Below are 288,358 nucleotides of genomic sequence, written 5' to 3' on the forward strand. Positions count from 1 at the left end.
ACCTTCGGGTGGGGGGACGGGTCCTAACTGTTGTTTGTGCATATGCACCGAACAGCAGTTCGGAGTACCCACCCTTTTTGGAGTCCCTGCAGGGGGTGCTAGAGGGTATACCTTCTGGGGACTTCCTCGCACTGTTGGGAGACTTCAATGCTCACGTGGGCAATGACAGTGAGACCTGGAAGGGCGTGATTGGGAGGAATGGCCCCCCCGATCTGAACCCGAGTGGTGTTTTGTTATTGGACTTCTGTGCTCGTCACGGATTGTCCATAACAAACACCATGTTCAAGCATAGGGGTGTTCATATGTGCACTTGGCACCAGGACACCCTAGGCCTGAGTTCGATGATCGACTTTGTGGTCGTGTCGTCGGACTTGCGGCCACATGTCTTGGACACTGGGGTGAAGAGAAGGGCGGAGCTGTCAACTGATGACCACCTGGTGGTGAGTTGGCTTCGATGGTGGGGGAGGATGCCGGTCAGGCCTGGTAGGCCCAAACGTGTTGTGAGGGTCTGCTGGGAACGTCTGGCAGAGTCCCCTGTCAGAGGTAGCTTCAACTCCCACCTCCGGCAGAACTTCGACCACGTCCCGAGGGAGGTGGGGGACATTGAGTCTGAATGGGCCATGTTCCGTGCCTCTATTGTTGAGGCGGCTGACTGGAGCTGTGGCCGTAAGGTGGTCGGTGCCTGTCGTGGCGGCAATCCCCGAACCCGTTGGTGGACACCGGCGGTGAGGGATGCTGTCAAGCTGAAGAAGGAGTCCTACCGGTCCCTTTTGTCCTGTGGGACTCTGGAGGCAGCTAATAGGTACCAGCAGGCCAAGCGGAATGCAGCTTCGGTGGTTGCTGAGGCAAAAACTCGGGCATGGGAGGAGTTTGGGGAGGCCATGGAGAACGACTTTCGGACGGCTTCGAGGAGATTCTGGTCCACCGTCCGGCGTCTCAGGAGGGGGAAGCAGTGCAGTGTCAACACTGTATATGGTGGGGATGGTGCGCTGCTGACCTCAACTCGGGACGTTGTGGGTCGGTGGGGGGAGTACTTCGAAGACCTCCTCAATCCCAATAACATGCCTTCCAATGAGGAAGCAGAGCCTGGGGACTCGGAGGTGGGCTCCCCCATCTCTGGGACTGAGGTCACCGAGGTGGTCAAAAAACTCCTTGGTGGCAGGGCCCCTGGGGTGGATGAGATACGCCCGGAGTTACTCAAGGCTCTGGATGTTGTAGGGCTGTCTTGGTTGACACGTCTCTACAACATCGCATGGACATCAGGGACAGTGCCTCTGGATTGGCAGACCGGGGTGATGGTCCCCCTCTTTAAGAAAGGGGACCGGAGGATGTGTTCCAACTACAGAGGGATCACACTCCTCAGCCTCCCTGGAAAAGTCTATTCGGGGGTTCTGGAGAGGAGGGTCCGTCGGATAGTTGAACCTCGGATTCAGGAGGAACAGTGTGGTTTTCGTCCTGGTAGCGGAACAGTGGACCAGCTCTACACCATTAGCAGAGTCCTGGAGGGTGCATGGGAGTTCGCCCAACCAGTCTACATGTGTTTTGTGGACTTGGAAAAGGCGTTCGACCGTGTTCCTCGGGGAATCCTGTGGGGGGTGCTCCGGGAGTATGGAGTATCGGACCCCCTGACAAGGGCTGTTCGGTCCCTGTACAACCGGTGTCAGAGCTTGGTCTGCATTGCCGGCAGTAAGTCGAACCCGTTTCCAGTGAGAGTTGGACTCCGCCAGGGCTGCCCTTTGTCACCGATTCTGTTCATAACTTTTATGGACAGAATTTCTAGGCGCAGCCAGGGTGTTGAGGGGGTCCAGTTTGGTGGACTCAGGATTGGGTCACTGCTATTTGCAGATGATGTTGTCCTGTTTGCTTCATCAGGCCGTGATCTTCAGCTCTCTCTGGATCGGTTCGCAGCTGAGTGTGAAGGGGATGGGAATCAGCACCTCCAAATCCGAGACCATGGTCCTCAGGCGGAGAAGGGTGGAGTGCCCTCTCAGGGTTGGTAGCGAGATCCTGCCTCAAGTGGAGGAGTTCAAGTATCTCGGGGTCTTGTTCACGAGTGAGGGAAGAATGGAGCGTGAGATCGACAGGCGGATCGGTGTGGCGTCTGCAGTGATGCGGGCTCTGCATCGGTCTGTCGTGGTGAAAAAGGAGCTGAGCCATAAGGCAAAGCTCTCATTTTACCGGTCGATCTATGTTCCTACCCTCACCTATGGTCATGAGCTATGGGTAGTGACCAAAAGAACGAGATCGCGAATACAAGCGGCTGAAATGAGTTTCCTCCGCAGGGTGTCTGGGCTCTCCCTTAAAGATAGGGTGAGAAACTCAGTCATCCGGGAGGGGCTCAGAGTAGAGCCGCTGCTCTTCTGCATCGAGAGGAGTCAGATGAGGTGGCTCGAGCATCTGATCAGGATGCCTCCTGGACGCCTCCCTGGTGAGGTGTTCCGGGCACGTCCAACCGGGAGGAGGCCCAGGGGAAGACCCAGGACACGCTGGAGGGACTATGTCTCCCGGCTGGCCTGGGAACGCCTCAGGATTCTCCCGGAAGAGCTAGAAGAAGTGGCCGGGGAGAGGGAAGTCTGGGCTTCTCTGCTCAAGCTGCTGCCTCCGCGACCCGACCTCAGATAAGCGGAAGAGAATGGATGGATGGATGGATGAACAAGAGCAATGACTTTTATGAAAGAAATGGAAAAAAGCAACTTATTGTGATATCACAGGACACCTAGTTTCTTACTTTTATCTGCAGTATTTCTCCTTTGCCAGAAAAATGCATTGCTCTTTGAATGCAACTGCCATCACACCTTTGGCTCCACTTGTCTGATTCAAAAGTAAAATTATTAGCCTTGTTAATACATCTGAAGAATCTTACTTGCAGGAGGAAAACCATGCATTTCAGTCTGCCTAACGTGTCATATGCTTCTTAACCAGGCATGACAAATACTTTGGCTCATTCTCTTTCAGTCACTCACATTGCAGAAACTTGTGTCATGTAGTTTCAAAGAGGGGAGGGACTTATACTCCAAACAATTTAAGATGGAAATTTTCTGCAATTTAAAACACAATATTGTTTCATCATTCCTTAGTCAATTTTTGCATAGTCCAAAGAAATTACAGTATGACTAGAAACCACATACATACATTTTCATTAATAAGGGTGTTGGTTCATCTCTGTTCCTGGCTTCATCTGCTAACTTCATTTTACATTTCTTGTTATTTAATTGTGTGTCTTTTTCACATAACTACATATACTTAATTTGATTAAATGTAAAAATAGTCCTCATATTGTCTACTATATAAAATTGTGGATCCAATTTTCCATGTACCAAGAGTGGTACATTTTTGGGTGTGCTACCTTTTGTTGTAAATAATAATAATTTTAATAAACACAAGATATTTTACAAAGCAGCAGAGTGTTCTAGTTGTTTACCTTGCTGTTTCACAACTCCAGAGTCCTAGGATCAAATTCTGATTACTGTCTGGAAACATCAGAACATTAAAACATCAGAAAAAATTTCATGAGAACAGACCATTCAGCCCAAAAATGCTTGCCAATCCTATCCATCTGATTTCTCCAAATAACATCAAGTTGAGTTTTGAATGCCTCCATAATCCAACTCATTACCACACTACTTGGTATTTTATTCCTTGTGTCTACAGTCATCTGTGTGATGGAGAACTTTCTAGTGTTTGTGTGAAATTTACCCTTAACAGGTATTCAACTGTGTCCCCGTGTTCTTGTTGAACTCATTTTAAAGTAACAACCTGGACCTATTGTACTAATTCATTCTGAAATTCAAAACATTGAATTTAATCATCCCTTCTTTGTTTGCTAAAATGAAAAGATTCACCTCATTTACTCCTTCCCCATAATTCACACTATGAAATCTTGGAATCAGCCTAATTTTTCTTCTCTGAACTTTTTCTGCTGTCATTGTTTTTTGTAGTCCAGAGACCAAAACTGTATGCAGTACTCCAGAACAGGCCTCTCCTTAAGCTTTAGCATAACCTCCTTTGATTTGTACTCTGCATATCCTGCTAAGGGCCGCACGGTGGCGCAGTGGGTAGCGCTGCTGCCTCGCAGTTGGGAGATCTGGGGACCTGGGTTCGCTTCCCGGGTCCTCCCTGCGTGGAGTTTGCCTGTTCTCCCCGTGTCTGTGTGGGTTTCCTCCGGGCGCTCCGGTTTCCTCCCACAGTCCAAAGACATGCAGGTTAGATGGATTGGCGATTCTAAATTGGCCCTAGTGTGTGCTTGGTGTGTGGGTGTGTTTGTGTGTGTCCTGCGGTGGGTTGGCACCCTGCCCGGGATTGGTTCCTGCCTTGTGCCCTGTGTTGGCTGGGATTGGCTCCAGCAGACCCCTGTGACCCTGTGTTCGGATTCAGCGGGTTGGAAAATGGATGGATGGATATCCTGCTAAATAACGTACTGTAACATTCTGTTAGCCTTCTTAATAGCTTCTGCAAACTGTCTGAATGTTGATAGTGATGAATCCACTATGACTCTGAGGTCCTTCTCATAAGGTGTACTTTCAAGTTTCAGACCTCCCAATATGGTAGGGTGTTGTACTGTGTTAGCCATTATGGATGCAATGAGAAGTCAAGCAAAATGACACCTTTTATTGGCTAACTGAACAAATTGTAGTATGTAAGCTTTCGAGGCAACTCGGGCCCCTTCTTCAGGCAGTTTGTAATATAGAAACTGGAGTTCCCTGTGTTTATATAGACACTAGGACAGAGACAGCATTGGGTCACCTTCAAGGTATAAATTAACAGATCTATCTAGCCTAAGATTAATTTAGCTGTTGAATTTTAGAAGGAGAGAACAATGTATAGTCATGATCTTTTGATGATAACTGTCCAACAAAGTATTTTGAAGATTTTGATGAGCTTTCCATACAATGTGGATCTGTAGTCAAGCTGTCTGAGTCAGTCAGAGTGATGTAAACAATCCTCATATCTGGTCATGACACTCTTGTCTCTATTTAAACCATTTTGTAATGTGTTAAATTTTAGCATCAGTTTACCTCATCATTCTTTTCTCTCATGATGTGTCTTAAAGTTGTCCATAAGCACTGTGACTTTAAAATCCTTCTCACAGTGTTTATTGCTGCTGAAATGAGCTCCTACAAGAACATCCCTGTTGCCATGTGGAGTGTTTGTCCAGTTTCTTCCACATAGAGTGCAGTGTTGGGACACTTCATCCACAGAATTTGGTGGAACACATTGGGTGATCTGCAGGAAAATGAACCATTATTTGTTGGTTCACTCAGGGAACTTCGGACAATTAGTTGCTGCAGGTTTGGTTGTTGAGAGGAGGGGAGGTTCTGGGAATACATTTCTCAGTGTTTCATCATTATTTAATATTGGCTGAAGTTCTTTTATAATCTTTCAAAGGGCTTTAAGATGTGGGTTATAGGTGACAACAAGGGGGATGTGGTCCTTGTTGTCTTTGTTTTTATATTCCAGAAGGTTGTCTCTGGGTATGGGAGTAGCTCTTCTTATTTGAGTGTCTGTTGTTTTGGGAGTACAGTATATCCTTGTCTAACAAAGTCTTTTCTATTGCATATTGTAATCTGTTCAGTTATCCAGTTATCCAATAAAAGATGTCATTTTGCTTGACGTCTCATTGCATCCATAATGGTTAACACGGTACAAAACCCTATCACTACAGACATACAAGACACTGAAATGTACTGCTACTACATGAAATTGAAGACCATGTGGAAGAAACTGGCACGCCTGGACAGTGACACCTTCTTAACAAAACTGGAAAAGGAAAATCTTACCCTGAAAGGGATCTTAATAAGGAATCCAACCATCACACTTATAATGCACAGTTTGCAGAGTAACTTTGCACTTGGACATCTGCAAGGATAAGAAACCACATAATCAAAATTTTCAATAACATTAAAAAGAACAAACAGGAAGAGAGCCAAGGCCTCATCCTGCTCCTTGGAAATGGCATGCAGGATATGGTAAAGGAGCTACATCTCTATTAAAAAAGACTCCAGAAACTCCTTACTGTCAACACAAAGAAAAAGCTGGACACTAAATAGCAAAAAAAACAAAGAACAACAGCCCTATATTGTTAATCTCTCCTCATACACACCAAATGAAGCAGACATTTCAGTACTTACAAAGGAACTCTCATTCTGGCCTTCAAAGCCCATTGTCAAAATCAGACTCTGCAGTGATATGGAATTATCCATATTACTAACCGAGAATGGTAAACCGGAAGGCACGGACCCAGGTACACGGCGATGGATGCAGGAGACATAGTGCGCAGGCGCCTACAGCGTGCGTCTTATAAACCGCAAGCGAAGTCTGATCCACCGCGAACGAAGGAGTCACGGCTCAAAAACGAAAGAGCTCAACTAACGAAGGAGTCACGGCTCAAAAACAAAATAGCTCAACTAACGCCACACAGAAAAGAGGATTCTGCACTGCACCCCAGAGTCAAACGGAAGACACTACGGAGTCCGCAAAGGTCCACAAAGATACTACGGAAGGCGCGAGAAAGTACAAAAGGCGCAGGCGCCTACAACGCACTTCTGAACTAAACGTCCACACTACACAGCATGGTCCGGGTAATAAGAATAAACAAACTCTCCGTATTAAACGTACGGCATCCTCACACGTCCAAACCATACAGCATATGTGAATCACATTACAGTGATGCATTATTAACAGTACAACCACAGAAAACGCTCCGTATTAACAGTAAGTGCAATTATCCATATTACTAACGGTAGACAACGGATAACTAATGGAGTCACGGTCATGGCTCCAAAACGATCCTGCTCAACTTACGGAGCTACAAAAGCGAGCCCGCATGGATAAAAATGATAAACGTAGGCGCATACAACGCGTGTCTGAAACCACGGAAGCAAAACTGTCTCGGCTCCAAAACCAAACAGCTTGACTAACGGAGCTACAAAAACGAGCCCGCATGGACAAATACAATGAACATAGACGCCTACAATGCGCGTCTGAAACTGCGGAAGCAAAGCAGGCACGGGTTCAAAACGAAAGACCACAACTGACGGAGATACAAAAACGAGCCTGCCTGGATAAAATCAATGAACGCAGGCGCCTACAGCACGCGTCTGAAATGCCGCAAGCAAAGCAGGCACGGCTCCAAAAAGAAAGAGCTCGACTGACGGGGCTACAAATACGAGCCCGCCTGGATAAAAAAAATGAACGCAGGCGCCTACAACGCACTTTTCAAACAACGCAACCAAAGGAGTCACGGCTCCAAAACGAAACATCTTAACTAACGGACATACAGAAGCGAGCCCGCCTGAATACAATTAATGAACGCAGGCGCCTACAATGCGCCTCTCAAACAGCAGAGTCAATAGATAAATGGCAAAGAAAGGAACGACAAACGGCCGCTAAACAATTCCGCCATTTGGAGGAAAAGTACTGTTATTAGGAGTAGATTTTCGACAATGCTTAGCCATTGTTCCACATGCCATGCGTTCAGCTATTGTTCAGTCCAGTTTGAAATTGGCAGACAATTGGCATTACTTTGAGACAATACATTTGGTACAAAACATGCGATGTCCAGATCCAGAATATACCAATTGGTTATTGCAACTAGGAGATGGAAACCTTACCAATACATATGGACTTCACCCAGATATTATTCAGATCCCTCAAGCCTTTATCTGCGACGACTTAGTGACGGAGGTGTTTGGAACAGCAATCTCATTAGACCAGATACCACTATTAACACAACGGGCTATATTATGTCCAAAGAATATTGACGTTGATCGCATAAATAACCAGGTCATTGCGTTACTTCCTGGAGAAAGCTGCCTCTTTCTAAGTACTGACAATGTTGATTCTGAGCATGAGAACGAGCATCTTAATTTCCCCTTAGAATATTTAAACACTATTAACCCAGCCGGGTTACCACAACACAATCTTAACCTTAAAATCGGGACAATGGTCATGCTATTAAGAAACCTTAATACTAAGCAAGGTTTATGCAACGGTACACGTTTAGTCATCAACACCATGACAGACAATGTTATTGAAGCAAAAGTACTTACAGGATCACATTCTAACAATACTGTTTTGATTCCTAGAGTTGACCTTACAGGTTCTGACCTGGAATTACCTTTTACACTTCAACGACCCCAATTTCCCATTAAACCTGCATTTGCCATGACAATCAACAAATCCCAAGGACAAACCATGGACAGAGTTGGCATATACTTCTCTGAGCCTGTATTTGGACATGGACAACTTTATGTTGCCTTCTCAAGAGTTCGGCGTTCATCTGACATTAAAGTTAAAGTTATAGATACTCCATACCAAGGAAAACTCATTCAAGGACAACACACCATCTTTACTACAAATGTTGTGTATAAAGAAATATTCCAATAAATCTTTCTAATGTGCCATGCTATGGGTTCTTTACTTCCTTTGTTCGTCATCTACACCTTTACACTCCAATATATCTCATACATACATCAATGTGTTTCGGGTTACCCAACACCAGGGGTTGGCGAGTGAAGCGAGCAGGGGGCGGAGCCCCCTAGTTTTTCAGAAAACTCAAACTTAAAGAATTTTTCCACAAGAAGTAAAATGGTGACACAGATGGACCAACAACAAGCAGTTACAACAATCCAACTAATAAATCTACATGGACACCAGAACTCGGCAGAAACTCCACTCTGGACAATTCTATTCGATTTCTTCCAACAGAGAGTCAAAATGGGGATCCTAAACAGACAGCAAAGTCAGATAAAAACATTACTATTCACAAGTGGAGAGCCATACACTAAATAAGGGAAAATACAGAGATCATTATTAAACCAGCAGACAAAGGAGGGTGTCTTAGTTATCATGAACACATCTGAATATATACAGGAGGCACAAAGGCAATTGTCCAATACTACGCATTACTACAAACTACAGGAAGACTCCACAGATCTCTATAACAAAGACAGTAAGTAGCTTTCCTCTTAACATCAGGGATCATGTAAGCAGTTTAATTCCTAAGGACCCCAAAACTGGTTACTTCTACATGCTTCCTAAGATCCACAAAAAAGTGAACCCAGGAAGGCCTATAATCTCAGGAACTGGTTCACTTACAGAAAATGTTTCAATATGGGTGGATCACTTCCTTAAACCCCTTGCCTGCAATACAACCATCTACATCCAAGACACCATGGATTTCCTTAAAAACCTGTCTGATATAGACCCCTTACCCAAGGGAAGCTTACTCACCACAATGGATGTTGAGGCACTTTGTACAAACATCCTCCATGATGATGGTATATTGGCATGTGAAAACTAACACAACATGATTTACCCATGAAGTCAGTTATACAAATGATAAAATTCACATACTGGGATAAACAGCTGCAGGAGCTTAGACAAGATTTCAATAGACAAGGATCTGCTCCCAAAACAACACACGATCAAATAAGAAGAGCTATTGCCATACTGAGAGACAGCCTTCTGGAATATAAAAGCAAGGACAACAAGAACAGTATTCCCTTATTGTCAACTATAACCCACATCTTGAAGAACTTTGAAAAATTATAAAACAACTTCAGCCAACACTAAATAATGATGGAATTCTGAGAGATATATTCCCAGAACCTCGACTCCTGGCATCCATACAACCACCAAACCTGGAGCAGCTAATTGTCCAAAGGAGAGTACACATTCAAAATAACATGTAAAAGCACAATTATCTGTTCAAAGCAAAATAAAAAACTTAAAATAAGGAATACTATGTCAAACAAGCAGTTTAATTAAAAAGGCCTTAAAACATTTCAAAAAGAGATTAGAAACACTTTATCATGACAGTGGACCTTATATATACAGTAATCACATTCCAGATATGGAGATCTACACATGAAAGTGCCTGTCACCTGTAGAGTACAGAGAACAAAGGAGATTGGAGGACCTTTGGAATTAGATCTTAAATGCTTATTATGTACATGGAAGGGTATACTTTGATAGTAGCATAATTATGTAATTTGATTCATATGAGAAATCTTATAATCTGTGAGATATATGAAGAGAATCAAATGCTAATTGTAAAGTATAGCTGTAATTTAAATATAGTATGAACTCTAACTGTGACATTCTGGGCCAATTCTAACTGTGAGAGAAAACGAGTTTAAAGTCCTGACAGAATTACATAATGTAATAAATCAATGTTACATAGTCTCTGCATCTGTAATGCCCTAAATATGCTACAAAATACTCTTGTCAGATTTTGTCCCTCACCTTTATACAATATGTATTTATTTACTGGTTCCACTGGGTGCATTTATATAAGTTGGATAAAATATAACCTAGACTATTTCTATTTCAACCTTTGCTTAATGCATTCACCCTCAGAAGACTGTAAATCATTACTGTACATCTATAGTACTAGGGTGTTGTACTAACAGTTAGGCTAACACTGTACATCTATAAAACTGTAACTGGATGGAGCCTTGCATGGATGGTGACACAGTTTTCAAATGTCTATTTTTATTTCTAAGATGTAATTCCTTCTCCTTTATCTTTCTCCCTCTCTGCTACAGTTCAGGGACCTATTTAAATAGAGTATAATATTGCATATGTACATACATTTGTCCAAGTTGTATTTTATGCTAACAAAAACATGACTGAGTTTGTTCTTGATTCTCTGTATCAACGATTAGGGTAATCATCTTTATGCATTACTACCGAGACTGCAGATCTCCTTGCATTTAACTCTCTACAATGAGCCAATTCCTTTTTATATTTTTTTTCTTATCAATGTGACCTTCATTTATTTCTCCTATGGCCTTATAACCCATTCTATTGTCTCTGTTATACACAACCCTGGTGTATCCTCCCCTGTTCTCACTTTTATGACCAACATCACTGTCCTCCATTCCAGACAATCCTGTCTTCATATGAACAGATATTTTCATCTTTTTTGCATTTGTACTTGGGGCTTCCTTTTAGCTCCATGGAGTGCCACTTTGCCTGTCATTTTTATTTTAATCCTTGGGCATCACTCTCTTCCTTCGAATCATTCAATCAGGTTTGATTTGCAAGGCAGGTATGCATCTATGTTTAAAAAACACAAATATGCTAATAAACAAAACAATTAAATAAATAAAAATAGGCTAGAGCATCAACATTAATTAGGCAGTTTCCAGACAGAAGGTTTACCTTCTGACTCAGTGGTGCCAGGACAATAATCTCTATTACTATCAGCAAAACTAAGGATCTGGTCATAGACTTAGGAAAGTAAACAGCAGACTACACTTCCATTTAAATGTAGGGGATTATCAAAGGGTGAACAGCTTTAAATTTCCTGGAAAGACTATCACCAATGAATTGAAGTGGGCACAGCTCACTTCAGCTCTTGTCTAAATGGTGCCCTAGCACCTCTACTTACTCAGATGTCTGAGGACAGCTCACATCTCTCCATCTTTCCTGGGAACTTTCACAGATGCAGAGGAGCCCTTTCTCACTGGCTACATCGCATACTAGTACAGTATCTTCTAGTTTCACAAGAAACCTGTGGAATGTGGTGAAGGCAGCTCAGAAAATGACAGAAATCACACTGCATCATATATAGGATATATGCTACACTTGCTGCCTAACATAGGCAAATAAGATTATTAAAGACCACTGCCATCCTGTACAACTGTTTTACTAATGCATTCCTTCTAGCAAACATTACAGGACCATTGGCACTCAAAGCAGTAGATACAGAGACAGCTTCTACCCACAACTCGTAAAGTAGGTAGGTAGATAGACATTTATTATCCCAGAGGGAAATTTGTTTGCAGCAGGTAAGTACAAAACATAAAACACTGTTACAGAGATACAAGGAAATTACCCAAGACACAAAAATTGATAATCTGTGTTAACATATATACACACAATCAAGATTTGTATGAAGAATAATTACCTTTAACAGTACACACAACAATAATTCAGAATTGATCAGCATTCCTGCAAGTACGAGGATATAAAATGCTTACAGCTATGGCAATAAAAGTTCTTAAATCTGTTGCTCTTTACAGTTGAAAACCTAAATCTACAGCTTATTGTATAAAGAATTGAGTTGGTGAACAGTAAGTCATTGGAGCAAATATCATACTACAACTGTATATATATATATATATATATATATATATATATATATATATATACACTGCATAGATTAGATAGATATGTGTGTGTGTGTCTTGCATGCTATTTATACCTTTTATTTTCTTATTGTATTTTTGTCGAGTGTTCTGAGGAGAAGAATTTAATTGTGCAATGGACACTATGTGCTTTGTACATATAAATAGGGAGTAAAGCACAGTACTGTATCTGTTTGGGCGAAGACAAAGTGTCTTTCCTTCTTGGCTTCCCAGTTTGACACTTTATATAGAAGAGCTTTTCTGCGGGGTCTTTGCTTTTGTTCCCTATGCTGCCTGTATCATCTTTTTACTCTCTTGGTTCAAATTTCTACGTTGCTTACTTTCTGCTTTAAGCACAGAGGCTGTCGTTACTTATTGTGTTCACTGTCGTTTGGTGAAGAGCACCATAGATTTGCTTACCTCTGGACTTTACCAGCTTTGCCAGTGCCCCTTGTGTGCCAACTCAGCGTCGCTCCACCTTAATAACACTGCCGCCGTGTGTATGTGTGTGTGTGCATGTGTGTGACTCAGAGATTTCCTGACACACAGAGCCAATCGCAGGCAGGCAGCTCTGCAGTGGGGCGCGCGGCTATGAGACAGCACTTAGGATTGGCTCGGGCAAAGAGAAATTAACTGTAAGATTCACGCGAGTCTGGGGCGCCAGACAGAGCTTTCGCCTGAGTCGAGTTTCGCCTCGCCCCACACTTGCCACCCACGGAATTGTCATTCGTCTCGTCTCTAATCTTTTCGGATTATTTTTTGGGTCCAGCGCCCAGTGGGACGCGCTTACAGTGCAGAAGGGCACGATGTTGGGAAGCGGAGGTGTTTACGCCAGCAAGAAGCGGAAGAAACCCTTGCCGAAAACGTAAGAGAGACGATTTGGAGCGCTGTGTGCGTGGTTGTATATGTGCCTGTATTTTGCTCGTGTATTGTAGCGCAATGCGTTTTAATATTAAAATCAGCGAAGTTCTTATACGGACTGTACTTCGTCGCAGGGCGTCACTGTGTTTACGCAGGGGCGGGTGTCTACTTGGGTTCTAACCGGTTTCTCATTCTGCGTTGTTTGTTCGTTGTGCCCACGTGCCCTCCCGTTCCCACTGGCACCCTTTCGAGGTTCACCTGCGGTCAACTCTAACTTTGCCAACTCGTCCCCGTTATGCAAGGTCACGCGTGACGCACGCCCTCCGGCGCTGTCTTGATCTAAAGTATACAGGCAGAATAGTACAAGGAAGTCTGTTTTGCGAAAATACCCCAGATAATGCTAATGCTAGTGATCGGATAGCTTACTTGCACATAAAGTCAGGACTGTGTACTTTATACGAGAATTAAACTGTCCGGCTATTGAAAGTGGCAAAGCCAAAGACTTCCCACCAATTTAGTAAACCGGATTAATCAATTTAAGGTTCATACAGGCAGACACCCTACGTCAATTTGGCGCTTTTAAGGGTGAATGAGATTATGCCATCCGATCGTCTTGGGCACTTCTAAAGATTCTTGCTGTTTATTAGTGATCACTCGAGATTGCGTGTGAGCGTCCCAAAAGATCTCATTCAAAAACGTGTGAGTCGAGCTGTGGCCAGTAGGGGGCTTGCAATTAAAGGAGCCTCTAAAACGAGCGGTCCAGGGAGACTATTGTGTGCGAGTTTCATTCCAAACAGTTCCTTATTCACATGCCCATTACATGTCGTAATTGAGCTAATATTTATTTCCATTGAGGTGCCCGCGAGCCAGAATTTTCTTTGCATTTTCATTATCTTTATTTAAGCAGCTGCTTATTTGAGAGCACATAGGTGAAAATGAGTAGAAATTAGGTGATTTTTACCTATTGTCATTTGTGCGAATGCCAACTCTCAATCACCACTATTCGAATGCACTTAAGAGAGCAAACACTTTTGGGTTAGGTTGAGGTTTATTACAAAAAAAAAACGGCAAACAATGGTCTGTTTAACTGGAACTGTGATGAAATACAGATCTTTCAGAAATCACACGCTTTAATACAGAATAAAAACAGGAGTTTTGGAATATGGTATTTGATAGTGTGCCTCAGACTTGACTTTGGGGGCAAGTGATTTAGGAAATACTAGAGTCAATCTTCATATTGTACAGCATCTTTCATGGTGAACCATAAACAGGAAAACCTTCAGAGTAGAATTCCAAAATCATATATCAAAATATACCTTTAGTATACCACATATGTAAATGGATACTGCTTCTGGTTTTCAGTACTAAATGCACCGCCCCTTCATTTTTTACTGATGTCCCTGAGTATAGGATGCAGAGTTGACAAAATTTTGCTGGATCTACTTTATCAATTCCTTTGAGAATTTTGAAGACTGGAATTAGATTCCCACACAGTCTCCCCTCTTTGAGACTAAATAGGTTTAACTGTTTAGAGTCTGTTGGAGCAGGATATGTCTTTAAGTCATGGGGTGCATTCCTCTGCACAGTTTCAAGTGCTGGTATGTCTTTCTTGTAGTGTGGTGACCAGTACTGCACACAATACTCCAGATGTGGTCCCTGTATTACATTATATAGTCTGAGCATAACTTCCTGAGTTCAACTTCCTTTACGAGTTTTTACGAGTTTGGCCAGGACACTGAAGCTTGTTTGTGCAGTGCTGTTTCCCTATGCACAGTTCGCTACAAAGACCACAACACATCCTTAATGTCTCCTTAGTTATCAAGCCATACAGCCAACAGACAGACATCTATAACTAATGCTGGTATTACCTACACTGATATTAGGCATGAAATTGCTTTGTAATTTAGTAAGTTTGTCAGCAGTATTATTGGAACAGCTTATACTTTACTGTTTTAAATATTTCCTCTCTGTCTGTACGTCTGTACTGTGTGTCTGTAAACTAAGTTACTCAGTTTTGTATGAATGAATGGAAAAAAAACTAAAGAGAAGTTTAGCTTTACAAAGCAAGACTGCTGAGTGGTGCCAGTTATGCCACAATGTAATGCATGAGCTGTCAAGACTCCATGCCATAATGCAGGTCTTAGAGCACCACTGTTAGTGTAATAAATGAAAACTGCTGTTACGCACCACTGTTAGTGTAATAAATGAAAACTGCTGTTACGCACCACTGTTAGTGTAATAAATGAAAACTGCTATTACACATATGCGAAGAACTGCTTCCATGGATGGCGACAGTGTCAAGCAATTCTGCAGCAATATGGCACTTGTGGAACTGGACAGGCTGCTCAACATGTTCTTGCACGCGCCTTCAGGGTGTAATATTACTGAGTAGATGGACAGACAGTGCATGTTTTATGGTTGTTATTTTGTAGAATATTATTAGCACGTTTTTAACATAAAATGTATTATAATGAATGTAAAATCATTTATGAATATTAGGCAACGTAGTTTAATGGCTAAGGCATTGGACCAAAAATTGCAAGGTTACTAATTAATTTCCTGCTTTTGATTCTACAGGTGACCTTTGCAAGTTACATATCTGCCAGTTATGCCTATTGTAAAAACCGTTGTAATTAGTACTGATCTTGTAAGTTGCCCAAATGTACCATAATAATAATTTGAAAAAGGTTAAATGTTCTGCCATGATTTGATTGTGATGATGTGTGAAAAGTTGTATGGTCTAGAAATGAGTTCCGCTTATTTTTGAAAATAACATAATCAGAATCTCCTTGCAAGTGATTAGTTATTATCATTGTACATTTGGTTTGTTATTTAAGGTGACTTACAATATCAGAATACTTTAAACCTGTTTACAGATATTTTTTACACCTGGAGCAAAGGCAGACTAAGATACTTGCTCAAGGCTACATAGTAAGGTACATATGGAAACTGACCTGTGAGCCTTGTATTGTAAGGTCCAATGGCTTAGCTACTATACTGCAAAGACTACCTAAGAGAAAGAAGTAAGGAGCAACATTAGAGCAGCAAGCACCTTGTGTGTGGTGTTGTCCAAAGTAAGTGTTTGAGAACTTCTAATGGAAGTTTCTAGGTTTTCTAGCTTCGAGGTTTCACTGAAAATATATTATATGTCAGATATGGGGTTCTTAATAGAACTTAATAGAATTTGAATATTGTGAGGTGAGTATCTGTAAGCAAGACCTGGATTAAATTATGAAGTGTTTATAATATTCTGTGTCATGTGCTTAATTTTATAACCATTCACATAATTCCACTATTCTCTGGCCAGTGAAACATTTAAAGCATTCAAAATTCAAGAGTACATTTATTTAAAAACTTGTTCTTAGGTCCAGTAACTGTCAGTTCAAGATGTCTGCACCAGAAGGGGATGTGAATGGATTGTGAAATGGATTTGGAATTGGTTTTGGGGTCTAATATAGTACTAAACAGTAAAGATGTGTCATGCTAATACACAAGGGCAGAATTAAGAATGTAAAGTGATTGCTCAAAAGACCCCTGACATTTAGGGAAATGTGGTATTTTTATCCTTTTTACAATGTGTTTGATGTTAAGCAGCACATGCAAGTGACAATAATGACTCTAAAAACCTATGACATTACCCCTTTATTTACCAGTATTCTGTGTTTCTATTTGGATAATTGGTGGTGCACACTAATGCAAGAATGGCTTTATTCATGAGGCATTTATTACAATTGTTCTAATAGAGCAAGCCACCTGGATGAATTGAAACACAGTTCTGTTTTTCAACATATTATGACAGAGTGACTATTTACATTTTTGATGATAATGATTCTGATCTAGTGGTTATGATGCTGTCATAGTTCCGATTTACCTCATGTTCAATTCAGTTTTGCAGTATTTACTCTTGTTTGCTGAAACCCTTTGTTTCTAAGACACATCTTCCTTTTCTCAGCTTCTCTTACACCAGGAGCCTGTAGCACTTACCTCTTTGTGCTTGTAAGGTAAAGAAAGATCAGATGACTTAATTATAAGAAAACAAGTGCTATTGCATTAGCACAGGGTTGCAGGTGGTGAAGTTTTTATTCATGCAGAACAAATAACAATTTTTTTGTAAATTTACAAATGCTAGTTTGGCTTTGCTTGAGAAATTGATTTTAATGCAAAAAAGGCATTGCTATGCTGAAGGCCTAAAGCAGATGTGACTTACTGAGTTTATTAACAGGTATGCAGGATGTTTCTGTGTGGGGGTGGGGCAGGGTTTTTGTAGTATAAGGGAGTGGTGGGGAGTTTTGTTCAGTACTTAAAGTACACAAGAGAGATTATGGAATGTACTTCACATGTTGTTGAGATGGCTTGAAGTGTAAAATGCCTCCTCTTTTTAAAAGACAAACTGAGTGAAGCTGGGCATACAGTAAATGATTTTGCTCTAACTTTGCCTTGATTTTTCAATGCTTAAAAACATTATTGCAATGACTGAAATTCTTTCATTGTAAACAGAATTTGTACTGTCACATTTTGCAAAGTGGAATCAGTATTGGCTGAATAACAAGCTCTCCTTTCCAACACCATTACAAATTTTATGATACAACCTTTTCTGTGGCTTGCATAGGGTAAAAAGTGTACAAAGGGGGCTTTTAAAGAAAAATTATAAATTGATACTATCAGTGCATCAAGAGTGACACAATTCAGACAGATTGTCAAGTTTGAGGACATTCAACTATTAATGCTTTTGTTTCTAAAAACATTTTATAATATAAGCACATGCATTGCGATATCTAAGATGGAAGATCTCAAAAATTTCATTGCACAATGTGAGGGATTTTCTAATAATAGGATTAAAAAATTGCATATTTTATATCTGACCTCAGTTATTGTTATTGTTGTTGCCAGAAATCTTTGTTACTATACATTTGGGTACAATTTTCTTTAAGGGGTTATTAAACTAATATGGAGTTAATTTTCAATATACATCTTTTTTATAAGAAACAACAAATGAAAACAACTCAATCTTCCCAATGAGAATTAACACTGGGGCAAGTTCGTTATGTTCCTAATCTCTGTTTTTATTTAATGAAGCAATGTAGCAGAGTACAGCTGGACAACATTTGAGATATTCTAAAGTCATCTGAAGCAAATAAATGTTTTTTTTCATTCGAGTTTAACTGCAAAAGCAGCTTACTTTCTTCTCTCTTTTGTGTGCAGCAGCATTTTTTCAAGTAAGAAAACACCCTTGCAGAAAATGTTTCATCCTTAGGGTTAATTAATCAACACAGATCCCAGCATCATGTTGGGATTAGAATGGACTTTCTGAATTGAAGATCTACCTCCCCCTCTCATTCACTGGTCAAGAATACTGTCCTCTATTCAAAAGCTGACTCACATTAGGTTTTAGTTTCCTGTTTATGATGTGCGCTGATTATTCCAGAAGTATAGATTTAATAATATTTTAGCAAAAAAGCATGCGTTTTACACGTTTATTGCTTTTTCTGTTTTCACAGCATTGGTCACTATTGGGTTCTATTACAGTAATCCCTCCTCCATCGCGGGGGTTGCGTTACAGAGCCACCCGCGAAATAAGAAAATCCGCGAAGTAGAAACCATATGTTTATATGGTTATTTTTATATTGTCATGCTTGGGTCACAGATTTGCGCAGAAACACAGGAGGTTGTAGAGAGACAGGAACGTTATTCAAACACTGCAAACAAACATTTGTCTCTTTTTCAAAAGTTTAAACTGTGCTCCATGACAAGACAGAGATGACAGTTCAGTCTCACAATTAAAAGAATGCAAACATATCTTCCTCTTCAAAGGAGCAAACAAATCAATAGGGCTGTTTGGCTTTTAAGTATGCGAAGCACCGCGGCACAAAGCTGTTGAAGGCGGCAGCTCACACCCCCTCCGTCAGGAGCAGAGAGAGAGAGAGAGAGAGATAGAGAGAGACAGATAAAAAAATTAATACGTGCCCTTTGAGCTTTTAAGTATGCGAAGCACCGTGCAGCATACTTAAAAGCTGCACACAGAAGGTAGCAACGTGAAGATAATCTTTCAGCATTTTTAGACGAGCGTCCGTATCGTCTAGGTGTGCGAACAGCCCCCCTGCTCACACCCCCTACGTCAGGATCACAGATAGTCAGCGCAAGAGAGAGAGAAAGAAAAGTAAGTTGGGTAGCTTCTCAGCCATCTGCCAATAGCGTCCCTTGTATGAAATCAACTGGGCAAACCAACTGAGGAAGCATGTACCAGAAATTAAAAGACCCATTGTCCTCAGAAACCCGCGAAGCAGCGAAAAATCTGCGATATATATTTAAATATGCTTACATATAAAATCCGCGTTGGAGTGAAGCCGCGAAAGGTGAAGCGCGATATAGCGAGGGATTACTGTATATCATAAACATTTTTTCTCCACATTCATGAAAAAATAAGATTAAAAGTTTTTCTCAGCCACCACTATAAAGAATATGGAGTAGTCCTTTAAACTCAGTTGTGTACGTCTGTGACACATTTTTCAAGTCTGCCCTTTACAGTGGATACATACTTTTAACAATCATACTTCAGTGTTTAGTATTACAGGTCTTTTAGTTGAACCAGATCAATTGGTTTGAGACTCCAAAAGCAAGGGTTCCCATTCAAATCCTCATCAAGTGGTAATAGGGTTACTGTGAATTATACAGACAGAAAATGATCAGTATTTCCAGTTGTTATGGTCCTTAAGATGGCCCCAATTTTCACTTCATATAGAGTATGCATGCGTTCTGTGTGTGATTCTCCCAGTTGTATGAATATTTAGTTCACAGTGTACATTGTCCCAGATGGAACAAGTTCCTGTATATGTTTGCTGTGCCTTCAATTAGCTCAAGTAAAAGGATTGTAAAAGGCATTTAAATAAACAAGCTTTCCAGAAATGTGGAAGTAGTGAAATATTAATGAGGAAAGTAATTTTAACAGCTGTTTTTGAAAACAGCTTGCTTTATAGATTCACCAAAGGGAGTTGTTTGAAAGAGCCATAACTGAAGAATAGTGTTGACCAGCAAAATCTGACCTTGTTCCCCAGATTAGACAAACATTTTTTTCCCAGCTTTATCATGATGCTTTACAAAGCTTGCTGATACATCGCAGAGCTGCAGCAGCCATTCACAGAACTTACTGTACATATGTACTATAGGGTCATTGCACATTACTGAAAAAAAAAACCTTCCAGAGTTTTAATTTGAGGGGTACATTAGCTGACCATAATGAGAATAGTACAAGTAATGCCACCAGATATATGACACTGATCTTTGTGAGCTAGCTCAACAGCACTATGTGACTAATTTGCATGCATAATTAGCCACATGCAGCTACCAACAAAACAAGCCTTAAAGGAGTCTTCCCACTCCTCATGTCAGAATGAGATCCCATAAAATAACAACAAAAATTGATTACTATTCACTGGGCATTTTTGTATTCTTCATGGATGAAAAAACTGCAAAGTATGTGCACAGATAGAGCGAAAACAAAAAAATAGGTTTCTGCTATACCCTGAATCCTGGAATGTGTAGCTCCCTCAAAGCTGCTTTGTGGAATGACCAGTGTGTGCCCAAAGATTGAAACTCTATTACTGCAACAATATTTATATTCATATGTATTGCTAGTTTGTGGCCATAATTCGTTCCAGAAACGTGCTCGCAGTCCAAAGCACTCGTATATCAAAGTGAATTTCCCCATAACAAATAATGGAAACTCAGATGATTCATTCCACAACCCAAAACTATTCATATAAAAATGATTAATACAAAATATAAAGTAAAAATACATAAAACAAATTAACCTGCAATTTACCTTTGAAAAGAATCATGGCTGGTGTGAGTGAGTTTCTAAACTCTTGTGGGATTTCACCCAACAGGACGACACGCAGAAGAGCGTCCCAAAGCAATCGCAGTCTCCCAGCACTGTAGCAGTTTGCCGTAAAAGCGAATCCGAAAAAGATTGTGGACATGCTTTAAGTGCCTGCCGTCAATGGGTGATACAAGGAACAAGGGACATTATAAATGCGCAGGGCACAGTACTACTTGGCCACGACCCTGCCTGACTGCTGTGTCTGTGTATAGGAGAGTGGCAGATCCTGCTACAATAAATAACCGTGCTGTTCTTGTTTCAAGCTGAATAAAGCTGGTGTTGCTAAAGTACTGAGACTCAGCTTCGTGTTTTGTGGTGCAAGACGGGGACTCGCACGTCACAGCACACACACACAGAGTCACAATGCTGTAGTAAACAGTATACGCTTGTACGGATGTTGACTATATGAGTGAAGCACGCCGACTCAGATGGAGAATAGGAGACGATTGCCCACAATCCCGCAGCAAGAGAGAGAGAGAGAAGAACCATCAGCTCAGTTGTGATCACATGACGCTCAGCAGACAAAGCGTATACATACTACTCGTATTGCAACACCTTGCTCATTTATCAAGTAAAATTTATTAAAAATTTTAGCTCGTCTTGCAAAACACTCGTAAACCAAGTTACTCGCAAACCGAGGTTCCACTGTATTTTTATTTGTGGTTATCATTCCGTCTGCATCTTTTGTTGTTTGAGGCATAGTGGTACAGTGGTTAGCACTGCTGCCTCATAGCACAAATAGCATTTTTGGCCACAATAATTGCTCCAGCATAGTTGGCAGATGCTTCCATAGCCCTTTGGGACACCTACAGTAAAACACCATTGCACCATAATGATCCATTCAAAACTGGTTTAGGTACCTCCTTCTCCATTGACTGCAGTGCATTTCGCAGAGTTATGCAAAGTTCCTGAACATTTCAGAGATTTTGCCAAGCTCACGGTGAAGCGAACTCTGCAGGGTTCGTTCATCACTACTGAATAATCGTGCCATCAATAATAGCCCTGTATTTAGTAGTTAATGTATGCAAATGCTACATATTATTGGCGCAGGCCTTGAAACAGTCAAGTTTAGTTTTAACAGAGGCTAAGATCAAAGAGATATAGAAAAATACATATTCATTACCCCCTGACCTAAATGTATAAGTTTATCATTTCTCTTTACTAGTCATGAAACAAAAGTCTGTTGTTTCAAATTTCACAATACAAAATACTGCCAATACCAAATGATGCCTTCTTTCATGTATTGTATGATATTATTACAACACTGAAATGAAACACAAAAGTAAATGAAAAACTATTTTGTCGAAAGCAGGGAATTTAAAAATCTGATTGAAAAAATAGAACTAAGGTACAACATGACAAACTGACTTCACTTTGGTAAAACTATTATTTACTGCCAGTAAAATGATCTGAAGGTTAAAAGTGTGGGCGTGCAACAGACACCACTGAAAGTGGGCTGAGACTGTAGTTTAAGTGTTTTGCACACAATTTAGTGAGTTTCATATTTGAATGAGTACTGCAAATCGCAACATTATCAAATCAAACTCTACTATAAAAACAAAACACAAACATCGCATTTTCACAGTTGTCATGATATATTCAAATGCTATTGGAGCAGCAAGCTACAGTTGCTGCAGCTCACGTAAGACAGAGATGTGAGAATAAGTGCTTGAGGCATTGATAAACCTTTCAATTATACTGATTCAGAAACACAGGTAGATTATACCGGGGTGAAAATTACAAGCTCAATAGCAGTTCTCTAGCATGGCGGAGATAGAATACAGCCAAATTCCAAAAGCCTGCTTTTCTTATCAAATCCTAGTCTGTCCCTGCTATGTCGGTACCCAGTAAGTGTGTGGTGAGAGTGGAAGTTTTTCTTAAAAGGACATATAACATTGTAAGTTCTTCATAGATCCAGTCAGGACATACTGCTATAGGGTCAGTACGGCAAAAGCACAGTCATTATTGGAGCAAAGTTTGATGTTAACTCAAATTTGGATAGTTTTGCACTGCACTAACTGAATGTTATAGGTTTATAAGCTCATTATTGTCATGTATACAGATTAAATACAGTGAAATTCTTCCTTGCGTGTGCTAACATTTAGCACATCTTATGCTGCTACAGTGCAAATATTTTATGTTAATAATTAGTATTCTTTTATTACAATATAGGAAAGGTTTAAAAACCATACATTAAAATCTGTGTATTTGCAGTTAACTTGCAGTGTTTTGATTAGTGAATGTCTAATAATAAGTAACACTAGACATACAGTACCTTTTTAATGAAAATCTCATGTTGTTAAAATACTGTATCATGAAGGCAAAATCGCCATATAAATTGTATCGTGAACAAAGTGTGTTGTCTCATGCCTACTCATTACCCTTTAATGTCATTTTAATTTCAGGCAAACATTTCAGTCTACATTTTTTTTTTTGAAAAAAAAGTGCCATTATGTTGTTAAATAAACTTTTTCCAATTGGAAATATCTTCAACATTATCCTCTGCATCTCTTTGCAGGTGTTTCTTCTCACAATTTGTCCCAACGTTGATAGTAATGCCAGTCTACTCATTCAGAAAGTGAAGAATTTAGAGCTGCCCATCTGCGTAGTCAATGAAAATTTGTGCAATTGAAAATACAATTCATTAACAGCACCATAGAAATTGACTTCTTCTTCTTCTTCTTCTTCTTCTCTGTCTTCTCATGTGCCTTTTTTAATACAAAGGTTGGAAACCACGGCTTTCCACTTCTTCTTATCTTCTGCCTTTCTTTTTGCTTCCCCCATTTGTTCAATGCTGACTATTCTTTAATATCATCACCCCACATTCACCTTTGTCTTTGGTTCCTTCTATTCTTCCATCTTTTACCCTTTTATCACTTGGCCCCCTCAACATATTTTCCAAAAATCTCATCTTTCTTCTCATCATCTCCTAAACCATCCTCTTTCCTGTACGCTTCATCTTCATTACTGCTTCATTTGTCACCTTCTCTGTCCAGATTTTCATTATCCTTCTCTAGCACGACATTTCAAAGCTTTTCAGCCTCTTTAATAGTTGCTTTCCCATATGTCCATGTTTGCTACCATAACCTAACACTGGGAAGATGTATGTAGAAACTGACTGTAAAGCCAAAATTGTTAATGCTTGTAGTGGATGATGGCAATCATAAAAATATGGGAAATTTTTGGAATCTATTTTAGGCAGTGGCAAAAAAAACCCTGTTTCTCTCTTTGAAGTAAAACAGAAGCTATCAGCTTATTGTACCATTATACCATTTGGGCAATTGGGGCTCTAATCTCATGGAAGCAGAATGGCAAAGAGAGAGAGAAAGAGTGATGGAATAGTGAGCAAAGGAAGGTGTAAGATAGAAGGCAGACCACAGGCAGAATCCAAAAATATGAAGCGTCTTTAACTCTTACGTTATCACAAATCACAAACCACCTTAAAAAAACAAAAAGAGCCCAACATCATTAATAAATCCTATCATGTATAATCACGTGGACTATTGTGAAAGCTTGTAAAAAGGTACCTTAAAAAAACAAAAAGAGCCCAACATCATTAATAAATCCTATCATGTATAATCACGTGGACTATTGTGAAAGCTTGTAAAAAGGTAAACAATTATAAGAGTTAAAAAGTAATAAGCATTATGACATCTGTCGTCAAAGCATCTGAGCAGACGGGCAATATTCACCGAGGAGTTTTTTTTAACCTTTGGACTTTTTCTCTTTTCATGTTGTGTGAGTGAAACCATTGGCAATTTTTATGGTTTGGATGGACTTGTGGTTCTTGTTGAACCAGGAGGAGGTGCTTTCTTTTACTGAAGTAGTCCCAGAGGTGTTTTCCCTGAAGCTTATAAGTTTTTTTTTGTCCCTTCTTTGTTTTTGTGGCTGCTTGACACTTAGTAGATTACTACATAAACTAGGCAATACTTGATGAAGTTGTATTTTCTGAAATAACTCCTATTTACATTTTTATATACCAGGTAGTTACTGTCCAGAGCCACAAATTACACCAAATTAAAACTTTGTAGGTCCAGAAAGATCTCCTGAAGCATAAAAACAGCCTATAGGAATAAAATCTTGTTCAATTTTATTGCAACTCATCCCAGGGATGGAAGATCCTATATTTTGCAATAAAAATGGATAGATGATGATGAGAAGATGAGATAGTACATCAGTATTTTTCCTGTCTTGTAGGAGTTTCAAAGAAAACATATTATCCTGCTATTAGTAAAGCTCTGTGGCTACACACTGTGAAAATAGTTTAGGGAGAGACTGTTGAGATCCATTTTGTCTCTAAAGAGAGGTTTCATATTTGTATTAGCAGATCTTTTGGCTGTCTTGAGTCTGAAAGATTTCATAGGTCATCTGTTAAGTGCACCAATTACTTAATTTAAATACTAAGTGAATTAATCAAAATAGCAATCTACTGTAATTGTCTATGCCTTTAAGTTAGTTTTAATTGTGCCCATCATGAAATAACAACTGGGTCATTCCATGTCAAATCAACCAATTGCCCACGCACTGTGGACTGAAAAAATTCTGGAAAAATTACCAGGTGTACACATGTTAGTCAGGAGACATGCTGTAATTTTTTTTGATGTAAGATCAATACTTTCCAAGGTACAAATTTTATGTCATAAGTTTATAGCTTAAGAATTAAGGCACTGAGCAGGCTCAGACTTTGCATGCTGGTACATTAATTGGTATAGTATGTGGCAAAATTAAAAAATTTGTTCCAGATAAATGTGCATGGTCAAAGCAGTCCCTTGAAATTGACCAAAGTTTAATTTGTGTTTTTAGCTTAGCCATGTTTAGGCCTCAGAAACATGTATTTGTAATCAACACAGACTTTTGATTTTTTTTCCTTATTCAGATAACTATATAGGTTTTCTGAAAAAGCAATATGCAGAAAAGTAACTGTATCAGGGTTTGAACTACAGACTTCTCAAATCTAAAAAATCATTTTGGTTTTAATTTTCAGAGCAATGTAACAACATGTGGGAATGTGCAGATATTTTTTGAAATATTCTACATTGTCCCTTCTTTCTCAAAACACAAACCTTTCTTTTCTTATGCAAATTTTCCATGTTTATTTTCCATCCTAAACATAGGCTGAATGTATCATGTGTCAATAATGGCAATCATTGAGTTTTCAATCAGTATGTTATCAAAAATATCAAACTTTTTTTCATATCAAATGAAAATGTCTTATCTCATGTTGCTGAACAAAGAATGTAATTGTCCATTTCCAAAAGAGTACCTGGTACTCAAGAATATCACTGTTACATTCCTATCGAAGATGACAAATTCTAAATCAGCCTGGGTGTCTGGTGAAGACAGTCAATTGACTGTCTGTATATTCACCACTGAAGCAGCAGCTGGGATATCCTGCCCTCTCATGATCACACTCCTGATGGGTCAGAGGCATTATCTCATTAGACTAGTGTCCTATTGGAGGTTATGTTGGGTGAATGTATAATGAAAAATGTTGGACTGGTGTGATTCGTGACAAGAGGGAAGAGGAATCAAACATTCTGATATGTTTCATGCTCCCATACTATCCTGCACAGTCTTTCTATTGACCACCAAGAGATAATATTTGTTGGGTGCCATTATAGTGTGTCATTGCATTGCTTAGTGCACCTACAGCAGTCAATGAGAGGAAGTACCATCTTCATCTGTTACACACTGCACTTCGATTGAAACAGAAACAAAATGGGTCACATTCCTGCTACTGCAATACCAAGATGTTAACTTTTCATTATAACTACTGTTGTATTTAATGATAAATCAAGCAGCTGTTGTTCATGTGTTGTGCTTAATATGCCTTTGGTGATTTATCTTTTTACATTAATCCTTTTCTCAAGTTGGGCGGCACGGTGGCGCAGTGGTAGCGCTGCTGCCTCGCAGTAAGGAAACCTGGGTTCACTTCCCGGGACCTCTCTGCGTAGAGTTTGCATGTTCTCCCCGTGTCTGCGTGGGTTTCCTCCGGGTGCTCCGGTTTCCTCCCACAGTCCAAAGACATTCAGGTTAGGTGCATTGGCGATCCTAAATTGTCACTAGTTTGTGCTTGGTGTGTGGTAGTGTGTGCCCTGCAGTGTGCTGGCGCCCTGTCCGGGGATTTGTTCCTGCCTTGTGCCCTGTGCTGGCTGGGATTGGCTCCAGTAGACCCCAGTGACCCTGTAGTTAGGATGTAGCAGGTTGGAAAATGACTGACTGACTGACAATTCCCAAGAACTTGATGATTATTATTATTGATAAATGGTGAATTTAACCCATGTTTAGAATGGAAAATAAAAATGAAAGTTTCACATAAGAAAAATAAGACTTGTTTTTTGAGAAAGAAGTGAAAATGTAGGATACAGGAACAATAATTAAAAAAATGTCCGGACATTCTCACAGTGCATCAAGCTGGTCTGAACGTTAGACCCAAAATTATTTTTTTATATTTGAGAGGTCTGCTGGTCAAACCCTGAATCATTTTCTTGTTTGTCTATAACCTTTTGAAAAGCTCTGTGTTGGTATCTAAACATGGAAAAAATTCCAGCAGGCTGTATCAGTTAGAAGTATGCTTTCTGAAAGCATAAATACATCAAAGCCAAAGATGGAAAGTATTTTTTTTCCATTTTTGAAGGTCTGCTCTTATCAAGTGGTGTCATCTGGACCAGACATTTTGATTTTGTTATGTGTTATACATATAAAGGTACCAATATGCAAAATTTGAGCCGCTAGGTGGTTCAGTCATTGAGATATGTTTTTGTGAAATTGATGAAAAAATAAAGCTGTCAAATTTGACACCCCTCTCCCCTCACAAAATTGTCTGTATCTTGGAACGCACTGATCTTACATCAAAACAATTTTACAGGATTGTCTCCTGGATAACATGGGTACATCTGGTATTTTTTGAGACCAAAGTGTGTAGGATTTCTGGAAAATCAGTTGATTGGACATGGAATGACCCAGCTGAGAAGACAAACTCTTTGGTTTATGAGAAAACATAGGACAGAATAATCTTTGGAGGATAAAAGCAAAGGATTTACATCATTCGAGTGAAAGAATTGTTGGATATCGTATGTGTATTGATGCAATTATCCTTCCTACCGTTCATTACTGAGAAAGCTTAATCCAGTGAAGCATCATGAAGTGCTGGAGGTTGTCCTGGTGGTATTAGGTACAAGAAAGGAATCAACCACACCAGCCTGTTGCTTGGCATGCTGATACACACACACACACACTCACTCATGCTAGGCCAATTTAGAGTCTTCAGTTAACATAGCATGCACATATTGAGAATATAAAAGGAAAAACAGAGTACTCGGGGGGGGAAATAACCCTTCTGTCACACAAAAAGAGTATGTTTAATCGCTTACAGGTATACTTCATGCTCTTCTTTTTATATAACTGTGCTGCATTGCTTGTAGTTTATGTGTTGATTATATAGTACTGCTTTGTTAGTTTAATTGGGCTGGCATTATAATCTTGATTACTATACAAATTGCCTAATTATTGTGCCTGTTATTAATGTCACTTTATGAAATAAGGATTAATTATTAAGTGTAAAAAAGTATTCTAATAAATTACATTATTCTCAAACAAGAGATCTAGCAGCCATAGGGAAGCGCCAACACTCTGGCCGAAAAGTATAGTGGTTGATTTAAAATAACCACGTACCTGTCTGCCTATTTTGCCTAAGAATGAAAGGCTGTAGTTTTTATATTTAACAGTAGTATTTATTCAGTTATTACATGCACCTTTATATAATGAAATTCAGTTCAATGCAAATGGGGACATCCCTTACCATGACAACTGAGAAGAGTAGGGACAAGAAAGAACAACAGAAAAGGTAAAATGAACAAATGCAAATTTAAGTAGAGGGTATGGGATAGTGTCTGGAGATTGCAGTAACAAAGATGGTGGTGGGTAGACAGGAAAGAAAAAAACATTAGAAACAGAGTTCAAACATGAAATAAGGACATTTACTGTATTTAGCAGGATCAGTTTTGTAAAAAAAATATTTGTAAATATTCTGTTTTTTATGCTGACAAAGTTGTTGTGGAACTAACTGATGGTGCAAGAGCATGTGAGGTATATGGAAAACACTGATACTCAAGAGGACCAAGGTATTGCTTTGCTAGTCATGTGAAGAGGCTGCTGGGAGTCTCTGTACATGGGAAGTAAACAATACAGTGCTTATTGTACAGGACAGGAGCAGTACTGCTGCTTCAAGAAAAAAAAAACTTCCTATAAGCTGGCAGTCGTGGATTAAGAGCCATCTGAGCCTCATTTCTGCAGGATAATGTGTTGTAACATGCCATTATCTCTGTCAGATTTTAATGATCCTTTGCATTATTTAACATGAGTTCTCAAGTCCAGTACTGCTGTATGTGATATGTATTCACTGACTAGATGAATTTCAGATATACTTTAATTAATCAGGAAATTATATTGCTTAAAGATTTAAGCTATGTTAGTGTGACCTCAGTGACTGTTCTTTCACAGAGTTATTTACAGTGTTGATTACAGAGTTGGATGTTCTTGCTAAACAAAGCTGCAGATATTTAGGTCCACAATGTGAAAATACTGTCAGGCTGTTTTCCATTAAGGGTTATCCTGAATATACTCAGAATAAACATATTTCTCCCCAGATTTTTTCAGGTCTGTACAGTTAGTTTACTTTACATTTTGAGTGACATGATGATTCCTCATGTTTAGTCTTTAGGATTCAAATGATTTTGCAAGTTCTTTCAATGTTTATGTGGATTTTCACAAAGTACTGTGGTCTTGTCTTACATCTTAAAGACATGCATGCTGTGTTATTTGTCAACTGTAAACTGGCTTAGTTTTAGTGAAAGTGAGTGTACGTTTGAGCGTGAATTGCCATAAACTTGCAGCCAATCTAGAGTTGTTAGCTGTGTAATGGATGGTGCTTCAAGGAGAGGTCCCAGAATTATATAACCCTGAAATGAAATAAGTGAGTTTTGTAATTGAGTAATTGTGTTTGCATTTAATTTAAATGCTTAGAAATATGTAATGATTTTCAAAATAGGGGTGTTACTATATTTAGTTAGATTCCCCAAGAAAGCAAGGCAAAACAAATATTGAACATGAAGTGGAATGTGTCTTTGAAGTAGAGATGTCAGAAGAAGTCGATACCAAAGTCCTGAAAACGTAATGGTACCAGTTTTCTCACAGGGTCGGTAGTACTACACTCATGCATAACTGCAAATAGATTAACTATTTCATAAGGCATATTAATAGGTGAGAAAATCGTGAGTAAAAACTACATGTAATTGACAGCGGTGATGATACAGAAATGGCGGTGATGATACAGAAATGCATCAAAATGTGTCGAAAAGAAAAGAAGCAAAAGCCATGTCTGAAAATGCTTTGAGTTCAAAGCAGGAGAATGTCAGCGCACAACTTCAGGAATTGTACTTGTTACTTAAATAAAAAAGGCAAAACACGCACACACACATAGGCTCTTGTTATTTCCACTTTTATCCCATTATGCAATTAGTTCAGAAACAGGTTTAAGTGTGCTTTGAGAGTGAAAAACATTACTGATCAGATAAGTGTAATCATTAAACTTGTATTGTCAGGCAGTATGGTTTTTAAGTAGTATGTTTTTCAATAATTGGAGAGAAAATGTCAGGGATTGATTTATGTGCACATTCTAAGATGAATCAGGTAGTTCATGATGATATCATTCTTTATACTGTACACCCTATGCTGAAATCCTTCAAAGATTATGTACCCCACCATTTGTTACCTATACTTAAATGATAGTTGAGTAAATACTGTACTTGATGGATACACCAGTATTTTAAAGCTGTTGTCATGGTTAGTATTTATATACAGTATTTTATTGTATTACATAAAAAGACACAGTATTGTTCATTTCAATAATGGAGATATTTTAACAAAAAAAACATTGAATTGGATTTCTGTTTTTGCCATGGTGTCGAAAGATTTTGAGTATTGAAAAATTTCATTGGTATTTGTATTGATTACAACAATTCTGGTATTGTGATGTCATTTCTTTGCAAATTATTAATTATCCATTTTAGGCAGTAAAAGTGTAATGGGGAGAATGCAGAAACAAGGAGAACATGAAAACTACAGATTGGTATTGACATCGCTATAGGTGTGCGTCATCTATTACACATTGTGCTGCCTTTGTTATTAATCATATAGTTTAGAAAAGCTAAATATTGAACACATGTAGCCATGTCTTAAATGGAAACTGCAGAAAGTGCATCTGGATGATACAGACTAATTTCTGGGCTTCCATATACTGTAACTGGAATACATTATGTCATATCTGACTTCCCAGAGCTGTTCATGATGGAAATCATAATTATGATGAAAATGTATTGTACTGGTGGCAGTACTGTACTGGCAAATGTATTGTATTGGTAGCAGTTAGGAGACCTGGGTTTGCTTCCCGGGTCCTCCCTGCGTGGAGTTTGCATGTTCTCCCCGTGTTTGCGTGGGTTTCCTCCGGGTGCTCCGGTTTCCTCCCACAGTCCAAAGACATGCAGGTTAGGTGTATTGGTGATTCTAAGTTGTCCCTAGTGTGTGCCTGGTGTGCGGGTGTGTGTGTGTGTGTGTGCCCTGTGGTGGGCTGGCGCCCTGCCCGGGGTTTGTTTCCTGCCTTGCGCCCTGTGTTGGCTGGGATTGGCTCCAGCAGACCCCCGTGACCCTGTAGTTAGGATATAGCGGGTTGGATACTGGATGGATGGATGTATTGTACTGAAGTTCAAGTAGTCTGCCATAGTGGATCTATGCAACAGATAAAAACAAATGCACACTCTGAAGTGCACTGCTTTTTGTGGGGCACTAGAGGTATAGACAGTAAATTATACAAACAGTTGTGATAAACATGGGTTTGAATGGTCTCAGGTTGAACTGTTTATGGATGGACAATAAATTGAATATTAAAAACACTTTGTTAATCTATTATTTGCTTCTTGAAGACATGGGCTGAGGGACCCTGTTGAACCTATTTTTCAGCACTTTTAGCCATGAAAAGGACCTAACATATGACACACGAATGGTAGTGTGTGAAAATATGTACTTGTACCCTGAAATATAGTTTTACTTTATGCTCATTGTTTTCCAGGTTTTTCAGTCAATAAATGCACTGTTTTCTTGAATAATTTATCTCGCTGATGAGAAAGGTAAACTTGGCAATTATAAATACACTGTATATTACTAAGGTTGATGGTGCATCACAAACATTTATAGAAATAAAATGCACCACATTTTTCATTCCAACAGATGGCACATTACAAATATTAGCACTGCTGCTACGAATAATATACCAAATGTCATATAACTCTTCTTTGAGTGAATTATATCATATTAAAAGATTCCATAGGTTGGTTAAATAAGGGAAAGTTCTTTCACCTAAAAGAAGTAGATAATAGTGAATTCATTTTTGCATAGGTACTCATAGTATGTATTTGTTGTTGATTTATTCAGCATATTTTAATCCAATGTGTTTTTCATCTTATATTGGACAAAAAATTATGTAGGCTTGATCTGTTGAGTGTTCCTCTACGTCAAATAGTCTATTTTGTAAGCCATGTTAGTATATACAGTATTTCAGGTAGCGCAATTATTTTTAATATATCTCTAACTTTTGAAAAAGAGTTCTTTCTACTTGGCAACTTAGAAGGATCAGTAACCTCAGGGCTTAAGATTTATGTCTGAATTACTGGAATTTAAATTTTGACTTGTAACTGCAAGTGGGGTGGGATAATGCAAATTCTGTTATTGTCTGTTCACAGGCAAATCTAATACTACTGATCACGCCTTTACTTTATTGAAATCACAAAACAAAATATTTGTAGCTTGTGCTTTCTATTTAAAAAGTAGGCATAATACCAACATTAAGAGCTCTCTTTGGAAAGATGAATTTGTCTGATTCAGGCAAAGCAAATTCAATATCTGTACACACAGAAACACATTTAGTTAGCATTCTGGGCTTAGGTCAGGATTCATAGTAGCCCAGATGTTCTGGTAGGTATTTTAGAACATCACTGTTTTCTAGCGATTCTCCATAAGTGAACATACCCACTGAGTCACCTTGTATTTGCTGATTCATTGCAATCAGGACAGAGACAAGCCAAAACCAGACAAAATCCACAGGTGGGACCAAGGATGCCTTCAGGCCAGTTTTGTGCAAATAACTAATCGAAGTGAGGTAGGGGGTGATTGGTCATGTCCAAACCACAGTTTTTGCTATTTTTTGAGTTTTACACATTTCTTTTACAGAGGCTTTGTATTTGATTGCCATAATCAACACTATGAACTGAAATAAAACAATGTACATGTTGTCTTGAAATATCATGAGAGATTCATAGTTTAATTTGGCGCCAAGTTCTTTTTTAAATAACAGTTAAGAATGATGCTATTAAAGTTACTGGCTGTGCCTTTAGATATGAGCAGAAACATTGCTGACATTTTTCACTCAATTCTTTTCCTTTGTTAGGAGTGCCTGGAAATGAACAATAGTCATTTGTTATAATCTGACATGTGCTGGTAATGACTGCTTCTATTTACATCATGCCCTGACCTTTTCTAAATTATGGAATATTTGATCCATGTTGAAATGCTTATGCATTTTGAGACCCTATGAATATGCTGTAGGGGGTAATTGATCATCCACCCAGTACTCAGAAACTTCTGTTTGAATGAATAGGAGGTTAGATAGATAGATAGATAGATAGATAGATAGATAGATAGATAGATAGATAGATAGATAGATAGATAGATAGATAGATAGATAGATAGATAGATAGATAGATACTGTACTTTATTAATCCCCAAGGGGTTAACATCCTACTTTTAAGAAAGCTTATCTAAAAAATCCAGTGCAAGTTTTCTACAGTTTTCCATAAAATTTTCCTGTCATTAGTAAGAAGTAATAATTATCGCCACCTTCACATGGGAGACTAGACTTTCATTCCCAAAGGAAATGAGGATGTTTTATTCTTACAAAGTGTGTCCTAGCGACTTAACTAATTGGTTTATAAAACACAGAATTGCAGGGTTCTTTTTATGCCATTGTGTGACCCTGACCAAACAACTTCTTCTGTCTGGGCTCCATTTGTCAAAATATGCAAATGGATGGTGTCAGCTGTAAAACAGAAATACATAAGCCTAGCTTGGTTTCTCTTTCTGTTTGCCAGTAAACTGTACAAGTGCTATATCTCTGGGGGAAGGCTTCAAAGTGTTTCCAGCAGCTCAACATATGGTGTATTGGCAGTGCAGGTGATGGCAATTACTACTCATGACATAGCCTATGGTGTGTGGCTCACCCTGGATGGACAGTAGTACGCATCCAAGACTGGGCAGAATGAGAACATATCATGGTTGGTGTCAGCTTTGCAAGGAGTTAAGGACAAAGTATGTGTGAATAACCATATCCTTTCCTCTGCATAGCAATACTTTTATCAGTCCATTCACATTACACAGTATTTTATTTTTCTGTATCAATGCAGCTACCAATCTCAACACTGGAACTGACTTTGGGGAGCTGGGCAGGTGGATTGGCAATAGCTTACAATCCTGAGGTGTTGTATTTCTTCTGTACTATGGCACAACTGGCTCTAAACTTTGACCAACCAATTCTCATTCATTTGTGTAAACTCTTATTCTTCCTCCCTTCACCAGAAATAGAAGACTGCAGTAGCCTATAGAGCACTGGATCTTAATGAGTGAATTAGAAGCAGAGGGTAGGCATGATGAACTCCCTGTATTCTGAAGTGAGATTTGGATGAGTAACCAACATTATGCCACCAAGGGAAAGGAATAGGTAGTTTGAGAGCTGTTATTTAGCCATTGGGAATCTGTGTTCTGCCTTTTTGTTTTCCCATATTGGAATAAACTGATTGGGAAAATGTCTGATTGGATGCATAAACCTTTCCTAATCAAATATTTTACTGATCTTTTAGGATTGTTTGTGTGTTCTGCTTGATTGCTTTGAATTGCAAAAGTCTTCATTTATTTCACACATCACCAGTGGCATATGATCTTTATTTTATAATAACAGTTGTATGGTTTTACTTGTATTTCTTCTGTTAATCATTTCATTTTACTTAAAAGAAGAATCCCACCAGTTATTCCCAAGAACACTTACTGGAACATAAGAAAACTTTCTAGCATATAGATCTCAAAAAATCTCTAAATAGTAACTAATTAAGGATGAAGCTGTATGTGTCTAATAAAGTATTAAGAGTGCTTTCTTTTGTTAATGTTCTGTTTACATGACAGCCAAAGAGCAAATATAAAATTTAGGCAGTGCTGTGTAAAAACGACTTTTCTTTTCAGATGTTCATTTCAGTTATATTGTAACGCTTCTTTACAAGCCAGTTACACTGCACTCCTGTAATAGGATTATGTACTGATATTGTTGTAAAAATACAGGGAACAGAAGATCTCTCTGTTTTTTGGAAAGCTGTGTATAATAATAGAACATTTAGAAGTGCGATTTACAGACTAAATAATAATTGAAGGAAAAAAAAGTGGTTTGAAATTTTATATTTCAGTAGAAATGAAAAATCTTTCCATGATAGTTTCATGATCAAAAATGAAGAAAGATATATCTGGTGTATTTTGTTACAGGGCCCTGCTTTTGATTAAACAAAATAGAAAAAACAGTGGTGGAAACACAACTATTAACAGTTATGACACACCTTGATAAAAGTATGCAAAGAAAAAACTAAAAATGGCATATGCTCACACAAGAGGAAAAATAATTCAGAGGATTACTACCATGAATAAATAATTCCAGTTATTGGGCCTCTTTTGTCCTGTCACCTCTCCATCAAAATACTGTCACCCTCACTGTTATTCTTTCCACAGTTACTTATGTCATTGTCCTGATCTTTTAATCATAGCCCTGATCACATCAATGACATAATAGACTGGTCTAGTAACACAGAGGAAGTATATGAGACTCTTTCTTAGGAGACTGCATTCCTTTAATATGGATAATAACATAATTTACATATTTTATAACTTGTGATGATGAGTGTGATTTCCTAAGCTGTAATGTGCTGGGTCAGTACTTCAAGAGAGGCCTGCAGAATCAATGAGTTAATTAAAAATGCAGGCCAAGTTAAAGAATGCACTGTAATAGAGGAGAGATGAAAGATAAAGCTGATGGCCATTATGGATAATGCTATAATACACTATCATTAAATGCTTTTAGCCAACAAATCATTCAGCAGAAGTGTGTCAAGAAAAGCTACTAGGGCTTCTTCATATCTACAGCAATGCATTACTATGACTGCCCTGTTATCATTAGTCAAGTCAGAGGTTTTTTGTTCTTTATTGTAATCCTTGTGTGTATGTTTGAGGGGAAGTTTTTTTACAATATTTTTATCTATCCATCTATCCATCTATCTATCTATCTATCTATCTATCTATCTATCTATCTATCTATCTATCTATCTATCTATCAGAATCATCTCACCTTGGATCGAAACCTATTTTATTTGATCATTGTTTATCTTCATGGTAGACATCTGGATATCATTAGATATTCAATCATTTCCATGCGTACTGTATGTTTCATAAATCTTCCTGTAGAACAACTCAGAATGGCCACCTGTTCTGTGTGTTATGTGGAGACAGTCTCTAACTGTATACATTTAGACTCAGCCTGACAAAACTGCATGGAGCTATCATGTGGATTCCAAACCTGGAAGATGAAAGGCAGACCCAGTTGGATGACAGGGATGAGTGGGATGGATGCAATCGGGTTTTTATACATACTGCTAGTAACTGAGGTGCCAGATCAGTGCAGTTACTATGAAACCAAGTCTATGTACAGAATATTTCGAAAGACAGCAAAAAATAAAATTACCTACTCTGTTACAGTTTATTAAAATGTTTTTCTGATTTTTTTGTCTATGTATAATGGATACAGGAAGAAACATCTGATTGAATAGAATGAGAGGAGAAATAAGACACATAATCACAGACAGCATTATCTGTATATAGCAAGCATTCAAATTAAGTAACTGAACTCAACAAAAACCTGCAACTACTGCTACATTAAGTTTAGAATGCTTTGCTTGCTTGTTCACCCTTTTATGTAAATAGAATTTAACAAAAGTGTAAAAGTTTTGCAGTGGCCACATACTTCTGGCATTATCTACCTTCTAACAAGAAACTGAAAATATGTTTTTAGTAAATAAGCTAGCTAGTAAATGTATCTGTATTAAAATGTACCTCAAAAACAGTAAATTTAAATGATGCCTTAAGAATTTACTGATTTTATTGAATAGATGTATTTAGTGTAGCAGTTGGGGGCGCTAGAACTCCCTTGAACCCTCAGATACCACTCCAAACACCAGGTAAAACTCCAATTATTATTTATTATATAATACTGTGCACAAAGCACCCTCCACTCCACACAACACATGCAATACTGTCTAATCAATACAATAATCAATTCACCAATCCTCCTCTCCCATACGCGTTGCCACCCTTCCACCCAGCTCAGCTCCATGTCTGGGATTTCCCATAGTCCTTTTATAGTCCTTGACCGGGAAGTGTTTCGCCCTGTCTGTCCACGTGACTAGGAACACTTCCAGGTCATATAACAACTCCATTTCTTCACCCCGGAAGCACGCCGTTCCTTACGGTCATGTGTTCCTGACGGACTTCTGGGTTATAGGGTACATAGCAGTCTGAGAGCCTCCCCACAGCGGCTCTCGGTGGCCCCCATGGTATCCAGCAGGGCTGCACATACAAACTACAAGGTCCATAAGGCCCTGCTGGGATTCGTGGAACCTCCATGCTGTTGGGAGAGCTCCACCTGGCGGCCTGGAGGTGTTGGCCGGAATATATGGCCGGCAATCCCTCACATTAGTAAGGTTACACCCAATACTGCATAATACTTTAATTGATTGTCCCTGCTTATTATAATTCCTATAGTCAAATAAAGAAGGTGGCACAAAGGTGGTATTTTAAAAATAACATTCTTAATTGGTAACTGAATTGGGCCCTACAATAACTGAAGATTATACTTTTAATAACTTGTTAAAAAGATTTAAAACATGATGTTAAACGAATGGGTTAGTGTTTTTTTAATATAACGGTATAACATAACATTTTCAGAACTCCTTGATCCAATATAGGATTGCAGGGGACCAGAGCCAATGTGTGTACTGCCATGGCAAGTATATTATTAATTAATAATGAAATTTTCCAGATTTCATTTTCAATAAAACTAGGGGGCTTTGCTTGCCAACCCCCCTGCCTACACTACGCACCAGCCACTTCGCATCTCAGCTGCTCACGCATGTGGATTTCACTTTCACCAAACAACAAATCTTTTAATTCTTGCAGATATGCCTCTTCACTGGGAAGAAACACTACTTTTCCCTGATGGCAACACGAATTAGATGATCTACAAGTCTCCGACTTAAAGTTTAAATCCGAACAATATATTCGATCTCTTTTCGCTGTTCCGTTATTTCATCGAGCAATAATTTCTGTTTGTTTGTGCTAATGCGATCTTTACTATCATTTTTTGAGACTTTCGAATTTTAGTACTTTCATTATCTCTAACCTGCTCTGCATGTGTATCGCGACAACATTTGTAAACCTCTTTATGATGTTCTACTTTATCAGCTACTCTTTGTCTTTTATTTCTGGCGTGGTTAAATCTCTTGGCACAAAGTCTCATCTCGGGGGACTTGAAAGTATCTCTCTGAAAAAGTCACGTCTCATCCCAGGCTAAAAAGTCTTGTATCGTCCCAGGATTTTTTTATATAATAGAGATAAAAGACATATGCAGAATTTCATATTAATTTGCTACATTGATGTGTAAAATGTGACATTGTTTATATCTACAATATGTCTGTTGGTCAGCAAGTCAATTAGTGAATCATTATATAGCACCATAAACAGCATCTGAAGGCTAACAAAATTACAACACAATATCAAAAGTAACAATTAAAAAGTATATTACAAATTATTGTACACATACAAAAAAATGCATTTTTGGTAAAAATTAGCAGAAGCCTGGTAGTTTATCTAGCAGATTTTACAGCAGATGGCGAATAAACATGTACAAATCCAGGATAGCCATGGGGTGTAAAATGTGAGTTTCTTTCAGATTTAACACATAAGAGAAGGTTGAAAAAAGGGAGAGAACATCATCAAAACTTAACAACTAAAACACCTTGTGGCCTCTCTGGGAATGCCTAATTGAATTCAGCTCTACTGCTGTCTGAAGTGAGGATTACTTGCCAAAAACTACCCTCTCTTATATTCCTTCTGCCAGTTGAGCACTTGCCCCAGCCTCTGACTAGACTCAACAGATTCTTTATTATGAGATGGCTTTGAGTCACTTCCCAGGGTCAATTCTGGCTAAGCCTGGAATTATAAATGGAGTCAGTAGTAGGTTATTTGAATTATGTGTATGACCAACTAATCTCCTGTTTTAGTTAGTCTTTACTCCTATCTCTTGCAGAGTTATTTCTGTAGAGCTTCTTCCTGAATTATTGCTTTGACTGAAATCAAAGTGCCCCAACTCCCATTGTTTCTGAAAACATCATGTAGCATGACATCTGTATTATTTTGCTGTCTCCCAAATATAGTAGATGACCCCGGGTCACCTTGGTCTATGCAGGTTAGCAAAATGTAAAATCTACAGAACTTGAACTTGAAGCTCAGTTCCATATTAAACATCCATAGGAAGCCATAGGAACCCTAAAAGCTATCTACCCTCAAAAGAGTGTATTTATTTCACTAATGCACCTTTTTTCAGAAACTGCATTAAGGTCTGTGTGAAAATAACATATAATGCAAATTAGCTAATTTTTGATTTATTTTATGTTCACTGCATAACAGTTGAATAGGATGCCATGGCCACTAACTTTACTAAATAACTGAAGGAACTTGGTTTTTGTCTCTATTTAAAGGAAACTGATATTTTCTATGTCTCAGTTAAACCAGCAGCCTCACACGAGGGAGATTTCCTAGCGTGTGAGCACTAGTGGTTACTATAGCAACTGGAAAAACGCTAAAGCAGTGACTCAGCAGCATTGAAGTGTGATTTTAATTTACTTTGTTCCAGCAACAAGATAATGATCTCTGCAATAAAACTACAGTCTCCAAGTTCTATAGGTGAACTGTGTTATTCAGGAGAACTATGTTAAATGCACAGAATCTGGACATATTGACCTAATTCATCAATGTAAATGTTGGCTTTGATACCCCTATGGTACAAAACTGGGTAGTGAAAGGATGTCTTCCACAGGCTGTAGCAGTTCAAGTTTTTATAATGGGGTGCCTGTAAGCTACATTAATGAGATAGCTTTAGCTAACATTCATCCAGATTCTTACTAACTTCTGTCCTGTCCTATCCTCCCTCACAACCATTTGTTTAGTCTATGTACCTAATAAAGCTCTTGACATATATGGTGTATTATTTCAGTCCCTTTTCTGATACCAAAACAGCTCTGGGATGTGTTATTATGAATTCTTATTTTTATCAGTGTCTGTCTGTGTCTCAAGGATAAAGTGTTGCGGTCATATAACTCTTTGTAGTGTTCACTGTCTAGGGTTTTACAGTACATTATGGGAGCTGAATAAAAAGGTGAGGGCTAATTAATGAAGAAATGAATAAATAAGTTACCATAAGTATTTCTAGTTGCATATTATTGAGGAAGATCTAAATTAATTGTTTCAAAATGTCTTTGACTGATCTAATTGCAGTGTATACTGAAAAATGAAGCTTTGTTATATTAAAGTCAATACTTTTTATTTCTTACATGGCAGATGTACTGCACCTCGTCCAGAAGGTGCCAAATCCAACCCATCCAAACGCCACAGAGACCGTTTGAACTGTGAACTAGACAAGCTGACCAGTCTGCTTCCCTACCCTGAAGATGTGCGGGCACGTCTTGACAAGCTGTCTGTGCTGCGCCTCAGTGTTGGATACTTAAAAGTCAAAAGCTTCTTCAATGGTAAATAATTTGTCCCTGTTTTTATTACATTCCTTTGGGAAAAGTTCTAATATATTTTGCTGATATGATGGCTAGACTGTAACATAGGGATTTGACGCATCTATAAAATTTTTTTTTTTTTTAAATTTTATTTATTAATTTTATTGTAATCATTCCATACAAATAGATCAATTTATAGCAAAAAAAATTGAAGACAAATCAAACTACTCCCCTGAGAAGGAGAGCTTAGCCAAAGAAGAATTGCTTAGGGCTTTTTAATAAGGCAACAATAAACAAAAGAAAGGGAAGAAATATATATAGGTAAATAAAAAAAAATGGAGAAGGGAATTAAATGCGGTAATAGTTATTTCTCTTATTCTAAAATAATATTGATTAGATCCTGCCAGGTTTTTAAAAAATTCTGTACAGATCCTCTAACTGAGAATTTGATTTTTTCCAGATTTCAAATAATATAAAACATCGGTTTCCCACTGACTTATCAGAGGAGAGTTAGGATTCTTCCAATTTAACAAAATAAGTCTGCGTGCCAAAAGTGTAGTGAATGCAATCACCGTTTGCTTGTCCTTCTCCATTTCAAGTCCATCTGGAAGAACACCGAACACAGCTGTTAATGGGTTAGGAGGGATTGTGACACCAAGGCTGTCTGAAAGGCACTTAAAAATTTTGGTCCAAAATGATGTTAGTTTGGTGCAGGCCCAAAACATGTGACCCAGTGAGGCAGGAGCTTGGTTGCAGCATTCGCAGGTTGGATCTTGCCCTGGAAACATTTTGGACAGTTTTAAGCGAGACAGATGAGCTCGATATATAATTTTTAGTTGAATAATTCTATGCTTTGCGCATATGGAGCTCGAGTGAATTCTCTGCTTTGCTACCTTCCACTCCTTTTCTGATATATTGATTAAGAGATCTTCTTCCCAATGTTCTCTTGGGTCTTGAAAGGTAGGGACTCTAATAAGATTTTATATAATGCGGAAATGGTGTTTAATTCATCGAAATTGAGCAGTATTTTTTCCAGCATGGTGGAGGGTACGAGGTAAGGAAAATCAGGCAGTTTCTGTTTAACAAAATTTCTAATTTGAAGATGGTGAAAGAAATGTGTAGCTGGGAGGTTGAATTTGAAACGTAATTGTTCAAAAGATGCAAAAATGTTGTCTATATAAAGATCTCTGAGCATTTTAATCCCAAAACTTTTCCAGGTATTAAAAACTGCATATGTTTTCGAGGGTTGAAAGAGGTGGTTCTCTTGCAGAGTTGCCACGGATAAAAGATTTTCCATCTTAAAATGCTTTCTAAGTTGGTTCCATATTCTGAGTGAGTAAAGCACAATTCGGTTATTAGTATATTTGTGATAACTTACATTTATTGGAGCGCAGAGCAGGGAGTATAAAGAAGTACTACAGAATTTTACTTCTATTGCGAACCAAGCCTGTGTATGTTCATTTTTTTGTGTTCAGGTTTTTATGGCTTGTATGTTTGCTGCCCAGTAAAAAGCCATGCCACCTTCTGCCTGAGGTCTTTGTAGGGTCGCTCTTCGGATACGTGGGTGTTTTGAGTTCCAAATGAATGAGGTTATTGTTGAATCTAATTGCTTAAAAAATTATTTATTGATATATATTGGAATGTTTTGAAATAAAAAAAGAAGTTTAGAAAGGATATTCATCTTAACAACGTTAATTCTTACGGCCAGAGTGAGATGAAGGGTTGACCATCTATGCAAGTCTTGCTTAATTTTTTCCATACAGACGGCAAAATTTTGTTGATAAAGAGCTTTATGTTTACTTGTGATATTTACCCCTAGGTATTTAAACTGATCTGCTATGGTAAAAGGTAGGGTGTCCAACCTAATATTATATGCTTGTGAATTCACTGGAAAGAGTATACTTTTATTCAGATTAATTCTAAGACCAGATATCTTTTGAAATTCTGTGAGTGCTGTTAAAACTCCAGGCACAGTGTTTTCTGGGTCTGATATACAGTAATCCCTCCTCCATCGCGGGGGTTGCGTTCCAGAGCCACCCGCGAAATAAGAAAATCCGCGAAGTAGAAACCATATGTTTATATGGTTATTTTTATATTGTCATGCTTGGGTCACAGATTTGCGTAGAAACACAGGAGGTTGTAGAGAGACAGGAACGTTATTCAAACACTGCAAACAAACATTTGTCTCTTTTTCAAAAGTTTAAACTGTGCTCCATGACAAGACAGAGATGACAGTTCTGTCTCACAATTAAAAGAATGCAAACATATCTTCCTCTTCAAAGGAGTGTGCGTCAGGAGCAGAGACTGTCATAAAGACAGAGAAAGCAAACAAATCAATAGGGCTGTTAAGCTTTTAAGTATGCGAAGCACCGCGGCACAAAGCTGTTGAAGGCGGCAGCTCACACCCCCTCCGTCAGGAGCAGGGAGAGAGAGAGAGAGATAGAGAGAGACAGAGAAAAACAAACATGCAAAAATCAATACGTGCCCTTCGAGCTTTTAAGTATGCGAAGCACCGTGCAGCATGTCGCTTCACTAAGCAGCTGCACAGAAGGTAGCAACGTGAAGATAATCTTTCAGCATTTTTAGACGAGCGTCCATATCGTCTAGGTGTGCGAACAGCCCCCCTGCTCACACCCCCTACGTCAGGATCAGAGAAAGTGCAAGAGAGAGAAAGAGAAAAGTAAGTTGGGTAGCTTCTCAGCCATCTGCCAATAACGTCCCTTGTATGAAATCAACTGGGCAAACCAACTGAGGAAGCATGTACCAGAAATTAAAAGACCCATTGTCCTCAGAAATCCGCGAACCAGCAAAAAATCCGCGATATATATTTAAATATGCTTACATATAAAATCCGCGATAGAGTGAAGCCGCGAAAGGCGAAGCGCGATATAGCGAGGGATCACTGTATATAAAGCCATATCATCTGCATATAGAGAAATTTTCTGTTCCGGTCCTTCTCTGATAATCCCCTTTATCTGATAAGAATTTCGACAGTGAACCGCCAGTGGTTCAATGGCGATTGCAAACAGCAGTGGTGACAAGGGACATCCTTGTCTGGTACCACGTTCTAGCTTAAAGTAGTCTGAACAAATGTTGTTAATACAAACTGAAGCTTCTGGATTGGTATACAGTAGTTTGATCCATTCACAAATATTCGGGCCAAACCCAAATTTCTCCAATGCAGTGAAAAGGTATATCCATTCAATCATATCAAATGCTTTTTCTGCGTCTAATGATAGTAATATCTCTGGGGTGTTTGATTTTGCTGGTGAATATATAACATTAAACAAGCGTTGGAGATTGGAAGATAGGTGTCGGCCTTTAATAAATCCAGTTTGATCCTGTGATATTACCGAGGGCAGCACTTTCTCCATCCTTCAAGCTAGAATTTTTGAGTGTATTTTAACATCACTATTCAGGAGTGAAATTGGTCTGTATGATGCACATTGTAACAAGTCCTTATTTTGTTTAGGAAAGACGGTGATTAATGCTTGACAAAATGTTTGAGGTAGTATTTGGTTGTCTCTAGCTTCTGTAAATGTAGCCAATAGGAGGGGAGCTAGCTGAGTGGAGAATTTCTTATAAAATTCTACGGGGTAACCATCAGGGCCTGCTGATTTCCCGCTTTGAAGTGACTTTATAGCATCTAGTAATTCTGTTAGCGTCAGAGGTTTATCCAGTTCCTCAGCACTTAAAGCATCTATCTGTGGTGTCTGTAATGTATCCAGAAATGCATTAGATTGTGTGTTGTCCTCTTTGAACTCAGTAGAATATAAGGATTTATAATAATCTCTAAATGCGTGCATTATATTTTTATGGTCAATGACTTCTTCTCCATTCGTGTTGGTGATTACTGGTATTGCATTGCGAACTTCTTGTTTGTGAATTTGTTGAGCTAAAAGCTTATTAGCTTTCTCTCCGTGTTCATAGTAATGATGTCTTGACTTATAAATAAGTTGTTCAGTTTCTTTAGTTGTTAAGATGTTGAGTTCTGTATGCAGGGCCTGCCTTTTCCTGTGAAGAGCTTCACTTGGACGCCTGGCTTGTTCTTCATCTATTCTAGTAATTTCGCTTCTTAGCTCTGACAGTTTCTTAGTTTCTAATTTATTTCTGTGGGAAAGATATGAACTAATCTGTCCTCTTAAGAAGGCCTTTAGAGTTTCCCAGAGTGTTCATAAAAAAAAAAAGAATTGTTTTTTATGTTTTTTATAAACATAAAACAAAAAATTGTTTTTTATGGTTTTTTTTTTACAAATAGCAGACTAAAACACTACAAAATTTGTGTTTTAGATTATTGAAAAAGTAAACGGATGGTCAAACAGTTTTGCACAAGCAGTCTACTAGTATATTTTGACTAGCTATTTGTGAAAATTATTGGTAAAAATATACAGTACTAGGGCTAATACTACAGTACCTGCTCGCTTCACTCACCAATTCCCCCCCCCCAGCCTGCGCAATGTGCTAGTCACTTTGCGTCTCTGCTGCTCGTGTATGTGGATTTCACTTTCACCAAACACAAAATTGTTTAATTCTTGCAGAAAGGTTGTATAATATTGGCATGGTGCACAATTACAAATATCCTAAGACATCAGCTGTAAACGGGATGGTGTTGATCTGTTGGATGAGACTGTGATATCCCAATATTATTGTGGTGTACACCTAGGAGACCATTTGGAGAAAATTGGTTAAATATACAGAATAAATTAGATCTAGTGTTTAATGAAAAAGAATAGATTTAGAGACTGCAATTCTGTTTAAATATTTAATTTATTTATGATTTCATTGGCAATAATTGAAAATTAGGCCCTTGAGTACAGATTTATAATTAGTAATGTCTCCATTTATACTTTCGGGTATGAATGTTAGTAAAGGAAATGCGTATTAAATGATTGACAATGAGTATTAATTTGATTGACAATGATTTTTTCCTTTTTTCCTCACACTTACACAGATCCAGTAATTCTAATATATTTAGTTGTATTTCAGTTAAGAATCTGCTTAATCTTGTATAGTAGTGACCAGTAAGTACCGTAGTTAAAAGGATCGTCATTTACAGTACATCTAGTGCCTGTCTTCTGGTTCTGCTAGAGTGACAGTAAAACTAATAAGAATAGATAATACAGGTAGAAGTTCTATCTACAGCTTGTCTTTTGATTTGTGCCTAACATACACTAATATAACAACTAATGAAAATACTTGGAATGAAAAGAGCCTAGCAGACCACCCAGATGGTGTTCTGCTTCATTTATTCTTAAATTTTCTTTGGGGGATAAATGGGATGGTCTGCTCTCTAATTTGTAATTCTAAGCTGCATTAGTCTTTGCGTAACATGGTTTAACATAACTTAATTTGGTCTGTAAAGCATGTGCACTGGTCGACAGGAAAAGGCATACACATTTTTTTCTTTATTGCCTTAATTCATGCAAGGTGTCATATACAAATAGGTGCATGGTATTCACTCTTCATGTATTAACTGGATAATGTTGTTCAGGTCTCACAACTACTTAGTGATTGACAGGGCTTAGCTGCATGTGGTTAGCAACAAGAGATGACTAAGATGTTGGGAAGAATTATTCTGAAACAGTACAGAAAACTGAAATGAACTGAAAAATGTTTGAGTTTTTATGGGAATAATCAAGAAAGTGATCACAAGGTCTAATGCAACTCATAGTTAATAACAGGGTTAAAAAACACTGGAAGCACAAAAAAAGCAAATAATATTAGGAGCCTGAGATCCAATATTTCCAGACTGAACAAGGGTGAGGAAACACAGCCACAGTCATGTGAAAAAGAAAGCAAACCCTCTTACAGTTCTATGGTTTTACGTATTAGGACATAATAAAAGAAAAAAAAACATCTGGGGCCTCATGTATAGCGCGGTGCAAAGAATTCACACTATAACATGGCGTACGGACAAATGCGGAAACGTGCTTACGCACAAAAAAATCCAGATGCATAAATCTGTGCGAATGCCAACTTCCACGTTCTTCCACTACATAAATCCTGGTCAGCTTGAAAAGTAACGCACGTGCACATGCCTGCTGTCCCACCCCAACTCCTCCCAGAATTACGCCTCTTTGAATATGCAAATCAATAGAAATAGCCCTTAAGTTCAGCGTTCTGTGAAAAGGCAATGGCAAAAGCACGGGGGGAAATAGAAGAATTTCAGTGAATACCAAGTGGAGGCAAGGAAAAACGTACTATTTGTTGGTTTAAACAGTGGTATAAACAACAAAAGGAAGTTGATCAAGTGACATAGAGTGTCGGAGAAACTCAAAAGCTCAAGTTCACAAAGTCGCACAGTGCCGAAATAAAAAAGAAGTTGTCAGATATCAAAGTCACTGTGAAAAGGTGAGTCATAGCCCACCATCTGAGTGTCATATGAAAGCTTATTAGGGTACAGAGAAAAAAAATAGGCACACAGTGGGGGAAAAAAGCATGAAATGTCAACTTTAATCTCTAAATTTACACTTTAATCACGTAGTTTATTTTGACATTAAAGCAGAACATCATAAACTTCATCTTAAAATCGTTTAATTTACTAGTTTCTCAAATCCCATCGTAACTAAAGTAGCATGTTAAATGCTTTGTTTTGTATTTGATCTTCTATGTGCTCTATGTGTGTGAATCACTACATACTTCCGGGCTTTCTGTTCCTCTGACAGGACACAGAACCCATTACATTCGTAATATTACAGATCTCTGAATAACTGAAATACTGAGATGTATACTTTATATAAATTTTCATGATGATAGGAGTTAAAGCATGTTATTAAACATGGGAACACAGTGGCGCAGCGATTGTTCATGCCTCGTGCAGGATGCTTGCTGCGCCATGCGCAACCTTCGATGAAATAATTTATTGCAGCAGTACTGTCTCTTTCAAACGTACTAACCCCCAAATCCTGTCCTTACTTTTCTTTCTCCAAATACTAGCGCTGCGACACCGTGTCCTCACATGTTTATTTATTAACAATATAGATTATTTAAATGAACTTAAAGTTTTATCTGTATAATATAATAAACATATTTTGCTGCATTTCATCTTAAAAATTATATCGCCATCATATGTAAATACGCGCCTTATAAAGTGGCTCAGGTTGTGCAATATTATAACTGTAGTGCAAGTTTACAGTGAGGTGATTGTACTAATAAGTACAAACAGTTCTACAAGGAACACTTGATGGACTGGTTGAGTGTGTTTATAGTTCTTGGGATGAAACTGTTTCTGACCCGCGAGGAAAGGGTCTGAAGCATTTGAGCAGTTCAACTAGGAAGCATGGCTGAGGCAGCGTGTGCTTGATGCTGTATACCGATAATTCTCTTTCCGATCAGCTGCTGTACAGCTGTGATTCTCCACTCAGATACAGTGATATAAATATAGTGGTGCAGTGAGAGTAATATGGAAAAAGATGATTCGCTGTGGCAACCCCTAATGGGAGCAGCTGAAAGAAGAAAAAGAAGGTGCAGTGACAGTAACAACGCTAAAGCAGCAATGGTATTTAGAATAGTTTGACCATTCTGTGGACCATTATATTGTTACAGATTAATTACAATCAGATGCATTAAATTAATAAACAATATGTGGTTAATTTCAGTGTATTTATAAAGCCACGTCAGGGATGTGGATCTAAAAAAGGAAAAGGAAACCACACAGGAACAGTAGCACTGCTTTGACGCTGGATGCCACCAGTCTGCAAAACAGAGTGGAGAACTTGTGTATGCCAGGGTTTGAGCTACCGTGGAAATGACGAATGAAATTTGCTGGGACATCCACTCCTGGGAAGACTGGCAACTGTCTTGAATGTTTTTCACTTGTATCTGTAAATAATCTTTCTCACGGTAGAATGATGGACTTCAAATTGTTGGGAAATGACCTTATAACCCTTCCCAGACTGATAGGTAGCAACAATTGCTTCTTTGAGATCATTGCTGATGTCTTTCCTCCTTGACATTGTGTTAACACACATCTGAATGCTACAGACCAGCAGAAGTGGTCACACTTGCTCAGGATCAATTAATCAAGAGCATTTAATAACAGCACCTGGCTGCTACTTACCCTCATAATTCCTATGGAAGCAATAAGGGTGTACTTAATTTTTCACACATTGCTTCTGTATTTTGTCTTAGTTTTTGTTAAATAAATAATGAAACAATGTAATATGTCATGTGTTGTTGTTCATCTGAGGTTGTATTTACCTGAGTTTAGGACCTGCTAAGGACCAGATGATTTTTTTTTATTATGTTCGGATATGTAAAACCTTACAGTTGAAAGAGGGTGTACTTTCTTTTTCATATGATTCTACCTAAATAGTATTGTTAATGAATAATAACAAACAGGGGCAGTGCACTCTTTGCTAAGAGACTGAAAACCATCAATGAATGGTCTTCACTTGTACAGTCCTATTTTGAAAAAAAGGACTGGTTATGCAAACAGTTGTATTGGCTTGTTGGGTCTGTGAGGAATTCAATGAAACTGTGCAGCAATTTATATCTGAAAATCATATGTATTTGTGACCTGGCCTCATTATTAACTGAAAATCTACGGTATATGCATTATTCCATCCTTTCTATTGGGTTAAAGCCAGTAGTATACAAGTGATCGCATATTCCCTGCTTGATTAAGGAATCTTTTTTCTTAAAAATGTTGTTGCAGACAAGCCCCCTAAACTTTTTTTTACCCACTGTGTATGACAGATAAGTACTAGGAAGTGCGTGCAAATATGTTGCGACTCCTAATAGTTGTAAAACTCTCTGTTACAAGTTGATACCCCTGAGAAAAGTGGGTCAGTTTCACACAGCGACACATACCAGTGGGAAGGGCACACATTTCTTTGTGTTTTTTTTTGTTCCATTGTGGTGTTCATATTCAATCATGCTTTTTATCACTAGCTACAGGTAGTACAGAATCTGTTCACCAAGGAGGTCATTATTAGTAGTCATCTCCCATGTGATTTGACGTGGCACATTTGTTTCAGACTACAACACCTGGTCTGACAAGAGTTGACAGCAAGCCTGTCATGTTGGTTGCTTGAGTCTCTGCCACCTGATATCCTTTATGATGGCTTGTTTATCAGCTTTGCTGAAGGATCATATTGCACATACTGATGAGGAATTGACTGCGGTGCTTTTGTACTGAAATATTTTACTTACACTTGAGTTTGCATTTCTTTCTTATTCTGTAACATGAATGTGCATTTTTTGTTACTGCTGAATATTTCTGAGCACCGTATTTTATGACGTGTGGTCCTCTAAACTAGACATTTAGATATAAGAATGTAGCTTGCAGGAAGCAGGTGAATATTTAATTGAGTCTGTTTTGACCTATCTTGGTTTTATGTAATGTATATTGCAACTGATGACACATAAACTGGATTAAAAAATGCTACTGAATGTGCTCTCATTATAGATACTTTACAATAACCCTTATACTGATTTTGACTACATATACTTTCCTAAACCACCTATCTGTCTCATTGGAAGTCTTACTTTAGTTTTTTGCAAGTTCTGTAAAAAATATGTTTCTCTGTCTTCTCGATTATTCTTGCCTCTCTTGTGTTGCAAATATTTTACCTTCCCAGATATAGAGTACTAACTGTAAGATCTGAAAATTTATGACCATGGAGGGCTATTAAAAGTGGACTCTGTAAGAGCTTGGCAGCCAACTGATAAATAATTGACACTTTATGAATAAATTAAAATTGTAAATTGCAAACATGGTGGGCACAAAAGATAAAAAAGCCAAATCTTTTACTGCGTGTAAGGATTAGATCCATCCAGTATCTAATAGTAGGGCTGGATATTGAGGCCCTTTTTCCTTAGATTTGATTTTGATTGAGCTGATGATAATGTCAGGCGCCTGAGTCAAAACATCAGCATAGACATAGCATACAGGAACAAGCTTGTAGATCTGATAAAGGACCTTTGAACTGAAAAATAAGGCTTCCATGAGCATTCTTCAGGTGTGCAGGCATTAGTCCTTTGAGTCATTGACGCTAAAGCTGCACATGCTCCTTTATATGCAATGTTACCAGATCAATCCCTTGCTTGTGCTGGATAATAACCCCCCCCCCACCACACCCCCAAAGGAATTTAATGCAAGCTCAATATATATTATTTTGCTGTTTGAACATTTCTAGTAATTTGTTTGTCCTTACTGACTGTTATGGTTCAGTTCTTTATGAGGAAGAAGAGCTATGAGACCCATGTTCTTGGAAATGAAAGCTTTAATAGTTTTACTTTCATCTTTTAATGGGGTCATAGTTCTGAAGAATATATGCTACCATGAAATTTTTGTGAAGGGACATCAGCTCTTTTAATTTTTTATGGGTTTTTGTTTGTAAACACATGTAAAATTACTTTTATTTTGTTGTTAGTCTTGTCTTACTGTATTCTTTAGAGATCCTCTATTTTACCTCCACACTCTTTGAAGTGTTATTTTTCTTCCCATGTTATTGTTGAAACAAATATATACTGGTCTGTGTATCCAATTTAATCTTTTCATGAAACACTTTAAAGTGGTTTATCTTGTGGTGCTGTTCCAGTTGTGTGTTTCTCTTTTTGTGGAGGGTTATTATTGGAGAAATTTGTAGATGTTGTGCGTTCTATAAAGTATGACTCATTTGTTAGCATATGGTCATATTTTGATGAAACTTCTAGTACTACTAGGACACACGTGGACCTCCGGTTCTCAAATAAAAGGGAACTGAACGGAGTGTAGTTTACCAATAGAATGATAAATCTGATTATAAATTCTGAACATGTACACACTATGTTCGGGGGGGGGGATTATAAATAGTATAAAAGATAAGGAGCCATTGATAATGCTTAGGTCTTCTAAAAATGTTTTTTTGCTATCACTGAAGGGCTTCCTGTGTTTGGCATGAGGCCTAATAGCGGCTTCATGTCTTGATACTCTTTGTGGCATGCCATTTTGTTTCACTTTCCTTCTCAATGAAGTGTGTATCTCATAATTGACAGTTAGCAGATAGTGCTGCTGTTCTTATTGTTTTTACGATCAGCCTGTGCAACGTGCTTCACAGTGAACGTCTAGAAACCTAGCAAACCTGGTTACTCTGCTTCGGGTGCTGTGATCTTTTTTGAGACCTGACAGTGTCCAGGACTTTGTTTAGTTTTGGATTGTCTGACTTACATGTGCAGTGAACACAATCAAGTGGCGCCGTTAGCAGCTGTGACTACAATTCTTTTCCAGTCAGCTCTGTTGCAGAAATGCAGAGTGTGCAGTACTGGGTTTTATACAGTCCTCAAAGAAGAGTCCCCCATGAAACAGAACAGCCTAGGTCAGTCTGCCAAGGTTGCTGCATTACAGTGGAACCTCTGTTCACGACCATAATTCGTTCCAAAACTCTGGTTGTAACCCGATTTGGTCGTGAACCAAAGTAATTTCCCCCATAGGATTATATGTAAATACAATTAATCCGTTCCAGACCATACGAGCTGTATGTAAATATATATTTTTTTAAGTTTTTAAGCACAAATATAGTTAATTAAACCATAGAATGCACAGTGTAATAGTAAACTAAATGTAAAAACATTGAATAACACTGAGAAAACCTTGAACAACACAGAAAACTAACACTGCAATAGTTTGCGCTATAGCACTACCAACCGCTGGCTAAAAACACTTTTTTTAATGAGTTTTAAGCACAGGGAAAAAAAATGAACATTTGAAAAAATCTGTAATTTAATAAACCACCAAGAAAAGTAACATTGCAACAATGCACACTACGAACAGATCGCTGTAAACAGAAGTGAAAACAAAAACAAGCCCAGTGCATTCTTTAACTGCCTTCTCTACCTTATGTGTCCAGCCCTCTCTCTCTCTCTCTCTCGGGCTGCCTGTGTGTGTGTGTGTCTCTCTCTCTCGCGCCTGTGTGTGTGTGTCTCTCTCTCGCCCCTGTGTGTGTGTGTGTGTGTGTCTCTCTCTCGTGTGTGTGTGTGTCTCTCTCTCGCGCGCGCCTGTGTGTGTATGAGTCTCTCTCTTGCGCGCCTGTGTGTGTGTGTGTGTCTCTCTCTCTCTCTCTCTCATGCGCACCTGTGTGTGTGTGTGTCTCTCTCTCTCGCGCCTGTGTGTGTGTGTCTCTCTCGCGCGCCTGTGTGTGTGTGTCTCTCTCGCGCGCCTGTGTGTGTGTCTCTCTCTCTCTCGCGCGTGCCTGTGTGTGTGTGTGTCCCTCTGTCTCTCGCGCACTCTCTCGCTCTCTCTCTTGCTCGCTGCACAGGAAATGCACAGGGAGAGACTGAACACGTACAAACCGGAAGGGAAACTGGCTTGTTCGTATACCGAGTGTGTGGTCGTGAACAGATGCAAAAGTTTGGCAAACTTTTTGGTCGTAAACTGATTTGTATGTGTTCCGAGACGTTTGTGAACTGAGGTTCCACTGTATATGTTTTGGTTCAGCACTCACTGTGGTATGAGCACTGTGTTTTGCGATCAGAGTGTATGACTTTCAGTTATCAGTCAGCCGGTGCAACACACTTTACTGTCAGCACTGTGTGCACACGCAGTGGTTGTTGTGCTGCAAACAAACAGTTGGCCTTTGCAATGTGCCTCACTTTCACAGACACGTCTCTGCTTGCCGTGAGAAGGAGTGATATCCTAATTATGTGGCCACCATATTCTACACACAGAATTCAAAAGTCATGTTGTACATATAACTGCATAAGTTATCAATTTAGACCAATATCAAGCTTCAAGGCCAAGGGATTCTTAAGTTTTTGCATGAAAGACAGATAACCCTCAGCATTTTATATATATAGGGAAATGCAGAAGGTATTGCAGTAGGGAAGTGCAAGGTATTTTGAACAGAATTTAATTTCTCCGGTTAAGTGGTTCAGAATGAGCAGGACTAAAAGACATCATATGAAAGTGTTGCATACCAGTTTAACAACTAATTACAGCCTTGGTGGTATTCTTATGGAGTGCCTTCGTGCTTTAAATAAATGTGAAAGGCAATTAATTATTTTTTCCCAGTTTGGTGATGAAGGGCACCGGTTTCTGAGCTTTACCTTTAACAATATGAACAGGAAAACCTGTAAAACCAGTTGGTACAAAGCATTATATATACAAGAAGCATCCTTTCCTCAGAATAAATGTTACAGGAAGTCAGCTGTGATACCTGTGGCCCTGAAGCTTACTCCCTCCTTAAATAATTCCTTTTTGGCAGACAGAAGCACAAGAACGATGCAAAGGATCTGTGATAAACAGTGCTTACAAAATTCAGACTAACCAAGGTTGGACCATATATGCTGGACAGTTCATTATACACAGAGTGACAATAGCCACATAACTCATGCCTGGTTGCAGGAGTATTAAAGTCTAAAAGGTTAAATTTGTCAACAGTTGTCTTTCTGTTATTTGGGGTGCCTGATTTATATTATTATTTTTTCTATTAATTCAAACTTAAAATGTACATGACTTTTAACACTGAGGACTGAAGTTGGCTCAAATTGATACCAGTTCATGTAAATACTTTAATTAACTTTCCCAACTTGATTTGATTGTAGCCTACATTTATTAAAAGGTTATACTTTGTATATATACTCACAACAATTAGAAAATGCAAAGTGATTTCTGGCAAATTCTTGCTATACATTTTCAAAGTATTGATAGTAGTCGGTAGCTGGAGGCTGTGGTGTTTTGTTTGAAGTAGCAGGCTCTGCTGGTGTTGGCCTTAAGATTTTTTTTAGCTGATGATTGAAAGAACACCTGAGGCAGGTGTGTTTCTCTTTGGCAATTAAAAGAAGACTAATTAACCCCTTCTTAGTCTGGCATGAAATTAGCAAGAGGGAATTGAGGAATCACCATAATAAGGGAGAGACTGAAGAGTATTTAATGCTAAAAACCAGAGATCTTTACTAAAGTAAATGGCAGTGGAGGGCAACATTGAGAAGAAATTAATATGGAAAGGTGTTGGGGTTTGGCTGATGCAGTTAACTTACAGGGGACAGTGATATTAGATAGGGATTTAATTCCCATTCTTCTATCCTGGCTAAGTATTTCCTGTAAATCAAGCCAAAATAAATAGAAATACCTACTTTACCAAATAGGCTTGTTGGTTCTTTTATTAAGGTAGAATGAAAATATTTTAAACTAAATTACTTTGTAGTAATCAGTAAAAATAACCAATTGATATTAATCAATAAGTCATTATGATTTCTGCTCCAAACTGTTTTGCAGATATACGGCATATGACCTGTTTTTGCTAAATTTACACACTTCCATATACATTTTGCTGACATATATATATAAATATGCAAAGCTACTAATATAAATTAACACCTTATATAATGGCAGACTGTAAATGCCACAGAAGTTGGATGGGCATCCCGACCAGAGGAGGGGATGGTTCCTTACCTGGATGGGAGGTTTCAAACCGGCAGATGGGCATCCCAGCCAGGAGAGAAGAAGGAGCCAGACCTGGAAGTGATGGCTGGAAAAGATGGACGGACAGCCCACCAAAAGAAGATGACATTGGGGACTCTTTATTCCCCCAGGACACTAGATGGCAGTGGCCCTGGATATTAATGCCTAGTATGGAACCAGTAGGGCATGCTGGGAATTGTAGTCCAGCAATACAGCCCGGCTGGGGTCCCTGAGTGCCACAAGGGGTTGCTGCAGGGAAATGCGCTCTCTACAATAGGACTTCCGTATGACCCTGATGTAGTTCCATTGGGCAGTTGCCCTGAAAACAGAAGTACTCCCGGGTCCTCAATAAAACAGACTGCACTCCCTTGTCCAGGAGAGTCAGAGCTAGGAGGAAGAAAGGCAGCACTGAAATGGAGAGAAGAATTGTGGGTTGTAGAGAGAGAGAGAGAGAGGTCATTTGTGTTTGTGCTACTTTGAGGTATTGCAAGAAGGAATTTGGGTGAATAAACCATCCTTATTTGAACTCGGGACTCCGCGTGTGTTCGAGTTGGGGTTTTGGGTCCGCTGACACCCCTGGTTTCCATTACAAGACACTATATGAAAATTATTTTAAGCAATTCAATGAATAAACTTAAGGCTGTTTTCAAGTTTAAACATCCAAACAGAGACAGTCTTCAAGAAAACAACCAATATCAAAGGTCATCTAGGAGGTTTTATTACAGTTTGTTTGTCAGAATGCACCAGAACTTTCCAGTCAAAGGAAAGTTAGCAACTGGCGTACATTTTAAGTGCATTGTCTGTTTTATACTACTTGTAAATTTTGTAATTAAAACTGAGAAAAATGTGATAAAAAGAGCATCTGACACATGCAGCTATCTTCCTCTGTAGTTTAACATCTTGACTAACAGTCAGAATTGCCACCTATCTCTTGCATCATTGAATGATTACACCAAGCCAAATCACTTGGTTATAAAGGAAGAGCCAAGAACCCACTAACAAGTATGAAACTACCTATTTTTGTGTTTTCACTGTTGGATCCAAGATTCTTGTTGTGAAGACAATGATGATGTACAGTATCCATGCAATTTGTCTTTAACCTGCATTTATATACAAAGATAAACCAGAATTTAAAGTAAATCTAAATGGTAATTTTCACTAATATTATAGAATTTTGTCTTTTGCCTCTTTTGAGTATGGTCAAATAACTGGTAGTGCAAAATACATTTCGTAATGCGTGTGTTCCGTGCAGAAATACATATTCATAGAAAACACACGTGTACACTGGCAGAAAATGCAAACTTTAAATATACTGACTGGTGAGTTGTAAACCCAGGTTCTTGGAGCAGTGAATGACCACAGAAAACCATTGTGCCACAGTGCCAACCTGAATACTGAATACTGAGGGAACATTTTTCTAAGCCAAGAGTTGTGACAATAGTTTACTACTGTATATATAGTAAGACAAAAACATAGGCTAGAATATTACATGATGTGACAAAAGGTTTTTCAGTAATTAAGCACCTTGCAAGAGCATGCCTTGCTGTACTGTTATGTCTGCATCTCTGTGAAAACAGTAAAAGTGAACGTAGTCAAATCCCTTGTCACATGTGACCATACCTTAAGCACACTTATATCCTGTTGGAAGTGCGACCTCATAGATTTTCTCCTTTGCTTATACAATGACCTGCAATAAAAAAAAAAAAACTTGTTCATATTACCAGTAAAAAAAACAAAACTCAAATATAGAAACATGATTTTTTGTCTTTAAAATCTTATTACATCAAATAAGATTGCACATTTAATTGCAGAGATTGAAACCACACAGATCTGCCTCTTTTACCAGCTGAATGCAACATATATGGTAATACAAAATCAGAAAGAGCAGGTTGGAGGGCAGTCATTAAAATGTAAAGTTGTTGAGGCATGCTCTGCTTTGTATAAGGATAAATGCACAGGTTTAAAATATATACTGTAGAACCAACAAGGGAAAATGAACCCCCACCAATGGTGACTTTCCTTTAACTCAAAAATTGTTACAATGTACAGTCAAGCAGTCAGGTGTGCCCAAGGCGCTGTCGCTTCCTGTCAGGTGGCCATCATGCTGCCTTCCCCCGACAGGGTTAATGGCGCCTGTATTAGGCTGCAGTTACACAAGCCTCCTATTGTTTTGGTTTCTCAGCCTGAGGCACAGAAGACCTGTGGAAGCAGTTTCCCGGCATGTCTCATCAGAGCCTATAGCCAGCAGAGCCTGTTATTGCTGTGTAGATACTCTTTCCAGCTCTCTCAGGCTTCGCTTTCAAGTTTGAACTCAAAAATGTAAACAGGATGTGGAGCTTGGGGAAAACATTGATTAGAAAGGCAGCACGCACTAGGAACCTGCAGTTGTATGCTGGAATATCTTAAGCTTTGCTCTAAAACATTTAGTGCTTGCAGAAAATATCCACTGACTCCAAGAGAGAGTAAATACAGTCTTGAGCTGAGAGGAGTACTGTACCAGGTAATCTGATCTTTGAAAAGTTAGACACACAGCTCTTTACAGGTGGTGGCTGCATAAGACTCCCCATAGACAGCAATCTATGCTGAGCTCAATGAACTTCACAGAGGATAGTAGTTAATAAAATGAGTGTAGTAATCTGACATACAACATTGGTACCCTTCACACCCCTCTGGTGCAGAGAACTGATATTTTAAAAAAATAATTGATTTTAAATAGTAGCATGTTTCAGTACCATAAAATTCAATGACAGTTGTACCATGATTTTGACCACTTCTGCATAGAGCCTGCAGTGGTGGGCCAGTTACAGTATCCTATAGTGTGGAACCTCCCCTTGCCCTCGTTCTACCTTTGGCCATTAAGAGACTGATGTCTTTGCTGGTTGCCCCCAAAACTGTCAACCCCAGTTTATTCTTCCAAATTCTGTTTCATGACAGCTTCCTACAGTCTCTTTCTAGCATTCCTCAGATTTATTTGGATTTCTGTTTGCTTTGACATTAGTTGGCTTTAAGAGAGATTCTGGCAATTTGCACTGAGATGCACTATGACACTTGGGCCACTGTTTCCATCACACACATTTTATTATGTTGTTCATTTACTGGCTTTATTTGCCACTCAGGTTTAAAGTTTTGCTGTCACACAGCTTTCACATTCTTTGTAGTCTGCTTAGTGAACCTTTAATTACATACAGATGGTTCCTCTTCATTTCTCTTGCTATGCGTTATGTGAAAATGTGCAAACTCATCTCATGTGCCTTTATGGTCTGAGACATGATTGTCAAACACTTACTGACACATATCTGTCATTTTTATTTGAATGCATATTGCATATACTGTATTAAATGCATATATTGTGATTTTAAAAAATCTAGGAATTTTCACCAGATGATCTGAATAACTTCATTTTCAAAGAATAAATCATTCTAGAATGTTTGTAGTGACCTTGGAACGTGAGTTCATCTACTGTATAGAAAATAAAAAACAATTTAAAAAATGACTAAGTTTTCAATGTATGACCTTCCTGTCTTTATCTCTAAAGCTTTATAACCTGTACTGTATATTTAGTGGAGTCAGAAAATACAGCAAATGCTTCATGAAGTTTCATTTGCCCATCATGACCCATCTGTCAGTGGGCCAGGGTGTTTTCTAGATGGGATAAAGAAGATTATAGGAGGCTATATATCTGTACTCCTGGTTAAAACAGAGCATTAAATGAGGCAGGGGTTCTCACACATGGGCCTGGGGACCCACTATGATGGTGGGCTTTTGTTCCAGCCAGCTTCTTTTTTTAATTGGACTCCTGGGCTAATTAAGTGAACTGTTACTGCCTAGATTCTGTATTTTGGGAACAATATAGAAATTAGAAAACTAAGTTTGCTTAAAACATAATAATAAAATGTACTAAGCAGTTATACAGTATAGGAAAAATGTTTTTTTTTTTCTTTTTAACAATATTTTCATCTTGATTTTCATTCTACTTTTCCAGGTGTTCTAATTTTTTAAATAATCAATTATTTACTAATTAGTGGGTCTGACACCAAAGTAGTTGCAGCCTTTGATTATTCAGTGTTGTTTGCCTGGGTATCTGCTCTGCTCCTTTTTAATTGTCTTTATTAAGATACAATGAAGGGAGCAAACTGCAAAGATAAAGGGAAAATTATAATGAAATCAACAAAAGAGAGTTAAGCATTTAAATCTACAGCAAAAATAGAAATATTTCTAAATGTCTTATAAATGTAAAAATCATTCTGCTGAATGTAGAATAAGAGAAGAGAAAAAATAGCAGCTAATTAAATGAGATCATTGTTATCAGTAGTTGTCACTGATTATGAATCTGGTTGAAACAAAACCCCCAGGACCGACTTTGCGAACCCCTGAACATAGGAGTAAGGAAGCTTCATTTTCACATAATGAATTAACGTAAGTAATAAAATATGCCATTTAACATTTTATTTCAAAATCAAACATGTTTTTGGTAAACAGCAAAATAGTAAACATATTTTAAACAAAATTATAAAACTACAATAGTATCACCAGTCCCATCAGTGGTTTTCAAAAAAAATCTATAAAACAAATTATTTTTAAAAGGTTAAACTGAACTTGCCTTTGATCTTGCTGTCTGCACTGACGAAGTCCATTTTGAACCAGAGTCCAAACAAGATGCCATATCTAGCAGCTCCTGAGTAATTTCATCTTTATATTTCTCATTAAGGTAGCCCAACAACTTCTTGGTCAAGTCTAAAGAGGTTAAACGAGGTTAAAAAGGTGAAGAACTGGTTTCACATAGGTGGCACTAACATAGTCTTCTCCTGAAAGTGCCTGTGTGATGCCCAGCAGTGGGCCTAGTGACATGTTGACAGCCTCCAAGACATCTATATCTTGCCAGGTTAGAATTAGATGTTGCACATTCTTGTCTGCAGACAGGACCTGAGTTAAAGCTTTCTGCTGCTGTAGTATCCTGCTGATCACCATCTGTCTGAAACTCCATCTTGTCTGGCATTCTAATATTGAGATAATCTAATGGTAGATTGAGCTCATTCTGGGCTTTTTCCAAAGAACTTCTGGCCTTCCCGCTGTGTGAGAAGTGACCCACTAGCTTCCTGCAGACCCCTGTTACACAGTTGGGATGTTCATCCTTTTTTCAATGAATTTTCTAAGGGAAAAAAGTACACTTTAAATAGTATAAACATTTATATTTAAATTTAAACAATGAAATGCTTAAACATACAATAGCTATGTTTCTGCAACTGAATAGAGTACAGGTTATTTAAAGATGAAATATACAGTTTCTGCCTGCTTTCTTTACATGTTTAAAAAGTCTATGAAAACCCTATTACTCCCAAAGAATATTACTGCCCTCCCATTTCAATTTAATGCGTCCTTAAAATATCAGTTGTTTATGGAACTAACATTTTAAAATTCAATTCAATATTCAAAGTTTTTACATACGGACTTACAGATAGAACATGCAGTGAAATACAAGTCTGACTAGCTTCAGATTGTGCCAATTAAAAGAGAGGACTAACAACAAAAAAGGGAGTTATATTAAAATAATCTAGCTATTAAACAATAAGCTAGAAGACAGTGTTATTGTGAAAAAGTATTTTTGTACAATATGGCTAAGGCAATATGTGCAATTAGCAGTAGTAGAAGTATAATACTGCACATATATAAACGTTATAACAATAGAGGTATGAATCTGATACAACTATTTTATTATGTTTAATTTTAGGACAAGTTGTTAAGTAAAACAGAGTAGTAAATATGGCAAACTTACCAACTGCAAGATGCAGTCTGTGGCCAAAGCACTGCAGCCTGGTCCATTTGTTAAGGGATGCAACTTTCACCATGTTCACCACGTCTGTTGTTTTACAGATTAGACATCTTTCTACTATTCCCCAAGCAACCAATGCTTTTGTCAAACCTGCTGCAATGTTCTCACTTATATTATTCTGTGGGGAAAATGCTGTTTGCAAACAGCAACTTTTTAGTTGGAAGTCCCCATTAATAAACTGGACAGTCAGACTTATTTATGGCTCCGTTGTCTAGCTGGACCATAAATCCATTCTTGCTGCAAAATATCCCACATTTGACGGCTGTGATTGAACATGCATTTCTCATACAGCTCTGGGATGGGGACATGAGAAATACAGTTGCGTAATGGTATTACGTACTGCTTGTGAAGGGACTGGATCGTCGTTTTAAAATCCTCTTTGTTAACTGTGCTAACTGGTACCATGTCTTTCGTGAGGTAAAATGTTATTGCATCAATGGTTTCTCTCTGCCATCTGGAACCCTTTTTCGTATGGTGTATCATTGGCAAACGTGTCCAAAATAGTTTTTTGCTTTAGACAGAAATTCAGATCTAGCTTTGTGCTGTTGATTTAAATAATCAAACAAATTAGTTGTGTTGCCTCGTGCATGGTAACAATTGCAAGGCACTGTTAGTGCTGGGCGGTATGACCAAAATTCTATATCACGGTATTTTTCAAGATTGTACCGGTTTCACGGTATTTTTTCCCATGCATGAGTTAATCACATTTTCCACTGCAATTACTGCAGTAGACTGGCTAAGAATAACCTATTCCACTGTCACGAGAATTGTACATTGTACAAAAAAACATTTTAATGTGCACACAAGTATTAATACAGGTTTGCATGGCTCCATAAAGTGATAGTTTTCAAAGGGGGTGGGGGGCGGCACTAATGAAGAGAAGGAATCACACTGCATGACAGTTGCTGTCAAAATATAGAACCTTTTTATTGAACAAATTTTGCAAACCACTTAAACTAAAACTTTGACAACAAATTGTCAACCATCCAAAGAGGCATTTAGTTGTATTGCACTGAACATGTCTTAGAAAAGGAATAAATGGCAAATATTTTTTGTAAACCAACTACACTTTGTTAATGTTAACAATCTCTGTCCACTGACATGTTAAAGTGACTTTTTAAACAACTTTACCATCATTAAACTGCATAATATATAAACTAATAAATAATAACAATAAAATAAATAATAGTGCAACTTCCAGTAATAATACTATTACATAAAAACTTCAAGCCCAGGTACATTACACAGTATTCACCAAACTAAAATAAAACAAGTGCAACTTGGAAATGACATCTTTACCAACTGAACCATCATTAAGGCAAATTGCATTAATATAGACTAGGGGTACTCAAACGGCGGACCACCAAGACGTTTTTGGCGGACCGCGACTGTCTTCTGTGTAAGTCAAAAGTCCGAATATAAAAGCACCAAAATTATTGTTGTTTTATTATTTACTCTGTAGCAGGGTTGCCAACTGGCATTTTTTATGCCAAATAACTGAAATCTGGCATTTTTGAAAACTGTTTGGCATATAAAATTTGCGTTTGGTCTACTGGCATTTTTTGGTCTTTTTTACAATGCGAATTATCCACCAAAGTCAGAGCTCCGTTCGCATAAGATCGATGCCCTTAAGTCGTCGTTGGTAGCGAGTTCATCGCTGATGACGAAAGCGACCACCACACAATCAAATGTTACAGAAGCTTCGCTACGCATTGTTTGGGTTCTTGGCAGACATAAGAAAGCACTTACTGATGCAGAGGTTGTTAAAGAATGCATGATGTCTGCTTCTTCGTTCTGTTTAGCGACAAAAAGTGTGTTGAACTGATTCAGCAGATACCATTATCAGACAGTACTGCTAGTTGTCGTGCAGATGACCTTTCTGACAATAGATAGATAGATAGATAGATAGATAGATAGATAGATAGATAGATAGATAGATAGATAGATAGATAGATAGATAGATAGATAGATACTTTATTAATCCCAATGGGAAATTCACATGTGGTCAGTTAATATCAGATCTTAAACAGGCTGAATTGTTTGCTCTCGCGTGCGATGAATCCACTGATAAAACTGACATGTCTCAACTCTGTATGTTCACAAGATTTTTTGATGGCCATAATTTTGTTGAAGAGTTTCTGACATTACTACCGCTAGCAAAACAGACCCGCGGTGAGGACGTGTTTTCAGCATTATCGCAGTTTATGCACGCAGCTGGATTGGATGTAACAAAAATGGTTTCCCTTACAACAGACGGGGCACCAGCAATGACTGGTAAAGATACAGGACTTGTCACTCGTATGAAGGCACTTCAGCCCAACCTTGTTGCTTATCACTGCATCATTCATCAGTCTGCCCTCTGCTCAAAACTTTGTGACGAACTGGCGGAAGTGATGTCTACTCTTGTGAAATTAGTGAATTTTTTTACGATGTAATTCGTCTCTGCAGCATCGTCTGTTTCGTTCTTTTCGTGAAGAGATGTCTGCAGAATTTGGAGACTTGCTGCTTCACAATGACGTCAGAAGGGCCATGTGTTGGAAAGGTTCTGGAATCTCCGTGAAGATGTAGCTGACTTTCTGCAGTCCTTGAATACAAAGAAGCTGCAGAAGTTTTAACATTTATTCAAGACAGTGACAAGGTCGCACTGCTGGCATTTCTTGTTGATATTATGGGACATTTAAATACACTGAATTTGTCACTTCAGGGTGCAGACAAAACCGTTGTCGAATTGCAAGAAAAATGTTGTGCCTTTGAAACAAAACTGAGCATTTTCATCAATGACTTGGAAGGTGGCAAGATGCTGCATTTCCCAAACCTGAGGAGCTGCATGACAGCTGATCAACAGGCATGTTTTCAGTTGATTTCCACATTTCTACATCATTTGAAGGTCAAGTTTGATGAACGTTTTAAGGATTTCAGAAAACTGAAGCCTGTTTTTTTGTTTGTTGCTGATCCTTTCATTGTCCAGCCTGACGGTGAATGGACTCAAACCCGTCACTGTTGCAAATGGAAGCAGCTGATTTGCAAGCTTCTCACGTTTTGAAACCAAAATTGAACGAAGTCGGCATAACAATTTTTTGGTCAAAGTTTGTTCCAGATTCTCAGTATCCTGCTGCAAAGAAACTGGCGATTTCCATACTCACTATGTTTGGTTCAACATATTCTTGTGAGTGTGCGTTCTCCACTATGAACACTATCAAGATGAAACATCGAAGTGTATTTACCGACCAGAACCTCAGGAATGCAATAAGAATTGCACTGACTGGTTACTCACCGAACTATGCTGCCATTATGAAATCAAAACAACAGTTTCACACTGTGTGACAATCACTTACGTACTAACTGTTGTAATTGGTGTGTTAATTACAACTAGTCATGTGACTATTTTGAATTGTTTTCCATGTTTTGTGCATGTCTTGGTCTTCTGTAAAAATTTTATCATTTGCGTTGAATCTATTACTAGCCTCCTACAGACCTACACCTACAGTCCTACACGGTAAACCTGGCTATAGCGGACCCCGATGGTTGGTTGCGAACTGAATGTGGACCGGCATTTAAAAACTTTGAGTACCCCTGATATAGACCTTGCTTCAAGCTAAGCTATATATATATATATATATATATATATATATATAAAATATATAATAAATAATAAAACTGCAACTTGCATTGATAATACTATTTGTTGTTTAGTGGGTCAAAAAAAACAAAAAAAAAAAAGGTCCATTTTTAAATCCAGTTCGCCGTGTCTGTCTTCGTGGGCGCGATTGCTTGACCGCAGGGAGTTGATGAGGTGATTGGGGCGAGTCGCATCTGATCATTCTCAATTGCTTCGTCGGCTTAGTGTGGCGTGTGAATAAGGCACTGAGCCCACGGACGGAGACGTATATTTATGGGCTGGGGGATGGGGGAAGGATAAAAGAAAAGATAGAACACAAGGAGGTTAAAGAAGGGAAAAGGCAGTCATGGGAGACGATCCAGACACCAGGAAGGAGACGGCAGCACGAGCTGGGGCTCCGTGAGGGAGTGCAGGCTTAGGCAATCTAGGGGCTGGTTCACCCCACTGAGTAAGCGTGTGGAGTGGGGCGAGCGAAATGTAAGACCTCCAAATGGATCTGAGGAGTGACTGAGTGAGCATGAAGGAAGACAGGAGGTGTGCCGACCTCGGACGGTCTGGCTGCGCAGTGTGGCGGCAGCCAAAACAGGGGTTGTCAGAAAACAGTTCGTGCTACAAAGACTCCGTCAGCAACGCCAGTGAAGGGTGAGCCGTGGAGACAGAAGGTGGTGTGCTGCGATCGGGCGAGGAGAGAGACTGCATTTTAACGGATATATTTATTACGGATTTTATCCCCACATTTCACTGGCTTTATGGATTTGCTATTTATTTGGGTACTGTATTTTTCTGAACACTGTCCAACGGACACTTTTGGTTTTACTTTTACTGTTTTTAACAAAAGCACTTGAGCACTTTCCAACATCCCCTGGCTTCAATGAGATTTCTCAGCTCATCTCGGTCATAACTATCGACGGTGTTGGTTCAACAGACTCCCATGTGGGAAGAGGGAGTCTGTAGGGGACCGGCACCGTCACAGTATTACACAGTAACCAGATACATTACACAGTATTGAAAAATAAAATAAAACAAGTACAACTTGGCTTGCAGTATTATCCAGTAGTATAGAAACAGTATTCATACATTTGAACATAATGCTCCACATCCAACCTTTTAAAACCAAAGTATCTACAGATAACAGACACAGCACCTTTTTTCGTCAAAAGTTCTTCTGTGTTATCATGTTCAACTTTATCATCTGCTACAGCTTCAGTTTCAGAATGTTCCCTGTCCATTTTCACCGCTCAATACCTCCACTAACACATGTACTCTGTTGGATGAGTATTTTGCGGTGCACCAGTGAAAAAGGTCCCCCTTAAACAGTTTCCCACTGCGCCACGTTCCGAATGTTGTTTAGGCTATTTAAACCGGTGTTCCGGTATAAGAAAAATCCATATCATAACAAAAATAAAAAACGGTTTTTGGTATGAACCGGTATACCGCCCAGCACTAGGCACTGTCAACAAAGTACCTGTTTTTGGTCTACATTATCCTTTCTGTAAGCCAGAATAATTCCATATGACTGACACATTTCTATCTGCAATAAAATCTTCCTTTCTGGTATTTTTCTTCTATTCATCACTCAGTTTTACATCCATTGTGATTGACGGCCAATGGAGCCTGCTTTTTTTGTTTGAGAATGATTGTGAGTGGTGGTTCTCTGTTCATGCAGAGCCTGCATGACACTCGTTACCTAACTCCTTGTATCAAAAATCCCATAATCGTAGTAAATTATGGTGTATCACACAAACTTGTCTTGTAGATAAGTTATGAAATGAGAACTGTTGTATCAAGCAGAAAAAAAGATTGTAGCATGATGTCTTTTTTTTTTTTAATTTAATTTGCTTTACTTGACAACACACGTCCTGATATAAGTATCTGTATGTGGCTTGGTTTTTATTCTTTCAATCCTGTTCATATATCTGCTCCACTAAGCGTTTTGTATTTATGTGTCACTTGTTTGTACAAGCTATTCTTGTGAACTGACATGGCAAAAAATAATTAATGAATGAATTAATAAACAAACAAACAAATAAATAACATATCATGCCCTGCAATGTGACTACTGCACATGCACACATCACAATGATGATTCTGAAACGATATATTGTGCAGCGTTACTGCTGAGATGATCTACTCCTCACAAATTAAACCCTGGAGGCTGTGACCTTTGAAGGCATTCCCTCAGCAACAATGGCCCTTGTCTTGACAACTGGACTCACAAATAGGCGATGCCCATAAAGGAAAACAAAATGGCATCCAAAACATAATTATTTTCAATAATCTCCATATATATAAAACACCAAGTTGACTGACTGACTCATTCACTCATCAATAAAAATGCTATTTCTCATTTAGATAAAAAGCGGAAATTTGAAATGATGATACATCTAGGGCTGTAGGTATCCACTAAAAAAGAACATTTCAGTATATAAATATTTAGAGGTAAAACCCCCTTACAATAGAAAAACGAAATTCCCCAAAATATCCAAAATGCTTTGACTGATTTAATTGAATTATTTGGTCACATAATAGAAAAAAGAAAATTAACCGACCTATGTTTTTTTATTTTTGGTAATAAAGTCGTAGTGAGTTGGCTATTATTTAATACTCTTTCTTTCTTATCCTTTTTCTGTCTCAGCGCAAAGGAATGGGGCTTGCAGTTTATGCAAAAGAGTGCCACCAGTGTGACATCAATCGTGTAATTGTGCAGAAAAATGGGCCAGCCATTTTATGCAAATGAATGCCACTACCAAAAGCAAAGTGGAAGGAAGCAACTTCGGCAAATCTCAAAGAAGGCAAGGCCAGCAAGCTGAGTACATGCAGTACGCCCTATTCTGTCAGTTCTTCTTACTCCTTGCGATACAGTATAAAATTCACACAAAATTCTTGGATTGCTTATATACATATAGTTTGAACAACATGGTAGGGGATGACAGGCACTTGGTGGTGAAATACATGCAATATTGCAGAGAACTAGGGTGTCCTTTTGAAGGTCACATAACAATTTGCCACTATGTTCTACTTCGCAAAGAAGAAGCAGAGAAGTGCTGGTACAGTGTTATTGGCCCACTTCATGCCCTGGCTGTAACACAAGCCATGAACAATGGCATGCCGTTGTCAGTTTAAATATATTCATAGCTCAGTTATAGTAGTTGCCCATGGACAGAAAACAGGATTTGGAAATTGTAGATAACTTACCATATTATATTTTTTTCACCTGTTCTTTTCTGTACAATGCTTAAAACGCTGAGTTCATTCCATGAGCCACGTAAATGTGCAGCCTGTAATTGTCCATGGTATATGTAATTAGCTGAGGTAAACCAAAATTCAATGTATATTGTTCTTGGTGTAATCCCTCCTAAACTTTGCAGTGGTACAAGATTTCAAGATCAAAGTGTGACATTGAAATCGGATTGAAGTTACCAATTTTACAGGATATGCTACAAGCTAAAATTATATTCACAAATAAAATTCACATTACTATTTTCTGTTTCCATTCAAAATAGTATGTTTTCCTGTAAAATTGTGTTTTCCAATGACCATCAACAAAAGCCTAAATCAATCAGTAGGAAAATCAGGAATTGATCTACAGCAGAAATGTTTTATTCCTGGGCAATTGTATGCAGCATATTCAAGAGTAGGGAGCTCCAGTGAACTAATAATATTAGCCCATGATAAAAGAACAACAAAACAAACACTATCTACAGAAAAGTACTAAGATAGTTTCATAGTACTTCTGATACATCCGATTAATGAATGCCACAATATACAAGGTCCATTCTCTTAGGACATGAAGCCAGGTAACACAGCTAGTATAAAATAAAGTTTTAAAGTGAACCAAACAGACAGAATGTTCACATTCTCATTTGGTCACAAACGTAAATTACATAAACCAGAGGCAAAGAAATATTAAAAACAGTTTATAACAAATATGTTTTGCTTCACAATTTATCATTTGATGAAAAATTTTAACATTTTTTCTGGGGAGCCTTGTTATTTAACTTGGAATAGAAGTCTGGGAGGACAGGCAAACTATGAAATGTCTGGTTCAAAGGACAAAAAACATAGTTTCTTAATATTTTAAAACAATTATTTTAAAAAAAGGAATAAAAAAGGTAAGGCCACAGAATGGAGTAAAGGTAAAACCAAATTCAAACAAATCCAGTACAGAATCAAATAAATAGTACTTTAGAGCAAATACAGGGGTCATAAACTAGTAAATACAAACAGCAAATATACAGTACATTATAAAAAACATTCCAGAACCAAAATGCAATGGCGAAACTGTTCAGTCTATCAGTAGCTTCATTTTTCCCCCTCTGCTCTTGGCCATCTCTCTTTGTCTTTCTCTCAGGTGGGAGTTAAATTCGTGTTATATTAGGTTTTATTTTTTCTTTTTAATTCTGTGGTGTTTTTTGTAGATTCATTTTGATTTTATTTCAAGTTTAAGTACTGCACATTTTATCTGTTTGATTGTATATGTTACTTTCTTGAAATATAATTTAAAAAAAAACTAGCATAGCGCTTATTAAAATAGTGTTTATTAAAGTGAACTTATTAGTACAATGGTAAGTCTGTCTGTTTTGATTGCGCTGGGGATTTAAGAACCTCTGTTCACCAGATATGCCTTATATTCCTCTTTCTTTGTACGCCTTACTGCCTTTCTTCATCGGACATTCTAGCTCTTACATCCCATTTTTCTTTGTGCTTCGTGTTGCTTTCCTTCCAGCCCTGTTATGGATACCAGATGAAATGACAGGGTGACACACGCCACATGGTTTACTATCTTATGCAGCCAGTTGCCTTTGTTCATCATACATTCCAGCACTCTTGTGGACGCTGGATGACATTACACCTGGGCACGTACACAAAACAGATGGGCGTTTTATCCATTTATTAATTATGCTTTTATAATACTTTTCTAGCTACTCAAAGTGCTTTACATAGACAGCGGGGAGCCACATCAACTACAACAACAGATATTCAGCATCCACCTGCATGATATGAGGGCAGACATTTTGCACCAGTATACTCAACACATATTAGGTAAGAGGTGGTGAAGGGGTGGTACAGATGGTTAGCCATTTAGAGACAAGGGATGATTAGGGGGCCAGAATGGCCAAAGCAACAGTGAGCAAATTTATCCAGGACATTGGGGAACTCTATTTGAAAAATGTCCAGCAATGTTTTATGACCACAGAGAGTTAGGACATCGGTTTTACATGTTATCTGAAAGACGGCAGCAATTTTTTACAGGACAGTGTTTCTATTGCTCACTGGAGCATTGGGATCCATACACAGACCACAGGTTAAGCACCCTCTACTGGTCTCACCAAAACCTATTCTAGCAGCAACTCAGTCTTCCCTGGTTAGACTCCCATCCCAGTACTGGTCAGGCCAATACATTCATAGCAGGTTCAGGTGGATGACCTTTTTTGAAGTGCAGGTGGATATGGCTGCTGCCTCAGCATCAGCTACACATAAAGGAGACAGGGCAGATTAATAAAAAAACAGTGAATATTCTTAACATAACTGAAAATAGCAAAATAATAATACAGTATTACATAAGTATAACATGGGCACAACAAAACATAATTAATAACACAAAAATATGTAAAATTGTAGTTAAAAACAAACAAAATGATTAAATAGACAAAAAAACAAATTTGAGCCAGGGCAACAATTCGAGCTAAACAGTTATTTTTTGTTTAAACTGAAAACATAACATTGTCAAACCCACTTATTAAATTAATCCAATTCAGGGTTGTAGGTGGTATGAAACTATTTCAGCACAATACAGGAACCAGCCCCGAACAAAGCAACAGTCCTATACAAGTTTTGGTGAAAAGAAACATGTAAATGAATGTCAAGTAAGTCATGGTGTAAAACTGATAAAGTAAACTTTAATAGTGGTTTATTGGGAAGTGGACATTCAGTATTGGATTTGGCACATTGAGGTGGCTGTTTACCATTGGAACCAATATGTAAAGATATGAGTTTTTATAAGAAATAGATCTTGAGTAGGAATGCCAATCTGTGGAAACAAACCTTCATTATGTTAATGCAAACTCTTAATATCTGAGCCCAACATATGAAAACAAAGATATTTGCCTGTGATTTCTACACTGAAACCACCAGGAAGCAGCTAATATCTGACATCTAGATGGAAAAGGTAAAGGCATACTTTCCAGACCAACATGTGAAGGATGATGTTGTTCTTGAACTCTTGTGTGTTTATTTAGACATGTATTGTGCAGTTTAGGGTAAGAAAGATCAACTTCCTTATGATAGGTTTATGTATATATATGATATATGGTATATATGATATATGGATATATGTATCAAAATTAACCTTAAGAGTTAGATGCAGCCTGTAGAGGTGGACTTTTACAATTTGATGTGCTACATTTTTAAAAATGATTATTCACTGCCTAGCTTTAAGCTCACCAGTCATTAGCCTATGTGCCCAAATTCTAGTTAAAAACACAGGATGCTAAATAAATTGTAACTTTATACAAAACCTGCATGGAGAACAGTGCAGATGGACAGTAGTTTGTGGTACAACAAGTGAGATTTCATTTCAAAAGTGTTTGTTTTGCCCCAAGTCTTAATAGTACATTGATTTAAAAGAGTAAATTTACTATGACAAATGTTTGCAAGAAGAAAGCAGGGTGTGGGCACCAATTAAAGACAAAGTGTTGGTCCCTTTCTGCTTCATTACATATCACTCTAATTATTGTTTTTAAAACAGCATTTACTAGATTTGATAGTGTCTGGATTGATTGTGCTTCACATGAGAATACGATTAGTGCAATAATGTTCATTGCTTTTGCAATGCACTTTTTATTCTCCACAAATGAACTATAAAGGGGTGGCTTTCCAGCTAAATGTGTTGACAATAGTGTGGGCTTTACTTGGATGGTGCAGGGCAAGAGAAATCCACATGGAGAGCTCAGAGAAAGCAGTGAGAACCAAAATGACAGTTGGTGAGGAAATGCATATATCAATGTTAGAGCACAGGTGCTTGAGGGATGGGGGCTTGTAATGTGTGTGCTGCCTAGACTAGGAGAACTTTAGACAGGGGCACCAGCACACCAGACCAGAAGCATGCAGTGCTTTCCCAAGACTCTTAACAGGTAAATGAGTCAGTCATGGGTGGAGTTGCCTGACCCTGGTCTACAGTCAATGACCAGGTCAGAGAGGGAATGCCAAGGAGGCCATATTTCCTGGCTGCTAAAACGTGACGACACAAAGCACTTCTTCATGTAAAGAGTTGTGGAAAGCAGGAAAAAAACTACTGAATCATGCAGTTGAAGCTGAAATCTTGACAACCTTTGAAAATTATCTGGATGAGATATTGGAACAACTTACAGCAGTTATTAACTAAACAAATTAAGTTTGATAGACTGAAAGGTTTAACAAACAAGAGGAGACCAATGTTTTTACGATCACAGAAAGGAACTTATGAGACCTACTGTTAATTTAACAAAGCAGGCAGCTAAAGTGTTGACCTAGCTCTTTAAGGGCAAGTAAAGGCTCAGAAGTACTTGGACACCCAGAATCACTAAGGAGTGTTCTAGCCTGAATTCTAGTGCAGTAAGGCACAATAAGGTTTCATTCCCCCCGGTTTATTTATGTGTTATGTCAGTCAGTCAATCATCATCCAACCTGCTATATCCTAACACAGGGTCACGGAGGTCTGCTGGAGCTAATCCCAGCCAACACAGGGTGCAAGGCAGAAACAAATCCCCGGGCAGGACGCCAGCCCACTGCAGTGTATGTGTTATGTTCATCATTTAATCATTCCTCCTTTGTGCTTATTGTGTTTAATAAAAAATTCAATTTCTGTTAATTTTGCCTCCTAAGTATTAAAATTTATGTGGTTTCATAGCACAAATAGTGGTAAAAAATCTTTTAATCATTTTTCGTGGGAGAGAAAGTAGGCTCCTTTGTATATTAGGTGCATTTTACAATTGAGAATCTTTTCACAATTAAGTGAAATACTAAGTGTAAAACTGGTGAGGACTTCTGTGGCCTTTGCAGGTACTGAAGGATATAATAGTCTTATAATTTACATAAGATAATGGGATTTTAATCATGTTTTGTGGAGTAACTTTCCAGTTAATTGTCCTAAGACTTCATTCTAGGAAGTTCAGTTGTGTTGTCCTAAACGTGGCAAAATAATTTTAAAATGGCCCCCTTTAAGCACTCAAATTCATAAGTGGAATATAACGAATATGTCCATCAAATATTTTGTATTAAACGAATTGGAGTTGTTCTGCATTTTACACCTACCTCATACAAAATACTTATTTTTAGTAGTGTGCTGTATTCTCAAAGCACTTTACACATATGGGGTAATTTTTTAAAACTTATAAATATATTTAATTTCTATTATACACTTGCTGTAGTCCCTCTGTGACACAATTAAATGGAATGTTCAGAAAATTGATGGATGGATATATTTGTAGACAGAAACCATCCAGATCACATGATTGTTGAAAATCTCCCCATGGATAATTGCTAGGGTCTGAACCTACAAATCTGCACTTTATAATTAATCTTTCTAGCTATTATACCACCCTGTCCTAAGATGTCACATCTCTTGGTCTTCTCATCATGTAACATTTGGCAATTTGTTGTGCTTATATGCAGGGCAAGACAGGTTAAATATGCCTAACTAAATCAACACAATTGGAAGAAATTGATAAACCAACAGTACAAGGCAGTTTGTTTCTTTTAAAAGTAACCCCTTGATACTGGGCATGTACCCCCTAGAAACAGGTATAGAACAAAGAGATGTGAAGACTGTGGCAAAAAAATGTAAAAAGCTTAGAAAGTATTTTGTGTATTCTGTGCGTTTTTTTTTTTTTGTGGTTTTGATATTTTTTTTGTTGTTGGCTGTGTGTGAGTATTTGCCTTTAACTGGCAACATTTTTTATCCCCTTTTTGAAAAATAGTAAGTGCTCTGGGTAAGAGCGCTGGTCATAAAGAAATCAGGCAGATTTTTCTTCTCGCTTATACTGTAGTAGAGGAGGAGAAGAATTTAGATTATTGCCTTCCCTCCTCAGACTGATTGCTTATTGGTTACTTTCAAGCCCTTTACTTTCCCCAACCCATGCGTGCAAGCAAGAATCTGTGGGCTGAATCTGCTGGAACTAAATGTTTTCAGATTAAGATAATATCCTTCTGCATTGCTGGCATGCTTCACTTCTGCCTCTCACTCCCCCTCATCTGAAATAAACATGCCTATTTGATACTATCTGTTCTCTGAGGTGGAAGAAGATGAGAGTACCTCATGAAACCCCTCACTCAGATGAGCGTTCCTTATCACCGTTTCTTATCAAGAGAATGCTTTTCCTTTTTAGAATGCCCTGTTTAGGCTCCTCTTGTTCCTCCTTTGCTAAAGGTTAATAATGCTACATAAATGCCCCTGTAACTTTGGCGGCAAAGTTTCTGATCTAAGCTGGAGGCCACCATCATGTTTGTTAATGTCACTTTATCAAGTTTTGTAATGCTGGTTACTTGTATTAAGAGGTAAAATTATCTCCTGGAGGATACCAGTCATGTTTGTTCTTAAACACTTGACTATGTGTTTCTCAATGAATGTCATGCAAAAATATTTTACATAATTCACACTAAGTCTTTAGACTTATCATTAAGTGCTGATATGTGTTATCAAAAATTGTACGGATTTCCCAGCTTGACAGAATCCTATTGTTTGTTTTTTTTTTTTTTACACTAAGGTAAAGGAAACCACTGCTTTTACTTTTAGCTACTATCCTAGAGGGAGCATGAGTACACTTTTGGAATAGCTAAGCCACAGACTCATGGATTAATTGAAGGTGTGCCATGCTCTTTGTGTAGAACTATACAAAGGTCACCAGCTTTAGGACAGTTTGTTTATCCCCTTGTTCCATTCTTGCATTTAATTTCTTTCTGAAGGGACAGTAACAATAATATGCCACCAAAAGAAAGTGTCTGATTTTGGACTTCAGAGGACATACAAAGGTTTATGTGCCTTTTGATTTAAATGGGTTGAAGTGAAAAAATTGAGTCGCTTTAAAATATTACGTATCTTCTTCACTAAAGATCAATCAATACCACATGTTTTGTTAAGAAGCCTTCACTTTTTAGGAAGGCTAAAAAATAAAGATATCTATCTCCCTAGATCTTCACTAGTATCTACAGGTTCATATTGATTGAGGACATATTGATAAGTTGCATACTGAAATCCCAACAGTGGGCTGAACAGTTAATCTATGGGGCTTATGCGCCCATCCATGCAGCACATTTATGACAAGTGAGGAATGAAAAAAGTATGTTACATCATGTTAAATCTCACATACCCTAGTAAGAAAATCTTTGCACCCCTGCTTGTCCAGCAAGCAATAACTTGCAATACAGTTTGTGCTACACTACTAGATTTGCGAACAGTTTGTGCTATGAAACAGTAAACCCCCATACAGTGATCCCCTTGACCTGTGACCAAGACTAAGCTATGTAAGCATCCGTAATACCAATACTGATTCAGATTTATTGACACTCCATAGCTCAGTCACGTGCATTTTCTGATTGTTATTACTCCTTGTTTATGATACATTTCCCTGATTATATCCATATATATGGACCACATAGGGGCGCTCAGCCAAACAAAGTACAGACTTACAAAAAAGGGGGGGGGGATGAAGAAAGATTTACAGAATTTCAGTTTTCCTTACTAAGGCATTAACAGGTACTATACTGTAAATCTTCTCTGTGCTTTTCAAACAGCAGCCTGTCTTTATAAGGGTTTTCCTCAGACCTTATGCAATTCATTTTTATAGTTTATGCCCTACATTGCAGGGTTAGGGCCCATTTTCTAATACCATCCAATGTTATGTGGAATATCTACTTATAGCATTGCAAGCAGTGAACTGAAAGCTGTAATTTTAGCCTCTCCTTTTATCCAAGTGTACAGAATAATCTCACAAGAAAGGGTTGGGCTTAATTAATGCAACTAATATTGTAAAGTTATGAATAAAGAGTTTTAAAATCTTTTTTATTTGCTTATAAACTTTTATTGCATTGTGATTTGTCTTTTTTGATTATAAAACTGTATAAATGGATTTTTTTTTTAATTTAAGGCATAGACTGCTGGCATTTATTTTGGTGTCCCCCGCTTATCCTATATTTTCCACAAAAATCTAAAAAAACAAGTTAATTTCAGTTTTAATTTAAGATTATTAAACATACTCCCACTTAAAAGACAACATATTGTATAGTAATTATAAATATTAAATCTCTAACCTTGCTTTAAATGCATAGTGTAATGTGGCTTCTGTAATACTGGTAGGTAGATCAAATAGAAGTTTCAGCATCATATGGCTCAGGCTCATACACTAGTTTTCTTTATTATTTGAATTTTAAGTAGACCTGCATCTTCATAGTGTAATGTTCTGTTGTGGTGTATAGCCATTGATAAAATGTAAAGTATCTGAGATGGTGTTTGTTAAGAACAAATGCCATATGTAATAAAGATATTGCTTGTATGCCGATATATATCCAATCTCCACAACAATTTCCAATGCAAAGAAATGTTGTGTAACCTTCTTCCTTTGCTCTGCAAATTGTAATCCCTATGTTTTAGCAGCAGGGTTTTGAATATTGAAATTGAACATTAAATGGTCTTCAAGACTTTCTTTTGTAGAAAATAAAGTAAAAGGGGCACCATCTCAGCAAAACAGCGGTTCATGTTGATCCAGAGAGAATGTAAGGAGCAAAAATGTTTACTCTTTTCTGATGAGGAAGCTGGTGTCCATACTGGAAAGTGTATGGATTAATTTTGCTGCCATGGCAAGTAGAACAGGTTCTTCTTGTTAGCTGGCCTGTTATACGAACAGGTGCTATGTTGAGGCTAGTTGGTTATACAACTTGCTTGTATTTGATTCTTCTCTGTGGTTTGTTCTAGAAGGACTGTGCATTAGTGTATTCAGACAGACTGCTCATTTACTAGTTTTACTCAAAATGTCAACAGGGAGTGGCTGGCGGATAGATGGTATTACTAGACTTTGACAACCTGTGGGGGGAGTTCCCCCTCTTCAGTAGCACAAATGGTGCCCCTTTGTGTATATACTGTGAACCTTCAGGAACTCACACCCCTCAGTGTCCAGAGTGTGCTCCTTCCCTTAAGTTTCATAAATGCCGCCCCTCAGTCTGGCTGCCTATGTCAGCTAAAAGATTCACTGGCTTTGAATGCTACAACTATGACATAAACATGGAAGAGCAAGATTTCAGCATGAACCAAGATATTGTGTTACAGTAGATGTCTGGTCCTCAACTCTTAATCCAGTGTTACTTTATTAAGGTAGAGTTTAAAAAATATATATTATAGTCTCCTCAGCATTAGTGTCAGAAAACTTTCTGTTTCTCAATACCACTGTAGGTGAATGCAGTGCTAAGCATAAGATGGTTTCAAAACAGAGCAATTCTTAAAAGTGCCATGAGTATGGTTTGGGTACTGGACATGTACGCATAGTGAGCAAGTGCACAGCACCTTTAGTTTTGTGGAAACTTTTCCCTGCTATGCATTCGATATGTAAGATTCCAAGCAAATTAAATGGTGACAGTTTCATTCTTTTCTTGCTTGCCTGTAAATTGTTTGGTAGCCAGTGAGTGTGTCCTGTGGTGGTCTGGTGTCTCATACAGAGCAGTGTTTTCAGGAAAACAGATTATAACAATCTTTTTTGCCATTAAGTTTGTTTGCTTATTTGCAGTTATGATTCAGTGCAAATCACATGGAAAACATTAAGACTGCTTTCCTCAATAAAGAATAAAATTATTTTAATGCTGGCATTCCATGAGTTATCAACTACATTCAAGTAACTTCAGAAACTGAATGGATCTGAAAAAGTTATACCTAATTGCCTCACTAAATTACCTTATTACTAAAATATTTTGCATTTAATTCTTAAAATGTAACCTACCCCTCAATTTTAGAGAAGGATCATAACTTCCTTTCTAATTTCTCATACATAACAGCCAATTAGACACTGTTTTATATATGGCACCATTCTGCAGTGGACTGGCACCCAGTTGAGTGCTGTTCCTGCCTTGCAGCCCATGTTGCAGGGATAGGCAGTACCCTCCTGCCACTCTGTGCTAGATTAAGTAGGTTTGATAATGACATGAGAACCTTCTATTAAGCACTTTCTCAAGGCTCTTTATATATACAGTATAGCATTTTTATTGAGCTACACATTTACACAATTTGTAAAGTGATTTGCCCACAGTAATGCAGTGAGTTAGGAGGGAGAATTATCCTGTATTCTTGTTTTCATCTTAATCATGTGACATTGAGGACACCGTGTAGGTCTTAAAAATAATTGTATTAATAAGTTCATTACATACATTTTGCACCACTTGGCACATCTACAGTAACTTGTTCTATTGCATGTAGCCTGTACATGGGAAGAAGTCTTCTGATTTCATCCTCACTGTAATGACAGCCAAGTTAGTATTAAACTTCTGCACTTTCTTCAGTAAGTCACTTCTTTTATACTGGTTTTGAATAAGACTGTTCTATAGCATTGAAGTCCTTAGTCTAAACCCTATGATTCAACTGTAGTAACCCAAAAAAGCTTTTGAGGCAGTGTGCTCGGTTATTGCCTGGCACAGCAGAACTAAAGCACACAACCGCAAGCCCAGCTGGTTTGTTTGTCTCACAGGAATCTTTCCAAACTGGGAGGTTTTTGGATCATTGTTTGCAGTCTAATTTTAGACCCCACTTTCTTGCCTATTCAAAAGGAAATGTTGGCTCAGCTTTGTGGCGGTCTGCTCTGTTCTGGGAAAGCAGAACTTGTGATTGACAGTAATTGGCAGATGTAGTAAGGAAGTGGCGGCCTTGCCAGTGACTTTGCGTGTAAAGAGTTTATTTAGCAAGAAAAGGAGAGAGAGAGAGAGAGATGGCTGAGCAAGGGGCTGTTTGGAATATCTAATACCGTGAAACTTATGAGACAAGCCAGAAAAAGCACTGATCTCCATCAAAAATTCTTACAGGTGCAGGTCCCATAGAGAATGGTGATGCCACCAATGTGAAAATCCTTTTACAGTCTTTATTTTTTTAGTTTGAAACCAATGTTCAAAAAAGCCAAAGAAAGTAAATCCCTGATCTGATTCTGCAATCTGCTCTCTCCTCATTCCCAGGAGTCAGTCATTTGCTTTGTCAAAGTCTCCTGTTCAAAAATCCCCAGTGGTGACCTACTGACTCTAAACAGTTTATGTTTTGCTGCTCCAGCATGACCTTCTTGTAGATCTCTGCCCTCAGTTTATCCACAATTCATTTGCAGCGATTTGTTCTCATTTCTTTTTCTCCTGTATGCCTTCTGCTCTCATGATGATGAGTTGATTGCAACATTTTCATGGAGTCTTGCTCATTCCTTACAAAAATGAATCTGATGCAGTGAGAAAATATACACATGTAAAAGCTAGCAGTAAAACTGAGGCCTTAGTATACTCTGACAGAGTAAGTAGGCATTATGTAATGTTTAACAAGGCCGTGGGGGGATGTGCAAAAAGGAGACTGCAATTTACCTTGTGATGTTGCAACACCCTTGTAACAAAATCTACTCTCTAGGGAGCACCTGGTTAGTCTGTCCTGTCTACAAGAGTCTGTGTGTGTGAGTGTGTGCGTGTGTATGCAGGCAAGAGACAGAGAGAGAGAAATTAGGAGGACAGAAGAAAGTTTGGCTTCTTCAGTAGCATTTTCCAGCAGTAAATTGCAGGGGATTCTGAAGACTAATATTTATATCATTTTATGTTTTGTGATGTTTTGCAGAATGAAATGTAATTTTCTTTTGCTTTGATGACTTTGTTTTTTATATAGCATCTCTCATAGAAATCAATCCTTGGGTAAAATCCTTGCTAATAGAAGTATGCAACTGCTCTTTTTATATTGACTGTTCATGTGCATTAAGCCTATTTAAATGTGCCTAAACTTTAAACTACTTTGTTCTCTATCATCAGTAATTTTCTGCATAGTGCTTAGGTACATGTCTACCTTGCCTGAGCTTTCTCAGCTTTCATATGTACCCCCATCCATTCTGGCATTCAGCAGTGCAGCATGTGTTGACTTCTGCTCGTGTTCCCTCAGGAGTGAGTCCTTCTGTAGCAGAAGCACTACTTCTGTAGCCAAGCTCCTCTGTCTCCTAGCAGTCACTGTCTTTTCATGCTGGTGTACAAACAATGCAGCTATGGTTCTGTCTCTCTCTTGGGAAGGTTCCTGTTAGCATTGTCCCTTGCTCTTAGCCTCCACTGTGCACCCACATACAGTAGGTATGAAGCTGTTTTCCATGTAGCTGACAAAACTCATTATGAAAACCACTTCAGTTATGGACACTTGACAGATTAGTAGTATATTTCAGACACTGGTGTGATGTCACCAGATACATAGCCTAGGATTTATTACGAGTTCCCTCATCAGAGATAGTTATGTTTTCTGCATGGTCTGTGCGTGTGCTGTTGTAAATTCTATAATTGCATCTTTTGCAGAAATGGTTAATTTAGGAGATGAATTAGAGGAGTCATTTTCAATATTTTATGACAAGATACTGTGTGTGTAGATGTATTCAAATGCAATGGTTTGTGATGTGTCACTTACCCACAATCTGCTGCACAATTTATACCTGATGAATGGATTATCTTGTTTATACATTGTCTTCTTCTTCACTGTAACATTAAAGAAATAAAAAGCTCCTTTGCCATTATTGTATTTTCATACTATACATTATGAATTCTTTGAACAAGTTTGCTCAAGTAATGTGATAAAAAAACAAAACATTTAATTAGGTGTAAACACACAACTTCTACATGTCACTGTCCACAAATTCTATTGAACAGATATGGTGAATGGCCAAGATTGTAAGATCGTAACCATGAGTTCTTTTTTTTTCTTTTTTTTTTTTTAAGAACAAAACAAAGGAGTTTTAAGATTGTAGAATTGTGCTACCAGGTTAAACCAAAGACCTAGTAGAAACAACGCTCAAGTCAAAGCAAGAAGAGTTTCCCTAAATTACTTGATTGGTAGTTTTATGCTTGCACACTAATCTCTTATACGGTATTCACATTATTTGCTCATAGCCATCTTATACTGTATATCATGGCCACCATGATATCATGGGTCACATGGCACGTGGCTGACGTGCCAGCAACCTTACAGCCTCACACCATCTAAATACATAAAAAATGGACACACCTGCAAAAGTCCAGAAACCAAATATGGTGGGTAATCAAATACACAAAATTGTGCAGTGATGATGTCACCAGGAAAAATGATAAATATCTAAAAGAATGGCAACTAAAAAGTAATTTGTCAAAACAAAAGGTTACCAAACAAATTATTATTATTCCTGAAAGCAGTATTTCATAGGGCCAGAAGTATACTAAGTAATGTGTAAAGAATGTTTAGCTCCTCAAATTGACTTGTGATTGATAAATGCATAAGCAGATCAGAGGTACCTCAAAGATGGGCAATGCACGCATTGCAGAAGAAGCCTGTTGTCCCTGAATTCCCACTTCAAGAAGATGATCCAAGTATGATTGTCACTTGCTTTTCTGGAAATACCATTCCTAGGATAAGGAATATGTTTTAGGGATTATAACCACTATGTCCTTAGTCTGGACAGAGTACTCTTATCTTCTGTGTAAGGCTGACTGAGGAGAGGAATTTTGGGGCTGACTCGCCCTTTCTTTGCGTGTGGAGACACCAAATAGAAGATTTTGGCAGGGAATGAAGCTGGGGGAGGTGAGGTTATAGAGAGGTGTTGGGTTACATGAGGATATGGAGTCTGTTAATGAACATCAGAAATTCACTGAGAGAGAGGAAGAGAGAGAGCTTTAGAATTTCAGGGCAGCTCGCCAGACTTCCTATCCTGGTCAGCAAGAGAGGCAGACACTAACTGACTTGTTGTTAGCAGAAATATTGCCAGTCTTTGACTGTCTGACCTTGTGTCAAGTTGACACCAATAAACTGCCCTGAATCTAGATGGCTGCGTCACCATGAACCTTCCTAACACGTTCCTTGATGAGGGGATTTTAAATCGGAGTAAAATCCTATTATACATGCAGAAACTAGACAAACTCACAGTAGTCAGGTTTTCATAGTGCAGTTTCGTGCAATAGATGATGGAATAGGAAGCAGATATTTAACATGCTAAACCAGTTAGTATGGTGGTGTGTCAATCAATAAAACATAAAATGTGCCTAGGCATGTGGACTCTTTAGTCTCCCTTTGCTTGAAGTACTGTGTGCTTTTGATACTGATTCTAATTCAAGGAGACCTCAGTGGCAGTACTCTTTTATTGAATACCAGTGATGGCGTACTGCACTATAACGTGCAGTAAATACACTTGACGTGAGCATTCCTAGTTTTCATCCTCTTTCTCTGTACGTTTACCATTCACTTGCTCAGAGGTTGATGTGCTTGCTGCTTCCTAAGCAGCTCTTCTTTTCTCCACCCTAGCGGCCCACTTCTCTTCTTTCGTCGTCATCTTTTGCGTTAAAACTGATTAAGTTAGTTTTTGTGTTGCAATTACTTCGTACGTTTTTCTTAATTTTTCACTTAAGCTAGCACTTAAGTGTTCAATCTGCCTCAGGAATGATTTAAGATATGAAGAGGTAAGGGAAGTGACCGCGAAGGTGGTAGGGAATGAGAATGATGCACGTACGCATGCGCCACACAGCCGCCTTGCTGCGTGCTGCTGAGAGTTGATTCTACAATAAAATAAAATAAAAGTAAAAAGAGTAATAAAAATCATCACCCTGAAAGTGGGTAGTAGGCATCACATAGTATATGTGTACCAAATTTCAGGTCAATAGGTGAAACATTTTGTGAGCTATAGGTGATTTAAAATCCTGGACAGACAAACGAACAGCCACAGTAGCGTATATATAAAGATTAGATGATTGCTAAATTTAAGAACTCTTTACTTCTTAATTTTTTATTGTTCTGTACCTGCACTTATTCTGTAGGTTTAAAAACATTCCTCAGGGAATGTTATTACAAAACAATCAAGGATCTGTGTGTAAAGTAGTTCACAAGAAGACAAGGTGCATTTCAATCCATTTTTGTATCCTGTAGGGATCTGGAGCTTTTCCCTACAACATAGTATACAAGGCAGGGACCAACCCTGGATGGGACAGCAGACTATCTTAAGGATCTTTCATGTACATACAAAAACTCATTTTTTCCAGACAAATTTATTGTCAACCAGTGTAAAATTATGCCCTTGGACTTTCAGAGGAAACTGGGATGCATGAAAAAAATGAATGGAAATGCATTCAAATACCATAAAGAAAGGGAACGCTTTCTAGTGTAGCCAAGGTCCATGATAATTTAGAGTCTTTACAGATCTCTCATGGCAGGCCAGATGCTATGATTTTTTTCAAGAACACCTCACAACTGTTCCAGTCCAAGAATTTGTTCTGTGGACTCACTACTGAGCACTGCCCTCCAGTCATGACCCAGGGAGATTTATAATATCCCATCTTGATGGAGCATAAATGGAGAATTCCCCCTACTCTGCAAATGCCACAGCTTTTAAGTTGCAATAGCATACATCCGTGAGTGTGTTGTGAGGATGGTTCCATCACCGTCCTCTGCTCCCGTGTATACCTGGACTACTACAACAACCTTCAAAATGTTTTTTTGTCTGTTATGTTAACATACTAAATACTAAAACATCAATCCATTTTCAAACCCACTCAGTCCAGTACATAGTCGACATGATGCCAGACTCTTTCAGGACGCTGACTCTGACTTTCCCATGCTCACATTTAGAGGTGTTCTCACACTGCTGTGATTAAAGTGAATTTTTGTTTTAATGATTCAGTCCTTTTCAATTAAATTCTTACAAAGCCTGCTCAGCACACTATGCACTGTTAAAAATTGAGCGGAGTAAAATGAAACACAAAATTGCCATCCTTGTTTTAATAAATCCACTCCGTGTAGTTCAAGGCTTTGGAGGGCTGGAGCTTATCTTCTTAGGCACACTCACACGAACCCGTACTATCTAATGCATAACTAATTTGAAGTCAGCAGTTACCCTAAGATGCATATCTTTGGGATGGAGACAATTTCACACAGATACAGGGAGAACATTCAAATTCCAAACATTATAAAGCTGCCATTTTAGTCTAGTCTCCTGAAGCTTGGAGGTAGGATTAATTAACCATTTTGTCTTATTTCAACCTTATAATGATATCAGACATAGCAGAATACACATTACTTTTATGATAAAAAGTAAAAGAGAGAAAATATGTTGTTCTGTAATCAGATATACTCTGGTCTCTCAATCCATGTGTCATAAACAAAAAATGTTTTTGTTGGTTCCCTACTGCTGTTAAAGGGCAGTTTCCATCTGCATTGAATTTACCCATTCTGCAATGCCAGCATTTCATACAACTGGCACTAAACAGAAGTTTAGCTAATGAAGAAAAAAAACAGGATAAAATAAAAAAAATATAAAAGAATAGTGCCCCATATATTTCAGTGAGGCAACTTTAGTAGAATCTGAAAATGAAGGAGAACTGCCATCTGCCAGGGTTTTACATTGATGTACATGCTAGTCACCCAGAAAGCAATTCTGTTACATTCTGTTCAAATGTCTGGGTCATAGTGACAGTCACCTTGAAAGTGTCTTTGGAAGTCTCAGTGGGTGTCTTAGATTGTTTACTATGGTGGCTCTTGTCAGACATTGTGGGAGCTACGTATACAGGATATATAACTCTGTGAAGTGATGCATGAACGAATCAGTGCTACAAAGACCATGTACATGTATTAAGTGATGTAAAGCACAAAACAGAAGAGACCTCTTTTAGTAGAATGTAGATTTTATTTGCTATCAACATTGTTTTTGGCATTTATTGCTAACTTTTCATTTTAGAGCTATAGTGGACATTGTAACAAATAGCAGCCAGTTTCCAGGGTAGTGTCCTGAAGTGGATGTACACTGATTAAGATAAGCAGTTTACTGACAGCTAAATATTAGTGGTAAGGGAAAAAATATTTTCTTAAAGTACTCCAAAGATTTGCTGATTATGATTATAAGAAGATTGTTATTGAAGCAGTCAAAATTGCAGCTGACATTGCAGTTAGACAGCTACATGTTTATTTCTCTTATTCAGAGAAATAAGATGTATCAGCTTAATTTTTGCATTGTCTTGAAATTGTGCTATCTGCATACTGCTTTACCTGCAAATGCCATTGCCTACATTTTTCCAAATTATACATAACGGATGATGACATCTATGCAGTTAAAGGCCAATATGTTTTTGTGGTACAAGTTAATTAATTTGTCTGCACAAATCATTGAAGGATAGGAAGACTGGTTTAATTTGACGCTGAAAAACTAAGTCTGCTTCCCTTTAATGCTGTTATAGGAATGTCTCAGCCAGATTTCAAAACTTTATAGTTTACTTATTATAGAAAATACCAATTGGCAAGAAGTATCCACATTTGGATTAGATTTGGTTAGATTGTTTAGCTTTTGTTTTACTGTACAAAGTTAAAATGGATCACAATTTCATTAGCACAGTGCAGGTCAAATAGCAAACTGTAGTGCAGTATGTTCAAAGTACATTTTTTACTAGTGTTAATGCATTGTCACAGACGGCTGGAGACCCTACCCAGCCGGGACACCTGGACGGTCCTCGAGAGAGATGATACCTCCCTTGGGCCACGAGAGGGCAGCCGCCAGGGTCTGCTTGTGGGCCACTGAAACGAAGCAGGGACTCTCATCCCTACCGGAGGACGTGACCACCGCCAGGGGGCGCCCAGACGGTTATGAAACCCTGGATGGCAGCACTTCTGCCACACCAGGAAGTGCTGCCGGAAGAAATCACAGGGGCACCCGGAGTGCTTCCAGGTGCTCTCCTGACATATCCGCCACACCAGGAAATGTTGTCAGGTGGAGCACCTGGAGCCCATCCGGGTCATTATAAAAGGGGCCGCCTCCCCCCAGTAGATGAGCCAGAGTTGGGAGGAGGGAGACGAAGCTTGTGAGGAGGGAAGTGGAGGTCAGAAGACGAGAAAGAAGAAGAGAAAGAAAAGAGAAAGGAAGTAAGAGAGTTGTTGGAGAAAGGCATTGTGGTGCTCTGGAGAAATAAAGGAGGGTGTTTTAGACATTCTGGTGTCTGTCTGTCTGTGTTCGGGGGTATGCTTTCCACAGCATATTAAGGTATATGTGCAAATATTGATTGATATAGTGATTATTTATTTCTACATTTTAATAGTCAAACTTTATTTGAAATATTCCTGAAAGTCCTTCAGTGATTGGCAGCCCATCCAAGGCTGGTTTCTACTTTATAGTAGACAGTGCTGGAATCAGCTCCTGCCTCAGCAACTCTCATCAAGATTAAGAGGATTCAAAAACGGATGATTGAAATTTGGTCAGATTGTTTCTCTATAAAGTGAGGTCCAAGAATTTTTATTGCATTGTCTGTTGGTTGTTTTATTGTCTCTCTTACTGACTAAGTTAAGAATCAGAAAATAATTCTTAATGCTGCTACTTTCTATCTATCAGCGATGACATACAGTATATATACTGTATGTACAGTATGCTGTGGCCACTAGGGGTCGTACCAGCACCTGAAAACCCAGACACAAATACAACAGGCACAATCCTGGCTTTAAACAGTTTTTTAAACCACCAAAGTGTACCTTGTATGGGTTTCTTCCTCACACAGCCCTTTAGTACTATTCTCAACCGATCTACTCCACTCCACTCCACCGAGTGTTGTCCGTCTCCTCTCCTGACTCAATGTCTACCTGCTCAACCAGTTCCCCCTACAAGTTCTTTTTGTTACATTCCAACCTTCTGCCTCATCCACATGTCTTTTCAGTGCTTTCAAACGTAGGTTGAGCAGCTTTTTCTGATCGGTTAGGGAGGTACACTCATTGCCCACCTCTAACTTTCGAATGGCTAGCTGTAGAATTGCTTGATACCTTTCATTTCTTTCTAAATGTTCCTTCAGTTCCCAAACTCTGGATTCCAAATGCAATACAATTCTTTGCTTACTGGATCTCCAGAATCCTTTCCTCTCCCCAGGGAATCCTGTCACATGCTTTTTTAATCCTTTATTCACCATATACAATTTCTTGTATTAGGAATTTGTCATTTTTTGCAAACCCCAACATGCTGTCTAGTGACACACAGAGTTTTGGGGTCAGAGCATAGGGACGGCTATTTGTACAGTTCCTCTGGAGCAATTGCAGGTTAAGGGCCTTGCTCAAAGGCCCAACGGAGTAGCAACCTTTGAGTTACCAGCCCAGATCCTTTAGCCAGACAGCCACCACCCTGCCCTAATTGCAAAAGTTCACTCCTCATCTGCTCTAATTTTTCTCTTTTAAATCTGGACCTGGGAGTACTTTCTGTACTTAATCTATTGCCTCCAGAAAGCACTTCTATGTCAGGCATGACAACAATAGTCCTTGTATCGTCACTATCTGAAAGCTTCCCAGGTGGCCCCAACAGAACCTGGTAGGTATCCATAATGGGGCTTGCCAGATGGGATTCTGCTACTCAGTGTACAGTGTACTCCCTGGGATGCTGGTTTGTCCCTCACTATACTGTATATAAATATATATCAGTGGTCCTGTGAAGAAAGGAATGACAGCTCCACAGAATAAATGTTGGGGCGCCAGCCCGCCCATCCCTGTTCTTTAAGGCAAAACAAAAAGGGCGCACGATGGCACAGGTAGCCTCTTCTTCGCGTACAACAATAAGACTTTTCTATCTTTTTCTCTGTCTAGCTACTGAACACTGTCTTGCAGGTTGCTCGAACATTAGATATATATATACAATCAATCAGCCACAACAATAAAACTACCTGTCCAATATTGTGTAGGACCACATCACGACCAACTCTGACCCGTCGAGGCATGGACTCCTACAATACTTCTGATGGTGCCCTGTGAAATCTGGGATCAAGACATTAGCAGCAAAACATTTTTGGATTGAGATCTGTGGAATTTGAAGACAGTCAACACCATAAACTCTTTACTCATGTTCCTCAGACCATTCCTGAACCATTTTTGCAGTGTGGCATGGCACATTATCCAGCAGAAAGAGGCCACTGCCATCAGAGAATACCATTGCCATGAAGGGGTGTATGTGGTCTGCAGTATTCTTTAGGTAGGTGGTACATGGCAAAGTAACATCCACATAAATCACAGGACCAAATGTTGTCATGCATAGCATTGCTCTGTGTACCACACTGCCTCTGCCGGTTTGTCTTCTTCCCATAATGTATCCAGCTGCCATTTATTCTCTAGGTGAATGACACACACACCTGGCCACTCACTTGATCTAACACAATTCAACAGTCCAGACCACCTTCTTCACAGTTTGGTCCTTGTTAAAGTCACTCTGATCCTTATACTTTTTTCTGCTTCCAACACATCACCTTCAAAAACTGACTGTTCACTTGCTGCCTAATATATTCCACCCCTTGACAGGTGCCATTGTAATAGGATTATCAATGTTATTCACTTTACCGGTCAGTGATTGTAATGTTGTGGCTTATCAGTGAAAGGTATGTATCAAAAATGCTTGGAAAGTGCAAAAAGATAGTAAACTACTTCTTTCAAAGTGGAGAACTGTCTAAAACAGTCAAACCTTTTAAATGTCATCTTAGATTGCTAGCATTATTGTGACTAATCCCCGTATTATCAAAGTATAATGTGTAAACTCACAAGAATTCATCAGTATGAGAAAATAGTCTTTGACAGGAGGCTTATTCCACATCAATGAAAAACACTGCCATAGATAATGCTATGAGCCAAAAATTGTATTTATATATTATGTAATGTTACAGTTATGTTCATTTTGATTGTTTATGTAAAAAAAAAAATTACCATTTTGTGCCCTAATGTATCACTTGGATTTGTTTGGTTTTCTATTTAACTCTTGGTCAGCTCTAGCAAGTCAAGCTTTGGTTTGCCATCATAATCAATGTGACATAGTAAACTGAATTTAGAAAATCCTGTACTGATTGTATGAGGCCAGTGTCATTTATACTTCAGAATTATGCTGTTGGTTAAGTTTAGACAAAAAAACAGTGCTGTATATTATTAAAAGAAAAAATCTCTGGGCCAACATCCAGTCCCTACACTAATCAAGCTCAGGTGCCGAAAATGAAGCAGTCCTTCTTTGCACGCAATGGTCATTAAATGCTTTGCCAAAAAAGAGGAAATGCATTTCCCTTTTCCACAAGGAGAGGCAAACTCCTTTTGTGGAAAATGGCCATGACTCAGCTCAGGATGTCTTCACTTCCAGCACTGTTTCAACCATGTGACTCCACCATTTTGTAGAGTTTCATCAGTGACAGGAATGCTGTCGCTGCTTCAGAGCTTGTTGTCACATGGGAGATGCTTTGTGTTGTTCTCTCACCAGCTTACTCCGTCCTTAAGAATGCCACTGAAAGATAACAGTTTCAAGAAAATATTTGTGAACGCTTGGGAACCACTTGAACATCTGTAGTAATTAATTAGTCATACAAATGTGTTCTTCTCTTCAAGCAACAGTAATAGACAATAACAATCTGCTTAACTAATAAAACAAATGACAATTATACTGAATGCATCAAGTAAACTTTCTATGCTTGTAAAAAATATGCAAAGCCTTGTATTCTTTAAGACAGCACTGCCACTATTACACTCTATTACACTCTATGCTCACTTCCACTAACCAGAAACATTTGATGGTGGTTATTGCAGCTAAAGTAGGAGCTGCTGCTGACCAAATATAAGTAAGCAATTGTAAGTACAGAGACAGCAATTAAGAAGTCAAAGAGAAAAGGCTTAAATCTGAACATCAGGACCAATGGGGCTTCCTAAATAGATTTAGAAAGTTTCAGAAAGCAAAAGCTACAAAGCTGAATAAGACTAGCATCAAAAGATAAACAGGTCAGTAACAGAGTTATCAAGAAATTTCAGTTTCAGACAGGATAGTCTTTGGTTTAGGTCTAACCCCTGGCAGCAATATTCTGAACTCATTATAACCTTTTATTACATTATAAAGTGCTATTTCTGCTGGTAAACAGAGAGAAAAGTTGTGCCACTTGAAGAAAAAGGTATGTGTGATTCAAGTCTATATTCCGTAACCTAGGTCCTCCATTTTTTTCCCCAAAAACCAAAAATCGCAAACAGTCAGAAAACAAAGCAATAAGTCTATTAAACCAGAAAAGCAAACACAAAGCACATACTATGAACTTGTTTTTCTAACCTCGGATATCAGGAAGTGCACAGCCATGACCGGTATATACATCATACACCACACACACTTCTTGTTGCTTCCATAGTGACGCTGTAGCAACCACTCCACAAAATGGTGCCACCCAGGGAGAACAACATAGTGTTGGGAAAAGACCTGAAATAAACATATGGAAATATTGCTTAAGCTTGAAACTAAAATGCAGAAATGGATTCTGTGATACTCAAAACACCAATGGAAAAAAAAATCAAAACAGAGTAAAAATAAAGGCATGGTCATGACGCAAGAGAAGACTGTTAGAATGGAAGTTGTAGTAGTCGAACTGATAAATGTTATAAAAAAAGGAGCAGTATTAAAGTTAACTTGTATTTCAACCATGAGTTTCCATCTATATTTGTCTAGTTATGCATTGAAAACAGCTGTCAATATACTGTGACTCATCCACATGTCTGTAGAAAGAAACAATTCCCAGTGACTTTCTAAACTAAGGACAAAAATTATATCTAATAACAAACAAAAATCTTCCCAGTTAGGTCTGAAAGTTTTGATTCAGTGGAAACAATCACATTAACCAGCTTACTGGTAAAATATGTAGCAGTTGTTCTTTCCAGTTACAGCAGCATATTTGCATCATCATTTAATCCTTAATGCAGTCTAACAAGTCAGGCATTGGCCTGCCACCATAGTTAAGATGTATTAGTGAGCAAAAATATGAAAATGACTTCCTAATCATACTGGCCAGCTTAGTTATAAGGGACGCAAAAGAAATCCCATCAAACTAGAAAGATTACATCATATATAAAGAAGGAAGAGATAAACCTCAAATAGCTGTACAGGCCTAGATACAGTATAGATAGTAATCAACAGAAAATGTATGTACCAGTTAGTCGGGCCTTAAATCTACAAAAAATGCTTCATAGTCACTATCCAGCTCAAATAAAGTCAAGGACTGTGGTTGAGCAGAAAAGGCTTAGATGCCTGGTGTATAGAAGGAAATCTAAATAGTCTAGTTAAACCCGTCAACTTGCATAGTAAAAAGTAGGAGAGGAAGTATCTTGCAGTCAAACCAGCTAGAGCACATACATGAAAATACAAAGTGTCTGATAGCTAAGTAATACTGTAAAGGAAGAAGGGCGTAAGGAGACTGTCAGGTATATTACAAGTAGCTACCTGAAAGGCATAAAGTACCTGTGCTAAACCACTGCATAGTCAGGCATTGTATATATATATATATTTTAAAACTTTTGGCCCTGTGTTCTTCTCTTAATTTCTCTTTGCCCCTTTAAGCCTCTTTTTTGCCTCATTTTCTTTTTTCAGTAGTTCACATCCCTTGTTATGTTTTTCCTTCACCTTTATTTCCCCCTTCATTGCTTTTTTTTTTTTTTTAAATATGCGATTATTCAGTCATTTGTGGCATGCAGCTCTATCTTGCTTGCTAGTTGAAGTCATGCTGCAATTAAGAGCCTCTCTCAACAATTGTAAGAATAGATACATTTTTGCCAAGTATCTTTTTTACAGGGCGGCACGGTGGCGCAGTGGGTAGCGCTGCTGCCTCGCAGTTAGGAGACCCGGGTTCGCTTCCTGGGTCCTCCCTGCGTGGAGTTTGCATGTTCTCCCCGTGTCTGTGTGGGTACTCCGGTTTCCTCCCCTCTGGTGTGTGCGCCCTGCGGTGGGCTGGCGCCCTGCCCGTGGTTTGTTTCTTGCCTTGCGCCCTGTGTTGGCTGGGATTGGCTCCAGCAGACCCCCGTGACCCTGTAGTTAGGATATAGCAGGTTGGATAATGGATGGATCTTTTTTATACTCTCCGATTATCTGGGCCTATTTTTTACAGTCCATGATTATGCCTTAATGTCATTTGATTGTGGGTGAGACTAATGTCCTTTCCCACCCATTCACACTGCCGGTAGGTCCAACATTGATGGAAGCAAATGAACAAATATGTCAGTCAGTCAGTCATTGTCCAACCCGCTATATCCTAACACAGGTATTTTTGTCAAATTGACTAGGTCAGGTGTTGTAGAAAGTCTACAAGAGGAAGAACCTTCTGATAAAAATGAGTTAACTATTTAATGTTGAAAGTAGGAAAGTAACAGTTTTATAGCAGAGATATAGTGACATTAAGTTACTTCCAGATAAAACATAGATACCATTCATATTGTTCTACTCAGATTCCTGTATTAGAAAAGTAGAAGAAAAGCATATTAGATGTGAAAGTGCAGATGCCGCTGGGCAATCAGAAAAAATAGCTTGCAGATGCACATGAAGCCTTCTTAGTTTTAAAAGGGGGATTAGGCAATTAATGCCCAGTTTTATCTGCCTCAATCAGTATCTCGTGGGAGCACAACATTAAGGTTTCTTTTAAAATGTAAGCCAAGAAAGAGGGCAGCTTTTTTGATAAGCACCCGGATATCCAGATATAGAATGCCTATTTAGTGCAAGGAAATAACAAAGCACCCCACCCTATATAAAATATTTCTGGTTTGCCTACAGTATGATAAGCTAAGACACATTTAGAGATATTTGGAACATACACACATGGAGAACTTCAGGCAATTTACCTTATCAGACCATTTAGGTTCCTAGGTGTGTTAATTTGTTGCATCTATGGTTTACACCTATTAATATAAAATAACGGTTTCCCTATCTAAACATGTTTCAAATTAACTTATAAATTCAGCTCTAAAATCCTATATTTTTACTTTAAACTTTTTTAAGGCGTATTTAAGACAGAGCCTTCCTTACATGACGTATTGGGAGATTTAACTTAGAGGCCTTGGTCCTAAGAATAAGCTTTTTTCATCTGTAGTTAGAAAAGATAACAGGAATTTCACTACTTCATTTGTTCATAAACACTGCATACAGCACTGTCAACAGCTTTCTAGATGAATTGTCAAAGTTACCTTTTAAATGCAAGACCCAACTTTCAAATAACTAATTTTTACGTATTTGTGGCTAATGGGATCTTAAACTGCATAGCAGTTGATGTAACATAGTTGTCATCTCTAGTATTTCTTGCTTATAGGACATAACAAGAAATAGAGTAATACTAATTAGAATAAAAAATATTGAAATAAGCTCCCAATATAAATAGTGGATGAATCATTTAGCACTATTTTGACAATCTGTAGTTAAAAGGAAATCATTTGACATGTCACATATCCCATGAATTGTTGAATCATACCAACACTATATTTGAAGCCTTTTAACTCCAAATTCTTGACTCTGAGCTTGCCTTTCAAATGCATGCTTTTCAGGGTTGGTCACCCAGGATTTCATTATTCAGTATCTTGGTAATATGGAGCACTGACGATTTATGCATTTTTAACACAGTTGGTCTTTTTGATGAATGTCACACTTTGGAAAACCAAATAAGGATGAAATAGGTCAAAATCTGAGCATATACAATATTGAAGTCTTAATGTGTAAGTTCAGTAGTAACACTGCACAAGCACATTCTTCCTCTAACTATGTTGTGCCCTGTTGTGTCCCTCTTCTTGAGGAGGCAGCACTGTATCACGAAATACCAGAGAAGAGGCAATGTCATGAATTAATGTAGCATCATCTAATTTTTATTTATTTAAGTTGCTATCCTGTGGTAAAACAAGAATTGCCTACATATATTTTCATGAACTATAGACAGAATATCTTCATGGCTGCCAAGTGAAACTGAGCACCAGATTCTGGAATGTCTGCCTACACAGTGTCAGGCTTAGAGGTTTCCCTGCAAAGGCCTAGCAGAATTTTGTGTGTCTGTAATTTTCTGCTTTTATGTTTAATTAGTGCTATATATGAATTAAGGTTTGTGTTTGTTTGGTGCTCCCTGAGCCAGAATTCTTTGAGTAGATGTACACTGTATGCAAAAATAAACTGTACCCATGTCTTTAAAAAAGAGGCAGACTTTTTCATAAATGTGGATAGCGCTTTGAGTACTGAGAAAAGCGCTATATAAATGTAATGAATTATTATTATTATTATTATAAACATGAAAGCAAATTCAGTGCTGTAAATACTAACCCTTTCTAAAGTTTTCCATAATACAGTGTTATTTTGAAATTTGCATGTAGAAGTAAAGTTGTTTCTTTTCCTGTTTGCAGCATCCTGGAAGAAAAATGGTGTGGGGTGGTTACCAGAGCAACACAGACCCTTTGGAGGCATTGGTCAAAACTCTGTCCAGATCAGTGGAGTCAACTTTTCAGAAGGGGAATTGCTGCTTCAGGTGAATGAAGGAGCAAAGGCTTCCATAATATACCCAAAGAGTTCTTCCTTGATCTCATTTTATTTTCAATATAATCATGTCTTGAATGGATGACAAAGTATAATTTCTTTGAAGAAATTCCATAAAGTGATTTATGAAGAATTTGCAGTTTTTGAAAGAATGTATTTTACTAGATGTGTTAACCCGTCTTTGCCTGGGAAATTTTATAAGTAAATCGGCCTCAGTTATAGTGTCATTGGTTAAACAGACGTATGAGAAGTAATATGTAACTAAGTACTTTTCTTTATACAATATTTGCTATTTTTAACCAGGGGCTAATATTATTAGTTCACTTAAGCTGTTTATTGTTGAACATGCTGTGTGCAGTACTTAGTGATGTTGCTGTGAAGGAGATTGCAGCAGAACTCTGTATTAAAACTGTATTTGGTAAGGTTATAAAGGGAATTTAAAGTTAATTCATTCAAAGCTATAAACAGCTAAAAATTTCAACTCTCAATTAATATCAAGGCCTAAAATTAGTAGTTCCTCAGTAAACAATGGGTTTGAATAAATATCTGCCAACAACAAAAAAAAAAATTCATTTTGTTTTACTCGGTCAAAAGCACCATCTTGTTCTCTTCTCATCATAATCTGAAAAACTGCATCTCTGCCAGCTGTAGAAAAAATTGTGTTTTCATTGTGTTCAATTGTGGCTTGGCTATATCAGTTAATTTGCAGTTTTTTTTTCTCTTTGTTTTTTAACTTCAAAAAGTGCTTAATGCTGATTGCTAATCGGTGTTGTGAATTTAATGGTAATATGCAGCTGGAAACAGTGTTGGCTTTTTCAAAAACCCAAGGCTGTGCGATGATTAAATGTGGTGTAATCAGTTACATTTATTGTTACATGTGACTCGCCCCGGTCCCCTGAAGCGATCGATAGCGCTGGGTGATATTTTTTTCCCCATTTCTAATTATGTTCGTTTCACCAAACAAGTGCTCTTTAAATGGCACTGAATTCACAAAGGGGGAACCCGCCTCCTCTTCAAATGTTGTCTGTGGGTTTTCAGAAAATTTGAAAAAGTAAAACTGGGTCCCAAGACCATAAAGGTTGTTGATGAGTGAGTGAATAAGTGAGTCAGTCAGAATTGAATTGCACACAGACACATATACAGTATATGTATACAAATACACTGTACATGTGTGTGTATATATATATATATATATATATATATATATATATATATATATATATATATATATATATTATGGGAAACGTGCACCAAACAAGATCATGTCCAATTTTTTGTCTTTAGAGGAATGACTAGTGGATACATGTCAACAGTGCTTCATATATTACATGAAGTGCATTTCATTTTAACTACACAGCTGACAGAATAACTAAGAATGAAACACTGTATAAAGGGCAGCAAAAAACTTAGTTTTGAATTGCTCGAACAGTCCTAACAATGCATATCTAAAATGTGTTTATATTTTGCATTTTTTTACATAAGGTTACCTAATTCAAATGCCTGCCAAACACAAGTCTTGCATTTTTCCTTCATGAGCCAAGCACCATTTTAATCAGTTATACAGTATTTCCAATTAGAGCAATAACTCCTTGTCCATTTTGTGAGATTTATTCATAATTGCCTAAACGTTTTAGGTGTTTTATTTTTGTACACATTTTCATTCAGCATCCACATACATACCAAATATATTAATCAGATGAGTGTGGCAAAACATATGCATGGCTTAGCCTTGTTGTTTCCTGGTATATTTTAATGAGCTTGTTCTTTTCTTCTTGGAAAATTTTCTTGTTCTGTCTTTCCAGAATAAATATTAGTTTTATTTCAACTATCACATTTTTCACACCTAACCTACTTAACAACTCCTCCTCTTAGGTAACATTTTAGAATCACACTCCGTACTCTCCTTAGCACTGTGATTTAGATTTACTTTATCCATATACAATATATGATTAACTTAGTGTGCCTTAGGCAGCATGGCTATGGGGGAAATGAGAGGCATCCTGCAGGTGGTGCCATGGACTGCAGGGGCGCAAGCCTGGCAGTGGGAATCTGAGGTTTAATGTAGTGCCCTACCAGGATCCAGAGAGGGCTACAACGAGCCCGGGCCTAGGATCAGCATTTAAGTGTGGCTGAACTGCAGGTTAGGCACCTCCTTAGCTCCAACAACCCATTAGGGTTAAGCCAAGGAGACGGCAGCTTTTTAAAGAGTGCACCCGGACTCATGGCTTTTAAGAACAGTTTCCTGATGTGTTTTAACCTCGTTTTATAGGATTATTTATTTATTGGGATTTTAACCTACACTAGAACCTTTGTTTTTTATGGTTTATTTAGTGTTTCAGGCATGCTGGAGACCAAAGGCTGGTGCATCTAAGAGGACAACATAATCCACACAAAGCAAAGGCACAATCCTTGTCCAAATCTTGCCTGAGCCTTGATACACTGACCATGAAAATTGAGAGCAAGAGAGGAGACACACATCTGGTGGAGTCCAAAACTCACACTAAACAAAGTTTAATACGAACTATGAAAAGATAACTGTCGCTCCACAACTAAAGAGATCGAAGGCACACAGCAGCAACTGACAAACCACTGATATGGACCTTTATCCAACTAATACTTTTGGCATTGCTTCTTCTGTGGAGTGCATATTCACTGGATTTAAGAATTCCTAAAAGTGATTCTTCCATCTTTTGATATTAACTTAGTTTTAGATATTGTTTGTCTACCACTGATTAGAACAGATAGGACAACATCCTGACCACCCTTTCGGATTTAATGAATGGTTTGCCAGAACCTCTTTAAAACCACCCAAAAGTAACTCTGCAGGACCTCATCAAACTCTCAGACATAAAAGCTTTTCCTTTGGCCACAGCAGTAGCTGCAGGCATGTTGACATGCTAATTCCACCAAATTTCCTATGTATGCTTCTAAGACAGGTACTAACAGCCTTATAACCACAGCTTCTTGCAGTTACTCCTGCTGCAGAAGTCTTGAACATAGTCTGTTCTTTGTCTTTGTCCCTGAGCTTTTCTGAGATGTAAGACAAGCATTTCCATGAGAACTGAACTCATCCCAAACAGAAACATCTGCTAGTTGTTTTCAGCAAAGCTTTACAACCTTTTTGAGCTCTTCAGGTTTGTCCATCTGATTTTTCATCCTTCTGAGTCAGCTCATCACCAAGTGGCGATCAATTAACAACTCAGCATGTCTCATTAACCAAATGTCCAGAACATGCCACCTGAATCAAATTAAGTAACTATAAAATTGATCATTGACCTTTGGCCCAAAGTACTCTGGTGCAATGTACACCTATGAGCATCCTTGGGTTGGAAAAATGTTTTCATTATGGACAATATTTGACTACCACAAAAATCCAGGAACACCTTGGGTTTAGATCAGGATGTAATTCCTCACAGTCACACCACCTCCAGATATCTCTGTTAACTCCTTCATGTGAGAACAAAAGTCTTCCAGTAGAACTAGGACTACAGAGTCAGTAGATGGTACTGTTGCTAGTACCAAATCCAGTGTTTATAAATAGACTGAATACTCTGAATATGTAATTAACTATTGATGTAAAGACATTCTGTGATACTGTTTCCCCTTGTTTTAATTTATTGTTGTTGTTACTCACTCCAAAACAATAGCAGATTCAGATATCTTGATGTACTAACACTCATGATAAGCCCAAATTCTCTTAATGAAAAATTGTATACTGCTTGAAAAAAATTGTAAGTGATTACTGAATCACAACACTGACATAGTTGAAATTACAATTCAAAGTCTCAGGTTTCAGTCAGTGATCCATAATCAGCCATCTGCCTTTAAGATGATATTACAACAGGGAGACTGAGGAAATTAATTCAGCAGAAGTGACGTGTGTTGCCGACCACATACAATTTAGGGACTCCTGTTACCTGGGGCTAGCTCCCCAATGGAACATCAAAGGGGATTTACAATAGAGTCTCACTTAGTAATGGAGTTTGGTTGGAAGGGTGTGAGCGCAAGTTTGATGGAGTGTCAAAAGAGATAAAGAGATACAGTATACAAGAATGGAGTGGGTAGAATTGGAGTGAAAGCAAAAATGTAATCTGTAAGAAAGTCAGAGTGCTTCATGGTGGTTGTCTTAGAGCAGTTCCATACGGTTCTGTCAGTAATCAAATTCATGTAAAAAAGATGACTAGGTCAGCCCACACACCACCTGACACATACTCACAAACAAGGCCCACTGGTCTAGCATATTGATTCTTAAATAGGCTTTCATTATTTTTATTGTCTGTTTACCTTACTGCATGTAACCACCAAATTGCAAATGACTGTGGTAATTGCCTGTAAACTGGATTTACAGTATGTCTGCCTACTAGGCTTAGAACTGATTGGTTCGTGAAACGCATCTCATCTGGCTTAGCTCTTCCATTCTTGTTTCTCTACTCCTTAAAGCAGACTTGTAGTTTTGATTGATACCACTGCTCTTGGCATCACAAGAGGAAAATGATATTATTAATCTTGTGGGTAGCCCCACATGAAACACTGCGTCTCTGATTTGTCATTGATTTGCTAGCGTGCAAGTTGGATTATACAGCTGTTGTTAACAAAGAGCTACGGTGCTTGTTTTTTTGGGGGGGTGGTGGGAGGTGGAGCAGGGGTCTGCTTTCTAACAGTTAAAACTGGGATCTTTAGGTCATTCAGCAAGGTTGGATTATTTTTGGCACCTTTTAAGGGCCCCTCCCTCTTGCTAATGGCATAGAGTGCTGGGAGCACATTGTTTATAGGGAATGAGATCCTTTGCGTGACTAGAGGCTGTATCCTTACTTACTTGCTGACATGTTCAACACCTGAACAAAGAAGCCACTAATTGCATGGGATGTTTACCCAAAGCCAGCTCACTTTCTCTTTTAATCTTTGTACTAAGTTCCCCATTTATTTTCACTACTGGGTTTAAGTACTGGAAATAAACTCTTCCATAATCTCTTTCTTAAATATTGGCTTGATTACTATGTCCCTCTTTCCCTGCATTTTTTCGTAAATCAATATTGCATATTTTAGAATCTGCAATTGGTTGTTTTATTTAAACACTCCCTTACACCATCTCACAATACTTTATTTTAAGTCAATCTGGCTTTCAAAAAGACTTCTAAATACTAACGTTTAATGACTACTTAGTCCCAAAATTCTCCAAATTCAGTGCAAACGTAGAAAGTTTGAAAACAGATAAAGGCCTAAAATGCCTGTAAATAAGTCAAAAGTTGAGAACCTCTGCATGTGGCTCCAAAACAAACTTGTGTTTGATTTTTTTTTTCAGAACTCTGGCAATACTGTGCTTAGAGCTCACACTATGATGTCACATGGGGTTGTTTATCAATGCCTGGCCTTATAGCTATTTGTATATATACAAAATGTAGAGGGGTATTATGGATGTAGTAGCATTTTGGCAGATTTGTGGCTTTAACTTTAAATGTTGGCCTGGCTATTAAAAATATGGTTGCCTCAAGAATACTAAGAAGCAGCACTGTATGGATACCCATGATTTTAAGATTTAAATTAATATCCTAAATAATTCATAACGTGTTCAGTGAAATTGAAACTCCACCTTCCTTTGCAAATATTTGGGAGCAAGCTAGACCCCCAGACTAAAATATATATGGCAGTACATGCTGTACATTACTATATTCTTTCAAAACTTTTTATCACTTTTCTGAACACTGCTTCATTTGTGGTCACAGTGTTGTGTGGATATTTGTTTCTTCTTTCCACTATTGCTCTCTATCTTAATTTCTTAGAAAATAGCGTGTTTTTCACTGTTTGTCAAACATAGCTTAGTTATATTCAAGCATCTAGTTGTATAGAGAGAGTGAGAGAGAGGTTAGGAGCACACACTGATACAGCGCATTGCCGCACCCACCACATGACCACCTCATAAACCAACTCAGGATTCCAGATTAGGACCCGAGTGCAGCCATGCAACCAGTTACACCTTAGCACCACACCAGTTCAGATGGAGTGGAACAGTATGAGGTTTTTTATGGTGGCTGGAGTGTTTTATAGACTATATTACAAATGGCAGTTGTTCTGTGTAATCTTGGAAGCCTGAAAAAAATTACAGGAGAATGACAGATGAAAATGGAACAGACAGAATAATAGCCAGGGGAGAAGCCTAAATTGAATAATGCAAAATAAAATCTTTGAACTGGTCCCAAAAGTCAAAACACAGAATAAAAAACAAAGTCAAATAAACTTTGCAAAAGTCCTTATCATAACTAAATGGTCACAAAATTGCAACAAATATCCAAAAACAGAACACAAGATGACTTCAAGGCAATGTTGCTGCAATAATGTTAAACAAGAAATATTTGATTTATATTGTGTGTAATACATAAAACAAAAAAAACATTGTGTTGTGCTTTAAGTATTTACCACATATACTGTGTATAAAACAAGGAGTACTGGTATGCGTTTTAGAAAAATCCTTGGCTTGTAATTAGCAGTAGTCAACAGTTGAGACACGACTAGTATGAGTTGTCTAATAACAACATTATATCTTTTTTTGCTTTGCACTCATATTAGAATAATAATTCCATATTGTGTGACATCTACTTTAAATTACTTTACCAGCAGATGATTATTACAAAATAGGCCACATATTAAGTACTGACTTAAAATATACTTTTCTTAGATAGTATGAAAATATCATAATATAAAGGGTGCATGATACACTGTACTTTTTTTATTTGACTTCCATAGTAAAATTTCAACTTCCACAAAATTATTTTTAAAATCAAGGTACAAGTGTATATTAAAACTAAAGTATACTGTATTAAATAAGCAGTGGAGACAAGTACAGTGCATCTCATGGATATTCTTACAGAGTATAAGCAAACTTTATGACCAGTGAAAAATAATGGTATACTAGAAACTTTATTGCATTTAGTAGGGTTTAATGCAGTTATCATGTGTTTGTTGAATAAAAACAATTCTTGTTTTAATATGTTAATGCACTTCTGAACTTAAGTCTTTACTACTTGTCTTTATTGCACTAAAGAGATACTAGATTTGAGAAAAATCTAATAAAAGTTTCCATATTGATTCCTGAGTATGTGTTAACAGGAGCTACTGAAATAGCATATTTATCAGTTTTCCATGTACAAGCACATAAAGCCGTTTAGAGGTCAGAGAAGGTCAGAACAGTTCTGCATCCTCTTTGGAGATTTCGGAGTATAAGTAGATATGATTGCATTCCAATTGCTAATTAGACTTTTTCCTGTTGTAGTGTCCACTGCATGAAACTGAAATGCAGAACAGAATAGTTTTACATTATTATGCTTTTTTATTTATACTGACTTGTAAGACGATATTTCATCATTTGAGGTATAGGTGTTCCTGTTGACATTGTCTGATAAAACTGAGTGTGACTGTATCACAGTTATGAATGAAATACGGCATTTAATGATAGTGACATGTACCATTAACTTGATTGACAGGAAACAATTCTATAACAATATTTTCTTTTTCTCGCTGTGTGCTGGATGGGTTCTTTACCAGTGTGCCCAAGAAACTGAATGGGACCATACCCTACTGTGTACATTTTGCCAGCAGTCTTTTGTTTGGCCAGGCCAAACTACATGCACTTCAGAGCAGCTCATCCACCTAAAACTAAACATGTTTGGGCCCAGCCACTACTTGGATGGGAGACCATCTAGGAAAAACTTGGGTTGCTGCTGAAAGAGGTGTTGGTGAGGCCAGCAGGGGGCACTTACCCTGTGGTCTTAAAAACTTGATCACCTTTTTTAGACACAATTTTCTGCAAGCTGAGGACTCTTAAATGAAATTGTAATTGTTTGCATGAAGAGCTGACATAGCTTACATGGCCTGTTTTTTTCAAAGAGTTTTTTCAGACTGTTGGCCTCTTGTGGCATACACCAAATACTTGCTTACACACATATAGTATACTGTCCTCCTAAATTACAGTGGAAATTATTTTGGAAGCATGCAACAATAATTTGGTAATGTTAATTATATTTCTCCACACATGACCAACAAAAACTGAAGAAATATTTTCAGTGATAACCATTTAAAAACAATCACATTTGCATAATATTTAATTATTATGAAACTTATTAAAGCAGTGTAAAAGGCCCTTTTTTGTAGGGTTCACGCAAACAGTCATTGTGCCTTATTAGATACAAATGTCTTACGCTGTTTTATTTGCAGGCGCTGAATGGCTTTGTTTTAGTGGTCACAGCAGAAGGATATGTGTTCTATGCATCACCAACAATACAGGATTATCTTGGCTTTCACCAGGTAAATACCCAAGACATTCGCGACCTGTACTTTTTTTATATTTTATTCTGTTTACTGTGCACAACTAAATGTAGTGACAAACAAGTTACCTTTCAGATAACCATTATGTTCTGTGCTTGTGTTCAACTGATCGTTAAACCATTTGCATGTGGCAATCCAGTGTCCAGTGACAGTTATAGTATGTCATACATGGCAACTGTAAATACAGTGGATTCAGAAAGTATTCAGATTTCTTCATTTATTTCACATTTTGTTATTCAGACTACTTTACTTCTTTAAATTTTCCTATGTTACAGTCTTGTGCCAATATCATATAAATTTATTTATCAACAACACTCCGTACCCCAGAATGACAAAGTAAAAAGAGGATTTTAGAAATTTTTGCAAATATATTAAAAATATAAAACTGAAATATCACAATGACACAAGTATATTCAGACTATTTGCTATGACACTTGAAATTTCGCTCAGGTCATCCAATTTTATTCATCATCATTGAGATGTTTCTGCACCTTGTTTGGAGGCCACCTGTGGTCATTTCAATTGATTGGACATGATTACGAAAAGCACACATCTATAGAAGGTCCCACAGCTGACATTGTGTATCAGAGCAAAAATCAAGCCATGAAGTTGAAGGAACTGCCTGCAGACCTTAGACACAAGATTGTGTCAAAGCACATACCTGGGGAACGCTACAAAAAATTCCTGCAGCATTATAGATTCCTAAGAGCACTGCAGCCTCTATAATTCTTAAACAGAAGAAGTTTGGAAAAAATACTTTTCCTAGTATTGGCCACCCTACCAGACTGATCAAACATGGGAGATGGGCCTTAGTAAGAGAGGTGACCAAGAACTCAATGGAGCCCAAGAGAACCTGCATGGAGATGGGAGAATCTTCCAGAAGGACAACCACTACTTCAACAATCCACCAATCTCTCCTTTATGGCAGAGATGTCAGAACAACCCTCAGACAGTGAGAAACAAGATTCTCTGATCTGATGAAATCAAGATCAAATGGACTGGCCTCAATTCTAAGCATCATGTCTGGAGGAAACTGTGCATTACTCATTACCTGCACAATACCATTCCAATGGTAAAGCATGGAGGTGGCAGCATTATACTGTGGGGTTGGTTTTCAGTGGCAGAAACTAGTCAGTGTTAAGGAACAACTAGCCTTGTGGGGTCACATGTGATTATCAGATGAGAACACGTGTCTGGGGACATCCAGTTAAAAAGTGTGTAGTAAACAAAGGTGAAATCCTGCGCTGTAAAGGCTCTACCCACAGGGCATCTTCCTAAAACACCCGTCCCCAGTTGCTCCAGTCTGTGTGTTTTAAACTGCCGCGAGGTTTTTAGGGAGAGAACAAAAGAAACTGAATAAAAGACTTGACAATGAGATAAAATAAAAAGATAAAATTGGTAACTGAAACTTAATGCATAATTTGCATGTTGTAATGAGTGCTGTGACAGTGGAGACAGACACATTTGTAGACCACTGCAGCAACTGGGCTCCAAAGTTGAACCAAATCAAACATCTCTGGAGAGACCTAATAATAGCTGTCCACAGACAAGCTCTATCGAACCTAAGAGAACTTGAGAGGATCTGCAGAGAAGAAGGGCACAAAATCCCCAAATCCAGGTGTGCAAACTTGTCACGTCATACTCAAGAAAGTCTCCAGGCTGTAATCGCTTCCAAGTACTAAGTACCGTGTTCAAGGTATAAATACTTGTGTCAATGTGATATTTCAATTTTTTAAATACATGTACAAACATTTCTAAAAATTTTGCTGTTTGATCATTACATTAGTAAATTCTTGTTTTTCTTGATACTGGAGAGTGCCAACATGTTACATGTTGATCAAACATTCAAGTAAACATTTCTCTGAGCTCTGTACCTGGGACAAACTACTACTACTACTACTACTACTACTAGTGACAACTACTACAGTACTCCTTTTGTTAATCTGTATTGCTCTCAGATAATGGTGGAAAAGCACATTTAGCCCACACAAGCACTCTTCACTATCCCTTGGTTAATATCTACTTCCATTTTTTATTAGTGTTGAATACAGTAAAATGACTGTTAAGGTCTACAGTCTAATTAACACTAGCTGGTATCTAAAGAGAGCCTTCCCAATGATTTTTATGATTTGGGAAATGCTCCAAGATAAGTAATATTTTTGCATACAGACAGGAAGAGTGTACAGAGCATGTCTTCATGATGCAGATGAAAGTAATATTGTATTAGAACTGTCAGTTCACAGCATTCATCCTCAGTATGAATACAAGCTGATTACCTTCTATTCATCTGTGTGTATGTATTTCTCCTTAGGACGTTGGTTTCCTTTCTTAATCCAAAGGTATATAAATACATGGAGTGGCAGCACTAAATTAACCTTATGCATGTGTGTTAATGTGCCTAGCACTGGACTATCATTCCTTTTACAGGTGGACATTATGCTTCTTCCTGAGACTCTGTGCTGGAAAAATAATGAATGCATTAGACTTATCAAGACAGAAATTTATCTGAAGGGTGGACAGAGGTACTGGGAGGAGGGACATCTTGTATCATTTTTTTTAAAGGATGCAGCACCTGTTTTCATGTTGGAAGTTCTTCTTCACCCCCACAGAGAAATGACATACCTTATCTGCAATTATTTTAAAGGACTGTGATGCCAAATGGGCACTCACATCCTGAACCTTGGGTATATAATGATGTCCCCTCGTGGCATCTAATTGCCAGATAACAGGAACCACTGTTTCCCTGGTTTTGTCAGTATTTTTGGAGTGAAAAAAGGTTCAGGAAATAGATGAATACAAGGATGGTTAGTGAGCAGAAGGTGGAATTTGCAAGTACTGGAGTTCAGAGCTTTAGAAATTTCTGTTGCTAAGAGTTCTTTGATGCAGCATTGAAATGACTGTACATTTAAAAATAATTTTGAAGACACAACCTAAACATAATCCGAGTGCAAACTCAAGCAAATGTAAATTATCTCATCAATAGGTATTCACACATTTTCCTTCTTCTTCTACACAGTCGGATGTGCTTCACCAGAGTGTCTTTGAACTGATCCACACAGATGACCGAGCTATGTTTAGACGCCAGCTACATTTTGCTCTAAATCCTGATCCCTTCAAAGGAGAACTAGGGGCTGAAGGTGAGAGATGTATTTAGTTTTTTAACTAATGCAAGTGGACATAGGCTATATTGAGTTACAATACCATTTAACGGCTTTCATTTTTCATAAAGGGTTACAAGATGAAAATGGCCCTGGGATTTCCAGTAATATTGTCAACTATGATCCTCATCAGATACCACCAGAGAACTCCTCTTTTCTGGAGCGCAGTTTCTACTGCCGATTTCGCTGTCTTTTAGACAATTCTTCAGGGTTCCTGGTATGTTACTGCCATTTTACTTACTTTGTATGTTCTTTTATATGTGTATGTTTAGTTGCCCAGTCCTCTGTATCCTCTCACTTTATTACAGATTATTTTAATATTGTTATGGCTTTTGTGATCAAATTAAGAGGTTTTCAGCTTGCTGCTGAGACATAGTTAAGATACTTGTGTAGATACGCTTATCCAGCAAGCATCTAAAGGAGGACTGGAGTGTAACAGACAACTCAAAAAAACTACACACAATACATGCAAGACAAAACAGTAAGATTAACATAAAGGAATAAATGCATAAATAAATATACATACATACATACTGTGCGCTAGTGTGGTTTCTGCAGTGCTTGGACGATTTCATAAAAATCTGTTATATTTTTGCAGTCTCACAGTTTATTTTAAAGGATAAGTTCCATATTTCTCAAGTGAAAGTTATTTTCTTCACAAACCATACAAAATTGTGTTCTAAAGTTAAGTGCTTTCTATAAATTTAAACAAATATCTTGCCCGCTCTTGTGCTTTAAAATGGAGAATATGGAGAACAGAGGGAAAAGCTTAAAAACTTACCAAATATATCCATTTTCAAGCCAAGACACTTGTCAAGTATTGAGCCACACCTTCCGTGTTTCCAATGCATGTTTGTGACAACAAAATGATCTGGAAATACTCACCTTATCGCGTATTTCTGGTACTGTTTTTTTAAGATAAGGATGAGTTTTCTATCTTCTTGTGCAAATTCTTATGGAAATACAGAAGTAAATCAAAACAAAATCAACCACATGGCATATAAAGTTTACTGTGATTTGATCTGTCGGAGAAAAGCAGAGTGCTGCGCAGGGACACTAAGTGCTGAGCTATCGCACACAGCTGGTCTTCTTTTAAAATCTCATAATATTGGTGTATTTTGTTCAAACATGGAATGTATAAACCATTTTACAATGTGTGTGTGTGTATAATCGCTAGATGCAGAAAAAACATTCTAGGCACAAGTTATGTTGTAACATCTAATGATCTCAAATTAGTCTTGTGCAGAAGGTGCACCACAGGTTGACCAACAAGACAGGCAGAAGCTTAGCCAACATCCCTCTCTCTGCTATTATAATTATTGTAATGAAAATTATTATTTTAATAAATTGATTAATTCAGTGCATATTTATTGTCTGCACAGGCACTTAATTTTCAAGGACGGCTGAAATTTCTTCATGGACAAAATAAGATGTCTGACGATGGCACCAGGATACCTTCCCAGCTGGCTTTGTTTGCAGTTGCTACTCCACTGCAACCACCATCCATCCTTGAGATCAGAACCAAGACATTTATATTTCAAACAAAGCATAAGCTGGACTTTACTCCAATGGGATGCTGTGCCAGGTACCAGCAGATAGGCATGTCTTCTCTGGTGTTGGCTGAAGTTGTTATTATGTAGTTTTCAAATGAAAGAGTTTCAAACTATGATACTGCAGAAAATATATGAGTGGCATGCTTAATGATAAAGTATAATACAGACTATGCTGAAACTTACCTATAATATATACAGTATATTGTACCAATTGGACAGGTCACAATTTAAGTTATTGGGAATATAAATAAGTTAAACTTAAAGCATTTTGCTTTGTTAGCTTAATTATCGCAACAGGGAAAGTTGGTACGCATTCTCAGGATTAGTGGATTTTCCAGATACATTTGCTTATTCTTCAAACTGGATAGGTTGGGTTCATTTTTATTTCACTAAGAACTAGAACAGATTTGCATTGTTTTTGTGTGTTAATATTATTACTAAAAGGTAAAAACATAGATGCAGTGTTCCTTCTCATTTTAGTCTGATTAAAAAGGTGGTGCAGAGAACAGAATACAAATACAGTATGTGAAGTAGAGTGGAGCTCTTTTTTGATATATATTGTTCTAAAGTCATGGCTGGCTCACTTTTGCCTTCATTTAGGGGAAGAGTCGTGCTGGGATTTTCAGAAGCAGAGCTGTGCATGCGAGGCACTGGATACCAGTTTATTCATGCAGCTGACATGATGTATTGTGCAGAAAACCATATGAGAAGTAAGTCAGTACCTGAAGAATACAGTTGATCTTTGCTGACTCATGTCTGTAGCACTCATAATATTCACAAAGCACATGACCAGCACCAGCTTACATAGTGCTCACAGTGACAAAACTCTACTGCCTTTTAGTTCTTCTTGAACACCATTTGGTAAAATGTCTTTGTGTAGTGGTAATGATTGATACCAACAAAATATTTCTTCTTCAGTCTCTGACCTATTGTTTTGTCACTGTTGAGCTGTTCTTCTCCTTCATCCCCCTCCTAGTTGCAATAGAAAATGACACTGCTTTTCACTACTTCCACATAAATAACATTACAGCCTCCATTTTACAGTGCTCTGAAAACATAATCCTTTCAGGTTTGCACCAAAATAGTTTCCATATAATCTGAAGACAGACTATGACTGATGCTTCATATTCAGGCATAGGCTTTGTCTCCAAACATCTATATCCACTGCACAAAATGAATATTGATATAAGAAGCTATAACTCCACAAGAGCCACTAGCCCATGGAGTTGTAAATCATGAAATATTTAAGTGAGTCTGTGTTTTATGAAGGACAGGCTATGTTGGGCAGTAGATCCTAATTATAATTATGTCAGCGATACTTGCCTGCTTTCTGTGGCCTCTTGTTTTTGAACCAGCTGGCCCTTTTCCTTTCCTGCTTTCTTTGACATTTCTTTGGACGTACAATAGTATCTGTATTACTCCCTTTAAAGTTCAAAATAGAAACAATGACATTTAAAAAATAAACTAACATTCACCCTCACCATGCCAGTATTTCCTTTTTTGGTCAGGCAAAATGTCTGTTGTCAACTCTATATGCATATTGGTAACTGTAAATATTAATTACAGTGATAAAATCTGGTGAGAGTGGCTTGACGGTGTTCAGACTGCTGACAAAACACAGAGGATGGGTTTGGGTTCAGGCTAATGCCAGGCTGGTCTACAAAGGAGGAAGGCCAGATTTTATTATCGCTAGACAAAGAGCCTTAACGTGAGTAGATGCAAAGTATTTTTCATTGGACACTGTTTCCACAGTGAGCGAGCCCAAGAGATGCTTTCATTACATTAACTAGCATAATTATTTATGCTTCTCTTTTTCAGAAATGATGAGGGAGAGGAACATTTGCGTCAGCGTTCCTTGCGGTTGCCCTTCAGTTTTACTACAGGGGAAGCAGTCCTATATGAAAATGGCCTCAATGGAGAATTATTTTCTGTTCTAGACAAAGGAGTGAGGAATAAAAAGAGTGCTGCATCAGAACAGAAACCATTAGATCCAAATTCATTATTGGGTGCCATGATGAAGCAGGATCAAGCCATCTATGTGTCCCACCCAAGTGTAACTCCTCAATACTCTCTTGAGAAAGCTTTTAAGCCTGATGGTTCTACCATGAATTTAACTACATCTGGGTGGCAGCCACAAGGCCAGTGCCCACCAATCAAAGAGGAGAATGAAGCATTTAACATGACCAGCGCACTGGAGAAGTTGATCAACGATAGTGATATCTGCAATACACTGAAAAATTTGGAGGACAACACAGAGCTGCAGCAGTGGGAAGATGCCTTACTAAAGATGGACATCAACAATGATTTAATCATTGAATTAAATGATATCCTCAACAATGACATATTTTCTTATTTAGAAGATATTTTGTTCAAGGACACTAATGGAATGAGTGATAGTTTTACACAGAAAAATGATAAGTCAGTTCAACTGGATACCTTGAGGTCAGTTCAGCATGATTCATTTACACAGGTCATTCCAGTTTGCCTAAATCAAAATGGCTTTGCTACGACAGCCAAGAATCCTTCTATATATTCTCAAGGATCAAATGACATGTCAACTGCAAAACAAGGTTCACTGAACAGTGTGTTACCATCAGCCCAGTGCCAGCAACAATCACAGCTGTTGCATCCAACAAGCCAGGTCAGCAATGGTCTCCAGACTAATCCAGTGATGGGTGGAAGTATGCCAGACCATTTCCTGCACACTTCACTACCACATTTGTCCAATGGAGTACATCACAAGTCTGTTTCTGATAACACTCAGTATCATTTCAACCCCCTGTCTGCTTATACAACAACAGCCCAAAATGACACTGGCATTTCTACTCACAAGCCAATGCCACAGGGTCGGTCTCTGTCTTTATCAAATGAAGGGCAACAAATTATGACAAGTTCTTGCACCCAAAATCAGTCCTGTCAAATGTCTCTAGGTGCATTTTCTGGGTACCCCAAAAACCGAACAGGCTCTACTTATCCTATGGATATGGAGCTAAACACATGTGGTGGTCAGGCTCAGATGACATCAGATCAGCTAATGCTGACTGGCCAACAGGACCAATTAACATTTGGGCATTTGGAAAACAGTTACCCCGAATGTCTCCAGCAAGGGCACTCTCTACAGAATTCGTTTGAGAGAAATCGGTCAGTAGGCCAAAGAACGGGACAACTACCCTTTCAGATGCCTGTGAATTCAGAACATTTTAAGAAAATGCAAAACTGGCTGCATCAACACCAGCATCAGGCTGTGTACAATGGTAAACCATACTGCATGGAATCATCACCTAGCAGTCACACACAATCCATCCTTCCATCTAACTGCAGTCAGTCCCAGGCACTTTCAGCACTACAAATCAATCCATTACAAAATGGCAGTTTTCAGTCAACCACAATTGGAGCAGGAATTGAGCAAGCAAAACATATGTTTCAGGCATCAACGCACATGGACAGCATGGCTGTGCCTGCATCCACTAGTTGTTTATATGGCAACAGCTCCTTGCTACCATATAACACCATCAGTGGATCCACTACTCTGAACTGTGGCACAAGAAACTTGCCTACTGACAAGAGCCCCCTTCAGGCATCCTGCTACTACCAGAATAATTCCAGTGAACATCTTATCGAGCCTTCAGTTATTCCACAGGATGATATTAGCATCACCTCTCTGTCCTGCCATGCTCGGATTTCTCCTGAGATCCAGCTAAAAGAGCAGCACTTTTACAACTGCAGCATCCCAGTTAAGGTATGTTAAATAGTGGTAGGAGTTGCAAGTTGGGGTCCTTTGTTGCCTTAGCTGTATTGCTGTTAAATAAAATACTGTGTTTGCTGATGAGTAGATTTGGAGAACAGGTACTGAGAACTGGTTCTGGAGCTAACAGCTTTAGGACAGGCAGCACATATACTGCATTATCTTCTCTGTATAATATATTTCACTTGTATGTTTTACACAGTAGTACATCACAAGACAGATGGTTTGCTTTTTCATTACTTTTAATTTCCTTGTTGTAAGCATGTTTTTTAGTGGTGATGAGGCCTGGCTCTGCTCTACTGTATATGCTTACAGTTGGTGATCTTTATTCCTAGCAGATCTCAAGCCTGTTAAAGCTCATCAAAGGTAGATAGTAACTGATTATAAATTTAATAATCTTTCATACTAGTAGTTATCCTTCAGTACATTTCCACAGCTTCTGGAGGGGTTTTATGGCAAAGTGTTTATCTCGCAACCAGTTATCACAGACAGGTCAGTGAATTTTTATTCCAAACATATAGCTTTGGTGCAAGTCAGGTGGGAAATGCTAGCCTTAAAAATATATTTCTTTTGTGGAAGCATGATACAGGTATTATTTTAAACAAGTCAAAGCCTTGGACCATTGGATATGAAATTTTAACAGGGTTTTTAAATAGTCAAACAGCACAATGGTCTTACAGATTCAGTGTATTTAGTTTGGATCTATGAGTGGATTATTCTCTTGTCTTCCTCCTAAACCCTAGAGATGTGTGCGTTAGGCTAAGTGGTGATTCAGTGAGCCAAGGTAGTTGTGTACATAACTGGATTCTAGAACTGACTGGTAACCTGTCCCGGGTTGTTTCCAACTTTGTGCTCCACACTGCTAGGATAAGCCGTTAGCCTCCGACATCCCTGAATATAATTAATCAAATTTGGGAATTTTATGTTACAGCTGTGTCTGAATGGCATTGGTGATACAGGTGATTTTGGCTGTAACTTTTTGCAAAATGTGAATGTGGATCGAGAATTAACTTACACAATGCCTAATAAGTTGGAAAAGAAGTACATCCAAACATGTATAATATAAATTTACTCATTCAGTTAATGACAAATATGTCCTGAGATTTTTCAGGTAGAAAAATAGAGGTCTCATGGTAAAGGGTTATGATAGCTAATCATTGTGCTGAAGATTAGAACATGCAAATAAGTTTACTGTACATGTGACAATAATGATACTATAAGCCAATGTTCATTAGTGTGTATCAATGTGCCTTCATTTTTGTGTTTTTGGTGGTTTTTGCCAAAGTAGAGTACCTGGAGATTTGCTTATTCTGAAAAGTGTGCTAGAAACTACAATGTGTAGTTACCACTGACATACTGACAGCATATGTATATGTATATATATATATATATATATATTTTTTAACTTTGTTCATATGGTGTTCTTGAATGAACTCAACTTTTCTCCATTGGCATGGTCTGAATATAATAACTGGTGTACAATTGTGTACTTTCTGCGGTATTGTAGCATTCCCATCCATGTAGCCATGTTAGCCTCAAACAACTTCAAAAGAGTAAGCAATGTTATTTTCCTGTAATTTACTTAAAAAAACATTTCTTACTGTCAATATATATTAATAAGCTAATACATACTTCACATTAATGTTATGACTGGAAATCTACCATTGTGTTTTGGAGACAATGGAAATTTTGTTGTAATGAATATGGGGAAAATATGTGTACTGTTACGACCATGGTCACCAGCGATTCTCCATCTCTAACAGCAGCGGCACAATGACAGCTCCATAGCTGCTCTGCTGCATCTGGTAAGCGGTAAACCAAGGGAAAAGTAATTTGTTGTCCTCTGCTGAATCAGGCTTACCACGTAACGTGCTTATCGCATGATGTTTAGAAAATTTAACACTGGGCTTTGATCTGTACTTCCGCACACTCTCCTGGTCGGTCTGCCAAGCCAAGCGGTGATTCCGAGTAGCTGTTATTCTTCTAATCTGAAGATGGGAGCTAAAGCAGGACAATTTCCAGTCTTGTGGTCCCTATCTCGTGTGCTTGAGTGCTGAAGTAACAGCTCCTATTTTGAATGAAGTCTTGAGACTGTATTTGCCTCCTCTATACAGTAGTAAAGTACCTGTATTTTCCTTGGAAACCTGGACTGACCTTTCTGTCTCTAGTGTAACTAACTCTGTGACCCAAGCTTGACAATATCTGTATAAACAAACAGCACTTCTTAAACTACAAAAAATATTTTATTTTAAAATGAGATGTTAGATGTACTTTTTTGTATAGAAATACAGCATGATTACAGAATGAAAATATGACATTAGATTTAACTTTTCTTTTCTATAAAAATACAATCATGCTTCTAATTTTTTTCATTCAGGTTCCAATGCCTGATCTTTAACTTTGTCTTCTTTTTTATTTTTTGATCATTCAAAATTGTTGGCAGCATTGAAGGTGCGATCCCAAATGATTTCACCAAGTAATTTTACTTCATTCCGAAATAATTTTTTCCAGGATTGCTTTTTTTTTTTTTTTTTTTTTTTAATATAAGCAAACCGTTCCTTATTTTTTTTTTTTGTTCATTGCAAAGAAACGTTTGAGAAGCGCTATGAAAGTTGAGCACCCTATCTGAATACGACACAACTACCCACACGGACACTCGGTGGAGCACTGACTCGGAATCCGGCTATGTGTATGATATCGCAACTAAACTCTCCAATCATCACCGAGACTGCCCAAGACTGGAAATTTCGCAACAGAGCGTCACTTTCTTATGGTCATACAAGAAAGAGACAGCCTGTTGCAGAGTTCCTGAGACTCTGCAAAAGTATAGGCGTGGCATTAAGTATTTTTTGCATTGCATTATCATCTTCGGTGACCATTTTTGATCGAAAAAATGCTCATTATACAGATAATTACATTTCATTAAAACAAAATCTTTTAAACCTAGATGTCATATGAACATTTTTCTGGGCCAACAAAAAGTATTAGTTATTCTGAAAATTGTGTTACTTCAGTATTCACCATAATGGAATTTAACCTGTACTTCACTGTAATGGCGAATGCTCTGAAGTTTCATTTCTCTGAAGTTTTCATATGTGAGGAAATGAATGAACAGGGCCTTCCAAGGTTGTACTCAGGTCACGTCAGGTCAGGTTGGGGAGCATGAATTGGTACAGTGCATTGCCGCACCCACCACACAACAAAACAGCTTGGAATCCAGGTTGGTATCCCCCCAGGCAGACACGCGTTCCAGTCCCTTCCTCCAAAAATGTGCCTTTATCTGCCGCAGCCAGGGTTTGTGGGTGTCCCCTTGGCCTGGTCCAGCCACTGGGGTCCTCAACTATGAGGATCCTGTGGGCCGGACCACTCTTGGGGAATCGCGCCGCATGGCCGTAGTGGCATAACTAATGCTCCCTTCTCAATGCAGGTAATGTGCCTCATTTGGGACCGCATGAGCAACAACTCATTCGACACAAAGTCAAACCAGCTGTACCCAAGGATTGTCCGAAGAGACACAGTACCAAAGGAGTCCAGTCTTCGTCTCAGGTTACTGGATATCGTCCATATCTCGCAACCTTATAGCAAGGCAGGAAGAATCAGGACTCTAAAGACTCTAAAGGTCGACAGTCTCTCCACAGAGAGACACACTGCTGATGGCTGTGCCTAAGAGGTCATTAAAAGCCTAGATCTTGGTTTTTATCCAAGACACTCGCAAGCCCAGTCACTCAGACTCCTTGCTCAGTCTCTTGAAAGCTCCGATCAGAGCCTCCATTGACTCCACGAAAAATGGTCAAAGGAGAACTGCTGCTTGGATTAGAAAGGTTGATATCAAACAAATTGCCTGGACTGGATAAGATTTATCCTTGAATGATTATGGAAGTTGGTGAGTGCAAATATAACCCTTTAGTCACTGCACACTGGAGAAAGCCCTACTGCTTGGAAGATAGCAAATGTCATGTTTTACAAAAAAGGTGACTAAGCAGATCCATATAACTTTCAGCCAGTATGCTTAACGCGAATCACAGGTAAATTAATAGAAGGAATTATTTAAAGAAATAATGAGCATCACATGGTAAGAACAGGAGGTAACACTGGTAACATGGATTCAGATGGGGGAGTTCATGTTTTACTAATATGCTAGAATTCTATGAGGAAACAACAAAAGGATAGGATCAGAGAGGTGAACATGATATTATGTATTTTGGTTTTTAGAAAAACTTTTGAAAAGATCTTACATGAGGGGTTGGGCATCAAACTAAAAGAAGTGGCAGTTCAGTTTGTAGTGCGTTGATAAGTGCAGAATTGGATAAAACACAGTAAGCAGAGTGTTATGAATTAGGTGATTTTGAAAGTGGTGTCCCTTACAGGTCAGTGCTAGGGCTGCTGCTATTTTTAATAATATATCATCTGAATAGGAATATATATATAACTAACTGGTTAAGTTTGCAGATTATACCACACTAGACGGAATGGTAGATAATATAGAATAAGTTAAATCATTGGATAGCATGCAGGTTTGGGCATTTTTCTGGCAAATGAAATTTATTGTAAGTAAATAATAATAATAATAATTCATTACATTTATATAGCACTTTTCTCAGTACTCAAAGCGCTATCCACACAGGGAGGAACCAGGAAGCGAACCCACAATCTTCCACAGTATTACACATAGAAAGTAAAAATGTTACATTTGAATACACAATGTGAGGACTAAAACTTGAAAGGTCTGCTTATGAGCAGGACCTAGGAGTCATAGTAGACTTGTCACTTTCAATTTGTATGTAATGCAATAGTGAGGCAGCAGCTGGAATACTGTTTGTAGTTTTAGTCCCTGGGCTACAAAAAAAGAAAAAAAAAAAACATAGCACTACATAATGTCCACAGAAAAGTGACTGGGCTAATTCCAGAACTGCAGGGGATAAGTTATGGGGAAATTCAAAGGAGTGGAGACATTTAAATTTAAGCAAATGGAGGTTAAGGAGAGAAATGACAGTCAGTCAGTCATTATCCAACCCGCTATATCCTAACACAGGGTCACGGGGGTCTGCTGGAGCCAATCCCAGCCAACACAGGGTGCAGTGCAGGAACAAATCCCTGGGCAGGGCGCTAGTCCACCACAGGGCACTCACACACAAAGCACACACTAGGGACAATTTAGGATCGCCAATGCACCTAACCTGCATGTCTTTGGACTGTGGGAGGAAACTGGAGCACCCGGAGGAAACCCACACAGACACGGGGAGAACATGCAGACTCCACGCAGATAGGACCTGGGAAGCGAACCCGGGTCTCCTAACTGCGAGGCAGCAGCGCAACCACTGTGCCACCGTCCAGCAAGAACACGGAAACAGCTGGAAAGTTGTTAAGGGTAAATTTCTCACAATCATTACAAAATCTTTCTTCACACAGAGAACCATAGACTAACACATGGAAGAAATTACAGAGTGGGACTTCAGCAACCTTCAAAACATGATTTGATGTTATTTTGCAGAAATTAGGTAAACAGAATTGGCAAGCTCTTTTGGCCTGAAGGGCTTTTTCTTGTGGGAATTTTTCTAATGTTCTAATATCACACTACTGAACATTTCTTTTTTGGGGCATGTCCTTGTTCTCCTGAACTTAATGTTAGTCATTACTCCACAGAGGGTTAAATATTTTAAGCGTCATCCCATTTGCAGTTTGTGTCATTCCTTGAATCTATCCTTTTGAGTCTTACACTGATCCTCTCATCAATAGTATGATTTATTAAATTCCTCTTTTGATCTGTTTAAACCCACCAAAGCACCCTTTCTTGTATCTGATTTGCTTTCTCCCCCTGCTGTGTGTAATATTTACATTTAGACTCTATGATATATTTTAAACAACCTAATTATGTCTTAATATCAAATATGACTGGCTTGCTTAGTTATCTCTTTTTATATAAATTCATATAAATAAAAAACACTGCTCAGTATACTGATTACTAAAGGCTAAAGAACTTGAATCTTCACTTTAAATCAGAAACCTGCACTCGTACCATAATGCTTTGTTTTGTGTGTTACTGTCATTTGCACACTTCTCCCCCAATCCTTAACTCTCGTAGGCTCTTCATGGACTTCCTCATTAAAAGTGTTTTTGAAAATCACAGTATAATTAAATGCTATTATTATAGTACATATTAGACAGATACTATTTTTCCCTTCTCTATATTCTAAACTTGTCTTGGCTGTCTGCTGATACACCAGTTGGTTATCTGTCTCTCACTGCTATTGATCAATCACAGATTGGATTTTTTAAATTTTTTTTGAGTTTGTAGATCACATTACGGTTAAGTACAGCCCAGTCCAATATCTGAAATGGTCAAAATCTTAATCTCTACACTATTCCTCAAAAGAAAAATCTGATTTTTTTTTTTCTAGTTTTAGAAAATGGTTTTACATTCTTCTATTTCAGTAAAATTAGTCATCGTATGAGCAATGTGGTACAGGAGATAACAATCAAATTTTCATTGCATAGTCATATACCTCTGATAAATAAACAGATATTTTCCCTAAGAATGCGTAATCCCTACATATGTGTTGTACCAAGGCCATGGATTCAATCACCAATTTTGTTTGTGAAAAATACGTATGACTGCGCTCTGCATGCAGTCTCTATCTACTCTAAGCAATACTGAGTAAATACAGGCAATTAAACTGCTTTTTATATCAGATTTTTCATTAATATTACCATTAACTACTTGTTTTTTGGAAAAAAACTGTAAACAATTGGAGGTTGACTTGTCTGTTAAAGTGTAGCTCGAAAGAGCTAGTTTGGCTGTACTAAGGAAATAAGTGATGAACTGGTCTCACTTGTGGCCAAGGTGGTTCTCTACTATGGTGTCTGATAGCCACAGTAGCTGCAGCTTTTTACACCAGCAGATCTCTTAATCACAAGTGTTTTGTTCGACTTCTGGAAATCTGCTTTTTCTCAAGAATATAAGGGACAAATTCTATATTTAAAATGGTTCTTACTAATTAAATTTCTAGGAGCTCTTTTTCAATCTAAATAGTTTCATAAAATGCATTTGGGACTGCAGAACAGACCACGGAGTAAATCACAATATGCTAATTGATTTATTGTCAATCATACTTATGCTTACTAAATGTAAACCAGCTTATTAAAAAAAAAGTGTTTTATTACAATTATCAGAATAATATTAAAGCAATAGTCCAGAAATTAAACATCATCTTCCTAAAAGATATAGCACTAATTAGCATTTTGTTAATTTTCATATTTTGACAAATCCACAAAATTGGTAGACATTCTTAAAAACAAAGAGACTCCCTAAAGAAGAAGTTTAGTGCTTTTTGGCTCCTTTTTCTAGGGATTAACATAACACTATGGAGGGTCCGTAACAATAACTACATAAAAACTTTTTACTCTATCAGAGTGCATTTGCTTAGGTGGCCATGGCTCATTGTCCATTATTTACAGGGGCAGAAAGTCATGTTGTCTTCATGTGAAAGACACACAGCTATATTATAACAGTACAGATGCAGTACATGCATATATACTGTATATACATGCTTTTTTACAGTACATTGGCTTTTTATTTGTGTGAGTAAAAATAAAAGATTCATTCTTCATCTGTCACTGCAAAAATCTGCAGCTACTGTGGCCATCAAGCAACAGGTATAAGGACACCGGGCTACAAGTCAGGCCAGTTTATGATTTTATTTACACAGTATAGCCAAACTGGCTTTTCCTCGGTAGAAAGGCCTATGAAAGCAAGTGGCAAATGTTTAATCAATAAACTTAAGGTAATCAAAAGAAATTCTGTTTTAAATTTAATAGCAATAAAGTCACTGAGTGTTTTGTATCATTTCCAGAAGCACAACACAGTGTGCTTAAAACTAGTCTAAGCTGTTTTTTTTTTTTGTTTTTTTTTAATTTTATTGTAATCATTCCGTACAAATAGATCAATTTTTACAAAAAATAGGATTGAAAAACAAATCAAACCCCACCCCTGAGAAGGAGAGCATGGCCAAAGGAGTAATACTTAAGGCTTGTAAACATGCCTAAATTATTGAGTTTAATAGGGCAAAAAAGATAAATGGAGAAGGAAAAGAAATGCGGAACTAATTATTTCTTCTTATTCTAAAATATTATAGATTAGATCTTGCCAGGTTTTGAAAAATTTCTGTACAGATCCTCTAACTGAGAATTTGATTTTTTCCAACTTCAAATAATATAAAACATCGGTTTCCCACTGACTTATTAGAGGAGAGTTAGGATTCTTCCAATTTAACAAAATCAGTCTGCATGCCAAAAGTGTAGTGAATGCAATCAGTTTGCTTGTCCTTCTCCACTTCAAATCCATCTGGAAGAACACCAAACACAGCTATTAATGGGTTAGGAGGGATTGTGACACCAAGGCTGACTGAAAGGCACTTAAAAATTTTGGTCCAAAATTAAGTTAATTTGGTGCATGCCCAAAACATGTGGAAACATTTTGGACAGTTTTAAGTGAGACAGATGAGCTCGATATATAATTTTGAGTTGAATAAGACAGTTCAGTTTTTGTTCAGATATCTCAAACAGATCACATTGTACAAAGTTTTAAAATTTCCCATTGAATTTTCCCCCCTTTTTTTTAGTGCCCTTTTTTAGGGTTAATCAGAAGAATAGTCAGGCTATTGCACAGGTCTGTAAACGAACCTTCTTATAAAATACGCTACCATGGCTGTACATTTGTCTGTCCAGGATTTTAAGTCACCTGTGGCTTTCAAACCGTTTGAACTATTGACCTGAAATTTGGTACACATATACTACATGATGTCTACTATCCGCTAGGAGGGATTGTGACACCAAGGCTGTCTGAAAGGCACTTAAAAAGTTTGGTCCAAAATGTTAGTTTGGTGCATGCCCAAAACATGTGACCCAGTGTGGCAGGAGCTTGGTTGCAGTGTCCGCAGGTTGGATCTTGCCCTGGAAACATTTTGGACAGTTTTAAGCGAGACATATGCTCGATATATAATTTTGAGTTGAATAATTCTATGCTTTGCGCATATGGAGCTTGAGTGAATTCTCTGCATTGCTACCTTCCACTCCTTTTCTGATATATTAATTAAGAGATCTTTTTCCCATTGTCCTCTTGGATCTTTGAAAGGAAGGGACTCTAATAAAATTTTATATATTGCAGAAATGGTGCCTAAGTTCTTGAAATTGAGCAGTATTTTTTCCAGCCTGGTGGAGAGTATGAGATGAGGAAAATCGTGCAGGTTCTGTTTAACAAAGTTTCTAATTTGAAGATAGTGAAAGAAATGTGTAGCTGGAAAGTTAAATTTGGAATGTAATTGTTCAAAGGATGCAAATATATTGTCTATATAAAGATCTCTGAGCAATTTAATCCCAAATTTTTTCCAGATATTAAAAACTTGATATGTTTGCGAGGGTTGAAAGAGGTGGTTCTCCTGCAGAGGTGCCACAGGTAAAAGATTTTCCATCTTAAATTGCTTTCTAAATTGGTTCCATGTTCTGAGTGAGTAAAGCACAATTGGCTTTTTAGTATATTTGCGATAACTTGCATTTATTGGAGCGCAAAGCAGGGAATATAGAGAAGTACTACAGGATTTTACTTCTATTGCGGACCAAGCCTGTGTATGTTCATCTATTTGTGTCCAGGTTTTTGCGGCTTATATGTTTGCTGCCCAGTAATAAAACTGAAAATTAGGTAGAGCCATGCCACCTTCTGCCAGAGGTTTTTGTAGGGTCGCTCTTCGGATACATGAATGTTTTGAGTTCCAAATAAATGAGGTTGTGGTTGAATCTAATTGCTTAAAAAAAGATTTATTGATTATATATTGGAATGTTTTGAAATAAAAAATAAACTTAGGAAGGATATTCATCTTATCAACGTTAATTCTTCCGGCTAGAGTGAGATGAAGGGTTGGTTGACCATCTATGCAAGTCTTGCTTAATTTTTTCCATACAGACAGCGAAATTTTGTTGATAAAGAGCTTTATGTTTACTAGTGATATTTACCCCTAGGTATCTATCTATCTATCTATCTATCTATCTATCTATCTATCTATCTATCTATCTATCTATCTATCTATCTATCTATCTAAACTGATCTGCTTTGGTAAAAGGTAGGGTGTCCAATCTAATAATATATGCTTGTGAATTTACTAGAAAGAGTATACTTTTATTCAGATTAATTCTGAGACCAGAGATCTTTTGAAATTCGGTAAGTGCTGTTAAAACTGCAGGCACAGTGTTTTCTGGGTCTGATATATATAAAACCATATCATCTGCATATAGAGAAATTTTCTGTTCCAGTCCTTCTTTGATAATTCCCTTTATCTGATTAGAATTTTGACAGTGGACCGCCAGGGGTTCAATGGCGATTGCAAACAGCAGTGGTGACAAGGGGCATCCTTGTCTGGTACCACATTCTAGTTTAAAGTAGTCTGAACAACTGTTGTTAATACAAACTGAAGCTTGTGGACTGGTGTACAGTAGTTTGATCCATGCACAAATATTCGGGCCAAACCCAGATTTCTCCAATGCGGTGAAAAGTTAGTTCCATTCAATCATATCAAAAGTTTTTTCTGCATCCAATGATAATATCATCTCTGGGGTGTTTGACTTTGCTGGTGAATATATTACATTAAACAGGCGTCGAAGATTGGACGATAAGTGTCGGCCTTTAATAAATCCAGAGCTGTTTTGCTCTTTGGTTTGGATTTCCATCCATCTATCCATTATCCAACCCGCTATATCCTAACTACAGGGTCACGTGGGGTCTGCTGGAGCCAATCCCAGCCAACGCAGGACGCAAGGCAGGAAACAAACCCCGGGCAGGGCATGGTTTGGATTTAAAATTCATATTCATTAAAACAAACTTTGCCTCTGCTTTACCCTTCCAAAATGCTAATAATGACAGCAAACATTTTACACATCTAGTTTACTCTTCTTTAAATGCTGGGGCTTGTTCACTAAGTGGGCACTTTATGAGGTGAACCAACTTAAGCAAGCTGCACCCTGTGGCATACTCCTGTTATTGCACAGTAACTGGCGGTGGATCTCATCTCAGAATCACTCGCTCCATCCCAAACAGTCTTGACCTAACTGAAATCTGGGGACTCAGGAGTCTCCTAAATTAGGCTGGATTTGCTGTAATATTCCTAGAACTCTTTCAGGATTTTTCATGCCTTGTGGCACTGAACAATATCCTGTGGCATTTAAAAGTTTTTTCTAGTTCTGCCAAGGGACCCAGTGTTTGCCTTAAAATCACACTACATACCATACTACCAGGGGTCTCAAAGTACTTGTCAACAGGTCAATGCTGGTCCATAAGATATTATAATGACCTGTATGGCATTTTCAACTGCACATCATTCAAAGTTTAACATCTAGCTTCATTTTCCCCCAAGTATGGCCTTTTCAAAACCAAAAAGAAAGGTTGATGTTTAGCAGAGAAAAATGAACCATTCAATATTTTTTCTGGAGCTTAATGGCAATTTCACGAATTTGATTTGCAAAAAAAGTAGAAGTTATCAAAGTTACATGAAAGCAGTTATTATATTAGGTATCCAACAGAGCATTGTAACATATATGCAAAATACCAAGGTGAGTAAAGACATGATGAGGTTTAACAGCTAAAAGAGTACTTCCTACCTAACAAAATATTCAAGAGTGCTAAAAAAAGAATCTAAAGCAGTGATTTTGGCGGGTTACATTGTCAGTGAAAAGGTAGCCAAGTTGTTAAAGCATGGAGAGTTCATCAAAGACTGCATGTATCAAGCGGACAAGTTTTTTCAATAATGTTAGTTTGCCCATGAGTTATCATTCAGTGTGTACTCATTTGTGCTTGACAAGAGCAGAGATATTACAGTAATATTTGTAAGAGGAATAAATGACTATTTTGAGGTTGCTGAAGAATTGCTAAATGTGAATTCATTGTAGGGGAAAAGGTTTTGAGATCACCGTCAGAAGCAATCAGGAGGTGTTGGCTCCCATGAGATAAATTAACAGGCATCATAATAGACTATCAATGACTGATAGGAACTGGCACTTATTCAAAAGAAGCAAGAGGAAGAAAACACCCCTAGAGTAACTGGACTGCAATGCATTACTCACCAGCAAGTGCTATGTAGCTGGTGTTGGGAATTTGAAAATATGTTTGTTTTGTGTGATCAAGGGGCTTGCAGCATCACCAGTTTCATGTGTTTCTGAAAGATATTGATACTAAATACAGAGATGCCTTTAACTTCACTTCACAGACATACTATTTTATTGGCAGAACAGATGTTTTGAAAAGGTTTATTGAGTTGAGATCACCAATCAAAGCATTTATGGAATTGTGTGAAATGGAAACTCCACATATTGCAGATAACCAATTCTTGCATCTCCCCATCCTTGCGTGCAGTGAATGCACTTGATTTCAATCTGTAAGGCAATGACTAGCTGATTACATTAATGAATGGAAGTGTAAAACCATTCTCCATTCACTAAGTATGCTGGAAGTAAGAACATTTATCACTTCCCTGCATGTAGGTTCTTGGTAAATAAATTAAAAAATTCCATTTAGTGGAGCAGGGTATAATATAGTCATAGATCAGCTGATGGAGAAGTTTAAGCATCGGTTTGCAGATTTCAGAATACACAGTATCACTTCCAAGCTGTTTAAAAACCCTTTTACTGTAAAAATGGCAGTGCTCCAAATGACCCATAAACAGAGCTTATTGACCATCAATGTAACAGGCAGCTAAGTCTTAGAAAAAGTATAAGGAGGCCAAGCCAGGGTCAGACATTATCTCAGGGCACTGCCTCCTTCTGTTTAGATTTTTCCAAAATCTTCAAGAGGACCATGATACTATTTAGCACCACATATGCATGTAAGAAACAGTTTTTCATTATGAACATTAAAAAAAATCAAGGCATAGGTCTAGACTAAGTTATGCTTACCTTTCAGCAGTCCTAAGAATGACTTCTTCAATCTTTCAATCAAATATTATCAGCCTGACTGAGCTGAAGTGTAGCCAAGTATCTGGAAAACATATGAAATAACTATCAAAGGATGTTATATATCTATGGATGTACTATGTATGGCTAAGAATGCAAAAATAACACTGAATATGTGAGAGCTGGGTATAAAAGTCTCGTTTAATAAAAAGACCATTTCCCTGTTACTTTACCAGTGATTAGGCAATATTGCTGAGCATGGTGTTGTGGTTTGCTTTCAGAAATTTGGACTTTGAGACCCCTGCACTACACTATCATTTACATACTGCAGGGGATATACTGTGCTTGTCAGGTTTTGCTTTTTGAGTTCTTCTGAAATTGTAAATCAGCAGTCAGTAGGGTTCACTGGAGCAATATCTTTACACTACTCCAAGTAAATGTGTGTGCTCTGATGTGCTCCTTGACACCACTGTCAAACTAAACAGTTAGCTAGAAGCCTGTCTATTTCTTTTCAGTAGTGCTACCTTCTTGCTGGCCTCTTTTATTAGCGATCTTTTCCAAACCTTATCTTTTGTTAGTTTGACAATTTTTGGAGCTGTCACAGCTTATACTGGAGTAGACAATTCTTAACTGTGGAGGTACATCAGGAATATGGAGTTTAATGGTGCATGTCAATCACAGCATCTCTGCTTTCAGTGATTTTTGTTAAATTAGCAGATAAAAATAATTTTACAGTTTAATAATTTAATGGGAGATCCACCAGAGGGATCCTGCCATCTAACACAATGGGGATGTATATGGCCCTAGGAGGCCACTTCCCTCCATCCGTCCATTATAAAGGCTTCCCAGGTGGAAATGGAACCATATATTCTGGCTAGGATGGCAGCCAATCTGTGTCCACTGTGACACTTGTTACAAAATAATTGCTGACAAAGTCAAATTCAGGCAATTCATTAATTGTATCTTACTGTATATAAAATGCATTTAACATTTAACAAACCAAGTAACTGCCTTACATGAAGAATAATTTGAAATTATATGGCTATCTTTAAATAGTGAATGTATTGATTTTTAGTTAACTTTCTATTTTATTGGCAGACATCAATCAGCTGAAATTGTTTCTAAATGTATAATGTGTACATCCTTAAAAAGCAGCAAACAATAATTGACACTGGCATATTTTGTGTTCTTATAAGGCCCTGCAAATGGGGATTGCAAGGCAGCACTTGTTCTAAGAGTGCATCTTTATTATCCATATCCATTAAAGCATAAATGCATTTCACACTGAATTTTTACTGAAAGAACGATGCCAAGTGTCCTGTGTAAATGTACAGGTAGCCATCCCAGGTAGTCACCCAGCTTCCTTAGGTGAAGCACAAAAAAACATTTGTTCATTTTTACACTTGCCATGCTTCAATGCTCTGCTTCTTTAATTACAGCAATCTTGACCCAGCATAACAAAATTTGTTCTTGTCTTTCAGCAGCCAGTCCGGACTCTTGAAGATGATGGAGGCGGACTCTCTATGCCATGTAAATCTCTTCATAATGTGACTGCATATTTCATGGACAGTGAAGGCAAGACCAGCTGTTGTGACTTCTAATTGGACAGAATAATGGGCAACACTGAACGAGGAAGAGTGACAAGCAGAGTCCATGTAATGGCCTCTTTTCCTGCATAATGTCACTAATATGAGCTAACACTTTGCTCGTTTATTTTTTGGCAGCATGCAGAAGACATCTCTGGCGTCCGACAATCTTTAGTCAGCCAGTAGGAAAGCACCTTGGATGTAACAACCATACAAAAGCATAAAAATGTGATTGATATCTGCCTTGTGTTTTACATTTCTGAAACGTTTGAGGAATAAAACACAGTGGATGTTTAAAATAAAAGGTAATTAATGCCCTTCAGACACACTGGATATGCTTCCAGAGAGAATGACTCTGAGGGTGCTTTGAACTGCAATCGTGGCGGACTCTTGAGTGGTACATTCAGTTCATTCATAATCTCTACCATGGGTAGAGATTATCAAAAATCTGGGCACTTTTTAACAGGACAGCAGCCCAATCACTGAACTTTATATTTTTACATCTGCCTTGATTTTTAAACTATTCCTAATTGGATTTACTCTGCCACTCGTTTTTTTATTTTGTTTTCTTTTTTTTTTCTTTTGGCTGAGATACAACTCACATTGCTACCTGTCTGTGTGTATGATGAATTTATCATGTGTAACACACCACTTTGTGATTTCATTTATTGTCAAGGCTAGAGTCGGTGCTGACCTTCACACTTACATTGTCATGAATAGTAGATGGTATGAATGCTGACATCATTATTAGTTCACAACAAGGGGAAACTGAGCCGGAGTGTTGCTTTTATTACCTTGTTAATATTGTGAGCACCAGTAGAATCTAGAAAGTTCAAAGAGTAGACACGTACAACATACAAAGCAGAGTACAAGGTCAGCTTCAGCAAAACAACAGGAGATGCAAGTCATGTAATTCAATATACATAAATTATAAAATGCAGCCATAGGAGATGAAGAGGAACAAAGTTTGAGTTATTTTAGGTGTAAAATGACTACACATCAACTGAAAGTAGCTTATGAGGTCACACTTTCAGTTGCATAGATTTCAGGACTCTTCATATAAATCCTTTACTTCCAATATGGCAAGTCTGACATCACCAATTATTTACACAAATTACTTCAGGTGACTTGTAGTTCACCATGAATGACTGGGGTATGTTTACATGGATGCCCAGTTTGTGTCTGGTGTCACCTACAATTCAGAGAACATTGTAGCCATTCAGCCTGTATGTGTCCAAGTTTCAAAGGAATGCAAATTTATATGCAGCGTCATGCATGCCATATTTTTATGAAAGAATGGCTCTTTGAGCTTAGCACTGGGAGTGGCCCATATATGCCACTCCTTGTGCAGGGTAGCAAGTATGCTGTTGTTTGGTTTCTTTTGAATGTATGGCACTGTGCCCTTAGCCATTTTTTTCAGGTTACTATAGGTATCATGTGCACAGTAAAGCAGAGTGCATGCATCACTTTACACAGGGCTATTGCTGTTTGCCGACTAGCACATGATGGCTTCTTGTGCATGTGTCATTTTGGGGCAATACTGTGTTTTTCTTTTTTGCTCCTTCATTCTTTAGCTGGTTGACTATAACATAATTCACGCAATATTATACTGACTGGCCTGTCTGGGCAAATGACCCTGTCTAGGTTAGCTCCTTTTATGATATTTTCGGTATTTGCAAGCCACAACATGTGGCAGCTTGTGCACAGCACTATGTCTTCTTTCCATTGTGTTTTTCTGATTTATCATAGCACTTTGCTCTTTCACTGATCTGTGTAGAACCATATTAGAAACCAACAATGTTTTACAAAATGAAGAGATCTCATATTTTAATCTAATTCAGTGACTTCTCACTCTTTAGAAGTATTTTTTGCTTCATATTTACAGCCTGGAATTTCTTCTTGAAATTAATTGAAGTATCTGCTTTTATGAATGAATGAAAAGATTTTCCCAAGCTCCAGTTTATTCATGCACTCTAGATTATCAAAGAATGTTTGCAAGCTAAATTGTTATGGAACCTCTTCTGTCCAAATGGTTGGTGTTACAGCAAAATACAAAGCAGTTCTGAAAAAAGGAAGGATTGCATTTTCGGTGTGATAGTAGGGACACTTGCTTCTTGTTGATATTCCTTCTTTACACTGAAGTCAAAGAAGCCAACAAATCATCGGCCAGTTCATATATTATTGTGATGTCTACTCCATCTCTGTTTGGACTGATAATTTTGTGTAGCTACACTTTGAAAAGGCTACAGCATAGGTTTCCAAATGCCGTCCAGGGGACCCCATGGGGCTGCAGATTGTTGTTCCAACCAACTTTTGTTTTTAGTTGGACTTCTACACTATTTAAGCCAGATGTTACTGCACAGTATTAGATGTTTTGGGGTCACTGTAGAAATTACAAAGCTAAGTCTATAGAGAAAAGCCAAGCAAAATGACACCTTTTATTGGCTAACTAAAAAGATTACAATATGCAAGCTTTCGAGGCAACTCAGGCCTCTTCTTCTTGCCTGAAGGGGCCTGAGTTGCCTCGAAAGCTTGCATATTGTAATCTTTTTAGTTAGCCAATAAAAGGTGTCATTTTGCTTGGCTTTTCTCTACATTCATAATGGCTAACACAGTACAACACCCTAGTACTAAAGCTAAATCTAGTAAATTTGTATTTGAATTTAACAAGCAAGGGATCAATTTTGTCCTTTTTTCAGATTTTCATCATCATAGTTTCCCTTTTGCCTGTTGTTTATTTAATGTGCTGTATACTAATAAGAACCTTAGTGGCCCTAATGCTGAAGTAGTTGCAGCCTTTCAGCATTCAGTGTCATTCGTTCAGGTTTCTGCTCTGTTCTTTGTAAATTGTCATAAATAATAGAGCAAACTACATAGGAAAAAGGCAAATTAATAGGCAAACAACAAAAGATGTTTACGCCTATAAAGCCTTAATATAAATATTTGTAAACGTAAAACTCAGTTTGCTGTGCTTCTCTGAATATGGAATATGAGAAAAAGAAAAGACCAGTTAATTAAATGTGATTAGAGGTAAAATGTCTCAGTGATTGTGAAACTGTTTGAAACAACAATCTGCAGCTACAGAGGGTCTCCAGAACTGAATTTTAGAATCCCTGGGCTTGGGGAAAAAAAGATATTTTTTATCATTGTCATCATCACTGTCAGTCATAGTTATGGAAGGCCAGTAATGTGTAAGACTTGCTATGAAAATGAATGCTGACACCAATATCCATCCATGGATTATGAAAGCCACTTACACAATCCAGCATCATTTCAGCAACAGCTTGTTCCAGTAGCAAGGAGCACAAGGCAAGAATCAGTCCAGGACAGCAGTCTGTCAAAAGGCACAATGCACACAACCACATGCACTCGGATACAGCCAATTCAAAGTCAGAAGTTAAGGAGAAAAATGGAGAATGTTGGCAAACACTTTTCTTCAAAGGAAAAATTCTATTTGTCTCCCATGGTCTTCAGCACACTCCTTACAGAACCTAATGCGGTGTTTTCAGAATTATAAAGTAAAACCTCGCTATGCATGTCCACTTGAAGTAAATCCAGTTGAAGGGTGCTTCTTACGACGAGCACGGGTGTGTGCATGAATGGTGCCCTGTCCAGTCTTGTGTTCTGCTTTAAACCCACTGCTGCCAGGACAGGCTTCAGCTCCACTGTGACCTTGAAACAGTTAAAGTGAGTTTCACAATGTTAGGTTAAATTGCAATACGGATTTAAAAATCAATCATCAAAATAAATACTGTACTGATTCTCCATATGCACAAAAATTAAATTAATTTTATATAAAGCTATTGTTTAGCATACAATGCCCCAAGGCACTTTACCAGTACAAATATGAAATTATATATATATATATTTATATATTTTTGAAAGTTGGCAGGTTAAGTGACTTGCTCATGATCACATGGTGGGTTAGAGGTGGGCACTGATCCTCGCAGTTTAAAGTCCACACTATCCTGCAGTAGTTACCATGAAGCTGTACTGAGACAACAGCACCTCCAGCTCTGCTGCCATGACTTGTCTGCTGCTGTGAAGTTTCAAGCCCATCTGGGTTTTCTGCCAGCACTGTTCACCTTTGTTCAGAGTCAATGTGGTTTTTATTTTATTCTGAGTACACTTTGTACACAGACTGTGTGAAAGTCACTGGAGAGAGGTGAGGCAGTGTCAGACACATCGGTTAAGATAAAAACCAAAAACAACAAAGAAGCTGCAGCTTCCTAAAGGTTAACAAAATATTTTTGCAGCTTCCTAAAGTCACTGCAATGCTTACATTCCTTCTTTTATTCTGCAATAAAAACCTTTTGCAAAGGTTAACTTATTCTTTTAAAAAGTAAACAGAATATATATATTTTTCCTACATAAATTAGGATTTGTTTCATAACTGAAATATGTTTTAGTTTTGTATTGTTAAGGTGGGAAAATGCAGAAAGGGTTGCCTGAAAGCTGAAACTTGTGGCTTTCTTCTGAATGATCTGTCTCACCAAGTCACATAAAATAAAATGAAGAGCGGCAGATGTGTGCAAAAGGTCTTGTGAAGAGATGAGCGGCTATTACAGAATTGCAAAAATTGAAACAAACTCTGCTTTTACACTACAGCCATCTGTAAACAGGCAGTGCCTAATAACTGGCACTGTTGTTCTGTGGTAACAGAAGTGACCTCTCCAGCAACACTAGTACAACAGCCAGAGCCAATACCTGGAAGGGCAGCAAACCTTTTATGAGGTCACACTGTTTCAGAAACCCCATATGTCAAGTGGCAGCTTTTTATTGCTATTAAAATACATTCCAAACATCTTTATGCAAGATCGCTGGCAGATGTGACTACGTCCTGCCGCTATTTATTCAGCGACGTGAGAGCTAGGATGGCTTCTCCTTGGGTTGACCAGGGTTTTTATATTTTTAATTCCATTATCTGTGTACCACGTGAAGTATGTTTTTTGCTCCTCCCTATTTTTATTGCTTAGCACTTATATTTTTGGATGCTTTCTGTGCAGAACAGTATAACTTTGCAACAAAAAGTTGTTAAAAATATTTGATATCTTTGTCGTATTACATTTTCTTTTTAATAAAAAATGAAAACTCTTTACTGTCAAGCTTATGTTTGAGTCCTCTCCAATTTTTTAAATATGCTGCTTATGTCAACAAGCATATAAAAAAATAATCTAGACACTCTGGTCACTCAAATTTCATGCCCAGCACAGATTATGTGCCTGCTGGTGTCTGACTGGTCACTGGGACAAAATCTTGGGACTGGTAAATAACAAATAGAGTGAGAGCTGCTTCACCTCTTGTGCTTCACTCAGGCCTGATGTCATTTTATTTCTGGAACATAATCCCAACCAGTAAATTCAGTCAGTATCCTGTAGTCTTGCAAGTTCATGATGTGAAACTTTAAAGTAGTTAATTAGAAAAGTCTTAATCATGTGTTGAAAATGATTATTTTTACATTAGGTTTGTTTAATAAAATCCTTAAAGATAACCCTGGGATTATTTTTACATTAGGTTTGTTTAATAAAATCCTTAAAGATAACCCTGGATTGAAAGAAAAATAGATATCTCTTAAAGGTATTTCATTCTTATTATAGCAGTAAAACTAGATGAGTGGGAATATTGATTCATAAAACAATCCATTTTGTAACTTCTCAGGTAACCTCTTACTTAGGAGGGTGATACAGTCAGTCAGTCATTATCCAACCCGCTATATCCTAACACAGGGTCATTGAGGTCTGCTGGAGCCAATCCCAGCCAGCACAAGGCGCAAGGCAGGAATAAACCTTGGGCAGGGCGCCAGCCCACCACAAGGCGCACACACACACACCCACAGACTAGGGACAATTTAGAATCGCCAATGCACCTAAACTGCATGTCTTTGGACTGTGGGAGGAAACCCACGCAGACATGGGGAGAACATGCAAACTCCATGCAGGGAGGACCTGGGAAGCGAACCCGGGTCCCTTTACAGCGAGGCAGCAGCGCTACCACTGCACCATCGTGCTGCCCAGGGCGATACAGAAGTGGAGAAAATACATGAAACAAAAACCATTGTACTAAAACTTTACTATAAAAATATTACATGGAACACAACCTTGGATATTGTCTTTTGTGGGGTCTCTCAGAATGTCAGTTATGGCTTTTTGGATGTTTTCAATCAGTTTCGTTAAGTTCATGATAGATCCTGCAATACTGGTTAACATATACAAACCTAACTGGGATGATAAGGAATTTATGGTTAATGGTCTCTCTTGAATCCCAGTCACAAACTGGTAGTGCTGATTTTAACTGATTTTTAACCCTGCTTTAGCACACTTCTATTTAACTACAAGCACATTATCCAAAATTCCCTCAAGAGTTTTAAAAATCTGTGACAAGTAAGAAGAACTGAGATTACTAATGGCAAAAATGTAAGTTAAACAGTTTTAGAAAAAAGTTATAAATTGTTCTAAGTCAGTTTTCAAATTATATATCTTAGTTGTATATTACTCTGGGAATAAAACATAATGCCAACTGAAAATGTAAATTTCAAAAACTACAAAATGGAAAAAGAAAGATATTTTACAAAATGATCCATTATTCTCCAGGGTTGATTCCTTCCTTGTTCCCAATAATGATTCAACTTCATACATTTTTTCCATCAGCATGATAGATATGATATGTGTAACACTTCATACTTTGTCAGAGCCTGTCAGACCAAAGAAATATTCTGTCATTTTTGATGCCAGTGTTTACTGTTACACTCAAAATGGTAACTCCTACTGTCCTTTTCCCATGTATGGCAGAATATAATCATTGTCTGAGTAATGTGCACAAGCAAATAAAAAGGCAAATAAAATGTTAGAGGTTATATTGCAAAAAACTTGTATAAATCAGGGATATCATGCTCAGACTATATAATGAACTAGTGAGATCACATCTGGAGTGCTGTGTGTAGTCCTGGTCTCCATGCTGCAAGAAGGACATAGCAACACTTGAAGCTGTGCCGAGGAGAACAATCAAGTGCATCCCAGTACTTAAGCACATGTCATATGCCAAAATGAGAATTAAACCTATTATTTCTCAAGCAGAGGAGAGAGACTGTGTGGGGACCTAATTTAGGTTTTCAAAATTCTCAAAGGCATCAGTGAAGTAGACCCAGCCAAATTCTTTAGACTAAATAGCTAAACACATATATGAGGCCAGGAAACATTTCCTTGCTCAAAGAGTTGTGTAAATCTGGAACAAACTACTGAGTCATGTAGTCGAGGCAGAAATCTTAACAACCCATTAAGTTGAGACAACTTAGCTAATAGATAAAAAAAAAAAGTCAAGCTACATGTACATGACTTATACTTGTCAAATTTCTTACATTATGTTCTTTTAAAATGCAAGACACAGAGATGTAACAATTGTGTCTTAGAACTGATTTAATAAATTCTGACTAACAGACTCAAAAGAAACTTATCTATGAACTTCTCAGAACCACTGTGCACAGATTACCAGGTGGATCTTCACCTTAGTGAGCTGTATGGCCTCTGATCCAGCATGGTCTCAAGATGGAATGACGTGGGAGACAGAGACCATGACTGATCAAAGACCAATCAGTTTACAAAGATGAACAGCCATATTGTTATCTAGGCATACTGGATGCACTGACTGCTACAGAGAGAGAAGCTGTTACCTATCAAGGCTGTAACAGTTTTATTTTCCTCACAATCATTTAACTTTGCTGCTATTTCAGGTGCATAATTAATACTAAGTTACAGAATGTTAGTCAGTAATGAATGAATAACAGTGTAAACCTTTGCTCTTGTTTTCGCCTGGAGTCATAGATAAAAAGAGAAAGGGAAGTTTTTAGCCACAGTACCAGTGAACACTGAAAGTGACCCTAAATGGAGCTACTGTACATCTGCAGCTGCATCTGTGTGACAGACAGGTGAATGTAAACATCCAAGAAGTACAGTGAGGATATGGGAAACTGTCTGTGTAATAAAAAGCATGAACATGAGATCAGAGTCACCCTACAACTTTTCCAACAATTGGTGTGGTTGGCAGGACTGTGGGATAACCATGTTTTGCACCTTGTTTGCAAGTAACGACACCTAGGATGGGGATAGTGGGCTGAGAGGGGACACCATCAATTGGAAGAATACCACGGAGCCAATTCTAGTTAGTTCCTGCGCAGAGGCTGCTAAGGGATCATTCATAATGAGCATTTTAGTGAAACGTTTGTGAATGTGCATTAGTGTAGGAGGCAAGAATAGGTCAACACATTACAAATTTGTGAAACAATATCACATTAGATCAAAGACTCAGAAACATTCAAACCCAAATTGAAACTAGGTAACTTCAAGATGGGCTGGAACAAACAGGGAAGGGCTAAAAAAATAAAAGCTGTAACAACTTCTCTTATTGGCCTGAAGCTAGGAAATTGAAAACAGAGCTGGTCGCAGTGCAAAATGTTGCTGAGGCGCTCCCACCAGAAAATGTCAAGGAATTGCTGCAGAAAATAAAGTTAGAAGATGGGAAACTGGGTGTAAAGAAGACAGTTACTGCTACTGGTTAGTTATTGGTATGTGTTACTAGCAGAACAGTGTCAGAAATTGTTTTTTTCTGAAATAACTCAAATTTCTGAAAATGTTCTTTCTTTAACCTCATCTTACTTGACGGGGTGGATCAATGGATCATCTGGTCCCTTTATAGAGAAGTGGCAGCCTGCTGTATAATTGGGTGCCTGGCAGTCGGTGATCCCAGTCTTATTTTCTAACTTGTCAAGTTTACTGTATCTCTTTCCTGCTTTGGGCCTTGTTGTGTCTATCACACCACTCAGTACTGGCATCAAAGACTTCTGACCCTCTAGAGACCTCGTTTACAGGGCACTTTGAGAGTGGGATGGGCTCAATGGAGGGGCTTGTTTTACTTTCTTTATTTATCGTGATTCTGATTTACTCCCAATTTTTTTTCACTTGTTAGTGGTTTCATTCATTCATTAGTTTTTTGCCTATAGGCAGGCTCTTGTCATGGACTACCAACTGTTTTTCAACCTTGCACCTTCCTTTTCACTCTATAGGACATTTTATTCTCTTTAATACTGTGCAGTAGCATCATTCTCTTTCTTCCATACATGTTTTCCCCCTTCTAATACTTCTATGATGCATCTTCTCACCCCATCATGCATTATTGACCCCTTCTGTCCAGCTTGTTCTCTCCATGCTTCTCCAAAACCACATCTCACAAGCCTCCAAATGTTTAAAATCTGCTTTCCTTAATGTACCATTGTATTGACAGCACTGTTGACTTTGTTGGCCACATGAATAAAGAATGGGGAACTCCCTCTAATGACATGGCATCACATCCTAGCAACCTTCACTCACAATAGCAGCATCTAAAATGGCACTGCAATCCTCTCAAAACATGGAAATAAAATACAATAACACAGAAAAACACAATATAAGAAATAAAAAATGAGCATCTTTCACCACTGCAATTCTTCATTTAACCATCTTATATAGTAATGTTGTAAGCACATTTAGAATGGCAGACTTTCCAATAACTCCTACTTGCAATCAGTCTTGTACTCTTTCTAATCTACATTACTTTTGTCTTCATAATGGTAATTTTTATTCTTAAGTTCTCATCTGTGTATAGTTTGTAGCCTATTTCTTATGCTTTGCTATTTTCTCTAGGTCATTTGCCAATTCAATTTTTTTATTATTTATCCACTCACCTCTATTTCTATGTTTATCTCCTTCTTTCGGCTGCTCCCGTTAGGGGTTGCCACAGCAGATCATCTTTGTCCGCATATTGATTTGGCAAAATTTTACACCGGATGCCCTTCCTGACTTAACCCTCCCCATTTATTCAGGCTTGGGACCAGCACAAAGAAACACACTGGTTTGTGAATCCCCTGTGGCTGGGTTCTCTATTTCTATGGTTATATACTGGATATATTGGGTAACTTCAATAAAAGTACCATCACAAAAGTAAGGACGCTTGGCACATTTTTTACATTATATTTTTGTAATTAAAAAAAAAGGCAAATCAAAAATGACAGTGTTTATTGCTATTAATTTTACATTTCAGAAAATAGATTACAATAGAGCAGTGTTTCTATGGGTCACAACCCAAACTAGATCACAGACATGTTTGTGATGGGTTGCCACATGATTGTAAAATAAAATTAGCTGAGTTCAGTGTGAATTCTGTCTCGAACGATATGCCACCTCCTATTTAGCGTACTATTTATTGTGGCAGTATGTGAAACAATGTCGCTGACACATCACATACAGCTTTAGTTTCAGTGGCATTAAAATACAATATGCAATCCACACCTCCCATCTCATTAAACAATCAAAAAGAGAAGACTGACATGTCACAGAGAAGCTTGTGAGGTAAAGGGACCAAAACACTAGTTTCAGATGTCAAATGAAAATAGGAGTGGGACAAAGATTTGATGTTTTTCAGGGTTTTATGAAGGTCGAGGAATCTAGGTGGTAGTACATATAGTACCATGGCAAAGTTGTATGGTAAATGCAGGCGGACTGGTGGCTCTGAGGCTAGGGATCTGCACTGGCAATCAGAAGGTTGCCGGTTCGAATCCTGTAAATGCCAATAGGGACTCTGCTCTGTTGGGCCCTTCAGCAAGGTCCTTAACCTGCAATTGCTGAGCGCTTTGAGTAGTGAGAAAAGCACTATATAAATGCAAAGAATTATTATTATTAATGCAGTTCACTGACCATGAACAACTGGTCTGTGCCTCATCATGCATTTGCTGTTACAGCATACACTGAACCTAAACCTGTAGCAGAGGTGCAAAGAAGATTTTGCATTAAGTTTAACATGCCTTAGCAAGGAAGAGTTCCTTCTCGTCACACTATTTTAAAATTGTTTGCTTAATGTGCATCTACAGGTACTGTGAAGAACGTTTTTGTTAGACCACTGAGATACACACAAATACCAGAATATCAAAAGGCAGTGACAAGTAATAGACTTCAGCACAATGTCAGTTGGTAGAGTTAACAATTTCCTATAACCCGTATAAAATACAAATAGTGCATTCTATTTTTAGGCACAATGTAGCTGTTTTAAATCTTAGTTAATTGAATATTTAAATAAAAAATTGGGATACTGTATGTTACACTATTTAACAACCCATTAAAAATGTATTGTTAATGGTAGGTAAATAATCTGCATTGATAAATTAATTTTTGAACTATTCTATTCTTTAACAAGTGCCATGAGTCAAGTGACTATGTTAAGTGACCATTCACTCTGTCCTTTCAAAAGTTAACACATGTTCACACTGTACCCTTAGAATTTCCCTCTTTCAGTCTTACTAAAACTTACACCAAGAATTTCCACTGGCAGTGATACACCTCAATAATGTATACTTTTTTGAATGATAATTATTGTTTTAAGGTCAAGCATAAGGTGCTCCCTATGTGGCGTTTGCATGATCTCTGAGATTTTGCATGATTGTGAGATTGTAACCAATTTGAATTGGGGCTCAATTTCCAGTTTAAGCCATGGCAGTCCTTGTCTATTCAAATTGTTTCATACATCAATAGGTCTTCACTTCCCTTTACAGTCTACAGAGAGTATATCTGTGTTCTTTTAGAAAGCTTGCTGCTAATTATTTCAGTAAGCAAATCTTCTGCTGCTTTCATCTCTACAATAATCAGCAACACTTCAGTGCTCACACATGGCTGCTCTTTCTTTTGTCACAGTGTACCTGGCTGTCCCCTCCACCCACACCATAGTGCCACTTGTCATCTTCTCCAGTTTGTCTTTTTATCTTAGTAATATTTACAGCTTTGGATCTAGGCAAAAGACAAACGGCTAAGACTTTTATATGTCTTGCCATCTAACTTTTTGTATTTTTCTATCTCATCAGCAAAAACAGTTTGTTTCTTTTTGTAGGACAGTCTCCTCTTTCTGTCAAATGTTTAGTTTGGACAACAGAAGCTGAGTGCAGTAGCACAAGCATAATAACAATGTCTGTGGGGCTCTAATTATTTTAGTTGAAGCTTGTGCTCTTCTGCCTCCAGGGTTTGTAGTGACATGTAATGTGAGCTGAGCATTTAGCAAACGGAATAATAGAATAGTTTACAAAATAAAGCATCTTAATGGTGTTTTTTTAACAAACCTTGGGAGCTTTTTGATTGTCTGTTAGTGGTTTGCCACTTCAGGGCCTTTATTTCAGTTAACCAAAACATATCCCTCGAGTGGAGTCCAGTCTCAACTAGAGCTAAAAATGAAATGGCACTCCTGGATAACAAAGCATGGTGTGCACAGTAAAGTCACTAATTTGCTGTGAACCCCTAATCATTAAAAATAAGCTTTGCATAAAATAAAAAGTTTATTTTACGTTAGAGTTTGACAATTTCATGAATTTCATGGTAGCTTCACAGCTACAAAAAAGTGAAAGCAGTTAAAAAAAAAAAAAAAGACACCAAAGCAGGAGAAAATGTGCTATTTTTGAAACAAAAATATTATATGAAATATTGTAAATAGAACAGCAGGGTATCACAGTAGATAATGCTACTTATTTAAAACAAATTCAAAGTGATAAATAATTGCAAAAAATCAAATTTAACTACCCAAAGAAACCACAATGGGAAACACAAACATCAAAAGCATGCAGAACGTAATTGCAAAGAATGGCAATAAAACAATGGGCCGAAATTGGGCTAAAGTCAGACACAAACAAAAAGCCAGTGACATTTTAGGTACACAAATATGCATCTATTACTCGTTCACTCTTAAACAACAACACCTTGACAAAGGGTTAGGGGTAGGGTCTTCTTAACATTTAAAAATCATTAGCAAAGTGTTCATCTCTGCAATGTGACCTACTAAGAAAATTTCACTTGGGAGTGGTCTGAGGTGGCTTAACTGAGACACATTTCTCTTCATATTGCATATTTAGTATAAGAACTGTAAATCCTTCATATTAGTAAGTAATTCTACCATCATGTCAATATGCCAAACTGCACAGAGATAAACTATCTAGTGATGTTTTATACTGTATTATAAATACCAAAAGAAGCCTTTGTTAAGGTTTTGTTAAACAAGAGTAAATGAGTAACAGATGCATTTTTGCAGTACCTAAAGTGTTAACTAAAAGGGAAAGGGAAAAACCTAATAGCTAAAGAAGCAAAAAGAAAAGAAATATATATATATATATGTAGCACAATTTCATGCAAAAAATATACTTTAAAGTGCTTTACAAATTTAAAAAAATACAATTATTCAATTTTTGCTTATGAAATAGTTTAACAATAAGTCATATTCAAAAGAAACTGTGATAACAGATTGCAATTACACCTTAGTATGCTACATTGCATATGTGCATTTTAACAGCACTTTACAAATGAGGAGGAGGAGGCTGGCAGCATGAGCACCGATAGAGTGTTTAAAAAGAAAAAGAAAAAAAGAAGCACAGATAAGCTTATGGTGGCTCAACAACATCTTTCATACACAGCAGACTGCAATTCAAGTATTGTCAAAATGACATAGATTGATGTGCATTAGTGGTAGAGGGTCTATGACTAAATTGTTCTTCAATTTTCTTAAACATAACATTTTTAAAAGTATAACCAATAGAGTAGTATCCAATAAATAGAAACTGAAGAATACAAAATGACCAATTACTAGCATAAAATCAGCATCAATATTACTCTGCGAAAGGAGAAAAGGAACTGACATAAGTTCCCAATCTAGCTATTAATATTCGTTAAAAAACAGTAATTTGTTAAATAAGTAAGAACTTGAAAGGAACCAATTTATTGTATAATAGTAATATGAATGGTACATGATTGGCAAGAAGATAGATCAGGGTCTTGCCATGATTGTTCTTGTATATCTGGGACTGAAAGATCAGGGGCTTCAGCCACTGACGCTTCCTATCTCCCAACACCACTGTCCACTTCTAAAAGCATCCTGTGTTTATACCAGTTACTGCAGCTACCTTTCCCGTGTTATTAATTACTTCAAACACCATTTAGCTGCAGGCTGATAACATTGGCTCTTTAGAATGATAATGAATAATATAATAAACATTAATAAATTCAGTCATATATAGGTTTACATAATTGCTTTCCCCTTCTATTTATTTCCAGAAAAGTGACTTTTTTGGTACCCTATTAGTTAACTTATCTAAAGCAGCAGGAGGAGGCCACTGAGGTGTGAGCTGTTTGCACACACTTTGCCCAGCATCCAAGCAGCTGTCAGTTGAACAAAACAGTAAAATATGCAAGTTCAAGCAACCACTCTCAAGGTAAAATTGAAACAGTAAATTACTTCATAGTTGAAGTTGCACAGAATGTTTCTCTGTTTTAAAAGATACAAGTTTGCAAATTCACAAATGCTTTTCAGTGAGAATTTTTTTTATTAATTTTATTGTAATCATTCCATACATATAAATCAATTTTTACAAAAAATAGGATTGAAAGCAAATCAAACCCTACCCCTGAGAAGGAGAGCATGGCCAAAGGAGTAATACTTAAGGCTTGTAAATATTTAAGTTTAATAGGGCAAAAAAGATAAATGGAGAAGGAAAAGAAAATTCTTCTTATTCTAAAATATTACTGATTAAATCCTGCCAGGTTTTGAAAAAATTCTGTACAGATCCCCAAACTGAGAATCTGATTTTTTCCAATTTCAAATAATATAAAACATCGGTTTCCCACTGACTTATTAGAGGAGAGTTAGGATTCTTCCAATTTAACAAAATCAGTCTGCGTGCCAAAAGTGTAGTGAATGTAATCACAGTTTGCTTGTCCTTATCCATTTCAAATCCATCTGGAAGAATACCAAACACAGCTATTAATGGGTTAGGAGGGATTGTGACACCAAGGCTGACTGAAAGGCACTTAAAAATTTTGGTCCAAAATTAAGTTAATTTGGTGCATGCCCAAAACATGTGGAAACATTTTGGACAGTTTTAAGTGAGACAGATGAGATCGATATATAATTTTGAGTTGAATAAGACAGTTCAGTTTTTGTTCAGATATCTCAAACAGATCACATTGTACAGAGTTTTAAAATTTCCCATTGAATTTTCCCCCTTTTTTTTAATGCCCTTTTTTAGGGTTAATCAGAAGAGTAGTCAGGCTATTGCACAGGTCTGTAAACGAACCTTCTTATAAAATACGCTACCGTGGCTGTACATTTGTCTGTCCAGGATTTTAAGTCACCTGTGGCTTTCAAACCGTTTGAACTATTGACCTGAAATTTGGTACACATATACTACATGATGTCTACTATCCGCTTTCGGGGTGACGATTGACCTCCAAGGTTATTCCTCTTTTTATTTTTATTTTATTGTAGAATCAACTCTCAGCAGCGGACAGCAGGGCAGCCGTGCAGCGCATGCATACGGGCGCCGTTCTCATCCCTACCACCTTCGCTGTCACTTACTCCACCTCTTCGTATCTTAAATCATTCTTGAGGCAGATTGAAGACTTAAGTGTCAGCTTAAGTGAAAAATTAAGGAAAACGTACTAAGTAATTGCAACACAAACACTGACTTAATCAATTTTAACGTGAAAAGATGCCGACGAAAGAAAAAGAAGAAGTGGGCCGCTAGGGTGATTAAAAGAAGAGCTGCTCAGGAAGTAGCAAGCGCACCAACCTCTGAGCAAACGAATGCTAAACGTGCAGTGAAAGAGGATGAAAACTAGCTCAAGTCAAGTGTATTCACTGCACGTTATCATGCAGTGTGCCGTTACTGGTATAAGGATAATTCACCAAAATTCAAATGGCTGCACTGAGACCACAGTCAAAGAATCAGTTAAGTTAAAACCTTTAACTAATTCTATATGTATCTGTTACCAAGCACAAGTCTCTTACAAAGTCTTCCCTATGTTCTGGATGCAGCTTAAAGTGTCATGAACTTGAGAGTTAACCAACATGAAAAGTCATGAAAATACTCAAAAAATGCCCACAAGAGAAGAAACCCTCAAACCCCAGCTATCACATGAAAAGGGCAAGAAGAAATCTTTAAAAATAAAGATTTATCTACACAACAATCATGCTTTAAGGAGCACAAGCCAAACAGGCACATAAGGCAATACCTTCAAAAGAAAAAGAATATATACACACACACACACACACACACACACACACACACACACACATATATATATATATATATATATATATATATATATATATATATATATATATATATATATATATATATATATATATATACACACATGTTGTCACACACGTGTGCATGGGAGGCAGCTAAAGGGCTTGAGTGACGGCAGTTCTGAGATAGGCCGGGAGGTGGCAGAGTGCACTGACTCTTTTTCTCTCTTGACTGCAGACCATTCCCAGGAGATTCCACCTGGCTCTCGTGGCATCATTTCCGGGACCGAGCCAATGGAAGGAGACCTTACTGGCTCCGGCCCCTCTGACGTCACGTCCGGGCCCGAACCAATGGAGAACGAACACGTCCCTGATCCTTGTGATCTCACTTCCTGTCTTCCCCTTTAAAACCCTGCCCTTTGTCCTAATTCCTCAGTTTTGTCTTGGACTCAATTGTACGCACATCAGTGCTGTTTATTTGCATAAAAATGACTTTTGCAGCCAGGATACCAGATTATACGGGTGGCTGCCCCAAACCTTTATCTGAGTATGTCTTGTGATTGTGACAATATATACATATATATATATATATATATATACACACACACACATACATATATAATATTATACATATATATATATACACACATACATACATATATAATATTATACATATATATATATACACACATACATACATACATATATATATATATATATATATATATATATATATATATATATATATATATATATATATACACACACAAGTCAGGGTCTGATCTTATGATCGATTTTTCGGGTTTCAAGACCTGATTTATACAGGAGTATATACAGTGCTCGCAGCAAGTCTGCACTGACTTACCCCTGACCCCCCCCCCACCTCCCACCCAACCAAACTAACACCATACATCAGTATTTGAATTGCTGCTCTGCACTTTCTTACTGGATTTAGGAAGAAGAATGTAACAGCTAAAACGTATTCTTCACAAGGTTATTACTTTTAAATTACAGTAACACCAATACCATAATACATTAGCTGGCTTTGTTGTAACTACTAAGTTACAATTAATAGTCCTCAGAATCAAAATGGGTGTACTTGTAGTTCTGGTGTAAGCGATGTTTTGTTGCTTTCCTCGGCAGCTTTCTCCAGACATGTTCAAGACTCTTCAATGCGCTCACTTTCTTTCTTTAGGAGCTTGTTTTCTTCTTTTCCTTGGTCACAACTTCTGGGTGCAGGCGATACTGCACTTTCTTTGAGATTCAAATACACTGTGGTGATCCTCTTGTCGGCAGCAAAATTATGTCTTCTGGTAAAATGGTGATCAGTTACCATTTTCAGCAAGATGAACACATGGGTTTGACATATACAGTGCATCCAGAAAGTATTCACAGCGCATCACTTTTTCCACATTTTGTTATGTTACAGCCTTATTCCAAAATGGATTAAATTCATTTTTTTCCTCAGAATTCTACACACAACACCCCATAATGACAATGTGAAAAAAGTTTACTTGAGATTTTTGCAAATTTATTAAAAATAAAAAAACCTGAAAGGCTCTGTGTGATCACCTGTAAAATGAAAAGAATATTATTATATTCATCAGAACAGAAACATGGTCCATTTGTCTGTCTTTATTTTCTGAGTCACAGACAGACAAAGACAATCCCAGCAGTACTGGACACAAGGCAAGAGTCAATCCTGTATGGGGCGTCAGTTTATCACAGATCACACACATTTGCGCTGTCTAATACATTAAAGAACCAATATTTCATTTTGAAGACCCATTAAGTTAGAGGTTTCTAAACAGGATGTCCACTATTGCTGTGTATTGCTGGACATTTCAGGTTTAAATAGTACATGATTTGTATTCGATCAGCTTTAATGTGCTGCTGAAATACACTCATTCACAGGGGAACAAATTTTGAGTCAACAAATAAGCAAAGATGCACGTCTTTAGGATTTATCAGAAAAACAAAGCACCTCCCAGGTGGAAACTTCAAATAGTAGGGATGCTCCAATCGTCTAGCTGACGATCAAAATTGGCCTATTTTTCACTTAAAAAAAAAAAGATGACTATCAGTGATCGGTAAAAAGGCCAATCATAAAAATAGATATTTTCAGGCCCTGTCCTGCTTTTATAAGCTTTACAGTAATTTCGTTGTAGTGCTCCTTTATGCAAGGTGTTATGATAGCTGAGCCTGCGTGTCTTTTTTTTTTGTTGCAGTGTAAACAAAGAGCAGCAAGTGGAAGCTTGTTTTATCAGTGAACGAGAGACGATTGATATATTAGCCATTACATTAAAGAAAATGGAGTCATAAACTGAAAAAATATAATCTGAGAAGTCGTCCTGTGCAACTAGATAGACAGCATGAAAATCTACTTTAAGGAATTCAGACTTATAATTATGAGACGCCATATGTATTATGGATAAATATTTTTGTACAAATTTTATTAATTAAAGCATACATAATAATGACATTTATTTTAGTATTTTATGGTCACTAAACAATAAGCCTACAGAATTTCATTTGTTAATAAAAAACAGTTAATAATTGTGGTCTATAGTCTAATTATAAAATAAGGCTTTGCCCCCTGCTTGCTTTGCTCACCAACCCCTCCCCCCAGCCAGTGCTACGCGCCATTGTGAAAAAGGGTTTCTGAACGCACCCCAAGGAGACACGGCCGTTCCTCTGAAACCCCTTTTAAATGGTGATACAATGGGAAACAAACACATTTTTTTTACCTCCTCTTTGCTTGATCAGCTGCTGGCTTGCTGCTGCTGCCATGCCGTGTGATCTGAACTTTGCTCGCATATCCCTACCCCTTCTTGCTTCCAAAGGTTGTAAGTATGATGTGACTTGTCTGTTTTGCGGGAAGTGAAAGTGTCTCTCTGTCTCTCTTCAAAAGATCACATCTCGTCACAGGAAAAAAGTCTCATATCGTTGCAAGATTTTTTTATAATAGAGAGACATAAAACTCCTAATTATCTCTTTATGCGAGAGATTAGTGTAAAAAGGTTTTTAAATGGATAAAGAAAAAAAAGAAAAATATATATATCAGAATCGTCATCAGTTGATCAAGTAACATGAAATCGGTGATTGCTTTCGGCCTTAAAAAACCTGATCAGATCATCCCTATCTCATAGATAGCTTTTGTTGGAAACTGAACCTAGGATGCTGAAGCCATCAGGCAATAGTGCTAACCCTTGCACCACCATACTAACTTTACTAATACAGTTTAATTCACAAGTCACTTGTTACCTTTGATAAAATGTGAAACTCATCATATTATATCTATTTTTGCATGTTTTAAGAACCAAGAAAGAACATTGTGTCTTCATTGCAGTAAAAATGTTCACCTGTCATGATGAGCTGCACCCATCTCAAGGTCCCTTGGACCTCTTCCAAAGCAGCATTCCTCTGCCAGTGCGGAAGCCCTCGCCTTCTGATTTTAGATTTTCACAGCGGCTGTTTATCTTGGCTGAAAGATGGATTGTTTCTCATGAGGAAATTGTGAGGCAAAAGTGCCGCTGCTCTCTTTGCGTGAGCAAAACAGTGAACACAAACTGTGCCAAGACAATTCACAACACTTAATTGCTGTACTGGTATTTAAAGAAGCCTCACTATGGCAGAGGACTTGAAATTTGAGTATTTCAAGAATAAACACTTGCAAAATATGAATTGGAAAATAACTGGTATTTTTAGTGCATCAAGTCACTTGAAATGGTTATGGTTAGCTCCATTGAATATAAATAAATACATACATACATAAATGCAATCTTCACCAATCTCGGTACCAGACCTGCTTCAGTAAAGCTGGCAAAAATCACATGTCAGCTCAATACTTACTAGGAACAAAGCACCAAAACCGATGTAAGTCTATTGTATATTACAATAAATTAACATTTTTAAAATATGGTGCTAGCCAGGTACAGTAGTATCACTGCCACTCAGTCATTGAGTTTCTGGTTTAGATCAAGACAGAGTCACAGCAGGGACTTTATTCTTGTGGATTTCTTCTAGTGATATTCACTGTCTTTCAAAAACTACCAGTCAGTTATGATGGGATAAATCAAGTATGTATATGTATTGTATTCTACAGTAAAACAGATCTTCTATTTCTTTGCAGAGCAAAGTGAATTTTTTGAGATAATGTAAATCATTTTCCAGGGCAAGACATTAATCTTCATTAATTTTGAATCCATTCATCCATTTTCTACATTATATGTTCGGATTCAGCGGGTTGGAAAATGGATGGATGGATGGATGAACAATTATTATAAAAGTAAAGTTGAATAAATAAGTTTATGTAATTTATGTTTTGTACCTAATACTTGTATACAAAATTTGGTTGACCTAACTGAAAGTATATTCAAGTTATCGTGTTTACACACACATGCACACACGGACAGAATTCCAAAAATGGTATTTTCGGACTCAGGGAGGTCTAAAACTTCGAGATCTCGAAATGGAATTTTTAGACGATTACAATACTTTCCCTATACTTCATATACGAGAAAGAAAGTTTTGTGTGGCTTTTTTTGACTAAGATTTCTATTTTTTCATTCTGGGTTTTAGTTATTGTTATTCTGCCACGTGAAGAGAAAGGCAGATTTGTAATGAAAAGGACCAGAAGAGGAGATTTAATCAAAAAGCTAATAATTTTGAAACCTTTCAATACAGGGAGTCTATTATCTTTCACCCAAGACAATACATAACCCTGTTATTTTTTTGTGGATCATCAGTGATCTCGAATAATTAGGAGGTGCACAGTGCTAACCCTCATATAACTGCAGCAGTGACATCAAGCACACCCATCAATTCATTCCTAGCAACAATAGGTCAACACAATCCAAATGGTGGCACCCAGGGCAAAACAAAAACGGCATCTCAAAACATGTGAAAATATTCCACTCTGGTGAAAAGCTCGTTACATCTCTCTTTTGTGCCTGAAAACAGGTTTTATCTCTTCTGTCAGCCTGGAGCTGCAAAGAATTTTCATAGTTTTGGAGACAGCAACAAATTTTATTAATGAATCAGGAAGGTGCCTTTGATGTACTGATTCTCAGTATACCAAAGAAGGATGTTGGCTAAACTGATGGCTGTCATAACCAAAATCTCACACTGTCACCATGATACCCTTATCACTACTACAGTGCTCCAAGGAGTACTATCACATCTTTTTCACCAGCTGACAGACGATACAGCACATCTAACTAGATAGTTGTTTTTTTTCTGTCATCGTAATAGTACAGGCAGATGTTAACAATGATGACCCTCCAAACTAATTTTGGAATCTGTTTTATTTCCAACAATGTTATTTCCCTTAACCTTAGAAATCTTAAAACGCCACTCTCAACCATTACTGGACCTCTACTTTGCAACAGGTCTGCATCATTGCGCAGAGTCAAATGCACAAAGGGAGAGTACCAGTTAAAGATTACTCTTTTGGAGAAGGAAAGCAGTCCTCTCAACTATGACACATTAATCCAAAGACAGGATCCAAGGGTGTTAGGTAACTAGAATGGTCTGATTGTAGTTTTCGAGTAAGTACGTTCTCTCATGGATTGGCATCTTACTCACGACTGATTCCTTGCTTGCATTCATTTGTGAATTTCCCCTTGGGATTAATAAAGTATCTATCTATCTATCTATCTATCTATCTATCTATCTATCTATCTATCTATCTATCTATCTATCTATCTATCTATCTATCTATCTATCTTCACTGCATCCCAGGAGAGGTAACAAGCTCACAAAACAGGAAGGTTCATAACTAAATATTTTCTCATTTTTAAACATTTTTTAAAATACATTTAATTCACCTTTTCAGACATCTTGGTCTAGGCTGTGGACTATTCCTGACAACCAAGAGGAATGGCAGAGTCCTACAGAATTTATGAGAATAGGCTGAAATAAAACCATATTGGTAATTGTTTTTCAAATTTTAAAGTTTAACAGATTAACTAGTTCCATTTCCACAGGACCTACCCACTAGTCCATCCTAACAAAATCTATAAAAATGTCTAATGCCTGGAGTTAATACTGTTTGAGCTAATGTCTTCAGTAGATTTTATTTTTTGTAAATGTACTGGAAAACCCTATAGAGACCAGGTATGGCATCCTGCAGATTTTCACAGAAGGTTATTTTAGTAAATTACATTAAGTCCTCTGTTTACTTAACCAACATGACATCCTAGGAGACTGGAAGTGGTTTAGTAAGCACTTGCGATGTTAATTTGATTGGACTTCTATACATTAGCAAGCCGGGGGCAGCAGCCTAGCACTCCCTCCCCCAACCACCTTCTGCTTAAGGACAAAACACTTCCTTTTATAGATAGATAGATAGATAGATAAGGTCTAAAGTAGGTCAACAGCTAATAAGTGTACTAAGAAATAAACCAGATTCATTGTCACAGAATATACAAGTATTGTCAGAAAAAAGGAAAGCCATGTGCTAGAAAGATTTCAAAAGGTTAATCATTTTGATGGGGAATTTTAGTATAGCTAGCACTGAAACTGGCACCTACAGAGATAATCCACAATAGCCACAGAAGGTGAAGCAAGTAACTTTTCAAATGTTAAGTCTTGGACATTTTCAAATAGTTATTGTCTTTTTTAAAAACAAAAAAAAACACACACAGATCAAATCAGTGCTTCAGAACACCAAAGCTACAAACTTCCTTGCCAATAAGTTTAATTAAAATCAGAATTTACTAATTAAAAACAGTAATGGTGTGGAATCACATCCAGTATTGGTTCTAGCCTTGTGAACAATGCAGCAAGGTTAAGCTCTCTCTCTCCTAGCAATTCTATATCTATAATAATAAAAGGCAAAGCCCTCACTGACTGACTCACTCACTGACTGACTGACTCATCACTAATTCTCCAACTTCCCGTGTAGGTGGAAGGCTGAAATTTGGCAGGCTCATTCCTTACAGCTTACTTACAAAAGTTAGGCAGGTTTAATTTCGAAATTCAAAGCGTAATGGTCATAACTGGAACATATTTTTTGTCCATACACTGTAATGGAGGAGGCGGAGTCACGTATCGCGTCATCACGCCTCCTACGTAATCACGTGAACTAAAAACAAGGAAGAGATTTACAGCACGAGTCACACGCGGGAACGAAGGTAAATGACGTTAATTTTTGACTGTCTTTTAATACTGTGTAAGCATACATATTAACACATGTGCAATTAAACGTGTGCATTTACGGGGTGATTTCTCAGGCTGAAAAGCTCACCTTTTATCAAACGCGGGAACAAAGGTAACTGACGTTGTTCACTGTCTTTTAATACTGTGTAAGCATACATATTAACACATGTGCAATTAAACGTGTGCATTTACGGGGTGATTTCTCAGGCTTAAAAGCTCGCCTTTTACTAAAAAGGTAAATGCAAAACTATTTTCAATCAGTTTATTGAAACGCTCCCGTTAAGGATTGCAATAACATATTCGCGAGATAAAAGAACGAAGTAGGGGGAAATGGAGGAAGAGCCGGAAACAGCGAAGAGCAAAAAATTAATTAAACAATTGAGAACGGAGCGAGTGAAGCATACAAGCATGTTCATAAGGGAAACAAAGCACGGTGTAAAACGTAAGTTTAAATTAAGTTTATAGAAACGCTCCCCGCTGCGGATTGCAATAACATATTCGCGAGATAAAAGTTTAATGAGAAGACACGAGGTATAAACGAACCACACGCCGTGGCGCAACGTTAGGGGCAACAGTTTCAACCATTCTATGATCTGCTTCTCGCAACTGAAAGACGGCACATGGCGGATGTTAGCCGACTTGCTGACCGCAACGTTAGGGGCTTCAACTATGGCGCTGACGCCACATCTCAGTGCCAACACTTTGCAGACTCTACTTAAAAGACACGCCCTCCTCACTGGACAGTTAAAAAGACCAATCAAACTAACGATGACATCAAGTATGACCCAATCAAAAGTAGGAAAGGAGGCATCTTCATAAAATGCGTGTGGGATGATTTGCATGACACGCTGCTTTAAAAAAAAAATGATAAAAAAAATACGGGATAAATCCCGTCCAGTATTGATTCAAAACGGGACGCGCAATTTCATTCTCAAACGCGGCACGATTCCGTATTTTAAAGGACGGGTGGCAACCCTACAGTGCCAGGTAACCACCCATACAATCAGATTGTGATTCAGACTAGGAATGCAATGAATGTAATTACCCCGATCTACATACAAGGCGAAAGTCTTGCAACATTCAAAGATGATGGTTTGGGATAATTAGTACTTATTAAGTACACCATGGCACATAAAAGAGCTTATGAAGCCTTGAACCGAAAAAAGCAAGATCTCAGAGATCGTAAAAAAAAAAAAGGAGGTAATGTCGTTTTACTCGCTGTACATTTTAGTCAAACATTACCAGTTATTCCACGAGGGAGACCAGCAGATGAACTCAACGCGTGTTTAAAATCCATGCTTCTCCCACGCTCGGTTATATGTCGCGTGTTCTCAGGTAGGTACACCAAAAAATGTATACACTTAAGCATGTAATGGGCAAACAAAAAATGAGGTATACCCGAAGGCACTGCAGTAGTACTCAATGTAACTTTACTTCTTAAATGTTAATGTTTTACTGTTTAATAATTTATACGCTTCTTATATATTGTTCAAATTCTTTTATCAAAATACCAGTGACAGCGCAATGCACGATAACATGGAGTGAATACACCATACGCATCTGCCCACGGCCGCCCTGGTGTGCGCAGATAGGAGTTGATTCTAAAATAAAATAAACATAAAAAGAGTAATACAATCATCACCCATAAAGCGGATAGCAGACGTGACATATTATATGTGTACCAGATTTCAAGTCAATAGGTGAAACGGTTTGCAAGCTACAGGTGATTTAAAATCCTGGACAGACCAACGAAAAGCCACGGTAGCAAATTATAGAAGAAGATTTTACTGTTTAATAATTTATATTTATATGAAATGTGGGCGGCACGGTGGCGCAGTGGGTAGCGCTGCTGCCTCGCAGTTGGGAGACCTGGGGACCCGGGTTCGCTTCCCGGGTCCTCCCTGCGTGGAGTTTGCATGTTCTCCCCGTGTCTGCGTGGGTTTCCTCCGGGCGCTCCGGTTTCCTCCCACAGTCCAAAGACATGCAGGTTAGGTGGATTGGCGTTTCTGAATTGGCCCTAGTGTGTGCTTGGTGTGTGGGTGTGTTTGTGTGTGTCCTGTGGTGGGTTGGCACCCTGCCCAGGATTGGTTCCCTGCCTTGTGCCCTGTGTTGGCTGGGATTGGCTCCAGCAGACCCCCGTGACCCTGTGTTCGGATTCAGCGGGTTGGAAAATGGATGGATGGATGGATGAAATGTGCTTCTTATATATTACTTCATATTCTCATATGATAATGATGTTAATGTTGTTTATATTGATTTCTATGTTATTGTAAGTGCATCTATGTGTGTATATGTATGTATGTATGTATGTATGTATGTGTATATATATATATATATATATAAAAAATATATGTGTATATGTATATATAATATATCTGTATATGTGTGTATATGTGTGTGTATATGTGTATATGTATATATATATGACAGCAACACTCATAACAATGACAACACAATTACATTGACAATCATGTTACGTTATTTTTAAAATGTTTCCTTTACTTTTTCATAACCTCTTTAACACACTACTTCTCCGCTGCGAAGCGCGGGTATTTTGCTAGTTATTAATATTATAGAACTTTAGGGAGAAATTAAGCTTTTACAGAAGCTCAATAGATAGTGTGTGTGTGTGTGTCTCCCTATGGTATGGATACACACAGCAGAATGACTAAAAACGACTAAAAAGGAATACAATTTTAAAAATTCTGACTTAACAGTCACAGTGTGGCATTATACATGCACATTTCAGTAAGTATAAAAGACGGTAAGAAAGTATAAAGTGGTTCCTGACACACTTCCGCTGAAATCCTCAGTGTTAGTATGTCCGAGAGAGAATGTGCTTACACATTATCAGGGATGGCTGGGTGGTATTGAAGGCACTGGAGGAAAAAAAAATCCTCACAGTGTTGCCAGCTTTGTCCAGATGAGAACTGATCTGTAGTCATTAGGTGAATTTCTTTGGAAATGAAAAATGCAGGATGTTTTCCACAGCAGCGGCACTTTCTGGGAGCCTTAGGGACAGACTAAACAGATAATGGAGAATACCACAAAGTTGGTCATTACAGGCCAGAAGAACTCAAAGACTGGTTCCATGGCTTTCCCCAGTTTGTAGCTTCCTCAGTTGTCTCCTTACTTGGTCTTCAGGTATAGACAGCCTATACTGATGGTCAGAGGTCAATTTATCACTGGCCATTCCAGTTGATGTAGTTATAGTTGTCGATGTAGCAGAGATTGGGGGGACTGGTTATTGGAAAAAAGGTGGCAGTGAGAAGGACAAAATGTACTAAAAATGTGTTCAGGGCACTAGCTTTGTCCATAACCCTACTAGCACCTGAACTCTGTACTGCTCAAGTCCAGTAGTTATGTCCAGTTCTTAGTAGACATCTTCCATGTTATTCTGACAGTTTGTTTTCTATTTAGCTTTGTAAATTCCTCTTCTCTCTCTCAGCTTTTTTTAAGTACCAGCTGTGCATCCTACTGAGTTGCCTAGTCACTGGATTTGAATGCTCTTTTTCTAATTTAGGATACCCTTTAGCTCCTTAGTAATAAAGGGCTTGTTGTTTTAAAATCAACACGCCTTTTTTGAAGGTACCACAGTGTCAGCACAAAAGTTAATATCGTCTGTGATGCGAGTCCCTGACTATCATCTCCAAGTGACTTGAAGATTATTTCCCAGTTTGTCATTTGGAAGCAGTCATTCTGAGACTTTCAGCCTCCAGTCCCCACTTTCTTACTATCCTGGTAGTAACAGGTTGCCATCTAATAACAGGTTGGTAGCTGGTAATAAAATGAATCATGTAGTCAGATCTTCCCAAAGGTAGTTTACACTTAAAGGCATGTTAAACACATTTAAATAGAGTAGGTCCAGCTTTTTATTTCCTCCAGTGGAACATGACACAAACTGAAAGAAATCTATCATAGTTTCTTCCAAAGTCGCATATCTGAATTCACCACATATTATTGCTGCAATGCAGAATGAGTCATCATTAAAGTGTTGGTGACAGTGAATCATTTCCGTTGCTGAGCCCACATTTGCATAGGAAGGAATAAAAACATTAATAAGGATGATGTAATTTATCTCCCTGGGCAAATAACACCATCAAATTTCAAGATGTGAATTACAAACTGTAGTTTTAACTGTAATATGCTGCATTCCTCATTTACACAGATGACCAGCCAAAGCCTTTTTTCCCCCCCCACACTGCACTGGGCCTCTGTCGAAGATGCATTAAAACAGTGTCAGGTATATTAGGTTTAAGCCTGCTCTCCATAAAACACAAAATGCCACTGTATGCTCCATGACACACTGTAAGAACAGAGAGTTTATCTGTTTTATTTGGAAGTGAATGAACAATGCCCATTAAAATTGATGGCAGACAAGTTCTGAAACTTTGCTTTGTTTTTGCTTTCGTGCCAGCACACTGTCCTCTGCATCTTCGAACAACACAACAATAACAAAAATTTAAACTAAATAAAGCAGCTAACGCTTTTCAGTCAATAAACAATAGATTTCTAATTCATCTTGAATATTTGAGGACCATCAGCTCACCATGAAATCCAGTGACTGCTATTCAAAGTGAATGTGCTGTTATTTGGCCAAACCAGGCCCTCAGAAACACCCAACCTTTTCACTGTGCCTTCCATGAGCAATTTTCTTCCTGCCTTGGCCAAGCATGTGTAGTTAACATGATCTGGCTGTTAAAGCTACAGTATTTTGTTTGTTAGGATTTTTTACTCTTTGAATCAATCATTGAGTCTCTACTATGTTTGCTTGCGATGACTTTTTCACACTTTTGACCTTTGCCACATAATGCTGTTAGGAACAGACTGTAGCAGTCTCAACAAAAAAATAATTTCGATAAGACATGGAGCCTCGTTTATAAAGCTTGTGTACACACAAAAAGAGGTCTGAAATATGCATATGTAGCTTCCCACACAAACATTAGGATTTATAAAAGAAAACGTGACAGGGCAATGTACGTATATTTAAGGAAACTCTGATCAAACCATACGTAATATTTCAAAGAAACTACGAAATGCTGACACTCTTGACCAGGTAGAGAAATGCAGCCAAATCAGATAAATAATAACTCGCACACATATCACTGAGTGGTTATTATAATGCGCTTTGAAATGATGAATATGATGCATATGATTTAGTTTCCTTTTTAAAGGGTCAGGCTACATATTTGTGGTAAAGAATTTTTTTTTGTTTCTTGTTAGTTTATATTGGCTCCTGTTGTCACTGCTGTCAACAGTATCTTAGCCAAGCTTCACTCCATCATGCCTGCATGTGCCACACCACAAAAAAAGTTGGATTCAGTACCTCGCCGGTTGGTTACTGTGTTCCAGCACAACAGGAGTGAAACTTGGTTGATATACTCCTGACCCGTCGGCCAGTTTCCTGATAAGTGACAACAGGTAGCCGATATAAACTGACGAAAGACCAAAAAAAGTTATTCAGTGCAAATACACAGCATTAGCATACTTAAAAGGGAACTAAAATACATTCTGTACATCATATTTATTGTTTTTAAAGTGTAATGTTTGACGCTTGAACGCACATTATAAGAGGTTGGGGATATGTATTATTATGCATACGAGTCGATATTTATCTGCTTTGTCTGCATTTCCCTATTAAACATTGGTGTCGTCCTTTCCCAGTTTCTCCAAAATGTTGTGCACGAATGAGTGAGAGTTGTCATAAATATAAGCGCGTTCCCTTGCCAACTTTCCTTTTAGAAATTCCAATGTTTGCATGGTAGGCTGTGTATGCACATATCAAGCCACTTTTTGTATGTGCACGAGCTTTATAAGCAAGGTCCCTGGTGGTTTCAAAGCAGGGCTAATCAAATGGCTCCAGTTACTATTCTAGACATGTTCATGGCTGGCTAGAGCTACTAACATGTCCACCATCTACAGCTCAACCCAGCAAAGACAGACCTTTGTCCTAGCTCATCTGTTTATTTAGCTTGGCTCAATATCGATAACACCCAGCAAGTCTGACCAGCTTTCCTTTATTGACCACGTCACAATAGTCTGTCTGGCCTTGCATATTCAGTCTACTATACGACATCTGTAAGACCAGACCGTATCTGACAGAGTATGCAGCACAACTCCTTGTCAGCATTTTGATCTTGTAATATCACAGCTCTCTGCTGGCAGGAATACTGGCATGTGTCACCAAGCCACTGCAGTGGATTCAAAATGCAGCAGCACGCCTGGTGTTCAACCATCTGAGACAGGTACATATCTCTCCTACATTTATTCATTATCAAACCTGACAAATTCATTTCAGGGCCCTGGTGGCCATTGCCTATTCTTGTACCATCATGCAAAATCCAGGAAGTAACCCTAGACAAGGCAACATCCCATCAGAGTGGGCACTCATGCATACACCAAAACCCAGAGCTTCCAGTTGATAAAAGATGTGTGAGGAAACTTAAGCACACAAATAAAGTCCACTCAGACATTGGGAGAACATGTGAACATAACACAGACAGAAATCAGAGCTGATTCAAACTGTTGTCCAAAAGCTACGAGTAAGCACTGCTAATCGCTGCACTAATGCCCCACCCTGTCTTAATCATTTATCCACTCCTGTTTAGTTCAAAATTCAACTTCATACAGGATATCATCATAAGACACAATATAGACAAAAACACTATTTGAATTACCAAGATAACAAAGTAGATTCAAACATCCATTTTTAGCCTGCTTATATCATTACAAGGACACCAAGCACTAGTTTACTAACCACGTACAGACTAATAGTCTACTAGATGGCAAATACACCTCAGTCCGAAACAATTTACAAATCTCAGGTAAGCCCAGAAGAACATAGGGAAAACATACAAGGCTGTAAAATAAAATGTGAATTATTAGGAGAAAAATTAGTATGAGCCTGCAAATAACCAGATTTAAATTAAAATTAATTGAATTAACCAAAGAGCAACTGACAGCAAGAGCTGACAAAGAGCTCAGTAGTTGGGGTCAGTATGAATTGTAGTCAAGTTCAATGAGCAACTAAGCAGTCAATATCAGACTCCATGTAGGAAAAGACAGACCTGGCAACAACAGATATGTAATGACACACTGTACCAGTCACATCTGCAAGGAACAGAACATGCCTCAAAAATGTCTCTGTAGACTGTGTTTGCCAGCCTTGACATTATGGACCAATTCAATCCTTTTTTATGTTGGCTTGTGCTCTGTTCTTTTAAAGAAAAAAACAATATTGTAGTATTCTTTTTTTGTTTGATGATGGATACAAAATATCCTGGTACTAATGGAAATAAAATGTTTTTGCCCTAAATAACAGCTCTTCCTACCTGACCACTTACGGCCCCTTATTAGTTGGCTGGTCTAGATTTACAAGTTGTGTTAAAACTCATGCTGAAGAAAGTGCCGAGAGCTTCAGTGGAATTTGTGTCTGCGGAGCACATTAGTGCAATTTAAACATTGTGATGGCTAATCGGCAGTGACAGCTCCATACTAAAATGTCCTTAGGGCCCCACGTGGAGTATGACTCAAAGCTGGAGTCAAACTAGGCAGTCTTTCCTCTTTGTTGCTACTATTTCATGTTTATACAGACGACAGCAGCAGATGCTTTGATATTCTTTGACTCATCCCATTGAACAGTGTCACCCAGAGCATCAAATTTCAATACAGGTTTAATTGGCTGCATAGTCATTAAGAACCTACTGTAAAAGGTAATGGGAAAAAACAGCGATAAGCTGTATCGACAAATATTGGATCCTCAATTTTAAATTTTCCTACTTAAATTAAACTGGTTTAGCAGTGGTCAAGCCTGAAGGGTATGTTTCTCCTTTGCCTTTTACACTTGAAGTCTCTTTTGGGCTTGAAAATGAAGCATGAACAGTGACGACCTTAAGTTATTATTGTAAATGTCTTACTGGTGTTTCTGAATGGATGAGTAGTAATTTTCTCAAACTAAATAAGGAGAAAACAGACATTTTAGTGATTGGAAAAACTGGGTATAATGAGGGTATCTACACATATAAAAGGCAAAGCCCTCAATGACTCACTAATTCTTCGACTTTCCATATAGGTGGGAAGCTGAAATTTCGCATGCTCATTCCTTGCAGTGTACTTATAAAAGTTAGGTATGTTTCATGTACCCCCTAAACTGTATATATAGATAGGGGAAACCCATCCTTACTATTTCTGCGACTTCCAATATACGTAGGAAGCCCAAATTTCCCACGCTTATCCTTTACACTGTACTTACAAACATTAAGTATGTTTCATTTTGCGCCGTGCCCTGTAACAAACTTTCAAAAATAACATCTTCTTTTTGGCGGTTCTCACCATTATGCCGTAAGGAACTTTTGGATCTGACTTCTCCTTTTGGCAGTTTCATTCCTTATTTCCGCTAACAGAGCAGAGACACACAAGGGCCGCCCCCCAGTCCACCTTCCTTTTTCCGCACAGCCGCTGTCTGCGCACCTACCACGTGGTTGCTCCCTGCCAATATACATTAACGACATCCCGCACTCATGTGCCTCCTCACTCACTTCCTTACTTTCTTCAGCTGTTCGTCTCACTGCTCCCTTCTTCTTTACTCCACCGCTTCAAGCCTGTTATTGTTGGCCTTGCTTCACGTCTTCCTGCTGGTGACTTCTACCTTTTTCTTTACTCCAACGCTTCAAGGCTGACATTGTTTGGTTTCCTTACTTCTTCACATCTCCATCCTCGTGACTGTTGCCTTTTCTTTTACTCCACTGCTTCAAGGATGTCATTGTTGGGTGTGATGGACGGCCGGCTACAGACTCCGGTCGCCACCCCCAGGCCACAAGGAGGAGCCCTCCGGACAGCATGATCGTGCCCAGAGTTCCAGCAGGGCCTCATGGACTTTGTAGTTTGTATACACAGCCCTGCTGGATACCTTGGGGACCACCGGGAGTCGCTGTAGGGGGGCTAGTGGGCTCTTATGTGCCCTATAACCCGGGAGTGTGTCATCATCACGTGACAGGAAGGAACAACGTGCTCCCGGGCTGAAGAAAAGGACTGTTTACCCTGACCCGGAGGGAATAAGGACTTGTGGGTTTGGATGGGAACCACTTCCGGGTCAGGGGATATAAAAGGACTGTGGGAAGCCCAGTACACTGAGCTGAGCTGGGAGGTAGGGTGGCGAAGTGTCTGGGCGAGAAGGATTGGTTTATTGTGAGAGTTTATTGTAGTTTATGAGTGTGGTGTGGAGGGTGCTTTGTGCACTGTACTTAAAGAAAATAAAAGAGTCGTGTACTTTTATCCAGTGTCTGGAGTGGTACTTGAGGGTGTTTGAGGTGGCTCCATGCCTCTACTGCTACACTGGCGTAGTTGGCAGGATTCTCTGGCCGTCTGTTGGCAGGGGACCTGTAATTCAAATAAAAATTGTGTATGCAGACGACCCCAAGAAGGTCCCGCTTCAGTACACGAAGGTGCAAACACCTCTCACTACGGAAAGCGCTGCAACCGTGAGCCTAGCTAGACTTCAGACCACAATGGGGAAGAAATCGGGAAAGAAGAAGGGCAGTCCCAACTGGGTGAAGACCATGACGGACGCCGAATTGACCTGGAGTTACTTGACTGGGTGTGAGGAGGACCGAGAGCCGATAAAGGCTGAACAAGCCCAAAGGGCACAACAGCAGGGTTGCTGTCAGCCATCGGCCGCACTGGAATCCCTAAACGGATTAGGGACACCGCTACCACGTCTGGAGGTATGTACCGGGAAAACGCCCGAAGTTTTGGGTACCTTTTACTCCTGTTTTGCAGAGGCATGCCTCCAGAAAGCAGACGGTGCGTCGGATGCCTTCCTCATACCTTGGCAAGATGGCCGCGTTACCCAGAAGGCAGGCCAGGCTAGGAGTCGTCAATCTACAAGCCCATTCGAGGACAAGGACCACGTGACCTCGCGCGATGGATCCCGGGAACGATACGGTCAGTTCGGGTCCTTAGGTGAGGTCATTAGTTCCCTGACAGGTCCGAGCTCCCTGAAAAGGAAGGGGGAGGCGAGCGGTGCAGCGCCGCAATTAAATAAAGGAAAAGAGGAGCGGGATGTGACTGAACAATCTGCCGACAAAGTAAAAGAGGCAGATCGCAGTCAGCCACTGGAGGCTACCCGTTCCTCTTTGGACTCCATTTCCCAGAAGCCTCCGCGAAGCCCAGCAGAGCACGTGCCAGGAGCGGACATGCTCATTGGCTCCGGGCCGGAGGGTGAGGAAAACAAGGAAGTAACCTTGCCTCCGGCCGAAATAACTAACTATATGGTTGTGCGGGTCATCGAGGAGGCGCTCGAGCCCATAATAGCTTTCTTTCAGGGGATGGAAGAGGTGAAGAAACGTGTGGAGGAGATGGGAGCCACAGTCGAAGCGCCGCTAAAGAGACTATATGGATACCTGCGGTGATTAGGCATAGAAGCCCCAGTCGTGCGTGATGCATCGGTACAGGTAAGCCTAAACCGTACCGAATATAATAAGGGGACACAGTGCGAGCCGGCACTGCAATTGATAAGTAGCGGGTGTCAAAGCGCTGTGAACCTAACAGTTGAGCGTGACACAATAACTGAGTGGTCGGTGGGAGGAAAGAACGAGCCGGGGCATGCGTATGACGTGGCCTCCCGAAGTGATTCGGACCTCAAAACCCCAACCCGCGTGAAGAGGGAGTTGTCGATCGTTACTGGAGGGGCGGGGGAAGTGCCGGTCTCCCCGGTACAGCTAAACAGTGCTGTTACCCGGAGCGATGCGGTACTAATGACGCCGCCTCCTATAATGCATAGGACAACGGGCGTGCAAACAGCAAACAGGCTCTCTCTTTTCCATAGCGAGCCTCACGCTGAGCACAAGCCCCAGAGAAAGCAGGAGATCCACGAAATAAACCGCGGGTCTCCTGACAAGATAAAGAAAAGGGCTGAGAGCAGCAAAGCGGCCGTAAAACCCTCCTTAGCGGAGGAAAGGGTGGAGCTGACCGAATTCCCGAGATGTTTCAGGTCTCGGGAAAAGAGGCATCCAGGAGGACGTTGGCGGTGCTACAACTGTCGGCAACCGGGCCACGTGTGGCGAAGTTGTCCCCGGAGGACAGGGGAGCGGTGGGATAGAAGATACACCGTTCCCCCAAGGTTCGCTGGGGGATCTAGACAACGTAGCCAAGGTCCGGATGACGCGTCCTCCTGGAGGAGGACGTCCCTCGCGGGGATCGACGCTCCGCCCCAGTTGTCGTCGCTAAGGGGGGGGGAGTGTGATGGACGGCCGGCTACAGACTCCGGTCGCCACCCCCAGGCCGCCAGGAGGAGCCCTCCGGACAGCATGATCGTGCCCCGAGTTCCAGCAGGGCCTCATGGACTTTGTAGTTTGTATACACAGCCCTGTTGGATACCTTGGGGACCACCGGGAGTCGCTGTAGGGGGGCTAGTGGGCTCTTATGTGCCCTATAACCCAGGAGTGCGTCATCATCACGTGACAGGAAGGAACGACGTGCTCCCGGACTGAAGAAAAGGACTGTTTACCCTGACCCGGAGGGAATAAGGACTTGTGGGTTTGGATGGGAACCACTTCCGGGTCAGGGGATATAAAAGGACTGTGGGAAGCCCAGTACACTGAGCTGAGCTGGGAGGTAGGGTGGCGAAGTGTCTGGGCGAGGAGGATTGGTTTATTGTGAGAGTTTATTGTAGTTTATGAGTGTGGTGTGGAGGGTGCTTTGTGCACTGTACTTAAAGAAAATAAAAGAGTCGTGTACTTTTATCCAGTGTCTGGAGTGGTACTTGAGGGTGTTAGAGGTGGCTCCACGCCTCTACTGCTACACTGGCGTAGTCGGCAGGATTCTCTGGCCGTCTGTTGGCAGGGGACCTGTAATTCAAATAAAAATTGTGTATGCAGACGACCCCAAGAAGGTCCCGCTTCAGTACACGAAGGTGCAAACACCTCTCACTACGGAAAGCGCTGCAACCGTGAGCCTAGCTAGACTTCAAACCAGAATGGGGAAGAAATCGGGAAAGAAGAAGGGCAGTCCTGACTGGGTGAAGACCATGATTTATTGTGAGAGTTTATTGTAGTTTATGAGTGTGGTGTGGAGGGTGCTTTGTGCACTGTACTTAAAGAAAATAAAAGAGTCGTGTACTTTTATCCAGTGTCTGGAGTGGTACCTGAGGGTGTTAGAGGTGGCTCCACGCCTCTACTGCTACATGGGCTTCCTTACTTGCTCATGTACGTCTTCCTGGTGCTGACTTCTGCTTTTCATTTCCTTCTCCACCACTTCTCGCCTTCCTCCGTACCTTCTTTCTCAATGGGTGCAAGTTTACCACGAAAAACATGTCTATTCCAGTGATCGCCGTCGATCACAATTTCACCGTCCTGTACCCAGTGGTTTCCATGCCCCGAGATTCTCTCTCTTACTTATTGCATGGCCATATCAGTCTCAGCCTTGCTATCCGCAGTGACATTGTGTTTTATGTACTGAATGACTGAGACAGGTTTAAGGTGTGGACTGATGACGGTACAGGAGACAATTATACTACACAGGACCACTATAGCAGTGAAATGCTTAAGCTCTCAACCTATGGTTCTGCATGTGAACTGATACCTGCTGCTTAATTGTTTCGTTGTCACTTTCAAGTTATATTTTACACCTTTGGACAACTGGGAATGCCTGTTAAACATCTTAGATTCATGGGTAGCGATTTGGGTAGTTAACACTTCGATGTTTATGAATGTTTCAACTCTGACAACGTAGACACAAAGTTATCAATGAAACCTATTGTATCTTTACAACGGTTGATAAACACGGAATGTAACTTGAACACAACACGTCCAGAATGCTTCTCATATGGCCAACTGTACGTTGCATGCTCAAGAGTAAGCTCAGCAGACAGCTTGGTCATTTTACAGCCCGAGGGCAGAACTGCAAACGTTGTTTACAAAGAGATCCTTACATCCTAAAAATGTGCATTTCTCATACACAACATTTAAAACCATAAGTTAAACTCTTTACAATCATCAAATTCACTCTCAATACTAAAATAAGCCTACAACAATTACATTGACAATGATGTAAAGTTATTTTTAAAATGTTTCTTTTTCTTTTTCATAACTTCTTTAACCCACTATTTCTCCGCTGAGAAGCACGGGTATTTTGCTAGTTAGAAATAAACTTGATCCATTAGGATTAAAAGTCAAGACAGAGGTAAAGAATTTAGGAGTAATTATTGACTCTGATCTAAATTTTAAATCACATATTAATCAGATTACTAGGACATCATTTTTTCCACTTAAGAAGTATAGTAAAAGTTAGATCTACTTTGCAAGATGCTGAGAAATTAGTTCAAAGTTTTGTTTTCAGTTGGCTAGATTACTGTAACACTCTCCTCTCAGGACGACCCAAAAAAGACATCAATCGATTGCAACAAGTGCAAAATGCAACTGCTAGAATCTAAACTAGGAAAAGAAAATTTGAGTACATCTCTCCAGTTTTGATGTCACTACATTGGTTACCCCTGCCATTTAGAATTGACTTTAAAATCCTGCTTATGGTTTACAAAGCCTTAAACAATCGTGTTCCATCCTATATTTCAGAATGCCTTTCACCTTACACTCCAGATCGTAACCTTAGATCTACAAATGAGTGTCTGCTTAGAATTCCAAGAGCTAAACTTAAAAGAAGTGGTGAGGCGGCCTTCTGCTATTATGCACCTAAAATCTGGAATAGATTACCGCTACCACCACCCAGTCAAAGCACCGTGCTGTCCCTACATTGATGGATTGAAGGCCAGAGGTCCACATGACCATTATCATCAAATTCTTCCACGTGAAGCCTGAAAACCATGAGGACTGATTAAGATCATTTATGTTAGGTAGAATGCCTATAGGGGGCTCGGCAGTCTCGTGGCCTGGAACCCTTGCAGATTTTGTTTTGATGTTAACTAATATTGCCTAATTTTATTTTTATATTTTGTCTTTTTTCTCTTTCTTCATCCTGTAAAGCACTTTGAGCTACATCATTTGTGTGAAAATGTGCTATATAAATAAATATTGTTGTAAACTTCTAAGTACTATAATAGTAAAGCAGAAAGGACCATTCAGTTTATTTCTATTTTAGTTTATTTTTACTTAACAAATAAGCCCTAACAAAAATTCAAATACATTGGCAACACATTCAATGATGTTGAACACTGCAGACATGTGTTGGTGTAACCTTCAGATTCATGAATAATTGTCACCTGTTTTCATAGCTGTCATTGACATTAGAAACATAACATGACCACTCAAACTACCAGTCACATGAATTATAAAGAAAATGTGTATGTAGAAATTCTTTAACTGGTCAGCTATGCACTTAAACTGGCTTTCAGTATTGGCAGTATATGCTGCTTATAGGATGTAGGCTAAATGACCAAAGACTGCTGGGTGTTTGTATCAGCCATTTGTAAAATGATGTTTTGTGAGGCCATGCAATGTGTAATGTACATATATATTTCTATGTTAACTTTACAAATCTGTTCATTTCAATCTTTCTGATTGCCTCATTACAAATTTCCAGTCACCAGAATAATTCTGCCTTCCCTCTACAGTCTTCCAAAGACTAATTAAACAACTCTTAGCAGCCACTTTATGGAATTCGTCTCTCTCCACAGGGCAGTTTATAAAGCTCCATCATTGGTCACACTCAAGTAACACCACAATGTATTAATTAATTTCTTTGTAATTTACCATGTATTACATAATTTTACTGACACAAATCTTATTACGATGAATTTTTGCTTAGTAAATTGAACCAGCTTCTCTAGAAGGAGCTAACTTTGGTTATTTGGGACATCAGCTTTATTTTAAAATCTGAAATTAATATAACAGCCCACACATTCTCTAATTGATAGTTCAAAGATTTAGAAGCCCTGTAGCTCCATGTGCTACTACACAAAGGATCTACAGAACAAGTTCCACGCAATGGGGTGAAAACAATAGTACGGTACTGGCAAAATTGTGTGTGGCTTTTGACAAAACTGCAGCCATGCTGCCCTCTGCTGTCACATTTGTGTTACTGTCTGTTAAATTTACAAGCTCTGTGAAAGGTTGACTTGTGCATTGTTTTGCAGCAACATTTCTAAAACAGAATGCAAGAAACAATGTATCATACAAATATCTAAATCAAATTCACTGTGTTTATGAATGTGTATGAAAGACAGCAATGTTCACTCTGTATTAGATTTGAATTTTGCTCTTTCACATTTCTACCAACTGTTATTTTTTGCTGTGTTTCAATTTGATTTTTTTCAAAGAAAAGAGCATTTTTTTGTCTTTTCTGGTTATACACAACTTTAGGCCATGCCAATCATTTCTTGCAAAGCAGCTCTAAAAGCACATCCTAATCATGTGTTGTCTACTTAAACTGGTGAACTTGCAATCTTTTGTCTACATCTTGAAGATCCTTTTCCAGTCCTCATCTGTACCTCTGTATTATCGTCATAGACATCAGTGCAATTTCTCTCTGCCCTGAGGTTTCAATACTAATAATTATTCATGGGCTATCTGATATTCTAAAGATAACTTATTTTCCCACTACTAAATATGGCTTATTTTCACATTAACTCTTCTCTGATGTTCAAGCTTAAAGCCTGGTCCCAGAGTGCTCTGGACCTCAGACTGAGCCAAAGGTTTACTGTCAACTGACTGCCCCATTGGCACTTACAATCAACTGACTAGTAATATGTACTGCAAACTAATACCAATGATGATTAATGTATTTAAGGTGACTTTGATCCAAAATGATATCATTTAAATACCCAGATGATTACTACATCATCTCATTAAGAAGAGGACCTCGGAATGCAGGGACATTGCATTCGATAGTATTCACACCCCTTCACTTTTTTCACATTTTGCTAGGTTGCAGCCTTGTGCTAAAATTATTTAAATTAATTTTTCTCCCTCATCAACCAACACTTATGCCCCAGAATGACAAAGCAAAAATGGCATAGAATTTTTGAAGTATTCAGAAGTATTCAGACCCTTTGGTAAGACACATGAAATACAGCACACGTGTATCACATTCTATTACATGTATCACATTCTATTGATCATCATTGATATGTTTTTCACCTTGTTTGAAGACCATATGTGGTCAAATCAAATGATTACACATAATTAGTAAAAAGTAACCTCTGTCTATAGAAGGTCTCACAGTTGACAAAGTGTGTCAGAACACAAACCAAGCCATAAAGTCAAAGGAACTGCCTGCTTTGGTTAGACACAGGATTGGGTAAAAAACAATTTGTGCAACATTGAAGGTTCCCAAGAGCACAGCTTCCTTCCTACATGGAAAAACATTGGAACAACTACGACACTACCAAGAGCTGACCACCTGAGCATTCAGGGGAGGAGGGCCTTAGTAAGAGAGATTAGCAAGAACCACATAGTCACTCTGGCTGAGCTTCAAAGAATCTGTCTGGAGATGGGAGAAACTTCCAGAAGGACATGCACTGCTGCCAACAATCTCCACCAAACTCAGCTTTATGGTGGAATGTCCAGAACGAGACTCAGAATGTGGGAAACAATATTCTCTGGCCTAAACTATTTAGCTTCAATTCTTGGTGTCATGTCTGGAGAAAACCAGACACCGCTCATCACATGCACAATACAATTACAACAGTGAAGTATGTTAGTGGCAGCACCATGCTGTTTTGGTTGTTTTCCAATAGCAGGGCCTGGAAGACTAATCAAGGTCAAGGGACAGCTGAAAGGAGCAAAGTACAGACAAAGATATCCTTAACGAAAGTCCAGAGTACTCTGCACCTCAGACTGGGCAATTGTTTTATTTATTTATTTATGTTAGGAAGAATGCCCAGAGGGAACTGGGTGGTCTCGTGGCCTGGAACCCCTACAGATTTTATTTTTTTCTCCAGCTTTCTGGAGTTTTTTTTTTTTTTTTTTTCTGTCCACCCTGGCCATCGGACCTTACTCCTTTTCTATGTTAACTAATGTTGTCTTATTTTAATTTCTTATTTTGTCTTTTATTTTTATTTTCTTCATTATGTAAAGCACTTTGAGCTACTTTTTGTATGAAAATGTGCTATATAAATAAATGTTGTTGTTGTTGTTGTTGATTAACCTTCTAACAGGGCAATGATACTAAGAACAAAGCAAAGACAACAAAAAAGTGGTATAGGGACAACTCTGAGAGCTTAGACATGAACATCTCTGAAGAAACCTGAAAATACCCATCCACCGACTGTCTCCATCCAACCTGAGAGGATCTGAGAAGATCTACAGAGAAGAATTGCAGAGACGCCCCAAACCCAGGTGTGCAAAGCTCATCGTGTCACACCTAAAAAGATGCCAACCCATAGTTTCTGACAAAGGTGCTTTAACCAAGTCATGAGGAAAAGATCAGAAAGCTTGTGTCAATGTGATATCAGTTTTAAATTTTGAAAACATCTGCAAAAATTTCAGAAATCACATTTTTGTTTTTGTTATTCTGGGATTTTGAGTGCTACCTGATGAGAAAAAAAATAAATTTAAAATGATTTTAGCATACAGCTTCAACTTAACAAACGTGAAGGGTTCTGAATACTTTCAGGCTGGAATATGGGTTAGTTTTCAAGGAAAGAGTCCCTGGTCAGAGATTTGGATACAAAGAGAATGTAAAATGGAGATGAAGGTTATTTACTTCAGAGCATGCAAAGGATTAAACATATTTATAAAACACAAAAAACGTATCATGTTTGGATGTGTTTCTTGTCAATTTCACATGGAAGCATACTAGGGCCACATAAAAGAAAAAACATACACTGTGAAGAAAAAAAAAAGGTCTATTTTGACTTATTTCTTTTCGACTTTTAGTTTGTCATTAGAGCAGAACATTATAAACTTCATCTTAAAATGGATGTTTAATTTACTAAAGTTTTTCAAACCCCATCGCAACTAATGTAGCACATTAAATATTCATATTCTAAGTGCTCCCCGACCCAGTAGTTAATTGCTACGTGCTTCTTAAATGGACTTCCTCTAAGGCTAAGAGGTGCCACTAAAGCAGCATAAGACAAAATACGGAAATTTATTCCCGATATCATTTTCATGATGAAATGCCTTAAAGCATGTATTAAAAATGTGGAGGCACAGTGGTAGCATTGCTGCCTAGCAGTATGGGAGTCATGTCCCAGGTGTTCCCTGCCTGGGGCTTGCATGTTTTCCTGGTGGGTTCCTTGGCATGCTTCAGTTTTATTCCAAATGCATGCAAGATGGGGGATTTGGCGATGCTAAATTGACGCTACTAGTGTACGTGTGTGTTCGTATTCTCCCTGTGCTGAGGGGGTGCCCCATCCAGGAATTGTTCCTGCATCTTGCTCAATGCATGCTGGGACTGCATATCTCTGGAAGGAAGCTTAAGTGTCCGAATAAACCCACCAGGATGCAAACTCCAGGCAGGGAACACCCAAAATGTGAACCCCTTCATGCTTTAATGCATTTCATTATGAAAATGATATCAAGTATACATCTTAGTATTCTGAAATTTTCAGAGAGCTGTAATATCATGAAGTTAACATATTCTGTGTGGCAGTCACTGCCTGCACGCTCCTGTCGGCGTAAGTGAAAGCCCGAAGCATGTAGTGATAAACGACTGGGTTGGGGAACACATAGAATACAAAGCATTTAACGTGCTACTTTAGTTACGATGAGGTCTAAAAAATGTGTGTATGTTAAACAGTGATTTTAAGATGAAGTTAACGACATTCTACTTCATTGACGAAATAAACAGTGTGATTAAAGTCGACATTTCGACATTAAAGGAAAATAGACCCTTTTTCTCCACTGTGTCCATATTTTTTTTTTCTTCTCTATGGCCCTAATACACTTCCGTTGTTTCATATATGGGCTTAGGATTTAACAACAAATGCTGAGTGAAATGTGCAGTTTTTGGCATAAAAGAAGAAAAAGTAAAGCACAGTGTAAGCACTACATGTTATAACAAATCTCTCTATTATATAAAAAGAATCCTGGGATGAGACAAGACTTTTCAGCCTGGGACAAGACAAGACTTTTTCAGAGAGATAATTTCATGTCCTTCGAGACAAGACTTTGTGCCAAGAGATTTAACCACACCCGGGGCCAGAAATAAAAGACAAAGAGTAGATAACAAAGTAGAACGTCCTAAAGAATTCAAATAGTTGGCGTGAAACAAATGCAGAGCTGGTTTGAGATAATTAAATTACTAAAATTTGAAAGTCTCAAAAAAATGATAGTAAAAATTGCATTAGCGCAAACAAAACAGAAATTATTACTCAGTGAAATAACGGAACAGCGAAAAGAGATCAAATATATGGACAAAGGTGATATGACAGAAGTATGTAGATATTGTTCAGATTTAAACTTTAAGTCGGAGACTTGTAGATCGTCTAATTCGTATTGCTATCAGGGAAAAGTAGTGTTTCTTCCCAATGAAGAGGCGTATCCATGAGAATTAAAAGATTTGTTTTATGGTGAAAGTGAAATCCACATACACAAGCAGCAGAGATGCGAAGTGGCTGATGCACAGCGCAGGCAGGGGAGGGGTGTGTGGGTAGTGATGGAGGGGCATAGGGGGTTTGGCGAGCGAAGCAAAGCTCCCTAGTCTTACATATACACTTATATATACACATCTACGCGTGGAAGGGTCTGTGTGTCTGTCTGGCCCGGAAGTGAGAGGTGGAGTCGGGGCAAGGGCTCCACCTCCAAGGAAACAGAAAACTCGTTTAGCCATTAATAACACAAGGGAGGCCAGCATGTCAGCAAAACAAAACCTCAGAAGAAAGACAAAGTTGAACATCGGCAAAACAGAATCCCTTTTACTTTTGCACAAGTGATGCAAGCACATCGGCAAAACTAATCATCCTAGGAGAGAGATGCCCAGAGTAGTTCCTTTCAAATACCTGACATCTCTACATTTCAATTTTTTTTCCAATAGGTCCCAGGAGGCCCGTTGCCTCGAAAGCTTGCATATTGTAATCTTTTTAGTTAGTCAATAAAAGGTGTCATTTTGCTTGACTTTTCACTATATGCATAATGGCAAACACGGTACAACACCCTAGTAAGTAACTTGACTAAGTTACTTTTGAATGTAACGTTCCCCACTCTGCTCGTGAAATACACGCTTGATTTCGGATTCATGGTAGTGGATGAAGACGATGAACTCTTTTTAACGTCATTTAAAGACACTGTCAAGGAAATCTGCAGCTAGGAACAGATAGCAAAGTACACTGGCAGCTGTGGATTAATAAATGGCAAGAAATGATTTCTCCCCCAAATGCTGCAAAGTGCAGTGTGATGCTTCTTAAATTTGCAATATTTCCAACTACTGGTAATAGCTAACCAATATATAAACATGCAATGTCTGCATAGGCACTAATTGCTTTTGGAACAGTTTCTAAAGCATATACTGTATCAATTTTACTTACGCTTGGTCTTGCCACATACGGCTACTGTGTCAAACGACTGTAATGCTTCGCGCCAAACCTAACGCGGGAGCGTCTGCGTCGTTAAACTATGGTAAGCGAATTGGGACAAACTCCCGGCAGCCCACAGACACATTCACGAGGACAGCGCCGTAGTCACAGGTGTTTATATGCGGTCTTAGCTAGTGACGCGAGCAGTTACTATACGTACTTCTTTGAAATTAAAACTCAAATGAAAACTTGTCTTTTTAACTGCGGTGTAAGTTACTGTTAAAGATGGGCACGAGATATTCTGACAACGGTTAACTTTTAACCTGCAATTGTATGGATATACAGTATTGTATGCACGAAAGAGTAATTTCACCTCATGGAAAAAGGCAAAAGCGGATTATTGTTTTCAGTGGCAAAGTATAATTAGCGGATAAAGTCTTCCCCAGATACAACAGGAGTAAATAATTAATGCACAACTTCGGAGAGCTGCTGGCCTGGCTTCTCTTCACATTAACCTTCACCTTTACACAAGATGTCCTTCAGAGTTTAAATCAATTTGTTTTTCACTTTTCAGAAAATACCAGCTAACTATAAGCAGCATAAAACCAAATCAGGATGAAAGGAAGACATCCATACTCCACTTTACACAATGAAGCCAGTCTTGTCACACTGTGATAAGGCACAACAAAGGACAACCTTCTCAAATGTGTTGAAACACCCAGCACATGGACACAAATAACCCCAGTGGAGATGTGGTACACCAACTCTCCTTTGGGAGTCTCTTCACTCAAATTATTGTGTGAATCCAAAAGACAAACAACTTAATCATTTAATTGTTCTGGAGACTCTGATTTGAAAAATGTCTAAATAAGGATATTAGAAGAATTTAGCTACTAACCACATGAGCTTATAATATTGTCTGGTCTCCTCTCATCTCCTCTTTCATGTCTTGGAAAACAAATAAAGGAGGATTAAGAATGTTATCTGGTCTTAATATTTCTGTTTTTTCAAATACTCCCTTTTGATGAGAGGTGTATATTTGTATATACTGCAGTAGATTCAGTTAGTACAGTATTCACATTTATTGTGTTGTAGGTTTAATTTTAAACAGATACATTTGCAATTTTTGCTATCTACACACAATAAATCATAATGACAAAGTGAAAACATGTTTATATAAATGTTTGCAAATTTTACTAAAATTCATAAATTGTAGTCTCTTACTCATATAAGTATTCAGACTGTTGATTCAGTACTTAGTAGAAGCCTCTTTTGGTTGCAATTGCAGCTTCAAATCTCCTTTGGTAAGTCTCTATAAACTTTGCACACTTCAATTCAGACAGTTTACTCCATTTTTCCTGCAAATCATCTCAAGATCCGTTAGAATGACTGGGAAGCATCTGACATCTTCAGGTCTCCACAGATGATCTATACTACATCTGGGATTTGACTGGGCCACATATGGACAATCAGATACTTGTCCTAAAGCCACATCAGCATTGTCTTGACTGTATGCTTTGGATCATTGTGCAGACAGGTGAACCGTCACCCCAGTCTCAGGTCACATGCACTTTGAAGTAAGTTTTCGTCCAGGACCTCTTTGTAGTGTGCTGCATTCATCCTTCCTTTAATTCTGACCAGTCTCCCTGTGCCTGCAGCTGAGAAGCAACCTCATTGAATGATGGCTGCTACCTCCTTGTCTAATAGTATTTTGTTCATGTCAACTGATGTAAGATCCAGAGAAGAAAGGTCTATCTGTTCTTCCTTAAATCAACTTATTTCATTTCAAGGCTTCAATGACAAAAGTTCATCCAGTAACAGTGGGTGCAAGGCAAGAACAAACTTTGGAAGGGGTGCCAGTCCATGAGAGTATACAATCACACTGGGACAACTTAAAGTTCCCAATTAATCACACACAAAAAACACGCATTAGGGATATAAAAGTAAAATGCAGTTTGTGGAGAAAAAAAAACCCACCCATAAAGACAAAGGTGTGTGTCAGCTCAACAAAGACAGTGACCAGGCTAAGATGCAAACCTGAACTGTGAAGCACCACTGTGCTGCAATTATAGAAAAATTACATTAGTAAAATCAAATGCATGAAGCTATGCTTTCTAATTTTTAAAGCTATAGTTCAGGTATTGTGCAAAACATACTGATAATAATTCTTTACATTTATATAGGACTTTTGTCGCTACTCAAATTGATTAACACAGTAAGTGGGGAGCCGATTCAGCTACCTCTAATGTGCAGCATACACCTAGATGATGCAATGGCAGCCATTTTTACAGGAGTACACTCACCAAACATTAGCTTAGGTGGTGAAGGGGTGAGAGATAGATAGCCAATTAGAGACAGGGGATGATTAGAGGACCAAAATGACCAGGCCGTGGCGAGCAATTTAGCCAGGACATCGGCATACTCCTTCCTCTTTACAAAAGATGCCCAGGGATCTTTAAGGATGGCAGAGAATCAGGAATTCCTTTTTACGTCTCATCTGAAGGATGGTGGCATATTTACAGCACAATGTCCCCATCACTGCATTGGGGCATTGGGATCAACATTCACACCTCAGGGTGCTGGCATCACTAACACCTCTTCCAGCAGCAACCCGAGCTTTTCCTAGTTGGTCTCCCATCCAAATACTGCCTGAGCCTGAACATGCTTAGCTTCAGGTGGATGACCTGTTCTGAAGTACATGTGGTATGGCTGCTGGCATACAATAATTTTCAAAATGCAAAAAATTAATTCAGTCTACATGTATTAAATGAAACTTGTTTCGTGCAAAGGGTGGTGAACCCTGCTGCCTGTCATCTTATGTGACGTGCCAAGCCTTCCATTTTTAGTGTGTCTCACCTGATAACTCAGTATAAATGGAATTGATCATATCTGAGGGTATATTGAGATGTGAAGAAGAGAATGCAATGAAAAATAACATACCAGCAGGGGTCACCTGTGGGTGGAATGTGTTCTTTCCTTAAAGAAACATTTATTAATGAAATTTGATTTTCACAAAAGACTGTGAAAGCAATCAAATTCTTTTATTTTTTTTTACGTTAATGACTTGCACCCTGCTCTTTGTTTCACCACACCAGTATGGACACATAGCCTGACACTGCTTTGCTTCGAGGGAGAATCCTTTGAGAGTGGTCACTTTCACTCTATAGGCTGCTCTCTTGAGTTGCGTGCCTCTTCTGAGACAGGCTTTAACTGTACTGATCTGGCGCAGACCTCCTTAAAGCCAGCAGAGAGGGCCTGGGCAGGTGGTAGGCTAGTCTCCCAGCCTCCAGCTGTCTGAATTATTTACACATTTATTCACTTTCTTTCTCTCGCATTTCAACAGTTACCTTCTGCATAATAGCACACCTCCTCAAATCCACAGGCCTGTGTGCTTTTTTCCATCACTTGCTGGTGTCTGATGAAAGGCACCACTGGAGTTAATGTGGACTGCCAAAGGTAAGGTATTATTTTAAAATGAGAAAAATGTCGGAATATTGCATTGAGCCAGTGAGATGCAGTTTTTTACAAGTAACTGAACATATATGTTCAATTTAAAATCTGAAAACATCAGAAGTTGTGTATGTATCTGAATAAACATAAGCTGTAAGCCATTATTCTATATATATATATATATATATATATATATATATATATATATATATATATATATACCGGTATATATATATTGCATTTGTTACACATTAAATATTATACTATTGTTAATAATTTTGAAGAATATATTTTGAATATATTGAATTGATTAACTTGAAAATATATGAATATGTGAAACATTTGCATACTTTTGATATGCAGTATGTATTTGTTTTTAGATTATAGAATTTATGGAATTTAGATGCATCTTGTAACATTGCTTGAGGTGCATGACTCTTTTTGGAAGGGGGGGGGGGGGTTATGGGAGATTTTTCCTTCTTCTAGTTGTTTGTTTGAGTTGAGGCTGTGAAGTTTGATCCCGGGGCAGACCAGATCTCTGTTAAAATACTGAATATGTGTGTGCATGTGCCCATAGAAAGTAAAGATTTTATTCCCACTTTAAGTGAAGTGCATGCCTATAAAATGTCAGTAGAAAGATACACCAGTAGTCATCATACTACAACAGGCCAAAGACAGGCAGTTTTAGTATAAAGACAACTCCACTTGTTCATCAAATGTGTGTATAAATATATTTTCCTTACATGTTTTTTCATTAGAACGCTACTCTAGGCTACTAAGCCATTCTGATAACATTCATTACAAAAGCTCTGTGAGTGGCTGCATAAACATTTGTGAACTTGTTGTCATGAAACAGCAGTTTAGGTTTTAATAAATACACAATGATCAAAATTATGAATTTTTCTAAACTGTTATGAAAACTTACTTATGTTGACATCATTTAATTTCTAGGGCTCCTAAAATACCTTGAGCATCAGAAGAAGTTTTCTCATCTTCTGAAGGTGAAATGAATATCATTTTCAAGAGTGGCCCTACACATCATCTCTAACAGAATCTTTCTCATCACTTACGAGGATATTCAAAGTAAGCACTGATTGTAATTCTGCATATTTTATACAATGTACATGGCTGTTTTGATGTTGTGTGATGTTATCCAGCATTTGCCATTATTGGGTCAGAAACGTTGTTATGTCATTTTTTTCTTGACCTCCACTACAAACTACAAGGGTTAAATAACATAAAAAGCATAATTTTTGCGTGGAGTATTCTGTTAAAGAGCCTTTTCAACATTAGCAGTGTTCATTACCAGTTTTCGCACAGTTTGAGACATCCTTAGGTAGTTGTTGACTTGACACACAATGCATAACATGTAAAATGTTTGGGTCAGCTGTATTACATTTCTGCTGTAACTGTCAAGGGGAAGAAATCTTACTCATTGACCACTGGCAGCACACAGTTGGCATTCCATTTTGTAAACTGTGAAGTCGGCTCACACAAGTCCAGTTGACTATGTTTTTGTTTTTTTTTAGATAGCTATGAAAAAGGCAAAAAAACTGATTACCGACTTTGTTTAATGTTTTTGAGCAATCACAAGCAACTTTATCTGTGTTCTTCACGTGCGTAATGGGGAAGTACTTCAATCTGTAACCCAATCCCCTTTCTCTTTGGTCATGCCACTTTGTGTGACAAGAGAATCCAATTTTCATGTAGGGCTGTTTGCAACTGTCACATTCATCTGATAGCTATATTTTATATCTGCTTCTTTTATGCAATTATGCATGAGTCATAAGTACTTCATGCTTTGCAGAAGCAATATGAGCAGAAAAGTATAAATATTAGTAATAATACAAAATATATAAAAAACAAATAGACTACAAATATATGCATAGAACCTAGAATATTTAGCCAATGTTAAAATGTTTTCTGACATGTACTGTGGAGAGATAAAATGAAGAGGTGAGACTTCCATGTCGCAGGGGGAAGTCACAACACAGCTTTTCCTTGAAGTCACTTTCAGTTCTAAGGCCAAAAAGGGAACAGATGTTAACAACTGTGTCACCCCACTCTCCTTTCCCCTGGTTCCTACAGTACCTCTGTAGAGTCTTAAAGATGCTCCTGTAACATGCATGTCTGACAGTAACTATTTCTGATATGAGTATTCTGATCTGAATTTTGGGCTATTTGTCTGTCCTACTTCAAAGCAAATGAGCAGCAAACTGCACAAATAATATTTGTGAGGACAGGGCATTTTCAAAGGATTCATCTATAGGCTTTCTGGGTACTCCAGATTTTAATAACTGAATTCCAAGAGGTGCTGTCTGTCCTTTTTAAACTTTTGGCATTGGGTGGTTATGGTGGGGATAGGTTTGGTTTTAGAGGGATGAGGAGATGGGAGTGGATTGATTTCATGACTCGCTTCATTGTGCACTACTGAAAAATGCTATGTGTGGAGGCATAAAAAGTGGTGTGTATGTGCACCTTAGAGGGCACCTTTTCCACAAAATGGAAATATGATTTTCCTTGTTACGTAAAATTTAGGCTGAGTATGTAATGCCAATAGCATCTAGACACATACCTGTAGGTAGCAACATAATAAATATGTTAAGCAGCTAGCTCTACTATCTATCTAAGACAGGTGGAAATCTAAATAATTAATGTAGACCTCAGTATTAATGTTTACAGTGCCCTGTCTATTGAGATGTATTTTGTAATATATGTAGTAATAAAATGCATTGCATTTGTCATTCCAACAGATGAAGCATTACGAACATTTGTAATAAAAAGCATTACTAGAAATGTTTGTGATGTGCCAACTGCTGGAGTGACAATTGCCATGCATATGTCTCTGGTATATGCAATTTGCTATGGGATTTATAAAATATTATTGTTACAAACGCAATGCACTTCATTACTACAAATGTTTGTGATGAGCCATCTGTTGGAATGACAAACACATAGAAACCACACTGACACACAGACATGTAGATAACTGTCCTTTTATTAAGGTGGGTTGGTTTTATTTATATTTTCTAGTTTCTCATTTAATTCTGACATTAAGTTATTACAGTAAGAAGATAATACAATGAGGCTTCACTGATTTACCTATAAATGTGCCCAAAGTTTTTTATGTACCAGTGACATTTCATAACATAAAATGTTTATAACAATATTTGAGTATGACATTTCACTTATAGCAAATCAGGTTTGTGTGTATATAATACTTTTTATATAATGTGTCTAGGAAGAAATACCAGTACATTGCACACACATATAAATAAAATAACTCCTTACCCAGCCAGGATGCCCTTATAATGCAAGGTGTGGGATGGATGGGCTGCCAGATGGGGACTGTCCTTTGCAGACAGATAAAGCCCCAATACACAGGGTGACAGCATCCCACTGGTGGTACTCCCAGGTTTCCCTGTGGGTGCAGCACTAGGAGCTGTAGTCCTGGTAAGTGTACTTAGGGACCACTAGGCAGAGCAGCAGAGGGACATCATCTCCTGTTTAAGGGAATCATGCCGGACCCAGAAGGTACTCCCAGGTCTGAAATAAAAGAAGCCAATCTGCATTCTCAAGGTTGATTTGAGTTAGGAGGACGCAGACAAGGTTGCTGGGAAATGTTGAGGAGAAGGGAGAAGAGAGACTAATACTGACTGATAAAAGTTATGTATTTCTTGGAGTTTTACTCATTTTCTCACCATGATGTTAATTTGATCCAGGATATCTTTATTTCTGTTGAACCCTGCAATAAGGCTTGGAGCATAATCCCCCAACAACTAAAAGTCTGTCAAATAACTAACAATTCCCTCCATTCCATGTGCTTTCAAGTGCGGCTAAAAAGCTATTTACCTGGCTTTCCTAATCTGAGCAGATGCAGTGGGGAGGAGGACAGAAGCAGGAATCTGAGATTCTTGCTAAATTATGAATGAAAAGAAACACAATGCATTAACAAGGACTTTTTTAAAGAAATGTCTCCCCAAAACATTTGCATAGCTTGCAAAAAAACATTCATAACAATAAAGAAAATGATTAATCAGTGGCAAATCTGGAAAAGATGTTAACTGTATTGATGCCTTTCAATTAAAGCCAATTATCACTCAACATATAGCATAACACCAAGGAAGCCACAACTATAAAAGTGTTGTTTATTTTAATACTTGAACAAACGAGAGAGAAAAATAAGGGAAAACATAAAATACAAACAGAATTAGATCAAGCAAGAAACCAGCACTGATTGATACTCTTAAAGTGAATCTCCTCCCTTTTGGGTTTTGAAATGTTTTCAGTTCTTCTGCCTGTCAGAAATCTGGTTCTGATTTTACATATAATAATTGTATTCTTCTTTATTCAGCTCATGTTTTGAGAAATTTTCTGTCTTACAATAAAAATATAGAAATCCACCTTTCTTAAGCTACTTCCCTTGAATGCCAATTAGTACAGTTTTTGGTTTTCTTTTGTCTTGTCATTGATTTCTTTGGGTTAATTCAGTTTACGTATTGTTTTCTGTTTTCTGTTTACCTTGAATTTATACTCTGTTATTATAGAGCCTCTTCTTTTTAGATTAATATTTAGTTTTCTAGTTTTTTCTATAATTCAGTAATTGTATTATCAATATAATTGCTTTTAATCTCAGTTATGGTCAGGTTTTTGGAGCTAGTTAGGGTGAGGTGAGGTGCCAGTTTTAAGGATGACTTTAATTAAGCCCACCCATTTAAGATAATATACACAGTATCACAATATAACAAGGTTTCTCTTCTAAGATAGATGGAATCCTTTTTGGGAACAAAAGAATTGGATGGAGGCAGATTTCTGTTTCAGAAACACACTGTATTCTCTGCTGCTGCTAGCACATGGTCAGGCCAAAACAAAATAAAAACAATCATACTTCCTCTCACATATCCTCTCAGATCTTGAATGTTTAACTTTATAAACACTACTTTCTAACACATTACATCTTAACAGGGAAATGAACATTGCAAATCTAAATGTAGGTATATTCCTATTCCCATTCTAATATAATCATCATTTACTTCTCTAATTAAGTGCCAACATAACTTCATCCATCCATCCATTTTCCAACCCGCTGAATCCGAACACAGGGTCACGGGGGTCTGCTGGAGCCAATCCAGGGCAGGGTGCCAACCCACCGCAGCCAACATAACTTTACAACAATATAAACAATATTTTCATATGAATGAATGCATTCAAACCAATTATCCATACCGATGTATATACAGAACTGGAATGGACATACTTTATTTAACCCTATATAAATATATCTTTATTCATTCATCCATTATCTAACCTTCTTAACGTAATTCAAGATTGCAGGGTGCTGAAGACTATTAAAGCCAAAATACACGAGTTAATGTATGTGTTAGAACCAATGGGTATACCAAGACATGCTCTTATAAGCTGATTATTTGTTCTTAGCTTCATCTCATAGTACACATACAGTATACTATATATACATATACAGTACACTAGCATTCAAAAGTTTGAAATCATACTGTTTTTGATAGAAATTGATAGTTTTTATCAAGGTACCATTAAAATAATTTAAAAATTGCCGAGACATAATTAATAGTACAAATAGCTATTACTACTTGAAATGAATGACTTATAATTTATTATTCACATCTAATCTTGTGTCTGGAACCTGAGTGTTATGTTCGACCAGTCTCTGAATCTTAATGCTTATGTTGGGTCCTTATCTCATTGTCTAATTATTATATCAAAATTAAGAACAGTAGTGTCCAAGACTTAGATGGAGACATTAGCTCAAGCTTTTATTCTTTCCCATCTTGATTTTTATATTTATTTATTTACATGTTTAAACAAGACCTCGCTGCTGTGACTTTAGTCTGTTCAAAATGCTGCTGCTAGATTGCTAACCTGTTCCTGTAAGTGGTCTCACATTTTTCCAATTTTATCTTTGCTTATTTGGCTCCGGGTGTAATTTAGAATCCATTTTAATATTTTGGTAATCAGTACAATACAATACAATACAGTTTATTTTTGTATAGCCCAAAATCACACAGGAAGTGCCGCAATGGGCTTTAACAGGCCCTGCGTCTTGACAGCCCCCCAGCCTTGACTCTCTAAGAAGACAAGGAAAAACTCCCAAAAAACCTTGTAGGAAAAAATGGAAGAAACCTTAGGAAAGGCATTTCAAAGAGAGACCCCTTTCCAGGTAGGCTGGGCGTGCAGTGGGTGTCAAAAGAAGGGGGTCCATACAATACAATACACAGAACAGAACACCTATAATCACCTATAGAACTCTGCATGGTCAAACACCACAATATATTTCTGATCTGTTACTCCATTACACCACTAGTCACCCACTTAGGTCATCAGGGCCTTCTTCTTATTGCAGGGATCGGGCTTTTCAGTCATTGAAATGGTGGTATGGCCTTCCTTGTGCTTTAAGGGCTGGAGATACAATCTGATATATTTAAAAATGGTTTGAAGATGAACCTGTTTAATTTAGCATATGGGTAGCTGCCTGGTTATCCAGTTCATGGTTATGTATGTTGGAATGTTAGTCTGTTTTTAAATTTCGCTCTGTGTATTTTAATTGTTTTTCTTAGCGTAAAAGTGCTTTGTGACTCTGTCTGCATAAGGCACTTTATAAAGAGTAACCAGGAGAGAAGAAACTTGCCAGTTTCAGATATATTGTAATTTCTTCATCTGCCTCATTTTAAAAGAGTTTCAGTTTCTTTGCTTCATTGAACTGAGTTACAGGCTTCAGCTCTGATACTATAGTTACAAAGGTTTCTCTAATAACCAATTAACATTTAAATTAATAATTAAGAATGAACTAAAAGTGTTGACCCTTTACAAATGGGGCTTTGCAGTCATATATGAATAATCTATATATATAAAAGTCAATGTATGTATGTACTGTATGTATTGTATGTATTTTCCAGCATCACTTCCGATCGTCTGGAGTGATTTTTATGAAACTTGGTACACATGATTTTCATTGGTCGACTAAAAATACTGTAGGGTGAAATCAACCCTAACCCACCCCCTTCTGGGTAGGGTAGGGGGTGATCTGGCGGTCTTGTATGCATGTTATCATCCAGTTGACACTCGGAACGATCACCAGAGGGCGAACTGGAGGTGACTCCCAGCATTCTTTATATTTGAGCAGCACTGCGGCCCTGTTGCTTTTGAAATTAAAAACGAGTGCTAACTGAATGATAACATACATACAAGACAAGCACATTGGTGAGTCTTCATTGTTTGCTAATTTATTTTTATTCTCAAAGTTGTGTTTTTTTATTATATTTTTCTCAAACAATTAAAAAAAAACACTTTATTTTCCTCCCAAGCAATGCTGGGTATTTCAGCTAGTAAATCAGTCATTTCAAGCAGTAATTTCAGAAATGTCCAGCTATTTCCAACATTAATAAAGTTGTGGCTATATTTTTAAATCAGTTTAATGCTCCCTGATAAAAAAAGTATCAACTACTGTCATATACCTGAAACTTTCACAATGCTAGTATATACTGAATGTGCATTTTAAACTGAAATGGCTTTAAATTTGTAAGACATCTGCTCATGGTCTTGATTTTTCTCTTGTGTCTGTTCTCCTTGTCATCCTTATAAGATGTGTGAGACCGCAATTTGAGTAGATTCAATGATTGTTCTAACATGCTGCTTTTCCTCCTAGAGGGCAAAGTCAACAGTTGTATTGTTGAAGATGCCAAAGATGACTTTTTACATGTGGCTTCTTTACCAGCTGTGGCTTTCCAGCCCAAACTCCCTCTCTTGGCTTGAATGCCCAAAGGGATGCGACTGCCAAGGAGTTTTCAAATTTGTGAACTGTTCCTGTGCGTTTCTCACCATTATACCTAGCAGCCTCCCGATGGACACAGAGCACTTTGACTTATCCCGGAACAACCTGAGTGTGATCCCCCAGCAGGCCTTCACCTCTCTGTGGAGGCTTCTTGTGCTCCTAATGAGTGACAATCACATCAGTTCAGTGGAAGGAGGTGCCTTCTCCTCTCTTGAAAGTCTGCTAAAGCTGGACCTGAGCAAAAACTGTATTGTGGCTCTAGGCAATGGCTTTTCCAAGGGCCTAAATTCATTAAAGGAACTAATTCTGTCAGGCAATAAACTGAAGACACTGAGCAGTGCAAGCTTCTTACACCTGGAGAGTCTGCAGAAACTCACTGTGAATAACAACAGCGTCAGCTTCATTGAGAATGGGGCCTTGAGGAGTATGACGCGTCTCAGGAGACTCTACCTGCAGCATAATAACCTGGTAGTCCTTAGCAATGGGGTGTTTTCAACACTACAGCAGCTAGAGGTTCTCAACCTGGAGGGCAACCAGATCAACAGCATAGATGTTGAGGTTTTCAGTTCTTTAACCAGACTGACACTCCTCAATTTGGCCAAAAACTATCTTCAGAGTGTTAAGTATAAAACCTTTCTTAGCATTCACACCTTTGGGACTCATATACTGTTGGCAGACAACCCCTGGCAATGTGACTGCGACCTCCAGAGAGTATTTCGCAAGCTGCTGAGTGTGCAGAGACTCGTCTTTGATGATTATGTGAACCTGACGTGCAAGGAACCAGCAGTGCTTAATGGCTGTAAGCTAGCAGATGTTAACAACAGGCTCTGCATCGGGGAGACGGTGACCGTGCTGATCATCACTTTCACAGTGCTGGTGACAGTAGTGGCTGCCATTGTAATGGCGGAAAGAAACAGAAAGAAACGTACTGGCAAGCACTGGAGTGAGGAGTGTGACCTTTCTTATGACTCACAGGACTAGCAGTGGAAAAGACTGGAAGTTTTTTGTCTTTTCCTTTTTATTACAGTTTTTTTTTTGTTGCTCTAAGACATTATGGTGGGAATCATCCACCTCAGTCTCAATAAGCACTGAATCATGCAATCTGTGCTTCAAATATGGACACAGATCTTTCTGATGTAACATCTGTGCAATGCAAAGCTTTTTTGAGGGGGTGGGCAACACAGATGCCTGTCCCTAAAGCAAATCCAGTGGTCCGTTTTGGACCTGTCAAGAGCTGAAATTTCAGATTACGTGGGAGTGCAAATGGCAACATTTTTATTTACTGAAATTACACTAAGTGGATGTCAATGCACCTTTGAGGAAATGGAATGTATTTCTTTGAACTTTATTACTTTTATTATAATAAAAAAAATGTAAGTGTTCTCCAATGGAGATAAAATATTAAACACAATGGAGTCTTAGCAATTCTGGGTTCCATGAGTGCCAACACCAAGCACAGTGAATTCTGCTTAATTGAATTTTTATACAATATGCTTCCCAATAACAAGCTTAAAGTGCTATAAAATGCAAAATAATATGAGAGTATATCAAAAGGGAAGGGCAATTTGAAAATTTTACGGTAACCACAACAGATAGCAGCTGATGTAATACAATACATTTGTGATGCCTTATGGGTAGTCTGAACATGCTCTGCAGTGCTCCGCTATTCGTCTAGTTGAAGGTCTGCTTCGGGATTGCATCGTTGTTGAACAACATGCTGTAGTGAGATTTATTTGGGCAGAGGAAGTGAAACCTGCTGAAATTCACTGAAGGTCGTTGGCTTGTGCAGATCAGTAAACTGTTTGGGTACCCGTCTTGCACAACCCCAAGTCACCATGCATTATGGCATATGCAGATCCATAACTGATTTCCAAATGTGCAGCGACAGCAGACAGCGTAATTCAATGGTCATTAATGATGAAGGCATTCACCATGTTGATGTGGGCTTGCATGCATGATGTTGATGTGAGCCAACACATCCTGTGGTGAATTTCAGCAAGTGTCACTCTCTAAATCTCACAATTTCACTTGACTGTGACTTCAAATCAACGTACAGCAGAGAGCTGCACTGTGCGTGTTCAAACTACCTATAAGCCATGGCAAATGTGCTGTATTGCATCAGCTTCTATCCATTGTGCTTACTGCATAATTTTCAAATTGCCTTTGTTCTTGATTTACCCTTGTATAATATACAAAATGCCACTAAAATCTGTATTGAACTACACATATATTTTGTGCATTCATCATAGCTTCATGCTTCATGAGGTGTCAACAATAATCAATAAATGGTAAGGCAGAAATAAATTATGGCCAGTTGGTAATGAAGGAGAAAAAATAAAATTGAAATTAAATGTTTCGTGTCCATGATCATTAAATCATAAGTCTATATTATTGTGGCCAATGGCCACCTAGCTCCTCACTAGCCAGTCTACAGTTTGTTATGGAACCTCTAAGGTTTCATCAGAATACAATGCTGTTCTAATGTTTGTGATGCTGATGTGTCCCATCCACTCTGAAGCTCTTGGTCAATGTGGCACACAGCTTGTTTCCTTAGACTTGCTTTAAATGTTGGGACCAAAAGACCCCTTTAATACCAACAGGTTGATCACTGCTAAAGCTCTCTTTCTGGAGTACAGAAACGAATATGTTCTGTAATTTCAATTGAGGCACAGCCGTTTGCGAGATTACTTAATGAAAGTGGAGTTTGAAATCAGATGTCTACTTAATGAATTAGGCCACTATGGCTATTTAAGAGCTACAGGCACAGTACATGGTCATGTTTCCTACAGGTCAGGATAAGTTTTACTCCAGTATTTTGAATTAATGAAATGATTTGTTCAGCCTGACAATAAATGATTTCAGTAGTCAATTCTGCTTAGTACAAATAAATGAACTAGTGATTCTGTATCCTGCATATCACAAATGCTGTAATTTTCATAACGCTGTCAGATATTAAAAAACTTCTGGGATTAAATGAACCAGAGAGCATTTTTGTCATACCCAGGGCTCCACGAAGAACGTGGTTGAAATTGGGAGCTTCCTGGAAGCTGTCAAGGATGCTCTTAAAATGAGCTCATCCATCTCATTGCTGATGTAACAAGCACTCTGGGAAATGAAAAGTACTGCTATTTCTAGGCCTTGTATTTTGGAGAGGATTGAAGTGTAATCTGTGCTGGGCGTCAGGATGGTGGAAGGTAAAGTCTTAGGGGTTCCACTTTGATGTCAGATTTGGTAATTAGGTGTATCTGAAATTTAAGAAGGAAGTAAACTTGAGTGCCATGGTGGCGCACTGGTTAGCGCTGCACTGCTTCCTCCTTAATTCTGGATAACCCTGCCTGCGGTTCACACTCTTGTGTCTGTCTGGGTTTTTCCTCCCACACTCCCAAAGACATGTGTATAAGGTTATTTGGCAGTTCCAGTTTGGCCCAGTGGCTGGGTATGAGGAAGGCCTGCCATGGACTGTTGCCCTTCCAAGATTAGTCCTACTGCTGCTGGAATAGGCTCCAGCCCCCAAGACCCTGCTTTTGACCAAGTTGGTAAGAGCAGGGGTCCCCAACCCCCTGTCCTTGGTCGACTACTGGGCCACAGCCATCTGACAGCCGGGCCGCGAGAGAACTGCCGGCAACGGAGACTCACTCAGACTTTTCAGAATGCTTGTCGGGCGGGGCTTTGCAGCGGCGCAGAGAGAGGAGAGAGACCGAGGTGAGACAGTATTACAGCAAAGTATTTTTATGATCCCGACAGTTCCCCATATGACACGAGTCTATAGAAATCTCGTTACTACGAAGTACATTCAGCAGATGCTTTCATTACAACGAAGTGACCTTGAAATGCTTGAATGAATCATTTATAGAGCAGTTAGATCTGTGGTCGCAGCTCAGTTGTGCACTTTTGCACAACGATCCCCAAACAGAAACATTGTAAAAAAAAATTTCTTTCTTCTAACTTTCCTCGTACTGTTTTTTTTTTTTTTTTTGCTGTTTTTGTTTTCTGTGGTTTTCAGTGATATCTTTTGCTTATTGCTTGTCAACATCTGAAAAACATCCACTGGAATTTAACTCATTGTCACCCTCCTATAGAAACGGCAGACACGAAAAAACGAAAACAGTGTTAATGTTTGTGAGGTGCAATCTGTTGGAATGACAAATGCAACGCATATGTCTTTGTTATATGCAAAAAAAGAAGACAAATCACGGGTTGCAAACGTATGCGTACTGCTTAATAACTTCATAATAGAAATGTAATGTAAATTGTGTATAAAACTGCCCTACGAACCCGACCCGAATCCACACCCCCCCCCATCCAAAGCCCCCTGCCAATCCCAACCCACTGGTCCCTGGAAAAATTTGCTTCTAGTGAAGTGGTCCTTGCTGTCAAAAAGGTTGGGGACCACTGGGTTAGAGAATTCTATGTTATGGTACATTCCTGGTGGTAATTACTTAGTAAGATATAAATAAAGGCCTTTTTTGTCACTAAAAAGACTTCTTCTTTGTTGAAAGATGTTATATGTACGAGAAACATTAATCATTTGAATTATTATGTGTACCTTTTTGACAATAATATTCTCCATCATCATTGAGTTTGATGGGCTGGCTGTGATGAAAAACAGCATGTGGATTTTGCACCATCCCTCAGTATGCATTTGTGTTCTTCAAAGCAGGTTTCTCTCCAATTGAATAGCTCCAGCACACATATTGCTTTAGATTCTATGCTGTTTTAAAATTAACAATAGAATTCACAATTGAGCTGCCATACAGGGACTGAAGTACCTGCAAGGCACCAAGGAGTACAGTAGTATGGCTTAGAATAGCAGGTTCAACATGGCCGCAAAGGGTATAGGTAATGTTTCGTTTTATAAGATTCCTTTCAAAAGTACATCCACTGCTTAATTGACCGGTCACTCCAACCTGAATGGGACTGATAATGTCACACCTTGGGCCAAGAATAGGAGGGAGCCTGCCAGCACCCGCTGTGTTTAGCATAGTGTAGATGCACAATGGCTAACTTTGAATAAATAATCCTGAGTCCCAGAGCATGAAGGCTCCAAGCGGGTGCAGGTACAGTTATGAGTGTGAATGTGCTGCTCCGAGGTTGATTGGGGTGCTTGGCTGATCATGCACTCACATGCAAATGTGAGTCAAGTGCTTAATTCACACCTCAGAACAGGTGGAGGACAGCGCCTGCACCCAATTGGAGCTATAAAGGGAGCCAGCATGGCAGAGAAGCGGCATAAGAAAAAAAGGGGAAAGAGAATGAAGAAGGAAAATAAGGAACAGAGGTTAAGGACATGAGAAAGAAGCAGGATTGAGAGATCCCATGCTGGGAAGAAAGGAGGCAGGTGATCGGGAGTATGCCCTGGGAAGCGAGCAGCAAGGCCTGTGGTCAAGACTGGGCTGGAGAAGGAGCCCTCTTATTGAGCAAAGCAGGGGAATATGAGAGGCCCCATTGTATGGCATCTCCCTTTAGACGCCGAAGGACTGGCTGAGGGAGACGTGAGTGGGGTTCAGAGTGGAGTCCTACAGACACAGAGGGACTGGCGTTGGTAACCCTAACCCAGGGTTTAAAGGATGACTGCAGCTGTTGGTGGGCATCTCCTCTTGTTGCAAGGTCCTGATGGGATAAACCGAGGAGACACCAGATTTTAGAAAGGGCATTGGGGCTCATGACTGTTGTAAAAGAAGATTCTGCCTATATTTTAAGCATGACTTCATTGGATCTATGTATTGGTTTTAACCTCCATTTTGCACTTTATTTTATAGATTTTTGCACTGCACTTTTGGACACTACTGGTTGTTTTTAAATAAAAGCACTAGACATTTTGTACCAGCCCCTTGCTGACTGTGTGTGTCCACATTTCTCACAGCTCAACTTCAGGTATGCTATCGGCAGTTCTGGGTTTCAAGAGGCTCAGAGAAGCAATCAGGAAGTGTGGAGCCAACCTGGACTGTCACATAGAAAAAACATGAGTCAATTAAAAAAATGAAGGGTGCCAATTCTCTTGTGACACCCCTTGTAGTGGGAAGAATGCCACCAGACTACACACTGGGCGTCTTGTAGTTTGGGATCGATCAGGATCAGAATGGAGAGCTATTAAACTCAGAGACACAGTCACAAAAAGATGGTATTGCAAAGAAACAAAAGTGAATTACAAGTCCCCAAATGATAAAGAATCAAAACCAATAAATGTATATGCACAAAAATCTGGTAGTCTTCCTAAATAAAAAATGCAGTCAGGAAGATTCTACACAAAACAAATCCTTCCAATGATCTTCAAAATTTATATATACATGAGAAAAAACAGTGTATATATGAAAAAGACAAAGTGCACCACAACCCAATTTATATACATATCTCCACCAAAACTATAGTCTAACTAGTAACTATCTATATCTACACTCACAGGCCACTTTATTAGGTGCACCCTGCTAGCTCTGGTTGGACCCCCTTTAGCCTTCAAAACTGCTGTAATTCTTCATGGCACAGATTCAACAAGGTGATGGAAGCATCCCTCAGGGATTTTAGTCCATATTGACATGATAACATCACGCAGTTGCTGCACATTTGTTGGCTGCACAGCCGTGATGTGAATCTCCCATTCCACCACATCCCAAAGGCGCTCTATTGAATTGAGATCTGGTGACTGTGGAGGCCATTTGAGTAAAATGAACTCATTGTCATGTTCAAGAAACCAGTTTGAGATGATCTGAGCTTTGTGACTTGGAGTGTTATCCTGCTGGAAGTAGCTATCAGAAGATGGGTACACTCCTGTCATAAAGGGATGGACATGGTCAGCAACAGTACTCAGGTAGGTTGTGGCATTTAAACAATACTAAGTTGGTACTAAGGGGCCCAAAGTGTGCCAAGAATATATCCCCCACACCATTACACCACCACCACCAGCCTGAACTACTGATACAAGGCAGGATGAATCCACGCTTTCATGTTGTTAATACCAAATTCTGAACCTACCATTCTAACATTGCAGCAGAAATCAAGACTCATCAGACCAGACAATATTTTTCCAATCTTTTATTGTCCGATTTTGTTAACCCTGTGTGATTTGTAGCCTTAGTTGCCTGTTCTTACCTGACAGGAATGGCCTCCTGCTGCTGTAGCCCATCTGCTTCAAGGTCTGACGTGTTGCGTGTTCAGAGATGCTGTTCTGCACACCTCAGTTCTAATAAGTGGTTGGTTATTTGAGTTACTGTTGCCTTTCTATCAGCTTGAACCAGTCTGGCCATTCTCCTCTGACCTCTGGCATCAACAAGGCATTTTTGCCCAGTGTACTGCCATTCACTAGATATTTTCCCTTTTTCAGATCATTCTCTGTAAACCCTACAGATGATTGTGTGTGAAAATCCCAGCAGATCAGCAGTTTCTGAAATACTCAGACCAGCCCGTCTGGCACCAACAACCATACCACATTTAAAGGCACCTTTCGTCCTCATTCTGATGCTCAGTTTGAACTTCAACAGGTCATCTTGACAATGTCTACAGGCCTAAAGCTGTGATTGGCTGATTAGACATTTGCATTAACAAGCAGTTGAACAGATGTACCTAATAAAGTGGCTGGTAACCAAACTCGCTCTCTTCACGACTGAGTCAAAAGACCATCCATTTTATACTGGTGAACTAAACTTCCAGCCAATCCTGCATCACGATGCTCCCTTCCTCCACTTATGTGCTACACCCACCACCTGCAAGGCCTGGATTAAACTGCATGGCGGCCTTGTGTGCACACATGAGCACAAGTGAGAACGAGCACACCCACAATGGGCTTCTGTTGGACAAGCTGATACGTTCTCTGGATTTACCATAGTAAATTACTTTCTTGTAAGTTAATGTCGGGATCCCCTTCACTGATACAATGCAAGTGTAAAGCCTAATGCTCCATGCTTCTTATTCTGCAGCGGTAGTTGGCTATGGAGACGCTCACTTTTTGACTGGGCACATGCGGAGTCCAGCAGGCCTTTCCTGGACACACATTTACCCTGCCGTCGGCATCACACAGCACAGCCCTGCCGAAGCCAAAGTTCAAATTTTTATGGAATCACACACTTGCAGTTTGACTGAATAAAAACTTAAGTGCCTTTATTTTGCCAAGTGTAAGTCATTTTTTACACTAGTCCTTAAACATTCCTATAATTTGGTAATGCCTGGCAGGTGCATTATCACATCTCTCTGGTCCATGAAACACGTTCTCATTTTTATCAGGACGATGAAAAATACACAGCAGGATGAGAAGAGGAACAAGGAGCATGGGTCTTACTATATAATATGGACCACTAGCTCTGATTACCCGATTAAGAGAGGGTTGGCATGAAATCAGGCGATCTGCAGGGTTAGGATAATCCACCCCTTCCCTATACGATACCAGGGCTGTTCTCATTAGTGTGTGCTGTTCCTGCCAGTTAAACACAAAGTACAACTGCAACACCAACAGAAAATGACTCAAATGGTAAATAAAGAACGCCAATCCCAACTACTCAGATTTGCTCCACACTTTTTGTTTCTTTTCATGCCATTTTATATTCTAGTTTTAGGTCTCACATCTTGTAGCCCAGTCATTTTCAAGAATGGTATTTCAACTGACTCAAAATGTCTCCTTAAGAGTAAGATACCCAGAGCAAGATGTTCACAGCTTATGTCCCATACGGATGCAAGTGATGTAAGACTGTAGGGATTGCTCAAATTTAAACCCCCTTATCCAGAGCCTGCTTAGTTCATTTAAGGGTGAACTAAGCCAGAACCTTTCCCAGCAGCCCTGAGTACAATGCCAGTAACCCACCATAGAAAGGATGCCACCCCATCACTGGTGCCCTTCCTCAGTGTAATGTGCTTTATATGAATGACAGTGAACGAGCGAACTTGAGTGAAGGCCCAGGGCACTGCTTGAACCTCCATGATCCTCACTGTCAATGGGTGGAAATGCGACACCAGTAACACTTTATAACAATGCTCACTTTTTACATCAAAAACCCTTTACTGACTTTCACAGGGGAAATAGCATCAACTTTAGATTAGGTACTGCAAAACGAACTATAACCGATTTGTAAAGATCTACAGAAGATATGTTAAGGACTAATTAATGAAGGCCAGGTGATACTGCTCAGAATCAGACAAGTTCGGATGAAGGTATAAAGTGTTACTCATGCATAAATGATATTTATAACTATTTGAATGTACTCTGTCAGTGTTTGACAATGACTTATTAAAGAATGTTATAAAGTGCTACCGCGAGGCCTTTTTGTCACTTACACTAGTGCAGGAGTATTTAGGACAGTTTCATTACCTGGCATTGCAAAGGATGGCATTGCCGTCTACTAAAATGGGGTGTTTACTGGCTGCTTTTGCTAAGGTCTACTGTGCTGCTCAGTTATGACTTCTCTTGCTGTTAGTATTTCTATCTTTTTTCAGGAGTTGCATAAGTGCGTCACTTTTTTGTAGCATACTTCACGGCATTGAAACAAACACAGCAGTAATACTTATAGAGTGGTGAGCTGCACATACAGTTAATCGAGTCTCATCAGGGAAAGGTGCAAATTCCTAGAAATGTGCTGCTTGAAGTAATAACTGGAGAAGCTGCTATTGGAACTCGGCCATACGGAACATGGCACCTCGCAGGGGAAACTTGTTATGGCTTAGCTGGCTTTATCCATTTACTTTATTTTGTATACAATTCTTCATGGAGTATGGGCACAGAATGCACACACAAGTGCATTGCATCAGCAGTAAATTTCCAAACATTTACATGCATAAACACACAAACCATATTAACTATTGTGGTGAACTTGCTTACACCATACCTTCTGTTAATTAAAAAAACAAAAAGCCCCAAGTATGCCAACACACAATGACCAACCTGGATTGGGACTCGAGTGCAGTGGATGACACCTCAGCACCACACTGGAAAAGTGTGAAGTTTATGTACGGTGGCTGGAGTGCCAATCCTGCCACCAACCCTACAGTTTTCCCTGTAAGTTGGAGGACCTGCCTGCAGGGTAAATATATCACACTTTAATGGTATCATATCCAACTGGCCTTAAAAACAAAAAGTTTCGTTCCCTAATACAGAACTGCTCTACTATTCCTTAAAAATGCAACAAAAATTCTTTAAACAAATGTGGTGGCTTCTAAACGTCTTACCAGACCCGTCACCTTGGCTCTTGCTGCTGCTGCTCCTCCTCCTTCTTCTTCTTCTGCACCTTCTCTTCTGTCCCAACACAAACAAAGTAAGAATTCAGTTTAATTGTATGCAGTTTTAGTAAACACTATGAGATAAAATCAGCATAAAACTGTTTTACAACATAAAACTTATTTTCTTCTCCTTCCGTTTTATCATTTCAAACCATAAAAAGCAGAGTGGTGGCTCTGAGGCAGAGGATCTACATTGAAATCTGGAAGGTTGCTGGTTCAAATCTCATTACTGCCAGAAGGGATCCAACTCCGTTGGGCAAGGGCCTTAACCTGAAAATTGCTTCAGGGGTGCTGTACAATGGCTGACCCTGTACTCAGACCTCCAAAAGGTCATGCGAAAAGAACATTTCCCCTCAAGGAATAATAAAGTATAAAAAATAAAACATGAACTGATGATTTAATGGACCTGAGTTGCCACATTAGTCCAAGGCATCCTGATTACTTACCCTGAGGCTTTACAGAAAACTGACCCTGACGTAACCAGTAATGTGCTCATGACAGCTTTGATTCGTCCTCCATCGCCTCACATGGCCAGCAAGCAACCTGACTTTCTCAGGTCAATATGGAATTGGACATCTACAAACCTCATTTCCAAAAAAGCTGAGACACTTTCTACAAATGCAACAAAAAGTAAAATCTGTAATTTGGAAATTCACTTGAACCTTTATTTAGCAGGCATAAGGACAAATATTTCCAGTGTTTTCGTCGAGAATCTTAATTCTATTCTGCAGTGGGTTGGCACCCCGCCCAGGATTGGTTCCTGCCTTGTGCCCTGTGTTGGCTGGGATTGGCTCCAGCAGACCCCCGTGACCCTATGTTTGGATTCAGCGGGTTGGAAAATGGATGGATGGATCTTAATTCTATTTGTTAAACATAAACACATTTAGTAATTGATGCCTGCAACACACTCCAAAAAAGTTGGGACAGAGGCAAAGTGAGACTGTAAAAGTAATTCAAGTAACACTGTAAGGGTCCCCAATTAACAGGCTAGCTGGTAACAGGTGTGGGCACCAAGACTGGGTATAAAAGGAGCGTCCACCAAAGGCTCGGTCTTTGCAAGCAAAAATGGGTTGATGCTCACCACTTTGTGCTGAACTTTGAGAGAGAATGATCTGTCAATTTAAAAATAATGTTTCTCAGCACAGGATAGCAAAGAATTTAGGTCTGTCATCATCTAAAAAAACTTTTTTAGAAATGGGGTTTGTAAATAGATAGATGCAAATGCAAATACCATCTACTGGTATTATTCATCTTCTCAAACCACTGCACCAGTGTCATGATGATTACTTTCCAAAATAAATTCTTTCTCCAGCAAAAGACATTATGGACCATCTATCTATCTATCTATCTATCTATCTATCTATCTATCTATCTATCTATCTATCTATCTATCTATCTATCTATCTATCTATCTATCTATCTATCTATCTATCTATCTATCTATCTATCTATCTATCTATCTGCTTATTTCCTAACCAGTCTTTCTGTCCCCACTAAGTGAGTACTTTCGCTTTACTAATGTAAACCAGCAGATGTCGATCTTCTACTGGCCCCTAAAAGAAAACTACCCTAAGGCCATTTCTGGAAGCATCTGTTTACAAATGAAAAGGCTTGTGAACATTTTGCGATCAGGGCCTTTACAAAGACAAACGTTCAGATCCTCTAATGGTTGTTTGCCCTCCACAGGTCACTTAATCTGATTTGGACACCGTTTCTTACTAAGGCTGATAGGTTCTGCTGCTCGGCCTATAAAGTGTGGTATAAATCAACTGAGAAACTCAAAAAAGCCAGTCCCGCTTTTTATTATTTACTTCAGGCTTCAGTCTAAGAGCCTCAAACTTAAAAACCTGAGGTTTCAAAGATTATCCACCAGCGGCTTATCCGAAATACTCCACTTCTTTCTCAGAGACTGTATATTGTGTTTTTGCATTTATAACCATTACAGCTTTTCAGGAAAGTTTTAGTTTCATTAATGTAAATAAATCATGACAATATGACGTTCATTGCATTATAACTGAGTTATGGTCAGTTGGTAATGCAGAACAAAACAAGAAAAACTCCAATCAACAGCATTCCTAGAGAAAATAAACCCTTTGGGGGTCTGCAATTAATTATTTCAGGCAATGTCACAGTTCAGGGCCTGTATTTATCAAGTGTCTCAGAATTACTCTTAGCAATTACATTAAAAGTCACACAAGGATAAGCATTTGTCTTACCTCACAATAGGACATGAGAAGAAGTTATGAAGTGTCCCAGTCCCAGTCCCAATAAGAAGTAGGAGGCCATGACTGAGAATGAATGACATCATGATTTTTTGGACCCCTTGCCACAAATTAACACTCATGAGCACGTTTTGTATTGTTTCCGGCACATTCAGTCTTTCCTGGGATGTGTGCGCCCATCTCTGCATGAGCGTCATTTTCTGGTGGCTTTTAGTGAGTTAGGACAGTTCATGAGCTCTCTTACTGTACATCCTGGTAAAGTTAGGAGTAGTTGCCAAAGTTAGGAAAACTGATAAAATGGTTTTGCTTCTAAGAGTTGGACCACAATTGCCTCACTCCGAGGTTTTTGAGCCATTCAGGACTGTTTTCCTACCCTGAGACAACTCAGGCCCCTTCTTCAGGCAAGATGTAATCAAACATCTTGCCTGAAGAAGGGGCCTGAGTTGCCTCGAAAGCTTGCATATTGTAATCTTTCTAGTTAGCCAATAAAAGGTGTCATTTTGCTTGGCTTTTCTCTACATTCATAATGGCTAACACGGTACAGCACCCTAGTACTACCCTGAGACTAAATGTGTGCACAGATGACTTAGGCCATTTTCATCCAAACCAATTTATTGACTCCTACCTTTATTAAGCAAAGGGGTTATTTCCTACTTTCAATGTTTTTTGTATCAATCCAGAAATTACAGACTGGTTTAGCTAAACCTTTACTGAATAAAGCAAGAATTTACATGTGCTAGGTTAAGAATTCATTCTTTTTCATTTTAAATGTCAGTCAGTCATCAGTCATGTGATTTTAAATGTATGTTTCTTAAATTATTTCCTATTAGGCATGCTTGTGGTGCATTATTCTGGGATAGGTGAATAAAGCCTAGATAAATGTTGATTGGAGCAGATTTCAATGGACATGTTGGTGAAGGGAGCAGAGGAGATGAGGAGGTGATAGGTAGGTATGGTGTCAAAGTTATCTTAACAGACCTTGTCTGTCACTAAAAGCCTAACACAATGGGCTCTCCCCACTTTGTCCTTCACCAGTCAGTCATCTTCAGCATAGTTCCTGGACAATGGGATCTTGAGGAGAGTGTGACAGAGAAACAAAGAGATCAAACTTATGCCAGGCCTTTGGCTTCTTGTATCACCTCATGGACCAATGGGCCGTTGTGGTGTGGGGTGACTGTCCTGATTCAGTGACCAATACTGTGTGCTATTTTGTGGAAAGCTTTTGGAACTTATTGGGATTTATGTGCTTTGGGACTTCTAGTCCATGACACCCTATATAGTATGTGCAAGCCAATTAAGTTGAAATTCCTTTTCATTCCTTGTTCATTCATTTTTTCACTCTTTAATTATTATTGTTATTTATGTCTATTCTCTATATAAATTTGTATTTTTGTCACTTTTGTTAATTGCTTGGTTTCTATATGTGGATCAATTTTCTGCCATGTTACTTGCGTTTTCTGGGTGGTTCCCCAAGAGGTGATTTGACCTGTTAATCTCCACTGAGGTACCACTCTCAGCCGTGTAAAGGATGGTGGGATTTGTAGTCCCTCTGTGGTACACTGTATGCGCTTGGCGGTTGGTGAGTATCTTTGTTTCACTATTGCTTATTCTTTGAATTTATTGACTTTTTGATATTATACTGTTTTGTTTTTAGTTTATGATTTCTGGACTTTGCTTGTCTTGGATTGACTTTGTTTTTCCAGGCAACGCCTTTTGCCTCTTGTGCTCTTTGGAGGTTTATTTTCTTACAGACCAATTTTGTAAGTTAGATGTGCATCTAACATCTTATCAATGATTTTGTCTTCTTCTGAAATATGCACATCCATTAGGCTTAGTAACAATGGAGATATGCAAATAATTTATTATATTTTTTGTGAAATGGTGATAGTTTTTCTGTCTTTTATATACCAGATGGATTTATATAACAATTTTGCTTCAGTTTCCCATCAGTTTATAGAGTAGTTGAAAGTCTTCATAATTCAATTAGCTGTACACATGAAGGGGAAACGGTCTATCTTTACACTGATGGCACACAATGGCAGCAGTCTGAAGTATGAAGGGGATCAAGAGATGGGAGTTGGTAACATAAACCAGCCAAGGTCAAGGAGATTGAAAGTCGAGGAAACAATCTGAGAACAACAAACTAAAATTATAGTTAAGGGACATAGTGGGAGAGTTAAAGACCAGTAAAAGTACTTCATGCAGAGAGCCAAAACGTAAAGTGAAGGATGCAGTCAAAATATAGAAAATGTTTGAAGCTAGAAATTAATATTAAACTCAACAATTAAGTTGTATCCACAAACATGTTTAACGAAGAAGTGTACAAAGCTGAACTTTACACCCTCAGAGCAGTGATATCAAGTGCATAAGAAAAATAAGATAGCGCTGTGAAAGAATACATTTCATTTTTAACATTTAACATAAACTTAACAGCTGGATTTGTTGGCCTCCAAAACCCCCAAAGTCATATTTTAAATAATATTAGAGACCAAGGAAAGTAAAAACAAAATAAAGATCATGATTTGACAGTAACCACTCCAAAACATCAATTAAAAAATGATGAATAAAGTTTTATTAACCTGCTTTCATGATTTCAGGATGTCAGCTTGAGACTTGACACTGGCTGAGGCTGACGTCAAAAGGCTCACCACTTCCAGGGCCTTTGCCCCTAAAGAGCACGTCTCTGCGTTTCATAGGTAAGTAGAAGATGTGCTGTTAGTTGTTTGTTAAAGGACTGGGACTGCTGCTTAATTAGAGGAGATGTTCTGATAGCAGCACAGAATGACAGCAGGTTGAGGTATTAACTACAAAGGAAGCTGCCCTTAATTGCAGCCCTCCAAGAGTGGTCTCGCCTCCTCCTGCTGTAAGGTCCCACTGTAGGCCTCTATTACTTTGACTTTTGAGTTGCTCACAGAAATGCATCACCTTTGTGTTTTGTTCTTTCTTCATTTCCACAAAGGCATGAAATGTTGTGAACATTTTAAGTGCTATATGCCATATGGTGTATCCTGATCAATTTGTTGAAGTGATAATTGACTGCCTTTATAACAGAAGCCACTGCCCTTTAAAACCACACACATACACAAAGAGTAAAGGGGTTAAAACAAAACAAGACAAAACAAAAATGCACATCACATGCCTTTCTGCCTGTAGGGTGAATGTTGGCAGATGTGACATGATGACAGGTGAGAGGAGGAGGTGAGGAGATGGCCCACCAGCGTATTGTCATACAAGGATGCCAGATTCACCCTGGAGCTGCTCAGGGGCTGTGATGTCATCTAAACAAGCAGTGGCCTGAATAAATGCCCAAAAGGTGGCCCTGTGCAGACCAAAATGGCACCGCTGGTGAGATGCTGTGCTGTAGCCGTACTGACTCATTTGCTTTATCTGTAATCACAGATCAGTCAGGGCAAGTGTTGTTTTCCAGTGCCTTTTTAATCTGTTTTGCCTTTTTATGTCTTACTATGGACTTAAACGTCTTGTGCAATTTTCTGAAACTCGACTGTCACATTGTCTCTAACAATTTGTGCTCAGGCTTTGATTCTGGATGCTCGTGAAAAACAAAACTCACAACAGAAGCAACTTTCCCTTTTCCCTCATTCAATTTTACTCGCTGTATCAGCTGCTATGTACTGCAATAGATGGATGGGCGTCCCAGCCGAGATGGATCCCAATCACTTACCTCGCCCAGGAGGCTAGTGTATTGGATGGTCAGAAAGGGTGTTGTGACATTCTCACTCCTGGCCAAGAGGTGGGCATGTAGGGGCACTGCAGCACCTGGGGCAACGTGACTGACTTCCCAGCAGCAATGGATCTGAATTCCTTACCTGGCTGGGAAGCCAGCATAATAAACGGACGACCATGATGGAGAAGCATCTCAACCGGGATGGTTAGCAGTTCCTTTCCCAGTCGGGAGGCCATAACAAATGTGGCACAGTGGGGGACTGCCTCCCATGCACAGGTCATTCCCCCCATACAGTGGATGGTAGCATCCCTACTAGCAAGTCCCTGTATGGATTACCAAAGGGCAACAAGTGAGTTGTGGTCCCATAGGGCTGCCCTGTTGGGTTACATGTGGGAATGACTTGTTCCAGGGTGGTTCTGCCTGACCTGGAAGTGCTCCCGGTAGACAATGGTTTGGACCTGGTTTCAGGTATAAAAGAGAGCCCTCACCTTTTCCAGATGGAAGGGGACAAAGCTCACTTAGGTTAGGGTTAGGGTGAGAAAGGAAGGCTTGAGCTATACTATACTGAGCAGAACAGAGTAAAAGAAACATTTAAGGATATGCTATATAATAAAAGCTCTTGATTTGAACCTGAGACTGTGTGTAGTTGAGTTGCATCTGGTGACACCCTCTAGTGATGCTCCCTAGTGGCCACAGGACCTAAAGTGTGGCTTAGGGCAGCACAGTGGTTTTCACTTCTCATCCATGCCACCGTCTCTATGGTGTTGGCATGTTATTTTAGTGTCCATGTGGTTTTATAATGTGCGTTCCCATGATACACGATAGATGAACTTTTGACTGTGTGTGGATTTCTGTTACTTGGGTTGGTGATTGATGACCAGCTGTCCTTCAGGAACCATATTGTTAGGCCTCCCAGTCATGCAGATTCACTCTGTACTACACACCGTATCTAACAGAATGTGCAGCACAACTCCTGGTTCAGGCTTTGGTCTTGTCACGTCTGGAATACTCACGTTACGTCTGCTGGCAGGAGTACCGTCATGTGTCACAATCTGATGATTCAAAATGCAGCAGCACATCTGGTGTTCAGCCAGCCAAAATGGGCATGTCACTCCACATTGGCTTCCTGTAGTGGAACTTACTAAGCTCAAATTATTGATACTTGCCTACACAGTGGTCAGTGGGGCTGTGCCTATATATGTGGAGACCCCTGTGAGATCCTGTGCTCCTTTTTGACCAATCAGGTCTGCTAATGAATGGTGTCTGGTGATGCCACCTCTGTGTGGTATCAAATCTCAGTCCAGACTCTCTTAATGTGTAGCTTCTGGCTGGTGGGTTGAGCTGCCCAACTCCATTAGACATTCTGACTCCCTCAGTGCATTTAAGAAGCTTTTGTCTGATATTAGCTGTTAGGTTTTGTAACCCACGAATTGTACCTTGCTTGCATTTCTGTTCTGAGCTCTCCACTTGTAGGGGTCAATTTTTGTACCCTTGTCCTGTAACACCTTCCCCCAAACAGTCCCCCAGATAGACTTCTTTTGGATAAAAGAATCTGCTAAGCAAATAAATGCAAATGTAAATGTCAGCATATGGCGGATTGGCATTCCCTCCCGGTTTGGTGCCTCCCTTGAACCCAGTGCTTCCAGGATAAGCCCCAGTCTGCCCACAACACTGTGACAGGACAGAGAGTTAATCATGTACAGTATATGTAAATCATGTGCTCAGTAATGGCACCCAACCATTTTTTATAATTCAGAGTTGTGTGGGCTGCACCCAAGCAGGATTGAGCACTAGGTGGGAATAATCGCTGGAAGGTGAGCCAGTCCACCGCACCCACACTCATGCACACCGCCACACTCAAGTTCTTCACGTTAACAGTCACTTTGAGTAGAATTATACCAAATAAAAGCTGACTGTGGATGAATGATGAAGCTGCACTTACTCTGTTGTGTTGACTCACTTATGCTTCCTTCCATCGAATGCTATCTCAGTTGTCCTTTCTTGTTGTGTATTGGTAATGTTGATCCCAGCAGGCCATTTTACCCGGTGTGGCAGAATCACATGACAAAACGACTAACTCTGGATCCCAGGTAGTGTTAATCCCAGCTGTCTCTAACCCACCCAAAGAGAATTAAGGCTTTAAAGTAGCGAGTGAACCAAAGAAAGCCATGAGAGAGGCACAAATGGAGAGCCCAACCACAGTGACCATCTTTTATTAATGATCTGAACACATAGCAGCATATGGTACATTGAAAGCACCTCACTGTGCTGAGAGAAGGGTTTCCATGCCTAACCACATTAATGGGGTGCAAGGGAGCTCAGTTGTCAGTGTTACTCAATGTAGCCATTGGGACAGTAAACAAGAAAAAATCCTGGACCCAACTGTGAGCGAGCAGTCACTCTCCAAGTACACCTCAGTGAGCTCAGGGCTCCTCACTAGTCAATGGGGAATGACATCAAAGTCACCTGCTCAGATTTTCTGTACTGACTGCTGAATTAGCACAGGATATTAAATTCATGACGGGGTGACAAATGCAGAAGATCCCAGGAGATGTACTAATGACAATGTGGCTCAAACTCACTTTTCTGTTTTGGATTGAAGAGCGAAATGTCTTATTTTCTTGAATGTATTGGTGTCCAACTATGGAGGTCGCAGAGCCACTACTAGCAGCCTTGAGAGAAGAGCAATGTCCTCAATTCTACAGATAGAACCTATCTGCAACCTTGACTTGTGATCAGTCACTGTGGAAGTGCCTGAAGTGTGAAAGCCCTTCAAAACTGTGGACATGGTGTTTGGTCCAGAGAGACCAATTCTCTGCATGATGCATGCCTGGGCCTTTAAGTGGCCAATGTGAAGCACGCTTTTTATTATTATTATTATTGTTACATACTTAACTGCTACTTCTATCCAAGGTAACATACAAGATCAAAACACATTACAACTGTTCAGAGATTCACAGTGCAGTCTCAGTGTTTAAAGTCCACTGTCTTAGCCACTACACCAGACTGGGGCTTGTGGCCTAGTCGCTAAAATGCTGGACTTTCAAACATGTGGCTGTCCATACATCCCGACTTACTCTGAAGTCCAGGGCCTGTTCAGGCTCAGATGTAAACTGTGACACTGCTGCTGCATACTCCTATGATGGTGTTCATCTTACTGATATCTTATGGGACAAAAAGGTGGACTGAAGGAGTGGTGGTTGATTAGCTATTGTTCTATAGGTTGATCTAAATTCTGCCCCATGCTGCATCTTCTTGCACTCCCCCTTCTTTCCTACTCCTTATGGAGGGTGCCAGGCCTGACAACAGTAGCTCTCTGAGCTGGATGGAGAGGAGTATCCAACACATGTCTTTGTGAAGTGGGCCAGGGAGGAGATTTGAACCCAGTTCTTTTATATTATTACTTCATAGCCTTTTCACTTATTTGTACTTTTTTGCCCCCCATGGGTTGGCAGCAGAGTTACACAGCTAGGACCCACCTTTAGCTCCTGTGGCGACCAAAGGTGAGAACTTCTGGTTTCTGTCACATCATGTCATCACACTTCATTTTCAGTTGTTCCTTCTAAATTTGTTAGCTAAAAATTACCAAAAGCTAAAGTAATAGTGGATTAGCAGTTTACAATCTGGGGTCCACAGGTACTGGTGTCGCTAATTGTAGGCCCTGGACAGCCCCAATCCTACCCTTTGTGGTTTTGATTTGTCTTCTCTATTAAGTTACACACTATGTTAGAGGAGAGCTGATCAGTGGGCAACTGGCCTCCACTGTCTGAGTGACTACCATGCTGGCTTTGTGTGGCACTTTATTCATTTTCATCTAATATTACATCATTTTTATTTTGACTTTTGTTGGCTTGTCATCATTTCCCTGAATTTGCAGACACCACATCAAAGTTTGAATAGATTGAATTTCGACTTCAGTCTATTCATCATTCTTTCATTTTTTAAAATTTGTTCATTATTTTTTTTATGGTAGTGGAGGGCAAGTGCTTATATAGTCAGACTACTTTAATTTGATTTGGATGATGGCGTCACTCACTGCCCAGCATTCCTGTAAAAGAGAAAATTATGGATCTAATCCAACGAAAGCTGTTTGGCATTGAGATTTTTCCAATCACAATCATCAGGGGACTTCTATAAGAGGTTACGGGGCTCTCCAAGAAAAGCCTTAGAAATTCTACCATTAGGACATGTGCTTGTCTAATCACAGGCTGTGCTAACAGGTACAGCAGAGCACCTGTGGAGAAGCTTGTGAAGACTGGATGCCATTGTGTGTGTGTGTGTGTGTGTGTGTGTAAGTAATTAAGTGCTTGGTTAAAATGAAACCAGCCACCATTGCACCCCAAGATTCTGGGATTGCCCTTCCCTGCTCCATATAGACCCCAAGAGTGACGGACACTTTTCAGGCTAAAGCCGGTACAAGGTTAACATCTGCAAGGCATTGCGTTTTCAAGGGAACCTTCAGAGAGCAGGCCATTACTCGTCCTCATGATGCTCAAAGAACTCGTGGCACGCAATGGTAACCATGGCAACGAAGGTCATGAACTCCTGAAAGTCGCATTCAGAGTCACCATCCGCATCCAGCGTCTCCATTAAGTGGTCCACTGTGGCCTGGTCTTTGACTTGCTGCAAGAGAACAGAAAGGTTTCTTTTTTAGAGTCCACTTGAGGTAGGCATTAAAGGCTCTCTGAGAGCAACTTGGGGAGTTTTCAACTGTCTATGAAAGGAATAACATCACATTTTGTATTTCAATATTATCAAGCCTGTTCTTAAAACATAATATTTTGGATGCTGGTTTTGATTTATTGCATCACACGAAGGCCATTCCATCAGCATTCACTCTTGCCTGGCAGTTGTCACATTTGTTTGGCTAAATTCAGAGTTCAGTACTGACGGAGCTGTCTGGTAAAGTTTTCTGCACTTGACATTTCAAGCCATCCTATCCAGACTCTATCTGATTTTGTTGAGCGTTCTGTGAGTCAAGGCAATCAGTAAGTCTTTATGGGATTTCTTATCCCTGTAATGGGGAGAAAGCCAGAGCTGTTTAACTACACAGGGCCTTCTTATCACTTTATTTTGTAAAACAAACTTGCTCTTAGTTTTGGGGATTCTCACTTACTGATAGAACTTGACTATGAAGTCAAGGTTGGAGTTTGCATGGCTTTACCCTACCGCAGTCTAAATCAGTTCACCATGAAGGTGACTTGCAGCCTTTGCATGGTTAAGAGGATCACACTTTTTTTATCAATTATTTTCATATGGCTTCAAGGACAACCACTTTAGACTTGAAGGACATTAAAATATATATAGTCCTGCGGTGGGTTGGCACCCTGCCCGGGATTGGTTCCTGCCTTGTGCCCTGTGTTGGCTGGGATTGGCTCCAGCAGACCCCCGTGACCCTGTGTTCGGATTCAGCGGGTTGGAAAATGGATGGATGGATGGATATATATATATATATATATATATATATATATATATACACACACTAGGGGGTTCGCCCTCTGCTTGCTTCACTCGTCAAACCCCCCAGGCTGTGCTATACGCCAGCCTACTTTGTGTCTCTGCTGCTCGTGTTGTGAAGAGGGGGGCTGAACGCACCCCAAGGAGATGCAGTCGCTCCTCTGAAACCCCCTCTTAAATGGTGATACATTAGGAAACAAATAGTTCTTTTTTTTTTACCTCCTCTTTGCTCGATCAGCTGCTGTTGCCGTGCCGTGTGATCTGCATGTCCCGTAGCATTCTGAACATTTAAAAGCCTGTACAGCAGCTGTCCTACTCTTTGTCTTTTATTTCCGGCCCCGGGCATGGTTTAATCTTTTGGCACAAAGTCTCGTCTCGCGGGACATGAGTTCTTGATATTTTTTAGTTTATAACTTAAAAAAGGAATAGGAATCTGAATATCTAACAACATTACATTAAAGTTTGATAAATTCTGAAAAGAATGACACCAAACATATATATGTAGGTTTTAAAATAAGCCTGATTTAAAGCGTGACATAAAAACGTTGCACAAAATCGTTGCACTTTTAGGCTTAGGATTTTATATATATAGAGTAGATTTATGTATATTATATTGGTATATAATATTGGTGTTTTTTCTTCAAACATGGCATGTGTAAACTATTTTACAATATGTGTGTAATCACAAAACCCAGATCAATACTGAACAAATATCTCGGCTTGAAAAATGGATGCATTCAATCTTTTTAGTTTTTAAGGCTTTAGTTTTCTCAGTTTACCTGTTCCCCATTAATTCTAATGTAAAATGACAGTGCGGGAAGAATTTATAGAAAATGCAGGACTTTCAAACACAATTTCATGTGGCAAATGCAAATATTCCATGTTTGTGAAGCAGTAGTAGGGTGTTGTACCGTGTTTGCCATTATGGATGCAATGAGAAGTCAAGACATTACTTCTTGTCTGAAGAAAGGGCCTGAGTTGCCTCGAAAGCTTGCATAGTTAGCCAATAAAAGGTGTCATTTTGCTTGACTTCTCATGTTTGTGAAGAAATAACTTTGACTTGAAAAGTACTAAACTTAGCCTTTAATTTCTTGTAGATTGAAAGGGTCTCCTGATATTTCCCTTCTACGATTTCTGGGAGAACAATCAGGTGCATTTAATCAGGCGTTATGATGAGTGGTCCGTGGCGCAGGGTGGCTTTTGAAATAAATAATCCTCAAGTGCAGGACTTCAAATGGGTGTTGGTGTGAGCAGGCATGGTGCACTCCATGGTTAATTGAGGTACCTGGCCGACCGTACCGTGTGTGGAGGTAAATGGATTGGTTGGGCGCATCAGCTGCTCACTGGATGGAGCAGCTTGTCACATCTGTACCCAATTAGAGATGAACAATAAAAAGGGGCCTTCACAGCAATAAGAGGAGGGGGAACTTCAGTGGAGCAAGTAAGCTCAGGCAAGGAGAGGAGATGGAAGCCTTGTTCTACCAGCTGGTGGCCAGGCATATGTTTTTACATTGCAAGTTATGGTTGCTTGCATGCTGTGGCTCATCGTTTAGGGACTGCAATAAGAAACAACCAGCAGCACCTACTGCACACCTTTGAAGGTTCTTGTGTATCACTTTGTGGGCTTGTGTGCCATTACTCACCCCCAGGAATCCGGACAGCTCATTGTTAATAAGATCCTTAAGCTCAGATTTCTTCAACTTGTGTTTATCTCCTTCTTTTCCGGAGTATTTGTGGAAGGTCTCGATGGTGGTAATCATACAAGTCTCCAGATCTGACATGATGACGATGATGATGATGCACTGGTAAAAATCTAGAAAAACACAACCAACACTTTATTTTACATTGCACCATTCTACAGTGCCACCCATTCCAAGACGCTTTTCCATAGCAACTATTTATTTATACACATTTTTAGAGTTGGTGCCCAGGTAGATTAAGCAACTTGTTCAATGTGAACTTATGAGATGAGGCGAAGCAGTCCAGGCTAAGTATAGCAAGAAGCTGAAAAGCTGGGGGTCTCTTTCCTCCTGTTAGGCTTTCTATCAGTCCTGCAGCCTGTCGGGAGAGCTTTCAGTAGAGACTGATGTGGCTTACTAGCACTGTGCGCCCTTGGGCCCTTCACATTGGTTTGCCTGATGTCTGTTCTACCGCACTTTGACTTACCCAAAAACAATGTATCCGGCATCTGTCAGCACAACGAGTTGACGGCTTGGCTAATCCTGGTCATACAGGGGTGGTCTGAAGCTTTTGAGTAGAAACACAATGTAAAGCCCAAGACTTCAATGAGAAAAGATCAGAACTGGAGCAACAGGTATGGACAGTGTAGTGTTACTCTTTAATATCCAATCCTTGACCCTAAATTTGCTGATTTTCCACCATATAAAATACAGTAATTACTACAAGTGCTTGAATAATCTTTGTTGGAAGGCATTGTCACTTTTAAAAGTTAATTTAATTCACATTGACTGGCAATGTTATTTCCTGTTCTGTTTGGAGGTCAGTCTTTTTGCTAGTGAGATGCTAAGCTTCATTTCCACTTTTCACTTCATTCTGCATTGTCTCCAGACCCTGCACTAATCACCAGCATTTATCTCGCCCATCACCCCTTGTTCTTTCCATTTAAAAAAATCAATAAGCATGCCGCATTTGAAAAATCAATCCAAGAAATTCATATTGCGGCCAAGATCTTCTGATTTTTTTATTGATCCACGAGTCTGATCCCACTGATGCTGCTGCACTTGATTTTCTTTTTCCTTGATTTAACACTAAATTACAAAAGCCTTACTGGAAGGACCCCCCCCGTCTGCTAATATTCTGTGTGCACCTAAGACAGCCAGTCCTTCATACAAACACAGTATATGCCATCTTGAAAAAGCTTTCTCGGGTCACTTATGTGGCAGCTTTGATTTGCACTACTTGGGGACATTCTGAAGGTCCTGTCGTGACTATTATTAAAAACCCTTCACACGTTCTCATACATAATGTTTAGACGTTAGGCCTCCCAAGTCACCGCGGTGAGGTGCACAAGACAGAGGGCCAGAAGCAAGGCACTCAGATATTTCAGGACCATTTTGGTTTTGCCAGGGAATTTAAAGCTGCCTTCCACTAACAGGTCACCATGGAGGACACTTTAGTCCAGGGGTCCCCAACTCTGATCCCGGAGGGTCACTGTGGCTGCAAGTTTTCATTCTAACCCTTTTGTTAATTGGTGACTTATTAATAATTAATTAGTGGCTCATTTTGTATCTCGTTATTGTTTGGCTGCTAATTAAGGAAAGGAGTGACAATTAAGAGGTCCGAGTGTTAAATAACAAGTCAATTAAAATGAAGGCAAAAGAGCAGCAACAACTGGTCACTAGTTAAGAAAAGGGTTAGAATAAAAACCTGTAGCTACAGTAGAGCTGCAGGGCTGGAGCTGGAGACCCCCTGCTTTAGTGTAAATGTAGTCAGTTTCACAATAAACACATTTTACTGAGCTGTGCCATGTCCGCTCTCTTTAATTTCTTTAAGGACTCAGTTTGTTTAAAAGCTTCACTTTGTTTTCAATCCTGCCTTCTGAAACGTATCTATAATGTTTACTTTTCAGGTGAAAATACTGACCATCCATCGTCCATCCAGGCCCCTTCATTCATTTAACAGATCACCGCGTGCCAAGGTGGTAACTTATTATCGAGAACGTGCCAGCCACAGAGCACAGTCACCTGCCTAGACACTGCCAACGTGGATTCATGAATCAACCTAAGAGGTGCGTCAAGGGGATTATCAGAGAAAACAGAAAAATGAATGGCAACAGAGCACACTGCACACAGATAGATGTGAACCCATGGCGGTAGACCACCGCACTGCCCATGAAGCATTACGTTAGTGGAAGGTATGAAAACAGTTCACTGTTAGCAACAACATCATGTTTAACCCTTTGAACTGATCCCTAGTGTTCTGGACCCGCTGGAGGGACCAAACAATAATGTCAAATGTAAAAAGACGTTGCACAAAATCATCCATTTCCTCATGTCAGTGTTTTGCTGTTAAAATTCCATATTGCAAAGCCTGAAACCACAATGCAATGTCTTTCTTTCTTCCCTCAAAGATGGATGAATTGCTGTATCACAGCAACACCTTGCCCCCAGTGCCCCCCACCCCCCCATGGCTTTATTGAACAATTTGACATCCCATATTCCATTTTCTATCTTCTTCATTTCACAATATTATGATTTTCTTGGATAGGACATTTTTAAAACTTGCAACAACTGGTGTAATTTGGATGCACTGTAGAATTTCTTTACCAGCTACATAGAGTAAGATCTGCCCTTCAAAATGAGGGACAGCCCAGGGGTCTTCAATGGTGAGTACGCCTGCTATGGATACTTTTTCTAATACAGTAAACAGCGGAGCAAAAGAATCTCGATTTTTGTGTTGCTTCAAAACAGTAAAACTAGAAATGCTACTGGTAGATGTTTCAAAGCATGGTGTCTGAGTGTTCCTGACACATTCACTGACACTTTTGTCGTTGTTTGGAAGCTTGTTCCAACAGCATTGCAAATAAGAAAAACATTCAAAGTACATTTCTTTTTAAAACATTACTGGACTTTGCAACTTATTCTTCTGTAACTTATGTGTACCACAGAACTCATTCTCCAGTTCGGAAAGAGAAATGTCTGACCGTTACTTTGAGGAGTAGAACCTGAACATCGAGTGATAGCCAATTAAATCAAAGTAGCGGACAATGGTCATAAATGAGGCTGCGTTTAAAGGGTTAAAAGACCACAACAGATTCTAAAAGAATCACATTACACCTAAAAATGATGAACTCCAAGGAACTAACATATCCCTTACGATGCCTGCTGTGCACATTTCTTCAGACTCCAACAGAAGTTTGCAGCTCAAAGTGCCCCCTTCTAGAATGTTCTTAAATGAAACGCAGAGTAATCCCGCTGCACCTTTCTGTGCTAGAATTAACAAAAGTGAATGCCCAGAAAAGTGAGAACAGGGCCCGTTTCTTACCTTCAGCAGACAGAGCAGAGACGTCCAGACGGAATGCAGAGCTCTGCCAAAGAGCCGCCTTTTATAAGTCGGGTGGGCAGTCGGTTGCCATTTACAGACGCAGCACTGCCGCAGCCTTGGCAGCCAAGTCGTCTGCACTCACTTTCTGCTGAGCTGTCCTCCCATGCGCCTTAGAGACCGTGACTTCATGCTGAGGGCTAGGCGGGGGGGGGGTATTCTGAACGGCTTTCTCATTTGTGCAATGATAAACAATTGCTGCTTCTTTCACAGGAATTAGTCTATTGATGTTTTGTTGAAAACATACCACGCTCATGTTTATAATATTACATTTATATTGAGATGGACAGTGGGCATGGGTGGGCCTCCTGGCCAGGATGGGGTAAGGGGAGGTCAGCCCTTCAAAGGCATAAGAAAGGCAGAAGATGCCAGTGGCATCCAGAAAGAGTTGGACCAAAAAACAATACCTGGCCAGGAGTCTAGTGTGGCAGAAGAACAAGAGGAGACAACCTGGCAGGGTGATGCCACCTGTAAAGATGTCCACAAAGCATGCTGGGAACTGTAGTCCCATAGGGCAGCTTTCTGGGTTCCATGGGGACCACCATGGGTGCTTTATAGGACTTCCGATTGACCCAGAAGCGCTTCCATCGGGTTATGCCCTAGCAGCGGAAGTACTCCAGGGTCCAAGATAAAAGGAGCCACTCACCCTCATCCAGGCGAGTTGGAGTTGGGTGGAAGGAGGACGAAGCTGACCTGAAGGAGTGCAAGGTGAGATATAAAAAAGAGAAGGAGAACAACACGAGTGTTTTGTTACTTTCAAAGCATTTGTAAGGTTCTTTATTGTAATAAAACTTGTGTCTCATGCATGGGCTGCTGCAACGGCCCCTACTGGTCACAATGTCTCATGAGAACAAATATAAAAGCCTGCGGTAGAAACCGAGCACTACAACTGCATATGGCAATTCCCGCTTATCGTCTGCTTTGGGTTTGCAGGCTCTCCTTGGGTTTAAAAGTTTACTACCAAGTTAATTTAATTCCCTAACACTTTCCAAAGCCATGTGCATGTGATGGTAAGGAAGAAACCCCCAGGATGAGACAAAGGTACAAATCAAATTTTCAAAATCGTAAAGAGAAAGACATTTTAATGAAGTTTAATCATGGATCAGTGTCAAAGATGTCCTTCAGGTTATACAGACGTAGACTCCTTCTACAGACAGAATGATATTTTCAGTTTACAGTCAGTAAGAATTGTTTTAATTTTTCTGTGCTTAATCTACAGAAACTGTTTTATACAAAATATCATTTTGGAGAAGGTGTCATAAATGATAGAAACGTCCAGAATATCTTTGAGTTTTGTGTGGAAATAAATATGAGTGTTTTCTACATATTAGTGTAATAATAATCTGGTCAAAGGACAACACTGCATAAACGAAGAGAACAAAAACACAGAAGGCAAGTGTGGGAACACAACAAGTTCCGAGGCCTGGGAGTGGTTGATGATGCAAGAGCATAGCGGTGTGCTATTTGGGTTCATGGACACCTCAACTCTATCTTCATTGTATCTGAAACTCCAGTTCCTCTTCCTCAGCTAGGTCTTCTAAACTGACCACAGTGGAAGGTCAATTAGAAATGGCTGGATGAGCACCGCAGCAGCACTGTAGTTAAACTGAGATGATGAATCCTGAGACAGTCAAGTAACAGGGGGCGTTTCATGTTCCTTGAGTGGGTAGTTGACATTCCTCTTAAAATTTTTTATCTGAATGCATTGGACTGCTCAGTTTAGCATATCTTGTGTCTCCACGTGCCGTTTTGTCAATTCTTTATAAAGTAGAATTTTTGGTTGTTTTAATGTTATGTCTGTGACAAGATATCTATTATAAAAAAAAATCCTACAGAGAAACAGTATGGCGTCAAGATGTGATCTTCACGTTAAGATCACGGAAGACACTTAAAAGACCTGCGAGACTAAAGAGACTGGCCACAGAGCGTCTCGCAGGGACCTTAAACATGAGACTTTGTGCCAAGAGATTGACCCAGGACCGTCTCGTGATGACATAGAACATGAGATTCTTGCAAGACACGCCCTACTTACAACCAAATAAGAGCAAGGGGCGGGCAACACACTCAGTCCTGTTTTGGCTTTGAGCCCACACAGATCCTGGGCTCTCAGCTCATATAAAGCATATAAGGACAATACGTTATAGATGAAACGTAGATGACTAAGCGAAGAAGAAAGAGCAGCGCGGAGAAAAGAGACTCAAAAGCGTTGGAGAGACAAAAAAGAAAAAGAATAATCTAGGTTCAAATTCAGAAAATAAGGAAAGTAATTATCAGCCTGGAAAAAGTGGAATTGAAAAAAAAAGCACGTTCAATCCGGACATTGGCGCTATACACATGCAGAGCAGGTTAGAGATTATGAAAGCCATAGAATTTGAAAGGCTCAAAAAAAAACGTTGGCGCGATACACATGTGGAGAAAGTTAAAGAATATGAAAGTAGGAAAATTAGAAAGTATAAAAAAAGAAAGTAAAGATCGCAGTAGCGCAAATAAACGGAAATTTTTACTCGAAAAAGGGAAAATAATCACCACGGGCCAGGTATCATTAAAACAAAAGCAGGAAAAAGCGAGGTCAGAAATAAAAGAGTAGAAAACAAAGTAAAACGTCATAAAGAGGTTAAAAAACAAGGGGGCCAAATGATAATGGAAACTGGAATTCAAAAGCCTCAAAAAAAACGTAGGTGCGAAACACATGCAGAGCAAGATACAGAATATGAAAGCAGAAAAAAATGACTGTCAAAACAAAGAAAGTAAACATTGCATTAGTGCAAAGAAAGAGAAATTATTACTCGGAGAAATAACTAAAAGGTGAATAGAGATCAAATATATGGACACAGGTGATATGTCAGAAGTATGTAAATATTGTAAGGTTGTGAAGTTTAAGTCAGAGAATTTCAAAAACGTGTTTTACCTCACATGCATTTATTGGTTACTTTGCAAAAAAAATTATTAACTGCTGATGATGTACAGTAGATCACTTTGTCTGTGCTGAAATTCCAAACAGGGAAACCTATCCTGAATTATGGTACAAAGTCATTAAACACATGTCTCACTGACCTCATTAAAAAGATTCAGCATGTTGGGACTCGAAAGATTCCAAATATTGTTTTTACAGAAGTTCAGAAATAAAAGTGAAACTAATGAAATAGCAACAATTAAAAAAAAAATCATAAAAGTTTATATCCAGAAAACAAAAATGGGGGTTGGCGAGCGAAGCAAGCAGGGGGCGAAGCCCCCTAGTTCTTTGATATTTTCTAATTAATACTTATAAGCAAGCGAAATGTCAAGTCCAACACTTGATATCCTAACCATCGAATTGATCTTCACTGACTCCGTAAGTTGCAAGAGAGAAGCAGAAGCAAATGGCTCACTTTAAAGTGCCAGAGATGATCAAGAACTGGATAAAAAGTTCACCAAAAAGCTCAACCCGTGAATTAAAAGTGTGTATTTATGCTACCTAGAGATATTCAAGTGGAACACATCTGAACATTCAATGGAAATTGTTAAGGGTCTACAATACAAGTTCAGCCACATCAGAACCTAAAACACTTGATCAGTGTATTTGTACTTTAACTGTTTGTCATGTACCCTTTTGAGATGATAAAAGATATTAAGTATTTTTTATGTTACCCATCAGCATTTAGACATCATCAGATAGGCTGGAGGGTATGGAAACTTACTATCTGCCTTTCTGATGTTTCCCATCCATACCAAGGATACCTTCAACTGCTGAGATGCTCCATTTATTTTCTTAGTTGGCGCACAGCAACAGAAAAAAATATTCTTATGATGGTCATGCAGTGAAACTTCAAGAAACTGTCAACTAAACACAAAAGTCACTGTGCCCAGATCTGCATTGGGCTAATGAACAGCTCTGGCTGTAACAGAGCCAAAGCAGGAAGCCGCTTGCTGAAAAAAGGGTCTATGGCTTCACATAATGTGTCTTTGTCCTCTCTATTGAAGCACTTTTCACAGAAAGCTTCTGTTCTTTTGAAACACTGTGGCCTGTATGATTAAATGGGTCTGGCTTATCAAAATGTAAAATAATGTCTCCAAGATGTTGACAGCATTCCACAACAAAATTTAAGATCTGCAGACTGTATACCTGGGTGTCCCTCCCGAGAGCACATTAGCTTACATGTGGCAGTCAGATGACAATACGAGGTCAGAATGAGTTTCCTGACCAACACGCGTCCCGAGTGATCCTCTGACTTGCTGCAAGTGCTGCTGTATTGGTGGCAGCTTCCAAAACCACAACAAAAGCATGGATGTGAGTTAATCTTGTCAGCAAAGCTTGCAGGCATCAGATGGCTGGAGTCTTAGCCTGGAAAGTGTCCCACTGCTTTGAAAGATATCCTGCCTGGTTCAAGTGGCCAGTGATGAGAACTCAGACAAATAAATGGCCATAGACCAGTAACCATAATATCTCACAATGTGAACTTCCTGGAAAGGCTTGCACTCAACCACCTTCAGCCCCAGGGGAAAACAGCAGTGGGCCTCATGCAGTTTGCTTATCAGGTACACATTGGGACGGGTGATGTTGCAAATGTAGTTGCTACTTGGCGTCTATTCCTGCCTGAATAAGGTGAGCAGCTATATGAGGATCACCATACAATCTTTGCTGCAGGGAGATAAGCTAAAATCAGTAAAGATGGATGCCCCCTGAGTGCCTTTGATTATGGACAACTTGTTATGCAGATCACAGTTTCTGAGTTTACAGAGGTGTGTGTCAGATCTGGTGGTCACACAGTCCCACCTATTTTGCTATCCCTTCCTGTTCACCCCATGCACGTTGGATTTAAAACACAAATGTGAGATCTGCCACCTTGAAAAACTCTGCAATCATGGGGTGGACGATGAAGAGGTCTGGTGAATGAATTTGTTCATCTGTAGCTTCGGAATTAGCAAAGCCAATGAAATCGTGGTGGACTTCAGGAAGAGCTAGGCTACCCTGACTCTAGTCGTCATCGTGGAAGGAAGATTTGAGGTGGTTTGGACAGGAAGTTGGATGTGGTTGGAAATATAGCAGCTATATACGAAAGAGCCAGAGTCAACTTTGTTCCCTGAGGGTACCATAGATCTTTTGGTTTTGGTGGAATATTTCAGCTGCTCTTGTTTTTGCAAGTCTACTCATTCATACAGGGGTAGTAACACATCCTTCTCTAATTGGCGTAGTCCACTTTAGTGCGGTAAGCCCATATACTGTCTGACCAGAGAGTCCTTGTCTGCTCTCCTGCCGGACACAACACCTCTCAATTGTATTTGGGAGGTCTTGTTAACATTGTGATCAAATTCCCTTTTATAGCAATCGTATTCTTGGGACAAACAGGTGGGGTGGTTTCCTGTTGCCTTCCTTACTAGTATGACTGGAGTTTTCCTTCTCCTAGATCAGGGGTCGCCAACTCCAGTCCTGGAGGACCACCGTGGCTGCAGGTTTCCATTCTAACCCTTTTCTTAATTAGTGACCTGTCTTTGCTGCTTTCTTTCTTTTGAATTAATTTTTAATTGACATGTTCTTGAAGACTCAGACCCCTTCATTGTTTCTTCTTCCTTAATCAATAATGAGATATAAAATGTGCCAAAACAACTGGTGTCCATCACACAATATCTGAAAATAAAGAAAGGTGAACGTCTCAGGAATGTCGATCTGCTCAGGTCCTCAAAACATTTTAACTGTGCTCTTGAGAAAATCAATAATTTTGGAAATGTCTGCTAATGTACCACGAGAGCAGCAACAAGCCACGAAATCAAAGAACGAGTTTAATTAACGACAAGAATCGGCACCTCATTAACCAACTGGTTGGAGTGAAATTGGTTGGAGTTTGAGGCCCTGACTTTGTTGGTCTTCTGTTGGTTCTCTCATTTCACAGTTCATTTCTATTTTGGTGCCATTTAAGGAAAGAAGTGAAACAATGCAGAAGAATGGTGAAGAAATTCAGGAGAACAAATCTTACAAAAGCAATTCAATTAAAGTGAATTCACATGGGTAACGAGAGTGGTGAAGATTTGAGTAGAAGCATGTCTTATTGAGTGGAGGACCACCTTGACGAGGTAACAGCCAACTACAGCCAATAGCAGAACTAGTACCCTGTCTAAGCAAGTAATGGCTGGTTAACTGCAAGGTGGAAAGAGTTGGGTGCCTACCACCTTATTAGCCCAAGATTGCAAGAAATTGCCCCAACCCTTCCATAGAAAGATGGCATTGAACAACAACATTAATCCCTGAGGGGAAATTGTCTTTTCGCATGACCTTAGGGGGTCAGAGTGCAGGGTCAACCATTGTACAGCACCCCTGGAACAATTTTCAGTTTAAGGGTCTTGACCAAGAGGCCAACAGAATAGGATCCTTTCTGACAGTAACGGAATTTGAACCGACAACCTTCCAGATAACAGCGCAGACCCCTCAGAGCCACCACTTCGCCTATGTACCCTCATACTCAGAAGGAGGACAATTTGAAATCCTCACGTAACCTTAAATGCATTTGTTCAGGCATGGGGAAGGAAAGCAAGGTGGAAAGTCCACATGGACAGTGACCTACCACCAAATTACTAATTTCTATCTATGTAGCTGTTTGATTTTGAGTGTATTATGGGTAGTTTTTGTCTGTTGGCTGCCACGACACTGCACTTTGCCCTTGGGATTAATAAACTATATATTTATCAATTTCTAGTAACTACACTACAACAACAATGTATTTTTTATATAGCCCAGCATCACACAAGGAATGCCATGATGGGCTTTAACAGGCTCTGTTTTTTGGCAGCTTCACAGCCTTGGCTCTTTGTAGGAAAAAAATGGAAGAAATCTTGGGAAAAGCAATTCAGTGAGAGACCCCCACCTCAGAAATACAATAAAATAGTACAAAGTACTTTGCTCTTACACAACGCTTCTCACCAAGTGCAGACAACAGTGTCCCATTCTGGTTGACAGCAGCCAACATGAAGTACTCCCTTAAGGACGGGCACCACACAGACTTTTTTTGTTCAAGTGTCATCAGTGTGGTGTGAGTTGTGTGGCCGTAGTGAAGAGGTGAGATTTTAATACCCCTGATGGCTAGTTATTGTCAATACAGACCAATGTCAATTTCCTATTATCAACTGATGGCTCCTCTTTCGGAGTATTCCATCTGTTCAGAACAAATGGCCACCTCTGATAAGCTTGGCTCAGCACTCTAAGCAGTTCACTCCATGACAGACCTTAAATTCATTCTTCAAGGGAATCAGTCATCAACAAAAACAGCATCACTACTGTTATCACCACTCTTACAATTATTACTAATAACCAAATTTAAGGGGGGAAAATGAAGTGACTCTGCCATAAAAGACAGATATCTGATGAAGATAATACTCAGACAAATGGAGCCACACTACCAAAAGCTGCTGATGCTGCACACATCTGGCAAAGTCCAAGTTGTACAAAAAATGTACATACATCTATAATAACGAGCAGCCCAATGTCCCAAACTTGTGAGTGTGTAATATTTTATGTTGTAGTGTTTCAGCGCTCCAAAATATGTCTGTTTGCCAACTTGGGTCACTTGCTGAAGTACAAGCATTTGTGAATTGGCAGCTGACTGGGCGCTCTTGTTTGTGCTAAGCTATGGCCTCAAAGGGAATGAGATAATTATTCCCCTTTTCTGTCTACTTGGCTTCCTACTTCCCCAGTAGCCCCCTGCCCCTTGGGCGTCTTTTCAAAAGACTGAAAGCAACTCAATCTTTGTGACTCACCTTCTGGCAGCACACTCTAAGGGGCTCGGCAGCTCTGCTCCAATCACTTTGCCCATTTCATGGCCAATCAGAGCGCTTGCATTGTCACCACCAAAACAAATCTCTGACCTTTGCTTATGTCGCTTTTATCCCCTTCTCTGTTTTTTTAAGTCTCCATGGTATCCAATGCAAATGAAACCGAGAACAATAGCGCTTCAAGCTAAAACACGCCAGCCGTTCACCGACACTGTCATCTATCTAATAATCTATTACCTTACACATAAGGGAAACTGAGCAATAAACAAATGTTGATCTTACAGCTCATGGTTTCTAGAAGTTTCCAATTGTGACCATACATGGGGCAGTCTTACTAACAATAGTGAGCACACCTCTCTTATTCCTGTGCATCTTCTGAAGAGACTCTGGTCTCCGCTCTAATCCTGTCCTCTTAAACATCTCACCATTGTGCTGCTTTTGGGTTAGGATTTGGCTAACCGTTGTGTTTCCGAGCTGTTTTAAGATTGAGCAGGGACTCTCCTGTTATTTTTTTATTCTTGCCAAGCCTAATCAGATGTCTCTTATAGTTTCCCTAAATCAAATCAGTGTAGCCAGGCTTTCCTTTTCCTGGAGTTTGATTTGGTATCTCTGAGAGGGACACTGAGAGGCAGTCTCATGAGGGCCATATGCCAGACTACGTCTACCGTCAACCTTCTAGATCATCGTGAAAGTGAGGCCTCCTACAGTCTGGTTCAGAGATGGCTGTGAGAGTCTTCTTCTCAACTTCAGGATTGTCACTTAAACAAACCAGGCCTTCCTTCAGCTTTGTGAGGATGGTGAGCAATGGTATGGAATGCATACTGTCCACCTTTCAAACCTTAGTGAAAACAATAAGGGGCTCCTGGCCATTCCCTCCTTGTTGTGAGCATGGCCAGGTTATCCATGCAGACTATTAAATTGTGCAAGTGCACCAGATATTGCTATCCAACTGGGGTGAGTTTAATTACAACGCCGCTCCTCCACTTTCTGGAGAATGGTGAGAATACTTTTGATACTTGTGCAGATTTAGGAGTACCACCATTAAACTTTCATATTGGACAAGTGACTTGAGTTACAGCTGCTTTTGGACAGTTAGGTCTTGTCATGATTCTGAGTGGTTTTTTTTTCATCATTCTGCATAGGTTTCATCTTTAAAAGATATTTTGTGCAGTTTTGGCACATATTGATTTTGGTTTTGTGAATGCTGTTTTTATTGTTCTTTTGCTTACATCACTGCATTGTCTTTTTGGATTTCTGTTTAGTTCATGGAAAAAGGCAATTTTTTGTAGTGCTGATATTATGAGTTGGGTACAGCCACCTTATTTACTGTTGCTATGATTATCGCCAGTCATATGACAATGATGTCATTTCCCTATCCTACAGATCATGTGACACAGTGATGCAACTTCCCTTTCCTTTATTAAATGGCAATGGCCTGGTAGCCTGTCTAGGGTTTGTTCCTGCCTTGCACTCTGTCCTAGCTGGGATAATCTCCAGCAGACCCCAACTACCCCGTTCAGGACTAATTGGTTTAGAAAATGACTGACTGCCCAACACTGTCCTAATCTGTTTTAACCAACTTTCTTTCTTAATTGCTGTTCAGGTTTTGTAGTAGGGGGCAGGCAAAAGGTGCCACCACAAAGATTCTGGTGGCAGGAATTTCTGCCTGATTCCTGATTTTGTGTCCTGGCCTTGATGATCAGATTTGCTTGTGTATCTTATGTTTTATTGTCAGTTTTAAATGATTATTTCTCATATTTTATGCATTTTCCATTATGTTTGCAATTGTGTTCTGTGACTTTAAATGTGCTGTGATTTGAGTGAGGAGCCGCAGGAGGCAGGGCCACCCTGACATTATTGCTGCTGCATCCTCCTTCTGGCTTTGGTAGCAGTGGAGCACTGAGTTTGTATTTTGGAGTTAAATGAGTATTGTTATTTATTGATATTTCTGGTTTCTTGAATTTTGTTTGTATTTCAGGTTATTTGATTTTGCTTGTAGATTGTGAATTGGGATTGGTTCACCTTGGATTGCCTTTTAGGCCACTCTTTTTCTGCCCCTTTGCACATTCTTTGTTATATTTTCTACTTTGTTAATAAATATTCTTCATTTACAGTACTGTGCAAAAGTTTTAGGCAGGTGTGAAAAAATGCTGTAAACAAACAATGCTTTCAGAAATATAAATAATGATTGTTTATTGTTATCAATTTACAAAATGCAAAATGAGCGAACAAAAGAAAAATCGAACTCAAATCAATAGTTGGTGTTACTACCTTTTGCCTTCAAACCAGCATCAATTCTTATAGGTACACTTGCACAAAGTCAGGGATTTTGTAGGATTATAGTCAGGTGTATGATCAACCAATTATACCAAACAGGTGCTAATGATCATCAATGTCACACGTAGGTTGAAACACAGTCATTAACTGAAACAGAAACAGCTGTGTAGGAGGCTTAAAACTGGGTGAGGAACAGCCAAACTCTGCTACTAAGGTGAGGTTGTGGAAGACAGTTTCATGTCATGGCAAGATTGAGCACAGCAACAAGACACAAGGTAGTTATGCTGCATCAGCAAGGTCTCTCCCAGACAAAGATTTCAAAGCAGACTTGGGTTTCAAGATGTGCTGTTCAAGCTCTTTTGAAGAAGCAAAAAGAAACGGGCAACGTTGAGGATCATAGACGCAGTGGTCAGCCAAGGAAACTTAGTGCAGCAGATGAAAGACACATCAAGCTATTACCCTTCGAAATCGGAAGATATCCAGCAGTGCCATCAGCTCAGAACTGGCAGAAACCAGTGGGACCCAGGTACACCCATCTACTGTCCAGAGAAGTCTGGCCAGAAGTGATCTTCATGGAAGAGTTGCAGCCAAAAAGCCATACCTCCAACGTGGAAACAAGGCCAAGCGACTCAAGTATGCACGAAAACATAGGACCTGGGGTGCAGAAAAATGGCAGCAGGTGCTCAGGACTGATGAGTCAAAATGTGAAATATTTGGCTGTAGCAGAAGGCAGTTTGTTCGTCGAAGGGCTGGAGAGCGGTACCATAATGAGTGTCTGCAGCAACAGTGAAGCATGGTGGAGGTTCCTTGAACGTTTGGGGCTGCATTTCTGCAAATGGAGTTGGAGATTTGGTCAGGATTAATGGTGTTCTCAATGCTGAGAAATACAGGCAGATACTTATCCATCATGCAATACCATCAGGGAGGCGTATGATTGGCCCCAAATTTATTCTGCAGCAGGACAACGACCCCAAACATACAGCCAAAGTCATGAAGAACTATCTTCAGCGTAAAGAAGAACAAGAAGTCCTGGAAGTGATGGTATGGCCCCCACAGAGCCCTGATCTCAACATCATCGAGTGTGTCTGGGATTACATGAAGAGACAGAAGGATGCGAGGAAGCCTACATCCACAGAAGATCTGTGGTTAGTTCTCCAAGATGTTTGGAACAACCTGCCAGCCGAGTTTCTTCAAAAACTGTGTGCAAGTGTACCTAGAAGAATTGATGCTGTTTTGCTGCAAAGGGTGGTCACACCAAATATTGATTTGATTTAGATTTCTCTTGTTCATTCACTGTATTTTGTTGATTGATGAAAATACATGATTAACACTTCCATTTTTGAAAGCATTCTTTGTTTACAGCATTTTTTCATACCTGCCTAAAACTTTTGCACAGTACTGTATATCCATCCATTATCCAACCTGCTATATCCTAACTACAGGGTCACGGGGATTTTTCATTTTTGAATTATATTTTGTGAAATTTCTTTGCATTTTGAATTTTTAAAGCCAGCTCCCTATTTTGGGGGCCTGCGCAAGCTGAAGCCAGCAGTTGAGACTGAACAGGTTTAAAGAATGCCTTTTCTGGGCTGGCCAGGCTATATTCATTTTGGAAGTCTCCAATCCCTTTTTTCCAAGTTTATGTCACCTGTTTCTCAGGTGTTCTGACCTTTGGCTGTTGTTTGTGCATGATTCTGCCTTTTCTTATAAATATTAGCTGATTTCTTGGCCTTTTATTTGTCTCCAATCAATCCAGACTTGTGCATTTCATAACATGCCCCCTTTCTTAACTATAATGACAGGTGGGACCTTTTGATGTTGGCCAGTACAGTCGCACAATTCAGAAACTGAATGTAGTGCCTCGTCAGTTTGTTAATGGCTTCCATCACAACAGGCAAGATGGAGCTGAAGCTTGCTTGAGATATTCCTGACCTGTTGCCAGAAAGCCAACCAATGTTAAAACCTGAATATTAAGAGGTGTAGCCCAGTTTCAGGCAGTCTGTCTTTCTAATGCTGGGCCCATCTCAGAAAATAGTTCCAAAAGATTGGCTCTTGGAAGTCTAAATCAGCTCACAAGCCAGGCATCATCATGGGCAAAAAAATCCTGCCAGTCCTTAAAAGCTTGTTCCCTTCGTATATGGCCATTTGCCTCCTCTTCAAGTAGCACCAAACATGCCATGTTGTGTCAAACCATTAGGCTACGAAGAGGCTGTAGGGCACGAGAGTTAAGCTTTTTGTAAGCAGAGAGTGAATCACGACAATGTTTTCATGTAATGTAATTATTGACAACAAGTGATTGCATTGATTTCTGATTTGGAGAAGTAACAACAGAAGGCCAATATAAACTGAGGAAAACCCAATTAAGTTCTTTAGGGAAAATACACAGTGTAAGAGCCAATTTTAGAAAGTTAAAGTTTTGAGTTAAACTCATATTAATGCTTGCTTAACTTGAATAGAATATAATTCATTCCATAATCAGACAATGGTATAGTCTTTTCCCCCTATAAGTTAGTAAGAGACAGAACCTTCATGCTATAACTGAGAAACAGTGTGATAAAAGGTTCAGTTGTGTTTAGAGCAGGTCCCAGTAAGCAGGGACTTGAAAGACCCATTTTCAAGTTAGAAATGGGATAAGCATACAGTTTCCTGACCGTTTTGAAATGGTTCAGAAATGTTAAGTAAATTGTAACGATTTGAGATGTAACAAGATTTGAGCTTTGAACAGAACCTTTCTTAACAAGAAACATTTTTTTGTGTGAAATGTTTTTACTTTGAAATTTTACTAAACTCTTAAAAAACAAAGAATTTTTGTCTGTGGAATCATTTCTGCGCGTCGGGTCTTTGTTGAATCCCATTTTTTAAGTTAGAGCTGCTGAACTTTGATAACTTTGGAAAAAACGCAGCTACACACAGCATTGCCCCTCTTAAAAGGAAATTACAAAAGAGCGCATACACATCATATTCATTACTTTTGAGGTTTAATGTTTGTCACCTAACATGGACATCAAAATAAAGGCTTATTGATATGATTTATTATGAGTCATCATTAAACCATAAGAACATAAAGAAAGTGATGAATGAGAGGAGACCACCAAGTCCATCAAGCCCATTAGTTCAGCTAGTATCTCACCCAGATACTTCTTAAAGGTTGTCCAAGTTTCTGCTTAAACTACTACATGTCTCAGTAGTTTGTTTCAGATTCCGACAGCTCTTTCAGTAAAGAAGCACCTCCTGACTTCAAGTCCTAAGTGCATCTCCCCTTAATTTCCACTGCTGTCCTCGAGTATGTGGTTCACTGTGCTTAGTCTACAAAAATGCAAACGAAAGCGCCGCTACTTAAAGCTGAAAGCAAAAGTAAATAATCCTCACCCAACTTCCTCTGTCTTGCTTGTCCCTGACGTACCTCCTTTCAAACTGGACTACAGTCTCCTCGACAGCTCCTTAAATACGGTGCTAGTGCCCCTATGCTGTCTACCCCCAATTAGCAAGCAATCGGCTCATTTACTTGGTTTTGCTGCATCTTCCTACTTTATCAAGGGTGACATCCTTTCTCAGTTTCTCAAAAACTATCGATTTTTAAATAAATATACAGACATTCTCTTCATTGAGCTTTCTTTTACATATGACGATTTTTGCGTGGAAAGTTACTTATGCATATTTCAGGCCTCATTTTTTTGGGTGTATGCAAGGTTTATAAATCTAGTAGCAAATTAAACACACGTAGTCTGAACCTGGCAAAATTATCAAAATCAGAAGATCAAAATAAAGCGGGCAAAAAAAAGCACTGGGGCAAAACTAAAACTAAAGTCCATGACAAAAAGAGGATTAAAAAATATCTGGTCACGTCATTGACGCAGCAAATCACAGTCTCATGACCAATCAATTGCAGTGCCCAAATAATGAAAAATAAGGTACACAAAAATAACATGCATCATAACAGATACTGTGGCTTTGTGTAATGTTTATATAGTTAGTTTATTTGGTTATCTACCCTGTCCTCTGTGTGTGGAGGTACCGAATCGCGCAGCCTGGGCACAGGCCACAGTAAGAGTTTAAGATGAAGTTGCGGTTCTCACAGAAGCCTTGACATTTGGGTTAGTTTTTGATTCTTTTTGGTGTCCTCACTTATTGAACTTTGAATCTCTTGGCATTTTGATCCCTGCTTTGTTAAAGGTAATGTCACTAGATTGTGTTTCCTACTTTTGTTCACTTTTTAGGCAAAACCTGGTTTTGCCCCGTTTTTCTTACTTGCCTTTTGTGCTTTTTTGACAAAAGAAATTGTTTTATTATAAAAGCACTTTGCTTAGTTTTGTATTAGTCCTGAGGTTTCATGGCTTTCCTCTTGTCCTTTTTTGAGACGTCTGGTTACTTTTTAATTTTATTAGCCTTAGTCCCATTTCAGGCCGATTCCTGCCATTTGACTTGGGGGTAAGTGTACCCGGGGTGAGGCCAATTCCAGAGGCACAGATCTAAATTAAAAGCAGGTCTTGCCATTAGTGTGGGTTTTTTGAGGTCTGCTTGATTTTTGTGCTTTGTTTTGGCAGATTAACATAACAATAAATGCGCAGAACATAAAAAAGGAAAGCCCAATGTATTTAGAATACTTAAACAATAAAAAGATCAGTTAAAAAGAAAATAAACCAGCCACATATAAAACCCTGGCTAAACCATTTCAGCTATCCCCATGTGCATGTCATGAACTAGAGGTGTGGGTGGGTAATTTATGTTATTTATATTATATTGTATTGTTATATATATATATATTTTATTGTGTTGTTGTATTTTTATGTTTTGCATGCCGGCCACTGTGCAGTGAGGACTTGTTGAAGGAACAAGCCGTTTCTATCCCACATGCATGCTGCCATGTATTTAACATGGGTTGTTACAGTATTTCCTTTTCCTGAACTTCTCAATTTTGCTTATAAAAATTTACAAATACATAAAACAAACAATCATAAAAGAACTCAATAATTGTGTTACGATCATGGATGTCCAAATGGATCTTGGTAATGTAATTTTACAGGGAAATGAAGGTCCTTCAAAGGGGATGTTCAATGGAGTTGTCAGCAAACAAGCCATGGATGAAGCACTCTAGCAAGACAGTCCTACTCCAAAATTAAAATTAATATGTCATGATTTTGAGTTTTTGTGACGCATGGAATTTGTGTTACAGCTTTTTACTGTGTTCTCCATTTTAAATTTTTAATGAAATACTGTTGACATCTTTGTGTAGCCATTTTGTTCACTAGCAATAGCACTGTTGCTAGTCATGCAACATACCGCTAATGACTGACTTAATCAGATGTAGCAGGAGGCATGGTGTCTGACTTTTGGCATTAAAAACTCTAACAAACTCTCAATCGACTTGCTGATTTCTTAATTCTTAGTCCTTCTTTCCGGGTTTGTGCTTTTGCATAGCTTTTTCAACTTGACTTTCACTGATTTTGGTTTTGATTTCTTCCTGGTATTTTGGTTTTTCACCTGCCTTCATCTAGTGCTCTGTTCTGCAACTTCCACTTTCCTTGCCTTTGATTCAAAACCCTTTTAGCTTCTTTTATTCAAGTCTTTCCTTTAAAGAATAGTCAAAGTTCAAATGTTTTGGCAACTTAATATTATCAGACATCACTTCTGCTGATGCTACAAATAGTAGCGTGGAACCCATGAGAAAGAAAGGACAAAATGGCAGTGCCCATTAAAAAAATGGCGATGTGAACATATAATAAAAATTAGCAATGCAATTATAAACAACAATTAAAAGCAATACAAAATTAAGGCTAATACAGACATTACAAATATTAACACAATCCTTTGGGGTTTTCTATTTCACTTATTTTTTGAAAGTGACTTAGGAATGACAGAGAAAAGACAGAAAAGTGTCTAAGGGCTATAGTTAAACAGGCATAGATCTGATCTACAGTATGCGAGTCTAATGAATCCTTTTACCACAACCCAACAGTCGATCCAAAGTCTAATCAGCCATTTCCAAACTAAATCAAGATTAAATTATAAACCAAACACCCCGATTTTTTTTACAACAGGGATGCAATGACGCATTCAGTTAAATCAGACCTTGTAGCTAATAATGATCATTACCTCAACAATATGGCAGTGGCCGTGAAAATAAAAACAGTAATATGCCCAAAAAAATTAAATAGAATAAAACAACACTTCCCAGAGAATAAAAATGGAAAGTAACAACACCTGATTTCAAAAATTGTATCAATATGAGTACCTGATATTTTTGAAATAAGCAGTACCTTGACTTCAGGTCTGCTTCCTCCTTTAGGTAGTAAGGAATTTTGGGATCCAGAAAATACATCCATTGAAGGATTGCCTGCATGCAGTATTTTCAAATTTCTGCCATCACATTCTTCTTCATGTTTGCTTCAAAACACCAGAGCAAATCAGCCATGCCATTCTCCAGTTAAGTCTTACCATGTGTTTCATATCTTATCAGCATTCTTTACGCACAGATAGGTAAGGCACATATTTGGCTAAGAAATAATGTTACATTTATAGCTGCGAGAGAGAGCGGAGACAGCGCATTTGCTCTGCACTCTCCATGTGTTCTAAATTTGCTGTTGCAATTCCCCAATTCACACTCATTCAATACAAATTATAGTAGAGTGGTGAACAAAAAAAAAACTGATTTCAATTTTGGCCTTAATTTAAATATTTAGTTGTTTTTAAAAGCTTTTAATTCTGATGCTTTAATCAATTTTAACACAGAGTATTCAACAAAGGGATAACAAGGAAAAACAAAAGAATATTTTATTTAAGGTCAAAATTTGCTTTTCAAAAATTGGATTTTTTTTTTCTTAGTCTGATCCCATTTTTTATAAAATTAAAAACCGTTTATGGTCTTACCTTTATTCGTAAATGAAATCCATGTGCCTATCCTTCTCCACAAAAATCTCCATTACTTTCTTGTAAAAGTCCTCCTTATTTTCCTTTAGTTTTAAAAGTCTTAATCTTCCATTTTGGCAGTCAGTCGGAACAAAAAATGAAAATAAACGGAGCACTGCAGTGCAATTGACTTTCTGATATCGCTGACTTATTGGCGTTGAGAGCCTCTGTGTAGAAGAACAGCAAGAACTTGTTGGGCTGACATGTGCCCCCTTCGGTGTGGCACGCTACTGTCTGCCTCACCTTGTGCCTTTTCACTGCGGTTTTATGTCCAATCAGCAAGACTAACTATGTCACACGCATTCATTAAAGATATTAGCCAGACTGTGGAAAGTCAGGGTGTATAATAAACGTGTCTGCAAACATTATATTGGTGACAAACAGAGAGACAGCAACAGGCACGTTCCAATTGCATGCATCAATCCAGTGTGTGAGGGAGAGCACAGTCCAAGGTGAGGCTCGTCGCTACCGTACCTCATGTTTCTCCCCAGTATTTAAACAGGAAATGTGCAAATTCAGAGATTTTGACTATAAAAATGATCACAATTATTGGAATCATACAGAAAACAAATTTATAGCACAGACCAGTGGACACATTTATTTTATGTTATCAGTATTATTAGTATTTTTACTTTTCATAATGACACCTGCCTCCCCTGATCAGATGTCCCTGACTACAGGATAAGGTACAAGTTCCTGTAATAAAAATATGCAAACATGGTGACTGTGCCAAGAATCAAACCCACGTGTATCCCTAGCTGTGAGGCAGCAGGCCGTATTAAACAGTAACAGTAATCTTATATCCACTGGGTATGGCATAAATGATATACAACAATACAAATATAATAATATAAAGAAATAAAATATTAAAAAAGTGACACAATTCATGAAAAGTCAATGATTTTCATTAACAAAAGACAAATATGTCTGTGGGGAGACATTGTTTTTCTTGAATATAAAAGGTCCCTTCTCAAAAGGATATTTAATTTATGCATCTGACCCCTTTATGCATATAAAAATATACTCTATAAACAGCAACTCATTTTTATTTACCCTATTTAGAAATGAAAACGACAGCTCCACAACTCCTTGCTGTGCGCCTTTCTTCTGATCCTTTCTGTAAGTTCAGGATGTGCTTTTGTGTCTTTGTAATAAGCACAGGGTGGCCTATTTAGAGTTACCAACTCGTCAACCATCGCTCTTTTTTAGAATGTTCCAGCATCAAGTGTGTATTCATGATCATACCATTGAAATTTCATTCATGTTCTCGTAACTTTATCCCCACTGTCAAGTTCTAAAGCTGTCTATCTGCCTGTGCTTGAACTGACATCCTATAAAGAATACAACAGAATGCTGCCTTCACTTCAAATGGGACACCAAGGATTTGGATAACTTCTGACCAATGGGAGAGATCTGAGGAATGCCCAGTGCATACACTACAGCATAGCCAATGTACATCTGATTGCATATTGTTTGTAAGGAGGATTACCTCATTTAATGTCGTGTCTTTGTGACTTTCCTGACATTACTTTTTATTCTTAAGGATTTAGTGCACTTAAATTTGTAAGACTACATATTGTCTTTAAAACAAATGCCAGGGTACAGGATGAAGAGTGATGTCTTAAGAAATCAAGCTCCCTGCCGTGTGTACCATGGTGTCATACAACTAATTATAGGAAATGCACAACAGTAACATAATCCAGAATCACCACTGTGAAGGTGGGGCAATCAAGGCACAGAATCGTCAAACCTGATCTGCATTGTTCTGGGAGTGGGGTCAAAAGAAGATGACAGGTTATCAAACACTAGTGACACCTCTACAATGGAAGCTGAGGGTAGAAAAAAAAAAGCAGAAATAATGAGTGTGTAAGCCTGATCAAAGCCAGCAAGCTGCACAGAATCACAAGGCCATATGGTTCAGATCCCACAGAGGCCATAATAATGGAAGCTTTGAGAAATTCTGTAACAATTGCCACGATTGTACTGGTGGGCTCAGCTGACTTGCTGTATCTCGTTTATCACTAGGTTATTGATTTCTGTTCCAGCATCGAATACTGGACTGAGGCAACCAAGAAGGAGTAACTGAAGCGAGCCGCGCCCAAGTGCTGAGCCAGCACAAATGGTACAGGCAATGTGCTGAGGGATTTGGTAATGTAAATGTGCTGGCCATTTACATGTTTATAGACACACACACACACAAGGCTACCAAATGGAGGTGTATCAGGCCAAAAAGAACAATGTGGTGAGGGGGCTAGCGGTATTCATGACAATACATTTGAAATAGGTCTAGTTCAAGAAGGCCTCAGTCATACAGTCAAACAGGATTCTGAGAAATCAATTCATGCATTTATTTCTAGTAGGATTGACTACAGTAATGCAGTGTTCACTGGTTGTTCAAATTGTTCTAAATACAGCCACCAGTTAATCCACAATGCTGCTGTAAGAATTATATTTGAAAATATGAAGACATAACTCCAGTTCTTAAATCCTTACACTGGCTTATGTTAAGTTTAGGGCAGATTTCAAAATCCTTCTTTTAATGTATAAAACCTTAAATGGCCAAGGAACATCTTACTTATCTGAACATACCATGACTTACAAACCATTAACACTTCAAGATGCCGGTCTGAATATGATTCCAAGCATTAATAAAATAACAGTGGGAGGTCGAGCTTTTAGTTACAGGGCCCCTAAACTGTGGAATGGTCTGCCTGCTACTTTAAGAGATGCCCCTTCGATCTCAGCTTTCAAATCCCGGCTGAAGACTCACTACTTCAGTTTAGCATATCCTGACTAGAGCTGCTGATTAACTGTACAGACTGCATCTCTGTTGTTGGTCATAAGCACTAAAACATAAGTAACATGATAGTTATAATTTGTTACTAACCCTATTCTGTTTCTCTTCTTGGTACTCAAATGCGGCACTTGGTGCCACGGCCCACCTGCCAAGTTGTTTTGTCTGCCTAAAGTAAAGTCATCCCTGATGGAGGATCGCAGGAATCATCGGGTAGACGGATCCTTTCATTGGATTGGCCGGCCCAGTGCTGTCTCAGCTGTGGAATGGCCAATTGGGGGAAGCAGCTTGATGGCTGAGGTCTCCAGGACTCTGAACAAATCCAAATTGTATTATGTGATTTAATCTACTGTTAAATTCTGGTCCGTACCTGTAATATTTTTATTTTACTATTATATCATATTGAGGATTACTTGTGTCCTCTTCTGTGTATTGTATTGTATTGTATTTACCCCCTTTTTTAGACACCCACTGCACGCCCAACCTACCTGGAAAGGGGTCTCTCTTTGAACTGCCTTTCCCAAGGTTTCTTCCATTTTGTCCCTACAAGCGTTTTTTTTTTGGGAGTTTTTCCTTGTCTTCTTAGAGAGTCAAGGCTAGGGGATTGTCAAGAGGCAGAGCCTGTTAAAGCCCATTGCAGCACTTCTTGTGTGATTTTGGGCGATACAAAAAAAAGTTGTATTGTATCGTATTGTATTATATCCTGCTTCATACCATTAATGCCTCAGGCATCCATGTTGTTGTGTGACAGCAAAGCTCTGCCAATAGCGGTTATCAAAACTCTGAGGCAAGCTGAAAAAAAAGAAAGACAGCAAGTAACCTTTATTGTTAGACAGACGTTTTGGAAATGTAACTTATTGGGCACAGCTTTGCGTCCTCCCCCACCATAACGTATCATCTATGGGGGAGGAGTGAAAGCTTTAGATTTGTCAAAAATTTTGATCTCCAGTTTTCGACATTTTAGGGTTCCCCTGATATCTCGATGATGGATATGTGTCTGTGTGTCACAGTTTCTTGAGGACGGTCTAGAGCTAAAACTGCTGGATGGATAAATACCAAACTCGAAACTTAAGTCTGTTATGAGATGATGAAGTGCTGATTCATTTTTGAGGCAAATCGTGCTAGAGAAAGAGGAACTCCAGAGGAACCCTCAAATGCCATAATTCTGCAATTTATTATGAATTCTTCTCATCAATTGCTATCGTAATTTTTTCTATTACAAAACATTTTTAAAAAGTCACGTTGAAAGTAGCATTAAATCAGAGACTCAATAATGATTCCTGTCTGAAGTCTAATAGTTCTTCCTGATTTACTGCATGTGTGTTTTCTTCCAGACTAATGGACATGCTGTTAAATTACAGGTCAGCAATGTAGATGATTATTACAGCTCATAAAATATTTAAAATGTTCTGCTTGGCATTTCAAGGCAGCACAGGGCTTAGCAGCTACAGGCACCCTGGTTCGCTTTCTCTACAGAGCTGGCATGTTCTCCACATGTCTGCATGGATTATGGACTGCTGCAGTTTTCCTTCACATCCCACAACATGTACACTTTAGGTTGAACTGGCAACTCTGAGTTAGCCAGGAGTGAGTACACATGTGTGAGCGTGCCATGTTTAATGCTGCTGGGATATCTGCTCCAGCCCAGGCACTCTCTGCATGGAGTTTGCATGTTCTCCATATCTCAGTTTCTTTATGTTGATTATGGATTCGAAACTGGACCTGTTCAAATGAGGATGCAAGCAGCTCTGAGCTGTGATAGGTTGCGCTGCTCCTACAGTTTCTAACTGCCAAGAGCATAATGACATAGAGATTGGCTCTGGCCTGCTGTGCCTCTAAAATGAGACTAAGCAGGTTCAGAAAAGGAAATGTCTAGGTTATTCAAAATTTCAAAGGGTGAAGGTGAAGAGGCTACAATTTCACAAAAGTTAATTGGACGTTCGATTGAGGATACATCTGGAATCTGATCTCATTTAACATGCTCAAAACATTCAGACATCAAGACAAGTAACATTTGGCATCTGCGTGCCAAGAGATTAAAGATCCCCACAGCCGTCTCTCACGGCTATGAATATGGACACATATGTACACACTTGGGCCTGCTTCACCGCGCTTCACCTCCGGCAGCAGCGTCACAACATAGAAATACAATTCAGAAACTGTAATAGTGACAAAATGCCAGGCAACGAGACACAAGAAGCCTGATTCATATGCACAGTATGTGACTGAGGACCCCTAGGAGACATTAGGAAAGAATGTTCATAATGCTAACGTAAGCAGAAATGGATTTGGTTTTCTGACAAATGTCAGTGCGCCACACATTAAGGCGCTCTTAGGTTTGACAGGAATTGTGTGGTCAGCTCCATAATGAACTTTCTGTGACATTCTTGCCAGATTTTACTGGAATGAGCTGTGAAGAGGAGCAGGAGCGGCAATGAAGACCTAGCATCTGTGTTATTCTTAAGAGGAGGATGAAGAATTCACTAAATCAGCTAGACACAATTCTTGGGCTTTTGCACTAACATTGCAATTAAATTTTTAACTAAGCAGTCGACACCCCATAACCGGTGAAGAATGCATTCCAATGTGTGCCATGGATGCCACTTACATTCTGAACTACTTCTTACCCTTAACTAAGCTTGGCATTCTGTTAATTGACTAGTCTGAACAATCCTTCACACTCTAAAGAGAGAAAAAATAAGCCAAAATGATTTGTATTTTCTGCGGTGGGTTGGCACCCTGCCCAGGATTGTTTCCTGCCTTGTGCCCTGTGTTGGCTGGGATTGGCTCCAGCAGACCCCCGTGACCCTGTGTTCGGATTCAGCGGGTTGGAAAATGGATGGATGGATTTGTATTTTCCTTGTAGGTTTTAATCCACATGTGGCTCTACTCTTGGGCTGTTTGTGTCACTTTCTAGCAACTTGTCTTAGTGAGGGTGACAGACTAAGCAGATCATACCAGGCTTTCCTATCTTCAGCAGAATTTGATGGCGGAGTGTATTTCAAACACTCAGGTGTACCCTCAGTGGATGTGCAAACCATCTTAGCAGGGAGATCTATTTTGGAGATCTCAGAAGTTTGTGAAGTTCCTCACCAAGCAAAAGCCCAGCCATCCTGTTCTTTATCCTTATTTTGGTCACTTATGCCTACTGTCTCACTGCCAAAAGTCCATGATTACAGAAGAGGTGCAAACCCAGATGTGGTGTTATGGGTCCACAGCTCTTCCAGCAAAGGCTGTTTTGTTTTAAATAAATAATCACCGCGCTCGCGGTTTAGCGAGGGGGCGTGGAGGCTGAAGCAAGCCGCAGGGCGATCTGCGGTGTGGGCGTTGCTCACCTAAGTGCACAGGTGTGGGACTGCCCACATCCGTGATTGTTCCTGTGGCTAATGCGCTGCAGCTGCCAGGTCCTCTCCGCATATATAGAGAAGCGCGAGCAGCTTAAAGGGGGAAAAAGAAAAGAAGAGAGAATGGGAGGTAGTAGGAGAAGACAGGAAGCATGTGGAGAGAGCCGGTGTGAGGAAGAAGGAGAACGAGCGAGGGAGAAAGCAGGCAGCTGGGAGGAGAGCCCACGAGGGGAGTGTTTGGCCGACACTCAGTGGGGCTGAGAAAGTAGTCACTCCAGCTGAGCGATTTAGGAGCCGGAGTGACCAGTGGAGAAGTCGACTGACCACAGAAGGCAGCGGGAGTCGATGAGGCTTTGGACTGGTGTAGCCTCAGTGTGAGCGCCTTGGCCGCTGGGGAATGGTCCAAAGTCTTGGTCCAGTTGGGAGCCTGACGAAGCCAAGGGTCGGAGGGCTACCGGACCTGATTGAAGGGCAGCTGATCCTGCAGGTTGGCGACTCTCCTGTAGAGCAGTCCAGATGGGTGTAGCAGGGGAGCTGCCATGGAAACCAAAGACAACGGGCTTTTGGTTTTAACATATTACTTCCTGTACTATTTTACCTCGTGGTTTTTAGAAGAGTTTTTCCTAATGGATTTTAACCTCCACGTTTGTTCGTTTGGTTTTTCACTTGCTTTTTTGTGGATTATTTATTTATTTAAAGACATTGGAATGCACTACTACACTTTAGTTTGAACACTGTTTTGTTCTATTTTAATAAAAGCACTTTTATACATCATCCCCTTGCTCAATTGTTTATTGCCTCACTGTCTAGCTCATCTGTGACATTACCGACGGTGTTGGGTTCAAGGGCTCCCTAACAGCCGATGGGAGCACAGAGCCGAACCCGCATCGTCACACCAGAACATCAAAGAAGACTTACTTCCTGGTTCACTACCATCGTATGGCCATCACTGCATTAGCGTGTGTGTTACTCTCATAATCTCTTCTGCCTTTACTTGTGAACAAATCCACAAGGCACTGCATCACCTCCATGGGAGGAGCTGCAATCTTACTTTTTCTCCTTACCCTAATATCCAGAACCTGCAGCCCCAGATTCAATGACACAACTACAAAAATCAGTCATTGTCGTTAGCCCAAAGTACTCCAAGTTTGTTAGGGAAATTCCATTAATAACCCATCACTTGAATTTCCATTTAGGCAGGACAATCCAATGAATTTTGTCACCCTGATATTTCCATCATTCTTCTGTGTCAGTGCAGGTTAGCTCCACTCTCCCAGTTGCTCTAGGGAGCCTCTCGAACCCGCTACCGCCAATAACGTACCTGAAGGATGAGCTAGCAGATGAGGACACTCACACAGAGCAAAGGGTAGGTGCATAAAAGTGCAAAAGCACTTTTATGAAAAACAGATAAAAACTAGAGTGTCCAAATAAATAGTGCAGTGTACATCTTCAATAAATAAATAAATAATCCATAAAATCAAATAAATAATCCTTTAAAAGCGAGGTTAAAAGCATAGCAGGAATATAACCTTGAAAAATGCAGTTCCTGGCGCATCCCTTTGAAAATGTACATCTCCTCAGCTAACCCCAAGCGGGTCATTGCAGCCGAGGAGACAACTGGCAGTTCAGCCCACCTTTTGCACCAGCTCCGAGGCTCAGACCCCTGCAGCCTTCTGTAATAATAATAATAACAATTCTTTGCATTTATATAGCGCTTTTCTCACAACTCAAAGCGCTCAGCAATTGCAGGTTAAGGGCCTTGCTCAAGGGCCCAACAGAGCAGAGTCCCTATTGGTATTTACAGGATTCAAACCGGCAACCTTCCAATTGCCGGTGTAGATCCCTAGCCTCAGAGCCACCTCTGCGGCTCCAGCAGGGCACTACGCCAAGCATCCAACTCCCACTGCCATGCTCACACCCTTGCATTGCATGGCTTCACTTCAGGATGCCTCACTGAGCCTTATGCAGCGAGTTGCTCCACCAGAGCCACACATCACTCTCCAGCTCACAGTGTTCTCACACAGCATTGGCTGCACGATTCCCAAAATGACATCCACCCGGCTGCCTGCCTTCTCTCTCTCGTTCACCCACACCAGCTTCTTCTGTCTCCTGCCTTCTTCTTTCCTTTCTTTTAACCTCTTTTCTCCCAATCACTCTCACTTATATGCCTCCATGGGTGCGGCATCTCAGTCGCACACTGCAGAGAGCCTATGAAGCAACTGAGACAGACCATACTCTCATGTGTACAGTAGGTGCGTCTTGCCCCCACTACTCCACCAATCTCCCCTAGCTGTGTGAGCACACCCACCCACAGAGATCGAGCCAGCCATTCAATTATTTATTTATTTAAAATTGGCCACCTTTTCCAGAGCCACGGATCCTCTATACCACATCTCCATGCAAACACTGACATTCCCTGAAGGACTACCAAGTCAGGAAATGGGGGTCTTCTGAGCACTCAATTCGCTGTCTTCTACAAACACAGAATACTCTGTATGATTGCTGGCACACACAAGCTACAAAGTTTTCCTCCCTTCAAATTGAAGTTGCAGTGAGGTGTCGGACTCTTTCACTGATATAAGCCCCAATGGTGCGGCACCCACCCGAGGGCTTTTGAATATTCCCACACATGCTTGTGGCTTCACCGATGGAACTGGCCCAGAGAAGAGAAAAAGCCATTCTTGACTATTAGGTCCATTTCCACAGCCATTGTACTGCAAAGAGGTGAATTGACCATCTATAGCCTGTGTGCTTCAATATCCCACATGTGCCCTGGCTCCTTCTCTGAAAGAGAAGCTGCATTTCATGTCCCATGAGGCAGTTTTCATTTTCAAGGTGTAAGAAAGGGTAGGCAGCCCTACATTGCCACCTTCAAAGTATTCTGTGGAATCTACCATGAAAAAAAATAGAGGAGGTGGGAAGATTTTAGAGATAACCTCAAAAACGAAACAATGATGGTGATGTTCAAATGGTCACTCTTTAACAGAAGTACAAAAACTTGCAGATGGGAGTGAATGGATAAAAAAGTTGTGGTAGTAGTGCAGATGGTTTGACAAAGGAAGAAAGCATGAGGAAGACTGCGGAAGAGGTGACCTCTTTAATTTTGATCCAGTTTCTTCTATAGTTATAGGAGATTATAGGCAGGACTCGCTCTATAAAGCACAACATGAGCTTTTATTGCTGCGGTGTGCATAAAGCCAAACTGGGTTTAACTAAAGTCGCTGGCATCTGTGACCTCTAGGAGTTGCACCCGTTCTCTTCCTAACCAGTAAACCCCCGATTCTCTAAAGAATTGCAAATCCAAGAATGGCAATCACTTTCTGTTCCCTCCGATCTTTGGAGGGATGAAAAATCATGGAGCGTCCTGGGAAAGTTTTCATTTAATTAAATAAATATATTTGTACTAACTTTAACCAATTTATTAAAACTAAAATTGAAATTTAATTGTTATATAATTTAAGTCCAAAATATCTTTGAGTTGCTGCACTCAATGTAAAAAAAATATCAGGAGTGCAAAGGTTTAAATGAAGTAAATTGGAAACAAAAAATTAATAGAATGGTAAATTCAAAATAGTTAATCAAAAATCTCCTTATAAACAATATTTTTGGTAAAGATGGTTTCCTGTCCTTGAATTAGCTGTCCCTGGTATGCGGCAGTTAAAACCTTCACTTTAACATCATACAAACGCCGGACTCTTGAAAAGGCAACATAAAGTTGTCCATCTGCGGTGGGTTGGCACCCTGCCTGGGATTGGTTCCTGCCTTGTGCCCTGTGTTGGCTGGAATTGGCTTCAGCAGACCCCTGTGACCCTGTGTTTGGATTCAGCAGGTTGGAAAATGGATGGATGGATGGAAGTTGTCCATGTCCAAATACAGGCTCAGATAAGTAAATCCCTACTTTGTCCATAGTTTGTCCTTGGGATTTGTTGATCGTCATGGAAAATGCAGCGTTAATGGGAAATTGGCGTCGTTTAAGTTTAAAAGGTAATTCCAGGTCAGACCTTGTAAGGTCAATTCTGGGAATTAAAACAGTATTGCCAGTATGGGATCCCGTAAGCACTTATGCCTCAATAACATTTTGTCTGGTGTTGTTCACGCCCAACCGTGTACCGTTGCATAAACCTTGCTTAGTATTAAGGAATCTTAATAGCATGACTATTGTCCCTACTTTAAGGTTAAGATTGTGTTGTGGTAATCCGGCCGGGTTAATAGTGTTTAAATATTCTAATGGGAAATTAAGATGCTCACTTTTGTCTTCAGAATCGTGTGTTGTGTGGTTTACAGGTTGTGTTGTTTGGGCGCCACCTACTGACTCTGGGAAGCTGCTGGGTTTGACTCTGGGGTGCTGAGGCGCTGTGCGCGTGCGCTTTCGGCACAGCTTGCTTCTGGCATCCGTGCATATATACAACCTTCGTTTAGTAATGTAGATATTCAAGTCTAGTGACTTTATTGTCATACTCTCCATGTACAGTGTTGAATCATACAGAGGCACAAAATAATATTCCCAAGGACCGCACTGCAACATATACATCAAAACAGAAGAAGTGCAAAAAGACAGGTAAAGAACTGTACTGTCTTCCTCTTTCGGCTGCTCCCATTAGGGGTTGCCACAGCGGATCATCTTCTTCCATATCTTTCTGTCCTCTGCATCTTGTTCTGTTACATCCATCACCTGCATGTCCTCTCTCACCACATCCATAAACCTTCGCTTAGGCCTTCTCTTGCCTGGCAGCTCTATCCTTAGCACCCTTCTCCCAATATACCTAGCATCTCTCATGTCCAAACCAATGTAATCTCGCCTCTCTGACTTTGTCTCCCAACCATCCAACTTGAGCTGACCCTCTAATGTACTCATTTCTAATCCTGTCCATCCTCGTCACACCCTATGAAAATCTTAGCATTTTTAACTCTGCTACCTCCTGCTGTCTCCTGCTTTCTGGTCAGTGCCACCGTCTCCAACCCATATAACAGCTGGTCTCACTACCGTCCTGTAGACCTTCCCTTTCACTCTTGCTGATATCCTTCTGTCACAAATCACTCCTGACACTCTTCTCCACCCACTCCACTCTGCCTGTACTCTTTTTCACCTCTCTTCCACAATCCCCATTACTCTGTACTGTTGATCCCAAGTATTTAAACTCATCCACCTTCGCCAACTCTACTGCCTGCATCCTCACCATTCCACTGACCTCCCTCTCATTTACACACATGTATTCTCTCTTGTTCTTACTGACCTTCATTCCTCTCCTCTCTAGAGCATATCTCCACCTCTCCAGGGTCTCCTCAACCTGCTCACCACTGTCGCTATAGATCACAATGTCATCAGCAAACATCATAGTCAACAAGGACTCCTGTCTAATCTCGTCTGTCAACTTGTCCCTCATCATTGCAAATAAGAAAGGGCTCAGAGCCGATCCCTGATGTAATCCCACCTCCACCTTCAATGCATCTGTCACTCCTACCGCAGACCTCACCACAGTCACACTTCCCTCGTGCATATCCTGTACAACTGTTACGTACTTCTCTGCCACTCCCGACTTCCTCACCCAATACCCCTGCTCCTCTCGAGGCCCCCTGTCATATCCTTTCTCCAGGTCCACAAAGACGCAATGCAACTACTTCTGGCCTTCTCTAAACTTCTCCATCAACACCCTCAGAGCAAACATTGCATCTGTGGTGCTCTTTCTTGGCATGAAACCATACTGCTGCTCACTAATCATCACCTTACTTCTTAACCTAGCCTCCACTACTCTTTCCCATAACTTCATGCTGTGGCTCATCAATTTTATCCCCCTGTAGTTACTGCAGTCCTGCACACCCCCCTTATTCTTAAATATCAGCACCAGTACACTTCTTCTCCACTCCTCAGGCATCCTCTCACTTTCCAAGATTCCATTAAACAATCTGGTTAAAAACTCCACTACCATCTCTCCTAAACTCCTCCATGCTTCCACAGGTATGCCATCTGGACCAATGGCTTTTCCATTCTTCATCCTCTTCATAACTGTCCTTACTTCCTCCTTGCTAATCTGATGCACTTCCTGATTCACTATCTCCACATCATCCAACCTCTTATCTCTCTCGTTCTCTTCATTCATCAGCCTCTCAAAGTACTCTTTCCATCTGCTCAACACACTCTCCTCACTTGTGAGTATGTTTCCATCTTTATCCTTTATCACCCTAACCTGCTGCACATCTTTCCCAGCTTGGTCCCTCCGTCTAGCAAATCGGTACAGGTCCTTTTCTCCCTCTTTAGTGTCCAACCTCTCATACAACTCATCATAAGCTTTTTCTTTAGCCTTCGCCACCTCTCTCTTCACCTTGCGCCTTATCTCCTCATACTCTTGTCTACTTTCTGCATCTCTCTGACTATCCCACTTCTTCTTTGCCATCCTCTTCCTCTGTATATTCTCCTGTACTTTCCCATTCCATCACCAGGTTTCCTTTTGCTCCTTCCTCTGTCCAGATGTCACGCCAAGCACCCTCACTCTTACTACATCTGCTGTAGTTCCCCAACTGTCTGGTAATTCTTCACTACCATCCAGTGCCTGTCTCACCTTCTCCCTAAACTCAACCTTGCAGTCTTCCTTTTTCAACATCCACCATTTGATCCTTGGCTCTGCCCTCACTCTCTTCCTCTTCTTGATCTCCAACCTCATCCTACAGACCACCATCCTATGCTGCTTAACTCCACTTTCCCCTGCCACTACTTTGCAGTCTTCAATCTCCTTCAGATCAGCTCTTCTGCATAGGATGTAATCTACCTGTGTGCATCTTCCTCCACTCTTGTATGTCACCCTATGTTCTTCCCTCTTCATAAAATACGTATTCACCACAGCAATGTCCATCCTTTTGGCAAAATCCACTATCCTCTGACCTTCTTCATTCTTCTCTTTGACACCATACCTACCCATCACCTCTTTATCTCCTCTGTTCCCTACACCAACATGTCCATTGAAATCCGCTCCAATCACCACTTTCTGTCCCTTGGGTACACTGCTCATCACTTCATCCAACTCACTCCAAAAATCTTCTTTCTCATCCATTGCACACCCAGCTTGCGGGGCATATGCACTAACAACATTCATCATCACACCTCCAATTTCCAGCATCATAATCATTACTCTGTCTGACACTCTTTTCATCTCCAGAACATTCTTGATATACTGTTCCTTCAGAATAACTCCTACTCTTCTCCTCCTATCCACACCATGATAGAACAATTTGAATAAACCTCCGATCCACCTGGCCTTAGTCCCCTTCCATTTAGTCTCTTGCATGCACAATATAGCAACCTCCATGATATTGGCTAACTCTCTCCCCTTACTTGTCATACTGCCAACATTCAAAGTTCCTACCCTCAGTTCCACTCTCTTTACCTTCCTCTTCTCCTCCTGCCTCCGGACATATCTCCCCCCTCTTCTTCTGCCAACAGTAGCCCAATTTCCGCCAGCACCCTTTTGACTAACAGTACTGGTGGCAGTCGTTGTTAACCCAGGGCCCGACCGTCTGGTATGGAAATTTGTATTGTTGTCCGCATATTGATTTGGCAAAATTTTACACCGGATGCCCTTCCTGACGTAGCCCTCCCCATTTATCCGGGCTTGGGATCGGCTTGAAGAAACACACTGGTTTGTGAATCCCTTGTGGACAGGTTAGCTAAAGAACTGTACTGTACTATACATAAATAACAAGTAACAGGTAAGTGAACTGACAGTAATAATTTGAGATCTCTCTGTTATACAAAAAAAATCTTGGGATGAGACGAGGCTTTCTCAGAGAGACACTTTCACGTCCCGCGAGACAAAGAGTAGATGACAAAGTAGAACGATGTAAAGAATTCAAAAACGTTGGCGCGATACACATGCAGAGCAGGTTAGATATAATGGATGTACGAAAATTCAAAAGTCTCCAAAAAATGGTAGTAAAGATCGCATTAGTGAAAACAAATGGAAATTATTACTCGGTGAAATAATGGAACAGTGAAAAGAAATTGAATATATTGTTCGGATTTAAAGTTTAAGTCGGAGACTTGTAGATCGTCTAATTCGTGTTGCCATCAGGGAAAAGTAGTTTCTTCCCAATGAAGACGCATATCAGTGAGAATTAAAAGATTAGTGGTTTGGTGAAAGTGAAATCCACATATGCTGTCACGCTTGGGTCACAGAGTTGCACAGATACACAGGAGATTTTAGAGACAGAAACGTTATTCAAACACTTCAAACAAACATAAGTCTCTTTCAGGAGTGAATCGAGCTCCGTGTGTAGTCGGAGGCAACAGTTCCATCTCTCAATTAAAAGAATTGAAAATCTTACTCTTCATAGAGGTGCACCTTGGGAGCGGGACCCCCAACAGGAGCAGAGGATGTCTAGGGGAGAAGAGAGACAAGGCAGCAAGACAAAAGGACAGCTGCTGTACAGGCTTTCAAATGTTTGAAGCGCTGTGTGAGATGCAGATCCCGAGGCACGGCAGCAGCAGCAAGCCAGCAGCTGATCGAGCAAACAGGGGGTTAAAAAAAAAAAACGGTATTTGTTTCCTATTGTATCACCGTTTAAGAGGGGGTTTCGGAGGAGCGACCGCATGTTCTTGGGGTGCGTTCAGTCCCCCTCTTCACAATGCTAAGTAGATAATAATAAAAAACAACAATTAACAATAAAAGGTCAGCAAATGTACTGTATATAAATAAACTACTAGGTTCACTTACTATAAATGTTTATTGGTGTTGTTACTAGGACATCCATAAAGCATAGCGGCAATAATAATTCCTAAAGTTGCCCACAGTTAAAAACCTGAGGGATGGATGGCAGCACAGAATTCTGAGTCCACATAGACACGTGGGAGAAGCTGGTGCAGAACAGAACTTGGATGATACAGTACCTTCTGCCAGATGGAAGTGGGACAAAGCGACTGTGACAGGGGTGGGAGAGGTCCTTCACAGTGTTGTGGGTTTGTAGATGCAACTCTTTATAAAGATGTTTTTTAATGGAGGGCAGAAATGTCACATACAATCACACATACTGCCATACAATTGTGAGTCAGCAAAGTGGATGGAAGTGGGCTGAATACACAGCCCTGGGGGGGGGGGGGGCGCAAGTGCTTAGCATGATGTTTCTGGTGTGGACTAACTGGGGTCTCTCCGTCAGGAAATCCATGATCCAGTTGCACAAGAAGTGCTGTGGCCTAGAAGACAGGAATATTGAATAAGGTCCTCCCCTGAAAGCATCTGCAGTATGATGGCATTGTAAACAAACAGGTCACTCTGACATCAGATCCAGCAGACTCCAAGGGAGATACCATATGTCTTTATTAAGTAAACAGTACTCAAGGTCCGCGGATGTGGAACTGAAGTGACTAGCAGTTGTGGTTAGTTGGACCACTTACAACTGTCAAGGGAGGAAGAAAAGGCGGTACAAGTGCTTCAATAAAAGCAGAACATCTCCAGAAAGAAACATCCCATCTGTGCTGAGGAGCTGCAAGCGTGCCGAAAAGAGCGGGACAAGCCGAAGAGGAAAAACAAGATGGAAAGGTAAGAGGGGGCTGATTCCCTATTCGCCCAAAACATCCTACAGGCATGTGAAGCACAAGGCTCACAGGTCACCTCTGCTAACTTTCAGAGACTGGAATTTCAGGAGAATGCATGAGTGACTGTTGAGTGCTCTTGATTTGGGCATCTCTTTCAGTTAGCTGTGGCACATTTCAGTCAAATTTGCTTTTAGCACTACAGAAGGTAAGCATGCTGTGGAGAGTAATACCATTAACAGAAATAGGGCCAGGCTCAGGGTGGGCTTCCGAGCCTAACAACATACAAGTCTCTTCGGTGTGAGGAACAACGTCTTCAGTGGGGAGAGAAATGTGTGTGTGATTCATGAAAGAAGTTCAAGACAACTCAACCAACGAAGGTGTTCATTTTGTATACAACTGTTCATAGCGCACACCCTTACACTCGATGCAGCAAAAAGAAGAAGAGTTTCACCAAACTGCAAAGCCAAAACAGGAATATCTTTCTTTTTATAGGGGTAATCTTAATATTTCCATCTTTCCAACTCTTCCTTCTCTCTGAAATGCTGTGTCTTGGTCATGAGGGTGGTGACTGGCATTATTACCTTGGCTCAGCTAACTCTTAACCATTTTAATCATAAAGGCACAATGTCATTGAGGCAAGTAAGGATGGAGGGGAAAGGGTGCTAGTGGAGGAGGTCAAAAAAAATGTGGCTGTCCAACAAGTGTCAGGCAGAACCAGTGTCCATCCAAGCAGACTCTACTGTATACACAACAGTTAGCAGCTAATAGTGAGGTAAGAAGAAACACACAAAAACAGAGAGAGCATGCCAGCACCAAAGGGAGGACATTTCAATCAGGAAGTGAACCAGGGACCAAGAGTCGTCACTTGCCTATGCCACATTACTCTTTGGCTATGGGAGTCAAATTTTTATACATCAACGCATGTCATGAAATGTCTTCAGCATCATGTACTCTGGGTACCCACTAATGGTCTCCTGCCTCTGGGTCATTTTTTCTTACCGACATGGGCTGTCTTTCTCTTTCTGAACAGAATCTCTTCCTCTGCAGCATTTAAAGAACTCAATAGCGTGCCTGGTGATGCTGCAGTGGATAGTAATTAATTGTCTCACTGAAATTGTTGATTTTGTTATTGTTAAAGTTTATTAACGATAAACAAATGGTGCTGAAGAAGACTGTCTGAAGGAAGTAAGAGTAAATAATGAATTCATATCGCATATGGTAATTAACCTTTTGAATGATTAGACGAAAGTGGTGACGTGCTCCTGTGTCATCTATAGATTATCTTACATTTAAATAAGAATACTTTAATTTAAATGGTGCATCAGAAGGGCATACTAGTTAGTAGCACTCTGGGAGATGGTATTTAAATGCCAGGCAAGGACAGTCAGTGACATGTTTGCCTTGTGTCTTTGTGGACTCTCGATTTTTCTCTTGCATCACAAAGGCATGTGTGCTAGGTGGATTGATGGCATTAAATGATATCTTTCAATTATTTATGAATATCTTTGTAATTGATGATAATTTTGATGCAAGGCTCTAACAAAGGAAAGATTTACTAGTCTTGTGCTGTTCTGTTTGGTTTAAAGCTCTTCATTTGTGATGGTCAATTGTGTAGCATTGTTCAGTAACAGTGTTTCCAAACAGTCCCTGAGCTGCTTTGTAAGTCTCTTTGGATACAAGTGTCTGTTAAGTGAATAAATGTAAGTCTAGTATATGTGAGTGTAACAGCGCTCTGCACTGAACTGGCGCCCTGACCGCAAGTAGTCCTTGACTTAATTATGAATAAATAGATGGAATCTGCTGAGATGTGCTGGAGCACACGAGAATAAAAAGACGCACAAGTTAAGGAGGAGATGAGGCTTTCTGCTGAAAGGCTTGATTAGCAATAAAATGACAGGGCAGAATTTAGCTACTATTTATTTGCTACCACTTAACTGATCCCAGCTACAATTTCAGCCTTGTTAGAAAATGTGGCAACAGCTTCATGTCAGTCAATACACTTCAACTTTTATATAGCACATGTGTGCACCTACTTTATAAAGATAATAGTCATGGAAATGAACATTTGAGGAATCCATGCGCAGAGAATCACCCTGGGAGAGAAACATGACCACAATAGTCTCTAATGGCCACCTCCCCGCTGTTTTTTTTTTTAAACAACACAATATTAAAATGTTTAGGGTTTTTTAACAGCAAACAAAGTCTAAAGTTCCCAAGCATTATCACATCTAGCTCATTAAGACAAAAACAAAGATCTGGACGACTGGTGTAGTGGTTTGAAACTACCATGCCAGAGGTTCTGATCCAATTGGATTACTGATGGCTGCCATTTTTTTTTGCCCTAATTCAATCTGACTTTACATTATATTGTACTATTCATAGCACTGTATCCAGCAGGGGGCATTAGCTCCATTGTTGGAATGAGTTCTTTTGTAATGGTGGTGTGTTACATCACACAAATCTATATCTATTATATAAAAAAAATCTTGGAAGGCTTGCAAGGAGAAGATACATGATTTTCTCTGAGACACTTTAACATCCCACGAGACAGGGCAGTGAGACAAAAGGACAGCTGCTGTACAGGCTTTTAAATGATTGACGTGCAGAGCGACAAGCAGAACACACAGCTCGGCGGCAGTGATCCAACTGCATCTCCTTAGCATTCATTCAGCCCCCCCCCCAGAAAACCACAACGCAAGCAGCAGAGACACGAAGTGGCTGGTGGGTGGCTGGGAGGGGGTGATTGAGCGAAGCAAGCCCCTAGTAGATATAATATAAAAAGGCGATACCCCTCCATTAGTGATACGGCGGTAGAAAATCACAGAGGAGAAACAACTTAGCTTTGTTTAATGACGGCTTACGCTGCATAACAGATGAAGGAAGCCATGACAAGAACCCAGTTCGAGAGTGGGGGCCCGATGTGTAGAATTTGCCATTATCGCCATTGCAGTGGAAAGATTGTCAGGATCGGATGACGTTATCTTCCATCCGTCCATCGGCTTCAAAGGTGTGCCGGGCAATGTTTCAAGGCTTTCTTCATGTGCAGGCCCCCACTTAGGTGAATCATGACATTCCAAACAAGGCAAAAGAGGATACAGTTTCATACCAACTCTGACAGGTGAAAATAGTATACAATGGTCATCAGTGTGACTGCCCATTTTGCATTTCTCCCTAACTTGTCTTATAATGCTTGCCTAGCAGTTGTAAATAATGAGCCCCTGTGCTAAATGTGTCAACTATGCATGCAAGTAGAAAAAGACAGATTTACAAAATATATTTGCACAGTGAAATATTAAACTTATACACTTATTACAAGCACTCAAAAGGTTTTCAAAATCATTTTTACAAAACAACACACACCACAACCCAAAAACAAACAGTGTGGCTTATATCTTCCATTCGTCATTGAAACCGCATAATCAGTTACCCAGTTTCGTATTCTGGGAACATCAGTCAGCAGGGAGGAAGCAGCACTGGAGGGCCACCATCATTTATCCCTGTTAATCTGGTTGTAAAGGGGCAGGGAGATGGAGCAAATTCCAGGCATTGTACTGTGTGCTGTAACACAGAGTAAAATTAACTACACACACTATACATTGGAGGTGTACATCTTACAAAACATTACTGGAAGAAAAATAACTCTGAGTGTAGACAATAATATTAAAAGACAGGAACATTTCTGAATAATTATACTGATTAATGCAATCACAGAACTCCTCTTTCATTTCCCAGTTTCAAGCAGCAAAGGCCTGAGATCAGAAACTCTCCTTGGACTTTGCAGCAATCTGTCTCTGGAAGCACTCGCCATGCCGGGCCAAAGCTGAATGAGCTCATGGATCAAGCATGCCGATATCAAATCCCATGACCTGGTTTTTGCCCGTTTGCATATTTTCCTTGTGAATCTGTGGGCTAAGTCCCCTAAGATGTTTATGTTAGTTTAAGTGGTAACTTTACAATAGCTCTGTATGTGCACACACGAGGCACCCCTTTAGTGAACCAGTGTTTTGTCCAGAGTGGTTTTCAGCTTTGTGCCCAATGTTTGCTACATCCCAGCAACCCTGAATTTGACAAAGTGGGCAAGACAATGAGATGAGAGGACACATCATTGTGTTGTGGTAAGTAGGCTAGGCAGAAAAGAAAACAACAATGCCGAGACTGGGAGAACACGCAAATTCCATGCTGGCAGTGAAAGGGTTAAGAATAGAATAAAGTGCAAATAAAAAAGAAAAAAATGGAAAATGGATGGATGAAGTTTTAATCATAACAGCATTCTCAGCTTACCCACTAATGCCACTGAACAGATGATCTGGCAGACGTCTAGGTGAAGTGAACTCACTTGTTGTCTCCTATTCTTTCTTTTTCACACTTATGTCTATAACACTTTTTATAAAACAGTTGGAAATACCCAAACTCAAAAGGTATTGGATTAGTTAACAGTCACCAATCAAACAATCCTGCATGTCTTGGGGATAAAACAAGAACTGGAGTAACGAGAAGAAATCCAATCAGTACAAAGGGAGGATGTGCAGACTCCATATACTATACCTGGGTTCCTTACACCTTGCGGCCCTCAGAGCTATTTAGCTAAACTTTCTATCTCCCTATGAACATCTGTCAGGCAAGTGAACCCTTTATATGTAAAATGCTTTAGGACAATAATCATAGTGAAAGGTACTGTATAGCCACTCACTAATGGATTAAAATGCTGATTCTATCTCACTTGCCTCATACACACATTTCATCAAGAGGAAACAACTCCATCAGCTCGAAGAATTCCACCAAGTTACAAAATAACACGAGTTGCTGTATTCACTGAAATTAAACATTTACATTTACATCATTTAGCAGACGCTCTTATCCAGAGCGACTTACAACAGTGCTTAGTAGTCTACGACTGTTCTTCAGTCTTTAAGGCTAGGATTAAATCTACTGTCATTAAACAAGTTACCGCTGACCAAGTTGTACACAAAACCATGCTAGAAGAAAATAATAGTAAGTTGTTAGTACTAGGAGTTAGTACAATTTTTTTTTTTGAGAAAGGGGTAGAAAAAAGTAAACCCTCACTAAAACAATATAAATTAACAAGATGTGGTCAGATTTAGTCTTTTGCATAATATCAATTTGAAAATGCTGCTCATCTGACAAATTTGTAAGCAAGAAAACAGAAGACCACCAGCTCAGTCCATCAAGCTGGTTTTGTTACCTTATGATCCGGAAAAATATAGTAAAATAGCAGCATTCAATAAACCTCCTTAATTCAATTCAGTGTTGTGCGAAGGCAGAGTCTAGCCCAGCAGGCCTGGACAAGAGAGAGAGTCCAGCTCATGCATACAGAGTCACCCATGAGGCCAGTTGAGTATTGCACATTAACCTAACATGCACATCTTTTAGGATGTGGGAAGAAAGTATAATCCGACACAGGGAGAACGTGCTGCCGCTGATTGGAAGCAAAATTCTAACTCTGGATAAAGGATCCAAATGGTGGCAATGCAACCCACTGCACCATCTCTGATAGAACTGCATTGAATAAAATTACTACTGTAATAGACGTGGCGCCAAGACTGAAATATTGATGAGCAATTGTGCAAGAGTGTGGAGTGAAAAAGCAAAAAAAAAAACAACACACATCATCTAATTTTGTTCTTTCTATAATGTCAACAAATTTTAATCAAATCTGTCAAAGTGTTTTTGAGATTTTGGGGGTATTTCGTTTTTTTATTATTAGGGCTGTGGATGTTTACCCCTAAATACTGATACTGTATATCCTTTCTCAGCATTACCCTACTACCCTAGATGTACCACCAGCCAAATTTCACATTTTTAGCTAAATGGGGAATAGGGTTATTGTTGAAGAGTGACTGAGCCAATAAACTTTGCATCATATACAGGATGGATGGATGGAGAAACAGCGTGCAGTCTCCCGCTAAGCAGTATGCCAGGTGGGGATTCAACCCCAGGTCTCTATAGCTTTGAGGCAGCAGTACTAAATACTGTGCCAATACTTCAGCTTCTTCTTACTGACAGGAGGACTGCATGACAGAAAAAGGAAGCAGAGGAGAGAGATCTGCATTAGCAGTCTTTCAGATTTAGGGTTTGCAGTTGCTGCTTTCAAATGATAGGAGAACCACTCTGGAAAGTGAGACGAAAGTTTAACGTCAGACTTTAAACATACAGGTTTGCACAATAGGAACCACATAATTTTGTAATGCGAGCATGATGGAACAATAAAAACACCAGCATCTGAATATCTCTGTCCATTAATCACATGAGCTTAAGAAAGACCTAGAGCTAAGCTTTAGTTGAAGAAAAGGTTTGGTATTGTTTAATTCAAATGATTTTATATAACAATTTACCACATAATATTGTGTTCTAAAGTAAAGCATTTTTATAAATAAAAAAATACAGATCCTCTTCTTTTTGCTTAGCCTATGTGCAGTGTAGCCTGCATTTTAACAAAGAAGCCCTTGGGCAGGGGTCAAAATGTAGTCCAAGAAAAGCCTTAGAGCATATTGAATACATCCACTTTGAAGCAGCAAAGGTTTTGACTTAAGAAAATGTGCCTTCCACGTGTCAACAAATGTAAACTTGAAGAATAAATGTTATCACAGGATTCTTGGTACCATTTCTCTGAGTAAGAACAAGTTTCTTGTTAGCTGGTCTACTCATTGTGCCTGCTGTGGATGGAGTTTTCACATTTTCCACAGCTGCATCACCAATTGGTACTTCAGGATGCACATTTTCCTCTTTTAGTCTGTTCAGCTGTTTCACAAATAGTTATGTTCTGCCATGGCTTGTGATAAGGGATGTTATGCATAAAAATGGGCCAAGTGACTAATATAACAGAAAAACAGTCAGCATGCCATGAAATCATTTGATTTCAGTACGCATTTGCTATGTCACCTATTGCAACAGTAAATGACTCAAAATATGGTCATGCCCAGCAGCACATGTATACTCAAATCAGATTTTATTCATATGCCACATGTACTCAAATCATACCTTTTATATGCAATGCTGGAACACACATTGACTCACATATAGAAACAGTAATTCAATGGGAAATGAGCACTCTGGTCTAAAGATTATTTCTCCTGAATGGAAACAGTCAAGTTCTACATTACATTGGTCGTTTTGGCTACAGCATCGGTCTAACCTGAGATGCTTGCCGTGTATTGACTGTGGCAAGGGCTGATTTTCTTCTGTTACATTCTATATTATTTTACATAGCTGAATATGCAACATTCATACCAAGCGTGCACATAAAGGTTCTATTGTACTTTGAACAAGACAATAAACAACTTACTATACTACATTACATTTTTTATCCAATCCTTAAATTTTTGAAAAGCCAGTCACCTGTTGTCGATACTAAGTTCACAATGCCAATCAACACTGTGCAAGTCTCTGTCAAGTAACTGTGCAACTCTGGGGAAATGAAAAGTGAGATTATGAAACAGAACTTAACCATGATGGAACAGACTGACGCGCCACAAAACAGTTACCAAATTTTGTTGTGCATGTCAAGTTACTACCACATTCTCGGCAAAAGCAACGTAAAGCTGAAGATAACATTTTTGTGTGATTAAAATTGGTAACTTCGCTGTTTCTTCTTGGTGCACAAGACACTCTTGTCCATATGTCTGCAGTCCAAGACTGAAATAACTGGTCTTCCAGAATTGACTATGAGGTCATAGTCTTTATCACATGAAATGAAAGACTGTGAGTTATTATAAGCGTGACATTTCATTGATGATTATTGCCTAGTTGTCTACAGAACGGAGACAATAATATTGATGTGCTAAAGGATAAGCATCCCCCTGGAACTGAAAGGTTGCTGCAGAGGAAGACGAGTAGTGAAGTGAAGAGCACAGCTGCTCTCTCCTTTTAAAAAGGCTGAATCTAACAAAAATGTTTTGGTTTTTATTCTTTCTAAAACAAACATGAATATGATGTTTCACAATATGTATGCAACCTCACAATACAGATCAGTAAAGGATAACGACCACAACTTGGAAAATTCACATATTTGATAAGTTTAAAAGGAGGTTTGTTGTTTTTCAAGTTGAAGTTGTCTTCACAATCATTATATATATTCATTTGCCACATGAAATTACATTGTAAAGTGAAGTTTATTTTGTACATTAAAAAAACAGCTACCCTACTCTTGTATTTCATAATGAAGCTTATGGGTCCCTGGGTCCCATTGTAAGAAAAGCCTTAAAATTTACCAAGCATGTAAATTTTTCAAGCAAAAATATTAAGAGTATTGATCTGTGCCTTAACATTACACACATATTGCAAAACAAAAGCATATTAATGTAATTTTAAGAAGGAAAAAAAAAACATTGTTGTGATATTAAGCCATTTTAAGAGGAGAATGGCTGGGGACTCCACTTTGTTGCTCATGTTCCTTTGCAGCACCCTTTGGGACCAGGGGCGTGGATTCACCTTGGAAAATCATCGACTAGGGAAAGTCTTTGCCTAGCACTATTTGTGACACAGAATGTTGATGCCCACATGTAAATTGCTGTCTCTGTTCTGTAAACAACTAGACAATAACAACTGAAAAAGTAACACTATATTCTTTCATTATATGGAAACTTATTTTTTATTATTTCACAATGACATTCCCTACTGCTGCTGGACTGATAAATGTATCATATCATAGCTTTAAAGAATAATCGAGCACACACGTGGAATGTGATGAAGTAACAAAACGGAAGAGGCATTAAAAGGAATCCTTCTAGCCATTCATCCACCTTCCTAACCCACCTACTCTGGGCAGGGTTGTTGCGCTGCTGGAGCCAATCCCATCAAGCATCGGGCATAAGGCAGGTACAGTCCCTGAAAAGCGTACTAGTCCATTACAGGGTGAAAATACAAACAGACACATACACACACAAGGGTCAATTTAGCAATACCAATTCATTTTAGTTGGCTCATGTTGATTTTTAGCAAGTTTAGAACAAGTGTTTTTAACACAGGCAGATTGGTAGTGCAGAGCTGTCATTCCTGCCTCATGGTGCTAGGATCTGCACGTTCTCCCACTGTATTTACGGGATGATTGGTATCGTAAGTGTCAGCGAGTAATCGGTAATTGGTCAATCTACTCTACCTCACACTATACTTTGTTCATTCCAAGTTTTGTTTTTATCATGTGTGCGCATAGTACACCATGGAAAGTGTGATGAGCAGGTGGCTTAGCTCTTTCAAAAATCTAAGGCTTTTACAAGTACAATGGAGTGCAATCAGTTCATTTCAAATTTACTATTGCATGTATAAAGGTACAATGAAACTCATATGTGCGTGTAACAGGTGAAATGTAGGTGCCATTTACAAAAAAATCAGGAGTGGTCTCCCTTAGACTTTCTCATATACTCAGATATGGGGATGGATATTTGAGGAGTAAACCACAAGAAATTATATTTTTATATTATGTACATTAAAGAACCATGAACAACAAATCAAATTAATAATATATTGAACAATTATAGTAAAAGTAAAGTTGAATAAAATCGGACTCTGCAGCTGCATGAATAAAAGGTAAAGTACCACTTCTTATTAATGGAAATTGCCCAAAAGTTGACAGAAATCTACATTTAATCCCTAATACTTAAAATTTGGTTGACCTAAGTAAAAGCGTACTCAAGTTATCGTGTTTACATACATACATACATACACACACACACATAATTCCAAAAATTGTATTTTCAGACTCGGGAAGGTCTAAAACATTGATATTCATCAAAATCTCGAAACTGAATCTTTGGACGATTACAATACTTTCCCTATACTTCGTTTACGAGAAAGTTAAAAAATAATCATACCATTTGAGCATGTACTGTATCTGTCTGCTGTTAACAAGCCATGGCAGAACATAACTGCTGAAGAAATAGAAGCAACAGTAGGATAATAAAAACAAAATAGCATAGCAAAGGAGATGTGTGCATGCCACAACTCCACTCATGGCGACTACTTCAAAAAGAGGAAAAAGTTCTTACCTTGAGAAAATAGGCTGTCAGAAGCATGCCTCAGAAACACAGAACATATGTTTTCTTACAATGGGATCACGTTACCCATAAGCTCAATTATAAAATGGAAGAGTAGGCTAGTTATTTTTCAGACATTTATAAAATACATCCATCCATCCATCCATTTTTCAACCCGCTGAATCCGAACACAGGGTCACGGGGGTCTGCTGGAACCAATCCCAGCCAACACAGGGCACAAGGCAGGAACCAATCCCGGGCAGGGTGCCAACCTACCACAGGACACACACAAACACACCCACACACCAAGCACACACTAGGGCCAATCGCCAATCCACCTAACCTGCATGTCTTTGGACTGTGGGAGGAAACCAGAGCGCCCGGAGGAAACCCACGCAGACACACGGAGAACATGCAAACCTGGGTCTCCTAACTGTGAGGCAGCAGCACTACCACTCAGCCACCGTGCCGCCCCAGTATAGAATCAGTTATCTTTATTTTTTATAAAGAAATTGTCTACAGAAAACCAATATTGATCCAATCATAAGCAAACATGTTTATGTAAGCAAATTGTACAAACTGAGGACTAATTTGGTAAAGTTATGGGTAAAGCTGACAATCTATGCCCAAAGTCATTTGTTAGCACAATCTCGCATTACAATTACCACAATTACCGCTGGACTGGAGAAGGACTGATTTTGAACCAGTGTTGACCAATAGGAAGAAAGAAAAGGGAGTTACAAAAACATTCAAACAGAAGAAGAGCAGGAGGTAACAGCACTGAAGTAAACATAGCTTCTCTATTATAAGGGCATTCAAGTTTGGCCCATGAGGGCTGTAATGGCTGCATGATCTTGTTCCAACTCATATTCTTAATTATCCCAGTCCTTGCCAATAAATAAAGAGCTTGTCATTTGATTATATGTCTTTCTAGTGTTTTCAATATGCTAAGTGAGGTCTTAGGATGACTTACATATATACATATACATACAAAAACACGTTCACATGCTATCTGAGTATTCGGAGCTCCAGGCCGCAATGTTTCACTCTCTGACTTCACTGGGCTCGTGAATTTCCAAGCAGTTCATTTGTTACTTTGTATATTAAAAAAAGCAATTAAAAATAAACAATTTTTTTCTGAAAAAAGGAAGCAAACTAAATGTATAAAAAATGTATCACTCCTATCTAAATGCAAATGGTATTTCTGGCTAACCAGGTATATTTATTTTTTTCTATAACTGACTAAGTTGAAAAATCAGTGTTAAATCACAAATCAGAGAATTTCATCCATCCATCCATTTTCCAACCCGCTGAATCCGAACACAGGGTCACGGGGGTCTGCTGGAGCCAATCCCAGCCAACACAGGGCACAAGGCAGGGAACCAATCCTAGGCAGGGTGCCAACCCACCGCAGGACACACACAAACACACCCACACACCAAGCACACACTAGGGCCAATTTAGAATCACCAGTCCACCTAACCTGCATGTCTTTGGACTGTAGGAGGAAACCGGAGCGCCCGGAGGAAACCCACGCAGACACGGGGAGAACATGCAAACTCGACGCACGGAGGACCCGGGAAGCGAACCTGGGTCTCCTAACTGCGAGGCAGCAGTGCTACCATTGCGCCACTGTGCCGCCCAAATCAGAGAATTTGAGTAACTTTATTTTCTCTGAATTGTCTGACTAGTAGCTGCCCCTAACAAAATCATCAATAGCACGCCACCCTTATAAAATACAGTATATGCCAATTTATAGTACAATTTCATGTGGCAAATTGATAGATACCATGATTCTGAAAAAATAACTTCAACTTAAAAATGAATTATGTTTTAAGGCTTTTGTTTTTAAGTTTAAATCTCTGCCCCACAACTTCAATTTTAAAACAAAAATTCATTTCATGTTGCAAATTAATATATACCATGATTGTGAAGAAATAACTGACTTGTAAAACACCACACTGTTCCTTCAAGCACTTTTTTTTTTTTTTTACAAGGTATTGGGATCCAGCCCACCCTGAGGCCAAGTTCTGACGTTACAGGTCTAGTAGATCTTAAATATAAGAACATGACATTCTATATTTCTCATTTTCTGTTTGCATTCAGGTTACATCTCTGGATTATAACATGCAGCGATTCATAGTCTTATTAGGTAACTATCCTAGATGTTAATTTTATGAACATGTAATACCAATACTCCTCAATGTCAGGTCAGTTTTGCTTTCATGCAATCCCTCTCCACTGGGAAATATTGCGCTGCTGCATTACCGTAACTGGAGCCATGTTAAGTATGACAAAAGCAGGCTCCCATAAATGCAGAGTGAAGTTACAGTACCTGCCTTGCCCTTAGCTTTACTTTTATTGAAACTGACAGATTATTCAATTTGTTTTTTCAATTTTATACGCCATTCATCCATTTTCAATCTAATGTGATGAACCCAGAGCACATTCTGGTGGCACTAGGTATGAAACTGGAACCAATATGCATATTATGTTACCTGGTGTCAGCCCAATAAAACTGTGTGTATGTGACTATGCTGAAATTATAAGTGGCCTTCTCCTCAAACCACTGATGCCATGGAAGGCACTGTAATCCCGCTATAGCTACAGCTTGGCTCCTGACAAGAAAATAGTCCACCAGGCGTGTTCAGAAAATTCATCAATGCAGTGTACTGTCCACAGACCAGACACGAAAGAGAAACACTGCTTAGGTGTCCAAAGACTGTAAGAAATGATCAGTGTTGCCAGCTATAATAAACTTGTGCAGTGTATTGGATGGAGGTATCAATGTTCCTTTCATGGAATTCAGCCATGCTTCTTTGATTTGATGAAGGCTCGTTAAGGTGTGCTTGTTTCTGATCTCTTCGTGTTTGTTAATCTTTTGCACATCATTTCACCTTTTGTTTTCATGCATGCTCCATAAATGCATGAATGCACCACTGCCTGTTCTGCTTTTTGTTCCCGAACATTGTGGTGGTTAAGTGTGCATTTTGAGGTTAAAAGGGAACTACTTCAATTTTAGTGGGATGTACTGCATTTGAAAGCTGACAGCAAAGTTTGCTGAAGAGGTGTTGAACACTTTTCAAAAAGAATTCAGTTTTATCTTCAAACAAAATTAATATAGGTATTAAGTTGATTTAGCATTAAATGTCATTTTTTTAAAGAAACCTCATGAAAAAAAATGTAAGCAATTATAACCGTACAAATGAAACAGTTTAAATTCTTTTTTTTCTCTCACTTTCCTTCTCCGCTATTTTAAAATTGGGAGGAAGTTAATTTTTACAAGTGGGGCTATGATAGGAAGTTCCTAGAGTAAAAATGATGGGATGAAAGGAAACAAAATTAGGTAATAACAGCTGCAACCTCAGAAAGCAGACTTAACATGGCACTGTGAAGGAGCAAAAAGCAGAGCAAGCGGCTAAAAAGACAAATAACTGATGGGCAAGACAACATTTAGCACAGAGAAAACATGAAATCAAAGGTGCACAAGCATGACGTGATCATTGCAATGAGTATCCAAGAACTGTACCTATATCTTTGAAGGTCACTCTTTAGTTCTGTTAGGATGTTATAAGGATGTCTGCATTCTTTGTAATTGATTGTTCTGCATCACAGACACAGAAATGCCTGATTTAAAGAAGAGTCTGATAAAAAAAAAATGGCTAACAGATGCCACCTAGTGGTGCAAAGCTGCACAATAAGTACTCTAAATTGATCTGTGTTTATTACACTGCAATGAACTTTAATACACTTACTGGGAAGCCCAAGAACAGGAAACAAGCGGTAATTTGATAAATGGCACTCAACACCTGCTAAGAAATTCTAAAATACACCATTTGCAATCACTTTCTCCAAATTTGTGGACACATTGGCCAAGCATAAACATATTATTTAAAATGTTGGCTACTCTAGAAAAGCATTCATGAATGTTCTATATAGTGCCTTTCACTGGAAGCAAACACCTGTTTTGGTGAGACAGTAAAGACTAAATTTTATTTTTTGTCTCTTAGAGGAAATATGTCTTCCATGAACCTTTCAAGTGGAATGAATGTCTACATCAACTTCAGCGAAGCCAAAAATGGCAGTATGACATTGAAGGAGTTTGTACCATGGATGGATGTCTGCTTGAATTTAGCTTTTTTCATCCTGGGAAGCTTGGGAAATGGATTGGTCATTTATGTGCTAGGATTCCGGATGAAGAAGAGTGGATTCCTTACTTATGTTCTCAACTTGGCAGTGGCAGACTTTGGGTTCTGTGCCCTTCTCCTACTTCAGATTCCTGTTAATTTGGCCAAATACCATTATATGTATAGCCTGGCAGTTTGTAAAATGGAGCAATACCTGACTCGTGTATTCTTTTATGCTGGCTCTTTATTCATTGCCGCCATTTGCTTGGAGCGCTGCTTGGCCATCCTCCACCCTATATGGCACAAGTGTAAGAGGCCTGCACGTACCACTCCTCTTGCCTGCACACTGATATGGGCTTTGTCCTGCTTCATTGCTTTACCAAACCTCATTAAGTCAGATATCATCAGTTTTGGCAAAAGAGGTGATCGTTGCTTTGTGAATGACATTAACACAGTCATCCTTATCTCCACTTCTGAACTGGTCCTGATATTTCTGCTCCCCCTGGCTGTGATCTTAACGTGTTCTGCTGTCATAATTAATAAGTTGAGAAAAAGGGGAAAAGGTCAGAGTCAAGTTAATCGAACAGTATGCCTGGTGGCTTTCTTATTCCTGCTGTGCTGGACTCCGTTTCAGATTGGCCAGTATATGCACCTCATTCAAATGTTCTTTCTCAAAGACAATCTGCAGTTTCGAAGTGTAGCCAGTACAATGGGCTACTACTGCGGATTTCTCCTGTACTTAAACAGCTGCCTGAACCCAGCAATTTATGTACTTATGGGTAGAGATATTAAACAGAGGGTTGTGAATTCACTGTCCTCCCTTATGGCCATTTTTGAAAAAGCATTTAGTGAATCAGAGAATTCAACAATGCTTAGCAGCCTGAAAACATCATCTAGTACTGTTCACTAGATCAGCCATCAACAAGCTTGCTTTTGTATTAGCTCATCATTACTTATTCCTTGAGGCACTTATTTGACGTATTTATGAATTCATATTGTCCTTTAATCTTCTTGCATACCATTTCAATTTCATTTTGCTTTATTACGGTAGTTTAGTTTCCAGGTTACAATTTTGGAACACTGAACTATTCAATTCAAAGCAGACACATCCTCATTTAAGCTTCAGTATAACTTGTATTTGATTTTCTGTGCCAAGATATTTTAAATAGGTTTAAAACAGAAAAGACAAAGGTTATCAAGACTGGAAACTAAAATAGTAGGCACAATATGGCCAATACGAGCCATATGTCAGTACAGATAAACCTATTTACAATAAAGTAAATTTTAGCATCAATAAAAAGTAAAACATAGTGGGTACAATGTAGCCAATAGCTCAGTGCAAAAGTGTGAATGAACACCAAGATGTGGCTATTAAAAGTAGAAGAAGGAGGAAAATCCAATTAAAAATTTGTGCTTTACTGAAGACCTACCTCTTTGGTGTAAAACCCTGAAAATCACAGTGTTTCACGGGTGCCACTCACCTTCACGAGTGAATGGGGCCCTGGGTTTGTTTTCTGAAGCAAAGGTTTTCATGTAAGGAAAACAAGAATGGTCTCCAAGTTATTAGCACTACATCATAATACCTACAGTTGATGTTCTCCTCATGAGAACAGGTAATACTTATGATGGGTAGGACCTGCCATCTCAGTGGCCCCATACTCAGGTCAAACAGCAGAAGACAAATTATGCTACAAAGGCAATTTAGAGGTTTTGTCATCAGAAATAAAATTCACATTTTGTCATTTAATATTATTAAAATTCAAATATGACTGATTACAAGACACAGAGTTTCATTTTATTACTAGTAGCAAAACAAGGATATGACCTTACCTTCAGTTTTTATTCCAAAAAATTATCGACAGTGCTAACTAATAACAGCAGCCTTAGCATTTGAATTGTGATAGCCGTCTTTCATTTGTAGACCTATTGATTTTCAATTTCTGCTTAATTATATTTGGAGAATCTAATAACCACAAAGCAGAGGTACAACCTAAGGCAGACCACAGCAGAACATCAGAAATTATGAGCTGTGAAAATGCAGTTGATATCGATCCTTTCAGTCCATGAAACAAAACCTGTGTTACTCTGTCTTTTTATAGTTTAAACATGATTGTATTGTAACTTCCCAGGTGATGCTTGCTTGCTTTTAGAGAAAATAGAAGAAAAACAAATACAATCTTCATACTGGTTAATAACTATTTTTACAAAATTGGAATGAAATGTGTGAAGTATACATTTCACTTGCATTAACAGATTAATATTAATTTGCCTATCAGATGATTTTCTAATCAATACATAATTAAAAAAACAGACTTTATACATTAGTTTGTGTATTGCAACTAAAAATGAAAAGCTGTCTCATACAGTTTAAAATTTTAACTGAGCAATAAGTATGATGACATTTGTTACTTGATTTCCAAGTACAACACAACTGGCTGTTTTTGGCAGTGTCAACCAAAACTGGAAGGTAAAACAGTAGCTGTAGGACACTAAGGCAACTCTGAGGTGATTTTAATTATTATTTCCTTTACCAACCACGGACTGGTTTCCATGTGGCAACGATTTTACCCTCTGAATGGACAAAATAGGTGGGATGCATGGCTGCAGTGGCACAGGACTGAAAGACAAAAAGATAAAAACTATAAATTGACAAATTTCAGAAGCTTATTTGTGAAGTGGTTATTAGGAATTGAAATTAGGAATACACACCTTGGTGCACTGTATATTTGCATAAACAAGGGAGAAACTTGTCTTCATTAAGACAAGAAGAAGTTTTCAGGGGCAAACATGCATTTAGACTAGCTACAGTATGCATTTGTTCATTTTCTGCATCTGATATTCCCAAATGTGGCAGTGACATTACATGAAGCGGATGATGCAACTGATTTATTTTAACAAGTGTCAATTTTCTGTAACTGGACTGAGATGAACTGGAATCTCCCTTTTTGCACAAAAAAATAATTTTTTTTAAATTTTCAAATAAATCATTTAAGAATTTACACTATTTACAGAAATTACACAAATAAGCTACTTTCTAAAATTTTTACCTAAAAATATCTTATCTTATTAAATCATTGTCCTCATTCTGAATATATGTAAAAAACATTATCATTGGCTTTTTAGGACAACGTGGTATTTACATTGGTGTCTGCTCTTCCTTAATTGCAATTTTAAAGGGAAATAATGTAGAATTAAATAAGGAAGCAAAGTGTTAAGACAAAAACATTGAAAAGAAGCATTGAGTAAAAACTTAAGTGGAACAAATACAAGCATATTTACAAAATAAGAAGGGAATTGAATGTCTCAGGAAGAAATAAAATGGGCCCTATGTTAATCTTTCTGGAACTATATTCTAACAGTCACTTCAGGTACAAGAAGTACACAAGTATTTTTGTCATTAAAAATATGCTTTACCTTTACCTCATAAAAAAAAAATTAAAACAACAAAAAACAAAACCACACTGCAAATACAAATGAGTGCACTCTAGAAATAAAGGTCACATTAGAATGTGATATGTCAAGACAAAATTAACTTCTTTAATCTTAAACAGAGAACGGTACACAGGACATAAGCCACATGAATAAAATCATAAATAACATTAATAAGGTTTATCTTGCAAAATTCTATCTTAGTATTTTGCTGTCATAACTTTGCCATGAACGTAAATTTATTGAACTTCCCTGTCGTTTTTATTTTTTCATTTATTTATTTATTCTTTTATTTTTACGATTTACTGATACTTCATTTTCGGTTTATAGCATATCATGTAATGCATGTCCAGCGGAATATGTGGGGCAGACATCAAAAACACTTGCTATACCTACACAGGAACATCGCAATGCAGTCAGAAGAAAGGACCCACAATCTTGGATTTACACACATACAAGTTCGACCAGACACACATTTAAATGGGACTCTGCAAGTAAAATTCAAGGCTAATAAAGTGCCAGAGAACTGGTTGAAACATGGCTATCTGATGAAAATGCTATTTACAGACATTTCGAAATGAACCCATCATATGCAGACTTTAAAAGAAGAACATGCAAATAATAAATAAGAGTTTGTGACCAACACCCACCAAAACTCAATTAATCAATCCCCCTCCAATCAATTTCTTCTGATGATGATTCCTGGTAGGAATCGAAAAGTTAGGAATAAAAAAACTATTTTAAGATACATGATTCATTTGCTCTCTTTGTGGATTTTCAGCTACTTCATTTACTATACCATATCATTATAAGTCACTGCATTGCCATTTTGGGCTACAAATTATCTCCAGTTTTGTAGTTCACATACAATTTTTAGATCTGCAGTGTGAGGTTTCTGTCCTAGGACCACAAGTATCTTGATGTTATCACACCATTTGTATTTTCTAAAACAAATTACTTTTAGTTCCTTGAAACAATCTTTACGTTTGAAGGAAATATAGCTCTCTTTTCTGACTAAGATTTTTGTCATGTTATTTTTGAATTTCTTCCAGACTCATACTTCTTTTTTGGCTATTCTACTGGTATGTCCTTTTGTTCAGCTATATTTCCTGGTTCATCCTACTCTTTGGATGGCATGTTCATTTTATCAACATTCCTTTAAAATGACATGCAAACCTGTTTAAATGATACAGTACAAGTGAGACAAAAGTTGTTTGTCACAAGTGAATCTATCTGTATAGCCAATGATATATTTAATGGAATGCTGAATATTGTTCTCACTCACAGACTCACAACTAAAAATAAAAACATTTAATATTCTTTGATCACATGGCAATATTAATTCTGTTTTTGGGTCCAAAATATGATTGGATTTTCAGTGGTCTAAATGGCTTATTTCATAATACATGGAACAAATCAACTAAAAATAATTGATTTGCTTCTGTTCTGTTTGGTCAGTAGCTTTCACCATCTTGGGCATGGTGAAGACACTTTACACAAATTAATTTACTACTGAAAATTCAGTAAGGCACATGAGGATTTATAGTATCAGTAAAAAATAAAACACTCAAATTTTGAAAATCCTTACAGAGAAAGCTGCAAAAAAAGTTTCATCAAAAGGCAAACATGAACAAATTTTTTTTCCAAATGAAGGTAATGTTTAAATTTTAAACATTTCCAAAAAGTAATTGCGCAAGGAAGAGAAAAAAAAATCAAGAGGCCATCCTCAGTGTTTGACTATGTTAATTAATTTCAGATTTATCATAATTTACATAAGTGAAGTTATTTCTCTAATTGCAATATGTTTAGTATTTACAAAAAACAAACACAAAATTTTAAAGTTTGTAAAAAATACAGATGAGATTAACTGTATACGGCTTAATCAAAATGATTATACACCATTTTAGAAGAGAAAATAGTTCCTTACCTTTTTTGTGAACTAATACTGAAGCATTGCCAAAGTTATCTTATTTTTAACTCACACTCATTCTTTTGTTATAATTGTATACCATACCTTTAATATAAATCACTTCTAAAATTTCTCCCAAGTGACAGCCTATGACGGAAAATTACTTTAATCTCCTTTCTACATTACTTCAACATAGAATTTATCAGTAGGATTTTTGGTATTCCAAAATAATCCTAATAATCCAATGTAAAGTTCATTTGTCTACAACTCCATTCAGAATAATATGGGATAAAAACCAAGACAAATACGCTATATAAATCATTATTTTCCTGAAAGATAGAAAAACAAGCCAATGTGAATCGTAGGGCAAATGAGAACATGAGGGCAACCATTAAGAAGGCTATAAAGAAGGCTAAAAAGATAGTTGAAGAGGAACAAAGCAGAAAAGGCAAAAGACAAGAGATTCTTTCAGTACTTTAGCACTAAAAGAACAGTCAAGGAGGAGGTGAAGTGCATCAAGAATAGTAAAATAGTAAAGGGGAATTAAAAAATAGAAACAGTGAAATAGCAGATGCTCTAAATAAGCATTTTTCTGAGATCTTCACAAGTAAGGAAGTGGATAACCTCCCAGCGGTAAATGGGACTACCAAGGAGGTACTGAATGATTTGGAAACTGTAGAGGGAAATAGTCTGAAATCAAACAAATCTCCAGGACCAGATAATATTAACCCTAGAGTTCTTAAGAACGTTAGTGAGTACACATATAAACACTTGAGACATATTTTTAGGAAGTCGCTGCACATGTAGGAAATTCCAAAACACTGGAAAATGACAAATATTATACCACTATATAAAAATGGTGACCAGGCATATCCAAACAACTATAGGCCAGTAAGGTTAACGTGCATAACAGGAAAATTAATGGAAGGAATTATTAAGGATAAAATTGAGCAGCACATGGCAAGTACAGGAGTTTTTCTGAACCGTCAGCATAGGTGCAAAGGAGGGAGATCATGTTTTACTAACATGCTAGAAGGAAGCAACACAAGGGTATGATCAAAGTGGATCATATGATATTATTTATCTTAACTTTCAGAAAGCATTTGATAAGGTGCCACATGTGAGGTTGGGCATCAAACTAAAAGAAGTGGGAGCTCAGGCTGAAGTTTTTAGATAGATGTACAATTGGCTCAGACACAGGAATCAAAAGGTAATGTTGCGCGGAACCTTATCAGAATTGGCTGATGTTAAGAATGGTGTTCCACAGGGGTCAGTGCTGGGGCTGCTACTATTTTTAATATATAAATGATTTAGATAGGAATATGAGTAACAAGCTGGTTAAGTTTGCAGATAATACCATTACAGAAGGACTTGGATAGCATACAGCCTTGGGCAGATTTGTGGCAGATCAAGTTTAATGTCAGTAAATGTAAAGTATTACACATAGGAAGTAAAAATGTTAGGTTTGAATACACAATGGGAGGTCTGAAAATCGAGAGTACACCTTATGTGAAGGATTTAGGAGTCGTAATGGACTCAAATCTATTGACTTCCCGACAGTGTTCAGAAGTCATTAAGAAGGCTATACAGCGCCATGATGTGTAGAGTACAAGTCCAAGGAGGTTATGCTCAAGCTTTTTAAGGCACTGGTGAGGTGTCATCTAGAGCATTGTGTGCAGTTTTGGTCTCCAGGCTACAAAAAGGGCACAGCAGCGCTAGAAAAGGTCCAGAGAAGAGTGACTAGGCTCATCCCAGGGCTACAGGGGATGAATTATGAGGGAAGATTAAAAAGAGTTGTGCCTTTTCAGTTTAAGCTAAAGAAGATTAAGAGGTGACATGTTTGAAGTGTTTAAAATTATGAAGGGAATTAGTACAGTGGATCGAGACTGTTAAAATGAATTCATCAAGAACACGGGGACAGAGTTTGAAACTTGTTAGGGGTACATTTGGCACAAACATTAGGAAGTTTCCCTTTACACAGAGAACCATAGACACTTGGAATAAACTACTAAGTAGCATGATAGACCCAAGACTTTAGGGACTTTCAAATCTAGACTTCATGTTTTTTGGAAGAGTTCAGTGGATAGGACTGGCAAGCTTTGTTGGGCTGAATTGCCTGTTCTTGTTCAGATTATTCTAATGTTCTAAAAATGCCAAAGTTAAAAGAAAAATTAAGTTTGATTGTGGTATCAATGAACACATCTGCAACAAAGACAGCAGTCAACTTGCTAGTCAAAACTCCCTGTAGAGCAAAACTGATTCTAAATGTGCACTGTAAACCGATTTCATCATGGATGGTTTAACTACACTAGTTTCCCACCAGATTTATAAAGCTCCACCAATTACTTACATATCTGGCAATATGAACACCTATTGTTCATAATGTTTTCAAAACCTACAAGACATTTAAGATCTTCTGCCTCTCGTCTACTAGATCAGGGGTTCTCAATGTCAGTCCTGGGGACCCTCGTGTCTGCAGGTTTTTGTTCCAACCTGCTTCTGTTTCTAATTGGAATCCTGGGCTAATTAAGTGAACTCTTATTGCCCAGATTCTGTGTTTTGGGAACAATATATATATTTTAAAATGTACTTAGCAGTTATTTGGGAACAATATTTTCATCTTGATGCTCATTCTATTTTTCCAGGTGTTCTAATTGTTTAATTAATCCATTGTTTTCTAATTAATGGGTCTGACACTAAAGTAGTTGCAGCCTTTCAAGCTTCAGTGTTGTTTGACTGGGTGTCTGCTCGTTTTTAATTGTCATTATTAAGACACAATGAAGGGAGCAAACTGCACAGAGAAAAGGCAAAATATAATGAAAGCAACAAAAGTGAGTTAAGCATTTAAATCTATAGCAAAAATGGCAATATTTCTAAATGTCTTATAAATGTAAAAATCATGCCCCTGTGCTTTCTTAATATAGAATACGAGAAGAGAAAAAAAAACAGCTAATTAATTGAGATCAGTGTTACCAGTTGTCACTGATTATGAATCTGGTTGAAGTAAAAACCTGAAGCCACAGTGGGCCCACAGGACCAACTTTGAGAAACCCTGTACTAGATGACCTCAGGTTTTTCTAAAAAAAAAAAAACTTAAGTGAACAACCTTTCTGATATCAGTTTTTGGTCAATCATAACATTTAAATCAAGGCTAAAGGACTAATCTGTAATCAATGCTTTCTTGAACTCTTCTTTTGGCAAAACCATTCTGAAATTGACTCTGTCTTGTTTGACAGTATTACAGATTCTCTATGTTGAATCGTTTCTACAATGTAACATTTTCTGTTTTGGACAGCATGTTCTTTGCAATTTCTGTAGTGTCTGCCCAAACTGGATGTTTGTATTTTTCTTAACTGTGCTTTAATTTTATTTGCTGTTTAATGTGCTTTGTCATGGTCTGTGCAGTGCATGGTGCTACTACATATAAAATAAAGACTGACTGAGTGACGGAGTTGAATTGTTCTAAGTTACTAAGAATACATTTTTGAAATTACACAAACTGATAAAGCACTGTGGTTAAAGTGTATTCTTTGAAAATGTATAATTCCATAATAATGTATTCAATTAATGCAGAATTGTGTCTAAACTGTTGCATGGATCATTGTATAAAGCATCCATGAAAGACCAGAATAATACGGACCAAGCTATGCTTATAATAGTTGCATTTGTAAAAGTTAAAATATATATATTTTTTTTTACTGTTCATCCTATTGTACTATTGCTATGTTCAGTTTTCACATTTTTTCAAGAATGTCACTGTGCTAGTGCTGCTGTTTCACAGATTCAGAGACTTTGGCTTGAATCATGGCCCAGGCATAGTTTGTTTGAACATTACCCTGGGGTCCACGTAAGCATCTTCTGGGTTGCCTCTATTAACCTAATGAGGTGCATATTACATTGATTTCTAACTCTAATTGGTCCAGCGTTGAGAGATGTAGACAGGTGTCCAAGTATTCCCTACTATTGACTGCCATGAACTTATAGTACTTGTGGTAGGATAAGTTCCAGTTCCTAAAAGCCCTTATAATAGACAAGGCTTTTGTTTTTGACTTGGGTTGTGCCTGTCCCTTTTTGTATGATTTATGCTTTCACTCTAGCTCTTGATCCTCACTCTTTATTTTACTATCTACTTAACTTTTTACTTTTCTCATTTACTTTAGCTTTACCGGAGGATAAACTCCAGGCCCTCCACTTACATGCCTTATTAATTACATACATAATGTCAATGGCAATTTTCATTTTCTTGTGCACCAAGAAGCCCTTTATGCCCCAATAATGTATATCCAGAATCTCATCTGAACATAAACTATGGGTGTGTATGTGGGGGTAGAGGTGTAGTATGGGGAAAAAGTTTAACTTATGGTTGTGTGACAGTTACTGTGTTGTTTCAGCCATATTGTTAAGCGAAACTGTACATTTAAATGTGAACTGCCATAACACACTAAAATCATGTTGCATCAAACAATCCACATAAATAAATTAAAACAACAGCTCAACATGTTTAACTATTTATTAACTATGTTGGATAAGGAGTTAAGATATTTCATCCCTTAAAAGCTTTCTTCATTTTAATTGTTCATAAAGACTTATGTTGACATTGCTATAAAAGCTGGTGTGTGTTTGCAGATGGAAAACTGAATGATCAAATCTTAAAACAAGACAATTTCAGATAAAAAAAATTATCCTCCAGTGAGAACAGAATATGATGCAAATAATCATTCGCTATCAAACTAGAACTGAAGATCCACCCCTCCCTCTCATTCACTGGTCAAGAATCCTGTCTTCAATTGAAAACTGTGATCCTGTGTGAAAGAGCTTCCTATCTGTAGACTACTTTCATTACTCTGAGGTATTTATTTAGAAATGTTTTAGCAAAAAATACATACCTTTTACACATTGTGAGCATGCAAATGAATGACATGACAAGAGGATTACGCAATATGAGTGATTCAAGTTTTTTCATGGAAATTTTTATATTATTTATTTCCTGTTGTCCAGCTTAAGTCAACCTTGGTTCCAGTTCTATCAGAAATTATTGCTATGTCCCCACTCCACAAAATCGTAAGATTAAAACATTTTTTGGCCATTACCTCAAATTGCATGGGGTAAGTATCATATTCAAAAAATATCATTTCTGAGTGGAATATTCCTTTAAGGATGATGCTCCATGTACAATACGTACAAAGAAAAGAAAGTTTGGGACATGAATTGTGAGGCAAGGTCAATGATTTATAAGCCTGTGCTAAAATAACTTCCATATCTCTTTAACTTTACTTCTCAAAAATCCACTTTGGTTACAAGATAATCATTCAAACATTATCTAGGATACACATAAAATCGTCACTTACATGGTATGGAATGACTGACAACAAGGACCCCAATGGAAACTTTGCGTAATCAAGTTGCCCCGAAACTAGTTCAATTATTCCATGTTCCTGTGTCATTCCAAGCAATCTACAGAAGACAGCATCACACATAAAGCAGTGAATGAAAGATTGCACAGTAGCTAACAATAACTTTCAATGTATTAATCAGCTGATGTCTTTAACTAAAGCAAGTTCAAAAATGATATGGATATAACCCTTTCTTTTTAATATAGCAGTTGTCTTTTTCAGGTCAAGCGACTTTCCCAAAGTCACATATTTACAGTCGGAACTGCACCGGTAAGCTTTTGGTTAAAATTCAATATTATATTTAGTTGTCCACATCGCCTACAAGATTAATGCATATTTGTGACATTGAGCCCTGGTCTTGTTTGAAATCAACCTTATCCACCGCGGGCTGCCACAACTGACAAAACAAGAAACAGAATATACCTTTTTTTTGGTAAATAATTGTAATTATTTAAACAGAGAAGAAAGGTGAAAAACTGGATTAGAAAAGTGCTACATTAAAAAGAGAATAAAGTTCCCATCCCATTGGTGCCCCACCAAACCCAACGTAACTCACCCCATTCAAAGATGGCTGGGAGGAAAAAAAGAAGTGCTAGCAGCATCACCTACACATCTTGATTATAACAAAATAAGGAACAGAACATTTTTATATTTGTCACCTGACTGAAAGGGATTGTCACTCTAAAATAACTGATCTCATACACCGAGTGTCAGAAAAAAAAAGGTCCAAACACATGAAGCTAAGACAAGAAAAAAATATAACTCATATCAGTTAAAGCTGTCCCAGAATACTGTTCTGTTAGACGTGGCTGCAGGGAGTCTCTTTCCTGTCATTTAGTTTACTTAAAATCAAAGAAACTTACTTCAAATCTGGATGCCCATCAATAACTGCAAATCCTGTCTGCAGGTGGCCAAGGCTGTGAAGACTGAGAGCAGTCCAACCACAATCAACTAACAGCTGGTTACGGTGCGGACAGTGGCCAACAACTCTTGTCAGCACACGTACTGCCACATCTTCCATCTTACAGGAGCCTAATAAATACTGCTGCAAATCTAAAAAAATAAATAAATAGAATTTTAACTTAAAGCCTACTTCTCTCTTTCTGGTGTATTTAATGCATGATATAAATAGCATCAGTATAGCAGATCATGTATGTAATATTAATTAGACTTTCTTTATCACTTTTTTATGACATTTGCTGTAAATGTTTCAAAATAAAATTATGTAGTATTAATAAATGCTTTTGACTGATTAAATTAAGTCTTACTTCCAACTGAAATTTAAAACCATCATAAAATCGCAGTCTGAATAAGACTTGGAAGTGTTTATGCAATTACTGTTCTTAAGTTTTAGAAAATCAAAAATTTAAACAACACATAAACAGCTACAGTGATCCCTCGCTATATCGCGCTTCGCCTTTCGCGGCTTCACTCCATCGCGGATTTTATATGTAAGCATATTTAAATATATATCGCGGATTTTTTGCTGGTTCGCGGGTTTCTGCGGACAATGGGTCTTTTAATTTCTGGTACATGCTTCCTCAGTTGGTTTGCCCACTTGATTTCATACAAGGGACGCTATTGGCAGATGGCTGAGAAGCTACCCAACTTACTTTTCTCTCTCTCTTGCGCTGACTATCTGTGATCCTGACGTAGGGGGTGTGAGCAGGGGGGCTGTTCGCACACCTAGGCGATGCGGACGCTCGTCTAAAAATGCTGAAAGATTATCTTCACGTTGCTATCTTTTGTGCAGCTGCTTCCTGAAACGACATGCTGCACAGTGCTTGGCATACTTAAAAGCTCGAAGGGCATGTATTGATTTTTGATTGAAAAACAAACTGTCTCTCTCTCTCTCTTTGTCTGCTCCTGACGGAGGGGGTGTGAGCTGCCACCTTCAACAGCTTTGTGCCGCGGTGCTTCGCATACTTAAAAGCCAAACAGCCCTATTGATTTGTTTGCTTTCTCTGTCTTTATGACAGTCTCTGCTCCTGACGCACACTCCTTTGAAGAGGAAGATATGTTTGCATTCTTTTAATTGTGAGACAGAACTGTCATCTCTGTCTTGTCATGGAGCACAGTTTAAACTTTTGAAAAAGAGACAAATGTTTGTTTGCAGTGTTTGAATAACGTTCCTGTCTCTCTACAACCTCCTGTGTTTCTGCGCAAATCTGTGACCCAAGCATGACAATATAAAAATAACCATATAAACATATGGTTTCTACTTCGCGGATTTTCTTATTTCGCGGGTGGCTCTGGAACGCAACCCCCGCGATGGAGGATGGATTACTGTAATCCTAAAAATGCTCATGTTAGTAAATTGTGACACTGGAAACGAGGGCTCCAATGGAAAAAAAAAATTTCACAGGGCTATAAAATCACATTTCATGTAAGCAGAGAACAGACGCTGTATTTTCAGTTGACTCTTATTTTAGGGTGACACAGCAAATTATGCTGATGAGGGGGTGGGGTGGGGGTGGAGATTCTCTGCTGATCACAATTACAATACACTTGCTCTTGCACTTCAAGGATTGTGCAGGTAAATCCCAGGAATCTTTGTAGGTTTCCTGATTTTCTTAACCTTTTAAAAGGAGAGATGAGACTTTTAAGTGCAGTACTTGTTAGAAGTACCACACAAGAGACAGAAATAGAGATGTTTGTATCTATAATAATAAAAGGCAAAGCCCTCACTGACTGACTCACTCACTCACTGACTGACTGACTGACTCATCACTAATTCTCCAACTTCCCGTGTAGGTGGAAGGCTGAAATTTGGCAGGCTCATTCCTTACAGCTTACTTACAAAAGTTAGGCAGGTTTCATTTCGAAATTCAAAGCGTAATGGTCATAACTGGAACATATTTTTTGTCCATACACTGTAATGGAGGAGGCGGAGTCACGTATCGCGTCATCACGCCTCCTACGTAATCACGTGAACTAAAAACAAGGAAGAGATTAACAGCACGAGTCACACGCGGGAACGAAGGTAAATGACGTTAATTTTTGACTGTCTTTTAATACTGTGTAAGCATACATATTAACACATGTGCAATTAAACGTGTGCATTTACGGGGTGATTTCTCAGGCTTAAAAGCTCACCTTTTATCAAACGCGGGAACAAAGGTAACTGACGTTGTTCACTGTCTTTTAATACTGTGTAACCATACATATTAACACATGTGCAATTAAACGTGTGCATTTACGGGGTGATTTCTCAGGCTTAAAAGCTCGCCTTTTACTAAAAAGGTAAATGCAAAACTATTTTCAATCAGTTTATTGAAACGCTCCCGTTAAGGATTGCAATAACATATTCGCGAGATAAAAGAACGAAGTAGGGGGAAATGGAGGAACAGCCGCAAACAGCGAAGAGCAAAAAATTAATTAAACAATTGAGAACGGAGCGAGTTAAGCATACAAGCATGTTCATAAGGGAAACAAAGCATGGTGTAAAACGTAACTTTAAATTAAGTTTATAGAAACGCTCCCGCTGCGGATTGCAATAACATATTCACGAGATAAAAGTTTAATGAGAAGACACGAGGTATAAACGAACCACACACCGTGGCGCAACGTTAGGGGCAACAGTTTCAACCATTCTATGATCTGCTTCTCGCAACTGAAAGACGGCACATGGCGGATGTTAGCCGACTTGCTGACCGCAACGTTAGGGGCTTCAACTATGGCGCTGACGCCACATCTTAGTGCCAACACTTTGCAGACTGTACTTAAAAGACACGCCCTCCTCACTGGACAGTTAAAAACACCAATCAAACTAACGATGACATCAAGTATTACCCAATCAAAAGTAGGAAAGGAGGCATCTTCATAAAATGCGTGTGGGATGATTTGCATGAGACGCTACTTTAAAAAAAAATAATAAAAAAAAATACGGGATAAATCCCGTCCAGTATTGATTCAAAATGGGACGCGCAATTTATGTGAATGTATGTATGTATATATCTATGTCTATATATATATATGTAGATATGTAAATTTGTATATGTATATATATGTTTATGTGGATGTGTATATACGTATGTATATGTACATATGTGTATATGTAGATATGTATATATATATGTATATATATGTTTATGTGTGTGTGTGTGCATATTATATATATAAAAGACAGCAACACTCATAACATATATATATAATATATGTATATATATATATATATATATATATAATATATGTGTATATATATATATATATATAATATATAAATATATATATATATATAATATATGTGTATATGTATGTATATATATATATATATATGACAGCAACACTCATAACAATGACAACACAATTACATTGACAATCATGTTACGTTATTTTTAAAATGTTTCCTTTACTTTTTCATAACCTCTTTAACACACTACTTCTCCGCTGCGAAGCGCGGGTATTTTGCTAGTAACTCTTATACATTATAGAAAAAGCTGTGCTCTGAGAAATGTTAGTCGTTTGCAACTATAATTTAGGATGGCAAAAAGGGGGCACATTTCAAGTCTCCAGTGTGCCTAGAAAAAAAAGTGAGAAAAATATGAAAAAATATTAATTGGAGTAACATGAAAAACTTTACTGGAATTGTATGAAGCAAGGTTATTTTTTAATAGTGTTGCTAAGGCATTGCACTGCAAAATACAAGGTTGCCAATAAAATTGCCATTGTTCCAAATTAAACAAATGTTTATGTAAAATGGGAAGAAAGACTTTGAGGTAATGCTACAATAATTTCCTACCAGGTGTACTTTAAAATTCAATAGATGGTATAAAAAAAGACATTTTACAAATGAGACCATTTACTGTAAATCAAACATGAGCTGCATTTTAAAAGTGTGCTTCAAAACAGCAGTAGCAAGAAATATTCTTTTGGTGAACAAGTGGCAATATAAGCCTGGAGGTGGTCACTAAGCATGATAGTCTACTGAGTTATAGTATGATTAGCTAAGACTTAGTGTCAATCAGTTAATGTAAGAAGCTAATCTGGTGCTAAACATAGAAATGCATAGAAGGAAATGTTCTTTAAGGCTGTTATTCATTAATTCTTTATTTTGTTGTTTTTAAAACTTTGAGTATGATGAATACAATACAGGCATTTACTGTAAAAGCATCCATATGCTGTTACAGTGCAAGAGGGATATCTCCATTATAAAAGAGAAACAACTAGATTATGCTCTGAATGTTTTACACAAGTCTGTGACTTGTACAAACAATATTTTAAATCAGATTTAAATGGTTAAACAACAATGAAACCTTATGAGTTTTAAAGTACTTTCTGAACTATTGCAAGATTGCAAATCTACAACAATACACTTACCATAAAAGATGTAATTGCCAGGGTGAACCTCATTAAGCAAACCCATGTCTTCAACTGGAAGACTACATGAGGGGGTGGACCCAGTAGTGAATTTTGGGCATGAGATACCAGCAGATTTTAACCTGTTAAAAAATGTATTACTTAGTTTAAATGCAAAACTACTTTATGTAAGTGATCTAAATATACATAACATATTCCTCTAACTTGATTTTGGTAGTATAAGGTTAACTGCATCCACATCACTGAATGTCCTTATTTAAAACAGTCATTACTTAGCTAAAATAATATACTAGATTTCTATTTATGGACTATGTGATACTGAAGTTGGTGCACTTCTCAATTTTTCATATGCAAGTCTCATTACAGCACTCCTTTTCTGTCTGTAGATATATTGTCCCTCACACCTACCTTTTAATCTTTTCGATGTGCTATTATTAGAACAAGTCATTCAAAAACATTACATTTATGTTGATGACACTCAGCTGTCTTTACCAATAAAATCAAACAATACTTCAGTTATATTAATTAATTGCTTTAGTAAGTAGAATAAGTGGATGGAAGAAAATGTTTAAATTTGGAAAAAAAAAAAAATCAGATTTATTAACAGGGAGCATTCTCCATAGAGCAAAGTAATACTGTACTGAAAACTCTTATTCAAAAAGGCTAAAACTGCAGACACGCATTTAACTTTTAGTTATTACATTTTTGTCATTTTAAAACTATTTTTCCAGCCTAGACATATCAAAACATTGCGGTAGTTACTTTATATACAGTAATTAGCCATGCTTGGTGACTCATTTATACTAAACATTGTTTAATACTGTCATAACTTACTGATATCTTGTTAAAATTTGAGTCTTACTCTAAATAAATTAAAACAAGGGCAGTAGTGATCATAGCATGAAGTAACAAGTATGACCATACAGCCCGAGTTCTTAAATTACTTCAAAGACTTATAGATAAATTTGTACATTAATTTGTAATCTTGCTTGCTACACTGAAATTCATTAATGGCCAATCTCCTTGTTACCTTATAAAAAAAATTAATGGCCTTTTTCTTGAGCGTATACTCTGCAATCACAAGGTGCAGGTCTACTTAATACTTTCCAGAAAAATACTACAAATGTATATCTACATTTAAATTATTGTTGTTATAGATGAACCTGAAACCATATTAATTAATAGAGAATTAACTAGATAATGATTTTGGTCTGAGTCACACAATACATTAAGTGCTAGCACCTTAGACACAATGACAGTTGTGGAACGTGAGTGATTAGGTAAGAGGAAATATGTTATCTTTTTAATGTTCAATTCAGTCCTCATCTTAACAGTGTCTCTGTCTTCAAAAGTGACAGTAAAATTGAAAATATACACCAGTATGCGTTTTATCGTGAAATTAACTTTTAAAGCATATGTGCAGTTTGCCTCCTTCAAAATCATACTAACCACAGAGCATTTCCTACTTTGTATATTGTGCAAATAGTTTACATCATTGATCCATGTAAAAAGCATCATTACATATATTTTCCTATCTTGCAGGATAATAATGTGACACTGCAGTGCTGTTAATTTAAACTCACTGCAATGTGTAAGCTTTCATAGTTCACTTAGTTTACCACAAGTGAATATTAACTAGAGCGCCTTCATACCAAACATAAATCACTAACAAATGAGCTAATACAAGCAGACAGATTTGAAAACATATTAACACAAGGAATCAGAAAAAAGATAGAAGAATATCAAGAACTGATAGCAATCTAGGCTTAACTTACGTACTTTTCTGCAAAATTCAAAACAGCACTGATAGTTCTCTGGGCAACAGCCTGGATCTCCTCTGCCCCAGAACATTTGTATGTGTTCCCACAATGTGCGTACACTCCACTAAGTTCTATACCACTGCTCTCGGATATAGCTTTGGCCAAGTCCACTGCTGCAGCCTCTGTATGTAAAATTCCAGCTAAACGAAATAAAAAGATTAGACAATCAGTCTTAATTTGACATAGGAGCTTAATGACTCACTGTGGGCAGAGTGGTGGCTCTGACACTAAAGATCTGCACTGGTAAATCGGAAAGGTTGCCGGTTCAAATCCCGTAAATGCCAAAAGTGACTACTTCGTTGGGCACCTGAGCAAGGCCCTTAAACTGCAATTGCTCTGTCCTGGGTATGACGTTAATCTGCATCCAGCCCTGCATGTAAGCCCTCCAACCTGCAGGGAAAAAGCTGGGGGTTGGTGGCAGAATTGGCTCTCCAGCCACCATAAAAAAAAAACCGCATGCTGTTCCATTCCATCTGAACTAGTGTGGTGCTGAGGTGTCACCCGTCGCATGGCTACACTCGGGTCCTAATCCTGAGTTGGTTTGTCATGTGGTGGGTGCGGCAATGCGCTGTATCAATTCGTGCTCCTAACCTCTCTCTCTTTTTGTATAACTGGGTAGGAAATCATTTTTAATAGGAAAATGCTGCCCCCACTGACTGAATTCCAGGAGTAATTTATAAACAAACTGGACATTTAACAGAATATACAAAATAACATTTACCTTATCAGAATAGTAAAAGCAATTATTTGGTTTCATCAATACCAGAAAAACAAAATACAAATTAAGCACAGTATAGAATCAGTTATCTTTATTTTTATAAAGAAATTGTCTAAAGAAAACCAATATTGATCCAATCATAAGCAAACATGTTTATGTAAGCAAGTTGTACAAACTGAGGACTAATTTGGTAAAGTTATGGGTAAAGCTGACAATCTATGCCCAAAGTCATTTGTTAGCACAATCTCGCATTACAATTACCGCTGGACTGGAGAAGGACTGATTTTGAACCAGTGTTGACCAATAGGAAGAAAGAAAAGGGAGTTACAAAAACATTCAAACAGAAGAAGAGCAGGAGGTAACAGCACTGAAGTAAACATAGCTTCTCTATTATAAGGGCATTCAAGTTTGGCCCATGAGGGCTGTAATGGCTGCACAATCTTGTTCCAACTCATATTCTTAATTATCCCAGTCCTTCCCAATAAATAAAGAGCTTGTCATTTGATTCTATATCTTTCTAGTGTTTTCAATATGCCAAGTGAGGTCTTATGATGACTTACATATATACATATACATACACACACACACACATTCACATGCTATATGAGTATTCGGAGCTCCAGACTGCGATGTTTCACTCTCTGACTTCACTGGGCTTGTGAATTTCCATGCAGTTCATTTGTTACTTTGTATATTAAAAAAAGCAATTAAAAATAATTTTTTTCTGAAAAAAGGAAGCAAACTAAATGTATAAAAAATGTATCACTCCTATCTAAATACAAATGGCATTTCTGGCTAACCAGGTATATTTTTTTTTTTTTATAACTGACTAAGGTGAAAAATCAGTGTTAAATCACAAATCAGAGAATATGAGTAACTTTATTTTCTCTGAAGTGTCTGACTAGTAGCTGCCCCTTACAAAATCATCAACAGCAATGATACTGCTGTGGGAGGAAAAACTTACCACGTCCTGCATTAAATACATTGGAGGTATTTTATTAGCATGTATTTCTATTTTTTGTGCTAGTGATGGTGTTGTTGTCCTTTGTTTTTGAAGTAGGGCTGGTAGAAGCCAGATAAAGCAGTCCATTTTATGATTGAGAGTGGTAATGTCAGGGCTCATCAAATAGATTTGATGACAAGCATATTCTCAAAGAACAATTACTTTTTAGGCTGTGCCAGGCCCTGCCGTAATCACTCTTAATCAAACCTTGCCATTATTACACTTATAGCCAGAACCTCACTGAAGAGAAATTTAAAATAAATAAATAACATTCCAAAGCATTGTCTTCTCATTCAGTAGACCACTGAAAAAAAATCTGCATATTTTTGTTATTACTCCAGATGCCATTTAAGCTATAAACATGCTTAAAAAAAACCCTTAAATGGCACAGTGGTTGGTATCTTAAGTGTTTGTAGGAGTTTTTCCACTATATACTTTGGATTTTCTCTAGAAACCCAACAGCTGTGTATTAGTTTAATCAGTATGTCAAATATAAATTAGTCCTATATAAATTATTTTGGATGTCAGGATGTTCCTTGACCAGGCTGGATTTCTGTCTAGTGCCTAAAATTGACATTACTAAATTAGAAAATATGCATGCTAAAACTGTTGGATTTTAGGCTAAGCTTATTACAAGTAATTATGCGCTTCAACTCTAATAAATGTTCATGATCATCTATTCCATTATTACTATGCGATCATTCAATGTCTGCAATGAAAGCACTATCATAGCCACTACTCTAATAGTCAGATAGCACTGTTGGTCCACACTATGCACCCTAGAAGAAATATATGTGGTAAGTTAACTATCTTAGGCTGTATTTGTTTCTGCAAAATCTGGCAACGACACTGTAATAAAGTAGGCACATCCCATCTTTGAGTTCTTTTGTTTTAAATATCACAACATACATTAATTAACAACCATATTATCCTTACTAGGCCTGGGTAAAAATATTGATTTTCTGATGAATTGTTATTTTTCATTTAAACAATTCAATATCGATTCTTAAAGTATCAAGATTAATCTTGTGAATCTGTAGTCCACTCAAGTAATACAGTATATGTAGATTTTTCCACTACATTTCACTAATGCTCCTGTTAAGGCTTTCTACAGAAAAAAACACTTTACTACCTCACATAAAATGGTGTGTCCTCCTCAACTGAAATTAGCACTTACGCTTAAATCAGATGTGTGGACTTACTATGGATTCAAACAGTGCATTAGTAAAGCTGGATAAAAGCAAAGCCATATGTAAGTTGTGGAACTCAGAAGTATTGTTGTCACACAAATCCGAGAAATCACTTATTCCAACCTCACCCATAAACAAACAATCTCATTTGACATCCAAACAAGTAGAGCCTAAATCTATATTGAAGATGGTGTTTAGCTCCAAACTTCCATCTAATTCGCCTCATGTCCAAAAAAAATAACAGAATATAAAGTAGTTTTTATCTGTAAAGATAAGAAAACTTATACCATTGTTAAAAACAAGGGCTTCCAACAAATGATACAGGTTTTGAAACTGTGGTATGCTTTACCAACCACAAAGCAAATGAGTGTAGTTAGTGTACTTAGGGTTTATGAAGATCTTAAGCAAAGCACTGCCACATCTCTAATGTCACTACATGAAAAACAACTGGGCACCCTGGGCTGTGTTGCAGGCAAGAGCGCTGAATATCGAGTAAGGTCGCTCCATAGCTGAATGCCAGTCACATCGGGAGCAACCTTGCTGCGGAGATTGCTGGCTGTGGTTTGAAAAACCTTTCTAGCATTTCCAATGCCCTGTTCCATTGCAGGGCCACATCAATCCCAAGTTTGTGTGTTGGCAAGTCCAATAAACGTTGCTTCTCTTTTAAGCATGTGGCTAGCTCTACTGCTATGGTGGATAAAGTTTGTAACGTGCCTCACCCTGCCAAGCAATGTGCAATTCTTGGAATTTTCGGAGCAGCCTGCGATACCAAAGCAAGTGTGTATACAAAGCTGCCAACGTGAAGTAGCTCCATAAGCTGTACTGCACGGATCATATCAGCAGTGTTGTTAGTCACGATGGCTGGTTCTTTGTCTTTTATGTCTGAGGAGGAACTGTGAAGACACATTTTCGAGATGGATCAAATGAAGATCATATCAGCAGTGTAACCTGAAGGATTACAGAAAGACACAAATCTTCCCACTTTATCTTTAATTTTTACTAATTCAAGATTATTTTAAAATGTCCAATACGCAAATAAATTTAGCTAACAATTTATTTGAAGGGTATCTACATGTAGAATCATAAGACACAAATAGGTAATTGAATAACATATTTATTGTTTAAGAAAAGTTTAGAAAAACTTTTAGAAAATGCATGTATTATATTAACTGGTAACAGCAAATTAGCCCGGTGTAAGTGATTGTAGGTGTGTGTAGACCTGAATTGAACTGTGCCCAAAACTACCAAAATAACTTCAACAGAGTTAATAGAATTAGAAAATGGATGAATGATTAATCTGTCTAACTAATGATTTGCAAGGATAACATGCACACTAATTAGACCATGAGGCGTACAAGCAAAAAATCACATGAAAAAGCATAGATACAAAATTCTAGTAAATCTACTAGTAAAATCAAATGGAATTTTCCAGGGTTGCAGAGGATGAATCTGCATTACTTACCACGTCCATTTTCGCAGTCCAGTTTGAGCCACACCCTCCACAATTTGCCTTTTTTCAAAGGTTTCTTCTTGAGGGCTTCAAGTACAGTCATATTGTCAAAGAGCACATGAAACAATTCCAGGCGCTCTGAAAGCTCTGCACATTTATCAATTTTGTCCAGTGACAATGAAAAGGCATATAGAATGTCATCAAAACCATGGTTTGCAAAAAAGAATGCTTCAGCTAATGTAGATACCACAATGCATCGACGTGTCCCTCCTGTCATTATATGTCCACATTCTCTAAAGAAGGAAATAACACTGGGTTACCAAGAATTTCATCTGACAACTGCACATAGGAATTCTGCCACTTATACTTCTTGTAGTTTTTTTTTTTATCTTTACCTCTTGTTTAGCCAGACTGTTACCTTTTTCTTCATCTAGTAATTTTCCAATATGTGAAAAGGGAAATAATAACAGACCACCAATGTAAATAGGTACATTGCCTCAGAAATGTATGACTGCAATCTGCTCCAATGATGCACTGCCAAACTGCAGTGCAGACATTTCATTTAAGGGCTAGATTTAGCATTTTTAAAGCCAAGGTCATTTACTTACACATGTTAAATACTTATGCATTTCCCATGTGAAACTGTGGTCTAAAGTTAAGAGTTTCCTAGAACTTTTATAAAATACATAGTCAGTCCTAGTATTTTACAATGTATCCTATGGGGTATAGAGCACCTTGGAAAATAAAAGCTTAAACTTCCCTTAATCTTTGAAGCAGCAAACGTTTCAATAGAAGAAAACTTGCCTTCACTGTTTCCAAAGCATTTTTGTGGCAGTAATAGAGATCTGGAAATAATATCACATGCACTTCATAATACTGCAGTGGGCTAGCGCCCTGCCCAGGGATTTGTTCCTGCCTTGTGCCCTGTATTGGCTGGAATTGGCTCCAGCAGACCCCCTGTGACCCTATGCTAGGATATAGAAGGTTGGACTGACTGACTGACTGACTGACTTCAGAACAGGTCATCCACTTGATGCTAAGTGTGTTTGGGCCTGGCCACTACTTGGATGGACCATCTAGGAAAAGCTAGGGTTGCTGTTGGAAGAGGCGTTTGAAAAGCTAGCAGGAGGGGCTTACCCCGTAGTCTGTGTGTAGATCCCAATGCCCCAGTGCAGTGAGAGGGACACTGTGTTGTACAAATAGTAACGTCCTTGGATGAGACGTAAAACTAAGGTCCTAATTCTCTGTGATCATAAAAGATCTCTGAGTATATCCCAATGTCCTGGCTAAATTGCCCACCACAGCCTAGTTATTCTGGCTCCCTGATCATTTACTGTCTCTAATTGGGTAACTATCTCTCACCCCTTCACCACCTAATAGTTAATGTATGTGGTGAGCATACTAGCACATAAATGGCTGCCGTCACATCATCCAGGTGGATGCTACACATTAGTGGTGGTGGAAGAGGCGCCCTACTCACTTATGAAAAGCACTTTGAGTAGTGAGAAAAGCACTGTATAAATGTAAAGAATTATTATTTTATTGCATATTCCCTTTACATTTTTTGTTGAGGTAAGGATAAGTTGTTTTTTTTTTATTTGATAGAGGTAGCTTTCCTAGGAGGAGTTCTCATAAAAATACAGAAGTAAATCAACACAACACCAAGTATGAAGCACAAACTGTTTAGAATGATATTGTCTTTCGAAAGGAACCCACACCCCGGGGAAGTAAATGGTTGTTTTGGAAGAAGTTACGTGCTGATGTAGTGCACATACGTAGTTAGTCTTCTTATATAAAAAGGTTGAATCTTAATAATACTTTGCTTTTTTAATGAAAATGACATGTATATGGTAATTTTACAATGTGTGTTATCTTAAGACGAGGATCAATGCTTGACAACCTTCTTGGCTTGAAAAATGGGTGTATTCGAATACATATTTAGGGCTTCATTTTCCAACGTACTCCGTGCACCATAGGTTATGTTGTAAAATGCCAGGACCAACTACGTATTTTTAATATTTATAGAAAACGCTGAATTTTAGAATACATTTTGCATGGCAAATGCATATATACCATTTTTTGAAGAAATAATTTCATCTTGAAAAATATGGAATTTATCCTTTAAGTATAAAACACAGCAGGCCCTGAGGGCACCTAAAGACAACTTTAAAATTCTTAGATCAATTAGATTAGATGCTGAATAGGCACATACTAATAAAATTACAACTCTAATCAATATAAGAAAGTCTCCAAGGGTATATAATTTAACAACATTAGCATGATGAAAAAATACAAACTGAATTACAAACGTACATTAAAAGACGCCAGAGCAATAGGAAAGACTTAAATATATAGATTATAAATGGGCATTTTGTAATATTTTAAAATATTGGATATCTATACATGATATTCAAATTGTAAAAATATTAATTTTTATTTATTTAAAAATAAGTATCCATCCACCATTTTTAACCCATTTTGTTCATTACAGGGTCAAGGTTAGGTGGAGTCTACTCCAACCACACCGAATACAAAGGTGTAAATTAAACCTGGACATGACAACCACCCCCTCACACTGGAGCAATTCAGATTTATCACTAAAAATCTATAAGTTTGTGGGAGTCAAGACATGGGGCTTCATGTATAAAATGTATTTACACTCTCAAATATGCATAAAGCCACTTATTACACAAAAGTTGGTATTTTAATTTAAAAAAATGGTATGAAAGTTGAGTGACAACTTGAAGGACAATGAAGTGGAAAAAAATATTTAGTTTTGTTGCAAATTTCAATGTCACATTCCAATGTTCCTGAACTAATTATATCAAAGTTAATGGACATATTCTCTTAATACAACAATCTTCAACATTGGTAATAAAGCCTAGTGCATACGGTTAATTGTAATTGCTTTAGTGTGTAGCCTATCTATTTTGTCTAAAAAAAGCAAGTGCTGTGTGTTGTAGGACATAACTGGCAAATTTCAGCATTAGCTCTTTTGGAGGATATTGCTAATGGCAGGCTATCATGGAATCACAATGATGTTTTGGCTCAGGATGATGGCTGTTTAAGCCAATTTAGACATCATAGAGATGTCCTCATGGGATTGTGTGCTTAACTGGAGCTTACATTACAGACACCATGATGCAGAAATCACATAATCCCTGTTCCATCACAGGCTGAAACTACTGTAAGGGTATTTGGTGATGGGCTCTTTTCTGCATGAACTGGCTGACCACCTCAAAAATCTTGCAGACATCCCTGAGCCTGCCATGCCAAGGATAGTAAAATGAAGATGCTCTCCACACATATGCAATTCCCTTACAGTCAGGATAAGCAAGCCAAGATCAAAGGGCAATTTTAAGCGAATGCAGATTTTCCTAATGTAATCAGAGCAATTAACTGCACACATGTCAAAATAAAGGCACCATCACAGAATTAATATATTTTTGTAAACAGAAAGCACTTTCATTTAATTAATATACAACTAATAGGTGATGCTCAAATGTGTCTGACTAACATTGTTGCGAGATACCATCTCAATCCAAGATTCCTTTATTTTATCAAATAGTATGTGATGATGGTTGGCTTCTTGGTAAGTCTAATTAATAGGAATATAATTAAGTTTAGTACATTATAAGCAACTTTATATAACCTTTCTTTCAGGTGATAGCAGGAACATCACAAGGGAGCAGATGAAAGGCATTCCTGCACACAATCAATGATTGAACGGATATATTATATATTTTAACTTGCTTTGTGAGTTGCCTTGGATAAACACATCATCTAAATAAACAACAATAACAGAACGGACCTTTGGTTCATTGAAAAGTTGATTGCAGAGTTTGGACAGCATAAAAACATATATTCATTGTTCCATTATTTTGATGAACATGCACAATAAATGAATAATGGAATGGCCATCTCCATGCTATGAAGAGTTTTTATTTTTTATTTATCACTGTCTTAGACATTTGCATTTCCTATTAAGAATGTGCCATGTACTTGTTATAAACCTGCTCATCGTGCTTTTTTAGAATTGCTGGGGAAAATAATAACATAACACTTTACTGTCTACGGCGATATTGATTACTTACCAAATAAATCAAAATGAGAGAATTTAGTCTCCAGTTCAACCCAAGTGAACCCATGACTATACTCATCCACAACTTTGATATGGGTGTGCCTAGCTAGCTTCATCCGATCAAAATAATATAATGTACATATAATGTGAACTTAAAATGTGTACTATCGATATTTTTTAATAACACAAGCTGCTATCACTGTGTAGTGACAGAAATAAAGCATAAACGTTTAGAAATACTGGCAAATGTTTCATGAACAATTTTGTAACATGAAAGTATATGGGTAAAAAATGAATGAATGGAAATATGGCTACCAATGGCTTTGTGGTCAAATGACTTCACCAAAACACAACCTCTGTCTAAATATAGTTCGAATGTGCCATTACAATTTTTTATACTAATACTTTTTCAAGTTCTGGATTTTCACAATTTTCTACCCTGTATAGCTGCAGTACAAAAGGTGTCATTTTGCTTGGCTTTTCTCCACCCTGTATAGCACAAGTCAGCTGCACTGCTTCATTTATCTTAGAATCACTGCATAACATTAACGGCAGGAGAAAGACAGAGAATAGGCATCAATGTGTGAATTTATTAATTCATACTGTATGATTGAAAGAAATGAGAAATCACGTTTTATCTTTGACCTTTTCTGATTTCACACTCAACATGTTTCCCTTATCTGATGAGGGCAGAAGCTAACCTGTAAACAGGGTAGGCATATTAAACAGGGTAGGCATAGGATTTCCTTTGACAAATCAGCACAGATTTAGCTCACTGATAATATATGACAGGTTTCAAAGTTCACGTGTGTTATATGAGGGGATAAGGCTGAACTGTTAAGAAATAAAAATATGGACTCTGCACCTAAATGGGTTAAGTGTGTAAATTTTCCAGTGAACATTTCCCTGACTCAGGCCCTCTTTAACTCTGCTTTGCTTCGATATTCAGCTTCTGTACTCTGATACAATTTCAGCAAGTACTAAACAACTTGAAATTCATTTTCAACAGAGAAAACAATAAACATGACAAACTTACATGGTTTTGTGCGTTTTCATGTGAGGACGAAGTTGAACACCAAGTTTCTTGAAACGATCAATCATAACATTTGCATTTCTCTGAACTTTCTGAAGATCGACAATAAATGCTGGAGTCAGAAGTTCCTCTATTGAATTTGCCATGTCTCACTAAGGCAAGAGGGTGAGGAGGAAAAAAAAAGTAATTATAAATCAAAACTATAAAATTTACTACTCAATATATATATATACAGTACACACCCAGAATTTTTCATATGGAGTTAAGGGTGAACATTTTAAAGTGGTTATATTGGAGAGAGTTTGCAAACTGGTTTTAACCATTTTAAACTTTGCACATCCAAAGTTCAAAGTCCAGAATGATCCTTTAAGCTCCTGCTCAGCCAGTAAACATGTCTGACCATGAACAGGCTTTCTGTTACAAGCACTGTGGCTTGTATTGGAACAGCATTGGGATGTACAGCTTCCACTGCAGTGCCCTATATGTACTATGCATCCATATTTCTAGACTGCATTGGTTCACTAATGAAAGGTGCTATCTTTATATATACAGTAACTAGGGGGCTCCGCCCCCTGCTCGCTTCACTCGCCAACCCCTGGTCTTGGGTAACCCGAAATACATTTGATAGAGATTATTGTTACATATGTATCATGTTCACTGCCACGATATCTGTAGGTCTATGTAATATATGTAAATGACAATACCAGTTTAATTGTTATGTTATGTTGGTATAGATGTGCAGATCTATGTATGAGATATATTGGAGTGTAAAGGTGTACATGATGTATATAGGAAGTACAGATATACACAACATTTGTAGTATAGATGGCGTGTTGTCCGTGAATGAGTTTTCCTTGGTATGGAGTTATTATAATCTTAACGTCACATGAATGCCGAACTCTTGAGAAGGCTACATAAAGTTGTCCATGTCTAAATACAGGCTCAGAGAGGTAAAGGCCGACTCTGTCCATGGTCTGTCTTTGGGATTTGTTGATTGTCATGGCAAATGCAGCTTTAATGGGAGATTGGCGTTGTTAAAGTGAACAGTATTGTTAGCAACCATTAATAATGTATCACTGTAATGTGCTTCACATATGCTGTGTAGTTTGGACGTCTGGGGATTCTGTCCGTATAATACGGAGCGTTTGTTTATTCATATTATACCTCTGGTGTCGTGTGTGTGTTCTCTGTGGTTGTCGTTGTAGGCGCTCCGTACTATGTCAGGTTTGACCATGCTGTGGTTTGTGGACGTTTGGGGACTCCGTACTTTCTGTGGTTTGACTGTGGGGCGGGATGCCGAGGCCTCTTGTGTTTGTTACTTCCGTGAGTACTTATAATATTGTATTACTGTAATGTGATTCACATATGCTGTGGAGTCCGGATCTTTGGGGCGTCTGTACTATCCTGGGTTTTTGGCTGCGGTGTTTTAGACGTGCGTTGTAGGCGCCTGCACCTTCCGTACTATGTCGGGTCTGACTATGCCATGTAGTGTGGGCGTGTACGGTTCCGTACTCCTCCATCTGGTCTCGTGTCTGTGTGTTCTGTGGTTGTACCGTTAGTAATGTATCACTGTAATGTGCTTCACATATGCTGTGTACTCTGGACGTTTGGGGATTCTGTCCGTTTAATACGGAGCGTTCGTTTATTAATATTATACCTCTGGTGCCGTGTGTGTGTTTTATGTGGTTGTCGTTGTAGGCGCATGCGCCCTCCATACTATCTCGGGTTTGACTATGCTGTGTCTTGTGGACGTTTGGGGACTCTGTACTCTCTCCGGTTTGATTGTGGGGCGGGACGCCGAGGCGTCTTGTGTTTGTTTTTTCTGTGAGTACTCATATTATTGTACTAGCAAAATACCCGCGCTTCGCAGCGGAGAAGTAGTGTGTTAAAGAGGTTATGAAAAAAAAAGGAAACATTTTAAAAATAACGTAACATGATTGTCAATGTAATTGTGTTGTCATTGTTATGAGTGTTGCTGTGTTTTATATATATAAAATACACACACACACATATAAACATATATATACATATACACATATATATACATATCTACATATATATATATATATATATATATATATATACATATACACATCCACATATCAACATATATATATACACATATATATACACACACACGCTTTATGGGTGATGATTGTTTTACTCTTTTTATCTTTATTTTATTTTATTGTAGAATCAACTCCTATCTGCGCACAGCAGGGCAGCCGTGGGCGGATGCGTATGGTGTATTCACTCCATGTTATCGTGCATTGCGCTGTCAGTGGTATTTTGATAAAAGAATTTGAACAACATATAAGAAGCGTATAAATTATTAAACAGTAAAACATTAACATTTAAGAAGTAAAGTTACATTAAGTACTACTGCAGTGCCTTCGGGTATACCTCATTTTTTGTTTGCCCATTACATGCTTAAATGTATACATTTTTTGGTGCACCTACCCGAGAACACGCGACATATAACCGAGCGTGGGAGAAGCATGGATTTTAAACACGCGTTGAGTTCATCTGCTGGTCTCCCTCGTGGAATAACTGGTAATGTTTGACTAAAATCTACAGCGAGTAAAACGACATTACGTCCTATTTTTTTTTTTACGATCTCTGAGATGTTGCTTTTTTCGGTTCGGCGTCAGCGCCATAGTTGAAGCCCCTAACGTTGCGGTCAGCAAGTCGGCTAACATCCGCCATGTGCCGTCTTTCAGTTGCGAGAAGCAGATCATAGAATGGTTGAAACTGTTGCCCCTAACGTTGCGCCACGGCGTGTGGTTCGTTTATACCTCGTGTCTTCTCATTAAACTTTTATCTCGCCAATATGTTATTGCAATCCGCAGCGGGAGCGTTTCTATAAACTTAATTTAAACTTACGTTTTACACTGTGCTTTGTTTCCCTTATGAACATGCTTGTATGCTTAACTCGCTCCGTTCTCAATTGTTTAATTAATTTTTTGCTCTTCGCTGTTTGCGGCTGTTCCTCCATTTCCCCCTACTTCGTTCTTTTATCTTGCGAATATGTTATTGCAATCCTTAACGGGAGCGTTTCAATAAACTGATTGAAAATAGTTTTGCATTTACCTTTTTAGTAAAAGGAGAGCTTTTAAGCCTGAGAAATCACCCCGTAAATGCACACGTTTAATTGGACATGTGTTAATATGTATGGTTACACAGTATTAAAAGACAGTGAACAACGTCAGTTACCTTTCTTCCCGCGTTTGATAAAAGGTGAGCTTTTAAGCCTGACAAATCACCCCGTAAATGCAGACGTTTAATTGCACATGTGTTAATATGTATGCTTACACAGTATTAAAAGACAGTCAAAAATTAACGTCATTTACCTTTGTTCCCGCGTGTGACTCGTGCTGTAAATGTCTTCCTTGTTTTTAGTTCACGTGATTACGTAGGAGGCGTGATGACGCGATACGTGACTCCGCCTCCTCCATTACAGTGTATGGACAAAAAATATGTTCCAGTTATGACCATTACGCTTTGAATTTCGGAATGAAACCTGCCTAACTTTTGTAAGTAAGCTGTAAGGAATGAGCCTGCCAAATTTCAGCCTTCCACCTACACGGGAAGTTGGAGAATTAGTGATGAGTGAGTCAGTCAGTCAGTGAGTGAGTGAGTGAGTGAGTCAGTGAGGGCTTTGCCTTTTATTAGTATAGATTACTGTAATGTGATTCACATATGCTGTGGAGTCCGTATCTCTGGGGCTTCTGTACCATCTCGGGGTTTTGCCTGCGGTGTGTTAGACACGCGTTGTAGGTTCGCGGTGGATCAGACTTCGCTTGCACCTTCCGTACTATCTTTGTGGACCTTTACGGACTCTGTAGTGTCTTCCGTTTGACTCTGGGGTGCAGTGCAGAATCCTCTTTTCTGTGTGGCTGTGTCGTTAGTCGTTAGCTATGGGCGTGTTGTTGCTTCATGTCTTATTTATGTTAGTTGAGCTCTTTCGTTTTTGAGCCGTAACTCCTTCGTTCGCGGTGGATCACACTTCGCTTGCGGTTTATGAGACGCGCGCTGTAGGCGCCTGCGCACTATGTCTCCTGGGTCCATTGCCGTGTACCTGCGTCTGTGCCTTCCGGTTTACCGAGACCTGCGTCTGTGCCTTCCGGTTTACCATTCTCGGTTAGTAATATGGATACGCTACTATGGCTGTCCGTTTGCCTGTCCAGGATTTTAAATCACCTGTAGCTCGCAACTATTGACCTTAAATTTGGTACACATATACTACGTGACCTCTACTATCCGCTTTCGGGGTGATTATTGAACTCCAAGGTTATTCCTCTTTTTATTTTTATTTTATTTTATTGTAAAATCAACTATCGGCAGCGGCCAGCAGGGGGGCCGTGTGGCACATGTGTGCGGGCGCCGTTCTCATTCCTACCTCTTCATATCTTAAATCATTCTTGAAGCTGATTGAAGACTTACGTGCCAGCTTAAGTGAAATATTAAGGAAACGTACTAAGTAATTGCAACACAAACATGGACTTAATCAGTTTTAATGTGAAAAGAGATGATGAAAGAAGAGAAGAAGCGGGTCGCTAGGGTGGAGAAAATAAGAGCTGCTCAGGAAGCAGCAAGCGCATCAACCTCTGAGCAAATGAATGGTAAACGTACAGAGAAAGAGGATGAAAACAAGGAATACTCAAGTCAAATGTATTCACTGCACATTATCATGCAGTGTGCCGTTACTGGTATAAGATAAAGACTAATCTCAGATTAACATTTTGTCTTTATTTTCAAAGAATCTGTTTTATGAAACTTGTGATGTGACTGCATGCACATCTACAGTAAGACCATGGGTTCAACATTATTACATGTACAGAGTACACTGAATGACTTATTTACATGTGGTAATCAACAAGCCGCCACTCTTCAGTGCCATGACCAGGTTTTGGCTTTAAAAATTACCTAATTATTAAATCTCACCTTTCTACTGTAAAATGTGCAAAACACTAAAAGTACAAAGTCAGAAATATAGAAAGTATAAAAAAGATACAAATAATAATACTATATATACTGTCAAAATGTGTCATTTGTGTGGTATGTCTTGAAGCATGGTCAAGTACAATCTTGAAGCATAGTCAAGACAATCCAACCTCACAGTCTGGCCAATAATGGCATGATTCCTTGGCAGATGTTCTTTCCAGGCCGATCAGCTTTTGAACATGTGCGATTGACACGACTGTCACTTTCGGATTCATCAGAATCACTTTCGATTTCCCTGTCTGTTTCAATGTCGATGCCTGAAGACAGATTCACTTCAAAATCACTGCCTGTATCACTGTCAAGAGTGCGCAACACCTGGGCTGCTGAAAAACATCTCTTATGAGACACCTTTTTAAGTTAGCACAAAAGATGTGTCTGCACCATTGTCCAGGTAATACTCGGGCCTGTTGCTTACACAAGACACACCTATATCGTTTCCCGAGCAACGCTTGGCACTAACGCTGCTGGCACTTTTACAGCCCGAGTAATCCTCGGGTCCAATGCTTACATGGGACGCGTCTATACAGTTACCTGAGTAACGCTTGGGATTAATGTTTTTAGCACTGTTTTTACAGCCTGAGTGGTGCTCAGGTCTAACGCTAAGGAGGTTAATATACAGTTATGTGACATTCTAAGGTTTAACATATCAAGACATGACAAAAATTATCTTGTCCTCAACAAGTCCTATAATTTGATAAATCAAACTCTAGATGTCAAACAGCTTAGTGTATAAAAGATTTTGCCATTACAACAAAACTAAGCTAATTCAGTATAGCCTTACCTGGTTCAGTCTTCCAAATGCATTAAGAATTACAGCCTTGGTTAGCACAACTTCAGGTATCAAGAAACCAGCAATTTTTGGAATAAATGCAGGAATATCACTAACCGTCTTCAGTCCATTCACTTTATCTAAGACACTACATTCATGACTTCACATAAATCTAATAATAATAATAATAATAATAATACATTAGATTTATATAGTGCCTTTCCCATGCTCAAGGCATTGGGAACATTGGGTACAAATATTTCTGCATAGAACACTAAACAGATAAATACAAAAGACACAAAGCATTAAATAGAATAAAAAACAATATAATAAAAATATATAAAAAATATATATATAAAAAAAAACAAACTAAAATCAATACTAAAAGAAAAGCCTGAACAAGTAACAGCCTAGAGTTTCTCATCAGGCACTGCATTACAGTGTGGTACTCTGGCTGCACCTCAGAGAACTGGAAGACCCTTCAGTGTATCATCAAAAAAGCTCAAAGAATTAGTGGCATTCAGCTATGATCACTGGAAGATATCTTCACTCCCTGCTGCAACAGAAATGCAAAGAACATTTGTAGGGATCCAACACACCACAGCCATAACATTTCCACATCTCTGCACTGCTTCTGGAAGTCAATCTACCTATTAAATGCTCAGCGATCACTGCCCCTTCCACCACTGATTGAACTGAATTTCTGCATCAGCTACGCATTGTCATACACTTTTACATGACCCACGACCATTGCATTGACTGTAATCTTCATTTATTTGAGACTTCAATTATTATTTATCCATTTTGCTTACATGTCTACCTTTACTTTTACACTGGCTATATCTGGAACTGTTAATAGTAACTGTGCTGCTTATTTAGTTTATTGTCAACTCTTACATACTTCATCTGGCTTGCTGCAAATGATATTTCATTGTATTGTACAGTGACAATAAAGGAATCTTCACCATGAAGAAAATCTATCTGGAAAAATGGGCAACTCCTAACCAGTGTAACAACTGGCACATACTTAATTCCAAAAGACTTGAAAGTTGCTATTGCTGCAAACACTAGCTTTAAAAATACTAAAATTATTGGTACTGAATAGCAATGAAAACAGCGTATTTTTTTTAAACATATCTTCTTGCACAAACATAAAAAATGCATGCACAAATAACTGATTTCAAGTTTCAGTGTTTTGAAAATAACTAAACCTCAGTGTAACAATTATTATTTAGTAAAAGTAACTAATTAGGCAAGGGTCGGAATACGTCTGCAAGGCACGGTATACATTAAATATTTAAAGGTGTAAAACAAGTTGTTTCGATATTCAAGAACTCATATCAATATTTTTTGTTTTTTCTTTAATTACCCATGCAAAGATATACACGACTCGCGTCAAGTGCATAGGTGCTAGGCATAATAATAAAAAAAAAATTATTTTGCTTCCATCCAGTAATTTCAAAATTAATATTCGTATCAGCCTCGTGATATTTGATATGAAATGCAATCATTAATAAAAACCGTATTCAATTACTATAGCCTTTAAGTTATTATAGATTAATATAAATGCAAATT

At 38.7% G+C, this 288,358-nt stretch overlaps 5 protein-coding genes across 6 annotated transcripts; 3 read left to right on the forward strand and 2 right to left on the reverse strand.

Moving 5' to 3' along the window:
- The first annotated feature begins 12,727 nt into the window (after positions 1 to 12,727).
- On the forward strand, positions 12,728 to 130,532 carry LOC114655748 (aryl hydrocarbon receptor-like). 2 transcript variants are annotated; one of them, XM_028806959.2, is made up of 11 exons: positions 12,728 to 12,999; positions 40,681 to 40,868; positions 94,018 to 94,139; positions 102,356 to 102,445; positions 105,483 to 105,603; positions 105,696 to 105,841; positions 107,007 to 107,209; positions 107,778 to 107,887; positions 108,744 to 108,885; positions 108,996 to 110,916; positions 125,334 to 130,532. In XM_028806959.2, exons 1-11 carry the CDS (start codon positions 12,941 to 12,943, stop codon positions 125,451 to 125,453), a joined length of 3,222 nt encoding a protein of 1,073 aa, XP_028662792.2. In that variant the 5' UTR covers positions 12,728 to 12,940; the 3' UTR covers positions 125,454 to 130,532. The 2 variants fall into 2 exon arrangements, with proteins under 2 accessions (XP_028662792.2, XP_028662793.2); XM_028806960.2 differs by having other exon boundaries at positions 125,337 to 130,532.
- Positions 130,533 to 180,190: 49,658 nt separating this feature from the next.
- LOC114656552 (platelet glycoprotein V) lies at positions 180,191 to 181,988 on the forward strand. Its single transcript, XM_028808193.2, has one exon. It carries the CDS (start codon positions 180,248 to 180,250, stop codon positions 181,322 to 181,324), a length of 1,077 nt encoding a protein of 358 aa, XP_028664026.2. The 5' UTR covers positions 180,191 to 180,247; the 3' UTR covers positions 181,325 to 181,988.
- A 16,656-nt stretch (positions 181,989 to 198,644) lies between these two features.
- Positions 198,645 to 207,029, reverse strand: s100b (S100 calcium binding protein, beta (neural)). Its single transcript, XM_028806961.2, has 3 exons — positions 206,909 to 207,029; positions 203,548 to 203,717; positions 198,645 to 201,070 (listed from the first exon to the last, which is right to left on the reverse strand). Exons 2-3 carry the CDS (start codon positions 203,683 to 203,685, stop codon positions 200,921 to 200,923), a joined length of 288 nt encoding a protein of 95 aa, XP_028662794.1. The 5' UTR covers positions 203,686 to 203,717; positions 206,909 to 207,029; the 3' UTR covers positions 198,645 to 200,920.
- Positions 207,030 to 253,490: 46,461 nt separating this feature from the next.
- LOC114656553 (C3a anaphylatoxin chemotactic receptor-like) lies at positions 253,491 to 254,592 on the forward strand. The gene has a single exon (XM_028808194.2). It carries the CDS (start codon positions 253,556 to 253,558, stop codon positions 254,573 to 254,575), a length of 1,020 nt encoding a protein of 339 aa, XP_028664027.1. The 5' UTR covers positions 253,491 to 253,555; the 3' UTR covers positions 254,576 to 254,592.
- A 187-nt stretch (positions 254,593 to 254,779) lies between these two features.
- zgc:162816 (uncharacterized protein LOC571260 homolog) lies at positions 254,780 to 286,951 on the reverse strand. The gene is made up of 8 exons (XM_028806962.2): positions 286,796 to 286,951; positions 281,014 to 281,162; positions 275,909 to 276,189; positions 271,495 to 271,675; positions 269,716 to 269,837; positions 265,260 to 265,449; positions 264,352 to 264,457; positions 254,780 to 256,282 (listed from the first exon to the last, which is right to left on the reverse strand). The coding sequence occupies exons 2-8, from the start codon at positions 281,154 to 281,156 to the stop codon at positions 256,193 to 256,195; spliced, it is 1,113 nt and encodes a 370-aa protein (XP_028662795.1). The 5' UTR covers positions 281,157 to 281,162; positions 286,796 to 286,951; the 3' UTR covers positions 254,780 to 256,192.
- Between the last annotated feature and the right edge of the window lie 1,407 nt (positions 286,952 to 288,358).

The sequence above is a fragment of the Erpetoichthys calabaricus genome, chromosome 8, assembly GCF_900747795.2.
Source record: "Erpetoichthys calabaricus chromosome 8, fErpCal1.3, whole genome shotgun sequence".
NCBI classification, from domain to species: domain Eukaryota; kingdom Metazoa; phylum Chordata; class Cladistia; order Polypteriformes; family Polypteridae; genus Erpetoichthys; species Erpetoichthys calabaricus.

What these genes read in the sequence shown, in the direction of transcription:
- zgc:162816 (XM_028806962.2), bottom strand. Translation starts at nt 281,156, where the DNA reads ATGGCAAATTCAATAGAGGAACTTCTGACTCCAGCATTTATTGTCGAT. An exon ending in GGACTGCGAAAATGGACGTG is followed by an intron (nt 271,676 to 275,908) that starts GTAAGTAATGCA and finishes TATTTCGTTTAG; the next exon opens with CTGGAATTTTACATACAGAG. An exon ending in TGTCAGTCATTCCATACCAT is followed by an intron (nt 256,283 to 264,351) that starts GTAAGTGACGAT and finishes TTTGTCTTTCAG; the next exon opens with TCCTGTGCCACTGCAGCCAT.
- LOC114656552 (XM_028808193.2), top strand. Translation starts at nt 180,248, where the DNA reads ATGCCAAAGATGACTTTTTACATGTGGCTTCTTTACCAGCTGTGGCTT.
- LOC114656553 (XM_028808194.2), top strand. Translation starts at nt 253,556, where the DNA reads ATGTCTTCCATGAACCTTTCAAGTGGAATGAATGTCTACATCAACTTC.
- s100b (XM_028806961.2), bottom strand. Translation starts at nt 203,685, where the DNA reads ATGTCAGATCTGGAGACTTGTATGATTACCACCATCGAGACCTTCCAC. An exon ending in AGCTGTCCGGATTCCTGGGG is followed by an intron (nt 201,071 to 203,547) that starts GTGAGTAATGGC and finishes GTTCTCTTGCAG; the next exon opens with CAAGTCAAAGACCAGGCCAC.
- LOC114655748 (XM_028806959.2), top strand. Translation starts at nt 12,941, where the DNA reads ATGTTGGGAAGCGGAGGTGTTTACGCCAGCAAGAAGCGGAAGAAACCC. An exon ending in TGCAGAAAACCATATGAGAA is followed by an intron (nt 107,888 to 108,743) that starts GTAAGTCAGTAC and finishes TATTAATTACAG; the next exon opens with TGATAAAATCTGGTGAGAGT. An exon ending in GCTAGACAAAGAGCCTTAAC is followed by an intron (nt 108,886 to 108,995) that starts GTGAGTAGATGC and finishes TCTCTTTTTCAG; the next exon opens with AAATGATGAGGGAGAGGAAC.